The 276,171-nt window shown below is 39.4% G+C and overlaps 5 protein-coding genes across 11 annotated transcripts; 3 read left to right on the top strand and 2 right to left on the bottom strand.

The window, feature by feature from the left end:
• Positions 1-108,440: 108,440 nt before the first annotated feature.
• Positions 108,441-116,701, bottom strand: MRPL15 (mitochondrial ribosomal protein L15). The gene is made up of 5 exons (XM_033064373.2): positions 116,553-116,701; positions 115,516-115,673; positions 112,985-113,150; positions 112,395-112,518; positions 108,441-111,113 (listed from the first exon to the last, which is right to left on the bottom strand). The coding sequence occupies exons 1-5, from the start codon at positions 116,649-116,651 to the stop codon at positions 110,776-110,778; spliced, it is 885 nt and encodes a 294-aa protein (XP_032920264.1). The 5' UTR covers positions 116,652-116,701; the 3' UTR covers positions 108,441-110,775.
• Positions 116,702-119,494: 2,793 nt separating this feature from the next.
• Positions 119,495-133,529, top strand: LYPLA1 (lysophospholipase 1). Of its 3 annotated transcripts, none has more exons than XM_033075440.2 (10): positions 119,495-119,615; positions 120,026-120,057; positions 123,092-123,157; positions 124,672-124,719; positions 125,548-125,618; positions 127,149-127,222; positions 127,937-128,038; positions 128,622-128,798; positions 130,086-130,187; positions 131,294-133,529. In XM_033075440.2, the coding sequence occupies exons 1-9, from the start codon at positions 119,547-119,549 to the stop codon at positions 130,137-130,139; spliced, it is 693 nt and encodes a 230-aa protein (XP_032931331.1). In that variant the 5' UTR covers positions 119,495-119,546; the 3' UTR covers positions 130,140-130,187; positions 131,294-133,529. The 3 variants fall into 3 exon arrangements, with proteins under 3 accessions (XP_032931331.1, XP_032931322.1, XP_032931313.1); XM_033075431.2 differs by having other exon boundaries at positions 131,248-133,529; XM_033075422.1 differs by having other exon boundaries at positions 130,086-133,529.
• Positions 133,530-139,202: 5,673 nt separating this feature from the next.
• TCEA1 (transcription elongation factor A1) lies at positions 139,203-166,551 on the top strand. 2 transcript variants are annotated; one of them, XM_033077986.2, is made up of 10 exons: positions 139,203-139,306; positions 145,238-145,300; positions 149,638-149,743; positions 157,528-157,615; positions 158,642-158,790; positions 160,632-160,688; positions 161,546-161,700; positions 163,064-163,210; positions 164,128-164,199; positions 165,247-166,551. In XM_033077986.2, the coding sequence occupies exons 1-10, from the start codon at positions 139,238-139,240 to the stop codon at positions 165,253-165,255; spliced, it is 915 nt and encodes a 304-aa protein (XP_032933877.1). In that variant the 5' UTR covers positions 139,203-139,237; the 3' UTR covers positions 165,256-166,551. The 2 variants fall into 2 exon arrangements, with proteins under 2 accessions (XP_032933877.1, XP_032933868.1); XM_033077977.1 differs by lacking the exon at positions 165,247-166,551 and having other exon boundaries at positions 164,128-164,301.
• Positions 166,552-170,706: 4,155 nt separating this feature from the next.
• RGS20 (regulator of G protein signaling 20) lies at positions 170,707-205,554 on the bottom strand. 4 transcript variants are annotated; one of them, XM_033078000.1, is made up of 5 exons: positions 205,404-205,554; positions 178,559-178,707; positions 174,462-174,548; positions 173,391-173,625; positions 170,707-172,156 (listed from the first exon to the last, which is right to left on the bottom strand). In XM_033078000.1, exons 1-5 carry the CDS (start codon positions 205,524-205,526, stop codon positions 171,968-171,970), a joined length of 783 nt encoding a protein of 260 aa, XP_032933891.1. In that variant the 5' UTR covers positions 205,527-205,554; the 3' UTR covers positions 170,707-171,967. The 4 variants fall into 4 exon arrangements, with proteins under 4 accessions (XP_032933891.1, XP_032933917.1, XP_032933908.1 ...); XM_033078026.1 differs by lacking the exon at positions 205,404-205,554 and adding an exon at positions 188,455-188,521; XM_033078017.1 differs by lacking the exon at positions 205,404-205,554 and adding an exon at positions 187,982-188,086.
• Positions 205,555-213,055: 7,501 nt separating this feature from the next.
• On the top strand, positions 213,056-263,473 carry ATP6V1H (ATPase H+ transporting V1 subunit H). The gene is made up of 14 exons (XM_033063308.1): positions 213,056-213,193; positions 214,521-214,647; positions 222,726-222,828; positions 224,034-224,123; positions 229,229-229,342; positions 231,969-232,073; positions 233,142-233,195; positions 235,319-235,416; positions 236,857-237,049; positions 240,627-240,805; positions 241,647-241,772; positions 244,916-245,017; positions 249,728-249,841; positions 261,120-263,473. Exons 2-14 carry the CDS (start codon positions 214,544-214,546, stop codon positions 261,178-261,180), a joined length of 1,443 nt encoding a protein of 480 aa, XP_032919199.1. The 5' UTR covers positions 213,056-213,193; positions 214,521-214,543; the 3' UTR covers positions 261,181-263,473.
• The last annotated feature ends 12,698 nt before the right edge of the window (positions 263,474-276,171 follow it).

The raw sequence follows: 276,171 nt of genomic DNA, 5'->3' as shown, positions 1-276,171 counted from the left end.
TGAGGCTGTTAAAATGAGAGATTACTGAATTTTAATCCAGAGAGTTTATGAACAATGTATGCACATTCCTGCTTCAGAAATACCTGGCAACAATGTTGTATGGCAATTCCAACCAGACTATCTGCATAAAAGATAAGCAGATTTAGCCAAACATGCTTTTATCCAGGATTGCAATGCATACACAGAATCCTGAAAAACTTCCAACTTCAGGAATTTGCTGTTTATTTTGGAGCACCTATATCAATAACATCCAAACTTACCACAAAGGTACTAACTGCTCTTCTGCCTGACAAAATTGAAAAGGAATGTTTTGCTTTTAAATCTGAGAAGGAATAAAATAAAAGGAAATGAAAATGAACCATGCACAGGATAAGTTAACAAGAAGAATCTAACAGTTTACTTACAGAACCTTTAATTTTTGCCATGACAACAATTCTAGGATGTTTTCACGTCTGAAAAATTTCACTGTGATTTTTGAAGAGAAAATTCTGTCAATACCCTCTTATCTCAAAATATTAATTTGAGTTCAAGATGCTGTTAACACCTTCAAATAAAACAATGTTGTTTTTAAATGGCATTTTAATGTTTTAAAATGGAGTCACATCTACTAAGCAAGGGAAAAAGAAAAGGGTGCAAAGATGTTCATGTGCTTGGCTGACAATTTTCCGGCTGGGAATGTGCAGATACCCTGCCCCAGCACTGCACCCCAGAGAGCAGTTGCAGGAGGTAAATAGCAAATTGATTTATACAATTATTTACCTTCCAGGTAAGAGACAGTCTTCCACTAAATCTCTCTTTGAGTGTCTGCTCCACTATCTATTAATCACTCTTTGCCTGTTGCTTTTCTATGACATTTTAGCCACATCCATGTGGATTATTTAGCATTTTTCCTCAGTTGTTTCTTCCTTGTGTGTTAGAAATAGTACAATAAATTTCTTACAGTAATTTCACGATTATAAGCCGCACTGAGTATAAGCCGCACTTCAGGGTGCCAGCAACTTTTCATTCTTTGTCCATACATAAGCTGCACCTGATTATAAGCCGCACGTTACAATACAGAGTGTGATAAAAGGTATCTATTCTATCACCATCTGTTGAGGGTGGGGGCAGTGATCCTTATCTCCACGGCAGATATTCTGCTAATGGGCCATCCATTGAAACCAGGCAGGGCATTGTTCTTTATCTTTTCACAACCCATCCTTCCTCCAGCGAGTCATTTTCTGCTAATGGCCCATTGAGTCCCACTGTGTGACTGATAAAATTACTGCATCCCATTGGAAGTTGCTCCAGCCAGGGGGAAGAACCCAACATTTCTTGCCAAGATAAAAACAGAGGTTTTGGGACACTAAGGTAGCCCCTTTCTCCACTGGACTCCAGAGGAAAACTGGATTTCTCCACATCACCACTGGACCTCCGGAGGGAAACTGCACCTTGTACAGGAGCACTGCTTCAACTGAGCCACATCTGTCACTGCAGGAGAACTGCAACCACCATTTAATGGGACTGCTACCAACACCCTGCCTGACGGGGTGTCAGGTTGTACTCTGACTTTGTCAGGGTTTGGAGTTTGTTTCTTTGTAGTACTGTATTTCTATTTTAATTTCCCTAGAAAAGAACTGTTATTCCTAATTCTCATATCTTTGCCTGAAAGCCCCTTGATTTCAAAATTATAATAATTTGGAGGGAGGAGGTTTACATTCTCCATTTCAAAGACAAGTTCCTGCCTTTCTCAGCAGACACCTCCTCCAAACTAAAACAGCAACTTTTCATTCTTTGTCCATATATAAGCCGCACCTGATTATAAGCTGCACTTTGGGTTCGGACCAAAATTTTAGTCAAAATGGTGCAGCTTATAATTGTGAAATTACTGTACTTTGTTTAAATTCATTCCCATTCTGGTCAAAAGGGATATATTTAATCACATGACCATTCTAACCACTAACATCAGTATACTCGTTTTGCTTTTGTTTTATTGATGACCTGAATGAAAGTTTCAAAAGAGAAATCCAAAGATACACAACATTTAGGATTAATGTCCACTTCTGCATCCAATATTCTTTAATAAAACAAGATCCTGAAAGCAGAGCTCTCTAAATGCCACACACAAAAGAGACACCCTCTCCATGAAACTATTATGTGCAATACTGCTTTCTACTAACAGGCAAAAGAAAGCACTATAACCTATAATAATATTAGTTTTGCCTGCTAACAGGCAAAAGAGGATGTAGCTGGGATGCTTAAATGGAAATAGCTTGATTACTATACCTCATATAATAAAAATGGAGTGTTTCAGAAATGCAACCCTAATGAAAAGTTAATAGCTAACAAAGAGTAGGAAACAAAGGATACCTGCCACTGGAACTAAATGCCACCAATACACTAAATAAAACTTGTAAATCTTTTATTGACTAGCAAGCTCAGCATGTTGGAATAATAAGGAAGTTTGGAATTTCCTCTCTCATTTCGAGTGTCTTTGCAGAAATATCAGCTGGTAACTACATCAGACTGTGCTATGTATAGCTTTGTTGATTTACTGAGGTCTTTAGAAAGCACACACCCAATGTTTTTCTTCACATGAATAACTGTTGTAGAAAACTGCCTAACCTACCCAAAGTTTGGAGAATGAGAGAGAAATTTAGTTTTTGAAGTTTAAGTCACAAAAAAGGATAATTGTTTAATTTCAGCACTATGAAATTGAGGTAATCTAACAGAATTAATTTCTAGTTATGCAAGTTTTTCTCCAGACTTCCAAAGTACAGCTTCTTGAAACACAAAAAGCAGTTATGAAGAAAAGTTGGAATACATTACTTCATTCTAATCTCTTCAATTAATGTAATTTATCTGTTTTTATTTTTTCAAAATATATTTTGAGTTTTTTCATAACATTAATTAATTTTTGAACCATTATTTTGATAATGCTAAAAGAAACAAACCAGCACTAAGAAAGCAAATTGAAACAAATAAACAATTGAGTGTTGCTCCTCAAATATTCTAAATTGTTTTAAGGTTTCAATTATTTGCATTACAACAGTATTTTCAGAGGCAGGTGATAATGCCTTTGTTTTCCAAAACACATCCAGCAAAACAAAACAAAACAAAACAAAACAAAGCGATCCACTGAGTGTAATTACTCCTTCTAAAATGATAAAGAGTAGAGTTAGAGATTGTGTGATTCATTTCATGTCATATTGGAAAATCTGTGGCAGAGTTCCAATTAAAACTTGGTCAAGCGAAGGAAGAAAGGCAGAAGCCAAGTGATATTCCCACAAGCAACCTTGTTAACATAGAAGTGTGGTGGTTGCTGTGTATCACAGTAAAACATCTCCCCTTCTCAGCTTGCTTTGGTCCTTCCTTCTTCACATGCACAAATTCTGCCCAGCTGTAAATGGGAGAGGGAGAAAAAAGGAGGAGGAAAAAAAAAAGCCACACTGAGTTCTGAATAAACAGACACAGTTCTGATAAATTAGCGTTTCTAATAGAACAGAATTAATTTAGGAATTCAAATCTACTTTCTTCCAAAAAATTCCAGAAGTGTTGAGTGCAAAACTGCAGTTTGGACTGGATGTGGCACAATGTCTAGCAGCCATGGAGAAACGTTCAGCGTTCCTATTCTTTCTCAACATTTTTGCAAATCTGCTGATTTTTTTTTTTCTGAAGTTACAGCAAGCTTCAAGGAAAGAAATCACAGATCTACAGATAACAGAATGATTTCTAAAGGCCATTAGCATAAGCACTCATCTAGCAAGAAATGCTGTGTGTATGATGAAGGGTTTACTTTCCCAGAAGTGCTTGTGGGACTTAAGATTGCACAAAAGGGCTGTGAAATGTGTTTCCCTCAGTTCTGGCTCTTTGGTTCCTGGAGCCTCAGGTCACATTCAACTCATAGTTCCTATCAAGCTTTTCCCAAAGGACCTTTGGGCTCCTGCAGTAGCCAAACTTCCCTGGAACAGGAAACTCTATTTACACTGATGTCTTAAAGCCTGGTGCTCATCCATAAAAGGGAAAAATAATACTTTTAAGAACAGCATTTTCCTTAACCTTTAACAGACCACGAGTTAGTCTAAAATGCACGTGCTGTAAAAGAGAATTTTTCACACAACCAACCAAAACTATTTCTGAAAAAGTAAAAAACCCTCACACCCCTGAAATGATGGCAACATTCTGACTGTGTGCAGTGTTTTGACTGGCATGTCATAGAGCAAAACTTTCAGTGTCTCATATGAAAGAAAATCTATCTATAAGAATTAAAATAATAAAATGTTAATGTCTTTTATCTGCATAATTTTTGATGCAGGTAATTTTTTGGGGTCATTGTATAGTGAGTGGGAAAAGTTCTGTTCCAACTATCCATTCATAGGGGAAAACCAAAACCTTCCCTGTCAGTGAGCTTTGAAAATTATTAAAAATAACCCTCATGATGTCAATATGACTCATGAGCAGAAAGGTCCTGTAATATCTGCTTCTTAAGGGACAAATTACAGCAGGCTACTGGGAAGGTAAAGTAGAAATATCTCCTTTTCCCTTTTTGTATTACATATTTCTGTTTGTCACTCTCCTTTGCGGTATGTTATTTCACAAAGATTATGGTGATTTCCATCTGTCTAACAGCTCTTCGATTGTTGTTTAACTGCTATTTTTCATACAGGAGAGTAAACAATTAAAAGATTAAGCTGAGGATTTTTATTTAAAAAAACCCTAAAGACACAATGTGACTTCAACTAAAGGTACTTTCTAATTTAAAAATAAATGTATCTTCATGCACATATGAGTTTTGATTTGCAGTTTTGTATTACTTCAGTGCCAAGGTCAAGCGTTCCTACATTACTGCATCTTATAATCACATCCTCTGACTTTGCTTCCCTTTAACATCTTGTGTTTACTGCTTTCTCTTCTGTCACATCTAAAGTGAGTGAGCCTGCCAGCTCTGTAAGTTTCTGCAAAAGGATTAGCACTTTACAAAGCACAGAAACTAAGAGCATCTGTTCTATGCAGGATAGACGTGCTGAAGGCTGCTTTGAGACACTGAGGAAAATCCTTCTGAAAGCAGTCGAGTTGTTTGTATGAATGATATAAAAAATAAGTGGCAGTGCAATGCTGCAGACATCAAAGTCTCCATATAAAAAGCCTAAATTTTGTATTAAGATTGAGATTTTTTCTTTTGAGAATGTGCTGATGTTTTCAGTAAATGTTCCTTAATCAACACTACTCTTCTTCCAAAATCCTTGTTTCAAACTGTATAGCTATTCAATAAAATAAGATGCTTTGCTTTTGGATTCTTACTCATGTTTTTACAGAAATCTACTTTCCAAATAGAGATTTCAACTCCTTTGTCAAATTTACTTCAGAGAAGAAATTGAGGTGCAGATGATGTAATCTGTTTATAAGTGAATTTGCCTTTTTAAATCTATCTGTAAAAATGACATTAAAGATATTGTTACAATAGCATGTTTTTGGTGATGAGATTATTTTACTGAAGGTCAGCTATTATACTTTCTGGTTTAAAGGTGAAAGTTGAAACATGCAATCACCTTGCTTACTAAGAATAGCAAACAGTATCTACATGGCCTTTTCCAAATCATATTTTCATGCAAGGTCTTTAGTACATTTACTGTGACTCTTGGATGGACAAATCTATTTAATTTGACTTCAAATGCTGGACATTTCTTGACCTCAGACTGGAAGTCTGGAGACATGACAATTATTTTCTAGGAGATTAAAGAAAGCAGAAGGACACAGGGGTTTTCCATAACTTTACTTCACTAGTCACAAGGAGTTGACAATGTAACATCTCTAATCTGTCATCTAGGAAATGAGTAAGGTCCTAAAAATAATTGGGAGTATCCCAAGGTGAAAAAGTGTAGATCTATGAAAAAAGTGATATATTATCTCTGTATAATGTTACTGGTTTATCTTGGCATTTGTCCATCTCTGTCTCAATCTTGTGCTGAATTTCCATATCTGTCTCACACTCATCATCACCTCAATTCCACAAGCTCTTCAAAGTAGCTGGTTGAATTTTTCATTACTTCCTATTATTACATTCTCATTTAAAGCTGAAATTTAAGAAGAGAGAAACTTACTATTAATAGCAAAAATTTTATTAAAATACTATTCTCCCTCCAGGTTTTAACTATCCATAACATTATGCATGAAATAAGAGACATTTCCCATTACTATGTAGATATTAGTTTTCCATCTAGATCTTTCAAAAAATATGAATGGGTCCAATTCTACCAGATTTTTCTGGTTTGCACTCATTCTTTTGCATATGTGACTAATTTATTGATTTTTAAAAATAAAGTCTAGGATAACAATTGCATAACAAGTGTTTTCCAAATATAGGTTTTTGGGTTTCAGATAAAACATACCCAATGAACCTGAAAATCTGTCTATGGTATTACTAATCTAAAGTTGCAGTTGACAATGTTTGTAAATATTTGTTGATTTAAAACTCTTAAGGACACTAGCAGACTCAGTTTTAGTGTAAACATCAGTAGTTCTCTTACAGTAGTACTGCAGAAGGTAAGCACTTAATGACGCTGATTAAAAAATGCTACCTTATAAAAAACTCCACTGAAGTTGAACAAGATCTGACACAGTTTACAAAAGTGGAAAGTAGCAATTCTTAAGGAATAAAATGTCCCTCTATAGGATGCATATCCCTCTTTTCAGATACTTTCCCACAGAAATAAAATATTTTAAATGCTCTGTTCCACATGTACAACAGAGGCCTCAAAGCCTCAGCTCTGAACTCCCTTTCCTCATCTGCTCTCCATTTCAGTTTCTGAAAATATCTGGGAGACTGAAGACATAATCACAGAAGGGGTTAATAGTTAACTTAATCATGTTAAGGGGTTTGAAGGGACCTTAAAGATTACCTAGTCCCAGCCCTCATGGGCACAGACACCCCAACAGACCAGGCTGCTCAGGGCTTTATCCAACCTGCCCTTGAAAGTTCCCAGGCATGGGGCACTCACCCCCTTCCTAGGCATCCTGTTCCAGTGTCTCATCACCCCCACAGCAAATATTTCTTCTGTACATCTAACCTAAATGTCCCCTCTTTCAGACTGCACCCCTCACTCCTTGTCCTGTCACTACAGTTCCTGATGAAGAGACCTTCTCTGGCTGCTCTGAGGCTGTCACAGAACCTTCCCTTCTCCAGGGGGAACACCCCCAACTTTGTGTGGTGTGATTGGGTTATCTAGATTTACCTCTGTATTAATTGGGACCAAATCCCTGCCCTCATCCTCCAACTAAAGCACAGATTTACAATGCAAGGTCATGCAATACTTCTCCACATTTGACTGATGTATTAATACTTGTACAGCACGGTCCCAAACACATAATTTTCTATCCAAATATGCAGTTATGGGTTACCTTTTTACTTTCTGCAGTTGCTTGTTACATGCTTTCAGTCACAAGACAAAGAGTATCCGAGACTTTTAAGATGGCATTTGATAAAATATGTTGAAAATTCTATCAGCTGGCAGTCCAAACAGCTAGTAGCTTGGTTTGCAGACCTAGACAGAAAAAGCTTGTTGGCAATTCAAAATCTGTGCTCAACAACTACAATTGGAAGGTCATTTTTTAAATGACAGAATACACTCGGACAAAGCACAAGAGATTAGCTTTCATTTGACACCTGGCGAAATAGCATGTTTGTCATACTTCTATTTCAGCTTGGAGTAATATTTAGGAAATACCAAGAATCAGGGAACCATAGAATGGTTTAGGTTGGAAAAGACCTCAAAGCTCATCTAATTCCCACCTTCATGCCACAGGCAGGGACATCTTTTATTAGGCCAGATTGGTCAAAACTCTGCAACCTATACTGGAACACTCCCAGGAGATATGGCATCCACAACTACTCCCAGGTCTTCAAATATTCTAAATCCTACCACCATAAAATAATTATATAACCTTAGCATAAATAATTCCTAGTGTATTTCAGTGATATAATCATAGGCATAAGCATCATTGCTTTAATGTTATTTGCACAGCATTAGGCAGATAAGTTCTCTGATCCTTCATTAAAGGACCTCAGTTCTGTCCTTTGCATGGCCACAGGTCAGTTGCACCCAAGTGTATTACATTTAACTGAATCTTTCAAGTGCCTCACAATTCAAGACTTCCACCAAAAATCCCAAACCCTTTCAAACCAGACCTTTTTGAAAGTTTTTGTGTACAAAACCATTTTTTTACCATTATTTTGAACAATTTCAGTAAATGATAATTTCAATATAGTGCTTCATAAAGCAATGATTGAAAACAAAACTGCTGTCTCCCAAAACTTATAATCTCAGTATCCATCTAAGGATAATTTTGCAACAAACATTGTATTTACATGTACGGTCCAAGAAGTAAAGCATAAAATAAAATAAAATATGTTTACAGAAAAGTTGATCGGAAATGACTAAGTATTATAGTCAAAGCGCTATGTTGGTTTATTTTTAATCTTACCATGTGCTGTGTTTAGATGATCAGTTACTAAACTGACAAACAAATCTCTTCATGGTAACTGAACATTTTGAGCCTTTTACAAGTGGTGTATTTTAAGGAGGGACATTTAAGAGGAAAGGGTGGAGGTATGAAATGGATTTGTTTAAAGCTAGTGGCCAAATTCACATATAACGGGACACTACCAAGTTCAGATTTTCACTAGAGATAAATCTGGAGTAGGGATTTCAAAGTAGTTTCAAGGATTCCATCCCAATGAGAATTGTTTTATTGGTGCATTTTCAGAAATATGAGTTCAGTCATTTCCTCTTCCCTTTATTCCCTCATTCTTTCTCATCTTAATTTATAGTGATGTGTTTATAATAATAACTTAGTCAGACACTGGTTAAGCACAGGAATTATCTCGAAGTGATTTCAACAGCCACATGAAGACTGCCTTTCACGTTTGTCTTTGACCTGGATATGGAAAGCAGCATGAAAACAGGAGGCTTCACAAACATCAAAATATCCCAAAATTGAAAAAATTGTTTGTAATTGTGGGATCTCACAAGAGCTGCACTTTTTGGGTTTTTTTGTTTTATTATTTTCCTGAAAAAGTTAAATCTAACCCAACCCCCCCAAAATAAAATTCCTGAAATCCTGCAATTTCTCACTAAAATCTTTCAAATGCTGACTGAAAATATCTGATCACTCACTCCCTGACTTGGCTTTAAAAGTTAGTATTTCTCAGGTCTATAAAGGAATTGACTATCACATACATTCAGTAGTTTGAGGGAGAGTCTCCAACTTCAGCAGTGTTGTACAAGCTCTTCCTTTTAAACCAGAAGTTATGATTCCAGTGACCAGTGATTTCAGCACATCTGTGGAAATCTGCAAAAATTTACAGCACAGTGCTGTATGCAGTTGTGCTATGGACAACATACAGGTGGGATATACAAAGTGGACTTTTATAACAGCTGTTGTAGTGAGTGCTATGCAGACATAAGAAATAATTCAAAAATATTATTACCTTTTCTTTTCCTTTTAGGAATCTGTTCTATTACTTCTTCCCAGCAGCCCAGGAAGTCAGGGCCAATAGAAGACTGTAAGGAAAAGTCATGCAGTGGTTAAAAATATAAAGATCCTAAGTGTTTCAGCAGAATGAGACCAGGAGAGAAGTGTATCTGTCTGTATTCTGCCCAAATCTTCAACCCACTTTCTCAGGCACATCTTTATTCTCATTCTCTGAAACATGAGGTGATTCCTTACCCTTCCCATCTGAAATTATGATTTTCCCTGTCCAGAGTTTCAAAGTCCCAATGCCTCCATCTCCTTTTCGCCCCTTTCCTTTTCCAGACATCTATTTATCCAGTACTGCAAAAACTAAGTTTGTATAAACCTCAGATCAGCTCTAGTATATCATATGGACCTGTCAGTTCTAATGGAAGATTTCCCTTTATTCCTAGCTAAACATTTAAACCAAATGTGTTAGAAAATATTGTATGTAAATATTGTACAGGGATAAAGGCATTCACAACATGTATCTGTATGATAATCAAAATGTAACTCTTGCTTGTGATAACAGACAAGAATCAGTTTAAAACAGCATAAGCAAAGTATCAATACAGCTCAATAACATAATTTTCAAAATCAGCTGCTAAGAGTAAGCTTCCAGGTAAGCAGTGACTGAATCCTGTGCTATTAGTTCACAAATTGGCAACATGAAAATAAGCTTTGGTACATTTAAATGAACAAACATGCCATCCTCAGAAAGAACTAAAGGCATATATAGAGAAAACAAGGACATTAAGTCACAAATGCAATTCATAAATTGAACCATTTCTGCTCTGCAGATGGAGCAAAAGAAAACTAGTTGTTCTTAACTAAAAGTCATGTTTCTCTAATTTGATCAGTATATGTTAATTACTCAGAGAAGCACCGCTTCCCCTTTATGTCACACAAGTATTTTTCTATAGATCTGGGTTCGATGTCAGTCATGTATGTATTTATTCTTACAGAATGTCATTCATATGATAAGGCAGTAAGACAAATATCTATGCAACTGCAGTGGGGTTTTTTTGTATAGATAAGGTGGGTACAGTGACAGAAATTCAAGAAGGAAGAATTTCATAGACCAGTGAATAAGTTCTCTTTAAGTCTTCATTTATAAAAGAAGCATTATAAGTCTTCATACTGAAAAAAAACCCCAAAAACCAAAATTATGTCAAACACAAAAAGGGAAAGAATCATACACCTGCTGTGTATTATCCATTGAACAAGAAACAGCCATAGATATGACTTTATAAACAGTTTTCCAGTTGATTTTCAGATTTTATTTTAGACAATTTTCAGAAAACAAATGAAAATACATGGAATTTTGGTATGAGTAAATACTTTACAGAAAATGTTTGCTTATATCCAGTATTCTGGTAGTTATAAACACTTCTAAATTTTGTACTGAAACTTGCAGAAAAATTAATATTCAAATTGGCACTTCAGAATAGGGGACTAGGTATTCTGATGGAGATAGAACAGAAACTTCTACCGGTAACAGTGTGTGAAAGAAGTTCCTGACAAGATTTTTGTGTGAAATTGGTGGGGTTTTTTTCCTTTTATTAGAAAATTTAAGTTAAACCAAGCTGAAGGGACTGGTCTTGGTACGCAGGCATATGATTCTAAAATTAGAGTTGCCTTTGTACAGGTGGGAGGGTTACATGTATAGTTCCAAACACAAGAATGACTTCTCAGTAAACCAGCAACACATGTGAAGACTCCTGATTAATTTAAGGTCTTCATTTCTACATCAAGGCAACTGCATAACTAAAATGCATCCACTGAAGAAACTATTTTTCTATACTTTGTTCATTCTAAGCAATTTAGCCAACAGGACTGTGGAAAATTAAAGCAAAATTATCTTTTTTTAATCTGGTCTAGTAGAAAAATTACAGTAGTTTCACGAATACAAGCCGCACGGATTATAAGCCGCACTTCCGGTGCCTCGACAATGTTGCTGTCTTTGTCAATAGATAAGCCGCACCCCGAATATTAGCCGCACTTTTGTTCGTAGCGAGAATCCGTGCGCAGCTTTCACAAATTGGCCAATTAGTAACAGGATCGCGGCATAGCGGGCTTTACTGGCTCGGGGCGGGGCCAGGACGGCTCGGCCTGCTCATGGTTGCCGACGGGGCCGGGTGGCCCAGCTCAGCGCCACGGCTCGGCGGGGCTGGCCAGGTGGTGCTGCCGCCGCCGCCGGGCTCGCTGGCCCCCCTCTCCCGTCAGCACCGCCCCGCTGCCGCGTTCGCTAGCCCCGCCGGCGGGCTCGCCGGCCGCGCCGCGCCGCGTTTGCTAGCCCCGCCGGTGGGCTCGCCGGCCGCGCCGCGCCGCGTTCACTAGCCCCGCCGCCGGGCTCGCCGGCCGCGCCGCGCCGCGTTTGCTAGCCCTGCCGGCAGGCTGCCGCCGCCGCCGCCGGGCTCGCCGGCCACCCCCTCCCGTCTGCACCGCCGCCGCGTTTCCTCGCCCTGGCCGGCACTGCAGGCCCCTGCACCGCCGGGCTCCCCCACCCTGCTGGCCCCGATTCTGCTGGGCTTCCCCCGCTGCCAGGCAGCCCCACCCACCGGCCTTCCTGCTTCTGCCATGCTCCCCTGCACTGCTAGCCCCAGTTCTCCCGGGTTCCCCCGCCCTGCTGGCCCGGGCTCTGCCGCCCCCCTGCCCCGCCCTGCTGGCTCAGGCTCTGCCGCCCGCCCCCCACACTGCTGGCCCCGCCTCTGCCAGGCTTTCCCACCTCTGCCGGGGCCGGCCGGGCTCCAGCTTGGCTTGGGGCTGCCGCGGGCTCTCACTTCCGTGTTGGCAGCTTTTAGAATTTTGTTAATGTATTAGCCGCCCCGGAATATTGGCCGCACTTCCGGGTTTCCACCAAAATTTTGGTCAAATTGGTGCGGCTTGTATTCGTGAAATTACTGTAGTTAAAAAAACCCCTGTTTGTAAAAGTGATGAGCAAGGTCACATTGACATAACTGATAAAACATCACAGGACCCTCACTCTCAATTTAGAGCAAGCAGTACCTCAATATGTTTTTGGTTTAGCTCTTATGTTCACATCTTATTGGATATTTATTAAGTTGATTTTAATAATCTGAATATTATTTTTTAGCTATGAGAATCTATACAAGGAGGGACTGTCATATTCCCAGACCATAGAAAAAACACTGCATCCTTCTTTTCTGCAAAGAGAGTTAGGGATTTAGCCAGTGATCAAATCATAATTATACGGCAAACACTAAATGTTTTCCTGATAACATATCAGGATACCTTCTGCATTTGAAATTCTCTTAAAAGTTCCCTGAGACAGAAGATTTAAAGATTAAATTCAAAGTACAGATGAATTAAATACAAAATCTAATGGGTGTTGAGTAGTGTATAAACATGGCAAATTTCTGTTTCTTTGGTATGTCAAACTGAGATCCTTGGTGTCGTCTGGTAAGCTTTCCTGTGTTAACACAAAACTGCCCTCCTCCCAATAATGCCATCTGAGTCAAACTGTGTAGACAAAACCATGTCATCTTATGATGAATGCACCACCCTGACTGGTAAGAATGATGAGTATAATGGCCTCTTTTTTGGAGAAAAAAAGGAACATTTTTAAACTTGTGGCTTATATATCTTTATAATCCCACAGTTGCACAACACTAGTGATGGCATTATAGAACTTGCCTAAACTACAACAAAAGTGTTGAACCTCATAAGATATGAATAATCCTCTCTACATAGTCCACTTAACATCATAGTCATTCCCTTGCTTATGTATGGAAATATTTAACACTAAGCACTAGTAAGCATGAAAGATATTTCTGTCTTTCTGCAATGAGATTCAGTTATTGTACAGAAATCACAGTAAGAAGTTAAGCTTTTTGACTACTATTGATTCTGCCTATTGCCTCTTTCCACCAGGAATTCCATCATTCCGCTTTGCCAGACACATATCTAATTTCAATGAAACTGGGTGATTCTGGCCCATCATACCACAGTACAAATGTACACACTCACGTGCACATATACATATATATATATGAAATAAATGATATTTTCTGGAACAACTTTGTTTTTAAAATATATTAATACTAAGTAGATACTAATTTTCTACATTAAAATGAATGGGAATGTTTATGAACTATTCACAACTCAGTTGCTAATATTTCATAGACACCTTATAGAAATTGGGAACACGCTCTTTCTCACCACCAGCAGGCATATAACATCTCAAGAGCATGGGACAAAACCAAATCAGAAACATGCATGAAAGACAATATTGGATTTGTCCTCAAGGGTTTTTTTTTTAAAGATGCTGTGCAGAGTAAGAGTTCTGTTTTAGGAGGTTTTCTGCCTTTCCAACCTGTCAGATGCTTCACTTTAAACGATTCTTACAATTTCTCAAATCCTTACGGTGATAAAAATTAAACCAAACAGGAGAATTTATTTTAAGAATTTAAAATTTTTATTTTATTCTTCTCCCTTTAGACGTAATTAAACCCGACATTTTTTACGAAGAAACGTTAGATTATCAAAGAATTCACATTCTTTTTACTCCTAAGACTGCTGATGCTTCAGAACCTGAAATAGAAGTTTATTCTCTTTCCCTGCGTGACTCATGATCTTGTCGCTCATGACAGAAGGGACTAAAAATACGCCGCATTACTGCCTGCGGGCTCTGTAAATCCCAGGAAAGAGGCGCTCCGAGACGCTCGCTCAGCGAGCCCGGCGGCCGAGCGCTGCCCGGCGTGTCAGCGGCGGCGCGGAGCGGACACTCCGTGCCGGCTCGGAGCACAGGAAGCTCCGAGGCTTTCTGCGGAGCTGCTTGGCCCGAGATAATGCCATTGTATGGGGAGGCTGGGCGGCCTCTCCCAGCGCTGGGAGCCCGGCGCTGGCGTCTGGCTGCCTGGCCCCCGGCCAGCCCGGGGCTGGCGCTGCGGGGAGGGCGGCCGCTCCTCCGGCAGCTCCGCGCACAGCCCGGCCACACCTCGCCTTGCAGAGGAAATCTGGCCAGAGCTCCAGACTTTATGACTTCTTCTTTACGAGTCCCCTCTCCTTTTTTTTTTTTTTTTTTTTTTTTTTTTTTTTTTTTTTTTCACTTTGCTCTGCGCTCTCAGGGAGCTATTTAAAGTCGCAAGCAATAAATGAGCTGCTGACAGTGTTATTAGGACAAGTCATACTTAGATACCCCGAAACGCACATTACATTCCTCTCACTTTTTAAACAGTGGCAAATTGCTGTCACCGCCTGCCATCATAAAGAAAAAAAAGGTTCACCTCAACAGGCAAATTGAACAATCTTCTTAATTTTTATCCCCTTTAATTCTACCAGGTTTATTTAAGATATATGTTCTGTTTAAAACAGACATTGTTCCTAACACACAAAGGAGTTCAAGGATGTGGCATCAGTGTGTTCCCACCCACCATTTGCTCTGATGGTGTTAGATTCTCTGAAAAAAAACCCGTGCAAGTCCCAGAGCAAGTATTGTGTTGTCTGCATTTTTAAAATATGAGTTTCAATAGCGGTGAATCAAAGATATCAAAAGTTTAATAAAATATTCCCCTGTACTAAACTATGTGAAAGAAACCTAACCAATCAGAAGATATAATACAGCACAACCAACATCTGCTACCTTTGCTCCAGAGAGGCCTCATTTTACAGACCAGGCAGCTTCCCAAGGAACACACCTCTTATACCTTCTAAGATGCTTTTAGGCATATACATAAATGCTCTTCATACTGGATTTAAGTATGTCCTTAATGTTCTTTTGAAAGGATAGAAAATGGAACAGTACGTACAGCTAAATAGTAAAAATGCCAATATTTGCATTTTCAAGAATATGAGATATTTATTAAAATCAATGGAAATTAATGTAAGACTAGGAGCAGATTTCTATATCAACATTAAATACATATATTCTTGTTTTTACATTGGCACTAAATTTCTCAAACACTGTGCAATACTTCATAACTTCATTTTATGATAAAGTAGCAAGAATTTCATAGATAAATTACCTTCCTGTATTTATTTTATATAGATATTTTACAAAAGCCTATTATTAAATAATAAGAATTTAATTGGTACAGCAGTAATATTTGATAGAGCAATAACTCTGAATAACAACATAACTTGAGCTTATTTTACTTTTGTAACTTTTTTTTATGCCCTTAGTAAGAAAAATCACTATAGCAGCTTCTAAGCACTAAGACTTTGGCTCCTAAGAGCATATGCAGAGGTAGTTTTATATTAGGCTACACTTAACCTGAGTCCACAGAAAAGCTTTATTGAGTATGACCTTGTCCACAAGAGGTCTATACCATATTATAGGAGTATACTGCTTATACAGTGAAATATCAAAAGCCCCAAAATTCAAACTGTTATGCCTGAGTTTAATGACAATTCGTATTCTGAGACAGATCTCAAAAAACAATGTCACTAACTTTAATGTCTAAAAAATAGGGGGTTTACTTGTCTTTGAGTTTGAACTTCTAGGACTGGTGTTTTCAAGTTTCTCTTTAATCAAGAAGGTATGAAGAATACTTTAGTGTCATATCATATTTTTTAAGTCATGTGGCATTTAGAACAGGAAAACTTCAAAGAAAATCAAAATAGCAACTTATTTAAAGTTTGGTTTGATTAAAATAGTTTAGATATATTGTAAAATAATGTAATATCAATGAAATTATCTCACATTTCTTGGTGAAGCCAATACAGTCATCAAAAAGTGGCCAATTGTAAAAGAGATAAAATCATAAATAAAATATTTTATTGCATGTGTCAGCATATTAAAATACTCAGAGTGATATATCAACATTTTTTTTAAACAGAGTAATTCTGGATGACAACTTCATGATTGTTTAATGTCATATGTTTGGAGCTGATTTCTCAATGAACACAAAAAAGCCATGGCTTATTTTGAACAATTGAGAAACAGAAACTAGCACACAGGTTTCTGTTGATTCCTGTAAAAGTTGCAGTAGAGGTGATATCCCAAAGGGTTAACCTCTGCCTTGTGGCACCTATTGTTTTTTATGCAGTGACAATATATAAAAGCTGGTAGCAGCCTAGACATGACCCCATAGTAACCTGTCTGCAGGCACTTCTCTTGTCTCCTTTGCACTGATCCAGCTGGTTGTCCAAAGATCCAGCAAATATTTGCGAGCCCAGCGTAAGGCAGTGGCACTTTTGGCGCGGAGTTGGTAACAAGAGACAACATCTCAGCTCTGAGTCAACAGCGAAAAGCAAACAGTGGCTGCTAGTGGGGAACATCAACTCTCATGCCACAGCCAGCTCTCAGGTACTCATGACCGTGACCTACACACTTTATCAGGCTTTGATCAGCATTGTGAGAGCAGACACCACAGTGCTGCCTGCCCGTGGTGCAGCCTTGCAGGCTCGCTGGTCCTAAAGGAATCTCCTTTGAGCAGGCAGGATAGAAATGACATGATGGACCATGATATGTCGATGTATATGTACCTACGTAGCTGCTCATCTCAAAACCAGGTGCTAGCTCTAAAATTCAGCCTGCAACACAAGGGAAACCTTGACAGCTGCACACATGCTGCTATTAGAGGTAGGATTCCGAGGAATCTGGCAGCAAGGGGCACTGTAAGATTAGGCACTGAACAGATTAAAATGCGGTCAAATTTAATGAGTCACCTGAATTCAGCATTGCACCACATGAATGTATTTTTCTGCCCAGCAACAGTAGTGGCAGTGCTTTCTCTAACAGCTCAGGCTCCTGCTCTGCCTTACAGCTCTACCATCGATTCTAAACAAATGCAGAATAACTTGTGTTTCAGCAAATTATGTGTGACTCAAATAGCAAGAATTACTTTACCAATGGGAGGTAGCTCTGCACAAGAACTTAAGTAAGATATGGGCTTTGTAGAGTGAAGATACTTTCTAGTTCATCTAAAACCAGGAAGAATTAAAGCCAGGACTTGCAATTATCTTAGTAACAAATGAATGACTCTATTACCCTTGTTAGTTTTCTGCAGCCTTCTGTGGAAAGAATTTTGGGCTCTGGTTTCATATTGATCTATTCTATTTTTCACCAAGCATCCACTTTGTTAAATATCTTTATATCAATATTTTAAAACTGTTAGTCTTTATTTGAAATGAACGTTAAAGGAAAATAAAGAGAGAGAGATAATAAAATATTTCACTTTTCCTTGTCCATTTCATTGATGTGAAATGAAGATTTTAATATTTTGACAGAAATCATAACTTAGACCAGGCTAAATGCAAACACATTCCGGAAATTTTTTCATCTCTTCTGAAGCAACTCCATTTTATTACAATGCATTGTATAGCGCCAATGATGATGCAGACTATATTTATATATAAATTAAAATACAGACAGATTCTGTTATACTGCCTTCTACAGAATTTACTAAGACCATCTTTCCAAACCTTGCAGAAAGAAAATTAAAAATTCTTAGAAAAATTGGTAGTTCTCTGACAGATGAAGGCTAGAATTGTGAAACAAGGAATGTTCTTTAATAAAAAGGAGTCACAGTCAAGTAACAGAAGAGGTGCAAAAAAAAGAAATCTTTGTCATGAGCTCAAGAAGGATTAGAACAGTAAGTTAGCTGGAATTCTTTCATCTCTGCCCTTTCACCCAGAGAAGCCTAAGTTAGAGCATCACAGGGTTCAGGTGTGATAGCTTAAGTGATAATTTTAGACTGAAGTGGCTGGCAAGGAATTTTGTGATCAATGTCTTGCAGTGGTTGGTGGATTAGAGAGTGTCGTGAAGTAATTCCCTACAGAGCAGAAATCAATATTCAGACCTGTGGGTAACAAAGATTACATGGCACTTCACCAGGAACAAAAAGCCCCACAGAACATGTGGCAGAATGGGATCAGAACAAAGCTGGGAGCTGAAGCTTCAATATGTTTTGTGGTTACAAACAAGAGGCAGTCTATCAAATGAATTTTGAAAATATTTCTCAGACTGTTTTTAGCTGGACACCAACAGTCCAATTACATCTTCTTTTGCATCTTCTCAGGGTTTTCATGGGTTTCCTCCTCTTGTCAGTGCTCTTCTGCTCCTCTATCAGCCCAGTCTCTGTGTTGTATTCTCAGCCATCCACACACACCTCAGCAGTGATCTGCGCCACATATTTTCCTTTAGCACCACTGCCTCTTCCACATCTGCCTGGTAGCAGTTACAGCAACACCAGCAGAAAGCCCAAGCTGCTAAGCCCTCTTGTGGACTAATATGATGGGAGCAAGGAGAGCAAGGTAAATGGAAAAATTATTAACTTTCCATATGTGGGTAAAATGAGGAAATTTGACAGCACTGGCTTTATTTCCAGGTTCTGGTAAGCAACTTGTAGACTTTTCACTTACTCAGCATACAATTCCTACCTACTAATTTGCTTTCTAATTCTAAATAATTTATATTCCATTTTTATTCTCTTCCTGTTTTTAAAACTCTCCTTTGTGCCTCCAATAACATTATGATCTCCCTCATCATATGCCATCTCTTTTTTCCCCCCCCAACTCTTTGCATTTTAAGTTGCATTCCTTTCTTTGAGATGTCAGAAAAAAGGAGAAGAAAAACACGAGGTCTGTCTCTGCCCAACTTATGTAGCTCAGGACTAGTGGCAGAAAAGGACTTCTTAACTCTGCTACTGCATTTTGTGGTACACTTGGTAGTGGCAGAGACTCTTGATAACATCATAGTTTAAAATTCTGGTGGAAATTATGTGCATCTGAAATTCCTTATTTTCTACTTATGAAAAGTATAAGGCACACAGAGCCCTGGAACTCTCTGCCTCCTTCCAAACAACTGACATTGCAAGTCCCTCAGCCAAATAATAGAGCTGCTATGTTATCACAGTTTAATATAAGTTAAACACTAAAACTCTACAATATGACTCAGAAGAATGTTGTAGTTGTTGATGAGATTTGGAAAAACCTCAGCTTCAGAAAACACCCACCGTGACCTAGAAAATCAGAGGAAATTTTTTGATCCCCTAAAGTGGGTGGTTTGGGCACCTGGGCTGAGGCCTGAGAAAGTGCAAAGTGTGATCAGTTTTGGTGTGATCACTGTTATGTGATGTAAGAAGGAAATTCCAGCAGAAAAATAAAATTTCAGGTTCTCTACCTTTCTCTGCCCATTCAAAGACATGCTCTGCAGGGCAATTTTTTTCTTTTAAGGCTGCAGTCCACATTGAATATGTGGATATATTTTGAATATTTTGGTTCAAAACTCAGTATTTTATTTGTCATAAATAAGCATGAGGTTATAGCAATCTTAACAGCTGCAGAAGACCTGACTTAAGAAAAGGCTGTCTTAAGGTGATTGAACAGCAGCAAAAGCCATCCTGGAGTCCTGGATCATGACAGTGCCTTTCCTCTGCTTTTCAGCCTCACGTAAGAGAGGACATGAAGGGAAGAACCTGGAAAAATGTTGGTTTGTGGAACAATGGTAGAGGGGAGAAGCAGTTCTGCATTGCACTTGGTCATCTTTGTGTCCCTGTGACAGATACCTGGAAATGAGCAATTCTAGGTACAGGGAACTTTTGAATGCCAGTGCATGAAGTGGAGCTTGTAGATTGACTCTGCTTCCCAGAAAGTCTGTACCTGGAAAAAGGATATGCTAAATATATAGAACAGAAATTATATACAAATATAAACAGAAATTAATCCCTATCATTTTTGGAAAGGATGATATTTTTTAGTGAAAAATTGTTCTATTTGCTAAAAATCAGAACAAAAGCACAAAATCTTAACTAGATAAGTGAAACAAGGGAAATAAATTTCTTTTCAAATGAAGCAGGGTGGCAAGAATGCAAATTTAGGTGATGCAAAAATATTTGATGCCTGAAGGCAAAATGAACCACTTAGAGGGGCCTATTTCCTGCTTCCTATGATTCTGTGGTATGCAGGCTATATCTTTGCTTAATGTAAACTGAAATAAGCAGTATCAAAGTTGTAACAGATGATGATTTCATTCTATGTGCACTCTGTTTCTGGTGTGTGTCTAGCTCTATAGGAGCCCTACCACAGGTACAATCTACTGCATAGCTACCAACTTCCAAATACCACATCTGCACAAAGGAATCAGACAAGGGGGAGGCTGGCTCACATTTTTGCTGATAGACATTTCAGCACTACAATGTAAGGAAATAAAGTAATGTAGGTTTAATTGAAACAGTTTCAGAGGCACTACTCCAAGTTTTCTGTTATTCCAAACAGCATCTATAATATGGCAGTGTCAATTTACTCTTCTTGTACACTAAATGCGCAAGATTCCAAGGGTAACTATTTATTTTTAATATTTTTTTTCACATTCAGAATTATATACATTAATTAACTTGCCATACATAAATTGAATACCATAATTTAAAATTGCTTTCAGTTGCACTAGGGGTGGCTCCTTAGGCAGCAACAAAATAACAGACTGCAGATGCATATTAATTAGCACTCATTTTGCAGTCTATGAACAGGTCACAGCTTAATGCAGTACATGCCTAGAAATGTTATTTTCAGATGAAATTGCCCCATGGAGACCACTCACAGCATATTTAGTGTTTTAGTTATGGATAATGTTTTGTTTGATTTTATGAAACAAGTTACAGCAATCAGTTTTTCATCTTTAGATATTTTTCACTCTTCAGAGGATGGGCTTGTGCAGGATGGGCCATACTGGTGACACAGTCATTTTCTAACTTGTTTGAAGTTCTGTTCATAGTAAGTATTTAAATGGGAGTAACAGCTGCATATTTGAATAAATAGAGCCATCTTAGGACTTTGGAAAGTTTTAAAATGCATCTACAAAGCTAATATTTTATCCTACTTGGATCTTCAAAATGTGCTATATCATAGCATTGAGGTTCCTGATTAAAGACAACCTGTCATGCACTAACACTATTATCAATTTAATTTAAATTCCTTAAAGCACAGAAGCAGTCAAGATAGGACACCAGCAAGAAATCTGCTTTAGGAAAATCTTGCTAAGATTTGATTCCACCAAGCTCAGAAAACAAGAGTTACTAAATCATCACTTGTCTATACTGTTACTCTGTTTCCACCCTCTGTACATTCAAGGCTGACCAATTTTTTTTTTCTGTTCATCAAGTTAAAATACAAATTATAAGACTTCTCAGAAATACCCAAATAAAAACTCCATATTTTCACCTGAGTTCTCCACTAGAGTACTTGTCCTCCAAGCTGGGAGAGTAGGACAGAGGAAAGATAAGATCAGCCAATTAGTCCAATGTAATCAGCAAGAAAGACTTGTTTTGCACTGGAGGTAAACAACAATTTTATAATTTTTAAATTTCACAAAATTTAAAAATTTATGCATACTCTCTTACTATTTTCATGTGTTTTATAACTGAGCATGAGCACAACCAGCTCCCTGACATAGTGGATACTTTCCTTCTATATTTATGACCTGGCATTGTAAATGTTTTATTCTTGACAGTACTTCTCTTCTAGAAATTTTTTTTTTGCAACCTTGTCACCAAAAATATTTTCTTGATTTCACTAACCTCCTGGAATTAATTTTCAACCTTCATATATCTGCCCATATTTTTTTCAGGACATGCTCTGAGATCTGATGAATTTTGGAAGTGTTTTACTACCCAGTGTCATCTCCAGCACAATCTTCTAATAGGACTCCTATTATTATTTTTTTTTTCTGTTTATGTTATCTCCAGTTAATTTCTAGTTAAAAAGCACAAACCTCTAATTTCTTAATTTCAACTACACAATCTTCCCTCACAATTTGTGCTAAATAAGGACATAAATTTATTTAGAAAAGATGACCATTTTTAAGAAATAGACACGTGGTCCTATATTCCCTCACTATTTCCATATTCACTCTTCAGAGGAGGTGCTGCTCTGTCTAGGCAAGGAAATTTATGGTAGCATTACTCCTACTTGTTTGCACAGTCCTCCACCAGTAGCAACCTGTGCTAATTTTTTGCACAGGTATATACAGAAATTTTGGCATGTGTTTAATTTAAGCAGGCCTGGTCTTGCACAGCCCAGGCAAGCCTCCAACAAATCAGTGAACTGGCAATTTGCTCAGCTCAAAAAAATGCACGGTTTCATTACATTCTTGCTTTAACACACACAGAAACAAGAAGAGGAAACCCTCACCTAGAATTTACTTCTTACAATCCAGCTGAATAGACAGCTTGATGTGTCATACAGTTCCATCAGGAACCTTGTCCTGGTTTAAAAAGACACCAACCCCCAACAAACCCTCTGAACAATTTTAAGAAATGCCACCACAGGTCCAAAGTCACAAGGCAGCAAAAGCATATTTTCAATTTTACAAACAGAACTGTACCAGGGACACTGAAAACAACAATTCCTAAACTTCACAAATTTCTATCAAATACAACTGTAGAGTGAAGACAGCAGATCAGTAACCACCACTCCAAAAAAAAGTCTCTTCAGTCTCATACCAAAGTGAGCATGCTGACATTTTCATATGGTTGACTAACTTTTGTTTATGGCCACCATAAATTCAACTTGTTATAATTACTGTCAATAAAATTAATGAAATTACAGGCTGCTCAACAAAAGGAATATCAATCTGTAGCATTTTATTAGGTCAGTAAGACCTTCATTTATCACTGGTACATTTTGTGTAAGGCAGGGATTTGGCTCTTAATTTGTAGATGTTGTAATTTCTTAAAGTCACATTCCAGGATCTTAGAAACATCTCATATATTGATTCTGCTTGCTTGATCAAGAAAGAAGTTTTAAAAATAAACAGAGCTTCTAAAACACTTTCTAAAGACTTAGAATAACTTCAGTCCTGAGCCAAATGCAAAATGTATTGCAGTTTAAAAAACAAAATGCAGCAATTTTTCAGTAGCTGCCAATTTGGGAAAGTATGTTAAATACAACCCTCCCTAAAAGAGTTTGTAAAGTTCTCCACTTTGGAGCAGCAAGCATGAAAAAGTCCATACATCTCCAGTTTCCTGTTTGCTATAAAACAATAAGGAGAAAACCATACTTTTTTTCATTTGTGATATATTTTCTTTTTTGTAATTAAACTGAAGTCACACAGACATTTCCAGTACTAATAAAGAAACAAACAACGATAAATAACACATTCTAAGCACAGGGCAACACAAATATGTTTTATCTTCTTGTGTTACATGAATAAAAATGTTCACAGTGATTTCATGTTCAGCTAATAACTGAATTGCTTTACAGACATTTTGACTGGATGGCACTCTGGTGTCACAGTTTAATTCTTAAGTCCCAGACAAAAAAGACAATAGGAAGCATACTGGAATTTGTCTTTTGTAGTGCTATGTCATCTTACTTTCAAAACTAGCTAAGTTATTTCACAACCTGACTTCTATTTTCAGCCATGTCCTGTGCAGTAAAAAGTTCAAACTTCACTGAAAGTCGTCATGAATCAAAGCTCATGCTGTGTGAAACTACAAGCATTACCCTAAAAAAACAAAACAAAACAGAATAAACCCCGACAAAATGAAGCAAACAAATAGCTAGATAGGCTTTACTTTTCAACAGACTTAACAAAGTCTGTTAAATAACTAGACAGACTTAAAAATTATTCATTTATTTTTCAGAGTCTTCTCACCTTGTTTTAGTAAAAAAGCCAATTTTGGCAGGTTATATCTAATGACCACAAGCTTCTGTCAGCATTCTGGGCTCTCAATGAAACAATCACTTGATCAATGAGACAATCATTGGAACAATAAAAGCGTAATTCTATTTGATTTTTCTTTAAATGCTGCAGCTCCCAGACATCAGAGGAGTCATAGTGTTTAAAAGCATTTTTCATAACACTGTAGTAAGCTGAAGTCTAATATTGTGTACTATCAAAAATCTATGGTAAAATCTAGATACATAAGTCATTTAGGCACTGATAAAAGTGAGACATGAATTCCTCTTTGAATGGGTTTGAAGAGAAGAGCTTGGGTTAGAACTCTGCCATTCATTTGGATGATATCTTCTATGTGCAGATACAAAAAATTTCCCTACATATATTGGTCTCCACAGACTGGCAGTAAAAGTCTATCCTTTATGGCTACAAAACGTGAGCTCTACCATTTACTCATTTTTGTGACATTAACCCACACCAAGAATTTATGTCTACTTTCTGTTGTGCTAAGGATGAGCCTGGTCTTTTCCATGGTTAGAAGACAAATACAGTAATTTCACGAATACAAGCCACACCATTGTGACTAAAATTTTGCTCCCACACCGGAAATGCGGCTAACACTCAGGAGCGGCTAATACGTGAATAATTTTCTGACATTTACAACCCCAGAAGTGGAAACCGGGGTGCCGAGTTGAGCAACCTGCCGGCATTTTGCAATTGTTACAAATTGTTACTCTGTTGCGCCGCAGGTGGAGTTGGCTGCCTGCAGGCAGCACGGGGGGCGGGAAGAGAGGTGGGGGAGCTCTCTCCTTCCCTCCTCTGCCGCAGCCCGGGGGAGAGACGGGGGGGCCCCATGCTGCTATCCCTGTGGCCTGGGGGGAAGGCGGGGGTTCCGTACTGCCATCCCCGCGGCCTGTGGGGTAAGTGGGGGGTTCCTGCCCCCGCCCGCCGAGGCAGGAGCAGGCAAGCTCCGTCCCCACCTGCTGCTGCCACCGCGGGTGCCAGCGGGCTCCATCCCTGCCTGCCACCACGGGGCAGCGCCGGGCTGCGGTGAGCGAGCCCAGTGGCAGTGGCGGCCGGCCCCAAGTGGCCTCGCGGAGCGGCAGCACCGGGCTGGGCTACCTGGCCCCGTCAGCAGCCCCAAGCGGGCCGAGCCTGCACAGCCTTAGCCGAGTCAGTAAACCCCGTCATGCCGCGATTCTGTTACTATTTGGCAACTTTGTTGCACGCGGGTCCTCGCTGCGAACAACAGAGCGGCTTATACTCAGGTGCGGCTTATTTATGGACAAAGAACGAAATATTTGCCAACATCCAGAGATGCGGCTTATACTCAGTGCGGCTTGTATTCGTGAAATTACTGTATCTTTCCTCACTTAGCTACACTGGACACTGTCTTCAAGTACTAATTCAGGTATTAACTGTTCTTTTTCAGACCAGTCACAAACACAATGAATATTAAGAAGGCAAAGTAGATAAGGTAGAGACTTAAACTCACACTGAATTTTGTGGGGTTGACGTTGTGAGCATCTCTTTGAGTAATCAACTGGAATATATGCTTATTCCTATAGAGTTCTCATGTTTCCCAGGTTAACTCACAGAAGTTAGGCAACTGAAAACATTAAAGAATCTCCTAACTCAGCTTGCAATACTTGCAGGTATGCAAAATTACCTGCTTTAGGACAGTTACCCCACCCAGTGCAAATGAGGAAAGTTTACAATACATCAAGGTTCTTTGCGTACCATTAGATCTGTTTCTGTTCAGGACATATTCCCATATTGATCAATTTATTTCTTTTCAGTGGTTTGTATTTTTGGTTTTGGTTTTGGTTTTTTCACTGCTTAGCATACTCAGGTTAAATCTCAATAAAAAGCATCTTGAACAGGTACCACAGGAATTAACTTCAAGAAAAATTATGAGAATAGTACAAGAGAAAGCAAATCTGATTTGCAAAAAAAATCTCTCCAAGCTCTACTGAACTGATTCAAGACCACCAGTGTCCTGCCTAACCACGACAGCAGTCATGACCACACTGTCACAGTAATCAATGTTTTATAAAAGAAGTCTTTCAAAGCTGATTTAGACATACAGGGACAACACCTTTTCAGGTAGTAAGAATAGAAAGATTAATGCATTAGAGTAAAAGATATTATTTTTGTACCTTGAAAAACACTTATCTGAATAAATAATCACAGATGCTCCTCACTCATAAAAAGAAAAGTAACCCATCACTTCTCTTATTTGCCTCTAAAATAGAGCAAGATCTTCCTTCACTTCTGGTTTTGGAATACCCCCAGCAGAGTCTCTCTGAGAAAATATTAGAATTAGTTTTCGGGTTGTTTTTTTTTAAATACTCCTCAATACTTATTCCAGGTGAAACACAACTTAAGGCACTAAAAAAAAAAAACATCTTGGGGGATATTATCAAGCAAGGTCACACTAAAGAGTGCTAGGTTATGTCCTCAAATATTTATTTAATTTAGAACAATAACACTGTGTTTGGAAATTATACTTGTCACTTTAAAATACACCTCCTCCTGATTTAACACTGATTCATGGCACAAGACCCAGTTTCAATGTAATGTCAAAATGAAAACAGGGATTTTTAAATGACAGGTCAACAGAACCTGAGTGATTTTAGTGAAATGTGGCTAACTGTACGTATCATCAAAATTTGTTCGGTATAGATATCTATTGTTAAAGAGAAAACAAAGCTCTTGTAAGGTGTTCTCTTATTCTTTGGTGAAGGAAGAATATTCTATGTGAAAATCACTTAGCAGTACAGTAGAAAAAAAAAATCTGGAAAATAATGAAATCATGTGGGATTTCATTATGTAATTATCTCTAGTCATAAGAAAGCAGCACTTAGTAGACCTGATGAGAGACCAAATGAGAGAACTAACACAGGTACAAACCAAAGAAATTTTATTCCAAAATGTTTATACTCTAGTAAGTCATAATTGCTTTATAGAAAGACAATTTTAATTCATCTTTTGTTTTCACCCAGAGCTTGTGTGAAGCCCATAATGCAGCTGCTTTGGTTATCACTTCTAAAGTTTTGAAGATTCACAAATATTTTGACTTTTACTGCAAAATACAATTTTGCAGTTGTCCTGCAAATAGTATTGAAGAATACTGGGGACAGAATGAGGTGTATCTTGAGCACTGAATCTCTCTCTTTTCACCATTTACAGAAAATGCAGTTTTTACCAAAGTTCAGGCTTTTCTGTGCCACAAAGAACATTTGTTATCTAACACAGATGTGGGTGGTATGCCATTTTCTAAGAACCCTTGTTCTGTAGAATTGTGCTCTGAGTTGCTGAAGTTAGTTGAGTAAAGGATCAGACTGGGGACGGAATGAGGTCTGAGCTGAGAAAAGGAAGATTGCTAACCTTCATTTTTACATTCGTTAGGCTATAAATGTTAGGCCTATAGAAGAGGAAAAATTATTCACAATTTTTACACTTGAAATAGCTATCCCCACTAATTTTGTTACTTTAGCTGTGCCATTTGAGAGGATAGGTCTGTATTACCACAGCACTTTATTAACAGACTCAAAATGTTAAGCAGCCTCAAGGAGGGAAGAGACAAGGATCATATTCCTGCAGGACTAAAATACCACCTTTCTATAAGTCACCTGATAAGCAATGGATGCTCCAACCAAAACAAAATACTTCCGAGCTATTATTAGCTTTTAGTAGCTAGTAAGATGTTGTGCATTTTCAATACTCTATATATTATAGAATTTGGATCAGATGGACTTTATAAACAGAAATTTCAATTGAATAAAAATTTATTCTCTTGGAAGACAATGCCAAATGAGGCAACATCAGTTTTAGGTAGAAAATCCATAACTGAAACCAGGAGGTTTATAGCATTGGATTGGTGTGAAAGCATAAACTCACATTATCTTTTTTTTACTGGCAGAAACCTGCTGTGGGAAAAAATAATATTTCTCAACCCAACTGTTTAAATCAGGGCAAGGGCAGACAAAATAGACTGTGCTAAGATGTCACATCTACTGTACATCCTCTGGCAAGCAGGCCCCAATATTCTAGACAACACATAAACAAGTGTCTTTTCACAGAGGGACAGAATGGCTCCACTCCCAAATCACAGCTTCCAATAACAAAGCAGGGAAGTGAAAACCCCAGTTTATTTACAAAACGTACGTGCCACAAATGACAGAGATAAAAGACTTTCCGAGAAGAAATTCAAGGAACATCTTAACTTGGAGCCTTACAGTGCTGCCTTTGAAATATATTACAAGTGGAGACATAGGTGTGTCACAAACCAGCTGTGAAACTGTGGCACAGAGTAATAAAAAGTAAATGGTATTAAAAGAGAAGTTAAAGACTATATATATCTTGAGAAAGTGAAAGCTGTTACAGAGGCTACAATTTCAACTTCTAAGAGAAAGCAATGCAAAGGGTTTTTTCAGGTCTATAATTTATGGGTCAACTGCAAAGACAACATAGAAGTCCGGAGGAAGAAGTTTGCAACAGAAAGGAAAATGTGACAGAGGAGAGTGAAAGGAAGAAATTAGATGGTTCTGCATATTTTCCATGTTCTAAAAATTTTAGTGCAATTTTTCCATACTGTTAATTCCTTTTCTTGTCTCGCTAGCATATAAATGACACAGATTTAATTTTTAATGGGTATTTTTGTCTAGAAGTACATCATATTTAAATCAGAAAAACATACCATGTGGTTTACAGGTGTTCAAACCTGATTACCCTACTTTCTAGCTATGATCCATAAGAAAAATCAAGCTCAGAAATTTTTGCTGTGAAATCTGTTCTTCAGGTTTTCCTGACAGAAGAAGTAGAACATGCATGAAGTTGCTGAAGGTTCTGGAGTCTTTCAGAGCATTCACCTGCACCATGGGAGAGGGATCTCCTACCATTGAATATCTACGGAGAGCTGGGACTTGAAGGAGCCTCTTAGGGACCCAGCTGCTGGAGGGTGCTGAGGGTGGAAGGAGAGACCAGCCATGCCAGAGAAGTACTGCTGGGCATCAGCAGCAAGTTAGGTACACAGAAATTTGGCCCCCAGTGCCCCTTTTTTGCGTAATAAATATTTAAATGTAGGAAAAAAAAAACCCACCAGCAATAGAAATTCCTGAGATTATTCCTGCAATTAAAAAAAAACCAAAACCATTAAGTTTATTTAATTTTACCCTTGTCTTTCAGTTAACAAAGGCAAAAGTTAGCATAAATCCTTTTGGATATTATGTGCAATGTATTACCTTATTTTTGGACAACTGCACAATGGCTGCAGCTGTTTTATAGGAAACTATGTTTGAAAAAGCTAATTATATTTCAAGTATTCCAAGGGAAGTGGCCAGAAGAGAGGATAAATGACAAGGATATTCATCAGGCACTGGCAGGAGCACAAGCATGTTGTGATTGAGGTTTTAACACGTTTCAGAAGCCTGCTGCCTGAGATAGTTTCGTGATTACGTACTTGCTCATCTATTTCCCTTTGGTGTTTATGTTGGAAAGATGGCACGTTATTTTGAAAGAAATGGAGAAAAAAAAAGCTTGCAGAGGAAACTGTAGCAACTAGTCCTGATATGGAGTAGTTTAACACTGAAACACACATACAAAACACACAAATCAAGTGTTAAAAAAAGAGAATGTATGGTACTAATGGTTTCATGCTTTCAAAGTAGATTGTGTATTATTATTGTCTTGAAGTTAGTGTAAGTCTTCCTCTTGGCTCTAATAGACCCTGAATTAGATCTTCCTGGTTGTTTTGGGAGGATGAAATTTGCTTTGCTTTGTAAGAAGGGCAGATTATTCCTTTCAGACCAGAGACCAGGTCTGCTCACTGCTGTAGACAAAGATGTGGGCATCACCTCTGCTGGCATTTCCTTCCTCTTTCCAGTCGTGTTATGGCTCCCTGCATTTCTTCTGATTTGGACAACTCCTTTGGTAATCGCTTAACTGGAGCAGTAAAAAGAGCATTGGAGGTTTTGTGGCACTGCATGGCTCTCAGGACAAGGCAGGGTCTGTTTCCAAACAGTGAAATACACAACAGTGTATTTTTCTTCAGACAAGAATCTGTTGGCACTTTTTGTCATCCCAACATCTTGAAAGAAGTATGCTTTTAAAAAACCCAGCAAAACAAAAAAAAAGCAAACAAAAACTTGGTGGTTGTGAGTTTTTTAAATAAACAGTATTTTTCTTACTAAAGCCTCTACCCATGTTTCATACATTAAGGAACTGAGAAAACAAATAAAATCATGATTCCTTTTTTCTATAGTCATAGTAAAATTTAACTAAAAGGAAGATGAAGATTTGTATCTGTGGAAACTGCTGTCATTTTAAAAGAAAAGCAAAGAACTCTGTCTTATATCCTCTTTCAGGATCTACTAAATTTCCATAACCTGACAGGATTTCCCCACTGACTATCAAAATTTTTGGCCAACACCTTTTTTCAAACAGTGTATTACTAAAGTTGCTAATAAACAAGTTGACGTCTAATGTACATTATTAGGAAAAAAAAGAACAAAACAAAACAGTGATGTCTCCAATTAATTAAGAATTTATTGGGGTAAATCATTCCAATCCTTGTAGGCTGTGCACAGACACATGGGGTAGATGAAGATATACTAATATAAGGAAGATTTATAGTGAACATAAAGTCTCTGAAAGCATCTGAAATATTGTTTGTGTTGGTGCAGTTCACATTGGATACTAGTCATGATACAACACTATCCACAGCCTGGCCAAAAGCAGGGGTGTAACTCAAATATTACAAGCCTGAGGCACCCACTACTCACTGTTAAGACCACAGCCTTACAGGTAAATCCACTCTTTAGGGAAAAGAACACTTAGGTAAAGTGTGTCTTTATCTTTTGTACTAGCATGTAATACCTTGGAAATATGACAACATATGTCTTTTCGTGTGTAGGTTCAAAATACTTATCACCACTGCATGTAAAGGAGTTCAAAAGAAGGCAGAGGATGAAGGTTATCCAATTCTCATAGGATACAAAAAAACCCACAGGTTCACTTGGATTACAGCTGTAGTGATTTTCTCAGAAAATGCAGTGGTACAGCTGACAGCAAGAAAGGGAAATGACACAGATGCATGAACTCCTGCAGTAAAAGACAGGGAAAAGTGCCTGTACTGGAAGATATTCTGGTATAATAAATAGTTCCTGGAAGAAACCAAGGTCAGCAAGCTAAATGCTTTTCTGCCACTCACAACACTAGTCTATAAATTTAAACTTGAGAGGTCCAAAGGAGATCTCATGGCCATTACTGCTTCTTCACTGACTCAGAGCTAACAGCTTTCTTAAACTGGTACAAGTGAGTCAAAAATCAGATTTGAAAGCAATTGTCCTTGCCCAAAGCTGAAAATAAGTTTGACTGTAAAACAAATGTAATTATGTCTCTGCAGGAAGGAACACATCCAGAACGATCATGAAGTTGGTTGTAATCAATGACCTTTTCCGAAATACCTTGACCTCTTTCTTTTGTTGATGGGACTTTCTAAAAGTATACTGGGAGCCATAGGATTCTGGCTTGCACCCATCTTAAACATTGCTTATCTCACAGTGCTACAATTTGTTATCAGATGACCCTGTGCTCATACACAAACACAACCACTATCAGGCACAGACAGGCTATAATCTGGCAATAACTTTAAAAAACAGAAACAAACACAATGTGTAGGGAATATTAATAAACTCACGGAGTTCTGGCACAGCACTATTAGACTACTACTAAGTATCTGGAGGGAAGTACAGTAAGACATGATAAAAATACACATTAATTTCAGTCCTATTCCCTATGACATAAACTGTCCTAAATAGCTACTGTCACATGAAGTGCTCTCTTTAGAACAGTTAAAAATCCTTCAGCCTTATCTAGCTTTTGCAAATGTGAGGATTACCTTGTTTTATAAGTTTCTATTGCGTCTAATGAGTTAATACACAGACATTTGTACAAAACCAGTCTTTTAAGTAAACCATTATTCTAGTTTTTGGAGAAAGGTCTTACAAGAAAGACTCTTCCTTCAGCAGATACCATACTAGCATATATTACAGAATTAAATGATAGAATTTCAGAATTCTTCAGCACTTGTAAGAGGAGTCAGATTTTTTAAAAGTACTCCCATATGTAAGGTAGTCTAATTTTAGCAACTGCCAGCAACTATCATGGTTCCTAATGTGGTTTAGGTTGACAATCCCTTACAATATTTCCTTCTCAAATATGACACTTCATTATACTAACCTTCAACCAAAAATCAGAAAATCACTGTCTGTTACTCAAAAATGGGAATTATTTCCCTGTGTCATGAGAATTTAATGAAAATAGAATCCAGGAATGACTATGCAGTGATCAGATACTTTAGTGATGATTAGCTGAATAGATAAGAATAGAGAATCTAATTGCATATTTCTTTTTTCAGATAAACATTTTGCAGACTGTGGTGGCTTTCTGTTAATTAAAAAATTTACCTGTATCAAAAAGATACATTTATGTTATTTATTGAAAGCTACACATGACTTTTTGAGGGCCATAACATGTGAAATAAAAGGCAATAAGGTTCAAATTTAAGCTTAGGTATAAATGGGTCTTTGTTTGGTTTTAATTTTATTTTGGTGGAGGCCAACGTATTTGCCCAGATGCAAATTCATCTTCCTTGGCCAGTGCATGTATAGTCTTAAATTCCTCATTTTACATCCCTTTCCATCAATTCATCTGGGACAAACCAGGAGGAAGACCAGCCACAAAGTCTCTCTTCATGTACGGTACCCAGCTGTGGGATCCAGAGGTCCGAATACAACTTCTACCTTAAACTGACAATTCGAATATAGAGCAGGGACAGATGTGCTTAATATCAACCTCCAGTAGATAGTTCAAATATTTTCTCTTTATATTAATCTCTAGATAGTTTAAAAAGATTATTGTGTTTCTTTTTGGATTAAGCCTTGCAACACATCCATGTTATATTACCAAAACCCAAACCCAGAAACTTTGGTCAGCAAGTGTGCATGGCATGAATAGGAATCACTTAGGAATTAAGCTTTCCAAGTGTGGAAATAAAGGGGATTCCATTTAAATGGTGCTTGTTCTGTCTAACCTTATCCCTCGAGCTGATGCAAGAGTTCCTGGAAAACTTCAAGCTTTGACATTTTACAGATAGGCTTATTTAAGAGAGCATGGAAGATTTTAAGCCACTCAATACCATCTTTCTTAGATATGTGAGGCACATTCCTTTAAAAAAGTATTTCAGTAGCTTATTTTCAAAATTAGTTGAAAAGAAACAACACTGTTCAGTCAAAAGTTTAATTTTAGAAAATCCAGTCTCTGGATTGACCATTTTTCTGGGTATTTTAAAGCAGGTACTCTTCTGTCATCATTACCATGATGTCATTAATTACAATATTCCAACTGACTAATCAGGAAGGAGGTTGTGCCTAAACTGGATGAGGTTATGGTTCTAAAGTATTGTTATCTTTTTCTGCTGAGGAAAGATTGGTCAGGGAACTCCCACTCAGGAATCCTTTCCTTTGTGAACTGAAGGGAGGTTGAGGTGCCAGTTCAATTTGCTTAATCACATACATTGGGAGATTGCACTCCAATGCTTAGGCTGTGAAATAAATCCACTCATTGTCACTTATTACCAAAAACTATTTGTATTTCAAAAGCATCCACAAGTCTCATGGCATATTTACAAATGTGGGAAAGTACAGTTTTCACTAAAAATATTTATCTACTAATATTATTAAAATGTGATATGGAAAAAGAAATCTGTAAGGGATATAATAACATTTACATACCTGCATATATATGTGTGTGTGTGTATGTGTGTGTGTGTGTGTGTGTGTGTTACCAAGATCAAAAAATTATGTGATAGCACAATTTCCATGTAGAATAATTTACTGAAATCTCTTAATTAACCCATATTATTCAGCTGAATATGTGTTATAAACAATTATAAACACATAATATAAAAAGGTATTTTTTATCAAGTAAAATTATACTTCAAGGAAAATGTTATCAAATGTCTGATGACTTATTTTTCAAATATTCAAATTATTTAATGAAAAGTTAAAGAATTAGTCTAATTTTAAAAAATTATTTAATCACCCATGCACCTATCCTTTAAGTGTTTTCTAATTCTTTTTCTTATGTGATGTCAAGATCATAAAAAAACCTAAAATTAAATTTTGAATTAAAAATATGTTGATATATTCTAATATGCCCCTAAAATTTAAATAGATCTTAGATAATTTTTTATGGAATTTGATTGAACAAATTTTTATTTCATTTTTGCCTAACATGTTTATAGCCTGCCTCATCTGACTTCAGGGGAGTCAATCCCCTTATTTCCTACTAGCAATAAGCATAAGTACTAGTTCTTTGACATTGAAAATCCTAGATTAAATTAACAAAATAATACTAAAGATGTAAAATGTATTCAATATTAATTCCCCATTTGGGATTTCATAACTGAGCCTACTTTGTTTGAAATATAGGCTTGCAAGACAACATGGAAATCTACATAAAACAGGGAGTATTAAGTAGGAGTTAAGTGGAAATATCACCTCTTGCATATGGTATGAAGGAAATAATTACTCAAATTTTATGTTGCGTTCTGATGTTAACACTTCAGAAAAACACATTAAAAGTTTGGACATTATTTCTGAAAGCAAGGGAATAATTTTAAGTTGGAAAACAGACCTTCAAGAAGGGGGCTAAAACAAGAATCGACTGAACTTTTCAAGTGTGAAGTATTTGGGTTCTAAATATGTATGAAAGGAATACACTTTTGATAGTAAACAGTGCTTTAGTGTACTAGGAAAACCACAAAATGTTGAGATGACTGGAAACTTGTGGAGTTTGACATAACTGGAATGCTTCCCCAATTTACTCATAGGAATATTTGACAATGGTGTTATTTTGAGGTTTTTATGATGGTAATCAAATTGACAATTGATGATGTTTAAGATTTGGGAATGCCAGAGTTTAAATTAGTGATGGTTAATACTCTCCTCTGATCCTAAAATATGGTAATAAAATGGTCTCTATACACATGAGAAGTTCTGTAAAATACTTTTTTGTCCTTAAAAGTACGTGAACCATAGATTATTCCTACGTTTAGATGTTGCTAACTTGTTCCTCACGGCTTTGCAGCTAATTAGCCAAACAGGGACTACACTCTTCTCCTCAGCAAATTCAGTGTTTTAATTTAAAATAATTATTTGAGTCTGCACAGCTGGGTTGAATCAACTAAAGTCAGTAGAATCATTCTTTTGACATCCTGACAGTCCTGTGAGGTATTGCTCATGGTATTGCATTTTTCAGTTGCTATCAGGGTAAAAACAGCATTGTTAGCAGAGGGTTCCATTTTTGCACTGGGAGTACAATTACATTAGTTTTTGATGCACCATCTTAATTTCTTTTACACGGTGAACTTCTGCAATATTCTCCCTTTAAAGTGTTTAGATCCAGGAGATATATTCCTCGACTGATCTAAACTGACACATGGCTGTTAAAGTAATTGCAATGTTGATTTCATCATCCCGAAAGACGGATCCTCAGATTGCAGAAAAGTGAACCTAAAAGCAAGAGGAGAACTTTTCTTTACCCTTTTCCTTTTTATGCTTATTTTTCTCCTTCTTTTCTCTATTTCAATGCATATCTAAAAGAAAAAAAAAAAAGGTATCAGTAGGAAATTACCGAGGGATCTGCAGATGATAGTTGTTAGCAAATGTAAAGGTAAGGGTATTTCCATTTACTGAATTTAAATGCATTCCAAGTGGCACAGCCAGTACAGTGTCAAGTTTTTTGCTGCGATAAGGCTCGAGGCAGGAAGCCATGAGAGGTCAGGAAGGAAGCACTATCAGGCCTGAGAGGGGACTGAACAGCAAAGGGAGCAGCAGAGCCTCTTGTATGTTGGCTGCGTAGCAACTGAGTTCTTTTCCAAAGATGAACCAGTGTAAAATCCCCATCTACTGTCTCTTTAAACTTACTGGGGGGAAAAAAAATCCTTGCTTGCTGTGTTTGTATTTTGCTTCTAGCAGCTTTGTAAAGGGAAAAGGGAAGCAGGGGAAGGCAACAGGGAAAGTACAATTTCACATAAACATTTCTTCTGGGATGCAGACTGGTTTGTTTATAGCAATTTAGTTTGACCCTGGGCACACCAAAGGAAATGGCTTTAATGCTGGTTTTGCTCCACCATACCAGAGCTGGATCCAAGGCATTTAGTCTGCACTGGTAGGTTTCCAAACATCACCAACATCACCTGCTTCCCGATACACTGCCCAATGGGAAATAGGTCAGGGAGCAACTTAAGGAGAAAGGGAAAGCTGTAACAAAATTTGGCTTGTAAAGAGACACCTACACTGGGAAATCCAGAGTTGTTGCTCTGTATTACACCACCAAAGGTTTTCAAAGCAGGTTAGGGAGTCCATCTAAGCTGGGCTGACAAAGTCATTTTGCCATCCCATGAAATGAGGGAATTTATGTTTTCTTCCTGTTCCATGCTGAAGACATTTTACATTTTTCCTTTGAAAACGAGGGCAGCAGGAGAGCCACTTGCCTAATTGAGTGTTCATTAATTTCCTAGATCATCATTTGTTCCTTCATGATGTTGAAGATCTTGCTCTGGAGTTCCCTTATATTGGGAAGGGGAGGGTGTTGGAGGAAACCTAGCAATCTGACTTCTGGTAGTTTAGAGATGCCATCTCTAAAAAAAATCCTAATGCTGAAAGACATGATCTTAGAACAGCTGATATCTGGTAGGACAGCCATGAAGGAGAGGACAGATCTGTTCCAGAGCCAGGAATCATGATGATGAATAAAACTGCTTAATGTTTGTCTTAGATCTCATTTATTCTTCCTATTTTCTGGTTCAGGGAATATCAAGTAGCCTAGAGAGTGTTAGTGTCTTTCTTCGTTCCACTGTGAATTTTATAGGATTTTGCCTGTTCCTCTGACTTTAAAAATCATAATTTTCAAAATATAAAGCAAGCAAACAAAAGAGTATTCTGTCCAAATATTCCTCACTAGCTCTTAAAGTCAGTTAATATAAAAATATATGGCCACATCCCAGAGGTTCTATGACCTTCAGGCGCAGAGGGAATTCAATTTTGTTGCTACTATTTTATGCTTATATAGTTAAATGGAAGCCAAACAATTTGCTATTGTATGAGGCCATCCAAAACATAAAGGGTGCAAGCAAGTGCCCACTGCATTTAATGAAAGTAAGATATCAAAACCAGCACCAGCTCCAAATACCTGTCTAAAATTACAATTACTCACAGTAGTAAACTTGTACACGTGCTTTGGGATCCGTGCCCAACTCTGTGCACAGGAACTCATTCCAAATTAACCAGTGGGATTGTTCAACTCTCTTGAATTATGGAAGAATAACCAAGAATCTTATCCAACCTACAGCAAGAGAGATCAGTTCAACATAAAGAAAAAAAAATCAGTACTCAAGAAAACTGAAAATAGATCTCAAACACTGGAGTATTTTAAACCTTTGAAGAGTCAAAGCTTATTCCTGCTGGAGACAGGTAATAAAAAGTTCACTTTTGTGAAAATATATTACCTACCTGTTCTGCCAAGGTCAGTGAGACCTGTTCTGCTTTGAATAAGTACTGCTGGGGCAGAAAAAGCAGGAGGTAGCTTTAACTTATGAACTACTGTTGAGTTGCTAAACTCCCTACAGAAGTGAAAATATAGAGCTAAATTCCACAAGGTTTATAATCGTGTGATTCCATCACCTTAAACATTTTCGTATGGAAGTAAGGGAGAATTTGGTCCATGGCATGACACTTGTCTAAAAGTAATTATTTCTTGCTGGCATTAACAGCAAACTTGTGCAACATTATTGTGTGGCACTTCCATAATGGGAAAGTTAGTGGAGCCTGACAAAATCTGGCCCAATTTTAGATCAGGTTTTGAGCAAAACTAGGACAGTTTCTGGCATGATCTAGAGATTTTTATTAAATTGGAACAGAGGCAAAATTGGGTTGGTCCACTTAAAGTTCAAAATGAATTTTTACACTTACTTGAACATCAAAGTACAGTTAAAGAGCAAGTCAAAATAAATGAACAGAAAGTATATCCACAAATCCTGCAAGTCAGAACTAACAAGGCCTTTAAAAAGCTTTGCCAGCTATCATTTGCTATGCATACAACTCCCCATGTATGCAGCAGCTATAAAAAGTTAATGCTAATACATCATGAAAAGAACAATATTTTGTTTGCAGTAAGTGGTATGTTCAAAGGCATGATCAAGTTCAGCCTAATTTTTCTTCCCATAAATTAAATCTGACTGCTTTATTTGCCTTCTACAGGTACTTTTTTCAATGTACAGGTAGCAGAGTCTTAAGGAAGAGACAGAGACATATGCTGTCCAAACCCAACATATGTCTAATTTGCCAAGTAGACAGGTCTTCTCAGTATTGTGGCTAACAAACACATTTCCTTTCCAAGTAGACAGCTAAAAGACATTTTTTCATTAGATTATACCCAGTAACACCAACTCTGTACATTGGTTGTAATACCTGATTAAATATGATACAGTGAACAGAAATTCAGATGACCAAATTGAAGGACAAATGATCTGACCTTGCAAAAAAAGTAACAGCCCAATGCAGTTTGGAGGATACTTTATAAATACATTTTTAAAAATATTTATGTAAATTAAAAGAGGCTTCATTCTGTGAATTATTTAGTCCAATAATTAAGTTCTGTGGGCTCTCCCCAATCTTCTTATTCCTGCTTGTTGTCTTCCTAACAGTCAAATAGAAGTTGACTTTCTTGGTTTGAATCATAGCTATTGCATTTCTTCCATTAAAAAATGTTTTCAGAGCAGATACAGCTACTCCCTCTTGTGTGCTGTTATAGACGTGGTTTGAAAAATACGCCTTATTAAATTTATAGAACCAGAAGAAATCTCAACTAAAAATGCCATTTTAAAAATCAGAACAGCTGGGTTAGATGAAACCCCTTTGCCTCCTGCTTGAAGGCTAGAGTAGTGGGCATGTTGTTTGCCATTAGAATTTTGTTTGGAATTCTAAGGAGCTTTCAGGAGATTTACCAGATAATGATCTGAAGCCACAAAGTTCCTCCAGGCATTTCTCCATCCCACTTTGCGTAACACTGTCTTCTGTGGCTGCTGGCTGCTTCTAAGCCAGGGGTCCCTAATCTGCTCTTAAATGCCTTCATCACCAGATTGCTTTGTGTTTTGAAGCAAAGTGAAATCCAGTGCTTGAGAAAAGTGCAAGGATGTTGATATACTGCATACTGACTCTAGCAAAATAAGAAATAGCATTCATAAACTTCCCATGAGGAAGTGAAAATGAAGTTTTTACGTATCATTTCAGTATCAGGCGTTACACACCCTCTCCACTCACTTAATAACCTAAAATCTCAATTTTATCTTCCTAGACATCTGGTGCAGATCACAGATAACCACAAACATTTGGAAAAACAGGTCACAATATTCTGCACGAGATTAATGATCCGAGCAGACTTAATTTCAGGTAAATGTTGAAAACATCCCATACACACACACATACGCACACACACCCACACTCCTGTGTGTGATGGTCTATCAACAGGTATGATGATTCACTGTCCATCACAAACAGGCCACTAGTTGGGCAGGCAGGTAAGAGAAAAAGCTATTATTTTTTTGGTTTTGTTTTTGTGGTTTTTTTGTTGGTTGGTTGGTTTTTTGTTTTGTTTTTGGGTTTTTTGGGGATTTTTTGGGGTTTTTGTTTTTGTTGTTGTTTTTTTACGAAGCCTGAAAAGATCTGAATGATATTGTGATAAGCACTAACAAATGTCAAATAAGCAGAGAACAGTTTAATTTGGAAAATTTCCTCAGTTCCTTTTGGTGAAGTCGCAGATATTTTTTTGTCATTCATACCCTAGTGTCACCCCTACAAAAGTAATCTGCCTTCTTATGCTTTTAAAAGCAAAGATTTGGGTATGACAGGTAGCACTGAGTGTATAGGACTAGTGAACATGGCAGCTGCAATCTCTTGGCAGAAAATCACTGGTCAGCCACACCTTCCTGGGGTATTTGAGCAAGTAGTGAGGTAAGAAAGTAACCCAGACAGGCATGAGAGTGTCATCTCTCATTCCAACAAGCAATACTAGATGTGTGGACTGCAGCTCATGATCCTGAGTGCAGCAGGACTACTAATCTTCCTAATGTATGATCATCTTGAGAGAAATCCTACTCCACAGAAGTCACCTTATTGTTGTTATTTTCTTAGTACATAATTATGAGTGAAGTTTAAATATTCTCCATTCATACTGAGATTTTCACATGGGAACCCAAGATACCATCACTTTTTCTGTTGTTGTTTGGTACTGAGTTATTTGCTGGGTATATTCCTGAGAACTTTAACAGGAAAGAACAGTAGCTGACATCTGGCAGAAATATAGACAGTTATGTAGATTATAAACAGAATGATCTATCACTTTTAGCAAATATATACCAGAACAAAAGACATTAAGTAGAAGCCTAAATGGCAAAACATCGATGGCAGGAAGAGATCAAAGAAATCCTGCTCTTTGCTATATGAATAGAATAGGTGAAATTACTATACAAGGAAGAGTCTTATATAAAATTAGCATTGATATGTTTATCCTTGTTTTGAATACATCTTTGTTTGAACTGAGAAAAAAATCATAAAGCAGCCAACAGCGCTTGAGCATGGGTATCCTTTATTGCTGTATTTTGTTTTCAGGAAAGATTGATTTCCACCCTCTCCTTTTCCTACCCCCTGCCATTAAACATAAAGGTTTACTCCACTAATACCTTTTTATTCATTCGAAGGAATTGAATAGAATCATTATATAAAAGCTTGAGCTAAAATATATGGAGAAAAACATTTCCTTCTTAAGAAGCACATTTAAAAACATATCTTAATAGAGCACTATATGCTCTAGTAAAAAAATAAAATATTACAGGACTGCCCCATTTCTCTCTCTTAACAGTGCTCCCAGGTGGGATTTCTTCACCCACTTTTTTTACTAGGTATTATCAGTGTAAACTCAGTTGTTAAAAAAATAAAAAAGACTCAAACCAGAAGCAGTAATCAAGGTCACCGAATTGTATGATTTTCATTACATTAACTTTGTTGCAGGAGCAGTTGTAATCAAGTGGATGCTATAACTTGATACCTGAAGGCTGCATTTTGAACACCAGCAACCAGTTCTGCTGCTCCTACAATACTAACGCATTGGCACTTAATAAAAGTTGCTGTTGATGCAAGATATTATTGATTTTTGCCTGTGCCTTTGTGCCTGAGTAGTGCATTAAGATCAGGCAAGCAGAATATTTGCGGATGCCTCAGATATTTCAGTGGAGGATCCAGACTAAACTGTTGGCATGTATAGCTTTAAACAAAATGATTTTGTTATGGTGTGTAGTGCACATATCACTTAGCACTGGAGTTGGTAACCTGACACAGAGTGGGCAGTGCAGGACCATGAACTCTGCAGATAATTCACTGCTATGAGTATGGCAATGTCTTAGCTGGACAAGCTTTGTTCTCACTTAGTTTTTTTGCATGAAATAATTTTAACATAAGGGTTGTGAACCCTCAGAATGAAAGCCCAGCCGCACTATTCTCCACCAGGATTTTATTTCTGTACTCTGAAGAATTCTATTTTACAGTTTCTTAAAACTCATATATGTGTGGTTTTGATATGTAAATGAAGCGGCCTCACTAAAAATACAAAAATGTAAGATAGATGATACCATTCCCAAACACTACATGAGCAGCTGCTAAGTTGAGTAGGTTATACTTCAGTGGCTCTGAAGTTTGGTATAAAGAAATTTCATTAATGAAAGTGAAACAATTAACTCCTCCATATCTTCCCAATGTGTAAAGTATAAATAGACCAAGTTGGAAAATGCATCATATAAGCATTTTTAAATTTGCAATAGGGACAAACTGAAGCAAACCAACAGTGTAGCTACACTAGTGTGCAGTACTCATAAAAGGCAGGCGTTATGGTCTGAGTAGAGAGCTTAAGAAACCCTGAAAGATTCATTTGTAGAATAACATGTACAAGTGAAAGCCCCTTCTTAACTACTTTCAGCTTAAAGTTGCCCTCTGTTTGGAGGCAGTAGAGTTCAGAAATCTTTCAAACCCCTGGGATTTGGTGTGTGTTTAATTATCACACTATCTGCTTTATTTAAAATATCTCTAAAGAGGGACTGACACTATTTAAAGAGTTATGTTGCCTTTTGTGGCTCAGTAAAAATGAAATGTGCCACCAACATATGTCAACATCTGTTTAGAAATATTCTGTCACTTCTGATAGAATATGTAGTTTGGTGGATATGAAAGCATTTCACACGAATATCAGTACTGTATTTTTAAAAGTGAAGCATTTTGATCTCATGAGGACTTTTAGGACTTTCTGTTCAAATTCATCAAGTGGTTTTATATTTTATTTTAACAATAATATAAAATACAAATAAAAATAAGGACTTGAGTAACACTTGTTTTGTTTTTCCAAATTAATAAGCAATTTCCAAATTTCCTCTCTTGTACAAAATGAGAATATTTGCTCCAGGTTACATATGTTTTTTTGCTGCTTTATGTTTTATTGCTAGACCTACAGGCCAGCCCAAATTTACATACATGAATGAGTATATATATATATGTAAGCTACTTCATGTTTTTAATTAGGCTTTTGATGGCAGCCTTTCTATCTTCCATATATGATAGATTCCATCTGAGAGTCACTCAGAGCAGGTGTTTGGAAGAAGGCTTTGTTAATATCTCTTAAAGAAACTGGTTCTGGCCTCCTTCCCAAAGAAAGCCCTACAATATAATGAAAGGAAATTCTGGACAGTATATTCTGTAGAAATAGTTAAATCTTAGCATATTATAAGGTCTTTGGAAAGTTTCTTATTCCTTCTCTCTAGCTAAGTAAGTTTGTTAAGATTTTTTTTTTCTGCAGAGGTCTTTTAGTCCTTGGCTGTCAGCCACGGTAAAACAGCTGAACATCTTGATTATCAGCAACTTCAGCTGTATTTCCATCCTAGAAATAATTTCTTTTCCTGACTCAGGTGGTAATTCAGCCACAGAATAACAGGAAAATGAACTTAGGCTTCCAAAATGGGATAGAACTTCTGACAATCACGCTTCAGCAAGAAACCTAACTTGAAGTGTGAAGTTCTGCACTTCAGTTTTAAAACCAAAAAATTCAGAAGGTGCCCATTCAAGTTCACTCTGTATAAAATTATATCTTTAACCTCCTGAGGCTTTCTTTCTGTGTTAACAATTACAGCAGTAGTGGGCAGTGTACAGGTTTCTTTCATTAAAAATGAATGTGATTATTAGAATATATCAGAAACTACTAACGAAATTTTAATCTTTTGAGGAAAAATGTTCCTTTGTCCAATCTGAGAGCAACATATTAGTTTGAGTGCAAGAGTGACTGAAGATTTTGAATTAGATTCACCTGCTGTGAATATCAGGATCACCACCAGCTATTTCTGTCTTTTGAAGTTTGGCATTAATAATACATGTCCCAGATCAGCAGGTTTGTCCTACAAAAGTGTTATCCTTCAGCAGCATCTCTGAACTCAAATCAGTAGTGTATTTAGGGAAAGAGGTGTGAACAATTAAAGAAGAAGTGCCATCAAAAACTCTCTCCCATGAACTGAAAAAGGAATATAGTTTTTAGTACTAGATCTATGAAGTTGGTTGCTTTTTCAAACCCTGGAGTTTGAAATTCTGGTTAAAATACCTATACAGACACTGCTTCTGTTTAAAAAGATGTATAAATATTACCTCTGAAGAGAAGGTGTTAACTTCTAAAAGAAGATCTAATTGCCAAACTTACATGGTTTTAATTTAAATATCATGGCCTTTATAAATTAAGCATAAAGGTTGGGCCCTGCTGTGTAGATGCAGCATTTAATTAGTTACCCAGAGATTAATTAAGAGGAGAATTTAGATAAGAATTAGAAATCACCACTCTTTGAGCAAGATTCATTGTCATCTATTACACCCAGCTGTTTTCTCAAAAAGCATTGCTAGTACATACAGATACTTATTATTCCTGTTAAAGCAGAATGTTGGTATATGACTGCCCCTAAAGGACAACTTTTTAACAGCAATGAGTGAATTTGTCATTTTGCTATGAGCATTGATGATAAAGTTATATTCAAATATGCTCTAAATACTAGACAGATTTGTCAAATAGTCCAATTGCTGTCAAATAAGCAATTTTATCTAAAGAAAAATAATTTGTTTTCTTACTGGAGGAATTTTCAACACTTACCATAAAACTTCAGGCTGGGTTGCCTTGTGCTGCTTGATCTAGCCAGGAATTTAGTTTCACTTAAGTGAAGTGGCCCACGGGAATCTCATGAGCTTTAACAAGACTAAGTGCAAGTTGCTGCACCTGGGTCAGAGCAACATCAGTACCAATCGAGACTGGGGATGAAGAAATGGAGAACAGTCCTGCTGAGAAGGATTTGGTGATGCTGGTGGAGGAGAGACTGGAGGTGACCTAGCAAAGTATGCTTACAGCCAAAAAAACCAGTTGTGTTCTGGGTGGCATCCAAAGCAGTGTGGGCAGCAGGGAAGGGAGGGGGTTCTGCCCCTCTGCCCCACTCTGGTGAGATCCCACCTGCAGTGCTGCATCCAGCTCTGGGGTCTCCAGCACTGGAAGGACATGGACCTGTTGGACCAAGTCCAGAGGAGACGTATCATGTTGATCAGAGGAATGGAGTACCTGTCCTTTGAGGAAAGGTGGGAGAATTGGGATTGCTCAGCTTGAAGAGGGAAAGGCTTCAGGGCGTCATAATTGTGGCCTTTCAGTGTCTGAAGGGATCTTACAGGAAAGATGGAGACTGTTTACAAGAGTATGTAGTGTAGGGACAAGAGGGAATGGCTTCAGACGGAAAGAGTAGGTTTAGATTAGATATTAGTGAGATTTTTTCACTGTGAGACTGGGGAGGTGCAGGAACAGGTTGCACAGAGAGTTGTGGTTGCCCCAACCCTGAAAGTGTTTAAGGCCAGGTAAGATGGAGCTCTGGGAAACTGATGGAGTGAAAGGTGTCCCTGCCCATGGCAGTGAGGCTGGACCCAGATGATCTTTAAAATTCCTTCCAACACAGGCTATTCTATGGCTCTGTGATGTTTTTTCACTAAGATTACTACAGACCCCCAGCATCACTAAGGCTAGGTGCCTGCACGCGAAGGGCAGGAGTCATCTCAACAAAATTCAGTCATCTAAGGGTAATTATCTCCTCCAAAGGTCCTGGATGTAGATGGACATTCCCTGTGTTTAGAGACCTACTTTAGTCTCAACCTGAGATACAAATCTCTGGCTGTAGAAGGACTATCAAGATTCAGAAGTTTCTAAAGAAGTAGATTTTCTTTTTTCCTTGCAGGACATTCTAGGAGGCTTTCTTAGTGTGCTGGGCATTAGGGACATGTTTTAGTTCACTGTACTGGAAAGAATGATCTTAACTAACCAGAGCGTGGTAATTAGAAAACAGAAGGGGAAACAGAAAAGAGCTGGAGAAAGTGAAACAGTATCATACAACTCTGTAGGGAAAAATAGCGTCCTTGTTAAAATTAGGCTAATAAATACATCAGCCAGAAAGCAAAATAGTTACTGGGCTTATATGGGATTTCTCTTGAAAGCTTCGTATGTCTGAAAGACACATGTTTTTTCAACTTTTTTAGTTGTCCTAATATAAAATATTCCCTTTCTAATGGTTTCCTCTGTCATCCTTAATGTGAGAATGTTGTAGAGAAGACACTGAAAATGCATGCTTCTGTAGGGTTTTGAGTTTATTTTTCACTTTTCTTTCTGCTATTTTATGTAATAGCTTTAAATATATCAGCTTCCAAGGAAAGATTTCGATTTCTTGAGGTCTCCAGAAATTTCATTTCATGTTTTAGAAACACAGCAATATTAGTCTTGTTGTACTCTTATTTAGACCCTTTTGGATTTTTCTGCTTATCTAAAATTGCCTCTCCTTTTATGGTTGGAAAATCCATTTTAGTCAAGCCATTGTGTCTTGTTGTCATGTGTGGAAGTGTTCACACCAAGGACATTGAAGTCCTTCTGCTGCTCTCCATAAATTCCCTTTGCAGAAGCAGAGTGGCTGCTCCAAAGGACAATTTAGAGCACAGTATTTAATTTCTAATTTACATAATTCTGTATCAGAACCTCTCTTCCTGAATAAAATGAGAGTCTAAGAAGATTAGGTAGCAAGTAAGAAACCTTAATTGGATACCTAAAACTGGAGAGTGTGACTATTCTTCCTGCTATTAAATAGATAGTACGAACAGCTTTAAATATAATTAGGAAAGACATTTCAGTATGTAGTCTTCTTTGTACTGACATTATGGCAGTAAGGCTATGAGACCGACAACCTTTACACAGGAATTTAATAATTTTATATTATTAAGCTGTAACTAGGGACAAAGCACACTAATTTTTGAGTCAACAAACTCTTTAAATGTGTTAAAACTGAAATGGCATGGAAGCTATTTACATCAGTTCAAGGGGACCCTGAGGAAGGGAAATTCATAAAGGGTTACTACCTACATAGAAACCATATCTAGCTCAGGAAATCCCAGAGCTTCAAATGTTTGAAGGCTGGGAGAGCATTCAGGAAAACAAGATATACGTTTGCCCTGTTCTTATAGTTTCCCTTAGGCATTTGCTTTTGGTCACTGCCAGAAATTGGATACTGTGTTAAGCAGACCTTGGTTTGACCTAGAACAGATGCTGTTATGGACATATTTATGTTTTTTAAGAAATAAGCCATAGACACCACTTACAGTTTCTTTTTTTAAATTTATCATTATTAATTTATTTTTCAGAAAAGGCATACATTTCACAGTTCAAAAACATCTTCCAGGTGACATTTCAGAGAACCTGTTTTTCTTTGCATGCATATAACATCAATAATTCTTCATTCTTTGAAATAAGTTAATTTTTTTTCTCAATAAATATATTTTTAATAAAAAGCAACAGATTTAGAAAGGCATGATATATTTTAGGGAGGCACTGATACATTCTGTTTACTTACAAAGTACTTCAAAGCCTTTAGAATTCATCCTCTCCCTAATTTAGCTTGCTGATTCTCTAAAAAGTGTAGGAGATGAAAGCGGAGCTAATCTGCATCCACTCACCATCCTGGTTATACAGGCAGCACCAATACAATGCCTTCTTGATTAGAAGTGAACCAGGTGCAGAGTGTAAGGAGAAGACATCAGTAGGAAAGATGCAGATTTCTATTGTTTCACTTGGGAATGGACATCCTCTCAAGCCTAATCTATGCAGTGCTATCAGGTGCTAAAATATTCTCTTGGAGGGTACAGCAGCAAACAAACAGGGTCTTCATTGTACTGCTCTGAAGTATCTCCTGCTCACTTGTGATCACATGCTGTTACAAGAGGAACGTGAAACAATAACATGACAGCCCTGGTGAACACATTGACAAGATTTACCTGTCAAGAGGACAGCGGACGTGCTGCACTGAGAGGCAGGGATGATAGCTCATTTCCTTGTTTTGTCTTGTTTGCAGAAAACAGCACCATTTGAGGGGCCTGCAGTTGAAGACAGAGAGAGAGAGAGAGTAGCCTCTGTTTATTAAGTTGTGACTTGATAATGCTAAGAGAATTTTCAAGCATGTTCTGTTTGATCTGCTGCTCAGGCCAGCTGAGAGGATAAGCTGTTTAATGATTGCCTTATAACTCCATACAAGTGCATACATGCTACCTGACAAATACTCTGAAAGCCTTCAATTACTGTAAAATGGGGAAAATAGAACAAAAGCTGTGCTCAATGACATAAACTATGGGCCTGGTATGAAACCTCCTTTTGAACTATCTACCTCCTTAACTGGAACTTCAAGGTGATTCTTTAAAAAAAAAAAGTAAAACCATGCTTAAAGCACAAAAATTCGATGTCTTAGCACTGACTCTGCTCTACCTGCAAAGTCAGTAGAGAACAATGAAAAGAATAATTGCTCTTTAGGAACTGCTAGCTACTGTGAGCAATAACAGAAATCAATTACTCAGACAATCCAGCAACCTCCCAAGAGTAGCTTTGTAAGAAAAGAGACTGAAGGCTTGGGGTGTAGACAGACATCTAAGCAATATTTTCATTGCCAAAATAATTATTAATATCCACTAGCTAAATTCCTATGAAATTCACTTTTATACTAGACCTAACAGATTCTGTTGTAGTGCAAGCTTAGATTAAAAACTTGAATGTCCTACAAGGAGAGATAGAAGAAAAAGATTTCCTCATCAGGCTGGAGAGGAAAAGGCTGAGGGGAATGTGGCCAAAGGTTATCACAAAGACAGTGAATAAGGTGCATATGACAAAGCTGAAATGGTCAACCACCAGTTCTGCAGCAACAGAATGAGAGGAAATTTATTGAAACTACTAGAACTGGGTTTAAAAGAGGTAGAACATTTCTTTGCACAGCAGGCAGTAAACTGAGTTTGGATGAGTTTGCTGCCATATGAGGCAATTGGGGCAGTCAATGGCAGCAGGTTCAAAAGAGGTCAGTCAAATTCATTGGGAGCAGCTCCATAGACAGGCTCTGAAGGGAATAGGCAGAGACATCACCCTGGACATCCTTCATGCATCAGCTGTGGCTGTTGGGAGGTGTAATGGGAAAATACCACAGGATGTGGCTGGGCTTGCAGGCCTTTCCCCAGAGACCATCTCCTCTTGTCTTGTTGGAGTTAGACTGTGGGCACAGGCCATGCTCAGACCCTGCAGGGTGTTTCTCATGTTATGTCATGAGCACTGAATAGGAGCTTCTTCAGTCAGTGAATCTTCCTTCCTCTCAATTCAAAGCACAAGCCTGAGACTTGTAGGAAAAGGTCAATGTCTGTCAGCCAGCTTTCCTTCATATGCTACCCTCACAAGAGAATGCACTTATGCTTAAACACCATAAGGAATCGTGTTGATTTTAGTCTTGAAGTTTAGCACTTGTGTACCTGAAGTATCTGGCATTCAATTCTTCTGTGAAACAAAGAGAATCTAAGAACTCACATCTGAAAGATAACAGATAAAACCACAATGAATGAACAAACTAAAACATCATTAATTGTTTCCTGTTACAAATAGTCCATCACTTTCCCTAATTGAAGTCTCTTTCCCCTTCTTCCATCTTTGACCTTCTCTTACTAGTGAAGTAAAAACTTGACCTGATGTTTCTTCTTTTCTTTCTGACTTTTTATTCATCCTTTCCCTACTCATTCTAGCACAGTTACAAGACTAAGGAATGGGGATCTTAACTAAAATGTAGTGTTTTGGAGAACTCCCATGGGATCTCTGGATCTCCATCAATGAAGAAAGCATGCAGAATTTCTTCTAAAGGTACTCATTGCAGTATTTGCAATGTGTTTTTGAGGAGCTTGCAAGGAAATGCTCTGTGAACTCCACACACTGTTACTACAGTCCAGAATGCACAGAGAATTGCCAAGCTCAGCAGCAGTATGGTGTATATTTGTTTCCACATTGTGCTTGCTCTTCCTGGGTTTTAATGTTATACTGATATTTAATTCAGACTATTGGGGGCTGAGCTGTCTCTCAAACATACCATATAGGTCATGCATCCACACAGAACCCTGCCTCTGAAAGGGAGTGACCACCAAATGCTTTAAATAATAATGAAAGAAGTCGGAGCTGCTCACAGTGCATATACAGGGAACAGTTTCCACCTTGTCCTCTAAATTAGAGGTAGCATATGGCAAGGTTTGCATTCCTTGTAGAAAAATACAATCATATATTTTGAACAAATGTCTGATCCATTTTTTGACATGTAGGAACAAAAAGATGAGAGAAAATAATGATTTCTCACATTGTCTAGCTAAGATCTGCTGACTGATAAGCAGAAAGGTGAAAGGAAAAGACATGCATGCCTGCTGTTAAAGAAAAGCCTATTTGCACATAATGCTCTGGAGAAATTATTGAGCATTTCATCCACACAAAATACAAGCCCTGTCACTCTGCCAGGGTCAGTGAGACCTGGGCCAATCTATTGAGTCAGTTCTAGTTATGCAAGTTAAACGGTTTAGTGGTTGCTTTAATTAGGAACCACTTTTTGTTTACAAACTCACAAAAAATGGTAGCAAAGAATGTTCCATGCCCATGCTCACCAGCCCCAGCACTTGTCCTAAGCCTCATCCCCTAGATGGGGCTTCTTTGCCTTCTTCCACCCAGGCCTGGCAAGGTGCCAGAAACACATTCCTGAGTGTAACAAACATAGGTATCACAGCACAAAAGTGAGGTGTAGCACAAAGCATCTCTTCTGTGAGAATCCCATGCAGGACAAGAAGGAAGGCTAAGACATTACTGGCACTGTAAGGAAAACAACAGGAATTTAAATTAAAGAACAATAAAAAAAATTATTCACATCTTCCTACATCTGTTAACAACATCACTGCAAATGTTTTCATTGTGACATCAATCTTTCCTTCACATAATGCTTTTTTCTCATTCTTATCTCACAAACATATCCGCACCTTCTTCCATGCTGCTCTTTCTTGCAGATAGGAATGACCTTTCATAATCTATTTGTCCAGTTTCACCTTTACCTGACACGCACAAAAGGCACCTTTTTATAAATGTTGCTTCATTAAATTTCCCAAAACTTTAAACTCATCAAACATCTCAAACACTAAGGATTTGAAGAGTTGCAGTGGACCTCAGTGCCCTGCCAAGTTGAGGCACTTAGCATTACTGCAGGTGACATGGTGAAGGGACCAGTTCTGACCAACTAATACCATGGTCAGTCATGTAATTTTGTAGTCTGCAAACACGCCTAATGAATCGGGAGAATACCTCTCCAAGATGTACTGAAATCCAAAGAAAATACAACAAAATTTGGGCTGCAGCAGGACCAGACATCCTGTTCAGAGAAGTTGCTCTTCTGTGCAGCTTCCTTTCCCCACTTCCTCTTGGCTTCTAGTTCTGTCCTCAGGTCATTAGACCACATCACTTCCCTGTTGTTAGCAGGTTATAAATACTGAGCAAGATGCCTACTGACATGATACTGATAGCAGTTTGATAGCAACAGATCTACATTATCAGCTGTAGCACTTGCCTAAAAGCTAACAGATTTTTGAGTTCCCCTTGCTACTAAATACCAGCTGCAAATTTGCAACTCCTTTTCTTTAAGCCTTAAAAGTATTTACCATGTTTATATTCACTCAGCCTTATAATTTTTCCTACATGGCTGAAACAGAGCACATGAAGATCTGTCAACCCATAAAAAGTACTCTTTTTTGAATTACATTTTAAAAATCCAGTGGTTAAAAAACCAAGCAGTGGAGCACGTTTATCACTGGTTAATACAGGATTCTTAAACCAAAGCACTGCTGATCAATAGAAAAGAACCTAACTCTTAGCTTTATTGATTGTGTCTGCATGGGCTTAATTCACAGGTTAACTGTCCTGGCTCCCTAGATCTCTTCTTTGCTGAACTTTGACACAGCTTGCACAGAGTGAAGAGTATCTGCCTATCACATTATTGATCTTTAAGTCAATCAACACATTTTAAATCTGTGTTGGCTAGCTCTAGAAAATTTGATGTTGGTTTAGCCAGAGAGAAAAAGGTTTCTCAGCTTAGCTCAGTTTTCAGCACACACCACAAAGAAACATGCTCTTGTTTCTGTCACGTAAAAGAGGACCAACAAAATCACCTGAATTATTTAGGTTTTTCTCAAAACCAGAAGTGATTATTTTTTAAAATGAAAACAATAACAACATCAATAAAGCTTTCATCAATAAACCACAGATTTCAGGAAAATATCAGTATATGATAAAGAGAAAAATGCCAACACTGTAATAGATTTCAGAGGACACTGAACACAGCCTCTGTATTTACAGGAGTCCAATCAGCAACATGTTACCCAGCTGACTGAAGAAGTGAAGCTGCAATCTGTGCATTCAAATCATGTTCTTGGCAAACTTTTCAAGTTCTTGTCCAAGTACATGCTCTGTATTAGCCAGTAAGGATGTTAGCATTGCTTTCAGGTATGGGAGAAGACCTCTGATGTGCAGAAGTCTGTGGGAGAGAAGGATTTGAGTGAAAAGAAGGAAAAGGGTGGGAATAGCCATTCAGCAGTACCTCAGTGTATCTTTTCACAGCTGTGCCAACCAAGGCAAGGAGGGGAGGATGCACAAAAATTTTTCCCAGGTCTTAACCTGCATTCATGAAGGGCATTTGGGTGAAGCTTCTTCTCTTGATGTACTGTACAGCTTTCTGGAATAGGTTTGCTGGAAAATCATTTGAGAAGGGAAAGAGTAAGAACTTGCAGCCTTACAGACAGCACTCACTACTTAGATGTGCTGACTGCATTGGTTTAGTGCCCTTATCACATTTTAGAGACCATGGGTTTGACATAAGTTTCTACCACATGCAAGTTTATCCCAGAACCTACATTTTCACATTTTGTAAGCAGAATTCTGCGCCATATTGTAACAACTTAAGAACCACAGCAAATACAGCAGTTAACCAACATTACAGCTATAGACACTTGGGTTCTGACTTAACTTTGAATGTGACGGTAAAAAACAAAGATAATTAAAATCTTGAAAATCTCACAATCTGGCTGTGTTAAGGGACATCAGTTACCTGAGGCAATAGCACAAGGTCAGTTTGCAGGCCTGTCCTGTACAGCACAGACTCTGTTTTTACACATCTTTTGATTGCTTTGCAAACCTTGGTGCAGGATTTCTCCAGTGATGTCTGGGAGAGAAGAGTCCTGTCTGGTGACTCTCCACCCATCACATTCTGTCCCCTCATATCTCCCACCTAAGCAATTTTAGGCATTCTTAGTTTCTGTATCCAATATTTTATTTGAGCTTGGCATCTTGAGCTGTTTTATTGAACACAGGTCATGCCTTCCCGGTGATGACCTAAATCGTTTTTAAGACATCAGGTGAATTACAGATGCCATTGCAGAAACTGCCCAAGTTTAAAAATAGATGTTGAAAACCATCTGCAGAGTCATGCGCCTTGTTGTTTCTCTCACAAACTCTACAGATTAAATTACTTATCTATTTCCTGGAGGTGGAGCAAGACATCTATTCCCAAAAGGCATTTCCCTCCCAAGGCTAAGTGATTTCTCTAGATGTTCCATTTAATGGGTGGAAGAAACTGGACAGAAAGCTGCACCCGCCAGGGACTGGCAGTCCTGTGAAGAATGGGGAGAGCTTATTGTGTGAAGTAATAGCTGTGGCTCCCCAAGGAGAGCAAAAGATGGAGGGGAAAAGAAGGGAGGGCAAGTGAAGTCCATGGTAGATTAAGATCTCTTTACCTCTTGCTTCTTGTTGGCTGCAGCTGGGTCTCACCCATTTTCCCTCTTGAAGCTGTCAGCAAGCCAATGCCTGGCACAACGGCCGAGTAATTACTGATGACATGTGAGCAGTATTTTCCAGATTGGCTTTCCTGCCTTTCTGCAAGAAAAATAAACCAAAAGCTGTACCCCAACAAACATGACAGGAAAAATAACAATGCTTGTATGGGACTGATACTGGAAACATGCTGCTCCCCCAGCTGCAGGCTGGAGAGAACTGCTGCCACCTTCACCCTTCAGCATCTCAGCAAGGAAGGGAAAGTTTGAAGGCAGGATGGGAGAAAGGTTCTTTCCAAAGGTCAGTACATCTCTTTTAGTCAAACTCAGTGCCACACAAGAACAGGGAGAAGGCAGCAATATAGAAATCTCTGTGTATGGCAGTAATTGAGACAAACATAGAAATGTTTGTATTTGACTTAGGAAATAAAAAACCAGTATTTTTCACTCCTTTCAATCTGAGTTACATGACTCATTCTGCCATCTTTTAAAGACTAGTAAACTCATGTGTGACCTGTCATGCAAGTGGGTCCTCCCAAATGATGATTTCTACAAAAATCTTTCCCAACAATCAATCTTTCCCATTTTAAGATGGGAAAATCAAATATAAATTTCCCCTCTATACTAACTGGCCTCAATTATTTGCACAGATCTAGCCTGAAAATGTTACCTGCTGACCTATGTAATATGTTGTCTTATTTTATCTCTTAAAATCAGGACCAGTGATACCATTATCTGAAGAGAAATCTATGCAAGCAAACAAGATCTCATTTCTACCCAAAAGAGTGCCTCTTTTATTGATCATTTTTACATGGAACCTTCATTCTATGGTTCTCAGCAGGAGCCACAGAGAATATATTTCTAACCTTCATCTGAAATCTGCAAGATATTTGTAATCTCTCTTTTTGTGGACAACACCAATAGAAGTACACTGGATGGATGGATGGATGGATGGATGGATGGATGGATGGATGGATGGATGGATGGATGGATGGATGGATCTGGTTCATCTGTTTTTATACTTTAAAGACATTTTTTCTTTCCCCCTCATACCTACATATGCTAGATTCAGTAGAGCAGCCCTGAAAAATATTGTTTTGGTTACATAGTTAATTGTCCTGGAAAATATGAAGCCATTAGAATGCCATTTACTAGTCATGATTAGAAGATAGAAAATCCTAAGTCATTGTGTAGGTCAATGAATGAGCAAAGGAATTGGGATATGATTTGCCACAGGAAAATTAGCTAGTTAATGTGAAATATAGAAGAAAAAAATTAAAACTACAAAAACTCAGAATGGGAAAAAATAACGCCACAAATGTCAGCAGTTAGTGATAATTCTGCAAAACTCTATTCAAAATCCCTGGTTTTGTATGCTTCTTACTAGAAAGCATTTTCAGGATAGTTTTGCATTCACTTTCTATTCACAAGTTAATTTCTTCATTGACATTTTTGCTAACTTATTATGCAATCAATTAATTTAGAGTTATGCAAGAATGAAAAATCCAATTCAAAGAAAAAATTCTATCTAGCTGGCCTGTGAGGTTAATTCAAAATTCCCTGCATTTGAAAGCCTCAAATTTGGGGCGTAATCTGCTAAATGAGACCAGCCAGCCAAAGTACCCCTGATAATCAGTGAGATATGTCATGTCAAAAGAAGCCTGGTAAAACTTTATGAAAACCTAGATTTCCTTGGAAAAATGGTGCAAAAGCTGAGCTTGCTCCTACAGAAGCAAGTTACCCAAACAGCATGCTTTAAGATGATTTAAACCAACCCATTGTCCTTAACATCACAATAGAGCACACACAGCTACTGTTCCTCAGCTAAAGGATAATAACTTCCTGCTGAGGAATGGTGGCTCCTCTGGATGTGTTAACTCATTCATTTTCAATCACAAACCCATGTCTGTGAGCAATTCGTCTGAGAAGCAACTGGTATTTACCCAGCTCTGCTCTCCTGAAATCTTACCCCAGCTTTTTCCTGGTTCAAGTCTTTGGCTCCTGCTCCTGGTGGATGAGACTACTCTCCGTCTAATGGGGCAATTGTCTCTGACCAAACTGCTAAGCTCCCTCCAAGGCAGTTTCTGAACCACTACAGTTTGTCCACACTTTTTTTAGTGACAAGATATAAACCGATACTCAGTCTGTGATTTATGACAGACTTAATCTGTACATGGTATCATAGCAGGACAGGGTTAATACAGCTAAAAAGGACAGCTCTGTGAGACAAGAAGTCAAAATGAGAAGATAACCAAGTGCTGTACTCATGAAAATGCTACGCCTTTTTTTTTTTTTTTTTACTTTAAAATGTATTCCACATGTATCTTCCCACAGCATTATGAAAACATGAGCAGAACTCTCACAAAAAATTTGCAGAAGCAAGCCTCTGTGTGTGTGTGCAGCTCATGAGCAAGTTTGAAGCTTCTTCCTCTGGCACTCATTTCTGAGTGCTTTGACACACATAAAGCTGCCTATGCAATAAAGAAATGCTTGTGGTGAAGTTATTAAAAAATGAAATTACTACTGTTCAGAATATTTGGACAGATCCAAAATAGAGAGTGTATTTATAACATACTAACAGTGGAAGAGTCACAATCTACCTCACAGAAAATCCCTGAATTGTACCTGCATACATTATTCCTCTCTTCTGCTCTGTGACTCAGTGTGCAATGCTTCTTGCCAGCTAGTCCAAAATGTCCAGTTCCTTCCACTGAAAAAGAAGCTACTTCTGCGCTTTGCGAAAAAACCAGGTCCTGTATACATGCTGATGTGCACAGTGCCAAGGGCACACACCCTTGTGTATGTCTTCCACCTTCAGGTTATAGAGCTCCTTCTTCAAATACCCAGTGTAATCCCCAGTGTGCCAACCAGGCTAGCAGTAACTACCAGCCCTCTTAAGTACATCTGTTCTGGTAAGTGGATGGTATCTAGACTGTGGAGGTTTCTTTTCAAAATTCTTCCCTAACAATGTCTGGAAACTGTTCCACGGGCCCACATGATACTAAATAGGCAGAGTTCAGTTTTTGGTTCTTTCACTCTTCAAATAGCTGGCTCTTTTCTAAAAGGATGGTTTCTTTTTTTGGTATGCTTCTTATTTCTCATTGCCTTTTCTTTCAAAAAAGAAACTGTGAATAAGGAGATATATAGAGGAATTTGCCCTTAATAAAACAAATCCCAGTCTTCCTGCTACAGCCACAGTGTAGTGCTTTTTACATAGTCCTATTAAGGATAGAGGTACTGGGATGAAGGACCTGTATCTCCAATATAATAGGCAGATGTAGATGATTTCTGTGTGGTAACATGAAAGAATCAAAAGGAAATAAATGAATAAATAAATGAATAAATATACTAAGACGTGTATGGCAGGCTCCATATTCTCAAAGTTATGTTTGTTTCATCATCTTTTTTTTTACTTATGCCTGAAGACTCCCAAAGTTTTACCCTGCAAGCATCACATCCACTTGCGTGAGCCCAATTCACCTGAGCTGCAGCAAACTCCAAGTCATAATATTATATGAAGTCTGGGTTCACACAAGGTGCAGAAACCTCACTTGGAAATTTATTATAGTTAAAAGAGTCAGGTACTGTAGAGGGAGGGTTTCTCTCTCTCTCTCCCCACCCTTCCAGCCCTTATTTTCCCCATTTTATAGCACTCACAAGTTGGATTTCAGGGTGTTAATAGAGTTCTGAGCAAAATTTTGGAAGGTGTCCAGCTCTACACCCCACCCAGATGAATACCTGGAAGCACACTGTTAACATGGCTATCCTGCCAGACCAAAATCAAGTGTGGAACAAATGTTGAAAAGATGCCCTCTGAAACTCTGGAACAGGTAACCACAGGACTGACACAGCAATACTTTGTTTACAGTTTTTTACCTCTCTGGTAAATTATTTCATTTTACTCTACAAATCCTTTTGTGGTAGGAACAGACATGTTGCAAGCAAGTCTTAATGTTGTCTGTTTTTAATGAACTTTATCTTGCTATTTTCTAACCCAATCTGATATTTTGGCAGAACATAGGAATTGATCAAGTTTAGGACATAGGATTTTGCAGGACTATCTAAGTATCAGCTGTGCTGCCCAGGATCTGGCAAAAAAACACAAAGCCTTTTCTTTGTGTGTCAGTGCCATAAGTGGCTGGGGATTTTGTAGAGCATGAAATACTCTGTGTACATTGTAGGTACTACAAAAAACTCTCACTGAGTCCAAGGCAGGTACCCAGTGGAACTCTCCAGCCCCTTCTACACACTAATTTAGAACCAGGGTTGCTAGTGTTCTCTTGGGTCCTTGGCTCTAGCTCTGATATGCTGCAGAAGACTCTCTACTTCTGAGGTCTAAGGTTTGAGTACAGCACCTCCAATAGTACAACTCCTCATTTATGCCAGAGGCACCTCTAAAATCCCTAGTTCCAAAACCACTGTTCAAGGCTTTGTACCTTTGTCCTGTACCATGGAGTGAAGAGGTTGAGATAACAGGTTCCCTATCACAGACTATGGCCTTATGGCTCTGCAGTCAGACCAATAGTTTTTGGGTGCCTCACTGTCCTTAAAGCCACCCTCTGGCCCCAGGATCCCATGTACCCTCAGGAAAGCTGTGTGGTCCAGTGGCAGCAGAGCGGGGACAGGAATTAAGGAGAGTTTTCATGCCAAACTGTCATCCCAGTCAACACATTGTGCTGTGACATCGTTTGAAATGTGATTTGGATGGGAAGCACAGCAAAGAAGACTCATAAACCAGAAGACAAAATCAGCCCAAGGTGTACATGAGTGCTCATTCAACATCTTTCTTTCCAGTGCAGTCTGTCCCTCACCTGTTCCCCTTTGCCCAATGGAGGACCTGCTATAACTTCTGTGCTGGGATACAGCAATGTGAGGGTAATGCTGGGCCTGCTCCCAGAGCTGGGCAAATTTTACCTTCCTCACTCCTCTTCACCCAAGAGAGGCCAGAGGGTGAGAAAAGCCAGCCCTTGCCTCACTGCCTTCCTCTGTTTTCTGAGCCAAAGCACAAAGCCCTTCTCCATCAGGGTAGGGTTGGCTGATTTGTCCTCTGTGACAGATGGGGTTATATCTCTGGAGACAAGGTTCCTCCTGGGTCTTCCTCTGTGACAGCTGGCTCCACAGAGGCCCTGCATCAACCCCCATGTGTCTGGAACTGAGTCTGACTGTATTGATTTAGTAGTCCATTGTCCTGTGGGAAAAGTGCCTAGTGGTAAATACCAGAACATGATCAATAGCACAACATCCAGTGCCTGTGTTAGGGCTTTTATGCCAGGCCTTGGGCTCCAGAAACACCACAGTGAACTGGGCATTGCCTGGTGAATTGAATGGGACAAAGTAAGAAGCATCAGAAATAGGCCAAGGAGACACACTTTGCCTGCTGAAATACCATGAGTCATCTGATTGTAACATATAAAGACTCTTTGAAAATCTGAGAGTTCAAAGGTGAGAATCTGATTTTGTGTTCATGACTTCAGAACTTCTGAGGAGACACTGACTTCAGTTCAATTGATCCTGATTTTTAGAACTGTAAGGTCAGGCTCCAGCCTTTTGATTTTTAAAACGCCAACACTGTGCTGTCACCAGCTCCAAGCCTGGAAACACTGGCAGTTCAGGACAGATGTGTCACATCCTCCTTCCCCTTTATGGACCCCATTCCCTGCTACCCACTAATCCTCCTACTACAGCACAAATCAGTCAGGAGCAGTGTGATATATTCTTGTAAAACAGAATAGATGAGGTTTGAAGAACGTAAACAGCAACTCACTAACCCAGTTCATCGTATGATCCCAGGCTCCAAACAAAAGGGCAAGGGTGGGGCCCTCAGACCAGTCCAAGTGTCGGGTGGGTCCATGTTTTACGAAAGATAAGAACATATTCTATTAAAAAAAGTCTTTTGTACAGTTGCTCTTTGCGACCCTGAAGGGGGAAAAAATTATCTTTGTGCACAGGCTGCAGCGGAGTGAGGCGGTGCACGCACATACACTTGCCCTTGCAGTGGTGTTGCCAGGCACTGGGGATGTGTACAGCATTCACAAGTCAGCATTGCCAAGGGAATGTCAATGGAAACTCCATCACACAGCAGCAGAGTGGCAACAGATTTGCCCTATGGTATATTTTTATCTTGTTGTGGTTTTTTTTAACTTCTGCCTTTGGTTGTTATTGTAAATGGCAGTTCTAGGATGCTTCCTTTCCCAATTACCAGGATTTACAAGGACTGGACATTTATGTGAATGAGGACATCCACCATAATGATTCTACCATCAAGACAATTATGAAAGTTTTCTTGCTTTGGGACACTACTGTTGAAGTGACCTACTCATAGTCCCGATCCAAAGTGAACCTGTTTTATGTGGGCCTTGTGAGGGCCTCAAATGGAGGGTGTCCCACACCACTCCAAGCCACCACCAGTCCCTTGGGGGCAGCAGCATGGCCCACCAACCCCATTGAGCTAGGCTGCAATACATCAACCCCACTGAGCTGGGCTGCCATGCACCAAACCCGCTGAGCTGGGTTGCAATGCTCCCTATTCCCAGTGCCCTAGTGAGATTGTATGGGAAATCGAGCAGGGATGCAATGAGGAACACAGATTAAATGCTGAGGCCAAGCAATCCAAGCAAATCTTGCCCTATAACAAGTATTCCCTGAATTGCCTAGGTCAGAATTTTTATCAGTTTCAGAGGCAGAGAACAGAGAATTGACTGAGCCACAAGTATAAGCACAAGTACCTTGGAAGTGCTATATTTCTTTGCTGTTGTGTTGCACTCACTGCAGCTGAAATGCTTTCAAAGTAAATTGGATTTGGTTTCCGTCCAAAGGAACCAGATTTAAAATACTGATCTTCACCTGGGTTCAGATTCCTGAAATATTTTTGACTGCTCAGATGTAAGAACTTGGGGGTCAGCCCGTCTTAGGAGTCATCACAACAAAAGTAGTATTACTGAACAAAAAGAAAATTAACACACTTCTCTGAAATCAAAATAACAAATAAGTTATATGTTTTCCTTTTTCTCAATCAGAGAGAATGAAAATTTTATGTGGTTGGCTTTCTGTAATCCATATGTAACTCTCAGCAATTTGGCCAAGGATTTTATTCCAACCAGATATTTATTCTTTTCAGGAGGGGTTAATTATGGCTAAACAAAATGTATGTTTCTTAGGAAATAACTTTAAGTGTTTAGGAAGGCAGGTTTGCCTGTTTATGCTGAAGAAAATCAGTCCATCAAATTTAATGACAAGCAATATTGTCCCTAAGAGAAGCTTTATAATTACCCATCTATCCCTTTCTATTCTTTGCAATTATTCACTTGCAATTATCTCCATCCTGCCTGATGTTTTTCTAAATCCTGCACAAATATATAGTAAGGCAACAGTAAAATAAATCACAATAGTTCTTTACATTTCTGCGAGGGTTCCTGCAGTCAGAGAAAGGATGGTGTGGAAGGGGTTACACTTTGTGCTCAAGTTCCTCTTTTTGTCCCAAAGGAGAGGAAAGAGGCAGAATACCTCCAGAGGCTAATGAAACGTGGAAACAATTTGTGTACAAGCAAAAAACCAAGGCTTGTCGTCTCTCACTGCCAATAATAATACTTTATTTCCTATTTGTACTGTATAATGTTCAGGATGAAAAACAAGTGATATTACTTGGTAATTCCCAAAGATGTCATTTTATAGGTAGTGTGCCATCTCTCTTAGCTCACAGTGTGTAGAAATAACTCTGCTTCCACTCAAACAAGAGCTAGGAACTACCTATTTTGTTTTAATTTGAGCACATTGAAATATCCTTGATGCAAACTTCAAGAATTTTGGCTTCTTTGAGGAATAAGACTTAGAAATTAAACTGTTATAAGCCAATTTAGACCTCTTCATCTGCAAAGGAAACCCAATTAAACTTCCTTTACTGTTAGTATTTAAAACCTTATTTTTGTCCAAAACTAGAAAAGGTGGGGCACAGCACAGGGTAGGTAGGTAGTGTGAGGTTGATTACAGATCTGCACTGATTATCACTGATAGTTTCCTCCAGAAAGAATTGGTGTGAAAAACAGCCCAAGCCTAACCAGAATGCAGCCTCAAAGCATCAATGGAAATTTCCCTCTATTTTCACTAGATGTGTCCAGGGAAGCAGCTGAAACTGCCTTCTAGAACAATGCACAAGGATGCTGAATTTAGACCCCCTGCAAATGACCACTGTGATAATTATAGCAGGTGTCAAAATCCCTAAGAATAACTGAGAAACAGGACCTCCCAGCCAGCCCCCGGTGTCAGATCAACAGAGATAAAACAACAAACGAGGTCCCAGTGGGTCTCCCCAGGCACGGCAGGCAGGGAGCTGAGCCTGCCGGCAGGGCTCAGCCTCTCTCTGGGAGTTTGTTTGCTGCTCCCTTTGGAGGAAACCTCCCTGCTGGTGGCATGCATCCCCTCAGCGGGGACAGCAGTTAAGAGCTTGCTCTGCTGTCCAGGAATGCAAGCTAAGGCAAACAGCATTCCCATAATACGTTTCAGAGGTCTGAGCAGCTGATGCTTGCTCCACTGTACTCAGTGACTGCCTGTTCAGTGACTGCCTTGGCCCATCTGCACTTAAAGTTCTCATGAAAACCACAGTGGCCTTGCCTCTGATAAAATAAAATATAAAAAGAGCAGTACCATATATCCCTCCATACAGAGAGGCACTTTCAAGTGTCTACTACTCTGTTATAGCCTGTTTCAAACTTACAGAAAACTGGAAAACTGCTGACAAGATCTCTTGGCTTGAGTGATTGCACTGAGAACAACCTGTACTATGTCCTGGTCTAGTGCAGGGTGGCCCAGCCCATGGCAGGTGGGTTGGAACTTGGAGGTCCCTTCCCCAAACCATTCTTTTATTCTACAGTCCCTGGTGCTGTCTTGCTGTGTGCCTCACCTGCAGCAGGTTAAGTTTTCAGATCACGTACTAGTAGTGCTTGTACTGTTTCAGAGTGGTAATGATGGGGAACCAACTAGTTAATACTAGAAACACTGTCCAGAAGTGCCAGGTTTTATAAAAAATAGCCTCAGCCTCATGCCATGTAATAATTGCAACCAGGCAAAAAAAGGAGGCGCAGCCCCAGCACTGTTGTAGCCTTTTGCATGCAGGTGCCTCACTATCAGACATGCACTGCTGACATGTGACAAGTGAAAATACAGCTATGTTTTAAATAATTTCCTCACCTTCAGGCAGTCCAGGATTTAAATGATGCAAGAGTTACATTTCTTAGCCATGTCTTTGCAAAGTGAAGAAGGAGGAGCTCTGTCTGGACCTCCCTCTCCCAGTCACTATGGCAATACTGCTTTAAACTTTTAATAAACAAAGGCTTTGGAGATGGAGTTTGGGAATCCAACTCAGTAAACAAGGATGCTTCAGACAAGAACTCCCTCCTTGCTGCTAAAACCAGGGGACAAGCGTTAAATAAAATGCCTAGAATATCACATAATACTACTCTGATATTGGAAGTTTCTCCTTGTTATTTGCAGAATCACAGAGAAGTTTGGGTTAGAAGGGCCCTTTGGAGGCCAACTTGTCAAACCCCCTTGCCATGGACACCTTTGACTAGATCAGAACCCAAGTGGCCTTATAATTCAAATTTAACAGCCACCAACAGCAAATACATATTCTAAAGCAAGATCAAGTGCACTCATCACATAAAAGCCCCCTAATATATATGTCTTGCCTTCCTCAAACTCTGGTGCTTTTCTGGTCATGTCCACAAAAGTTTCCTGGGAGGAGAGAAAGCTCCAAGGGCAAACCCAGCCTTTGCAGCCCCAAACAGGACTAGATACTATGGAAATGAATTGCTAACACTGTTGACCAACTCCATTGTTTAAAGCAGTGCCCTCTCAGACTTCAGCAATAATTCAACAGTGAAATAAACAGCTCTGATCAGATAGCCAGGGAAATTAGATAAAGAGCACAATAGCTGTGAAGATAGGAATATTTCATGAAGAGTCATATATCAGTTTATTCCTGATTTAAGTCCCTTTTGATTACTCTTTGTTTATACCTCACATTGGTATGACAAGTCAGAAAGAAAGGCAGAGATCTTTTCCAACAGAATCTGTTTTCCCCCAAGATGACATGTGCATGTTACCTTCATGACTTAGCACTCAGCCATCCCTGTGACTCTTTCATGTTACTTGCTTTGAAATAATGTCTGTGTTTCAGGACACAGCAATTTCCTCAAAGCTTTTTTTTATACTTTAGTGTGCTCCCGGGATACCAAACCATTCAAAAGTGCTCTTTTCCTCTGCGTCTGTTCCCACAGAAGTCCAAGGCAACTCCTTTGAGTCTCAGGACAGTACCTTTGAAATTCCTCCCCCACCATCACTTTGAACATAAGCAGGTTAAACCCAAGCTTAGCACTTATTTCGTACCCTAACATACTCATTTCTTTCAAAATAAGTCATTTAACTACCAACAACCCCTGAGCAATAAAAAATCCAAGATGTCTGAATAGAATGGAATTAATGGGATCACCACACTCTTGTAATAATATACTTCTTAAAAAGGTTGCTGAGGGGGGCCAATGTAGTTGCTGTGCATGAAAGAAGCTACAGGCAGCAGGAGTAAATATTCAGTGCTGGGAAAGAAGAAATCTCTGTCTCCTTGTCAAATGGGGCTACTGTGGAATTCAGGATGCTCCGTACACACAGCTGGCTATAAAACTCTTCAGATCATCCAGCTCTGCTTCTCCCCTAGAGCAAACAATTCTCTTTGCATTTCTTGTTGCTCTTATCAAAGGTAAATAGGCTGGATAGTTTGTAGTATTCTAGGGTTTTCTGAGGATATTCTTAAAACACTTGATCAAGCCAGAGGACCCCATCTAAGGGAGGGGAGGCCATTCTCTTTATAGGTTCGGGGAGCTACTTTTCAAACTAACACACTGTGAAAGATATCTTTTCTCCAGGCAGTTTTCAGAGGTAGGTTGATACCAAGCTAAAACATACCCATCTAGGTTTTATAACCATTGTAAATAATTTGGGTATCTGATTTGTTATCATAAATTCAATATTGAATAATTTCAAATTGCTAAATTTAGCCAAAGAAGCCAAAACTACTGTTTGTCCTTTGCCTTTTTATGGACATGCCACATTGCTGATGGCCAGGCATTCCCACCCAGTGGCCTACTTTCAGTTTGTCGCTCTGTGTCTTAGGAAACTATACTTTAAATAACACAGATAACACCTGTAAATAATAAAGGCCAAACACCTTTAAAGTTTTACTTTAAAAGTAACCACAGGAATCTAAAAATCTTTCAAAGATATCTCCTCCACCCCCACTTGTGAATGAGGATCTTGCATCCTCACATTCAAGAATGTGATATCCTTTTTCAGTTTATCTTACTCAGAGTTCCCTGGATTTGAGGACTTACTACCTTCAGCAATACTGTGTTTTAATCACCATTGGTTATTCTCAACCCAAATTTAACCTTGGAAAAGTATATTAAGGAAATCACCTTAGCTTTTTTCCCAAAACAGTTCTACGGGAAGAACAATTCAGTTGCAATTAGGAGAACTTCAATACGGAAGGAGAAGATTTTTCTGAGGCGATGAGCAAGTCTTACACATTGCATAGAAGTCCCCAAAATTTCTTCATACGTAGTCAGTCTCCTTTCTCTCCAGGTCTCCAAAAGTCCAAAAGTCTAGGTCTCCTCTTCATCCTGCAGTTCTGGGGCTGCAAACTGGAGCAAGTTGCAAATAGTGAGAAACAATGCAGAATATCAAACTTGTGTTAGATTACAGTTTCCAAACATAATGATAAATAAGTTGCTAATAATCTCTCAGATTTTCTCCATTATAATATAGTGTAAATTCACTAACAGTAGTGAAGTTATTTTGGAAATAACTGCAAATGAGGCAAAGTTTTGACTCTATTTCTTTATGACATAACACCAGTAGAGAATGTCTTAGTGTGAGAATCTAAAAATCCCACAGTATTTCTGCTCAGGTTTAATAATTGCAAAGTATTTTTAAAAAGCAGTAAAATAGTTGAGAACTAAGGTGAAAGTCACAGGCTTTACTTCTCATTTAAGTTGGAGTAGCAGAAATCAGAATCTGGCTTGTTGTGCTTATTAGCAAAGGGAGAAGCAGAGGCACTCACTTTAGTAACAACTACAAATACAGCTTCTCTGAATTGCAGGGCCAAGTTCTGCAGATGGAAATAAGATCTGAAGATAATTTTAAATGACAAGTGTGAACTTTCAACAGTGAAAATTATTTTTAATTTTTCACTAATTGTTGTAACTTTACATAAAAAAGTTGTGTATATATTGTGCAAGCACTACATTATGGCCAAATCCTGCAATCTTACTTAGGTAAGGTCTGGGCTATTAGGATTTATTTCACAAATTCATGCATGTAGGATTTGTATCACAAAAGTTTTCCCAATGCTGTTTATTCTTTTAAAAATCCTCAACATATCGACAGGAACACAGAGCATATCTTGGGTTGCATCATTAGCTTCAGTTTCAGGAATTACTAAAATCCCCTAAGCTATAATTTGTCATGATTCTCATTCTTGGGAAATCCTTTAAAGGAACTGCTAAAGTAATTAAGCTAGTGTCCTCGATTTAATCTTTAAGGCTGCTTAGCCAACATTGAGTCACCGAAGTCTTCTAGGTCAGACAGGAAAAGAATTGACGTCATTGCAAAACGCCACTGCGTAAGTGTCTCTGAAAAAAATGGCAGCCAAGTGCACACAGTTGGATAATCAGATGCCATGAATAACAGGCAGCTCAACAGGTGAGCTTTGGGAATTGGGCACTTCAGAGCTGAACCAAGTGTGTCCTTATGCAGATGATAAAATATCTGCAATGCACTTTCTCTGACATAACATATTTAGCAAACTTATCAAGATGTTTCCTCTGTCCAGAAAGTCAACCAGCCTATTAGGAGTGATAATTTGGCACAGAGTATGCTCGAGGGACAAATACGATAAGGGATGTTTCATACAAAGGGGCTTCCACTACTAGCCAGTTATGTCAATCTGCAGCTAAAAACAGAGCAGCATAAAAATAAACTTTAACTCTTCACCCTGAGCAATTAAGCTGTTTTCTAACAAAATAAGCACAGCTTAAACAGGCACCAGGAAAGACAGATACAGCTCTGCTGTAACGCTTACTCTTCTAAAGTTCAAAACCAAGCACTTAAGCAGGGCATTGCATTCTAGATATTTTCCCATTCCATAATTAACATTTCCAAATTTCAGATGAACAGGAGTGGAACCACATAGTTCAAAGACAGACCCCAGTTTCCTCGGAACCTGAAGACCCTTCAAACCTGAACTGTTCCTGCTCAGACTCATTTTTAGAAAAGTCACAAACAGGAAGCGCATGTGCTGTTGTCCACAGGCAAATGAAGGGAGAATAAAGCTGTGTTTAGGCATACACTAACCTTGAACCTTATCCCAGTGACTTATACCTGTCCCAGCACTAATCAGAAGACTTTTCTCATGACTAGCACACATCCTTGTAGTAATTTGAATAATTTCAGAAATACGTCTAGCTTTGGCTGTCCAAAATCCTTTTCCTAATCCCCACCATAGCCTCCTTGCATCACAGAAATCCTTCCCACAGCAGAAATAAAAAGAACACATATTTGTTCTTTACGTATGTTAATAGTTCTTGTCTTCAATTTATCTCTAAGAGCTTTATCTATCTAACTATAAAGCTGCCACTGTTGGAGTCATCCTAAACCTAAGCCAAGACCCAACCCAAAGCCCACATAACTCATGACTGTCACAAAATTCTTCAATTTATTGTACACTCCAATTCTACCTACAAGAACAGTGACACAGCATCCAGTAACAATCTCAATTCTTCAGCCTTTTTTACAGACAATATAAAGTAACCATAATTTAATGATGGCCCGACAGCATCTATCCACAACAAGAAAACTTCCTTTGTCAGTACCTAGAGGAGTTGTGACTCTAAAAACACCTAGCACAAACACACATCTTCCACAATGTGAGAAAGTTTACCAAGCCCTATCTTGAACCCAAGATTTTAAAATTTTATATTTTAATACATGCCTTAAGTTATTCTCACTTGTCAGACTGAAATTTCATCCTAGCACTGCAGGGCTTGTGGCATCCAGCAGTGACTGGTCCTCACCTTTGTGGCACAGGGTTAAGGCATAATCATAGCAGAGTGCCTCTGTGTAGCTTGCAGCATAAACAATGATACAAAATGCATACTTGAAAGCATATAGCTCTGTTAACTCTGCCATCATCCTTATAAACGTAATCAGGGCTACAGCTGCACCTCAAGGTTAGAGTTTGTGCCCAGGACAGGCCTGATTTTATCACTAGACATGCAGAGTTACAGTAGGGTGAAAACTAAGCCAATAAAGGTGAATGAGTGCTGAGTTCTGGCAGAAACAAGTTTGCTGTGCTGTACCTTTCCATACAGTTAGAGTAGGGCACAGCAAGAGATGAAAAGATTGCTTTATCACTGAATTTTACAATACCTGGAGGTCTGTGATGAGGGCAGGCACCCAGAGAGATGCCTGAAATGGATAAGATGCAGACTGGTGTTGAAACAACCAGCACTGACAGGGTTGGGCTTAATGAGTTATAAAAGTGGGGCTAGAATTGGCTGAAGCAGAAGGTGGTGTGCAAAGCCCAGCAAAGGCTGAAAGCAGTAGCAAGAGGCTCAGAATTTCTTAATGTGGGTGGTGTCAATAATTCACAAGCCTAAGTTAATCATAGCATTGAAGAGGGAACTCTAAATGCAGGATAGTAAGAATTAAAAATAAAAAGAGGTTGCAGGATACTACAGAGACAGGCTACGATCACCTTAGATACAAATATAAAACTACCCAGAATATATTTACTTTTAGGATTGAGACAGCAGAATGCCTATTGACCCACATACATTCCACAATTTACTGTCTAAATTTGTGATTAGAAACCGTGCAGCTTTTTATTGGGACCAGCAAAAAAACCCCAAAGTCAGAACCAGAACCAAAACCGAACAATTAGTAAAAGGCTCATTATTGGCCACAGCATCCTGGGCCCTATCCCTCACTCTAATACTTTAGTTTTAATTGTGCCATGGAGATTTCTAGCAGTAACAGAACCAAGTGTGGAGTAATTAATGTTGTTGTCTCTAACTCTTTTTCTAGCTCTGCAAATTTTGCAGGATCCAGCAATAAAGCCAGCTCTTCTTTGCCCCTATTCTGAAGGAAAACTTTCCCCATAGAAAAGGCTGGCCTTGCCTATACAACAGTGACTCACTAACAAAATCCCAGTTGCCTCTGCCTGCTCTGGCCCTTATTCTCATGGTGCCAGTCTTGCTCTTCATTCCCCAATGCAGAAACTGTTCTCAAAATGGGATAGGGTTTTTATGAGGAGGACTGAATAGGACCATGGATTGCAGCAGGGAAATATTGCAATCTTGATTTTGCCTCTCCCCTAATTTCCATTCATAGTTTCCTGTTTCTCTTCCCCTCCTCTCCGGCCCACCAGTGCTCTCCTCTTCTCCAGCTCTGCAGCATTCTCATCACACAGTATTGATGTAGTGTGCATGGTAGAATAGCAGGGTGAGCTAGGCTGCAGAATGCTCCACCACATGGGTTTGGTGCAGCTGATTTGCTCCTCCCTTCACTTTCTTCTTCCCTTTCCTCACTTCTCTTTTCTTTTTCTAAGTGTTGGGAATCACGAAGCAGCAGCTGCCCCAGCCACAATTTGCCCAGGGGATGCTCAGGCTGGTCAGGACAGTCAGAACATCAAAACACACCCTAAGAGTTACATTTCTGTGGGAATTATGACTCCTTGCAATATTTTTGGCACAAGCAAGGCTCAGTGACCAGGGGAGCTTGGAGCCAGCTCTGGCAGCCCTGGTGCTGCAGTGACTGGGTATGCTATGCTAATCTGCCCCCAGGAAAACATAGAAATGGTTATCTATATCTGCATGGCCCCACCAAGCTGTACTGAGGATCTTTGGGAAGAGGGTGCAAAGTTGCTGAAGGCACAAGGATTTTTTGGCAGTGGAAGGCAGTGCTAGGTACAAGAGAGGCTGAAAGTGCAGGAGCAGGATCCACAAGCAGTCACATACAGGTTTGCAGGGATGGCAGCTGGATAAGGTCAAACTGTGTGTCAAACCATAGAACAGAAGTGAGGACTTAGTCTGGAAAGCTTGTACTTCCCTGTTAGGGAAACTTGATTAGAGGGATAATCAAGAACATAAGTGACTGACACTGGGGTTTCTGATCCAGGCCTCTTGAGCAACCATGGACAGGTTTCCCTGTGCCACACAGCAGCAACCTTAAGTGATACAAGGAGAACAACCTTGATTTTCTAATGAGTGGTGGGATAATTAACAGAACACTGTGAGGTACTCAGAATTGCAGGGGATGCTGTAGCCATAAGTCAGCTGGTCCTATTTACCTCAATGTATGAGAATATTATTTAACTGTTCCTAAAAAGTAGTATACACTTGCATCAGAATTTTCAGCCAAAGAATTCCCCAAAGCTTTTGCAGTTTTGGTGAAGAAATGATTCAAAATACTTAAGGTTTTGTTTCAAATATGACAACTGAAAAACAATGAGTCATAAAGCACATGAAATATGTGTCTCTAGTGATATTCCTCAGTACTACCAAGTGATTCTTTTACAATACAGATGTCTGATAAGTTGTTGTTTATGTGGACTTGTGCTCTGATAATCCAAACAGACTTTTTTCCAGTTGCCTTTAATATCCAGTTCAGAGTGAAAGCATTGTACAATCCAGGCACAGTGAGTTCTGGCTCTCTCTTTTCCAGTTTGCACCAGGAAACTGGAAGGCAAAGATGGGTGAAGTGATAAAAAAGGCATCCTTGTGAGTAGGTGCCGCAGAGCTGGTAAAGCCCAGCAGGGAGAGCAGCTGAGATTTATGCTCAAAGCCTCAGTAACTCTCCTCAACCTTTAGAAAACCAGGTCTGAAAACACTGTGTAAACAAAGCAAACAAAAGACAAATTCTAATGAAGCTAACTTAGTCTCTAAAAATAAACAGACACTAGTACTTAGCCTCATCCTTAACTAGATGAAATAATATTCTTCCTACAAATAGGTAAGAATAACATTTACGATGCATGAGTATTTGGCAGAAAAGGTGTTCTAATTTTCTAGAATACTCTCCTAGATTTGGACAAAGAAGTGGCCAGAGTCCAAGGAGAGAGCCCTTTGTAATGAAGCTCATCATAGGTCTGGGGAAAAATGTCCGATGGGGAGTACATGACGGAGCTGGGGTTGTTTAGCCTGGAGAAAAGGAGGCTGGGGGAGTGTTGGAGGGGGAAAACAGACCATGACCTTATTGCTCTCTACAGCTACCTGAAAGGAGGCTGCAGAGAAGAGGATCTAAGTTGTTGTTTTTTTTTTTTCAAGTAGCAAGAGACAGGCCAAGAGGAAATGGCCTCAGGCTGCACCAGGGGAGGTTTAGATGGGGTATTAGGAAACATTTCATCGCAGAAGGGGTTGTCAAACATTGGAACAGGCTGCGCAGGGAAGTGGCTGAGGCACCATCCCTAGACGTGCTTAAGAGATGTGTAAATGTGGCACTTAGGGACACGGTTTAGTGGGGGACTTGCCTGTGAGGTTTACAAGAGGACCTACACGATCCTACAGTTCTATGATTCGTGGATTTTGAGCCTTGCAAGCAGAGCCGCCAAGCCAGGGTGTCTGACGCTGGCTCGCCCTTGTTGGCTGTGCATGTCAATCCACAACGCCACAATTCGTCTGCCACCTCGCCAAGCACCTTATTTACATGCCAGTGATTTTTCACCCTCTTCAATCACAGATAATAAGGCTGCCTGGTGACAGAAAGTGATGGCCATTTAAAAGGACGACCTATATTTTTCACTATCAACACCATAAATATCCAATGGTCATTTTAAAGCACTGCAGAAGGGGAGGGATAAGTGGGAATTATGAAAGGACTAGCAATAGCTGTAAAATTTGAACTAGTTTCTATCACAGCACCTAAATTAGCAGTGAATGTGAGCAATGAGTGGGCTACCAAGTGCCATGAGTAAAATCTCTTCAAATTTTAACCTAAGATTCTCATTTCTGTATGTCTTAATAAATATGCTTCCAGGAGATTCCACAGCTTCTACTTTTAATTTCCATTTATTCTTTTAACTGTTAAACAAGAAACATAGGCAAATGCATTACCTACTTGATCAAAAGCACATTCACCCTGAAGAGGTTTTCAGATCATTCTGATGGTCACTTGGCCAATCCCACCAGCAAATACTTCTGCTCCTAAATTTCCCTCCTTGAAAGGTTAGTTTGGCATTCCTGCTTCAGCTAAGATGCAAACTTTCTTCTTAGGGAAGCAAGAACAGGCTTGTCCAAAGGACAAGAATGACCTTATATGTTTAGCAGTCCTTCTTTTCTTCTCCTCCCATTAACACTGCACTTTACAGAGGCAGACAGAAATCCGAATCGTGAGCTGCTTAGCTCCTGGGAAGAATTGGTATCAGATGAGCTGAGTAGTTTTTGCCTCTAATTAAAACCTTAACTACTACAAGGGACTGTCTAGCCTCACTATGGATTTGCTCTTTGGAACTGCAGCATGCCAGCACTTCCTCCAGAAAGAATTTTTCCACTTGAGAGTCCCCAGAAACTGCCATGAACATCTGTAATTTAAGTACATATTTTATACAAAATATCACCACTATTTTCAAATTTTTCATTAGATCTTGGAAATAGTTAATAACTCTTCCAAAATCAGCTGAACAAATGCACAAATATATTTTTATATGTTTCAAAGACGTGAAATTTCTTTTTTTTTCAGTTTATGAGATTTTAAACGTTTACACCTTTTCAAATGGTCACTTTTGTTCAGGTGTTTGTTAGGAGCCACTTGCAATTTTTGAAAGAGCAGGCAAGCCTATAAAAGCAACTGTTTATAAGTCAGTTCCTGGTTAAGAAATTAAAGCAGAACAGAGTGTTTCTGGAGGAAAACTGCCATTTTTTGGTTCCTGTCATTTACTGCCATGCTAGAAGAATTCTTCTCACTATGGAAAGCCTCTGCTTGTCTGGCAGAGTACATTATGTGCATTCAGGATACTGCATCCTGGATTGTCATACTTTTCCCAGCCCCGCCAGCTTGGCCGCCAGCCTGAGGTAGTAGGAGGTGCTCAACTGATTGCTAACAACAAGCAGTACTTTTGGGTTTTTACTGGCTGGTAGATGAAGTACAGTATGTGCTGGAAATTACATTTCTTATTCTAAAGGAGAAACTGTCCAAGTGGGGAATGTAAGGTAAGCACAGAAGGCAATTAGACAGAATCAGGTTTCACTCACAGACCTCCAGGCTTCTAACTTTTCATCAGTGTCACCTGAAGCATCTGACACTGACTATTTCCAAAGGTACTAATTAGCAATAACATTGAGCCAGGAACCCATAAGAATCTCAGCTTTACAGCAGAGAGTAGGTAAGCTTGTCAAAGATCTAAATAAAGTAGATGAATGAATGCAACCGTCTGTCACATGTGCATTGTGTGTAGCAAAGGTAAATTTAAGTTGAGCTAAGGATGTTTTAAGAGCAAGTGTGCAAAGCTGAGCTTCTGAATAGGTATTATGTCCTATCAAGGACTCATTGTTTAGCAGATCCTATATCTAACAATGCTCATTGTCAAGGCTCCAAAGATCAGTGCATTAAATACCAGTTTTTCAGACCCCTTCACATTTTCAGTGTCTTCCAGTGCTCCAAACACTTGGATATTCCTGCTGCACTCATACCTGTATGTAGTCTGTTGGCTGTCTCTATGCTGTTCCGGGAATGGGAGAAATAGCTCAGACCAATGGAGACAATTCTTCAAGAATTTTATCCTGTTCTTTTTGGAATACTGGAAAGCTACTGCACACATGAAAAACGAAATCTGGATTTCACGAATGGTTCCATCTGGATGGCTATTTCCAACTGAGACCAGGAGTAACAGCACTGTGTAAGGCATGGGTTAGCATGCATTTACAAGTTCTGACTCTACGTGTGCAGCAGGAGGGAGGATATGGCCTTCTCTAGGAGGAGAAATTCCGGTTCATTATGTTGTGTGTAGGAAGTGGCTTTATGCAATGCTGTCACGAGCACAGGGAGACAAGAAATGCTTCCTTACTGACAACAAAATCATGTGAAAATGCTGTGATCTGATTGCCAAAAACGAGTGGAAGGCGGATGGCAGAATCAACCTCAGAGTGGCATCGTGGTGCAGGAGTGTTGGCTGAGATCTGCACACCCCCACTGCAGAGAAGGTGAGACCTAGCTCTGGCTGTGTAAAACCAGTGTCATGGATTGCTGCCAGCATTTAGTTGTCATTAATTTCAAGAGGAGCCGTGTTCATAGGGCAGATCTCTGACACAAGTGGTAAGGGTGAGGTATGGGTAGCTCTCTCAGCCATTAAGGGTGATTAAAATAAGGATCTGCATTTTCTTTCTGGCACAGCCTCCAGCAAGAAACCCTTTGGGGGAAGGCTGGAGGAGGAGGAAGGCAAAGTGAAGGGGGAGTAAAGGGTGTGTGTAAGGGGAGGAGATCTTTGAAACCACTGCTTACACAGGTCAGGGGGATGACTTTGTGGCTCTGGCAGCTCTCTAGACCTCTGCACAGGAACAGGGAGTCTGCTGGGTTTCAAAGATAACCAAAACTACTCCTTCTTTTGCTGGCAAAGGCGAAATAAATGTCCCTCACTCTTGAAAAGTAGTAGTTAATAAATGCCATACAGGAAGATTTCTCTGGACTTGTCTCCCAGTCTAGTTGTTTTCAGGTTTGAATCTCATATTTTGCAAATATGAATCCCTCCTCCATCTTTGTGTCACATCATACTGATGCAGGGCATGCAATTAGCCACCAGCACCTTAGCAAGAGGAAACAATGCAATCCAGTTTGTCACTTGATAGCAAACCAGCTTGCTGGCAGTTTGAGCTTACTCAGCTCAGCTGGGTTTCTGTGCAGTGCATGCTGCATTCAGTATACCTTTCACAATAAATTTCAATCAAAACCTATACATTTTACACACACCTGATGCTCCTCTATAATAGCTGAAAACTGAATTAAATATTGCAAAATCTTGCATGCACTAGACTGGCTGTTTTCAAGCATCTTCAGAGACTAAGGGCAGCCAGGGTCTGGTCTGCACAAGGATAGGATGAAGTTCAAAAGGCACGTCTGTAACGCACTATAAGTCAGTGCAGAATGTGGCCACATAGTTGTGAAAACAGTCATGTGAAAGCACAATTAAGGTTAAGAGTGTTTTCTTCACCTTTGTGTTCTACTGCTCGTCACTGTGTATCGTTAAATAATTTACAAAGCTCCTCCCATTTAGAAAAATTTCCCATTCCAGAAAATTAATGTAGCAGAGTTACTGTCAATTCCTCCTACCCCCACTCCCAGCAGCCTTACATTTATGTGATGAAGGAAAAAAAAGAAAAAAATTCGAACCTGTCTGTGTTCAAACATAGCAATCCCCAGCAATCAAATGTTTCCAACCAAATTTTGCTTCCAGATTACAATTGGTCAGAGATTTGACTCTTATACTGACCCCAGGGTGAAGTAGCATTAAGGCTCAGCACCAGTTTTGAACCGCAATTTAAAATGAAATGGCAGCCCTTCAGAGCTACTCAGCTCTGCAAGTCAGCTGTGGGTTTTCCAGCTTGAGCCAGCTTAGAATGGTTCTGACTGTGATTAAAATTTTTTCAGCACAGAAATGCTATCCACTATGTCTTCCCGTTGCATTCAGTGGCCCTCAATTTCTGGCACTCTCATTCTTTCCCTCAAAATTGTAGAGTTTTTATCTGATTAGCTCTAAGTGGTCTCAGTAACTACTCAGATCTAGTTATTTCTTGAATCCATTTCTTGGAGATCAAACGTTACATCACAAGAACTCTGTCCTGTTTCAAATGAAGCCAAGGACAAAACTTCCATTGCCTTCAGGATAAGGCTATAAATCTTTGAAAACCAAGTGTCCAATTTTCAAATTAAAACATAGTGAGCTTTATAGTCACAGATTTAAAGACTTGCATTTTGCTTCTTTCATGAGATTCTGTAGCTGGGTTACAAATAGTAAAAAAACTTTGATGCTCTGAGGGAGAGTAATTTTCTGGGAGCTCCCATCATTATCTATCAGGCCAGTACACAAAACACACAATGGAAGTGATACTGCCCTGATGGCAAACAATGTCTTTGGAAAGCTTCAAACAATTTCTTTGTAAACAACTGATCAGGGTAATTACATTTTCTAATCTGAAACTGTGCTGTGACATTGTTTCAGGTAACACATGAATCATGCTAAAGGGTTTTCCTCTGCTAGCACTGGCTACCTTATCTAAGCAAGCTCCAGTCTAAGGATGGAGACCTAAGCCTGATGAAGTATTGTACTGGCACTGCAGGTAGTGGCTCCACCACCTGCCCCCAAGACTCCTCCAATCCACTGCTACTGTTGGGCAGACAGCTCGCCAGGTAATTAGAAAACCTGAGGAAACAGCAGAGCTGTGCCTAATGCCTCATGATCCCAACTCATTTTCTTTAAAAGATGAGGTGTTAGATGGGACAACCTTGCTGCATATCTGAATGATGCTGAGTCCAGGTGAGAGAGCTGCAGCTCCACTTAGCAGAAGGCAAACATGGCTTTGATGACTTTGCACTTGCTAATGAACACAAATGACCAAAACCACAATGAGTTCGTCTCCCACAAGCTCTCAGCCAAGCTGCAATGTAATAATGTGGCTGTCAAACCCTCACCACTTCATGGGATTGTGTTAACAAACTAGTCCAAGTATATTACACAAATCACATGTGACCTTGCAGAAGAAGCAGCCCTAGCTCTCTGGCTTGGTTGGTTTTGTTTTCAATAGCAGTTTCAAGAGGAAAACTGCAGTATGGCCTGCCCCTGCAGTATTCTTTTGTTCTTCAGTCTCTTGTCATAGATGTGATCTGCACACTGCTTAATTTTTGTTATCATTTCCTTGGATATCTACCAGCTATGATTGTCATGATTAAATCAGTATTAACTTAATTACAAAGGGCTTTACTCAAGATAAACAGCAAGGAAGTGATCCAGAACAGTGAGAACTGCACTGCTGAGTGAGAGCGTCTGGGAAAAGGTCTTTCAGACACTCCAAGCCATCTTTTTTTCCTCACATAAGTTTTTGGTTTTTTTGTTTTTTAATCCATATGTGTTGTTTTTGTCAAATCACAGAAATTAGATCAGTCTGTCACCTCTGAGTCTGACCCCTGAGCCTTGTCAATGCCTTTGGCCATCTCTGCTGCTGTCAGAAGCCACATTTTCGATTTCACTCCAGAGTCGATGCAGCGGTGGTCTGCCATGAGTCAGGCACTGAGGCTTTCTCGAGTTTCCTTCTCACAGTGCCATGAGCAAAGGACATCTGGATTTCATGCCCTTCTCACATTTATCTCCTGCTCCAAGTATTTCTATTCTCCAGGATGAATACATGGTCATTCAAACAGTTATGATGGAGGGAACTATTATGTCTTTGCTTGCCTCGCTTATTTGACCATGCAAAAATTTAGTTATGATTTAGACAATGAATCTGACCCAGGTGAATACTACAGCAGAGCTCTCACAGATAACAGTATGATTATGAGTCCTTTCCTAATTAGGACAGTGATCATGTATTGCTGATACAAGACATGGCAATTTAGCTTCTTTTTAAGTCTTCCAAAGATCTCAAATATTTCTGGACAATTCTACATAGAAAATATATGTAATCACATGTGAAGAGGCAGTAAGGGACCAGTTTGGGATTTCAAGTGAAAAGCTAAGAGTTTAACACAAGTTATACAAGATTTGCTTAAAAGTTTAGGACCTAAATTAAGTTTTTAAGAGATTGTGAACTGTATACTCAGCTGCTTGACACACAGTTTATGGCTAACTACTATCTATTGGCCAGGGACAAGCCTGGCAGAATTTCCATCAGGTGTGCAAATGTCCTGGTTTTCCTCAAAGTCCTTCCTTCTCAATAGACTCCTTTAGCATTCTCCTGAATATTATCACCAGAATGGGAGGCATGGAATTCAGTATAAAATTCAGTCCTCTGAGGTTCTTTTCCTGCTACCTGTGATAAAAAGAACATACTCCTAGATAATGAATGTTTCTAAATTTCTTATGCACATGTGTTCAGAAATTTCTCTTGCTCTCCAGTAGGAGAAAAAGCTGCTATTACACTCTTTCTCACTTTCAAGAGCAGAAATAGGGTCCTGCTTATGACATGCCATATCATCACAGAATCACAGAATGGTTTGGACTGAGAGACACCTTCAATGTCTCTAGTTCCTGCCAGGACAGGGACACCTTCCACTAGACCAGATTGCTAAAGCCCCATACAACCAGGCCTTGAACAATTCCATGGATGGGGCACTGACATTTCTGTGGAAGAAAGATCAGGGGGAACTAACTGATACCTTCTGGTGGCAATGTCTCAAATCCTAATTCATTGTATGCCAATCCTTTTATGATATTCCTCAGGTTTTGGTTGGGTTTTTCTTTTTCTTTTTGTACTTCTTCTGTAAATTTTCCCTAACTATTGAATACTTTCTCCGGATCCTTGAAAATAGCTTCATTAGGTTTGTGTCCTTTCTGTTCACTGTTTTTTTCTTCATTTTGGCCAGTGATATAATTTCTTGCAATTTTTTGGCTTAACACAGGGTCGTATGCTCATCTGAGTGTTAGACCTACCCTCATCTCTGAAGGACATGATAAATCCTGTCTGAGACAGAATAGGCAGTAAAAAGTGTTATAAAGTACAGAGATTCTGTGGTGCAGAGCAAAATTAGGGGTGCCAGCAAGTTACTTGTCCATGGGCTTCTGACAAAAGTCAGAAAGTTAGAACTCAAAGACAGACAGATAGGAAAGATCTTGTGAAAGAAAGGATGATGATTTGATAATACACACCGTACATCCTTTCTGGCTGACAGAAACTTCATAAAGTTCATCAGAACAGATGCAAGGTCTTTCACATGGAACAGAAGAAGCCCCTGCAGCAAGGCAAACTGGAGATTGCCTGGGAGGGCAGGCAGCTCTGCAGAGCAGGACCCGAGGTGGAGAACTTGCTGAAGATGAGTCAGCAGTGCGCCCTTGAGGCAATGAAAGCTAAAACACGCCAGGCTGCCTCAGTACAGAGCAGCCAACAGCTGCTCCCTTCCAGTGCCCACTCCTGGGCTCCCCAGCCAAAGGCAGCAATGTGTCAGACCAAGTCCAGAGCAGGAGCACCAGGGCTTGGGGCATGATGTGCAAGCAGGGCTGAGGAAACCGAGGTTGCCAGTGTGGAGAAGGAAAAGCTGGGGCTGGAGAGGAATATGGCTCTGATCTTCAGCTACTTAAAGGACAACAGGGAGTCAGACTTGTCTCCGAGATGTGCAGCCAAAGGGCAATAGGCAATGCCTTGCATCCAAGGAAATTTTCAGCATGGATAAGAAGAAGAAAAATTGTGGTAAGAGTGGTTAAACCCAGCTAGAGAGGTGGGGGAATCTCCACCCTCAGATACTTTCAAAACCTGATGAGGCAAAGCCATGAATAACCTCATCTGGCTTTTAAATCAGCCTTGTCAGGAGCAAAGGGTGGGACTGGATGACCTTCAGGGGTCCTTTCCAATCTAAATTATTCTGTGATTCTATAAATAAGGTAGAGGTTGCAAGAAAAAGGAGCTAAATCAGATCGAGGAGGGGCACGAGTCTTTCCTGTGTTGAGAGGAGAGAACAAGCCTGCAGGCTGTCGCTACTGCTGACCTCTTTAAGAGCTGGGTGATTGGAAATCACTCCTGGATGCAGCGGAGCGTGTGTTCCTGGCACAGCTCTTGCATTGAGACATTCCCGAGTTTCTCTAAGCAGTGGCCTTATCTGGGTGGGGTGCTGTCAGTCAGGCATTTTTTCCTTCAATTTTGCCTCACCCCTTGCCATCACAGTGTGTTAAACAGAGACTGTTAAAAGGACTCACCAAACTTCCACACTTCAGGAACAGGAATGTGGTTTTTGCAATAATGTTAATATTGTTTAATATAATTTCTTGGGCAATAATTTCTACCTTTGAGGAAAGAAGTGTTGCTCTGGTAAGATGACCAGTAACACACAAATCCCACTTCTAACCTCAATTAGAACACTGGTCAGCAAGAAGAAACAGATGGACTTGCACTAAAAGTATTTTCCTCTCTCTCTATTAGCTAAAAATTATTTTAATTATTCAGATGACTTCAGAAAGTCAAAGGCTGTAGTTACAGCATTTTATGTGTTGGGTAATTAAACTGGTGGAATGTATGCTCTGATTTCTAATTTTAAAAAATGTTCTCACACATTTTCTTGTTAGAAAAGCTTTATTCCTTCATCACTCTCCCCACACATACAACCCCACAAATGACTATCGACTCAAAAAGTTCTATAGTAATTAAAAAAAAAATTGAGTTTGATTTTCCGACTAGTCAGTTGGAGACAGAAATAATTTTCTTTTGATCATACCCACCCAAGAGACTAATCAAGCTGCCAAAAAAAGTGTTAGAGTTTGGATTTTCTTGCTGAAAGCAAGGATATGTAAACCAATCAGCAGCCTTGCGCATGCAAACAATTCTAACTATGTGATTTCTCTTGTGTTTGAGCTGTTCTTGCTGATGTTTCATAGGTTTAGGACCTATGAGAAGAGTCACAACATATAACAATAATAAAAAAAAGTCATTATGCATAAACTCAACAGACTTTTTAGGATCCTACGTGTTTCAAGACCCCAAACTTTCACGTTTCAAAGAAGCTCCTAATTTTTATCTCTCCATCATTTTGTGTTAGTGTCACATTTCTTTATAATTGGAATTTGACACTGACGTGTCACAGTTATGAATTTTCACTTCTAGGGAAAATGACAAAAGAAATATCTATGCTATAAAGTCATCATCAGGCCTGAGAACAGACTCACAATGAGAAACTCCATTCTCCTGGTTCTCATTCTGAATTCCATACCATTGCCTTTTTGCCAGGTGGAGCTCAAACTCCAAAGCCCCATATTGATGAGCCAGACTCAAGAAATCTCCCAGGGTCTGTAATATCAAACCTGATCTGTCCAGCCTGTGGGAAAGGAAGCTCAGATCACATCACAGTTTAAGTGGGATCCACCTTTCCCTTAGCACACCACACCTGGAGCCAAGCCCAGTGTGACCATGGGTGTGTGCTGCACAGATGACTGACAAGCTCAGTCTCAGTCAGGCTCATGGAAACAGGTTGGCAATGAAAGTAGACTCGAGATCCAAATCTCACACATGATGGTGAAATGTGCCCTCTGTTTAGCAGATGACCATTTTATGACCTTAATTAAAAATCAGTTTTGTTTTCAGCTTGATTTTGGGTCACCTGTCTAACTAGTCCTTAAATATAGTAAAGTACCAGCTCTTTAAAATATATTAAGGTGAGCACTTTCAGATAGAAATTGGTCTTCTTCATTTTCAAGGGGACACAACTTTGGCATTTTTTTAGCCATTAAAGCAGGGATCTCAAAAGGCATGCAAAGGTTACCTGAGACAAGCTGTGGAAAGAAAAGACTGATTGTGGTGGCTCACATATCCCTAGCTCCTGTCCAAGTAGTCCAACAAATCACAAAGATTTTAGTACATGCTGCCACATCCCAGACCTTTTACAATGCATGGCAAAACTCCCAGTGATTTCAATAGGAGCAGGTTTTAACGCAAAGTTGGCAAGCTTGGAAAAAAATAAGGCAAAAGTATTTTTAAATCTTCATGTTAGAACAACAACAAAAAACATCTTAGAGAGTCTATATCAAAAGTGAAAACTGGGGCTGGAACTTAACTCCAGCTTCATGCATACTTCTAACCTTTATGCCAGTATACTGACCAGTTTCTTTAAATACAATAGAAACTCTGTCACTTTGAAGATAAGCCCTCACAGTTAGCTTAAAACAATAATTCTGTACTTTCTTTCCTGTTTCTAGATTTATTTTAAGTATTAGTATAAAATGTCAGAGTCTGATAGCAGCCAGATCAGTTTGTATAAAAAATCGACTGCCTGTTTGTAGTATATTACAGGCTATATTTGACACAGGAAAGCACTTAATCATGAATGCTATCAGCACACCACACCCATCTTTGTAAGTGCCTTATAAGCTAGATTTATCACCGTGAACTCGGACTGGATAGAGACAAGTAATAATGAATAATGCAACCCCCTTCTGCAGAGGTAGGGTTAAAGGTGTATTATCCACAATGTGACCATCAAACTGCAGTTTGGGAGTTGAGCTAGAATCTATAAGTGTCACAGAGGCATCAGAAGAAACTTTGGATTGATGTCCAGAGCATTATTTCCACTGGAGTCATCAGGCTCAGATAAGCAGATAAAAGTGAGACAAATCTGCCTCAAATGCATGATCACACAGATTTTGCCCATTTAGGTATTTTAAATATCTCAGCTCATTGTATTTGTGCAGCAGAACTGACAATCCTTTAAAAATTTGAATTAAAACCAGAAATACTTTTGCCATGCATTAAATTCGATTTTATTTCACTTGCCTAACTTTGTGTCTCTATTGTAGCTTTTAAGCTAAACTATGCCACTTCTTGGATGTGTGGACTTCAGAAACATACTGAAAAATGTACATGTTACGGAGGAGACAGGACCTTTCTTCTTTTCTCTGTTGGCTCATGCAGAGAATACAGCTCCCTTCCAGAGAGGCTGCCCCTGGAGCTGGTCACGCTGGGGTTCTGTGCCTACCACTGTGCAGAACTTTTCCAAACCTCACTATGGAGTCACCAGTGGAGAGGGAGCTGAGCCAGGGAGGCCAAGCCAACCTCAGCCATTCCCCCAGCTCACTTCTGCCCTTCTCGTCGGCACAGCTCCAAAGAGCAGCACTGGAAAGATCTGGGTGGCTGTAGGGACTGCCTCTCCTCTGCACTGCCTGTGACCCTATGCCTACCTTTTCCCTGCAGCCACTGTCCCCCACACCAGCTAGCCCACAGGGCAAGGAAGAAGGAGGAGTGCAGCAGGAGGCCCATGGGGCTGGGGCTAGACCAGAAATGTCCTTCTCTCCTTGACAGAATACATCAAGAAACCAAAATCTTTGCTAGCAAAACAAGCAAAAGGTGCTTCCTAAAAGTCCCAGCATTTGCAAAAGCTAACTGGAGAGTAAGATGTGACAGTCACTGGGGGATATGTTGTGGCCATTCACATTTTTAACACACAGTCACTACTAAATATAGCGAAAAAGATGTCCCTTTACCTGTTAATGCCATCTCTTCACATCATCCCAGTTAGGAATCACATTTTCAAATCTGAGTCCTTGGATATTGTCTTAATTAAATAAGAGGAATTTTGGCTGGGATTTACTAGCATATTAGTTAAACCTAGCTCAATCCCTTTTTGTTATACAGGAAAAGAAAGATTTTTGCCTTCTATATCCTGCCAGTTTGAACAATACTTACTGGAATAGTGCTAAACCCTCAAATACGTTGCATGGGACTGTTACTCATTTATGAATCTCCTGAACACAGAAGGTACTGAAGTTACTGATGTGAATGCTGGTCTATATTTCAGCAGTTCAAGAGAAATATTCATGAAAATATTACTTAAGGAACACAACCTGTTTAACAACCTGGAGAAAACACCCTGCAGTTTCCAAGGGTTGATTTTATACCTTGTCTGACAGATACTACCTCCTTCAACAGATGGTGCCCAGGTGCAGTGGTGAAGGTTTTTTCCATGGAGACTCAGAGGGCAGCATGCCAACTGCTGTGCTGAATCACCAACACTTCCCAAAGCGCCCACGAGATCCCAGGTGGCCCAGCCCTGCCAGCTTGGGATGAGGTAATATGGCTGCAAACTAAATAAGGCAGAAACCACTAAGCTGAATTTAAAGAGATATGGCAGAGTGACCTATTTTGGTTGTCAATAGATAAAGATCATTTTCATTCAGTGACCATGCAGATCAGACACCCATCCATTGAATAACTTCTTTTTGGATGCTGCTAATAAAGATTTTTTTATTAAATTAGTAGTCCCATAAGATTCATGTCCCATGTATTCAATTGCATAATGCTGTACCTGAAAGAAATAATTGGGTACACCTACTGAAAACTTTAAGCCCTGAAAAACAAGATGACACAAGGAAGTGTGTCCTTTACTTCATCACTCTAACCCTAGCTTTTTAGTTGAATATGCCAGCCAGCACTCTGGACTTCCAATTTATTCATTACGTGTAGTCACCCACAGTTACCAGATCTAAGGTCAAAAGAATGTACTAGAAAGAAAAAAACAACTATTAATGAGATACTATTGGTATTCAGAGCCTTAAATTACATGAGGCATTAAATTAGCAAAGTAAAAATCAGGACAAGGAAGATGTATAGAGCAATCAAGATGCCAAATCAACTAATTCCAAACAGACTCAGAAAGAGCTACTGAATTTCTGCTTTCTAAATTCTGAAATGTATAATGGTTAAAATGGAAATAATCTCATGGAAAGCTTAAACAGAGGTTAAATATAAGGATTATGAAATCACAGGATCACAGAATGATTTGGGTTGGAAGGGACCCTGAAGATCACCTATTTCCAGCCTCTCTGCCATGGACAGGGACACCTCCCATTAGACCAGATTGCTCAGGCCTGACCTTGAACACTTCCAGGAACATGGCACTCACAGCTCCTCTGGGCAACCTGTTCCAGTGCCTCACCACACTCACAGTAAAGAATTTCTTTCCAATATAATTTAAACCTACATTCTTCCATTTGAAAACATTGCTTCTTGTCCTGTCACTACCTGCTCTTGTAAAAAGCTTTTCTGCTTTTTTTGTAGGTTTCCTTTAGGTACTGGAAGCTTGCAAGTTGGAGGATTCCATGATAGCCCTCACCTTTCAGTAACCTGTAAGTATCCTCAAAATACTGTTTAAGAAAATAATTCTTAAATTTAATAAATAATAATTAAAAATAATAATTCTTAAATAGAAAATAGGATGCACTAGGCAGAAAAATAACAGAATATAAAGGCAGTACTTGGGCATGGAAAAGCTTAAATTTGCTACTAAACTAATGGCAAATGAATGGATATCAAATTAAATGTAAAGGCCTATATGTTTCATACAGGTAGCATTAGAAAGAAGTATTAATCAATCTTAGCTCATTAAACTGCTGAGTCAGCTTAGCCACTGTTCACCCAGGAATTCCTATGCCTGTGAGCTGCTTTTCAGGATTCCCTGGACAGATTTATCCTTACAGGTCCTGCTGTGACCTATAATCAAAGACACAGGTACAGAAATAGAAAATAAATTATTATGTCTAATAATCACTTCTAAAGCTACATGAATTTATTAACCTTTTTTTTTTTTTTTTACTTGAAATGAGCTTGCATCATCTATTTGTCTATTCTCTTTTGGTGTACAAAGTGGATCAAATGGAAAAAAATGCCTCTTTTTTCGTTATGGCTTCAAAGTTCCCCTGGAGAAACAGACTCCAACTGGAAAGGCGATTTACAACACCAATACCAGGGAAATCAGAGGCCTGAAATGAAGACCTAGGAAGTTCTGAATCTATGTTTACATGTTGCTGCCCTTATCTTCCATGTCCTTGCCAGGCAATATTGTAACAGCCCCTGCCCCAAGCGCTTAGTGTATAATTTGAGGGGTGGAGCAATTGTGAAAGAGAAAAGGAGAAAAACCAGAAAGATGTTAGAGGACATCCCCACGGCACAGGCACTGAGCCTGGCTCCAAAACCCACATATGAGCCAAATCCACGTCCCTACCTCAATGCTGATGCTCTGTTGCCCAGCTCAGTGCTACAGACTCTGGTGCTTACTCCAGTCTGTGATGTACCTGTATTGGCTGCCCCAGGGTCTACTCAAGGAATCTGTTCTTTGTGTGAAGGTGTCCAGAATCCACAACAGGACTCCCTGCTTCTGTTGCTCTGGCACACACACTTTACCCAGCTAATGTTTTAATGCTCTCTCAACAGAAGCAATGCCCTGACCTGCAGGAGAAGCTCATCATCTCTATGATCTCTCATCTGATGGCACTCAGCAGCTCTCGGCTGCGAGAAGGAAAACGCTGTAAGAATTTCCTCTCCAAAGTCACCCATCTAGGCTTTCTTCTCTCTGGAAACCTGGAGGTGGAAACCTGCTCATCAGATCACACATCTTCCACACCTCATCCTCATGGGAGCCTGGGTTCTAGGGAACAGGCATACCCACCAGCATCTCCACAGAGAGCCAGCAAGGAGAGTGTGTGACTGGCAGCACACTGCACTCTGTAGCTGTGACCTGTCTGGGCTGGGTATAACATCTGGCAGATGTTATGGGGTGTGAGTGCACAGCTCCTTTCAGCCTTTCCCCTGTGCTGGACATTCACACAGCCCTGTGCTCAGCACTGCAGGCGTCAGCAGGAGCACTAAGGTGCTGACACTCCCAGCTTCTATTTCTCTAATAAGGACCTGTTCGTTGTGCTTGGGGCCATGTTTTTTCTGGAGCTGGATAAATACAGAGGAAATGGGAGACGGTGTCTAACCCCACAAAGCAGTGATGTGCCTCACAGAAGGTTCAAGCATGGTGGTGGCAGCCTCCATGCAGAAGAAATACTCTGCATATAGTGATCTCTGCGGTGTCCTGAAATGTGATCAGCACTTCTAGTGCAGGGCAAGCAGCAGAGAGGGAAAATTCAAGTACACATAACTATGAGAATTTTATAGGTGGAAGTGGATCCTTTTAGAGCTATACAAAGAGCTCAACTGTCTTGGCCAGCATCAGAATGCTTGAATAAAAAAATGGCTTATGGATCCATCAAGGTACCTAATGCTGTTAGTATTCAGAACTGGACACTCCAGTACCCCACAGGTATATGGCCAAGAAATTTATTATTCCAGTTGTCAGTGCAATGCTACCAAAGGCAGAGGTGGCTCATAATGTGCTGTGCCTTGAGGATTGCTGACACCACCCCAGCTGCAAAAATCATACAATCATTTAGGTTGGAAGGCCCTAAAGATCTTGTGAAACCACCTACCTAACGCTGCCACATCTACCACTACATCCTTTCCATTTGATTTCTCAGCATTCTCTACAGTATTATTATTATTATTAGTTCAGCTTAGTCACAGAGTCTTCCAGGGATAAACAAACCCAAATTCCTGATGTTAAAAAAACAAACAAACTAAAGAAACACAAGCAGAGAGGGGAAAAAAAGTAAGGAGGAAAATGTGTCCTTTGTCATAGTCAAAGCAAAACACACCCATGCTCCCCTCTACTTTGCAGCTCACTTTTAATTTGTGCTGTGTGTGAAAGCTGTCTCACTGCTGGACTGGACACAGGGATGTGTCAGAGATTCCCTCTTGTTCCCATGGGCAGGGATGTGAAGAATTCCTCTCTTCATAGCTGACATTCCTGCTGCACTGAGACAATAACATACAATTCTTGTCCAAACAATCCTAGATAGACACTGTGATTTTTTTCTAATTATATAAATGTGAGAATGTCCATTGGATCTGAAGCTTCCTGGCCAAAACCTGTATTAAAAACAGAATATCCCACACTCACTACCTGCAATTAAATGTCATATTTAGGGTTTTCTTATCCTGCCTTCCCAAGATTAATTATCCAAGACTGGGAATGGGATTCAAATTCACACATAGCTATTGAAATAAATTTTACTCCTGGGAGATACAGGCGTCAGTAATATGGTCAACTGCTCATTTCCCCTAATAGCAACTGGCACAAGCACCAAAGTCTGTGGTGGTGTGTATTGTACCTAAGCATAAGCCAGGTGTTTTATCATAAAGCCATAACACTTTATCAGCAGCTTTAGAATAAAATCTCATTTTGTCTGACATGCTTGTGCTGCAGGGATGGGGTAAAAACAGGAGGGTTTGTGGTTGTTTGGGGGCTTTTTCAAGTTATTAGTTGGAAATACAAGCATGAGTCAAAACTGAATATGGGTTACAAACTGCCAAAGTGCCCTTTCTGGTCTGAAGACATTACTATAGCTAGTTGAAAGCAAATTTCACTGTTATCACTGTCATCACTCTTAGGTGAGGTTCTGGTGGAACCCAGTGCAGACAAGTAGAGGAAGGGGATGACTTTGATCTTCAGTTCAGGTTCTGTGTGTTAACAACCCACAAAAATGGAGATGTTTATGTTTGTGGTTCCAGAGCAAACCAAAATGAAAGAGAAGTCTTAACTGCAAAATTAGGGTTTGGGGGTTGGACAAATTTCCCACTGCCTTGCCAGGCTGAGGTTGTCAATATCAGAGATTAATGTTCATCTGGGTTCTGAGACAGTTTTTAATCAGGGACAGCATCAGACCTCTGCATGCACTGGGTGTCAGACCTGTTTTGTTGTGTGAAGTTGCCACCCCTGATTAGGTTGTGCTTTATTACACTCCAAAGATATCAGAAATATTCTGCTCATACCTTTACTCACATGAAGCTTGGTCCTTTCTGTGCAGATTGCCCCAACATAAAACTCTTTTGTCTCTAAAGATTAATTAAAAGTATCAGCTTTTCATTATGTGAGGTTCATATATTTTATTCAGTTTTTTAAAGCTTTTTGCTTTTTCTTTGCCCTGGAATCTAATGGAGGAAATTTGGAATGGCAGCATAGCAGATCCAACATAGCTTGTACTCTGTACAAAGAAAGCTTATCTTTCCATTCAAAAGTGGACCTATGGAAAACAACAGGATTAATTGCTTAAAAAAAGTAAATTTTTCTCAAAGTAATTTAGTGATACTGTAGCCCATGAGTGAGAGATTCTGACTCCTTTATGGAGCAGACAGAGCTCTGTTGATCATGACACACTCTTGAAATATTCCTTAAATTCATGGACTCATATCTCAGGGTTACTTTGCATTGATTCACTCTTTCTGATTTTGCACACTCAAAATCCAAAAATTCAGCCCCTCTACAAGGTCTTGGTGTCTACAGTGCAAAATAGGAATAATTTGAAACTGCAGAAAAGTATAGCGGTAATCATACCACTAAATTTTTCATTCAGTTTATCCAATTCCCACAGAAGGGACAAGACCCTCCAAAATTGGTTCTGCCTACAACCACTTGTCCACAAAGTAATTTGGATTCTGGATGACTGGAAATACATCAACAGATGTTATACAGAGATAACAGTTCTATCTTCTGCAAGGAACTACAAGCCGAGTATCCATGGGATAAGCCCTGGGAGCTATTTTACTATAAAAATAAAGATTTATAAGTGCACATTTACAGACACTAGAACATATAAAAGGATATTGGTGCATAGTACAAGCTAATTTTTGCAGAGCAGAGATCATTTGTGTTCAGCGTCTTTCTAGGCAAATCACTGGCTTTCAGCCAGCAACTTTTTTCAACACAAGAAAAAATGAAATCACTTACTGGAATGAACCTACTGATTCATTTTTGGTCACTTTCACCACTCAGACCAATGTCCAGGCAACAAATGACTCCTTTTCCTGAGCTGGTCAGGACTGTGAGATGCCAGACAAAGCCAGATTCTGCAGAGCTGTGTGGGAAGGGGAAGTTCAACCTACAATCCATAGGTGAGGAGCTCGCTGGGAAGTGAGGCTGGACCCTGCAAAATGAGAGGTTCTTTATTTATCTAAGCTCTCATCCAAATACAAAATTTTGGATACAATGCACACACACATCAAAGATAAACTGATTTTTTAAGTAACATTTACTTACCCAGTATAAAAAAATTTAAATTGTTCATTTTTTTCACCATTTTTTTCCTTTTTTCCTTTTTTTAAACAAAAACAAAATCAAAGGCTAAAGTGTAATGTAAGGAGTAGTGGTATACAATACTATATGGTAAGCACACATTACAGAAAACTTGGATGTGGCTTTTAAAAGCACAGCAACTACAGCTAGCTTTACACCCCACAGAAGGCACAGTTGCCATACCATGACTGCAGATAGTTTGGGTCATTTGGTTTTTCCAGTCATGATTTCAAGAGTCAATATATAAAATTGTCTCACTCTGTAATGGAAAAAAGACTTCTCTGGTATTTTTGCTGTAAACTTCCTGGTAATGTTACACCAAGTATGGATTTGATGTGGAAACATAACCTCTGTAAAAGAAAACATTTGTATTTCTTATTCTATTTGGATTCAGAATTAGGCAGCTAAGGTGTTGCAAATAATCCTATTTGGCCACTAAAATCACATTATACTGATAGCAACTGCTCATCAACATGTAAATGTAAAAAAAAGTGCAACTCCATTTTTTCTTAAACACAGAAGTAATGCATATTAAGATCCTCTAGTGATCATGTGCAATAGGGAGAAGGGATTCATGGCTACACACCGCTTGCATTTCTTGCAGTTTCTCCTTTATTTTTTGCAGTGTCTGCATGTTCACATTTGATTCTGAGGCCCTACTTAACACTGTTTTAACTGAAAATCATCATGTGTTTTCCATCTAGGTACAAACCCCTTTACATTAAAACATGGTGGCTTTAATAAAGAAGGACTGTAAGATCTTGTCTCTCACTTTTTATTTAAAGTTTTTTGCTTTTATTGCTGTTCAAAACCACACAATACATTCTTGCTGCAAATATCTCAAGACTACATAGGGCGCTTTTTGTAGATTGTAGATTTTTTTTGGTAGATTGTAGGTTTGCAGATTTTGTGAGCTCCTTCATCACTAACTTGTTGATGAGCCTGCAAGCAGGAGCAGGTCAGGCAAGGTTCCAGGTGCTTCATTCACAACACTGTCTTTCTAATGGAAATGTGGAGAAATGCATCAGCAAGAGAGTTGAAGAAAACTTAAATTTCTTTGTTCAGGCTCTGATGCACTCATTTAGTTCTGACAGTAGTTTTAATGCTGGGTGTTTCTCCTAATACCTTTCATCACTTGACCAGAATAGTGCTCCCATGAATGATTTCTCTTAAACAGATGGTGGTGGGTCTGTGGAGCAAGCAGCTCCTACACACATTTTCTCTCCACGGTCAAAAGACCAGGAAACAAGGAACAGCCACAATATGTTTCCAACCACAGCACTTGCTGCTTGCTATCCTTACAACCATTATATGATTCAGTGCTGATTCCAGGTTGCTCTACAGATGGCATCACAGAATGAAGATCTGACCACTACTTTCAGCACGATAGGGAAAAACAGATAAACCCTGTTTTGAAATGGAAATCAAATTCTTGTGATCACCTGAACATTTCTTCAGCATTCACCTTCTACTTTTGCAAGATGATCTTTTTTATATAACCCCTTTGCACAAGCATTTTACAGACAGGTTAACCTGAATTTTGTTTTAAAACCATGTCATGCTTGCTGCTCCCCCTTTTCTGGTGCATGTGTGTGTGCTTTTGTTACTTGTATTGTATAAGGTGCCTTGGGATATTCGCATCCTGTGCATTGTGTGGCATTGTGTTGAATAGGAGGTACAGAAATTAAAAGCAGGTCTCCTCCTACCCACATATGCCTTTTCTTTGCAGGTTTTCCTGGAAGTTTTGTGCGGGGAGGGAAGGGAAGAGGTAAAATATGACTTGGCTGAGACTGCCGGATGCTGAATCAGCTGTGATTGCCTCATGTTTTCCTTTCTTTTAAAATAAGGGGTACAGTTTTTGAAAATGCCCATCTGACTTTTCTCCAGGCCCTATCTAGCCCATCACTTCTCAGTAAGTCAGTTTTTAAAAATGGTGCATGTTCTTCTAAATCACATGGGACTCTGGATAGCATCTTCATAATGCCTTTCTCCTAGGTCTGGAAATATGACACTCTGGGATTGCAAGGATCTGGTGCAGCTGCTGCAGGTTACCACAGTGCTCATTATCAGCCACACAGTTTTCCCCTCCCAGAAGTGCTCTTTGCAAAAGAACAGATGAGGCAATCATACTCATTAACTTAAAAAAATGCACCACCACCTAAACCCCAAACCACACAACATCTTAAAGCATAATTTTGTTCCGCTGCACTGCTCAGGTTAAAGGAGCCAATACCTGAAGTGTTGGCTCCTTGCCGCTTCCACCTGCACACACTGGCACAGATGAGGCTGGTCAGCCATGGTGTGGTGATGCAAAAGTCAGTGAACAGGGAAGAACTTCAGAAGAACCCAACAAGGAGCATGGTATGAAAATCCTAGAAGCTCCAGAGGTGGCCCTTTTCAGAGGATTTACACATCCTGAGGTTACAGACAGATGAAATTAGGCATTGATTAGAGGTTAATAGCAGCTCTCTGAAGGTGTGTCATCCATTTTTAGCAGGGGTCCCTATTTTGCTTTCACACTATCCTTATCTTCATAAAGAAAGGAGGAGTTTGATGCCTTTTAGTTACAGGATGAACAGCCCCACAGCATCCAGCCACATACACGGTGTTCATCTTTTCCAGTGCTGCTTCCCTGCTGTGCGCTATCTCACACAGATAAAAGTTCATCCAGTCTTGCTTGCTACTGTGACTGAATGCTTGAAACCCTGGCAAAAGAGCAGAGGAAAATGGAGTGTTAATGAGGGTTGTGCCTTCTAAGCTGTGCAAGAAAAAGGACTGGCACCTGCCAAGCAATGCCTTTGTATTCAAAGGTGACAAAAGCAATTGCCAATTGCTTTTTTTTCTTTTTTTTGTCCTTTGTAGAAATGTTTATATTTTCACCTGATAGCATTGGAGGTCTTGAGAGCTGGTTTTATATGTTTTCCTAAAGGTTATTAATTCTTCCTACCGTGTTCCCAGTTAGATGGGGTACCTTATAATATAACTTCCTCATTAACATCAAGAGCTGTGATTATACAGTTGTGTTACCAAGGGCTTCAAAGACATGAAGCCTAAATATAATCTTACAGTACCTTGTTACAATACAAAGCACATCCTCTAATACATTTTTTTTGTTTGCATAAAATGCAGCACAATAATGGTTCACTTGACCTTTGCCCCTTTGTATAGTTCATTTTAACATTGTTTGAGGAGCACAGAGTTTGCATTTTGCAGGGCACAGGTGCTCTGCCCCACGCTGGAGGCTGAGGCTCAGCCAGGCAGTGTGGTGCACCACTGCTCCCCGCCAGCAGCTGGACTCAGGGGATTGCTTTTGTGGTCCACCAGGAATTTCCTGTGATAGAATATCAGAAACCTACTGGTGACTAGTAGGAGGTGACTTCACAGGGCAAAAGTTCTCTCCCTACAATAAACATTCTCAGCACCGTGGTGGAGATTTCCTACAGACCTGACAGCCGCCAGCGACTTGTCATCCTGACAGAGAATGGCTCAGGGAAGGGATCCTCGCTGTTTCCAAGCATTTGCCACTGTAAAAGTGAAGCTGGACCCCCACTGCCACTTTATTAATGCCTCCTGAGAAAAGGGAGAAATCAAACTACCCATACTAATTTTAAAAATCCCCCTAATGTTGAATGAAAAGACTTTCACAAATATACAGCTCCACAGTCAAAGACAGAATACACTGGTATCTGTATAAATGTACAGTCCATAAATACCATATATCTTGGTGTCTATAGGTACCATGATACACATACTGTCCATATATACCATATATCCTGGTACCTGTAGGTACCATGACACATGTGTGGTCAGAAAACTGACTCAACAATTAGGAAAACACTGTATTCCCTCCATACAGGGTTGCTGGGGGAAAAAAATCACGGGGATATTCATCCACTAGTTCTCTGGCAGGGCACTGTCATTTGAAGGATCCAAGCAGTAAATCTGAGCCTGACACAATTCCCTTGGCTAGCACTACTAAAAGGACTGTCTGGGGCACTAGATTTGTTTGGCTGGCTGAAATATCGTGCAACTGGGCAGACTGCAGTGAAGTTTAGAGACTGAAATAGCTTTGGGGAAACAATACATTAATTTCCTGTGGAAAATACATCTATTAAAATGGAGACTAGCCTTGGTTGAGTCCAACATGGTAAAAAAGTGTGCTGTAAAGCCTAGAAGAAAATATACCTCTGTGTTGGCATGGAAATGAGAAACTGCTGAAAAGTAATATTATCCTCAGAATCAGGACTGTGAAAGGGTCGACCTTGGTAGGGGAGTGAGATAGAGCAAGGATTTCCAGAAGGTATCTTTAAGCTGTTTCACCAACTTCCCTACCTGCTTGAGCACTTAGGAGCAAAGCCTGTGGTCATGGCCTTCATTATACTCTCAGGCCTCCAGTCCACTGAACAAAATTTGACTCAAAGTAATGCTGGTTTATTTTGCTTCTAAAATCTCATCATCAGCTGGTGGCCATTCTCACAAGTGAGTCTTCATGAGGGCTGGATAGAACTTACCCGTCTCCCATCTCACTTGGCTCTGCAACTTTTGAATCAAGAAGAAGGAAGGAGAAAAAAGCAGTAAGAAATCTGAAGGAATGCTCAGCAACACTGGAGATGTTTGATGCTGCACTTCTTGTGTGCTGTTCCTGAAGTACTTCTATGTTCATTGGCATTTGCACAAAAATCACTGCTCAGCCTGGTCAGAGCAGTCTGTGCCTGTTGGCTTAGGTGTGAGGACTATGGGGTCAGCACTTCAGCTCTTTTAAGCACTGCAGTGGGGAGGGACTAAGACCTAGTTTTAAGAGTTGTTTCTGCTATATGATCAGATAAACTTTTCCTTTTTCCCCAGCCACGTACAAAGTACAAACCAGTATGATTCCCATGAGAGCTGTGACCATTCCCTCTTGGAGGGAATAATTTGAAGAAATAACATCCACCTTATCCCACAGTCTGTCAACAATGTCCTGGGAGGCAAGACCAGTGAACTCACCAAACTTTTAGTGGGAAATAGATGTTTGTACTGAAGGAAGACTAAATCCATCTGTCAGGTGCTTTTTTTTTTTTTTGCGATCAAGGCTGATATTTTTAGTCTCAGTGATTGGATTTCCAGCCAGTCACTGTGTACTCAGGAGGAAGAAACCAGTTTGGTTAGCTTTTTTCTGTTTCTCAGCAAGTAGAACACTGTATTCCATTTCTGTGGACCGTGACATCCCATGGCACATTAAAAGCCTTATTCAAACCACAAGACAGCCATATTTTACACTCAGCAGGAGACTGTAGGAAGAAGTATGAGGCCAGGGTTATTCTGACTCTGGACGGTTTGTCCAACTGGGAATTAGGAAGAAAGTTTAGGACATTCTCTACCAGTTCATGTGATCCTGAAAAAAATAAGTAGAAGATTGCCTCAGTGGGGAATTTCTTTATATTACAAGAGACTCTGCATAGAGGAGGATTTATATTCAGAAGGACCTGAGTCTGCTCTTGTGCTTTTGTTCTAAGTCCCCATTTATTGCAAAAGTGTCACAAAATCTGTGGAAACACCAAGGGCAGTTCTGAAATTACCAGGATTTTATTTTCTGGTCTACACCTGAACAAAGCAATTAACAGTAAGATCTCAGCTTAGTTCATAAACCAGGTTCATGATGTCTGGGAACTCATTTTCTAACCTGGGCCATATTTCATGTGCTCATCCAGAGTTTTACTTCAAAACCATAAGAAATTAATCAGATAGTTGAAGAGCTTGAGAAGTCCTTATTAGCCTGCTCAGCATTTTATTCTGATTGATCTTTTCAAAGAAATGATTATAGGAATTTCAGGAATCACTTCTGCCTTCTGAAACAATAATTTGCATTTACTGAACTCTACAGCAAAACTCTCAGGCATCATTCATCATATATATGCAGAGTAACATCATATTTCCTATGGCTACCCAGTCTATTAGACTGGAGAGGGGACTTATATATCAGACATAGATCATCATCAGAAATATACTGCTCCTAATTTTTGTCATACTCAGATTGGCCATTTTGTGCTTGGATCCACAGAATAGCACATTACCTGATTTTAGGGTGAAAAAGATCATTTTCTCATGGATATTTAGAGTACCATGTTATGAACAGGAACTGCACATCACAAAACAGGTTTTCCACACTTTGGTTATGGAAATGAACATGAAAATGCCGTGCATTTCTTTTGTATCTGATTTTCCAAGGCCACTTGTTTCTATATTTGACTGCTTGGTCCTGTTTTCTCACCCAGAAGATTAAGTCTCAGCATACCTTCAATTCTTTAACTTGCAAGCAAAAGGAATAAATTTACTCCACCAAACAGTAACTTCACAAGCACGGTCAGTGGGGCTGTTTGGAGAGTGATGTAGCTTAATGTAATTCTAAACCTCTTGAAATCTGGTCCAAACACATCATGCTTAATGAATACTTTCCATCACCACTTCAATCTATTAAGATCTCTTTACAAGAGACCTTTACTTTTTTGTATTGTAATACTTCTTTTCCTGGCAATCGTAAAGGGTTCATCATCACTTCATTATTTCAGTGTAACATAGTATTCATCTTACCCTTGCTGACTTACAGATATCCTCAAGGATTGCAGCTTTTAACACCAGGAAATGTAAAGGTAATATAATGGCAGCTTTCCCATTTACTAACCACTATCTTTCAAAGCTCTCCTTTCCTTCCCTCCAAAGCTGTAGCTTCATTAATCTCCACGCGTGACTGAAAGCGTTAAAAGCTTTCACGGGTAATTCGTTACCATAAAAAAAAGACTTCTGGGGGACATTTCCCAGAGTTTGAAAGAGCTCGCTCTGCTGTGGTGCAAAGCACATTTTTTAGGATTCCTGCTCCGCAGCCCCCCGAGACGTGCCCCTCGAAGCAGCAGGTTCCGCTGGCAGCGGCGGAGCCGGAGCGGAGCCCGGAGATCCCGGCGCTCGGAGCCCGGGGTGCTCGGGGGAACATCTCCCCCCAGCGGCCGCGGAGCCGCTCTCCTCCTCCCCAGGGCTTGGATGTTCCTTCTGGGGAAGAGAAAAACCCCAAACGAACGCGCCTCGGCCTTAATGATAATTTCTTGGAAGGCGGCGGAGGTGATGGGTGTATCTCACTGCGCGCATCTCCCTGCCCACAGCCAGCGGTGCTGCCGTGCTCGCAAAGCCCTGCAGATCCCCACCGCGACTGGCAAAGCTCTTCCAAGCGAATTGAACTCTAATTCAGCCCTGTGGATTGAATCTTTTCACGCTACTTTGTACGTGTCTCCATCCCGCACATTTTTTCTCTTGCCATTTCCAAACAAGAGCAACAGGTTTTGTTAACCAGTGTCAGAAGGGAACACGCTTGACCACTTTACCCACCAGTGGCACAAACCCTACACGGAAGAGCAAACAACATATCTGCACGCTGGAGACTGCTGCTGCTGCCTTCGCCACTCCTGGCCCTTGCTGCTCTGGGAGACATCCAGCTCAGCCACAGCCCTGGCAGGGCAGCTGGCTGCTCCACATCATTGCTGCTGGTGTTTTAGCAACAATCATATTTTGGTGGCTAGATCCCCGTGGCAGATGCCAAGAATTACCAGCTGGTCTCTTTCTGGAGCAGTGAAACATGTTGACCCTGCCAGCCCCATGTACAGCTCAGTTAGCTCCCTTCTTGCTTCCCACTGAGTCACCCAGGCAGGTGCTTTCTCCCAGTTCCAGCCAGAGAGGAAAAGAAGCTGGTTCCTCTCATAAAGTAGACTATTAGTATCAAAAGAAAGATATTTTTTAGGCAATTTAAATTGGTCTACATCTGCAACACCAGTTTAAGCAAAATATTATTCTTTATGATTGTCTGAGTGATCAATAAAAGTAACCACTAAGTCTTGCATGGTGTAAGTTAGGAAGAAGGATAAATGCTCGTTTCACAGAAATTTAGGAAATTATCTTGTTAAGGAGAATCTTCTAGGCTGATAGCAGCTACCAATTAGAACTTTTATTCTCTGTATTGATTTGTGCTTTATGTCTGTCTGTTCTGACACTGATCAACCAAATGTCTCCCTTGTTTAGAAGTGGCAAGTGAAAAAAAAACAACAGAGTAGCATGTAACTGGAGGTAAAACTGGAACAAGGTAGCATTGTAAAAATTCAATTTACAGAGCTGAATTTGTGTTAAATACACCATTAAAATTTTCAAAAATTTTAAGACTGTTAATATGAAAGCAGAAGGTTACAGATCTAAATTTTTCGACATCAAAGGGTGTTAAGTTTGTATAAATCACAGCACAGCTGAAAGAGTAGTTCTTACTATTGTGACAAGCAGTATTATGACTGTAAAATATTTGGGGGAACAATGTTTCTATTTACTTTTGATGGGACATTTTGTGGATTTGATTTCATCCCTCCTTTCTCCAGAGAGTACCTTTGTGTATCTTTCCAACAGCACCAAGGGCAGCAGACGAGCCCTCCTCTGTGGCTTAGGAGCAGCACTCCTGCTAAAGCCTGGATTCTCCAGCTGAAGTCCGGGAGCCTGTGTTTGCTGTCTAGTGAAGCGGCGGCTGGTGAGAGGAAAAGAACTCACTTTTAAGCCCTGATCTATGGGGGACATGAGCCTGCACTCCCAGTCTTCAGCTTGTCTTCATGGGGCTTGTAGGACCTTTCCCTCTTTAATGCTTCAACTCCTCCATAGGGCAGAGCTGAAACAGTTCAAAAGGTTTCAAAAGGTCAAGGGAGCCAAATACATGCACAGACAGGCAAGCGTGCGCTGCTGCACAACATTTTACCTTAGGAAATCAGATTAAAACAGGAAAACTTGACTATATCATTCCTGGAACCCAATTAAAGGAATCAGCTTCTGACTGTAAGTGGATATTATAAGAAGCTCTCATATTCTAGGAACGTCAGCTGGCATTATTGTTAACTCCAAAAGCATATTTCCCCTCCTTCCCAGGTGGGCCTGCAGCTGAGAGCTCTGCTATCTAGTGAAGTAGTGGCAGAGCCAACATGGTCAGCTCTTGCTCTGCCTGTGCCTTCCAAACTCTTTGAGTGATGGAATATTAGTTATCAACCTCCCAGAAATTCTATAGGCTGCCAAGCATCCAGGTCAAAGTTTTACTTGAAAACTCTCTAAGATATATAAGGATGAGGTATTTTCAGGCACCAGGCTGCAGTTTGATGAAATCAGTGGTTTATGTATGCTATGATTTCTACCAGAACAAAGTAGTAGCCAGGGAGTAGCTTGCTGATTGGATTTTGATTATCAGTCAAGGGGCAACAAACTACAGTATTTTCATAGTAAATAAGGGACACATTGGTTTTCAGATTGGCCCGGAAAAAAACTCAAATCCATGTACAGTAATTTCACAATTACAAGCCGCACCTGATTATAAACCGCAGGTTACAACACAGAGTGTGATAAAAGGTGTCTATTCTATCACCATCTGTTGAGGGTGGGGGCAGTGATCCTTATCTCAACGGCAGATATTCTGCTAATGGGCCATCCATTGAAACCAGGTGGGGCATTGTTCTTTATCTTTTCACAACCCATCCTTCCTCCAGCGAGTCATTTTCTGCTAATGGCCGATTGAGTCCCACTGTGGGACTGATAAAATTACTGCGTCCCGTTGGAAGTTGCTCCAGCAAAGGGGAAGAGCCCAACATTTCTTACCAAGATAAAAACAGAGGTTTTGGGACACTAAGGGAGCCCCTTTCTCCACTGGACTCCAGAGGAAAACCGGATTTCTCCACATCACCACTGGACCTCTGGAGGGAAACTGCACCTTCTGCAGGAGCACTGCTTCAACTGAACCACATCTGTCACTGCAGGAGGATGCAGCCACCATTTAATGGGACTGCTACCAACACCCTGCCTGACAGGGGGTCAGGTTGTACTCTGACTTTGTCAGGGTTTGGAGTTTGTTCCTTTGTAGTACTGTATTTCTATTTTAATTTCCCTAGAAAAGAAATGTTATTCCTAATTCCCATATTTTTGCCTGAAAGCTCCTTGATTTCAAAATTGTAATAATTTGGAGGGAGGGGATTTACATTCTCCGTTTCAAAGAGAAGCTCCTGCCTTTTTCAGCAGACACCTGTCCTCCGAACTAAAACAGCAACTTTTTGTTCTTTGTCCGTATATAAGCCACACCTGATTATAAGCCGCACTTCAGGTTTGGACCAAAATTTTAGTCAAAATGGTGCGGCTTATAATCGTGAAATTACTGTAATCTAATTGCTCTGAACAAATTAGTACAAATAGGTCAATGAGAATAGAAACGTGCCATGAGTTAGGATGACCTGTGTCCTCTGGGACTCAGTCGTTTCTCTCCACGTCGTAACAACCTTTTCTTTCATAATACACCTGTGAACTATTTTTTTTAGTGAGCATTTTCTGTTAATAATGTTAATAATTTGATTAGGTTGATCAGACATATAAAAAGAAGGTCATTCATTCTCCAATGACTATAAAAGTTCCATCATTATTTAAGTAACACTGTATAATACAGTTTAATGCATGAGTCTGTGCTTCACCATGATGTCTTTATTTGGACTAGTTGATAAGCTTTTACAGAAAAGGAGAAATAGGAGTTTTCAAAAATTCTTGTTTCAAAAAGGAGTCAGTTAACACTCTAGGCAGAATTTGTTATGAACAGTTGACTTCTGATAAGGAGTACTAGTGGACAGAGTCACAAAACAGTTTTTCAGTGTAGACTTATGTATTTCCTGGTGGCTTTAAAAAAAAAACAACAAAAAAACCCAACAAAAACCACCTAAAATCCCAACAATCTCAACACCATAAATTCATCTACCTGAGGGCTCATCAACTGGTATTCTTAGAACACAGGTGTATAAAATACAAGGGAATGTGCAGTTGTGCAGTGGGGACACATCCTGAGTCACAAGAAGAAAAACTACAATCAAATAGGTACATTGAGCTTTTACTTTCATTTAACTCCAACTTTGGCCATGAATGAGATTAGGAAATGCCATTGTACTTCATATTTGCAAGTGTATGATGAATTCAACAGTATTATCAATAAAATACAGGCAAAATCCAAGTGAAGTGGTGGTAAATCTTATTATATAAAAGGAAATACAAGTGGCCTGACTCTTTGGATAGCACTTGGATAGCACTAAAACTCTGGCAATTTTGGGTACAATACAATCAGAAGAGCCACCTGCCTTACTTGTTGGCTCCTGCATCCAGAGCTCTGACAGAGGCACATGAGTCTGAAAGATCATTCTCTGCTTTAGTATGAGGGCAGTTGGTATTACCAGCATGCAGAACTATGTCAGTGACTGTCCTGACTGGGTCTGACACTGCACAAGGAAAGGAAAGTCAATTCTTCCCCCATAGCCATGTGGCAGGTGATAGCAGTGTCTTGCAGGTGAGTTCTGTCAGAGGACTCTTCCAAAACCCTGTGTTAGGCCAGGAGACAGGTCAACCCTTCAGCTCCCAATCCTACAAAGCATTTCAACCCAGAGATCCAGGGCAGGAAGGACACGGGCTATTCCCCATCCAGGTCGCAGCAATGGAGATAATATGGGAGCACCTGCCTGGGTCACCGGGCTCTGTGTGTGCCACCATCTCCAGGTTGGTACAATGCTGGAGAACTAGAGTCACCACAGGAAATAGGTTTCAGGGGCAGTTTTGAGCACAGGGAACTTCTCTGAGTGATTTCACTTGTGTCATGGTTTAACCTCAGCCAGCATCCAAGCCCCATGCAGCCACTCACTCACTCACTCACTCACTCCCCTAACCAGTGGGATTGGGGAAAGGCTTTCAAGAGTGAAAAAAGAACTTGTGAGTTGAGATAAAGGCTTTAATAGGGAAACAAAAAGTCATGCACAGAAGCAAAGCAAAACAAGAAATTGATTCAGTGCTTCCCACGGGCAGACAGATGTTTAGCCATCTCCAGGAGAGCGAGGTCCCATCACATAATGGTGACTTGGGAAGACAAACACCATCACTTCAAATGCCTCCCTGCTTCCTCCTTCTTCCTCCCACTTTATACAATAAAGATGATGCTACATGGTCTGGAGTATCCCTTCGGTCAGTTGGGGTCACCTGTCCTGACTGTGTCGCCTCCCACCCTACCATGCATTCCCAGTCTCCTCACCAGTATGGCAGTACAAAAAGCAGAAAAGGGAGTAACAAAAACATCTCTGTATTATCATCACTGTGTTCAGTGCAAATCCAAAACAGAGCCTCACACCAGCCACTGTGAAGAAAATTAACTCTATCCCAACCAAAATCAGCACACCTTGGCTCTGCCTACACATGCTCCCAATGTCTGCACTGCTGAAGCTCCACACCAGATGTTATTTTGGAGCAGACATATGGACCTGGACCTACCCTTGGGCACCTGCTACTTTGGTTCTACTGCTACCAGTGCAAGAGCACAGGGCTGACAAAGACTGAGTCTCTGAGTAGGTTTTCCAGAGATGATGTCTACCAGTACATGGAGACGGAGCTCTAACAGATACCCTGCTTTTTTTGTGCCTACTTATTGGATACTAAAGAACCTTATTTTTCCGCTTTGCTCTGAACAAAGGCAGGAATCCTGCACTTGGGGTGTGAAATAATGAAAACAATTGGCTTAGTCCAACCAATTAACAAAATCTCCATTACCTAACAAAAAAAAGGGAGGGTAATTACTATATAAAGAACTCCTTATAAACTCAAGGATCACATTTAAGGTCTTCAGGTCTTCAGAGTCCCCAGTATTTCTCTTTCAACATGAATAATTTGAAGTCTATTACTTACCCTTGGTCATAGCCATGTTTACCTGTTCTGTGGTTCTTGTTAAGATTAATTAGTTAATTAAAATTAAGTTTAGAAGTTAGGTTTTGTGAATTTTAAAAATAATTATTCAAAGTGACTATGTAAATGAACAGGTCTATAATCTTGTTTGTGAGAGACACCAAAGATGGCTGTGAGCACAAGTGAGAAAACAAAACTTTGGTCTCAGGGAAACAGTACTGGATGATGATTTTGAGACATGGAATTGGACCATCAGTTTTCAGAGGGGAAAAAATCTTCAGTGCATGTATGTGTTCTAGCAGTTCCGCTATTCTCATTCCTAGTGTCATAGCACCGTGAAGGGGAATTTGCCTTGGGCAATATGCTAGCCTTCTCTCCAGAGGCTCGTCCTATCAACAATAGTTAGCAGAGGAAAAATCAGTAGATTTTAAAATACAGAACCTTTATTTTTTATGCGCTAATTAGAAACATGCCACAGATACAGAATCAGACCAGAGCCATATGTAAAGTTCTAAGTGAGATATAAAAGATTATCTGAAGGAAAAAAAGCTTGCCTTTTCCGTTCAACAACACAGGGCTTGTGCAAGTTCCTAGTTATTTCACTCAGGAAGAATCAAAGTTTCCTTTCAGGCACAGAAAAACATTGAGCTCTGACTCTTGTGTAGTCAAACACAGTGTTAGTAGCAAACAGTCATGTTGTATCAACCTTATTTCCAGTACTTCATTTAAATGACAAGAGACATTTAAAAGACAAAATATTCTTCCAGTACCGAGGACTCCTCCAAGAAGGCTCTTTTAGGACTTCAGTATAGGGATTTGTGTGAAATCCATTAGTATAGGCAACCACTAAGATCCTCAGCAGCCTACTTTTGGAGTCAACATGGAAGGTAACTCCATTGGTTCAGGTTGGGGGGGCTGTTTTCCTAAAGTGATATGTCTACTCCTTTTGGTAAAGATTAAAAGCAATTCTCATCAATATGTTATACTCTTGAAATGCTAGTCTACATAACCAAAGAAAGCATTCTGAAAGAGTCTTTTAGCTAGATTTTACTCTTCCTCATTAATATGCAATTTGCTGAGGCCCAGAACTCAGAGCAGTTCCAGCAGGATCTGCAACGATGATGGAGCACACAGTGCTTTCCAGGTGGCAGCCTAATTGTAAGATGCTACCTCTGGTCAGCAGACATCTGCAGGAAGAAAATTTTGCAACTCAGAGAATATCCCACTACATTAGATTTTGGATTCTTTAACACAGGATGAGCAAAAATAATGCAAATACTGCCAGTCAGGCATTATTTTATTAAGTCAAAAAGCATGATGTTCTGATCTTGATTGCAATCAGCCACCTCAGATTGCTCAGCACAGCTGGCATGAACAGCTCCCAGGAGACTACACACAAAATCCCCTACATCAGGTGTGAACAAGCCTGCAAGCTAGCTGAACTCCATCTTCAGAAGAGCAGAAACAATGAAAACAAAGGCCAAAAAATACGATGAAATAAACTAACTATTCACTTTGAATTTAAACCCTCCAGACCTAGAAAAGAGTGAATAGAGACTGAACCAGTGAATTCCCATAGGAATAAATACGTCTGGTCACTAGGTGTCAGCCTTGCCTCTACGAGGAGGACACCGGACCTTCTCCCTGTCCCCACCAAGCAGATGCAACTCTCAGCACTACAAATTACCGTAGCAGTCTCGTAATGAGGGGAGAGGAGCAGATGGAGAAGGATATTTGTGCGGGGTGCTTGTGTACCTGGTAGTATCATATCTGTTACCCTCACGTCTGGATGCTGGAAACAAAGATTTCATGCTGAGGAGATGTGATTGGATATCACCTGCAGAGAAATTATGCTCTCTAACAATGAAAATATCAGCAGGGTATTAGCAATGAATGAGTAAGTGTTTTGCAAGCCTCACAGTATTTACTGTTTATCCTAGAGCACCAGTTTCTGGAATACTGCCATCACATGAAAATGCTGGCTCCCACTTCTTAATTTGCTTCTAGTGTTGCTGGATACAGGAACAATGCTTGGAAACAAGATTCCTGCAGAGCTGAAAACTCTAAGGACAAAAAAGAAAACCTAAAACGTATATATTCTTTAAATAATTTCTTGCCTACTTATGGTTCATAACATTATAGTTACAAAAAAAAAAAAAATTAAACAAGGAGCAGAATTTCAGCGGCGTTGAAGAATACTCCTATGTTTCTGACTTTGGAAACTCTTCAGGCAGATTTTCATACCTTGATTCTCATGTTAACAGGTCTCCAAAATTATTTTTATTTTGGTCCTGGCCTCCTATAGTAGTACAAGTGTGTGTCACTGCCCATGGTGGGCTGCTGCCATTGCAGTTTCCCTGTATGCCACAAGCAAAGGCATCCAGCTCAGTCAAGAACAACAACTGGAATTGGAACAGCATGCAGTTTTCACAAGATGCAGCAAAAATGACTTGACAGGTTTTTACCTCCCATTTTCTTCTTAGGTTCTCTTAATGGACAAACTTTCCCACAAACACAAAATCAGAGCACCAGTGCTTCAGTCTCCTCAGAGACATACAAATGGATGCAGAAAAACTGACCCAGGCAGAATCTTACTACATAATCACATCCTCACTACGGTAATTCATTTCATGATTGTCCCACAGCAAACACCTGTCTTTAATGATGAACTTAGAAGGGCTGGAGCCTTCCAAAAACAACAATAACAACAAAGCCCAACAACAAAATCACAATTAGCTTAGACATTTTACCCTGAAGTCAGGGCAGCAACATCACATCACCCCAGTCCAACATAAATCCAGTAGAATAATATTTTGTCTGGAACAGTTTCAAGCCTAGTACATGGCCCATACTCAGACTGCCTGCTGCAATAAGTGCAATGGCCTTGCCAAGTAAAAAAGAAAGGAAAAACAAAAAAATAAAAAGAGGGGATAAACGATTGCCTGTGCACAAAAACCAAGCACATGAGCACCAAGTCTGTGTTTTATATGAACATCACAAGCTGTCACAGTAGCTGTAGAGGGTACCCTATGACACATACTGGATGCATCTTCTCAGATAGCAGTGAGACAACATCTGTGTTTAAACATTTCAGTCACCTTCTTGAGCCATTACAAGCAGCACTTGTGAAGCAGACACCTCAAAAGAGGCATCATCCTGCTCTGTCACTTTTTTTTTTTGCAAATGGAAATGAGTCTAATTCCTATACTTTGCTTATAGAGTGAATATATACATTAGAACTAGCACAAACATCAGCCTGTATTGCGCAAGGGTCAAAGAAAGCAGGCAAATTTTGAGTGGAAATATGAGTGCAGGGCTGGGAACTGGGAATCATCCACCTTGAAAGTCAGAGGCTGTCAGGTGGGGATGTTACCCATTTCTGTATCCTGGAGAAGCTGCTGTCTCCAATAGTTTTAAAATAACACTGACTTTGCCAGCATCTCATCTCTTATGGCATCAATATATCCTCTAGGTTGCTTTTTTCACTAAGCAATCTTAAAAGCATAATTATTTTCAAAGACAAATATGACCACATCAGGTTCCCTAAGTTCCCAATGGCAAGCTAAGCAACACACACTGGCAATATGTTGATCCTGTGGAGAAATTCTGACCATTAACTTCAAACATCTTGGGTCACTGAAAACAAAGAGGGGAATTCAGCTCCAGACACTGAAATTTAGGGTGCATGCAAGAGTGCTATGTTATAACTCCTGTCACAGTCAGTGGAGTCTAGAGTGCTACCGAATTGCTTGGATGTCTGCTCCAAGCTGAACATGGTTTTTCTCTAGGCCCTAGATACTGACAGAACCAACTGCATTTCTACAAAAGCAGCGAGACTCCTATGAGAGGAGCTTGAAGTGCATTTTACATGTAAGCAATGTAAATTTAGACCTGCATTGATTTTGAAATCGACACAATACCTCACTATAACTTTATAAGGAACTTGGATTCCAAGTTTTGAAACACTGAACCATATTAGCTACATTCAACTAAAAATACATCTCCATTGTCAGATATCAAGTGAATTATTCTTAATTTAAGGTACTCCGCACAGGGGGCAAACCACACCAGCATCACAAAACCCCCTAGAGAACTAGTTTACTATAAATTTATACATCACCTTACTTTTTATAGGCCACTCTATGTCCACAAACTTCTAGCTATTATTACCTGCCCAAGGAATAAAAAATGTCAGATTTTTAGGCTAAATATGGACTAATCTGCTCATACTTACAGACTAAAGCCCAGACAGGACGATGCTACCATGAGACAGATTGAATCGAACAGAGGCTGAATAAAAGTGCAAGGAGAGATTTGGCATTGGTCCACTTAATGGAAAATGGCCTATCTTTTCATACTGGTATCTAGTGTGTGCAATTCTGATTTAAGTGCACAGGCACTCTTCTAGGAGTGTTCATTGACTAATAAACACCAAATCCATTGCACAAAGAGCCCTCCAAGTTGCTTGGCACGTGGCTTGGAATCTACAAGGTTAACAAGTAAACAACATTGCTGTTGACATTTTTAACAACAAAAGCAACACCAGTCCAGGAAACTCTAACCAACCTCCCCAACCCCCCCCCATATAAACAGATGCAGGAATGATCAACACTTTTCCTGCTCCAGAGGCACATAAAACAACCAGATTTTCAAACCCAGAGTAGGCCAGACAGGATGACACTGTGAGAATGATTGAGCCCTGTAGTTCCCACCACTGTGATGGGAAAGGTGAGAAGAGACCTTGGGAAGATGCAGATGCTTCAGAGGGAATATAAAGCACAGGAGACAGAATACATCTGAGGATAGCTCGCTTCCACTGAGAAACCATACTTCCTTAGACAATGCTTCTGCTTATTTCTGCTACAAAAGACCAAGATGAGCCACCTGGGTGGGAGATAAAGGAGTTTTAAAAGTTCATGGTTTTCCTCTAATGGACAACAACCCTGACACACTTGAACCTCTTTTCATAGACTAAACCATAACCTTAAACTGAAGCACAGACTGTGAGTTATGTAAAATTATTTCTTCCTGATCACATTTTAAGAAAACTTTAAAACATAACTGTGCATATAGAATATTAAACTGGACATTTTGGATATACAGAGAATGTTTCTTATTTTAGATATACATATACATAACAGTTAAATATTCAAAATATAGGACTTGTGCAACAATTTAAAATTGCTTGCAGAATTTGTGTTAAAACAGTGCAAAATTAGTTTTGCATTAGCATTTAAGGTTTTAATATAATAAATAATAGAAAATATAAATAATAGTAGAAAATAATAAAATAGCAATGAGAAGCTATCTTTGCAATTGATCACCTTTATATGACTTCCTGGAGGACTAACATCAATTATGCTTCTGTGTCAAAACAATGCTGGCACACTGCCAGTGAAGATTCAGATTAGGGCCACTAATTTATTCCTTTTTGAAATTGGTGGATTGTACAATCAACTTTTGACTGTTAAACACAAATTCTATAAGAAGTATAATGAAGCCATGTCATCACTGTTGTACATATGAGAGAAGGGAAAACATTTTAATCTACTTCATTTTGAGTCTGCAGTCAGCCACCTGTAAGTACAGCATTGACTGGCTGCAGTCAGTAGAAACAGGTGATTTCTAATTACCCCAGTATGAAACGAGGTATTTTGTTTACAGACCGTTACTTAGATTGCAGTCTCAGATCTGTAATCAGTTTTATCAAGTAAGCATTCAGAAGTATGATATTGCTGATAAAAATTTACTTGGCTTCAGCATTTTGTGACACAAACAAAAGCTCCTTTTCTTCAGCTACCCTATAATACTTTTCCACCTACAGCAGATTGGGTACTTCTTGCTGTGTCACACGTTGTTGGACATGAAAAACCCCTGTCAAAACAGGATATCCAACACAATCCTTTATGTTATAACATAAAAACATGGTCCATGTACCTAAGTAATGAGAATGGCTTTAGAGGCCAGCATTGGCTTAGTCTTGCACCAGTAAACCTGACACACAAACAACAGTCCTTTGGGACATTGTTTATTATGGATTTATTAGAAACCTTGTCAATAACTTACTTGTACTTTTGATAATTCTGTATTTGGTTGCTAGGAGACTTGTGTTCCTGATGAGATAAAATGAACAGGAAATCCTCTACAGCCTTGTGACTTTTTGCACTAGTAAATAAAAATTCAAACAACTGATAAAAAATACTGGCTACTGTTAACAGAAGTGAGAAAAACGACAAGCATTGCATATTTTAAATAAAGAAACATATAGCCCTTTTTTGCCCTCTCCAATTATAAGATGATAAAAGATCACCTATATAAAATAGAATGACCGGATTTTGTGGAACGTGGCTGTTTTGGCTCCAAGGTATTTGTAGTGTTGTAGTATCAGAGCCAGGATACAGCTGCCTTGTGACTAAGACATCGTTCACTGAATAAGTGCTATCCAATCCCTCAACGTCACCAGACATCTGTTTCCTGTTTTCATTCTTTCTTTCACTGTTATCATTTCATCCAAGTTACCCTTTCACCTGAAAACCATTTAGAAACCTACAGAAATCAGTGTGTGCACGCATGTGTGTATCAAAGAAGTTGATTCAGAAAAAAAGTTGCTGAGAGCAATTTGTTCATTTTAATACAAAGAACAGAAATGGAAACAAACTTGCCTTCCCCCGTCTTCTCCTCCCCAAAATACACAATGATACATAAACACTTTTGTCTTCTGGTCTTCACTAATATGACTAACTTCCTTCTTTACTTCCAGTTAAGTAGCTTTCCTGTTGAGTACCACCACCTCCACAAAATACAATTGTGAATTGATTCATAAAAACAGAAACATTATGGCACAAATAAGGGAAGGCAATAAATACTCTTCCCCCTCTCCAACTCCTTCCCAAATGGAGGCAGTAGTAATATTGTTATTGTAAAGTTATTGTAATAACAAAAACTTGAAAAAAAAAAGAAAAATAAAAAAGTATTGCTTGTCATTTAAGGTTTCAAACCAACAATCATCAGGATGCAGAACAGGATACATCTAAAGTGAGAAAGTTATTTACTTCACATTCAAGTTAACACCAACTGTACTTTTTTTGGCACACAGTATTACTCTTAATGTGCCAAGAGAGTGTTGGGCACCTTTCAAAATATGAATGTTAATGCCACTAAAACAAAATTCCTGCTATTCATAGTCCAATTTTATATTGCTGTTGTTTTGCTATGTTTCACCTATACTTAAACCCCATACCGACAGCATTTAACACACATTAACAAGGAACAATGGAAGTTGAAGAGTAACTTGTCAAAATGTACTGACTTTCTATTCTTAATCTCTTTATTTCAGATTATTTTATCAGAATGAGAAGACTTGTTTTGTGATTACATACGGTCATATTAACTGATAAGGCAGGTTGTTGAGTGAAGGAAAAATCTGGGCTGGTTGACAAACACCAACAAAAATTCATCCGTTTCATTTTATTGTCTGAAAGAAAAAGAAGATTCTTCCTAAATCCTCCCCTATTGAGGTTTACCAGCAAAATACAGATGTCATATAGGAGAAAGAGGAGATTCTAGCACACAGAGGACTTTCCCTATGAGATGGGATGGTTTGGCAGCTGCAGGAAACTCTAAGTAGCATTTCCAAAGGCACATGAAAATTGGAAAGCAAGATGACTTCTCATGTTCTGGTCTCCTGGACTGTTTCCTGCATTCTTATACTCAAATCATGACTATTTTAAAGCCAAATTCAGCTCCCACTAAACCACATAATTATGAAGCAGCTCATTAACTTCCAAGCAGTCAGAGCACATTCTGATACACTACCTTGGTCTCCCCTCTCATCCTTCTTTACTGTCTGGATCACTGTCTCAAATGCCCAATCATAAGCTTCCACACAAAACCTACAATACTCTTGCATAGTAATAATGCAGTATTCTGGAGAGACTGATAAAACAAACCTTTGTTGAATAGCATTTTTCAAGACTTAAGCTCGATTAAAAAGCAATTAAAATACTGTTTCCCATAAACACGATTTGTTCATAACTTTTCACAACATTTAAATTCATTTGTCCAGTCACATATCTGTGATCAAGCTGAAAGCTGAATTCTAACTGTGTACATTGTTCATCACATCCCCATCCTTCATAACCACATCCCCATCCTTGACTCCAGATTCTCCTATGCATTTTTATTAATAAGATTACATTTGTGTCAGGACAAGTTTCAAATTCAGTTTGAATAGTAAAAGCCACTGAACCAAGACAGTTACCTTCCCCCCCAGTCCCAAATTTAGACAGAAAGTTATTTTCTGTCTTCTTCAATTACATAAGAAGAAATAAAAGAAAAATCAAGATTTCTCAAGCTTCAGTGCTACCGATGGTAATGCAAAATCCGAAACATAGATATGGAACTGAAGAGGTTAATGCAATCTTTAGTACATTTTTATTTCTTTTATTTTCTCGTTCTTTTTATTTTTCCCATATCAAAAATATCTCTTAGAGCTATTCAAGACGTTTTCTAGAACTTATAATTTTATGCAATACGACTGTAAAACTAATTTTAGTTTTGTACAGTCATGTTTCCGATTTTAAACTGGGGCGGGAAATCTAAACTAATTATTAGGTCAAATGACTCTTTGGAATTATCCTCTGAAACAAATGCAACACCAAAACCTTTTGTCTGAAAAAATAACTGGCAACCATTGGAAGAGAAAGTGCTCAGACCCACATTTTATGTCAGACTCCACATTGTTTTCAAATGTTAAGACTTCTGATACACTCTATTATGCCAATAAAAAAGTTGAGAGCTACACCAGAAGACTGCATGAAGAAAAGATGTTTTTTCCTAGTATAATAGGAGTCTTAAAAACAAACAAACACACACTACTTCTATCCATTATTTCATACCCAGATGTTTCCTGTACACCTGCAATTGTGTCCAATCCTGAATTCATGAGCTGTAGTATTTCAACAGACTCTCATCAGTTGGTTTTAGAATTTTCTTGTCTGCCAGGTTTACAATCCATCCTGGAGCAAGACCAAAAAATATCTGTCTAGGATCCTTGCGTGCACTTAACATCTTAAAGAGTTCGTCCTTGGTTATGTCTGGTAAGACATAGCCATATTTCTTGGCAAGTTCCAGCCTGGCTTCTGCAACCTTAGATGGATCTGCCAGGTAGCCCCGATTCCTGGGATCTGTGTAGTAACGGACGAGGTCTTCAGGTGGGAGCATTCGCTTTGGGATAGGTTTGCCACGCAGGAAAAATACCACTGGCTTGCATAAAATTTCTGTAGGCAAACATGAGAGAAGATTAGTGACTACAACTCATAACAGATTTAAAGACATTAAAAGACATTGTCTCATTTTGTACTAAACTAAATACTACATTGACATAAAAAATACCAAGCAAAAAATCTAATCTCAAGAATATTCTTGTTCAGAATGAAATAGTGGTTTGCACGTTTCACTTAACCACACAAACAACTCTATTTTAAGTGATATTTATAGTGTCAATCTGGAGGAGTTGCTACTTCTAATACATTTAGAATCCCTACTTGGGAAAGACAACCATAATTAAGATTATTTAAATCACTATTTCCAGGTTTGAAACAATGCATTTGAATCACTACTTACACAGTCACTAACTAATGTCAAATTTGGTGTTTTTATAAGCATTTTTAAAAAAGTATCAATGGCACATGCCTCTATTTAGTCCTTTGTAGGAATATCCTCTCTTCCTCAAATTTGACTGATTTTGGCAAATTATATTCCAGAACCTTCAAACCTTACTATTTTTATTATTTTGTGAAATGGAAAACAAAAAAAAAATCCCCAAACTTGTATCACACCAGGGTAACATATTTTGCACACAAAAAATGTCTATTCCTCTTCTTCTCAGCCTCATTTACACATGAAAGCCGCATTATTGTCAATAAAAACTGCATGAATGAATGTTAGGCAGGATGCAGCCTCAAGCAAAGCAAAGCCTCATTCTTCAGTGAAAGTGTTCTGAAAACAATAGCCATTTTAACAGGAATGATTCTGAGCTTCTGTAACTTACTTCCTCACTTTAAGTGGAAAAGCATTTTAAATTAAAAATATAAACGTCTACAGTGTTTTCTAAATCTATTTTTTCCTGAGTTTTCTTAGTGCTATTAAACATGGGAAACAGAAGACAAAAATTCAGCGAAACAATATTTTTAGTTCCTCTATTTACAATGCTCTTCAGATTTCCTTAACTGGTAGATTGGTACATGACTACTAACACTGGAAGGACTAAACAGGTGAATACTTAAAATAGGCAAACTTGAGGATGCATTATCATTCATCATTGAGAGCTGGAACTAGATGACCTTTAAGGTCCCTCCCAACCCAAAGTATTCTATAATTCTATAAATTATAAAACTATAAATTATTAAATTATAAATTATACATGTAACTGTTTTTGAAGCTCTTAGAAGCTGATGACTTACTACTAAGAACTGTGTTTGGAAATTTGATTTGGATCATTTACTCCTTGCATGATCAAAAAATTTAAAAAAGGGGCAGAAATTATAAGAAGTTCTTACCCAAACTCCTTGGGTCATAGAACGATGTTGTTACTACGCCTCCATTTTTTTCTATGGCTGCAATTGCTAATTCAGATGCTCTCTGCACTTCAATATTTACTTTTGCTGCAAAAATATCAGCACCCTGTAAATTTCAACACATATTACAGTAACATTAAAATGAGTATTTTAAGACATATATTTATTCTTCTCTGAAAACTTGTAAGGAACATTAAATCCCACAAAACGTTTTGAATTATCTGTTCCCTGCACCAAGACAGATAACCAAATTGCTCTCAGTCACTTGGGTTGAATTAAAAAAACCAAACCCTTCAATTTCCAATATATTCATACTTTCTTCAGTACATTTTAGTTTTCTGTTGTAAAATACTTCTTCGGCCTTTTGTTAACTCTCCTTAACTCTCATTTCTGCAGTCCCTTGGGTATGAAGCCATCCTCCCAAGTTCTATTTTGCTGACACACAGTGCCCTCTAGTGGATTTATGATCCCGAAAAATCCCACGACAAACTAATCCGGAGAATCCAAGACGCTTCCAAAACATGGGAATGACAAACTGAAAGCCTGAAGTACCAAGTGTGCTGTCTGCATACCTCCTCCACCAGCTGGACACCGTAATCCCTCTTGAGAGGCTGCACTGTCACACCTCTGGCATTAGTGAGCTGGGTTAAGTCAATCGGCTGCGAGGGGTCGACTCTGCCCAAATCAATCAGGTACTGCAGCCTCTGAAGACTCAGAGGTTGGTACTGACGTCTGAGGCTGGGGAAAGAAAAAACCAGAAACAAACAACTCAAACAAAACAATGAGAAATTTACAAAACTGAAGTTTTGATAGCAATTGGTCAACTGAGATATTCTGTTTTTCATCTGTTCCTAAACAAAAAAAAAAAAATACTAAGACATTACAGTGTCAACATTTCTTGGCAAACCAACAAGGTTGTAAATAACTACCACACTCCAACTGAGTCCACCTTGGGTTGACAGACAGTAAAAAACCAAACACCTCCTCCCGTACAAACTTAGTCAAAGACTATCAGCAAAATTCTGTATATGCATAGCTTACATAAAACAAGATTTTCTGATCCATTACCACTGTACTCAACATCTCAAAGTTTTGAAAGGAATCTCCCTCAGAACACCATCAAGGAAGAGAAATATTGAGGAAAATATGTATTAACCCACATTCCCCAAAGGGAGCTGGAATCTCTTGTCAACAGCCATTGGCTTCAGCAGAACCTGCTCCTGTTTTTTCTCAATTTCTTACTTTATTGTACAAACCAATCCCTAGCACAGTTTTCCAACGCCAGAGTCTATTCTTGTCTATGCTGATACCCAAAATTTTCTCCTACAATCCGTTTGATGGCTTCCATCAGAAGTCTCTGAATGGCAGCTCAAAAATTGGGAAGCAGCTGATCTCTGTTACTGGCAAGCCACATAAGACAAGTAACATGAATTTGTGGTGTCAGACAGCCCTTTACAGAGAAAAAGTTCAAGAAGTGGAAGCAGAAGGAGCAGTGAGGTGAAGATAAACAGGCAGAGACATTGTCCAGCTTGCTAGCCCCTGCCCCAACAGCATCACTGGAGTGCACTTACAGCGCTCACCACAGGAACAATTACAGCAGCCTGACATTGAAACTTGGTAGATTATATCGAAAATACAGAGAAGGTTTTTTTCTTTTCTTGCTGTCAGATGTTGTTAAAAACAGTAAGATCCCAATAATCTGTTGTTGCAGCAAGAGGCAGGATTTTTGCTGTTGGTTATTGATGAACTTGCGACCACTATTAACATAAGAAGCTGAGTGTCCGTATTCTGCAGCATTTCCTTTGCAGGATTTTGGATTTACACTCTGCCTTCAGCTATTGAAAGTGCTTCTTGTTTACTTTTATAACAATTTAGTAAACAGGAGGAAACAACAGTACCTGGAAATAGAATTTGAATCACATTTCAAAACTTAAGACTCAGAGGAAACACTTTAACAACTGGGACAAGTCTCTAAGTTTTACTGTATGCATTATGAATGGAAATATAAAAACGCTCAGCTATTTAATGAAGTGGTATCAGGAAATGGAACATGAAATCAAGTCTAACAATTCACAAATATGCATTAATCTTTTCATCCTTGAACTGTCTGCTTGGTGTAGCAGGCTTTTGTTACTACTGCCTGTAACAGCCTTGTATGGACACAGGAGTTTGCAAGACCAGACCAAAAAGCAACAAAATGGTTGCTGACCCAGGTAACACAAATGTTATCTGATGAAAAAAAAAAAATCCAGCCTTTAAAAAAACCTCAAATAAATATAAAAAATTAAACAAAATTTTTCAATTAGCAATATAAGTGAAGGAAATTTGGAAAATGTTGACATACATCTCTCCAAGTAAGAACAGTGACTGGAGAAAAGACATGTTAGAAGAATAACCTTAAACATTAAAAAGGTGGAAAGAGGACACGATACAAACAAGTACAATATGAAAAAAGGACAGAAGTATTAAACAAGGCAAAATGCCCAAGGAGAACAAGGGTGAAAGGTGATTTAATGCCTCATCCAGTAGATCTGGTATTAAAGAGCTTGTTAGGATCCTAGAAGGAACAGGCGGGGCAGACAGACAAACATCACAATGTCAGAGGGCTGACATGGTAGACCCATGAAGAAAAGCAGAATTGTTTGGCTGGCAGCAGATCAGAGCTTCTGGTGAATAAAGTGAGGACAAACAACAAAGCAAGGCTTTGAATTACACTTCCATGCCCAACGTCCTCACTCCAGTCACTGGGACTGTTCCCAGTCAGTTACTGGGTTATGAGGCAAAAAGAAAAACAAGCGGGAAAGAAGGAATAGTTTCAGAGGACAAACTCACTCAGCTGGAAGAGGAGTAACCTGCTACACATGAAGGATTATGAAGGTGAAGAGCGTAAATATGCAGATGTGTAACACAGGAAATAATTAATTAAAATAATCATACAAGAAATGGGAGATTCTTCTGGTAAAGCAGCTAAAAACCTGAGAGGAATTTGAGAAACCAAAATTTTTCAGTCCGGCCTGTTTCAGCATGTTAGATTCTTGCTTCAGGAGAAAAATCAAGAAAAGCAGACAATGATTAATTTCCAAGTAAACATTTAGAAACTTACCTATGTCCCTCATTAAATCCGTATTTTGGTATGGCCAAGTAAAATGGAGTTTGACCACCCTCAAAGCCTAATCTGGGGCGATTCCCTCTTTGTCTTTCTCCCTTGTGACCTCGGCCACACTTCCTACCTCCGTATCTTCCACGGCCACGTCTTCTTTCCTTCAAAACAATCAGTGAAACATTTAGACAACTATTCCAGAGACCAGTACCGAGAAAACATTTGATTTCAGAGATATAAACAACTGAGCAAAATGCTGATTCTTGAGGAAAAACTGATAGATTTTTTCTAAGTGAAAAAATAGAAAAGCAGTCAACGTGATTTTTGCAGAGCACAGTTTCAGGCTAGTACCACAAATAGCGTGTGGACAAGTCAGCTTCCTTTGGTGGCAGAGATGGCCGAGTCTAGCACAAAACTGCACTTGAATTCTGTACTATTTAGTAGCTTTAGGGAGTCTTCCGCATTTTTAGGACAGCGCTGCTTGCTATTCCCTTCTCTGTTCCTACGGTTTCAGCCTTTGAACCTCATCTCCCTGTTCACTAATATCCCCCCCAAACCACAAGGGTTTCTTCCTGTTTTCTTTTCGTAATTTCTCTACCACTCTATATGGAGACAAATCATAGGTTTGTTTTTGAGAAATAGTAGCAAGAATGTTAGTTGGCATCACATTATTTTTCTTTGTAAACCTTCTAACCTTCCATTTCCAAACATATTATTCCATCTCATAAACATCTTTTAGGATTCCCCTCCAGCCCCAGCAAAGGCCCCGAGGTTCAGCAAGCAGCACTCATCGGCCAGCTCTCTGTGGCGATGGCCACACACACGGGCCACAAGGCAAGCAAGGGGCAAGCGGCGGGCCAACACACACATACAGCAGGGCCATCCAGTCCTCTGCCTTTCCACGCCTATTCTGGCCAGGCCGCTCTCCAGGTCGTGCCAGGATGATGTCCTTCTGACAACCCTGGGGGCAAACCACGCCGGGACGCTGCCGCGGCACAGTCCTACCGCCAGGGCCCACCCGGCAAGCTGCAGGCACTCACCCGCTTTTTGGAGCCGGGGTTGGGCCTTAAGTTGGCCAGGCTGACCCTGGGCAGCGAGCGCAGCAGCTCCAGGGCCCGGTTCGCGCCGTTCCCGCTCATGGCCGCTCCCTGCCAAGGGCGCCCGCGGGGTTCACGCCCGGCCGCGCCGCTTTACGGCAGCGCCGCAAACCGCGCCGGCCGCGCCTGCCCGGCGGTGTCGCGCAGCCGGCGGGGCGGGCCCGGTGCTTTAGCGGGGCCGGAGCGCTGAGCTCCAATGGTTGGGCAAAGGGTCCTCGTTGCGTTTCGTTTTCCAGCACTTGCTGTTTTATTACTGAGACCTCAGCCAAGTGGTTCCAAGGCGCGTCTTTAAAACCATCAGGCTGCGTCTAAAGCCGAGTGGCCGGTGGTGCACGGACCTTGCTCAGCTGCACCCCGTGCAGGTACTGGAAACATCCAGTGCGGTTGGAGGCTCTGGTGGTTTAACCCCAGACATCAACCAAGCCTCACACAGGCTCGCACCCCCCGCCAGTGGCATCCGGGAGAGAACTGGAACGATAAAAGGTAGAAAACTCGTGGGTTGAGATAAAGACATCACTAGGGAAAGCAAAAGCTGTGCATCAAAGCAAAACAAGAAATTAATTCACTTTTTGCTATGTGTAGGCAGATGTTCAGCCATCTCCAGTAAAGCAGGGCATCATGATGTGTAATGGTTATTTGGCATGACAAACACCATCACCCAAAATATCCCTCCTCTTTCCCCCAGTTTATCTACTGAGCATGATGTCAGATAGTCAGGAATGTCCCTTTGGTCAGCTGGGGTCACCTGTCCTGGCTGTGTCTCCTTCCATGCACCCAGTCTTCTGATGAGCATGGCAACCTGAAAAGCAGAGAGGGCCTTGGCTCTGTGCAAGCCCTGCTGAGCAATAGCAAAAACCTCTATATTACCATTCCTGTGTTCAGCACAAACCCAAAACAGAGCCCCCCACCAGCCATTGGGAAGAAAATTACCACAGTCAAGGCCAAGACAGGGATGTTCCTAGTGCTGCTGCAGTACTTGATCACATGCATTATTTCAGTTTTTAAAATTTAAATGTGTACCTACTGAAAAACCATGCAGCAGCTTCCATCGGTATATTGGTCAGCTGAGAAAGGTGTGCAGGGTGCACGCTCAGTGAAGAACTGAATTGTAGAAGTTGCCATTGTGGAGTTACAGAGCAGAAAGGACAGTTCCCATTGTGAAAGCTGATACGCCTCAGTGTCATATCTTGCTTTCCACCCTGAATCTTCTGTTGACAGTACCTTTTTCCATGTTGAATGTCTGCTTCAGATTGGAAGGGGGATCAGGCAGCAGCTCTGCCAGTCCTGAGAATAAATGGAGGTAAAATGGAAATAATGCTGCAAAAATCTTTGAGTTTCAGTACAAAATCTGTGTAGCTTCTTACCCCCTTCAAAAAAATTAAGAAAAATTACATTGCAACAATATACAAGATGCTGGCATGGACAACCATCTTATCTAAGCCCATTTTAGCCTCTAGGGCAGGGAAAACTACATCATTTAGAGCATACTTTGCCTTGTAAAACTCTCACTGCTTTAAACAGAAATTTCAAATCAGGTAGAAAAGTATCATACCTAAGATAGATATCTGACTCTGAAGGGACAGTTAATGTGCCAGTTTTTGAAAGGTTCACAGCTCTGATGTTTTCAGCAATTCCTTTGGGATTCCTGAAGATTAGTTTCTTGAGCACTTGTCTGTAACCAGCAGACTCCTCCATGCCCAATCCATGCAGAGCTCACGTTTCCCCAGTACCCCCAGGGCCATGCTGGCAGCAACTGGGAATTCAAGTAAGATCATTCCAGCTCTACTGACAAGAACATTAAAATCTTGTTCTGTTTCTTAGCAGACTTACTTCTTAGGCTGGAGCTTCAACAGCAGCTCACCTTAAGGAAGTGACATTTGCATAGTAAATAGCAGAGTAGAGAGGGAAAGCAAAATTTTGTTCATGTCCCAAAAAGATTATCTAGAGCAAGAGTCAGGTTTGGCATACTTAATAAACACCTGACACCATGTGAAGCTCCTAATATTTGAAGAATTTTTAATGCATAAACAGTATTTTCTTAACAGACTTGAATTGGGTACAGTACATGAGGCAGGAGCACATGCTAAGAGACTAGTCAAACCACAAAAGGTTACCAGTGGAAATAATAAAATTTTAGAAATAGCAGGGATGCCCCGGCATCAAAACTATGTATCAAAGCAGCCTAACAATCATAGCAAAAGGGGAAGCATATTCAGTGTTCCACAGCTGGCATAAAGGTTCCTCCAATAAATTTTATGCAGCCAATGCTGTTGATGTTGATGAGCAAAAGCTTTGTGAAAAATTGTCCCTCTTTGGTATGGAACACAGCAGTGGGAAGGATGTGAAAGAAGTACAGTGTGAGTTCAGCTGCTGTTGGAGCTGCCAAACAAGCACCCATGCCAGCCGCTTACCACCTGGCAAATACAATGAGCATATTGATTTTCTGGGAGTAAATCTCTGACAAAGATGTATGGAATGGAAGACAAAGAACAAAGTATTCCGTTTTCATAGAAATGTGTTTGCCATACATATTCAGAGTTGGTCTAAGTATTCGGAATGGACTGGAATGATCCAGTAACTTCAACCAGAGTGCCTGAATAGCTTAACACATTTCAAGATGAGTAAGAATTAGTGACTAGTGAGCTGTAAGCCAAGAGATTTAATTCGGTCGTGAAGGCATCTGACCCGATGAAGGCAGATGAGCCCCGTCTAGCCGTGCTGTTTGCTGTATTTGTGCTGGTTCTCCTGCCTTCCCGTGACTTAGCCTTTTCTACTTTACCTATTTAAGAACACCGTAATTTCCTTTTTCCCCCCGGGCCTTACACCACAGCACCAGGCGCCCGCCCGCCCGCGCCCCTCCCACCCGGCTCCCGCCGCCTCCCGCGCCGCCTCCCCGCCGCTGGCCCGTGTCCCGCCGGCCGCCCCGCAGCCCGGTGCATGTGCGGCAACAACATGTCGGCTCCTCTGCCTGCCATCGTCCCGGCCGCCAGGAAGGCGACGGCCGCCGTGAGTGCGGGCGGGGGCGCGGGCAGGGAGCGCCGCCGCCCCGCTTTGTTGGCGCGGCGGGCGCGGGCGGGGGGCGAGGCGCGGCGGCTGAGGGGGATGGCGGGCGGCCCGGCCCGGGCGGGTCTCTCCCGCTCCTTCCCTGCCGGAGGCGGGCCGGGCCCGGCACCTGGAAGGTCAGCGGTGCCCGCGGGGAGCGGCCGCTGATGGCGGCGGGGCCGGGGAGGGGAAGTGAGCGAAGCGGAGTTTTCTTGGGAGAAAGTGGTGCCGTGCTCCGAACTGTGCCTGACCTTGGGTGGGCGCCTGGGGCTCGTGGGCGAGGTGCGTTTGGTTGTTCAGCGATCCTAAACCTCTACCTTTGTTGTCTTTTTTTTTTTTTTTTTTTTTTTTTTTTCCTGTTTTATTTCCCTCAGGTCATTTTTCTTCACGGATTAGGAGATACCGGGTTTGTATTCTGATCTATTGCATACTTAGTAGCTATTATACTTTCAAATATAAGCTGCGTATTTTAAACACGTGAGCTGTTAAAATTTACTTAAGCTTCTTATTTTGCCCTTTACCGAATGCAGCTGCCAACAACAGATAAAACTTCATGTGTCCTGCAATGATGGTGACAACTATTTAATTAAAATGTTCCACCAAGTCCTCTAAAACTTTACTCGCTTGCCTAATTTGGTCTGAATGTGATCGCTCTTTTGTTCCCGAGACAAACTTTGTAGAAAAAGAAGCCTATGATTTTCTGATAATTTGCTTTCCTGAGAGTGGGTTTCTGGTTATTCCTGTGTTTGTCTAAATTTAGAGTTCTTTTTTATTCCAGACTTGTGGATTGTTGGTTTGCCAATAGCTGCAGTTAGTCCATGGTTTCTTCATCAATGTCATACTTACACTAAAATCCAGAGCTCTTTGATCTGTATAAGCAAACTCCAGAGTAGTCCCCTAATGTCTACAGATTTCTGTCTCTGAAATACAATCTTCAGACTCCAAAAAAAACCACCCAAATAAAATGTGTAAAGCCCCGTTGCCTTGTTCCTGTTTTTTTCCATGTTTGAGTAGAAATAGAAAGAGTAGAGAATTTCTGGGAGGCATTCTAGCTCTGGTGTAATGTTTCTGTTTGAAGCTTGTGTGTGCCCAGAAATAAGCATGCATTCATTACAGCCATTGAATTAACAAGTTAAGAGAGTGTTGAAGCCTTTTTAGTAGAAGACTTTAGAGGAATTGGCACTTAGATACTGAAAATAAGTAGCACAAGTGCTTCATCTGTTGTGCTCCCTTGTGGCCAAAATTGCATAATTTAAAGTTTTATTTTGTTTTTTTTTGTTACCTGGAACTTGACTGTTGTCTCTAGGTTGCCTCTATGTTATTTTTTCCAAAGAACTAATGACAGTTAGTTGTCAGAATTAAAACTTGCATTACCTGGGCATTTAGTGAGTTAGAAAAGAGTCAAGTCTATGCACTTGGCAGTTTTCTACAAGTGGAAGTTTTTGCTCTGATTTGTTGTGCTGACACAACACCTTGTTTGTATTACCCCTCTTCCTTTCTGCTGGTAGGACGCAGCTGAAGCAGCAGTACTGCCTGCATCTTGGCACCAAATGTTGAGCAAGTGATTGCAGGATCTTCTGAGCTTTTGGAATTTGAGTCCATGCAGATTGGCTTGATGTTGGTTTTGGCAAGGGGTGAAAAATAGGGACGTTCTCTTTAGCCTAAGTTGTATTCCCTAAATAAGGAGGCATTTCCATTTCAGTATCAGAGCTAATGCACTGCCTCAATCTTGCAAATGCATTGAGCACACTGGAATGTCTGCATTTGACAAGACATGACATATCTGTGGAGAGACCATGATTTAGGAGTATTTCTTGTTTTAGTCTGCTGCAGAGTAGATTAGATAGACTGCCTCTGACATACTGCTGTTTGTGGTTTTTTTCAAGTAAAAAATGTAGTAGTAACCCAAAAAATTGTCTGAAGCAAACCTATTAACAGTTTTATAACTTCCCCTAGTTTAAACTGACCTGTTTTGCTTCACATGAATTTCTGAATTGATCACTTCTGTTTACCAGCTGTATTTTTCTTACTCTGGAAAGTGTCTAAGAGAGGTTACATGCTTTTTCTGTCTTATCTCCTTTATAAATGGCACTTGAAGATTGGTACATTCTTGTCAAAATCAGAACAAAAGGTGCAACATAGAGAATTGTTCTAAGGAGTCTGCTTTAATATGTATACAATGTTGCTTTCTAAATTTGTCAAATTAGTCTTTTGTAATTGGCTAAAAAAATGTCCCTAAATTCTTATGTAACTGTTTTTTCTCAGTCATATTTCTCCTTTAGAGTCTTACTCAACCTTCTGTGATACTGCAAATACCGTGCAAGTCATGTTTCCTGCACTTTGTTAATAATATATTTAAAAGTACTGATAAGAAGTAGGCTGAGATACAGTCAGTGCTTCGAATGTCTGTGATGTCAGTGTGTTGCTTCAACTTCAGGTAGCATACATTCATTAACTTTTCAGGATGATATTAAAACTAAACCAAACATGCTTTTATGACTGGTCTGCTGTTGGTTTGATTAGCTCAACTGTATCACTGATGAATTTGTTCAAGGTGTTTCCTGCTTAGAACCAAATTTCCAATATCTAATTTAGCAGGTGAGTTAGGAATACTAAATGCTGAGAAAAATCAGGAAATACAGGTGCTGTTGAGTGTTCTGGAAAGCCAGGTGCAGGCACATGCAGTGGTTGTGCATGGGTTAAGATTTGGGTCAAGGTCAGTTCCTCTCTAGATGAGGCCTGGAAGGAGTCTTGACCTTACTCTCTCCAGTGTTCAGGTTTGGAGGAAGCTCATTAATTCACCTGCTGTGCAGATCTTGTTTTGTTATGGATGTTCATATACAGTATCTGCTTGAGATTAAAAAGCTGCTGCATTCTGTTGTTCAGAACTGCCTGAATCCAAGAGCATGGAAGCTGAAGTTAATAGGGCTGATTGATTGGGTTGGCTCCATGTGGAGTTAGCTTAGGTGTCAGTTTGCTACTGTCCCACATCAAGAAATGTGGGTAACAGAATGCCAAGTTTCTCTGTCAGAGAAGCTGTCTTAACTCTGCAGGAGCAGCAAAGCAGCCTCTGAGCTGCCTGGAAGCACGATACCTGTGTACATCTGTTGTGGTACACAAATTAATAAAGCCAGACAGATACAGAGTGGGCTTTGCCTGGAGCCAGAATGATATTTCTGTAGCTGTGCCACAACTATGGCAGCCAAATTAGATCATGTCTTCCTGACTGTGTATATGCCAGAAACATTCAAGGGCTGAATAAACCTTCTAGGTTTAGTATTACATTCATAGTATACTGTGGTTGATGTAAACATTTTCTAGAAGTGTGTTTATATTGATCTAATTCAGCATGTTTCTTACTTGGTCTGTGCTGATGCACCAACTCAGAAATAAGAGCTAAGCCAAAGCATACATGCAATTGAATATGTTTTTGTTAACAGGCATGGATGGTCAGAAGCGCTTGCTGGTATCAAAAGCCCCCACGTGAAATACATTTGCCCACATGCGTAAGTTTGTAACTTTCTTCTTTTACCTTTTTCTGTAGAGACATCATCTGTTAAGACACTTGCACAGATGTCAGAGATACATCTCAGAAGTGAGATGCTATCTGGTTATCTCTGTTTCATTTTTTTATGTAAAAACCCATTCTAAATTAGTGTTGATAGTAGTAAGTGTTTTTTGTTTTCACGAAGTTCTATGTGATCTACTTTGGGCCAAAACTGCATTTTTAGTTGTACTTCAATTCTGGTACTTATTTAGACTTAAAACATATTTGGAAAGCTTTAGGTACAAAGTTATATTATTTTGACATTTTTTTCCAGTAGTTTGAGTTATTTGTTGGTTTCTTTGATTCCCTCCAACAGTTTTTTGTCAAAACAGTTTTAACAAGGATAATTTTTTTTTTGTATTTTACTTACCATTACACATAATTTGCATATTTGCATTAGCTACATGTACTTACACTTGGGTGTGTGTATAGTAGCCTGAAACTTACTATAGATTACAAAGAAATTTAAAAATTGGCAGGATATTGATGTTTTCAGCAAATACTGCAATTTGAGCTGTCTTTGTATGCAACTTGAGAAGTGAAATACCTCTAAGCATGGTCAGGCATCAGTAAATAAGGCAGTAAGATCTATCTACTATTGACTTGATGGTAGAAAAACTAATAAAATAATCTTAATGTATTTTAACACAAAATTCAGACTGTCTCTTGCTCCAGGGCTCTTGGCAGATGTGGAGCAGAGATGATAGGGAGAGAAGGAAGCAATGTTTTGGTGTATTGCTGAGCAGTGGTTTATTCATTTGTCTTACCAGGTGGCCAAGCTCTGCCAAACCATACCAAAGGAGCTTAGCGATATTTGCTGTTTTCTTTGCTTGCCCTTTGTCTTCTTTCAGTCCTTCCCCACAGAACTTATGCTGCTCAGTTGCTATAGATTAAAACTAGAGCCAGATTTGATCCATGGCATGATCCACTGAAGCTGTCTTGCTGTGGCTGAAAAGATGGCACACAGCAGCACAGGGGTGGGAAGGAGTCCAGCAGTGAAAGCAGGCACTGCCTAAGCAGACTCAGCTGTTGACAGAAGCATGTGTGGCCAGGCTCCACCATGTGCTGGTTTTGGCTGCTTCCTGGTGATGCTGCTGTATAAGGTGCCTTAATCCAGTCAACATGTGAATGGGACTGTGATAAATAACTCCTAATTACAAACAAGTAAATAATATATGTATGTTAAAAAGTGCATATGTGAGATACATGCACTTGCACACACACATTTAAATATCCCATTAATGTTTTGCTTGCTCTCCATAGAATGTGGTAATTCAACCCTGAATATTAAATGTATTTGGGCTGGCAGGTTTCGAGAGAGTTTCTTCAGCAGATGTTGCAAAGCAGGTAAAGTTAATTACTGCTTAAAAGTAAGACAGAGTTAGAGGATATGTGATTTCATGATGTTACTGCATCTGCATTATTGAATTTCAGTATATATCCTATGTCAGAAGTGTTCATTCTCATTTCTAGGCCAGTTATGCCTGTTTCTTTGAACATGAACATGTCTATGCCATCATGGTAAGTATTTGTTCAAATGCAGATGGTTCTAATCTAATTATATCTGGGGCTATGAATTCATTGTTCTTAATTTAAAATCATGAACAACATATGTATCTGGTTTTAATCACTTGCAAGTGTAAAACCCTTTTTGCTTTAGTTCTGTTTTTATAAAAGGGCACAAGTACACTCTAATAATCCTTTTATATCTGTGGTAGTGATTATTCCTCAGGACTAATCTGTATATCTTAGATCAAAACCCAATTTGCAGGTATGGTCTGTAGTATGCATTGTGTCTGAATTCATAGTCAGTAGAACTAAAGACTTGGAGTGGAAATATTATTGCTACTAGTGAGTAATATTTGGTGGGTCAGTAGGATATGTAGAAACTGTTCTTTAAAACATCCATTCTGAATAGAGAACAAGAAGAATATGGTAGATTTCAATGATCTTAAACCAGTCTTCAGTTTTATTGGATTTTGGACTTCCCCCTCCCCTTCCCTAAAGTAACTTGTGTTTGTTTTTCTTGTATTTCTTCAAACCATATTTTAATTTGTACATGCAGCAAAGTTCCTGCTAATATTTTTTGAGCAAATATCAAAACTGTTGCTTAATCTGCAGTAAATTACAGAAGATGTCAAAACTCAGAAAAGCATTGTTGACTAGATCTAGTCTTTTAAGCCACAGTGACAGATTGTGCACTGTTTCTTGTGAGGTATGGGTAGTTGGTACTAAACAATGTGACAGCTAACATTTTTGTCTGGAAAACATCCAAGTTTCATTATTTGTGTATTAAGGAAGTGGAATGGATGCTCTAATGAGTAATGCTCTTGTTGATGTTTTTGTAAGGTTTGATATCATTGGACTTTCTCCAGATTCGCAGGAAGATGAAGCTGGGATCAAGCAGGCGGCAGAGAATGGTATACTTACTTAGTATACTTATAAGTACTTAGAAGGTTTTTTTTATGTCTTCAAAGTTCTTCCAGGTATTTTTGAAAATGAACTGTCAAGCTGAATCGGGTTTTCCAAAGACAGTACAGTAATTTCACAATTATAAGTCGCACCATTTTGACTAAAATTTTGGTCCGAACCCAAAGTGCGGCTTATAATCAGGTGCGGCTTATATATGGACAAAGAATGAAAAGTTACTGTTTTAGTTTGGAGGACAGGTGTCTGCTGAGAAAGGCAGGAGCTTCTCTTTGAAATGGAGAATGTAAACCCCCTCCCTCCAAATTATTATAATTTTGAAATCAAGGGGCTCTCAGGCAAAGATATGGGAATTAGCAATAACAGTTCTTTTCTAGGGAAATTAAAATAGAAATACAGTACTACAAAGGAACAAACTCCAAACCCTGACAAAGTCAGAGTACAACCTGACACCCTGTCAGGCAGGGTGTTGGTAGCAGTCCCATTAAATGATGGCTGCATCCTCCTGCAGTGACAGATGTGATTCAGTTGGAGCAGTGCTCCTGCAGAAGGTGCAGTTTCCCTCTGGAGGTCCAGTGATGATGTGGAGAAATCCGGTTTTCCTCTGGAGTCCAGTGGAGAAAGGGGCTCCCTTAGTGTCCCAAAACCTCTGTTTTTATCTTGGCAAGAAGTGTTGGGCTCTTCCCCCTGGCTGGAGCAACTTCCAATGGGATGCAGTAATTTTTTCAGTCCCACAGTGGGACTCAATGGGCCATTAGCAGAAAATGACTCCCTGGAGGAAGGATGGGGTGTGAAAAGATAAAGAACAATGCCCTGCCTGGTTTCAATGGATGACCCATTAGCAGAATATCTGCAGTTGAGATAAGGATCACTGCCCCCACCCTCAACAGATGGTAATAGAATAGATACCTTTTATCACAGTCTGTGTTGTAATGTGCAGCTTATAATCAGGTGCAGCTTATATATGGACAAAGAATGAAAAGTTGCTGGCACCCGGAAGTGCGGCTTATACTCAGTGCGGCTTATAATCGTGAAATTACTGGTATTCCTTTGGGGAAAAGAATGTGTATATGGTATTATCACTGACCAAAGTTTAGCTAGATTAATTGTTTATTGTTACTTTTTAAATTTTTATTAGTAAGTAGAGTAATTCACCAATATAAACACTTCATACTCTGAAATACGGGAACAAGTATAGGGTTTTTTTTAAGAGGTTTTGGGTAGTGCAGCAGGTCAGAGCAGTATTAGCATCCAGTTGTGTTGCTTTTACTTGGAAGAGGATACCATCTTCCCAGCACCGGTGCTTTTGCAAGACCTATTTGCACATTTTTCTCTTTGGAAATGATACAGTGGCATGGAAATTTCTGACTGTGCTCTAGATCTTTTGGTACTTTTAATGTACAGCAGCCTAGATTTTCCTTTCACTACCTTTCTCTTGATGCCAGGAAGAAGGCATCTTTCCTCTTCTGGACTTTCTAGAGAATGGAGTGGATTTTAATGACCGGCCTTTATTTATGTTGCAGTTAAAGCACTGATAGATCAAGAAGTAAAAAACGGAATTCCTTCTAATAGAATTATTCTGGGAGGCTTTTCTCAGGTAAAGTATGGTTGGAAAGAACCATTGTCTTTTTTCTAGGGAAGTAACCTAGCTTTATTAACTTGGGAAACCCAGACAATTAAATTGAATTAGCTGATGTTAGATGCCTCTAAAATTTTAAGGTGTCAATTTTTCTTTGCTTCAACAAATGAAGTTTTTTTGGTTTTATGCAAATAATTGCTGTTCACTGGAAAATGAACGTGCATATGTAAAAAAGGTACTAAAATAAATGGTCTGTTTAAGATCTTTGTGCACATAACCTACGTAGTTTTGCTTGAAAATTTTGCTAGTATTTTTAATTGAATTTAGTGGTCAGGATTTATTTGGGAAATCTTTTCCTTCACACTTGTAAGGCATCTGTGATAGGTAGGTTAGTAGATTAATCGGTCCGTACATCAACTCCCCCAGTCTGCATGCAAATAAATTAAATATTAAAGTAGTGATAATACTGTTGTGAGTACTAGTCTTTGTTTTTGTTGGTTTTTTTGACAACTGTTAGAGTAAATTTGCTGGCTTACTTCTGAATTGACCACATGGACTTGGAGGGGAAAAAGCTTAACAAATGTTGTACATAAATACTGGTTTTAGTTGTTGGCTCTATAAAAGAATAGATTGCAATAAGAAAAGATTTAAAGGAGAAATCAGAGATTTTGAAGCAAACATTAAAAAGAATTTTACTGTCATTATTCTGATAATTATATCTCTTTATTTTAGGGAGGTGCTTTATCATTGTATACAGCTCTTACAACACATCAAAAATTAGCAGGTGTCGTAGCCCTCAGCTGTTGGCTTCCTCTACGGGCCTCTTTTCCTCAGGTATTTGTTTCCTTCCTAAGATGATTTGCACTTGGGGAAGGAGTATATCTCAAGATTGAGTTGTGTGCAAGAATTAGTGGTCATCGTTATTACCAGATCACAACTGTCGTTTGATCATTTGGAAGTTTTAAAAATCTAAAATTTTAGATTTTGTTAAGAAAGGAAAATGAAGAAACACTCGGTAGCTATTTTTGCTTAAAATGACACTACTAGAAAATTTAAAGGATATAACAAATTTTCCTTGAAGGTGGATTTTCTGTTTGCCATTTGTTCCATCTGCAAGGTACTGTCTTGTTAGAGACTGGGTGTTTCAGGTTTTTTACTTGGCCAGAAATTATGACTTTCTGTTACAAAACTTCTTGCCAAAATTTTATTTGCAGGTCTTTGAGCTTAATGTGTTGTCAGGTACAGAGGTTACTTCATAAGGGGCTACTTGCAGACTGTACATTGTACTATTTCCCCTCAGAATTCAATTTGCTTGTCATGCCACAGGGTGTAGTGCCATGGGGTTATTTTATTTCAAAGGTGTTAGCCTGATCTCCACTTAATGCCTATTTCTTCTGTCTAATTCCACCCCTCCCAGGGTCCCATCAGTGGTGCCAACAAGGATATTGCTGTTCTTCAGTGCCATGGGGACTGTGACCCCCTGGTTCCTGTAATGTTTGGTTCCCTCACTGTTGAGAAGCTGAAGACTATGATAAATCCAGCCAATGTAACCTTCAAGACTTACTCTGGCATGATGCATAGTTCATCTCTTGAGGTAGGTTTCTTAATACACCCTGTTTTAGCTGGGTATAGTTAATTCTTTTCCCTCAAAACTAATATTTATAGCCTTTTTTTGGAGGGGGGGGTTAGTTTTTGTTTGTTCAGTTAGTTTTGGTTTTGTTTCTTTTTTTAAATCTTTTTTTTTAATTAATAAGTACTTCGTGCTATACTATAAAGTGCACTTTTCCCCCAATTTTTATTATTTGCTTAGTTAAAAAAACTAATTATAGACTAACTCTCATAGCATAAATCCAAGATGGTATTTTGGAAAGAAGAATCCTGGTAGTTCTGTGGAGGGAGACACTGAAGGAATAGGGAGGGAGGGCTGACAGTCTGGAAGAGGCAGCCTCAGAATCTGTATTTGTGGCTCTGGCTCAGCAGACAGCTGAGCTGATGTAATAACTTCCTGCTGCCAGGAAGGGGTGGACTCCCTCTGCTCCTGACCCTGTGGCCCTCACTTCCTCCTTGTACCGGCTCTGGGGCAGATCAGAAACTTTCTTGAATCATTTGAATTTGCTAAAATTGCAAAAAAACTGCAGCCTTTAGTGTTTGCAGCTGTAGGGAACTGGAGCATCAGAACTCACACAAAGTGAGTGATAGGAGCAAGAAATCAAAGAGGAGGCAAAGAACAGACTTGCCATTTGTCAGCAGCAGTAACATTGTTAATTTAGATTGTTGCATCTTGTGGGTATTGTACCTTTGAACAACCTCTTTGTAACATTTACAGAGTAATATTGCATTTAGACTGTAATATTGCTGAGCTGTTACACATATATTATTAATGTATTCTTTCTTACAACAGTGAATTAATTAAAAAAAGATTACCATGGATTAGTTTCTCAGTCTAGTTTGCTGTATTGCTTTTCCTTGGGGAAGGAAGCATTTAAATGAAACTGAATGGCTAGGAGGAGAAGTTGCTGGCTTTTCATGCTGCTGCTAAAAGTTTAGGGTATACAGGAAGCTATGGCTTTAGCTACATAGAAACCCTATACATAATCAGCCTGGTGCTATCAAGATCACTTGATTAATATGTTGCTTGCCTGTTCAACTTCAGAGGGAGAGAAAAAGTAGTCCTTGCTTTTTTTTCTTGTATTTTAACCTCTTCTGAGTGCATAGTGCCATGAAGTTATCAGCCTTGACTTGTGTGCAGAGTGGTAATCAAGTAACAAATTAATCAATATTTGTAGCCCAGCTGCTCATTATAACTTGAATGTTAAAGCATGATTTACTGTAGCTGTAGTAGTAGAGGACTTCAACTAATGCACACTTTATCTTTAAACAGGAAATGATGGATGTAAAACAGTTCATAGACAGCCATCTACCTCCCATAGACTGAACTGATCTGTGAGAAGCCTTCTATATAAATACACCAGCATCAACTGTGGTAGAGTGTTAAATTTTTTCATATGCCTGATAGGAAACATTATTTCTATACCTGCAGTGTTACTACTGTGTTGCAAATTTGTACTTACAATGAAGGTTAAATAATACACATGTACAAGAAATTATAATCTTTTTAGTATTTATCACCCAGTGGTGGGAAGGATGTGAATGAGGGAACTAGGTAACAATGACAGAATGTAACTATTTTAAGATGTCTGATTTTTTTTTTTTCTTGATTGCAGAATTTCAAACTATTTGTACAAGTAATAAAAAACTAAATTTAAGTGAACAACATAGATGTGACCAGTTCAGTTTTACTGGAGACATGATTGGTTCTTAATACTCATTGAAAACATATGACATTTCTTTTTTGTAATGGATGCATAAAGAACACAATATAAAACATAGTGGGCATAAAGTACAGAAAATGTAATGTAGTGGGCATATGATGGTAGAATAAATGCTACCAAGGATAAAGCTTTAAGGATTACATGTTAATTGTTTAACAGATAAGGAGGGTTGTTCTGTAATGGCTAGAAGTCAGCAAAGGTATTTCTTATATTTAAACCAGCTCCATTTAAAAAGGCTGATATAGATGTGGAAATTCTAAAGGGACTCATTCCTTACTAGACTGTTGTTTGTTGCTTCATGTCTTTTTTCTTTTAAACTCATTGCAAATGTTGACTTGGAACAGAATTCTGAAGAAATGCATAGGATTAATTTGAGTTTCATGTAGAAACTTCTTGTTTTCATACTGAATATTCACCTGATGCTTTAGTTGTTGTAGTTTTCATTTGTTTATGTATTTTACAGGAGCAGAATATTATTTTGGTTTTTTTCTCTGTGCTTTGGAGTAAATAACTGAAAATAATGCAGCTACATAGTTCTGTGTATTGTTGAACTGTCATGTGTAACACACACTTATTTGAATTATTTTTTACTAGAAATGTAAGTGCAATTGGGATATAACTTACCTAAACTTTAAAGTGATACTTTTAGATGATACCATATAATACTTTCTCTTATTACATGTTGAGACTTGATTTTTTTTTCCTGAATAGGAACAAAGCATTTGATTTTCAAATCTATCCTTCTACATTTCCCCAGATCAGTATAGCCTAGGAATCTGAAGACCTATCCTGGAAAAAATGAGTACATCTACAAGACACAGAATGTTTCTTCTTTCAGAACTTTAAAATTGTAGAATGCACTGGTTTGCAGGAGTTGATGCACACTCAATAGCTTTTTTCAGTTGAGAGCCATAATTTACTGCTGGAAACAGCTGTTCTAGAGCGTTCAGAGGCTGTCACCACACTAAGAATGTTTAAAACAATGCACTACACTTTTTACTGCATAATTTGCTGCATAATAATGTTCTGTGCTGTAATATGCTTTGAGTCAAAGAATATTTCTATTTTGGATGTATTTGTCATGTCAGTACTGTGCTTCACACCTGCATTTAAGGTACTTTTCCTCTCCCAGGGGTCCTCTTATAGTGTATGTGGATTTACATCAGGTATCTGCCAGTACAAATACATATGTGAGGAATTGCACCTTTATATCTCTCCTTTAACATTGCTGCTGCCAGAGATCTGACCTATTTACCTAGTCTGAGTTACCAGTTTCAGTGCTTTTTTTTGAATGTTGCACTTCATTTTTAGGCAGCTGCTTCTTTTCTAATTCAGTTTCTCTGGATGATTATACACTCGTAATATGTAAAATTGAAAAGGATTTTTTTTTCCTAAATGGTAATGAAACAGTTTTAGATATTCCATCTGTGTACTTAAGAAGGCATTTTTATTAACTTTGAAGTTTAATTAGTAATTTCTCTCAGTCATTCTCTTCTATAGATCTGCCAATTTGTTCTTTCAGTTAATTTAGTTCACAGAATAAGCCATAATATTCTTACTGTAGTTGTGCCAAAGTTCTCTTGAGAAAACATTATGTCCTAGCTTGGAGTCATTCCCAAATTGCATTAGCTGATTTTGCAATTCTACTGAATTGCAGTCTTGGTAAGCAAACTATATGTTATTTTTCATGTAGTTTTTAGATTTATTTTCATTCCCCTGTGGTCTAAATAATTCCCTGAGTATTGGTGTGTTTCCAAAATTCTTGCACAAGCTTCTAATTTTTCTTTCATTATTTTTATGTTCTGTTTGTAGATTTGTTGATAACTCTTAACTTCTAATTGACTGTGGGCTCAATTCACGTATTTTTCCTTCTGCAATAATTAGTTTTTAAACAGTATTTCTAAGATGTTAAAATGAGATTTGCCCTAGCTTCCTTCTGTGTTAGCTTCATAACACTTTTTTCAACTTGGTGAACTGTGTTTACAGTTTGTGGTCACATTCTAATACTTAGACACTCTAATCCAAGTCAACTGTCACTGTCACAATGCTTTCAGATGTTTTTCTGGAAATGCTTTTTATGTGTTAACTTTGTTCAGACATTCAGCTATCATAACAAGATTCTTTTATATATTGTTGTTTTGCTTTACCTACAAAGAGCTTTGTTACCAAAGTCAATGTAAGTAAATGTTTTGACTTACTTTGAATTTCTGTATCCTAGGAAGAATTCTCCTGATTCTTTTTTTTTCAGGAGTGTATGTTTATATTGTAGTTGGCAGCTTCAAGTCTGTGTGTGTGTCCACCCATATTACACTGTTATGTTGAGCTCCTGTCTTTTGTAACTTCCCAGCTGGTTTGAAAGCTTTGTGTATAATCTTGTAGCTGAACTTCACTACCTGAAGTAATTTGATGCTGGGATTGTTGTTATAATGCATATATTTGAGGCTGAATAATTGCTCAGTCTGATGGGGGAGTTTTCATATTTCATTCTATTAAAATGGAGAAGTTGGACTGACAGTGTTCTAAATATGAATGTCCTATCCTCATAAACTACAATTTGAAACTGTCCAATAATGTTTATTTTTTGTAATGTTAGACTTTCCACCAACAGAGATGATGTCTATCAAACCTGTGAAAGCATTGATAAGAAAATACCTTGCTTGCAGATCAGTTTGTTTCAATGGGTATCAAACTCCTTAATGTGTTCTTAATTTCAAAATGGTACTTAAATTTGACTGCAATTTTGTGCTGTCAGAAGTCTGACTTCTTGTTGGAATATGCTGCCCACTTTTGAATAAACATGTTGAATTGCATACTTTAAGCCAAATCTTCCAGCTATTTTTGAGGTAGAATTTTAATGAGATCTTTACTGTGGTGAGGGCTGTATGATTTGGTCTCTTTGTCCTATCTTGTATAATTACAACACAGCAGATTGATAAAAGTACTGTACACTGTAACTGGTATTAGAACTATTAATTAAAATATGTTCTCTCTAATGGAGTATACTGCACTTCATTGAAATAATTTGGATGCATCTTTTATGTGTGTAGAGGTGCTGTTGGGGTTGATGGATATGACTGAGGACAAACTGTAAGATGTCAACAAAACCATATGTACAAGGCATGTGTTTCTTAAATTTTATAAACAAATACTGAGCACTTACTCCTTGTATTAAGAAATATAAGCCATTTATATTTATTATAAACATCTAAAATGTAATTTATTTTACTAATTTTATTTACTATAAGAAATTTTAACTTTGGAAATTATTTCTGTAGTAAGGAAAATATAAAAGTTTCGCATTTTAATCATTGTGAAATAATTTTCCATTGGTATTTGGGCAACTACTAAAGATTTTTTTCCATACTTACCTGAAGGAAGGTAAGTATAAGCTTTTATGCGCTGTGAAACATGGCACTCTGGAGGCTCCCTGAAAATGTATTGCATGGTAATGTATGCATACTGTAATATAGAAGAACAATGATTTGTAGTTACTTATGAGAGAAGAAAATCACTTACCAAGTTAGGTTTGGCTGCTTTGTTGAGAGAATCCTAAGTATGATTGGAGGGCGATTCTCATATTCTGGGTTAATTTTATTTCAACTTGTTTTCCTGGAATTTGCAATGATTTTGAAAGATAAAAGAAATTAAGGTATTTTCTAGTAGAGTTATTCCAGGACACTGAAGAGACAAAGTCTTCTCACTCTGTATTGCTGCACTTTTCTCCAGGTGTTTTGTGTTGTTGGAAAGGCTTTGAAGTTGATTGAGGTTTGGCATACATACCACTTAACAGATTTCTTAAAGAAACACTTTTCAGGTCAGGGTTTACATGTGCTATTTAGCTTAATATTTGAGGGTGATCAGTGCTATACATGGTGCAGGGCACTCTAGAGAAAATGTGGGATTATCTGGGAAGAGAGGGAATGGGGTGTACATGTGGTAAAGGCAGACTTTCCCCTTCAAGCAGCTTAAAGCAACTAAAAGGCTGCTTGTCTCCACAGACTGCAATATCCAAAAGTCAGTGTGGTGTACAGTGAGGAATTTTATGAATGTATGGGAATGCATGGTAGATGCAGTGTTCTATGTGTATATGTTGTGGCAAGAATAGCAAGTAACAATAAAGATGCAATATTACACGGAGTAATCTGCCAGTTTATATTTTTGAAAAAAAATTTGAGCATGTAATGTTCGCTTTCTATTTACTATCAGCCCTGGCATCCCTGATATGGTAATTGTGAGGAGAAAAATTTACTAAAACTAGCATAGTAAAAACTCCCAAAACAAGACAATGTAGTGTATTAAACGTTATCAAATACAGTAATTTCACTACTATAAGGCGCACCGGACTATAAGGCGCACTTTTTTTTTTTGCAGCGAGGACCCACCCCCAGCTCCCTCCACGCGGTTGCTGGCCGAGGCCCCGCCTCAACCCAGCAGCCATTGGCCCCCAGGCCCGCCTGTACCCGGCAGGAGGGATGCTGCAGGACCTCTGTCCGGCAGCCCCGGCCCCGCCTCCACCTGGCAGCTGCGGCCCTGCCGGCTCCCCCTGTGGCTCGCGGCTCACACTTCCGCGTTGGCAAATTTCCAAATTTTTGCCCATATATAAGGCACACCAGACTATAAGGCGCACTTCTGGGTTTGGGCCAAAATTTTAGTCAAAAGGGTGCGCCTTATAGTCGTGAAATAGTATGAGAGCAGTGGTGTAAGTGAAGAACGTGACTCAAGAAGTTTTCAGAATGTCTGTTGGTTAAATTGAAAATTTGACTCTTTGAAGATTAATAGCTGTAGAACAGATTCCCCCTTCTCTCCCCACCTTTTTTTTTTTCCTTTTCATTGCTTGCCACTCTCATCTTACCACATTTGCCTTTGGGATAACAGATTTCATTAATTATCTTTGAGTAGAACAGGTACCTTTGATGTAGCTGATTAAAGTTGATTTAAACAAAGTATTTGTGTAATTTAATGGACATCCACAAAGTGAACCAGTAGATAATGTTTTTCTTTTGGGACCAATTACTACAAAAGAGGAACCCATTGCCTCCTTTTTTATCTGCAAAACTAGTAAAACTTACAATTTCCAGTCAGTTTGCTGAAGTGTAGTGAACTTGCTTCAGGCATCTAAGTGGGAGGTTTAGCTTTTAAGGAGAAGACAGACTTCCCTCATCTAAAATTTGTTTTAAAGAGCTACTTCTCTGTATTAACAGATGGAGCAGATGGAATTTGAATGTTCCTCAGTTGTGAATACAAGCAAACTCTTAAAGTAGCTTGAAATTTGCTGGCTGTGTTGTAGTATTTTAAATTATCAGAGGAGATCTTTAAAAGGCTTAAATATTTTAAGTCTATATTGAAAAAATAGATAAAGTTGCCACAGAATGGTCTAACAAATATAAAAACTCTAGAAACTAAAAGAGATGTAAAAAACCCCAAAACATTAGCTTAATTTTTTTTATATTTAAATGCCTGTAGTTACTGCTTCTAAGTTGAAAAGAGTGAAGATGTAAATAACATTTTGAAAAAATAAACTTGAAAAACCCAACCCATCTGTTGTATAGCTATAGAACAACTAATCAAGATGTTTATTGCTATTTCAAAACTTTTTTAAGAAAATCTTGTTATGAGAAATTGGAACTTCAGTTTGCTGAAGCTCCCCTTACGTGTCTGTGATTGGACTCATCTCCTCTTCTTCTGCAGAGGTTAGAGACCACTTGGCTGATTCAGACCACCTGAGATTCTGTTTTGGAAGACTTAAGACATGCAGTCAGGGCTGAAATAAAGATGAGAGGGTTAATATAGCCAGAACGTGGTTACTTAAAACCTTTTGCAATGCTATGAATGTTATGTTTTGCACAGTTGTGTTACTACCTTATTAGAGGAGATTTTTCCATACAGAATATCAATCCTGAAAATGTAGGATTTTAAGTGCCTTGACAGCAGTTCAGAGATTCTTTACTTCAAATTCTGTAGTAGTGAATGTGCTACTGTGTTGCCCCTCCTGCCCCAAATTTCTGAAGATGCTGTCTCATATCAAATGAGACTAGTCAGTAGAAATCTACATTATTTCATAAGTGCACTATTTCAGGAAGAGTAATCTCTGCCCGCTAAATTTTAGTATTGTAGAAGGCCTCACGGTCCAGCCCATGAGAGTTGGACACAGGCTTTCTGCATGAGCAGGCGTGCAATACCCTTTAGAAAATGTTGCAAAAGAATGATGAGGGTGTACCATAACAGGTTAAGTGTAGTGCAATGAACAGTGTTATTCTTTCTAATGTGCCAATTTAGGAGAAAGACACTAAACAGAAAGGACAAGGTCAGTTAGTGCTTTTCCCTCTCCAGCTCTTCTTTGGATTGGAGTGGCATGTTATAGCAGAGATTGGTGCTGTACAAAGCTGCTTGGTTTAGGGCCAGCTAAAAGAGAACAAGCATGTGGAGTGCTCTGTGTACCTTTTTGATAAAGACTTGCTGTCCCAAGGCTGGTGGAGTAGCTCATAGAAAGAATTTGGTTAGTACTGGTTCAATTAATTGATACTGTTCTGGTATTGTAGCACACAATATAAATAATGTGAGCTGTATTATGTTTTCTTTTAATGCAGCTACTTGCAAAAAATAAAAAGGATATGCATTGCCATCTGATTATTCTTTGATTTCCCTACTGAAATATTTCTCTGATGTTACTTTTTTAAGATTAGATGTTAAATAAGTGTGATGTGCTTTGCCTTTTATAAGTGCTCTCATGGGATTTAATTTGTAATTGTCAATTTCTCACCTGATACATTTTGGCTATTAATAGATTTCATCTGCATTTTGAATTCTCCTTGCATTTCTAGTGAAGTAGGTGTTGAATTGCATTTTTAAAAAAAATTTAGAAAAGTGTGGATGGCTTTATTCCAGAGTTTAAATACATTTAAACTAACCATTTAAACTTAACTGACAGATTTGAGATTTCTAGTGTTGTGACTGTGTTGTCCCTGACCTAGCTTGAACCTACTGTAGAACAGGTACAAGGTTGTTGATCCTGTAGTGTAGCAATAGCTCTGAGCTGCCAACACCCTGTGTGTTGTTTTTATAATTGATTTGATGTGGGGAGCAATTATGCCAAACTTCATTTGAGGTTAAATCAATGTTTAAAGCAGGTTAAATACCAGTGTTTGATTATTACAGGTACTAGGTAACTAAATCTAGACAAAATGGAATTAAACCTGAACTGCCACGATCAATTAAATGTTGTGAGAAGCAGCATTATTTTATTTTTGTCTCCCTAAAATCTGCTCCTGAATGAAAAGGTATTATTTTCCTTAAAAAATATTTTCTTTGTTCTTGTGGGGTGTTTTTACCCCCTGTTGGGCAGAATAACCAAAAGAAGCAGCAAAGTTTCTATGTGCTTGTCCAGTTGTGGCCCAGATCTAACCTGGGGGAAGATCCTGATTCCAAGTAATTTTAATTGCTTCTAATATGTGCAGGCCTTAGAGGTCACCATTGTAGAAGTGATGTAGAAGTGCCCAAAATCCAACTGTCTCCATTTGGCATCAAAACACAGGACAGGCTTGTTGCCCAGTGCATGACAGACAAGTGTGTTGATGGTTCTTGCTACAATGGCTTCCTTGAGTGTTGCTGGAGGAAAAGGTCTGCCTTGCCTGTTCTCCAAAATGTCCATATTTTACAGTCTTAGGTTCACAACTGGGGCATCCACAGCGTTCAACTGCTTACTTATAATGGATTTGAGTGGCTGTATAAGCACCTTCATGGATCTTAGGAAGGGATAATCTTCCTGTAACCTTCCAATGTGCCTACTGGTTTTGTGAAGTAAACACTCCTGGTTTACAGCAAAAATGGTTTCATGATGCTCTTCTCAATCGAAAATCACACTAACAAGGCTCAGCTGATGAACAGAATTCCATTAGTAATGGTGTGTAATATTTATATGTCAAACTTTATACGTGTGATATGTCTCACTGGACCACACACACGATTTAAACTGGATCTAAGACTTAGGAGCACGGTAGCACCTCACAGTGTGATGCTCGGCCAATGCCAAAGTTTATCTCCAACTCCGTTGTACTGCCTAGGAACTTGCACCTTCCGAACTTCACTCTGAAGCTGCAGTTAGAAACCCTCACTCCATTTTATATAAAAGTAACTCTTAACCCTCTTAAAAAGATATATATATATAAACCTTTTCTGTTAGAGGATAAGGGCTTTCCCCCATTCCTTTGACGCTAATAAAAATCAAGTGTCTGCTGTAATTCTGAGCCCCCTGCCAGCCGAAGAAAAGCTGTGTCGTAGGAAGGGGATTCCGGGCGGCGTGGTTCGTACTGCGTTAGCATGTACGAACACGGACAGCGTTAGCAGCATTGCGGGGAGATGGAGAGGGTAAGAGCGTGACAGACTCACAGACTACCCTGATTTGGAAAGGATCCGCTAGGATCACGCAGTCCCGCTCCCGGCCCCGCACAGGACACCCCAAGAATGACACCATGAGCCTGAAGAGCGTTGTCCAAACGCTTCTTGGGCTCGGTCAGACTGGGTGCGGTGCCCAAGGAAGGCTGTCGGAGGTCAGGTACTGCTGCCGCGTTCGGGGCGTTCTCGGGGGAGCGCGGCGCGCCACGGCCGCAGCCCCGCCCCTGCTCTCGGCGAGCGGCAGCGCTGCCTGGCTCCCGCGGCCGGCGCTCGACGCGCGCTGCCTGGCGCCGCCCGGGCCGCCGCCGCCATGGCCACGGAGGACGAGATCATCCGCATCGCCAAGAAGATGGACAAGATGGTGCAGAAGAAGAACGCGGTGAGCGCCGGGACGGGCCGGGGCGGGAGGCGGACCGGCGGCGGTGCCGCGGGCCCCGGCGCGGCTCCGGCCGGCCCCGCGCTCCCTCCTTCCCGCGGGCGCGGGGCCTGTCCCTTCCCGCCGCCGCGGTTCCCCGCGCTGCCCGGCGGCCTCGCCGCTCCCCCCGCGGGGCTGTGGCGCCTGCTCCCGGCCCCGCCAAAGGACAGGGCCTGGCAGCCGGTTCTGCTCCCGGCGGGGCGGCCCCGCTGCCCTCGCTCCAGCGCCTTCGGCCGAGAGGAGATTCCCGCCCGGGCGCCGGCCCTGACTGGGAGCGGCTGCGCCCTCCGCTTCCTGCCCGCTGAAACCGCGGTGGTGGCCTTGGCGGGGCACACCTGTCACCCCGGGGAGATGGCCCCTGTACGGGGGGGTGTCGCTGTTAGGTGTAATTAGGTGGCATTTGAAAACTAAGACATGAATGAAGGGCCCAAACCCAACTGCGGCAGGGCCAGAGTTGAGTGGGCAAACTTCACAAACGGGTGGGGAATGTGAGTTTCTTTCTTTCTTTCTTTCTTTCTTTCTTTCTTTCTTTCTTTCTTTCTTTCTTTCTTTCTTTCTTTCTTTCTTTCTTTCTTTCTTTCTTTCTTTCTTTCTTTCTTTCTTTCTTTCTTTCTTTCTTTCTTTCTTTCTTTCTTTCTTTCTTTCTTTCTTTCTTCCTTTCTTTCTTCCTTTCTTTCTTCCTTTCTTCCTTTCTTCCTTCCTTTCTTCCTTCCTTTCTTCCTTTCTTTCTTCCTTTCTTTCTTCCTTTCTTTCTTCCTTTCTTTCTTCCTTTCTTTCTTCCTTTCTTCCTTTCTTCTTCTTTCCTTATTTTCTTTCTTTCACAACATTTCTCATTGTGTTTATTAATCTGGAGAATAACTTGTGCCTCAGAATGGAGGAAGAATATTATTAGGTAGGATTCAACTGGCTTAACTCGGGTGTTATTGTCTGTACGCCCTTCATACAGAACTCAGATAACATGTGGTGTTTATACAGCGCCTACGAATACATCAAAGTAAAATCAGAGTATAGAGCAACAGCCAGATAACTGATCATGGTTATACCTAAAACAGCATATAAGTAAGTTGTAAATTCTGTTTACTGTTTCTTTATCAGGGCACATTGTTATTCTCTGGAAGTTTGTACTTGTGTATGTGATTGTTGTTCTTCCTGCAAGGTACGATTACATACATAAAGTTAAGGGGTTTTTTCTATATGTTATGATAATGCATTAAAAGCTTAGCAGTAATAGTTCAGAACTCAACACTGTGGAATTCCACTTTATAGAAGTAGTTTTGCTATTACTTGATACTGAACAGCATAAAGAGCATTATTAATAATATTTGCATAGTTATAGAAATACTGATTGTATTAAACCAATGAGATTTGTTTAGTTCAGAATACAAATTTATTGTAAGTACAAGCCATACTTAAATCCCTGATGTTCTGTAATATAACATGGTATATCTGACATATTTGAACTCTCAAATGATACATTGTGGCAGCAAGACCCTTGTCTAGAGAAAAGAATATTTTATGACTGGCATTTATGAATTCCATTATTTTTTGCCACTTTGTTTTTATTTCTATTCTCTATGTATTTATGCACAAAAGCATTTGCTGTCTCACTTTCTCTAAAACTGAAGTAGTGGCTCTTTCCTACAAGGTGTTGAAAGGGTGAAAACTTACTGACTGAAATGTTTAGATATCATGGTCATGAGAATGATAAAGTGCAGCCAGCTCAATTTTATTTTTAAAACGTCTGATAACAGAAAGAAAATTACAGCTGTCAGGTAGTATGAGAAGGACTGTTGATCCTGGAGAGTAGACTTACCAGAGGTGCTGCAGGTGACCACAGGGTATTTCTCTGAGACACTTAGGAGTATGGATGAAACTCCTAACAGTAGCTGGGAATATGTATTCACACTCAAGACCTGTGTACACTCACGCATATGTAACATAATCAACTTCCAGAGCTCTGGGGAGCGGTGCAGTGGCTTCCTTGGGGTCAGCACAGGTCTGATGTGGCTCAACTCAGCAGGCAGAGCTGAGCCAGGCTGTGCCTGGCTGGAGCCAGAGCTGGACCTTCTTTTTCACCTCTATCTGAGGAGTGTGAAAGCACCAGAGGCATTGGGCTTTTGTACTGTGTTGAAACAAAGCTCCTCCACTCCAGCTCCTTACTACACACAGGTGGCTCCATCGTTTGGTTGATGTTTTCTCAATGTGCTGCCACTGTGGCCAAGAGTGGGATCTGACAGTTTGTCCAAAGCAGATGTGTGTAGCATGATAAAAACCCTTAGCTGTATTGAAGGAGAGATGTCTCTGTGTTTTTCTTACTAGTCTTTGTCATTTACAAGGTATTTCTTTAGTTACACAAAGTGATTTTTTACCTAATTCTGCCCTGCAGTTAAAATGCTAACTTTAGTAAAATTATTAAGGTAGTCCCTATGGAGAAGTACTTTACTGGCTCAAAAAGATGAAGAAGAATTGAGACATGTGTTCTTGCAGAGGTACCCACTGAATAATGATACTTTTGACAACCTCTTGTGTTCCCTTCTCCATTTTTACTCATGGAGAACAGGTATTTGTTCTGTTTCTTTGAATGAGAATGATTTGATGAGATGCATTAATAATAAAAGAAAGAGAGAAAAGCTTTGATACTTGCTCACTCTGAAGTTGTCAAGCGTCAGATGACAAGAAATGTTTCATCTCTCATACGAAAGGTGACTCTGGCTTGTGGCAAAGCACTCTGTAGCATTTCTTTTGATAACTTAAAAGGGTAGGTCATGCAGACACTCTTTCTGAGTCAGACTCTTGGTGATTTGCCTTGACTAAGGATTTAATTGTAGCTGTGCAGATTTCATAACTATTTTAGTGAAATGATACATGCAGTTCTTTTATTTTGAAGGAGAAAATAATATTATTTAGTATTTAATGCACTGTGCGATATGATTTCTGCTGTTGCTTCAAATTGAAATAGACACTACTCCTCCTTCAGAACTGTGATTGGATTAAAACCTGTAGTGCCTTCTTTTGAGCTTCTGTTGTATGTAAGTACACCTTTCTCTCATTAAGCTGCTGTAATGAATAGGTATGAAAACTAAGGCTGCACCCATGAATTAAAAAAAATCAAGAATGCTTGAGTAAGTGCAGAGAAGACAACAAAATTGTGTGTGTTATTAAATGTATACTCCTTTAAGTAGAACAGAATTATAACTGGGTAGCTCTGCTGTCTTCAAAAATGTGCTCCATTTTCTATTGCCTGAAGCTCAGCTTTAAAATATGACTATAGAGTGCCATTCTGTGCTGTTGTGATCTGACCAACTGAATGAAGCTGAGAGGAGTAATCTACTGGATCTGTATGAAGCTGACTTCTGTTAATTTAAGTGACAAGGTAAATTGAAAGCCAGCCAGCCTAGGAGAATGGGGCATTGCCTTTCATTTTCTGTAAAATTTAAGAAATACCTTTAAAAGAGGGTTTATAACAATTGTCTTAGTGATTGGGGGTGTTTTTTTAGAAGTCTTACATTAGGAGAAAAGTAATTGCAAGTTACACTGTGCAAGTTCCACACTAGTTTAGAGATACAGAGAGCATTTGACTTTATGCTGAGAAAAGTGATTATGAAAAAATGTTTAGTTGACATGAGTTTAAAACCAATTTAAATATAATTTTAAAACATCTAATTCTTGGTGCACGGTATAATTGATTAGAAAAGTGAAGGCTTAGAAAGGATTAGTGCATTATCAATTTTGGTAATTTGGTACCAACATAAAATGTAGATGACATCTGTTAACCTGTTGGTTTTTGGTTGGGTTTGGATTTTTGTTTTTGATATTTTTGTTTGTGGCACTTTTGGTAAGTTTTTTTTGTTTGTTTGTTCTTGTTTGTAGGATTTTTTTGTGGGTTTGTGAGGGTTTTGTTTGTTGTTTTTCTTTCGTTTGTTTGTTTGTTTTCTGGGCTTTTTTTAATAGTTGCATGGTTTGTTAACCTGCTATGTATCAAGTTGCTAGTATTGGAAAGCATCTACTCTGGGAATAATAAATTTATTTTCACATGTGCAGTTGGGAAGGGATATAACAGGCAAAGGAATTTTGACTAGACTGTGTCTAAGATGAGATGAAAAGAGTGCTACTTTGCATTACAGTATCACTTTCATATTTAATTTGCAGACTACAATAAGATGTGTTTCTTTTGAAATTACATGCTGTGTACAGTGTGCTAATAACTTAATTGGTTTGCAGGTAAGTATTATCGGATTATTTTCAAAATGGCACATTGACTTCTGTCATTAATTTTGTTTTGGCTAAGAAAATTTTCTTGAATTTGATTTTGTTTTGTAGCAGTGAAGATAATTAACTTGCTTTATTTGGATCTGTGTTTGCACAGAAGAAACCACACTTATGGCTGTTGAGAGAAGGATATGGTTTAGTATGCCAACTCAATTTAGCACCTGAAAACATTGTGACATTTCTCAGTCTTGCATCATTGCTGCTAAAATTCTGTGGTTAAGACTGGAGAAGTTTTGTATATCATGAGTAAAAGTTAAATGAGGATTTTGCTATCATGGCTTTTTATGTTAATTGAATTTGTGTAAAGTGGAGTTTGGTGAAATGTTTGGGGTCTTCTTTGGGTCAGAAATGTTTGAAAAACAAAGGTTGTAGCAGACATTTGAAGGTGAGGATTTTTGGATATGACACCAAAGTTCCACTTCCATTTTTCTCAACCTCCTGGTGGTTATTTTATCTTTAGTGGTTAAAGTGTAAGACTGCAGATGTAGCAGAATATTTAAAAGTTTCCTTGCAACACGTGTTGTATTAGAAGTTGATTAGGGAGAATTTGAACAGCAAGCAAAATGCAAAATAAAATAGGATGAGTTGAGAGGTAAGGAAAGAAAAGTGAATCAAATTCCACTGATTTGCAAATGGAAATCATGTGGGATTTATTTCCAAACTTCATTAATTAAAAAAAAAAAGGAAGGTAATGAACTGAACCTGAGTGAACTGAATGGCCTTTTGGATTCACAGGCAATTGTTGCCTCCCTCTGTTCATAGCTTCCAGGTTTAGCACCACATACACTTGAATAACAGCCAAATCAACTCAGCCTTTGGGAGGTTTGTGTAGGCTGACAGCCCACGTGCACAGTCAGAAGTGGATGGTGCAGAGCTTTGCTGAAGTAGAGTTGGTAAATCACCAAGGTTGGAGAGGTTAAAGAGAACTACAGAGCTCACATTTATGCAAACTTTTTAAAACAAAGGCCTGCATTGCTTAGGAGTAAATTGTTAGAGTAGCTGGGTGTAGACTTTGTTAACATCTAACAGTACAATCTCTGAAATTGAATCGTCTATCTAGGAAGCTGCTTACACAGAATTAGTTAGTACCTTTCCTAACAGTCTTTGCAGGGGAAAAAGAAAAACCCACGACATGTGGCTTTACCACATCACCACAAATACGGTTAGGAATGATGTCTGTGTAGGTTTCATATATATATGTGCATTATGGATGGACTGTGCAGAGCTTCTCAACTCCAAGTTCTTGTTCTAAAACTGATGTGGTTGTTCTGAACTGAAAATTGCTGCTGTTGTCTGGATTGTTTCTGATGCTATTAAGCAAAGCACCCTTGAAGATTTATGTTGGTTAAGCAGTAATTGACAGAATGCTTTGACTGTCATTTGAGTTACATGGGGTAAAACTACCCTAGTCTTTGAGTGAATACTTTGATTTCCAAGTTAAGGCCTGTTACTGCTGAGTTTGTGAAATGGAACATTCCTTGTTGTACTTCTGTGGATAAATTAAGAGCTGGTGGTTTGAACCCACTGTGTGACCTTGAAGGCAGATAAGATTATATTGTTGACATTATATTTGAAGTTCCCAATTGCTACTAAGTTGACTTTTTTATTGTCTTTCCTTTTTTTTAGGCTGGAGCTCTTGATTTGTTGAAGGAGCTTAAGAATATTCCCATGACCCTTGAGTTATTACAGGTATGATTTTCTTATTGTTGTTATGTTGCAAATGTTAACTCCCTAACGAAGAAGGTGGAGCCAGCAGATTTGAAGGTTACACTATTAGATTCCTAGGTCCAAAGTCCTTGAAAGCATTGGTTTCCTTACATGGTAATCTAGTTTCACTTTACCTGTTTTAGCACACTTGCCTTAAGTATTTTCTTCCAGTAGCAAACTCTTAAAGCTCTTAAATAGTGAATTTTGTGATGGACAAAGGAGAAGAGCTGCTTACAAATTTGCTGGACATAGAATCTTACCTTTTTACTGTAGCACAAATGTGGTGTTTCCTTCCTCCTGAAGGAGAATGCACCTGGTTACAGCTGATACCATCTTATGTAGTTAGTTCTGGTTTTGCCTTGTAAGTGAGGAGAAACATAGCTGATACCTTTTAGGCAAGTTGTATTTGATATACACTCCACATCTTTACTCCCTCACTCTGAGTAATGTATTTCTTAGGTTAATCATACTCCTCTTTTACTTTCCTGGGCTGGAGTGGTGGGGGTTACAATGTGTCCCAGTTGCATGGATACTCTCACTAATGTTGCTTAGATTTACATCTTTAACAATATTTCATATATTATTTGTAAATTCTTTCAAAAACTAAGCTTGGTCAACTTTGCTTACATGTCAAGTTTCAGAGCTTGTAATGTAATTTGTCATTGAGCAACTTTGCTTCCAAACTAGCCAGATATTTCCTATCTGTGAAAATTTTTGAATGTCAGAGTTAAATCTGAGATCTGATTTGCTGTAGTAGCTGCTTAAATCGAAGGAGACTGAAAAGTAACTTTTTCTAAGGGACAGTTATTGGTCACAGATAAAGAATTAGCTATGAAGTTCAAATTTTCAAGATCCCAGAAGCAATTACCTTTTTGATTCATGCATCCTATATACTTGCAGAATGTACTTAGTAAGTTATTACTAACACAATTTCTGACAGAAAATGGGAATTTTAAGGTTTCATTTTTATGCGTGAATACTGGTACAACTCTGATACTTTGTCCCCTGTGCTCAACCTTCTTTAAAAAGAAAACAAAACTCCAGAAAAAATACCCCACACAAAGCAAGAACAAAATCCAGATAACTCCTGTGGTTAACCTGATTCTTTGGAGTTTCTTTGTGCAGGTCTTATTGCAAATTATATTTTGCATTAAGTATCATATTGTTCTTTTGCCTTTGGAATTAAAAATCTCTGCAAATGCTCTGGAAATGCAAGTACTTTGGGATACTCTTGCACAGTGCATTCCTTAGTTAGGAAGCTTTTCATAAATATCCATTTCTGTATTCAAAACAGTTCCACTGCATAAGATTGCATTTAGCAACATATTGGAACTCAAATTTATGTTGTTTTTTTTTTCTTTTCCTAAAGAGTTTGATAAATACATAAAGTCTGACATAAATTTTCTTGTTGGCCTCCCAAATTTACTTAAGCAATTGTGGATTCAGAGCGAGAGTTGAAACACAAAGTAATTGTACTCATTGCTCTGGTGGTGGATCATTAGCGTACCAATGTCAAGAAGAGTGGTGATTTTGAGATAATGGAGGCACTATTTTCCTCTGTGTAGATCAAAATTTCTCACAAATGTGTTTGAATTGATGAAATGCAGAACATAAATGAAAAGCATACTTCCATACCCATTTTTAAGAAGTTTTGAAAGCTAGCTCTGCTAGCTCTGTTATTACACAGGTGTAATAAGAGAAGTGATGATTTTTTGTGTAATGACATTGGTACTTCAGCCTGAAATTATGGAGTCCTCTGACTAGTTTTACAGGTATGTGCAAAAGGAAGGTGCATATTAGTAGTCTGGACTTTGTGCTGATGTCCTGTGTTTTTCATGCCACATTTATTTTCACAGAAAGCTGGAGTGATTACTAAATAATACCACTGTGCTACATCTGATGAGTTTTATGTAAGCAAGCTGATCCTTGCTCAGCTAGGCAGGGAGCCAGTAGGCTTCCTCACATGATTTATCCGGTGGTCTGACTTGCAAATCTGTTTAGCAGCTTCACAGCATTAAAGGCAGCGTGTCCCCTGTGCTAATTGTGATTAGTGCACAGCTAAACACTGAGTGAGACAGTCAGGCTTTATTCTAACAAACAGGTTTTACAGGAAATTACACATGTGTAGAACTAGGATGTGGTGTGCAGCCCTTGTTAATGGCTTCAGGCCAGTTCCCTGGTGAGTGAGCTGTGAGACCTGGGAACCCAGAGGTGGTTGTTCTTCAGTGATTGGCTGTGCTTTGGTCCGAGTGCTCACCAATTCTCTATCCTCAGACACTTACAATTTAAAGTTGGTGGCACCTCTGCTTGCTTTGGTGGTTGCTCTTCCTCCCCAGCTGCGTTCCTTACAGTTTTGCATTTGTTCTGGTTTAGAGAATACCTGCTGCCACCACTACTTTGTGTTCAGTCATAGGTTACTCATGCTCATTGCTGCTCACACCTGCTGAGGACTGCTGGCCAAAGCTTCAATGATTCAGGGTGGAAACGGCTGTCTTGGGCTGTCTTTGACTGTCTTTACTCTGAAAGCAGATGAAAAGTGCTCTAGAATTTAACGTGGGGAAGGATGAAAATACTGGGATTTTTCCCTTAAAAATGGCAATCACAAGAACAGCTCTACAGACAGGAAGACTAAGGAAATTTCAAATACTGGTTTGTCACTAAAACATAGTCATTTAGAGAATACAACACCGGTCTTTTGTGGCTATCTGTGCCAGTTAGCAGGCAGATTAATAGATCATGACTTCTCTTCAAATATATCTGATCCAGTGCTCTATAAAAGCAAACAAATGAGTTGTTTTATGTACTGCTTTAAGACCTGGCAGTTCAGACAGTTTCTAAACTGTCTCTCTTGTGTGATCAAAAGAAGAAATTTTTCTAGTTAGAGTTTTACTTGAGTATTTGGATTTTACTTACTTAAGTAAGTCTGTAAGTTTGTGTGTTTTCCCTTTGCTGATGAGCATAGGCTGTCAGTGTACCCAGGTATTTATAGAGGGTTGGGTTTTTTGGTAGATACATTTTTCTCATCCAGATGTGGTATTTGATGGATTTTCAAGGACATGTTATTCTTTATTGTCTGAATATAATGTTGAGATTTAAGTGTTTAAAATATCAAGAGAAATGGCCAGTACCATTAATGTGGGTGAACAGAGTCCATCTTGGAACACTTTAGTTACAGGTGAGTAACCATTTGTTTTCTTTTATCCAAAATATGTGTTTAGAGCTGATGCTCAGGCCTGAGGTTATTTGATGTGTTTCCTTGGCTGAAATAGCTATGGATTATTTCAGTCATTTAGCACTTCCATGGTGTCTCAGAAAGTGTTGTTTGGGTTGTAAGAAGTAATTTACAGGAACAAATAATTTCAATTTTTAGCAGGCCACAAAGATTTCAATTTTTCTTTTAAGAAGAAGGAAATTGATGATGATCTATTGCAAAAGTAGAGTAATTTGTATTTAGTGAGTCCTGTAAATGGTAATGCAACAAAACAGAGCATCTTAACAACAAATAAAAAAAAATTAGTCGTCAGTCAAAATAGAAAAAGGTAATAAAATCCTTGTTTGTACTGTTAAATGCTTTTCTCCTCTTCTGAAGCTAAAAGGGTGGAAATTTTCTCCTTGTTACGTCAACACGTTAACCATAAATCTACTAAAATGTTACTGCTGAGCTAAATTTATGTCCTTATCTGAGTCTTGAAAGGTGTGAATTGTAATTTACTCTCATATTCACTCTGTAGGTGGCAGTAGTGCCAAAGGCTTAAAGCTTGTCACAGTCCCGGCCTTTTCAGAAAGATAGGATAGCTCATTCTTTAAAATCTTAAACACAGAGAGTTCTGCTTCTGTCTAGAGTCAGAACTCTCTCTGCTAATGATACTGAAGAATCTCAGTATCACCAACATTTTTAGGTACCTAAAACATGCTTGTTCCTGGCTGGTGTTACAGCTTTTTCCACTACCACTAAATGGGAATCCTAAGAGTATAATGTCAGTGAAGAAGTTAGCAAGCTTCTTACTGTGCTAAAATACTAATACAATCCTTAACCCTTGTGTCCACCATCACTGCCCACCCTTCCCCAAACTTTTGTGATGAAGACAGATGATAATACTGTTGTATTTCTTTTTAAAATGTCCATGTTGTTAAAATCATTTTTATAAAGGCTTGTAGTATTTTGTCCTGATAATCACAAGAAAAAAGGAAACAAACCCACCACAAAAGAAAAAGAAATAACATACTGTAAAAATTAATGTCAAAGTACAATTTATCTTTTTTTTGTTAAATTGTCTTCATGTCACTTGTGATAATGTATATTTCTATTTCTTTTGCAGTCTACCAGAATTGGAATGTCAGTGAATGCAATACGCAAGCAAAGCACAGATGAAGAGGTTACATCTTTAGCAAAATCTCTTATCAAGTCTTGGAAGAAGCTGTTAGGTATGGCAACAGAAACATCCCCGCTCTTGCATGTTTTAACTCTGTGTAACCTTGGTGCTCATCATCGACACTGCCTTGCTTTAGACATATTTGGGCTTTGGTATGAATATTGAAACTTCCTGCCCTGGTGTAATTGGTTTTTTACTCTTTGACTGTCACCAGGCCATTACTGTGAGAGTGTATGCAGAGAAACAGTTAATATATTTTATTGGGGCTGGCAGGCAGTAGGAAATCAGCTTCTCTAATGTGATTCTTTTCTGAAGTCTCATTGCCTGCAGTTGAGCTGGAGTGACTGTACTGCAGCACTAAGCACTAACAAACCTCATTTTGACTATTCTGTTTGTCAAATATAACAAGTACTCAGAAGAACTGTTGCAAAATCTCTTATGAGAGTGTGGAGGCTTTGAAGTTTGGTTATGAAGTGATTTCTGAAGAGAAGAAAACAGTAAAAATCATGTTAAAATCTATTAGAAGCTATAGGTAGTAAGAAACAGCTGCACTTTCTAAAACCTTCATAATTTTAAACAGCTCTCCAATTAGTGACTCAGTAGTTTTTGTTTAATTTTCCTTAAAGCAATTAATACCCTTAAAACCTCTCTGTTAGAGTTTTATTCAAGGGTATTTGGTAATACTTAATATATCTGAAAACAAATCTCAAAATGTGTCCAGATATTTTTGTTCATGCACTGTGGTGCACTCTGTTTTGTTTCTTTGTATGTAAGTTTAGATAAATTAAGACTTTTGAAGCTCAAAATTTTAAAATAGAAAACATTAAACAGTTTTCATTATTTCATTTTTAAAATAGAAAACATAAACCAGTTTACGTTATGATTTAAATATTTACCATTCTGTCTGGAAAAATATGCCAAATAGCAGGAGAGTGTGAGTGAACTCAGGCTCATTTTTATCAATTGTGAAGTGTTTTATCAGATACTTTATTACTGTCTTGTAAATAGTATAGAAAATACTCTGACTGTCTGTAGAAATGGACAATTTGTCAGAACCTTAAACTTTGATGCTCTAGAAACAGCAGCCTCTACAACAAACTTTTTAAAGCTACATTAAAAACTTTTAACCTAGCTACTAATAATGTTAGTTTTAGTAGTTAAAATTAGATAATACTAGACATGCTGATAAAATACCTTTAAATTCATAATGACCTTTATAATGAAAGTAAATGCATATACAGGATCTTAGTGTAGGATCTGATCAGAGTTAACTTGCAAATAGTGAAAACGTAGAAGTCCAACTTTATTATATCAGTATATAAAAGTGGTAAGGTATATAAGTGGAGAAATTGACTTGCATATTAGCCTTGGTTACTCTAAAGACTTCTAAAAGTAGCTGCTGGATTGAGTGATTTAGCTCTCAAGTTATTAAAAGTTATTAGTCTAAGTTTTAAAAACAAAACCCTGTCAATATTTGGTGAGAGTTAATTTTTTTTTCTTGGAAGTTCAAATTTTTAATACTGCAGCTTAGCTTAGACAACAGAGTAGAGGAGATAACTCTCATTTCCAACAGAATTCTCACTGGGAGTATGCTCAGATGCTGCTCTCTTTGAGGGAGTGGGAGATCTGCCTAGTTATTTCTGTGACTAAAGGATTTGCCATTTGTTTGTTAAGACACTAAAAATAATCGTCTTAATTTTTTAACACTTGAGTACCTTAAGTCAGCCAAAATTATCTTTATATGCTGTTACTTAAAGTTTACTGGTGTTTAAGTGTTAAAACATTGTGAAACATGGGGAGTGTCACTCCTTCCTGGAGAGTTTCTGTGCTGTCAAAGTCTGGGTAAGAATGTGGTGCCTGAAGGTCACGGCAGGTCAATCTGGGTGTAGGCTGCTGTGCAAAGGAGCAGTCCTGACTTCCCTTCTGCACAGGTGCCTCTTTGCTCCCTCCTGTGTTACAACTAGTGCTGGAGTGGCTGTCCAGAAGACCAGAGCTGGGAACTGGCCAGTTGGAAACTAATTGTTTTGTTCATTTCCTCTGGCTTCAGTTTCAACTGTCACTTTTTGGTCCAGCCTGTTTGCAGTTACTGTTCCCTGCCCAGGGATTGTAGCAGTAAGAGACAGCTGGGGCAAGGTGGACCTTCCCCTTTCATAGTTTGCTAGATTCAGATTGTTTTAACACAGTTGGGAGACTCTACCTAAGGCTTTTTGCATGAGATGAAGTCAAACATGTAAGGAGCTGGAAAGCAAATAAGAAATACTGGGCATTTATCAGAACTGAATACTTCTTGAGACAAGTGGGTATGTGACCTGTGTTCATGTGCTAATTTTTGTTACAGAATAGATATTATTATGTGTACATTATTGTGCCAGCTCTAGCATAGTTGTGGTAATGCACTTACTACATAAAATCTAATTAATCCTGAAAATACAGCACTGCTTACATTCAAAACTTAGGTAGTTAAATTTTTCTTGGTTGTAATGTAGATCTGATCATAAAGCATAGTAAGGCAAATATTTTGCCTGTTTTATCACTGCTCAGTAACTCATTAGAATGTAAAGTTTCATAACTGTGAAAGATAGGGTATAAGTATGGGTGGGAATCTTACAAAGTACTCTTATTCTGTTTTGTCATTAGTTTTGACTTTCTTGGAAGAATACGAAATACCCTATGTTGAGCTGCTTGAGAAATCAGTTTCGATTATGCTGTTTATAGTGCATGTAAAATGGTATGGAGCAAAGATGGCAGCAGAAGCGGACAGCTGTTAATCGTACCAAGCATTGTACTCAGAGCTCTGAAGTCTTTGTGAGTTATTTTTATAAATGACATTTTGAATTTAGGCAAGAATTGTTGACTGTTCAGGCTGCATGTAATGTTTCAGTTCAATGCTATCAGAATTTAGTTTTTAGGAATGCATGGGAAACATGAGAACAAATCAAAGTGAGTTGTGAATCGCCAGATCTTTGTGGCTTGACTCGAGCCTTCCCAGGTTACCAATGGTTTTGTGGAGGGGTCAGAAACTGTGCAGAAGAGGACTTGTGACCATCGTCTGAAGTGACTCACTGGGTGAGCCACAGTGCAAGGTCCCTTTCAGATACTTTCTGAAAGTTAAACTACGCAGCAGAGGTGGTCAAAATTTGCATAAGGAGCTAAATTCAGCTCTCAAAATAAAATGCTGCTCAGTTATAACATGGGATTTACAAATAATGACTGTTTTACCAAGTAGAAGAGCCTACAGAATATGCTGTGCAGATAATGAATCTATGCACACTTGTTTAGGTTGTCAGGAGTGTTTCTTATGTTAGAAAAGCAAAAAAAATTCCTTAAGGAATATAACCCTCATAATAAATAATTACTTGCTGAACTGAAGAGTATACAGTGAAAAAGAATATCCAGACCTCTAAGTAAACTTTCCTTCAGTAACTTTATATAGTGAACTAAAAATGCAGAATCATGGCATAATATTCTTAGCATTAAGTGATCATCTGTTGCCAGTATTGAAAACTAAAAGTGAGGCCACAGACATTTTGAAATGCCTATTTCAAAGAAGGGCATACCTGAGTAATTTTATTTTAAAAGAGTGTTGAAGTGTTAATAACACCAGTCAGGCATCACAGAAATATTTTACAAAGATTACTTTGCTCACAAAATCCTTTATTATTTCAAACTTGGATTTGATTCTTCTGGAGCGAGCAGGTACCGTCTAGGACTATCTTACAGGTTTGTTAATGCTGTCATAAGTGAAGTTGTTCAAGGGCATCTCAAAACCTACTGTCTTTGCTCAAAAATAACAAAGTGTTCCTGGTAAGACAAGTTCTTTAATTTAAGCATTTACGAGTATTATTTCCTGTTGATAAGAAGAGTACACGGCTTTGTAAGACATCAAGCAGAATCAAGGGCAAAAACAATTTCAGCAGTTTCATTTTCATATCGAGTATGAGCTGTAGAAATCACCTACTGTCAAATGTATATTTGGAACTGTTCATGTACTATTAGTAGGTCTGTAATTTGTTAAGCTGATCAGTGGAGAGATAACAAGACACAATGCATTATGCTATATAAGAGAAAAACACATAGAGAAAAGACCATGTATCATGGTCTTTTGTCACTGATGATAAAAAAATCTTTAAAAATAGCAAACAGTTCATAATTTTGTTGTTTATTTATGGATTTTTAGATATTCCTCCTCCCAGTGCTACTACTGAAAAAAAACTTTACTGATCTTACTTTCATGCCTCACTACATTTTGTAGAGGAATTGCTGACAAATGTAGCTGCTTGTACATCTCAAGATTATTTCGTCAGAGTCTGGAAAATGGGCTTAAACAATTATTGAATATGAAGGTCATTGTTAAAATAATTACTATGTAATTTGATACCTGTTCTCATATCTCTTTCCTTTAACTTACTTAAACTGAATACTCAGAAAACTTTACAAGTTCTGGTGGTGATTCCTGAGTAGGCAACACATGATATCCCACTAAATTAAATTTTCTTGTGCATCCAGGTAATAACTAGCCATCTTTCATTAATGTTTCTGTAAATTTTTTTTACTTTAATATTTTTATTAATTTTAAGTTAGATTTATAAATTAATAATATTACATCTTTATATTTTCTATTTTTTTCTTGTAACTAGCAGATGTCTAGCGTTGGCTTGTAATATAGTTAGAAAAATCTAAGAGAAAGCTATTAATAGCTTCTAACATTCAGATTAATTATGTTATCTGGCTGTATCTACATTAAAATTTGTGGTTTGATAACACGAACTACTGTTATGTCTTATTTGACCTTGGAGAGATTTTTCACTGGAGAAGCTTCAAGTATCTTTCAAATTAATTTCCAGTTCCAGGTAGAAACTGCAATGTGGTTCTTAAACTTTGAATGTCTTATTCCAATGGCTAATAGTCTGTTCTTGTTACTACCATATTCTTTGTATCTTAAAGAAGTATTGATATAAATTAATATAAATTAACTTCTCTTATAAAAAACCCCAAAGCATTGAGATTTTTTTTATGGCTACCTGAAGATGAAGTAGCTAAAACTGCGAAGTTACAGTTTTCAGTCCTAAAATTGGTGACAGTTTCCATTTGTTTCTGAAGAAAAAAATGGTAAGTTTGAATAACTGTATGAAGTTGCAAAAAGGAACTGCACAACTTGTAGTTTGTATTGTATAAATATTTATAATGGTCTGTAGACTTCCTGAGGTGAATCACAGTGGAATTTTTAAAGACATTTCACAGAAGGGCCATTTTTTTCCACCTTACTTTGTTAGAATTTCTGTGATTGTTCATAGTTCCCATTAGATGTCATTCGTCCTTTCTATTAGAGTCTGGTCATTGATTGAAAAATTAGCTAATTAGTAGGGACTTTTAATTTGTCAAGGATAATATTTCTTTTCCCAGTGGATAGATGAAATGCTGCCTAGCAGGCTGTTAATTGCACTCTCCTCTTTTGTCAATACAGTATTTCAATAAAACAAGATATCCTTATTACTGTGTGAGTTTAAAGACGGAAAGCATCTCTGCTGATGCTTTCCAATTTACGATCCATAAGAGTGACTTAAACACTTAGGATAATATTAACTTTATTTTCAGCTTTCTGAAACTAGATTAAGCAAAAATATCTATAAACTCTTAAGTGATTAGAGAAATTGTAGTTTTGAATACATACTTGCTGAAGATGTCCAGTCTCAGCTGCTCAAGTCTTACCTTGGTCTGAGACATCCTTGCTCAGCTATAGGAGGAGCTGGGCTTTTTATCTGTGTGCCTTGTGTGTACCCTGCCCTCCATAGGGGATCGAAGCAATTGGGCTATTGGCAGGTGTTGGCAGGGGCCTGCCCTTGGTAAAATGGTGCTGGGCTAAATGGAAGTGTTTGATGAAAGAGATTTGGGTGCCAGCTATGCCACTGTGGTGTGTATGGCGCATAAAAAGCAGAGGATACACAGATCAGACCTGAATTTGACAACTTGTGTGCCAGAAAAAAATGTGTAGGTAAATGGACTGGAGCAGAGCTCCTGCTTTGCAGGATCTGAGCTGTACCCCAAGATACCTGTTTAATCTACTGGTTTGTCTTAAAACCTCTGACAAAAATGAGCATGTACTTAAAACATTATGAAGTTAAATGAGATTGCATGCATATTTGGAACATCTTTAAAGATTATATCATGTAATCAGTTGTTGCCATAGAGAGAGTGAGTATTCATGTTAAAAATGGGAGTTGTTTTCTTTCTCTTCAGTTGTCATAGAAGAGAACTCGTGATCCATTCAGTTTATAGTCTTGTTTGCTTTCTTTGTAAAATTATTTTTATAAATAAAAGGTGTTAAATTGGTATCTTTATTAGGAATTTTTTAATAACATCTACAGCTTATTAAAGACAATGAGCCTGAGTGCATCATCTGTGTTTAATTATCTTTTTTTTTTTTTAATTAAATTTTTCAAGGATTGAATACAACATTGCAAACAATGGGTGAGCTCTTGAAGGCTGGGAGAATAGTCTGGAGAAGTATCTTCTTATACTTTTCTGGTTCCTGCACTATTTTGTGTGCATCTCTTTATAGGTGCAGTTGGAGACAGGATAGTAGGTTGGTCTGATCCAGTATTGCTGTCTCTGCTCTCCTGTTACAATGTCTTTTTAATAAAGTGGTATTTGATTGGATAAATTCATTAACTCACAGGTTAAGGAAAGAATCAAAGTCATGTTCCATTTATTGTTCATATAACAAGAAAGCCAGTACAGTTATTTTCTACTCTATGAAAATAAAATTTAAAAACTTGATGTTTGAAGAGGCCCAAGTTTGTGTGTTGCACACAACCAAGTTCCTCTGAGAAGCACAGGGATGGGATTCCTCTGGAAATAAGGATACTTTTAGATGCTTACGTGCTTAGTTCAGGACATCTTTGTTGGCAAGACTGAGCCTTAGCAGATTTCCCTCCTTTTCTTGTTCTGTTTTTATTTAATTTTAAATTTTGTAATATATACTTATTCCAGTAATACAGTCTATGAATTTAGAAGTGTAATAGCAGCTTTATAAGGACTTGGAAAGAGGAATTCACGAAATCTGTCAATCAGTGATTCCAATCTCACTAGGCTTTCTCTGTAGGCAGTAGAGAGCCAGCCTTTCTAGAGAACAAATCAAAGCAGGTGCTCAATTTAGCCGCTCTGAAATCCTCTTTACAATAGAAGGGTGTATGCATTCTTGCTGTGCTAGAGTTAAATGTTGTGATTGCTCTTTTCCATATAGACTTTTGTCTTTATTCTTTATAAAATCATAGTGAAACATAACCTGTATGGGAATGGCAGATTCAAATATATTTAAATACTGAGGGAAATAATTTAAGAGCTATCAGAGCAAATACTGTGTGTCTGGAAAACTCCTTCAGAAATACGAAAATGACTTTATATTTTGCCAACCATGGTGTCTTCCACAATATAATTAAAAAGAATGGCATGTATATAGTAGGAACTTAAGTATATAAAGCATGGAAGACAAATTCCAGAGATTTGATGCAATACCTAGAAAGTTACTGTCTACCTAATGCAGGAGTGTTGGAAAGAATAAATCATAAAAGTCTATTTTTCTATCATGTCTTCACTGCCAGTTTAAGCAGATGCTGAACTTGACTGGAAGGATCTGAAGTGTTGTCTTGTTTTCCATTTCCTGCATTGGGAGGGAGTTGGGAAGTAGAAGGCTGTACTGCAAGAGAAGGTCAAAGCAGAGAGTGGGAGCTGATAGCATTTCCAACTGGTTCAGAAGAAATCATGATATTTTACCACTGCTTTAAATCAGTTACTATTTCTGGGTAGAAGAGAGTTTCTCATGTTTTGTATTTCCAGATGGACCTTCAACTGATAAAGATTCTGAAGAAAAGAAAAAGGAACCTGCATCTTCCTCACAAAACAGCCCTGAAGCCCGAGAAGAAAGGTTAATGGCTATGCAAATAATCTCAGTATAAATTAACATTAAATTATTTGGTCCGAATTTGTCATATTAGAGACAGTTGCCACGTTCTTTTCTGAAAGACAGAGTTGTACAAGAAACAGTGTGTTATTGGGGAAGTAAACTGTGCTAGTGTTGACATGAAAAAGAAAAGAAAGACATAGGTCAAGATATGGCCAGACAAATTTATTGCTTATTCCATCTCTTGGGTGTGTTAAAGACTCTGTCCTCTCTCAGTACTAGCACCCAGCTTTGAGAACTGTAAAAACTTTCAGTCTCTGCTTTCTGGTAATTGCATATGCTTCTTTTGCATGTTAGCTTTTATGTTTAATAAACATTCTGCACTTCTTTTGGTAAACACAAAATATGTTACCAGAAAAAGGAGCCTACATTAATGTCACTGCAGAAGCTGAAGAACATTTATAAAAGAGTATTTGCAAGCCTATTTCTTCTATACATTTCTGAGTTTAGTGATCTCTTTTTAGCAGCTGTTTTAAAATTGAAGTTTAACCTCTAACTATATGTCCAGATGGAAGCTGAAAACTTGGTTTACAGTTTGTAAAACTACATAAATTGGGGGGATGGGGGGTGGGGTTTGTGGCCATGGCACCCCTTCAGTACAGTAAGCAGATTGAATGCAAAACATTTGCTGCAGAGCGAATGTTGGTGTGATGTATTGTCACTGTTTTTTAAAGTAAAGTTCCGTGGGAGGAAAAAAAAAGATTTCTTGTTAACGTAAAGAACTGAGAATTAAAGCTTATGTGCCACATAATGGAATGAAATACCTGCTGTGTCTCTATTGTGTGGAATACCCTAGTGAATAGTATAAAGACACTTTCAAGATTGTATTGACTCTAGAGCTATAAATAACTTTTAAAAGGTGGCCTGTGTTCTTATTTTGGAATACCATCAAATGGATGTAGCAAAAGACCCGTATTTTGCCCAGAAACGAAGTTATTTGAAGAAGGGGGAAGAAGCATTAATATTGGTTTTCATTTTGCCTTTTTTTAGCAGTTCAAGTAGCAATTCCAGCAGCAGGAAGGAGGAGGGTAGTGCTCCCTCAAATTCTTTCATCCCATCTTTTCCCCGGGCTCCAAGCACTTCAGACTCTGTACGAGTAAAATGTAGAGAAATGCTCTCTGCAGCTCTCAGAACAGGAGGTGAGCTTTATGGAACTGTATTTTCAAGTTTAACTATTTCCTTCTTCTCTATTTCTGTCTTTCCCACTGTACTTTATCTTCTGCCCTATAGGGTAGAATAAGCCCTGTTTGTGTCCATTTGTGTGTGTAGACCCATAAACCAGTTCACCCAAGGTGCAAGTAGTGAGTAACCTTGACGGCATGGGAATGTTTCAAAATGCATTTTTGTTGCTGCTAATTCAGGACATTTTGTGCCTCAGTTCATCTGATACCTTGCCAACAAGGGATCTTCTTTTCAGGAATGTTACTGTCTCCTTAATGCTTCATTTAAATCTTTTTGTGGAGGCTGCTATTTTTTTTGTCTCGGGCTTTTTGACTGAGAGAGTGTGATTATATACAGGGCTGCCTTTCTTACACCAGAGGTCCTGGGAACCTTCAGATTTTAGTTCTTGAAGGTTGCCTTTCTGTTTTGATTTATTCTTGACATTTCATCAAGATAACCTGCAATAAGAGAGTCTTGCATTACTCTTAACCTCATGCCTTTTGGGTATCTGTAAATTCTTTGACTGTTCTGGGCTTTTTTCTTTTTATCTCTCATGTACACTTGGGTGTCTTTAAACTGACAAATTTGCTAGAAAAGGAGCAAACTGAACTCTGGACTTTTCAGAATTACCTGATTTTTTTTTCTGATGCATCCTTCTATTTATTGAAATTATGACCCAGCTCCTGTTTCTCTGCTCTTAGCTTAGTGTAACTTGACCCAGAGTAAGTAGACTTCTGAATCATCTGTGTTTACTCTCTTCACTCTTTTATTCTTTCTTTTAATTCATATAAATTCAAGTATAGACAATAAGTAAGCTGACTAAAGACCATGAATTTGTGGTCATCTGGATACATAGTTCATAGACTTCTTTTGAGACCAGTCAGTCACAAACAGAGTCTTAGTATTCATAATTCTATGTAGTCTTCATATTAGATAGTTTTCCAAAAACCGTTTTTTTTGTGTTGTTTTCTACAGCACATGTAAACTGATGGTCCATGAGTTAAAAAATAAATAAGGTTATTTTCTTGTTTCATGGCCTTTGGTATGAGATCAAAGTTGATGTTTGGATTACTCACTGAAGTACACCCACGTGAGGGGTGAGGAGGCAGATGTATGTAATTTGTTCTTAAGCTGCCTTGGAAAGGTAAATGTCTTTGTGAGGAAGCATTTTGGTCAGAAACAGTTAACAGTTATCTTGAGACATTTTAGTTCAAGTGTTATATTGCCTTCAGGACTGCTGTGGTCTATTTCTTCTAATTTACATGTTTCATGACACATCTCTGCTTTGCATTTTAAAAAATCTAATAAGATTGTTTGTTATTTAATTACAATGTTTCTAATGAAATCTTTCTCTTCCATGCATGCAAAACATTTATTTGCTTATTCTTGTATTGTGTGGACTAAAACAATTGATTAAACACAACATAAAATGTTTCCCTTTTGTAATAATCTGTTCTGTGCACAGGCTGTGGAGATGGGAGAGATGCCAAGCCTATTGGAATATTTTAGATTTTTCTGTACAGCAATGTTTTTTGTGTCTGTTTGTGTTTACAACTAGGTGTCAGAAATTGTTTTTGTTTTTAAATGTTTTTAACTCTTTTAAACTTCTGTTCTGCTTCTTTCACTTATTTGTGTTCTTCCAAGTGATAAATTTTGAAAGGTTAAGTACACAGTAAATTAAAATTACATATACAAAAAGAAGATTCACTGCAGGTGTTATATAATTTGCTGAGTTTCAGAGTTCTGGAACTATAGGGACCTCAGAGATATAGAACACAGAGTGTCAGGTTGCTAATATTTCATAATTTGTTTTCCTCAGATGATTACATTGCTATTGGTGCCGATGAAGAGGAACTGGGTTCTCAGATTGAAGAAGATATCCTTTGTTGTATAGCTGTGTGCTCTGGAGTGGGAGTATTTTTAAAAATGCAGTAATTTTCAAATTATTTAATTTGATCTATATATTGAGTGGTTTTTATTTCATAAAACAAAAGTGGCAACTGTGTTTAACACATCAGTACATAAATTTAGTGTTCAAAAAACCAGCCCAACCTAAATGATTTGCCTTAAAATATGTAGGAATGCATGTAGGTGAGTGTGTGTGGGTTCTTTTCGGCTCGATATGTTTTCCTTGTAGCAGCAATATTATATCTTACTGGAACATTCTTACATAAAATGCTGGACTTTTCTATGCTATTTAAAAATCTTTTCTTGGTAACAGTCTTAATAATTTTCACTGTCTTTATTTAATTTTCTACAAGTTTATTTCTAAATGAATTCACAGTTTTAAAAAAGGTGATTCTGGTAGCAGTGTTTCAATAGTTCCAGAACAGAGGTCTGGGCTTCTTTTTTTAATTTAAAAAAGAAGTGTTAGTGAACTGTCATTGTTTGAATATTTGGTTCAAAAATTAATTAGTTCTCATGATGAGGTCAAGAAACCGGACATAATCTTATGGAGGACTTTTCACATTTACAGTTGAGGTCCTTGTACCCAAAAATTCATATTCACTGACCCTAACTAAAATTATTATAGGCAAACTATGTTTAGGCTTCAGAACGTTGTGAATTCTGCTGTGTTGAACAGAAAGTAGCTGTTGGTTGAGATGGCCAGTGGAGAAGTACATTGGTTTAGAACTTGCCCCCCAGAATGCAACTTTTCTAATGCTCTGTTTTACTTGTTAATGTTTTACTCTATTTTACTTACCTGTGTTTTGTTCCTTAAATCCAAAGCACCTATTTTTCAAGAATTAAAAAACACTGATATGAAATACAAAAATAGGGTACGAAGTAGGATAGCGAATCTCAAGGATGCAAAGAACCCTAACCTAAGGAAAAATGTATTATGTGGAAACATTCCTCCTGACAAGTTTGCCAAAATGACAGCAGAGGTAAGTAAAGCAGAGGTCTTGAACTATTTCCCTCTTGGGTTTACGTCCTGGCCTGTATTTATTAGCCATAAAAATAATTTATGTAAGCTGCCCGTACTTCTGAAAGACTGGCTTTTTTGTGGATTGCAGAATCTGAATTACAGGGCTGTGTTGGGGTAGAGGGCATGAAAGTGACTTTACAAGTCAAAATAGATCTAGAAAGTAAAATGAAAAATTAGGTTTTATGGGAGAAAAATCTGAAAGCTCATTTTGTTTGAGTTCTGTAGTTCTGCTTCTATGTATTAGATTCTGCCCCCTCAAATGAGGTATAAAGAGGTGTCTTGGAGACTGAGAAAAATAAGTTATGGTCAACTAGTGAAAATCATGTTCAAAAGCAAGTTGTGGGGTTTTTTTGTTGGTTGGTTTTTTTTTTGTTTGTTTATTTTTACTATAGCTTTACATAAAGGTTAGGGCAAACAGGGGCCAATGAAAGAATATGTAAAAAAAGCAGATTGTAGCTTCAGTATATATTTTGATTTTCTTTGTTCTACTTATTTATGTACATATGCACAAACATGTATTTTGTCCTGTCCAGTGCACATTCTTTGATTAATGTTTTGGATTAGAATATCAATGGCTAAAACCCCTTTAAGTGTTAAGATTACTTCTGAAATGAAACTGTATCAATACAGGATTTTCATTCCACAGCTACATGGGATGGTGAATAAAATTGTATTGAAGAAAAGTATAACAAGTTGGTTTTGCTATGCACACTTGATTACTAGACCTTGTGGAAATCTTGTGCCCTAAAACTATTTTAAAGGAAAGAGAAAATGGGTGATTTTTGAACTCTTTGATTAGTGTTTAGAAACTAAGCTTATATGATTTCTGGTGACATGGTAAATTATGTCTGTACTGTGTTTGTCAGAACAAATATGCAAGTAGTCAAAATAATGTAAATTTTTTCCTATAACAAATGTTATGTAGGTCAATGAGATAATTATCCAAGTATTTAACCTAGGGAGAGCATCTTTTTTGCCTCTTCAGAGGACTTTTGAGTCCTCTACCTTGCCTTGCTTACTCTTCTGAACTTCAAAAGTCTGTTTGCATAGAAATGTTTCTAGATGTTTGATGTTGTAACTTGTACCTTTTTTATCCCTATCTGTGTTAAAAAAGAGAACATTTTTAACTTCATGTAGCTTCTGTGCTGTGAAATAGCCCAGCTTAAGTCTTGTAAAATTAAAAATGTGTAGAATTACATTACCCTTCAACAGAGTTGTTGTTCATGGATTCTAAATAAAAAACTGTATTGGCTGACACAGTGGTAACTTGTTTTAAAGCTAAAACTCTGTGGTAAACTCTGTCTGCTCTTTGTCCTTTATAGGAAATGGCAAGTGATGAACTGAAAGAAATGCGCAAAAATCTGACCAAAGAAGCTATCAGAGAGCACCAGATGGCTAAAACAGGAGGTACCCAAACTGATCTGTTTACATGTGGCAAGTGCAAAAAGAAGAACTGTACATACACCCAGGTGCGTGGTTATTCAGACTCTTCATTTTCCTTTTTCAAACCTTCTGTCCTATGTAAGGATTGTCAGAGAAAAAAAAATAGAATTATAAAATGAACTTTTGACAAAATGCTGACAAATTACAAAACATGAAGATAGCTGGATCTACTTAATTGTGCTTATATAAAACAAGATTGTTGTATTTATTTGCCAAAAATTTTGTGTAGATCCAGGCTGAGTATCTGTATAGACTGAAACTTCAGTTTCTTTGCAATGCTGCATTTTTACTAGTTCTTAATACATCATATTTGTTCATAAGGGTTTTATGTGGAGGAGAGATACTGTTTTTAATGTGTAAGCTTTTACAGACGGACTGAATAGCAGAAAATGATACATGTGTATATACACATGTATTTTTTTAATATATGTAATGTACCATTTGACTAACACTAGACCCTGATTTACAGTCATTCCTACAACTGCAGAAAGGATGCTTTAATTTGCTTAACAGTGATTCAGGGAACGTCATTTTCATCATAGGCTCAGCTGCATTTTTATTTTATATTGTTTATCAGGTGCTTTAAATAGCAAGCTGTTTTTCAGTCATGAGACTTTGAAGCCTTTGCATTGGTAAATGTATGTGAAGCTGTACTGGACATTGTACTTTTAGTGCAGAATCTGCTCATAGAAATATGTGCACAGTTTCAATGCAGAAATTGGTATTTTAGTGCTACTAAATCTCTCAAAATCCAAGTTTATAATGGCTTTATAGGGAGGCAAAACGCCCTGTTTCAGTCGATACATAAAGTTAACTTGTATTTTTATGCAAATTTGTTTCCTTAATCTTAAACTTTGATTTAAACAGTTACATTGAACGCACAGTAACAGAAATTGAAGATACTAATTTTCCTTTTCTGCTCTGGCTCTTGCCTTTGCCAAAGGTTCAAACCCGGAGTGCTGATGAACCCATGACAACGTTTGTTGTCTGTAATGAATGTGGAAACAGATGGAAGGTAAGACTGTTAGACTGCTCTGCATATTTGATAGCAGGCAGCCAGCCTCTGTGCTTGATTTGGGTTTGCAGTAAATGTGACAAATGATGACTTTTATTACTTCTTAACCCATTAATGATATTACATGTTGAGATTGCAGAATAGCTGTAAATTAGAAATGTATTTTTGACTGAAGATGTCTCTTGTAGGTTGGTGGCAAAGGGGGAGAGAAGTCAGGTCTTAGTCCTTGTGACATTCAATTGCAATACTGCTTTGCCATATGAAGTGGTGACAAGCTAGTCAGTGTGTTTTCTCTTTCTTCACCCAGAGTTTTATAACTGGTTTTAATCTCTGCTTTGTTGAGTGTAACAGACCTTTTTTAGACCTTTTGTTATTATTGTTTTTTCTGGGTTTTTGCTATTCTGAAAAGAAGAAGCAATAAAAAAGAGAGATGACTGCTGTTGTATTCCTGTGCTGGGATAAGTGTAGGGCAGTGATAACTTGATTGAATCTTTTGTTTTTATGTTCAGGAAACAGGAATTTATAAAGCTTCTGCGAAACACTGGTAGCTCAATAAAATAGAGAAACATTGAAAGGAGGGCTTGTAAAATTTACAGTTCAAGGTCTGATCGCATGTTATAGGAAGCATGATAACCTCATTCTGTTATTTTTCTATGTTAAGAACACTGCAGCTCTGCAGGGCCATGCCACAGTATACATTAAGACAGCTACATAAAATAATATTTTGTACATCTTGGTTTACATAATTTATAGGTGCATATTGTTCAAATATGTGCTTGGAGATACCTAAATAATATATAAAGCTTGGAAATTGATGGAATTGTTTGCAGTAGCTGAAAAAGTGCATTTGTCCTTAAAACCTTTTGTAAGGTGGCAGTTACAGAATGTCTGTATAGAGATGCCTGAAGGAATGGTTAAAATATAAGAAAATGCTTTAATTAGTAATTTCCATATCCTATGTATGGTGTTGTATTTCTGTTTCTTCTTGCAGAGATTTAGAACTAAGCTGTATGAAGATCTCATAAAAAAATTCTTTTCTTTTGACAGTTCTGTTAGAAGAAGAAATTGTCAAGACATCTGGACCAGTATGAACGAGGATTTTGTAATTAGCTTTAAAAACTAGGCTAAGCATCTAGCTTTCTGCAAATGAGAGGGTTTTTTGGTTTTTCTTTTCTTTTTATTTCAAAGCAGCATACATGCCTCAAGTTAGCCTTTGTTTTGACACAACCATCATTTCCTTAAATGCCTTCCTATAGCTGGTAGTCAGTAGGGCCAGGCTGCTCAATTGTATGGTGAATTTTAAAATATTTTTTCATTTTTATAAGTAAGTTGACATTAAACTTTTACCAGTTAAACATTTTGGTAATTGTCTTGGTTTTTTCTAACTATGTGAATAATGTACTGTATTTTTTTGTGGTCTGAAATATACACACTCCTTCTGTGTGCATTTTGCCTCTCCACATTTCCTCAGTTGTAAGAATGAAATTTGTTTCTCTCTGCTCTGTTCACTTTGCTTTGCAAGCAGAAAAGGTATGCAAGTTCCTCATAACATTAAACTCAGTTGTTAACTAAAACACAATTTAATTAATTCTCTAGTTTGTATGTGGTCTTTCTGGACTAGGACTAAATTTACAGTCATGGGGTTTGAATATTTATTAGTGGATATGATGACCTCTTTTGCGATGGTTGGTTAAGCTTGTTTATGTAACCAGCTTTGATCAATGCAATATATTTTATTGCCCAAAGCATGTATTTTATGTTCTATCAGTAGGCATTATTTCTAAGAATGTCTTAAAATAGTGGTTAAATCTGATTTGAGTGTTCAGTCTTGCTTAATGTGCTTGACAACCAGCTTGGGTTTAGACTTTGTAAATAAGCAAAGGCATTGTGTTGTAGGCTATCCTAATAACACCAGCTAACCAATTCATTGCATTAAACTGGCTGGGGAGGTAATACTATACTCCCTTCATTCAAATGTCATTGATTTTGTTCATGAAATGATTTTTAAGATGTAGGGTATCCGGTGTCAATCATAGACCTGCAAGTGGGAATAAATTATTAAAGTTACAATTTTTTCCATATGAAAAATTATATAAATGCTGCTTTTTTTAGAGTTTGCTTTTTAACAGTGCATGTTTAGAAATATTTGCAAATGTGTTTTCAAGGAAAAAGATGTCAACATCTTTGGAAGAAATTAAATTCTTTCATTATATCTAATTTTATATTACTTAATTTGTTGGAGTTTGGGGCTGAGGAGGTCTATTTTGGCACTGTATAAATTATTCATGAAGGGATGGGAAGAGTATGCACAGCTCTTGGAGAATAAATTCCTTGAATGTAAAGGAAAAACAAGTTTTTCTATGTTGAATGTTTTTTGTGTGATGATGGCAACCATAACAAATGAGTTGGAAATAGTATGATGACACTTGAACTTTGAGAGACAAGAAGTGTTTGGTCAATACTTTATACAGCAGGCTTTTCCAGTCAGCTTATGCAAGGAAGCGTTGCTTTACTGCTGAAGAGAAAAAACATTAAAATAGAAGTATTGTTACAGATTATTTTTTTAGGCAGAAAATTGACTGGCATTTAAACTTTCTTGCATAGCTTTTTATATATAAACATTTTAACTCAACTTATAATAATGCCCTTTAGAAAATATTTTTTTCTACTAGCAGCGTGGGTGAATTTTTAGCCTGTGTGTAGGTCCATTGGCAGGATTGTGTCCTAAGAGTTACTAAAAGATGTAAAGTTGATTTTTTGAAAGTTGTTGAGGACAACAAACCAATTACATATGTTTACTATGAATTAGTGTGTTTTGTTTGGAAACCTTTCTAAAAGAACAAGTCCAAAAAAAAGTGTTAAAAATGACAGCAAATTGGATGCCAAGTAGACCTAAATTTCCACAGCTATTCACAGCATATATATACAGGGCAGACACTGGTTGGTCCTCACACTGTGTGTCCTTTAATCTTTGTGCCTGATTGTGACACTTAGAAGAAATATCTTTTGAGAATATGTAGTAATTGTCTTTCTGTAGTTACCAGATTATATCTGGACTTTATTAAAAGAACCAGAGCTGTGGTAGCACTTTTTGTGATGCAGGTGTATCCAAGTAGAAGTTCAAATAAAATGTGATTTCACCTGTTGATACCTGACGGCTGAGTAGCAGCCTTCATCCTTCTCTCTTCTGTCCCCATGGTAAAAAGAACTGTTTCTTTTGCCCAGTGAAAGATGGAGTGCAACAACTAGATCCAAAAATGCTTCTGTTCTATTCATGCTTTATTTTGGTTACCCAAATCCAAAAATAAAACTTTCCAGTACTGATCTTTGGATGGAACTCTGTTTAACAGTTGCTGCAGTTTTCACAGCTGTCTGAAATTGCCCTCCTGTATCAGAGAGGATGCAAAGGTGGGGCTGGGACTGTCTCATTTCTCCAGCTGGCTGGCTTGTATACTGGGCTGCAGCTGTGCAATGACTGACCCAGTACACTGGAATATTTCATGCACTGAAACATGCCAGCAGAATGGGTGATGAATTTCTCCCATCTAAGAATAGCAGGTTTGGGTATTACCTTTATGGACACTTGAATTCTCTCAGATGGAACGGAGCTGTCCTACAATTTAAGGTAGTTTGTACTCAATCCTCATAGGGAGAGAGAGCAGGCCTTATTCCGTCTGAAGTGTGTGGGGGGTGTGTGCGTGTGTGTCTATGTGTAGTTTTTTAAGGCTAGAGGGTCCTGCTGCTCAGAAAACACAACTTTTGGATCCTTCTTTAGATGACATTTTCTCATATATAATGCATTTGCTCATATATTCTTTTATGTAGTTTAGGAGAAAGTATGAGTTTTAAACTATCGTGTACTGAATAGTTCTTATTGACTGTCACTAAGCAGAAGGGAATATCTGCCTAGTGATCTTGGCTTTTGTGAATCCAAGGAGGGGCCTATTTTTTACCCAGAGTTCAGGATTCCACTTGTGATCACATACGATAATTTTAAATTGAAACTCACAATGCTTACCAGCCTAGACAGGACTTAATTCATCAACATGAAGTCTTCATTCTGTAAAATGTGGTTGTATTACCTTTGAAACACATGCCTCTGGAAATGGATCTTGAAATAATATTCATATCAACGAGCCTGAGGAGTTTCACTTCTTTTAGGCACAATTTTATACAACTATATATTAGTTTCTGTTTCACTAGATCATCACTACTCTTGAATTCTTTTACCATTTCAAGGAGTTTGGGATTAATTTAGTTACAACGTTAGTATAAAAACCTTTCATAATGTTATTGAAATGATACTCATACCTTTTATGGCAGAAGACACATGTTCTTAAGAGCTGCTTACAGCAATATTGTTTAAAAACTACTTAATGTTGTGATACGATAGATCTTCTCATCACTTTATCTTTTTTCTGATATCCTTTGTAATCAGAAACTGCATAAGTACATGGTGCTTGTGTGATGAATTTTAATCTAACTTTATATGGTACAGCTCTTCAGAATGTATGTATATATATATATATATAATTTTTTTTTTCTCCATTTGTACTGTGCTAATGACTTTGGAATTTAAAGGTCACTGTAAAGCACAATGTGTTGGCTGAAGGAGCCCATGCAATTTTAATAGTGCTTAACAGGCTGGTGAAAAGAGCAGTCTTTAACAGTATGCATGGTCTGTGGGAGTTACTGCTTTATGATGTGCAGACATTGAAGGAAGAATGCCAGTGGACTGGAAAGTTGTTACAGCTTAATGATATCCTGCAGTTCGATAAATGCCAAGACAAACCAACCGTGCTCATTTTCAACCTAGGATAAATTGATTTTGTGATAATTTCTTACATGATTAAATAATGTCTTATGTCAATATGATTATTTTCTCCTGCTAGTCATGTAACAGCTTGTCTGTGGAAACTTTTCCTTTTCAGTGCACTTTGCTTTTGCCCTGAGAGGTTTATGCACCATGAGCAGGTATATAGCAATGAAATGTAATTAAAAATTTGTTGTCTGTGTGGGTGGGTTTTTGTTTTCATCTTCCCCCTCCCCACTCCTTGCCTCCATGCCGTCAATTAAATCCAGCATTAACCAGCCTCAAAATAACAAGATATTTAGGGGAGTGGGTTGTTTGGGTTTTTAGGAGATATTCTCAGGATATCTAGGGATCAGCATTCTGCCACTATTGGTGGGTATAAACTTAAGCCCAAAGCACAGTGTTAAGATACTTTAGGAAAGAATGCACATTGCAAATGTCAGCATATTGTAATGCAGAAGTAAAATGAAAATTGCCTAGAGAATTTAAAGTGCTTAGAAGTTGTGGCACATGGAAAATAAGCTTAGAAATTATTACTTTCTTCTTTTAATAATTTAATGTTAACCATAAAACTGTCCAAACCAATATAGTTTTCTCTCCCCTCTAACTTCATGCATTTTTCCCCTTTTTCTTTCAGAATAATAGAATATATTGTTTGATATGGACTATGAGAATTCAGTCTGTCTTCCAGGTTTTAATGAAGTATCTTTATGGGAAGAGAGATAACTTAAAAGAAATTAAATCCTCCATTTTTGAGGTGACATGCTTTGAGGTTTTTTTGATGTGTGCATACGATCTTTCCAACAAGCTAAACTTGACCTAGTTAAATTTAATTTGTCGACTTAGAGGTTTAGAGCACTCCTACCCACCCTGATTAAAACAAATACAGAATTGTCTTGGACTGCAAGCTCCCCATGAGTGCTGCCTTTTGAAGGTACCTAGTTTGTTTTGTTGAAGTTACTGCTTACACTGTAATATTTCACATAAACTGAAATAGTATTGTTAGTGCTTTGGGTGTGTTAAATAGAAACTCAGTTGAGGTAACCAGCCTTGATGGGTTAAGCAGTGGCAAGCACTGACTGAACTGTGTCTTTAGTGGTGTATGGAAGGGTTTCCTCTTAACTTAGTCATCCAGCACTGTGCTACAGCAGGCAAAAGCACTTTGCTTTGCTCTCTCTAGTTTTTTTGGTTTACTTTTTTGTGCTGACATGCTGAACAGTGTTTTGTTGTTGGAAGGAGATAATGAAAACTGGTCATAGAATGATAAATGATTTGGGTTTGGAAGGTGCCTTAATCTAGTACCAACCCCACTAGCAGGAACACTTTCCACTAGACCAGGTTGCTCAGTGCCCCCTCCAACCTGGCTTGATCCAGCCCATAGCACTGATAAGTGACCATGTACCAGCTCTTCTCCTGTGGTGCTATGTACTGAAAAATTCAAATCATTGTGCTCTTCAAGGTGCAACTGCAGTAAGGGCACAATGTGTCTCCTGCCAAGTGCATTGAAGGGACAATTAAATTGATCTCTTAAATTCAGTTACGTTCTTCCCATTTCTTTTTTTTAGGGAAAGCTCCCATTTTGTATTTTCTGTAATGCTGGAATAAAGCAAAGATTAGGTTGTGGGAACACTACAGTACACATCACTGAAACTGCCTGTCTGGTTCTCCCTTCTAGGGTTGTTATTTTTTTTTTGTCTTTCTGTTTCCCATATATATTTTTCCAACCTGTATGTGTCATTTGGCTCATTTAAATAAATACACAGGAAAAAAAACCAATTCAGTGGAAATCCACTATAAACTCCAGAGTTTAATACAGTGGAATTGTAGTGAATCTTGTCGTTTAAAAGAAAGAATACAGAGTAACAGATCTACGGATAGTTTATGTGGATTCAACTTACTTTCTTCCTAGTATTTCCTGTGATTACTGATTTTGAGATATGACCAGAAATTAACTGTAATGCTTTGGGTATACTGTAAAATGAACATGGTTTATAACTGGAGAGAGCTGGTGCTGTTGGACAGTCTGAAATAGTGCTGTATCAAAACACAAGTTCCATCTTCCTGCTTTTATTAAGTAAATCGTGTGTATATCTGTAATGGAAACTTTACAAGATCTGTCAGGGAATGGGAGGATTTTGTATTTACAAACCCAAGCTGGTTTGAAACTGCTGTCCTCTTGGGAGCCAATAGTGAAAAGTTTTACAAACACCTACTGAGGGAAGAGAAAGAGATGTGAGAATTCTTGTGCTTTATTTTGGAATTTGAATGCCCAGACTTGTCTTCCTCTGAAAGAAATAATTTGACTTTATGAACATCAACAAAGGGAACTTAATGCTTTCAGTAGATTCTAGTACTAAAATAACAATTCTTCAACAAAAGATTTTTTTTATAAGCAGCATTATTTCAACGACTAACTTTCATAAACTTGAGATTGCCATTCCAATTCTATTCGTTCACCATGTATGCATTAAATATACCAAAACAAGTGAAGTGTACCTATGCCAGGTGTGATGGCACTGCCTAGAGTAACACAGTATTGATAGTAATATTTTTACTTTGGTCACAGTGTGGATGGGGAAACTGGTTTGGTTTTCAAGAAAATTCTAACACTCCACTTAAAAATCAGTTTTAGTTTCATGCTCAGTTGGTATTTGCACCTCAGACATAAGTTGTAATAGCTTTGTGTCCGAATTGTCTACTGTGTTTGAAAAAATACTGCATTTTTTGAACAACGTCTTCATTCTCTTCATTTCCTTTTCCAAAGTAATACTGAATTTACAGAAACTGTACTTAGCTGATTGTGTCAGAGCTTTGTGCGGATTTAATTTATTCAGTCTGTAGTAAAACTTGCCTGAGTTATTTTCAGGTAAATATCTGATTAATTCTAAATTCCCTGTGGATTTCTGTAGCCCAGAGTCCCGTCTGTTTTAAAATAAATGCATTTAAGAAAAGATTCTATGCTTCAATGGATTTTTCAGACAAGGACTGAAGCAAGTCCTTATAAATGGCAGAGTTCATAAACCGTGGGTAAGAGTCTCTGTGCATTAAGGTATAAATTTGAAGCTGTGCATCATCAAAGGTGTGCTGTGAGGGTTCCAGCATATTTCGGTTAATAACTTCTCTTACTCTGGAGTCCAGACTGACCTGCGTATTAAAATAGAAAGTCATGTAAATAATAGTGGTGAATAGGACAGGTGGGGTCTTAGTTTTGTTTTATTGGTTGAAAAAGCTATTTTTTAAAAGCATTTCAGCTGGTGTCCTCCAAGACTGAAAAAACTGCTAAATATACTTATGCAAAAAATGATTCTGTTAAAATTCGAATGGAATAATATCTTGAGTATGGATAGAGAAATGTCCTCATTGAGGTACCTTATTTGAGCAAGGCTGTCTGCAATCCCATTATTACTAAGACCAATGGGTTATTTCCAGACCAACTTCCTGCTCTGTAGTAGAGAGCATTTATAATTTTTTGTGACAGTTCATTTCCTGGAGAGTTAGTGCTGTTGTAAAGAGACTGAATTTGGAGTAAGAGTATGACGCAGGTGGACAATGTAACCTGGGAAGCTGTTGCTTAATCAAATTGCTGTTAAAAAGCAGAGTGAATTGATGTGAACCACAGGTTGGGCTATATAATGATTCCATACAACATACAATAATGTTTGGTTTGAGTTTTTTTGCAAGTCTCTAGTGTCTGTAGAGAGATATTAATATTGCAGGAACAGACTGGATAGATTTAAACAGCATTTTTATAAGTACGTAAGTATAGCTGGCACCAAAATAAATTAAATTGCAATTTTGCAAGGATGTTGGAAGATTTAAAATTCCAGCCTGCTTGGCAGGGTTATATTCAAACTGTATTGAGGTGTCTTTGAAACTTGACATATTTGCTAACAGCAATGTGAAAGCGTAGTTTTGAAAAATTTGGGGAAGTCATTGTGTTTGTTCTATGCCATATTTTGTCAGCTGCTCTTTGAGAAATTTGTGCTTTGAAAATAACACTTTATTTGTGGTTACTGTGCTTTTGGAGAGACACATACACCCCCTTCCGAGTGTAACGATAAAAGGAACTGATTTGTCCAACAAATATGTTTCGAGTTGAGCAAGGATAATGTGATCAGCCTTATGTTTGTGCCTCAAACTAAAAATTCAACATCAGCATTCCAGGGTAACATAGGAAGAGCTTCCTTACAACCAGTGAAAGTAGTTTTGACCATCTCACCTTAACACTGGGTGCCTTCTTCACCTAAGTATCTACTTGATGGCAGTGGAATGAGAGGGGAGGGGAAAGTTCTCCCTGAGTATTGCTGTAGCTTTAAACACATGTTAGAACTAACTGTGCAAAGAAACATCAAAGAATATATTAGGGAAAGCAGTATACCTCTTTTGGAGAAAGGATAGAAATATAATCTTCATAAATTAGTCTTGCTTTTTCTTCAATGACACTTTTGTTGGATTCTTGTTTTAGTTCCTCACAGGCCATCCAGAAAAGCATGTTTTCCTCGCTGAATTCTGTTCGTAGAAATTCACGAAAAGCATTTCTGCCAGCTGGAGTAAGCATCAACTTGTCAAATGATTGAGCCCAGGCATTTACTTCTTCGAGAGTAGGAGCAGGGCTTAAGGAGGAAGAAGAGCAAAAGAAGAGAGAAATGAATGATTGTTACTCAAGCTGTTTGCAGCTGGCAGGAGGCATCAGCCATCACAATGGAACAAAATTGTAAGGTTCATGGGGCCCTGATTCCTCACTGGATCTACCCAAGTGCAAACCCTTGTAAACACATTTATAAGATGCTTTTTGAAAGTGTGCTTATCAAAATCTCTGATGCAGGTGATTGCCTCTGCTGTGATGCAGAAATTGCAGTTTACTGCTCAGAATAATTGCAGCGAAGAAGTACCTGTGCAACAGCTAGACATATTTTCTATCCCTAATATTCCTTGTTAAATAACGGTTAAAAACTGAATGAAAATACATATAAAGAAGCAATGAACACTCTGAAAGGTACCTACCTGTATGTTATCATTTTGCAGGTGCTATTACCTATTTAAGCATTTCTGAAGAAACTGTTGCCTGACATTTGGGAAGTTCAGAGCTCCACTTTATTATTTTTGTAAGGCTGAGCACTGCTGGTTAAGCTCATTGCATACTTGCTGGGTGGGAACAGGATGTATTTTTAAATTATTTCAGGAGAAAGGGAGACAGTTTACAATACTGGTTTTAATTTGTCATGAGAGTGGAGATGTGCTTACATGCTGCATATAAATAAAGTAAAAAATTGTAGATCACACCTTTGGTTCATTAGAAGGTAAAAAAACAGGCAACTTGCAAATTGAGTGTAAATTAAAAGTAGATAATAGTTATTTTCATATTTCAGGTAAATCATTGCAATTACTTAGTATGGTTTGTTGGGTTTGTTTTACTTTAGCTTGACAGAACACTTAATAAATACCATACCTTTCTTCACAGTTTGGAATACCCTCTACTTGGAGTTCATGAGATGTTCTCCTTGCTCTCTCTTCTTCTTGATTTCTAACAGTAAGACTGCAAAGTAGCAAACAAAGTTTTAGTCAGCTTTATAGAGAAAACAGCTGAACATACACCAGATAGTTTTCATTCTATACTAAAAACAAAACAGAACAAATCTCTAAAAGGACAAAATGATGTGCCTAATGATAGGTACATTACCCATAGTTACATTCTGACCTTAATTATAAAAGTGTATAAACCTTGAATGTAGCTTGAAAGCTGTTTAATATTCTATAATAAAAATTTTCTACAGAAGGAGCATAGTTCCACAAAATATCTCAATTTGAAGGGAGCCATAAGGATTATTAGGTCCAGTTATATATATATATACATATATGTACATACAAATGTGTATATCTGTATATATATATGTATACATGCATACCCTTTGTCACATACCAAATCTATTCTCCATTGTACTGTGCTCAGTGCAGTGCTTTTACTTAAGCTGGACCTGATGCACTGGTTTTATGTGAGTTAGATTTCAAGGTAGGTGGGTTTGGATTTGTTTGCATTTTTTTTTCCTCAGCTGCAATGAGGGCCGAGACTGTGGTTTGGAATGGTGATACCATGTTACAGGTAAGCCAGAGTTCAGAACTAGGACACAAGATTTAAGTGAGCTAATGACTTCTGTATGTGATGTTGGAAGGGTAAGCATCTTCCAGAGTTGAGATATAGATACAGCCAGATTGTGTGGTGATTGATTGCATCTTAGAAAATTGCAAATACATGCGTCAAAATGTGAGGTTTGGAGCACAAAGAGCAGATCTATCGCTGCTGAATATCATTTTGACTATGTCTGAATGGAAACACTTGTTTGTAGCATAACAAAACCAAAGTTTGCTGCAATCACTAATGATCACTGACAGTTTTTGATGTCCTGTGGAAGAGTAGCTGTCAACTCCTGCTTCTTTAATCAAATGTTAGTTAAGATAGCTCTAGTTTTAAGAAAATTCTTTTGCAGCTCTAGATGATTCATTTTCATTTGAAACTGGATTTGAAAATATAAATATTTTTTTAGGCAGTGGGGACTACATTCCAGTTCATCCAGGCTATGGTAGCTTAGTGAGAAATGCATGTGCATATAGGCATGCAGTCATATAATCTGTAAAGCTGCTTAAAATATGTCAAGAAGAAAAGGTCCCAGTGAATAACCTGTTTTTAATATGAAACAGGCCCTCCAGCTGAAACAAGGCAACACAGTTGCTATGACTTCTTGGGAAATATCAATTTCTTTGTTTGTATCTTACCTTTCTTTCATGCTAATGTTCTGAGTTTTGCTGCCTTAATCCCTAAGAATCTCATTTATCTCTAAAAGGTTTTTTGTTGAACCAGTAGATTTTTCTGTCTGTTTTGCATTCTAAACTCTTGGCCAAATCTTATTTGCACCCTTATTATTTGCTGGGCATCTCCTTCTCTGTCTTTGTCTACTGTTAGTCCATAGTCTGCAGAGACCTGCTTTTCTCTTTACCATGACAGTCTGTGTGTTGAAGACACATGAAAGCTTTTGTATTGCTAAAATGGAGATGCAAACACTTTTTTTCAGCAGCCTCTGAACCATATGCTCAAGCCAATGAACTATGTCAACTTACCTTTTCAGAAAAAAAAGAGAAAAAAAAAAAAAGTAGTAATGCTAGTTCTTTATTCTGTTAGGTTATACGAGTCTCAAGCCTTTATTACCCTTTTTACCAGTGTTTCTGGCCTTTTTGAATATGTAAAGTGATATGTACTCCTCACACACAGACAGGAAGTGATACTCTTGTCAGAACTATTTTTGAATTGAGGGGAACCAGCAGATCCAATAGAAAAGTCTTCATAGGATAATGCACAGAAAAGGAAAAAGACCAAAGAAATAACAAAAGCTTCCCTAAAAGATCATGCCATGCTTCAGAATATTACTTACAGGCAGGCTCTAGAAATGTACAAGTAGACAATAAAGAGACTAGTGCAATATGGTACCCTCTTGGGATCTGTAAGAGTAACAGGCTGGAGGCTTGGGTTTGACTGTAGGAATGAACACAAGCTCTGAGCATCCAGCTGAGAGACTCATTTCAGTTCATTTTAAATCTACTATTAAGAATATGCTGAATATTGGATGTTCAGCAGCTCAGCTGTATGACTCATGGAGACTGTTATTTTTATTCCTATTCATAATTTTTCTGTTCCAAGAGCTTAGGCTATTTTGAGGAAATGGTCTATGAATGGGGAATATAAATAGCTTAATTACGATTTGTTTTGCATTTCTTGCTACTAGAAAACAATTGTTTTAAAAAAATCAGAGATTATTTTAAAGCTGAAACAAGCTGCTCTGGTTTTGAGCCTGTATTGGTTTCCCAGATGATTCTGAAATGCGAATAGGAATTTTAAGCATCATGAAATTTGAGTACTTTCATAAACCCTATTGAGTAAATTGCTTTCTTTGAGTTGTTTGAATAGTGAGATGGACAGAAAATGAGTACCCTGGAAAATATCAGATTTAAAGAAAAAAAAAAAGTACTTTATCAACAATTAAAAGGTAAAATGCAAATTTTACATACCATGATTTAGTAGATAAATGTGTCCTACTTTTTTTCCTTTAATAGAAAAAAAAAATATATAATGCAGCTCTGGACTGAGCCACTTGCAATTGCACTGGGCAGCTGTTGAAGTGGCATTGGAATTTCTCTGGGATGTTTTAACATAGTTGCAATAGGTAGCAAACCGATCCTGTACAGGCGGAGTGTTAATGTCTCTCTAAATTCTACCTTGGTTTACCTCTAAGCACCTGCTGAAAAGCTTGGTAGGATCAGAGCCAGAGTTCTTGGCATCTCGCAAAAAACCCCCAAACCTCCAAACAGCATTTTGTTCTTGCAAAATATTCACTACTTGCGTTAGGGAGGGCAGAATTTGTGTGTCTTGGCTTCTTAGGTGAGCTGAGTACCAATAGCAAGGAGATGATCAGTCTGTGGTTCCCTTGCCTTCTTATGGTGATCTCCAGAGCATTTGCCACAGGGCGCTATTGGAAAACAATATTAGTGGAATAGATCCCTAGCCCAGGCTGAAAGGTTATTTATCACCACTTCCCATCACCTCAGTGCCAGGTTTGCTTGCTCTGACGTGTTTATGTGGTGGATAGTGGCTTTCTAAGCATTTCACTTGCTGTCAGTGTTTTGGCTGAGCTCTATGGCTGTTTAAGACTTTGTTTATTTGAATGCAAGTTCTACTCTCATCCATTAAGTAACATTTTGCCCTAAACAGATACAGGGCTTTTGAGTATGGCAAGATTCACTTCAGTTTAGAATGAAATCACTTGGATCTAGACGAGCTGGGAAGAAAGTGAACACATTGTTTATTTAAAGAATCAAGCAATTCCTTCTTTTTTGCTTTGATTGACAAATTTTCTTCCTTAACAGGAATGGGACTTTTGTAATGGGAGTTTTTTCTGAATTTTTTATGCTTAGCTCTTAACCTTCAGCAAATACACACGATGTTTAAAGTTTCTGGTCCCAGTGATTATCTTCATACAATTTGCAGGTGCCATGAGTTGGCAGTACTAATTAATGACAACAGATCCAGTTGCCTTCAGGGGAAGAGTGCTGAGCACCTGGTTATTCATTTTCTGACCTACAAATATTTCCACCTTCTCTAATTCCATTTAACACCTTCAGTACTGCTTGTCAACACCTAAATCTAAAGCTGTGATATATGCTGGTGTTGCTTTTAGTTTTTAGGGGGAGCCTTGATGAAGCTCAGTGCTGAGGAGACCCTGTCCAGCACAAAACAGACACTGCACAGTATTGACAAAAAAAGAACAATAGAGATCCTATACAGATAGTTCTTTTAGAATCTGTTATTTCAGTGGCAGGGGAAAGAAGGAGTACACTGGAGTAGAGAGTTGTGTCTAGTAGTAGAGCACAGCCATCTCTTTGTGTCCCAGACCTGCAGAATTACACAAGTGCTTTCTTTGGCTTATGTTGTCCTATGCAGGAGCTATGTGTTCCTTCCCTGCTATTCTGTTCCCTAGAGGCTTGAATGAGAGGGGTTACCATGAGCAGCTGCAGCAACAGCACCAACAAAAGCAGCAGGCATTGGACCCTCGATTTCCTGTGCTGAGCTGAGCCTGTGCAGCACCTGGGGTCTCCGGGGTCGTAGCCATCTGCCGTTTGCGTATCTCCGTCCTCTCTGATCCCATGGGCTGCAAGCAACAAAGGAAGGGAAAAGTAAGAAACATCTCTCTCTTTATTTCCTTTTTTTGTTTGCTTTAAAACTCTTACCCAGAAGTGCTGAAGGCCACAGCCTCAAAGGAACTGAAAAGCTAAATCACTGATTTTCCCCCCATGGAAGTTGTTAGGTGTTGAATCCTTTAGAAGATTCACTCATTTAAGTGCTGTGATGGAAGGCAAAGGACTAATGAATTCTTCACGGGCCTGGGAATACAATGAGAAGGGAGTGGTGATGCAGAGAACAAAAGACACAAGTGAGGGGTCTTGGAGAGCTAGGGCTCTTGGCACAGAGGTATATAAGGGTAGGAGTTGAAAAGGGTTTCCTGAGGTTTTGACTTCAAGGCCATCCTAAAGAGATTGGTACAGAACAGTAGTTAGGGCTTCTTTTTTTTCTCTTTTTCCACCCCCCCCTCTTTCACCTGATTAGCCAATGCACAGGCTTCATGAATGCTTGAGTGAGACACCTGAGCTCTCCTGAAAATCTGGCCTTTGGTGAGCATTGAGGATATTTCAAACCTGCTAGCTCCCTTTGTAGCAAAAGGGGAAGGGCCAGTGCTCATTTCTCCATTAAAGGTCTGCCACAGTTTTTAAAAATGTTTTTCTCTCTGCTTCTGTGAAGATGAGGAGGAAACACAAAACTAGATAATAACATAATAATTACATGGTTTTCACCGAGGCCCCCAACTGAAGACAGCATGAAATAATTTTTGGTAGATGCACTGGTTGGTTTTTTTGCACAGTTGTAGGAAGCCTTTTTTGGAGACTGCATTTTGCAGATTGTGCAGATAAGTGGCGTTGATGAAATGACAAGTCCCCTTGAAGTCCCTGTTTGTTCCTGACCTATTGCCGAGCTTCACATTTGCTCTACAGCACTTAATAGTGCTTTTCCTGTTATGCTGAAAGTTGTGCCATATGTAAGTGACAGATGCCTTTGAGAGATGAAATGCTAGCTTGTACAAAGATGAGTATGGCTTTCTTCATTTTATATGTATTTGATTTTTTGGATACATAGCTAGTCATCCTCTGTCACGAGATCCCTTTGTGTGTAGGTTTGTTTCAGATTGCTAAACCTTCTTTTGAGGCCATGACAATTGTAGGGGAATTAAAATTAGCTGCTATCAATTTTGAGTTCTTTTTTAAAATCTGTAATATCAGACTTGAATCTAATGAGATAAATACTTGGGGGTTAAAAGTTGTTTTCCTTTCTAAAATGTTCATCCAGGTTTAGGAAATGCTGTTGTTTTAACTTGAGGGGGAATGTACAGGTGGCATCATGGACTTGACAGAACTGTCAGGAGAAGAAAGAATGTTATTTTAGCAGAGTGCAGCATTACATTTTGCTGCACTTTGGCTACTGTGTTTTTTTTAATGTTGAATTTATTTCTGTCTTGTAGAGCTTAATAGTTTTTGTATTTGTGAGAACCACCCACTCTCCCAAGAGACAGATGCATGACATGGTAGCAGAAGATGCACCTGTGTAGCAGGAGGAATAAAATACAAGAACAACAATATAGATAGAAACTGTAACCCATTTTGAAATGCCAAAGGCCCAATCTGACAAGCAGTGCCTAAATGACCAGAAACAGAAAATTAGGAAAAGAACATGACTTCCAACTGTCCCTTCCCAACCTTTCTTGTTTCAAAATGTGCAAGGATAACTAAAATGTAGAATGCATTTCAGATTTCTTTCTATCAGCTTCAGAGTCACATGATGGAATGAATAAGTATTCATTTCCTTCCAGATACCTATACTTTTTTTACATGGAGCATTTTCACCTTCCAATTAGAGAGTGATAGCTCTCCATTTTTGAAAGGATCATATATCTAACAATATTTCAGGCTGCTTTGGACAGTAAACAATTATTATTGATTAGAAAAATGTAACTTGGATTAGGACATATGCTGTTTATATAGCCTGATACATCCACTCTTCTGAGATATTTTATGTTCACACATTCATATCTCTAATTCACATTAATAATGAGTTAGCCTGGGCTAAACATGATCCAGGGTCAATGTTATAGGATGGCAAGGTAGATAGCTGAGCAGTGATGCAACCAACTCCTTTGGTTCACATAGTATTAAGTCCCATAGGAGAAAACTGTGTCAGGCTGGCCAGGTTCACAGAACTAAGTGATCTATCTCAGCACTGTTTACCTAACTTTAGAAGAGCCTTATTTTATGTATGCATGTATCTTTCTGCTGCTTCTAATATATCCAGAATTTCACTGTAGGACATGGGAGTGTTCCATCACACTTCACTGCTTCTTGCTGCAACCACCAGAGCTGTGTAATGAGCCTTGCCAGGCTCGTTTCAGTTGTGCTGTGTGCAGGAATGGGTAGGAGATTTATCAATTACTCCAGTGGATATTATTTGTAGAAATTAAAAAAAATTCCTTGCTCCTTTATAGTACAGCCCACATTAGCAACAATTTAAACAATTGTTTGATTGATTTGTGGATCTGTGGGAATTGAGGTGGTTATTATTTTGCCTTCAGTAGATTACTTCAGGCTTCCTTCTGGGCAAAAAGGAGAGGGTGTTTTTAGACCTAGTAGTGAAAAGGTTTTCTATTCATGTAATTTTACAGTTGTTAATTGTTGGGACATTGGATTTTCAGAGCTCTCTGAAGGTGCTATGGGAATGAAAAAATTGTATAAGAACTCTCTGTACTGGATGTTCTCTGCACTTTGAGAACTGGAGTCTGCCTTCTCTGTCCCCACCATGTGGAGCAGGAATGTACCTTGTATGAAAATGGGTTAGAGAAGAAAACACAGAAGATTAGAAAACTGGAGATGGACTGCTTTCCTGTACATGTTTTCTGAGGAATCCAAAAATACTTTTAGGCTACTGATGGAATTACGTAAGATACCTCTAACCAAAGGACTTCAACCCCTACCATCTCATGCTGTTTATACTCAGGCTGGGTATGGTTTTAGCCAATTGCTGTGTCTGACATGAATAGACAGTAGGGTCTAATTTTGCTAATACTGTGTCACTGTGAGGAATTAAATCCTTGAACGGGACAGTCAGTGTCCACATGGTAAGAGGGGGTTCTGTCGCACAGGTCCTCGTAGTGGTGGTGTTGGCTGGAGCACATGAGGCTCTGGGATTACCTGCATTACTGCTCAGATCCTACATGTAGCTGTCTCATTGGCCTTGGGACTGCTCCAGTGCACACATGGTGATTGTCTGGAGCTACGAAGCATCTTCTACCTCCCTAAATTGTGTACATGAGTCTGTCCTGCATGATCATTTGTGCATCTTCGGGAAGTTTCTTCCGACTACGGACAAGTGTCTGGCCACTGGTCTCCTCTGGCTACCTGCAGTCTGTGCAGAATTGGGTTTATTTTGTACCTTTGGAGTTTCTGGATATCCTCCACCCTGGATATAAATCAGCACACTGGAACATAATTGTCTAGGCACAGTGGGTCCTACATGGAGGAATCTACAGAACCATCCAAATTCCACATGGAGAGTGCCAATTAGTCAAATACTTAAATGAGAACAGGGAGTAGGAGTTGAGGTGATCTGCTTGTCTCTGGTTGGTTCAATGTTTCAAGTCAATCTAATGTAGCAACTTTGCAGATGCCTAGGTGCAGAGTTTCTGGATCTCCCAAGGAAAGAGATGTCCTTCTCTATGTAATGGTAACACCAAATTTAGTCCATTACAAAATTGTCCCTAAAGACCAATGAAACAAAATTAGAGGAAAATTAATGGCACATGCTCTTGCTTCTAGATGCTAGATAGCATCTATGAATCATATAAAAAAGTATGTGCTCGTATTATTGAATGCTAATAAGTAATTTTAAAAAAAGTCCAAAGATTTAAGCAAGCATCTGAGATGCTACTTTTGACAATAGTGGCAAAACCATTGTATGCCTTAAGAATAATGTTGAGGTGGTGAAATAAGAACGTCTGTCATACCTTTTCTACTCCAAAGCATACCTATCTGACATTCAGATTATGAAGCATTTCTCCATGTAATCTTAAAAACACAAAGGAGTGTAAAGGTCAGGAGTGAAAATTATTTCCCTGGTTAAAAACACCTCAAGTGATATTTGGCTTAGTTGTAACATTTATAGTATTTGCTAATTTCTCAGCAGAAAGGTGGGCTACCAAGAAAATAGGATTCCCAAAGGAGAAATATTTAAAATCTAAGCCACAAATGTCAATTTAAAAAACAAAACAAAGCCTCAACCAAATTTAAAAAAGCCCCAAACCCAGGAATACACAGAATATTGTAGACAAAACTTTATACTTTTATCCCCACTTTATGCTAAAACACAGTGACATTTTTTCAGCTCAAAGTGCAAAGATTCTACTACTTAAACCTAATTAATGAGATGTAATGTTTCCTTCTTGTTCACAGGTGTGCAAGCCCTTTAGCTTGTCCTCGGGGCTGATTTGCATGGCCACAGCATGAAGCTTCCCCAGATGTGGATCATATAGTCCAGTTATTTTTCAGTAAATACTTCAGGCCTGATCCAAACTCCACTAAAGCAATGGACACCTCTTGGTGTCAGCACAAGCTTTAGGTGAGGTTATGTAACTCTCACAGTTGCTGCTTTGACTTTGGATCCTCCCAGTAATGATAACTAGTGAGTTAGAAGAGATTCTGTTCTTATCTACTAATGTCATAAGAGGCTTGCAACTGGGGTCAAGTTCCAAATAAATCTCTAAATCTATTTTTTAACAATTCAGATATATTTGGGGCTGCAACAGACTCCCACTGAAGCCTGTGGCAGTTCACTGTCAACTGAAATATGAACAGGAAGCTTGATGCTCGTGCTTCTTCCTTTTCATTGACAAATGTGACAAGCAGGCTTTCTGCATCAAGCAGTGTGCTATTTTAGACAGAGAAGAATTCTAATATATGTTAATGAACTCGCCCACACATATGCACATGCTTTAGGCATAGTTGTCAGATTGCCCACTTAGTAGGTTAAGAGCAAGAGCTCCTCGAAAGTTATCTTGTATTACTGGAGATTTAGCATATTGTAGTGGGGTGGCTGAAATGGTTGAGAGTTTGTGGCTGCGAGACAGAGGTTAGCAGAAAGGAGACTGGCAGCACATGGAATAGACTAGCATTTTATGTCACTGCTGTGCCCAAGTCTGTTAAAGGCTTCAGTGGATGAAGTTGCAAGTGAAAGTGTTATCCTGTAACAAACAGCTCTGGGACACTTTAGTGTCAAATATTCAGAAACTGAGTACCTTTCCTTGTTTTGCTTAATTTATTTTTTCCAGAGGACCAGCAGCTCAGAGGAGCTAAATTCATCTATCCAGCTGATAGCATTGCTTTACATTTCAAAAGGAATGGCTGAAAGGGTATCACACCCAGCAAGGCAATGGTGCCTTGATCATGTCACCTTTAACAGGTATTTTTCTACTAATGCCTTAGATGTCTTCTGCTGATTTTTCTTTAGTATTCAGTTCTGCCCAGTTGGCCACCACATGAGGCCACTCTCTGCAAAAACTTCCTGCACTAAAGTCTTTCTCTGAGTAAAATCTGACTTTCCTGTTAGAAACCTAGTTACTTGGGGCTTCAATGGGATTTTTGTGGGGTTTTGTTTGGTTTTGTTTGTTTGTTTTAGAGAGATGCACTATATCTCCTTGGGATAAAGAATTTCTTTAGTTTTGAATTTATTACAAGAGACTTCATTGAAAATATTACTCTAACATATAATTAACAGGGTCACAGTCATTATTTCTCCTGTAATAAGGGAAAGACATGAAAAAATTCTTAACCAGTTGCATAGAAAGAGCAACAAAAGCAACCTGTTGTTTCTGTCCAGCTGATTATATGGATGCTATGACAGTGGAGCAGTATGAATGTAAATATGGCTATAACTTCATCCCATGCTGAGTCCTTCACAAACTAGGTCACTGCAAACTGCAATTAAGTTAAATCAGTATCAGGATCTTCTCCTCTGTACAGCACAAGCTGTCAGAATCCCTTGCCTTGTCTTCTGTGGCAGCTGGGGTCGGCCTCAGTGGCTGTATGTCAGTCACACTGACTGATCAGCTCTCTTGGAAGAAAAACCAACATAAAACCCCACAGACTTCTCCAGTGCTAAGATTTTTACCACTGCTTCAACCCTGCTTTTGCTGGCTCTGATGTCAGAGAAACTACCTGCTTCTAGTTATTTTTATGCAGCTCATTTTAAGAAACAATAACATTTAAAAAATCATTCATCCTAATATTTTACAAACCTCTCTACTATGCAGTGAAACTGGTGCCTGTAGCAGTTTACTCTGCTCACTCCCATTATCTCCTCCCGAGTGCTTGGTTGCAATGTGCTTAATTATGAATGGCCTCCAAAAAGCCCGTTTTACTGTACTATGAAGTGACTCATATCACACAGAAGCTCTGACAACTCGCACCGGGTACTGCAGGCACATGGCGCTGTATTAGTCAGTGACTCATTTCACATTGTACTCGGCGCTGAGATCTGACTCACATTGAACTGTGTGAGAAGCTGACTGACATTGTACTGGTCTGAAAGCTGGTTTGAATCGGGATGACTCATCCTGGAGTGCATTAAGCGGTGATTCACACACTGTTTCCTATTGATTCCGATTGTCGCGATTCACTTCGGATTGTACTACGGTGGCATCTGGCTGCTCTGCAGGGCAGGGCACTGTGATAGCAACCCTCTGCCTGGTGAGCTCGGCTGTAGTGCCAGCCGGCAGTGTCAGCCAGGAGGAGTACCAAAGCCAATTTAATACTGAAGAAAGGTCAGAATTTGGCTTAGCACGCATTCACTTTGGCCATGACACTTTCTGAGCTTCTTTGCTTCAGCTGGCTTTGGCAAGTTTTGAGAACAGCAAGCGAGGAGTAATGGACCTCTAGCTAAGAATGCTCTTACTTCTGAATGCCAGGAGATCTCCCGAGTATTTCCAAGACTTGCTATCTCCTTTGTCACTTTTCTTAGTGACAAAAAATGGGGTGAATTTCTGTTGCTTATATGGTTCAAGTTCATCAACATTTGACCTGAGCTCCAAGAGACACAGGCACCCTACAGCCTGAAAATTCCTTCCTCTACTTTAAGCTCTGTCCTCAGACATCACTACTCACTGAAATATGGTCACTGTTCTAAGCGAGGGGTGGAGAGGTGTATAACAGCTTAGGTGATGCTTCCATCAGCAAGTATTTGGGACCCAGAGTAAAGATATCAAAGTAAGTATTGATGTGAGGAGCAGATAAAACATTAAAGAGGAAGTAAAGTAACTGTTCTCTCACTTTCGAACATTTTATAAAACATAGTGCTAGTGTTACATTCAGTTGGCTCTGAGTTTAAAGAGACACTTCTAATTTTAATGTGACATTCCTAATTTTAGGAACCACAACTAGGAATCTCCTAATGGATAATGATTCCGGTGTTCCATTTAGTCGGGCTGGTGTTTACTGCTTCTGGTCCTGTAATACAGCAGTGGTGTAGCTACCTCCACAGCTATAGCTCTGCAGAGCGCTGGATTTGATGCTGATATTCTGTTTGTGCAACAGAGGTACAAGGAGACTCCTTGTCATTACGTCATAGCGACAAGTGCCATATGAAAAGTTTTCATTTTACATTTTCCAACGGCAAAAAATGAAATAATGGAACAGTTACATCAAGTAAATTACACTGCTATTAAATTACTGCAGGTTCTTACTGGAGTGTACAAGGATAATCTTATTTCACTTTCTGTATTTGTGTCCAATTTTCGTTACATGCTTTTTCTTACCCACTGACATTACCTAATGACAGAGCCCAGGAAGAGCTTTCTCTCCTCTAAGGATGCTTGATGAAGCAGGCTGGTACTGGAAGACTCTCTACGGAAGCACTCGCCTGTTGCTTCTCATCTCTCTAACTTGCAGGAGAGCCCCGGGCTCCTAGGACAGCCGCCCCGCGGGACCCTATCAGGGTGGGGCGGGGGCACGGATGCTGCCTCATCTTGGGCCGCACTCGTGAGACGAGGCAGAAGGGCCCCTGAGCGCATGGTGGTGTTCCCTGCGCTGGGGCCAGGGAGGTGGCGCGGCCCGGGGTGCGATCCCGTCCCAGGGAGGGAGCCTGACCCCGCTCCCGGAGCCGAGGTCAGCCAGGTGCTACCGGGCTCTGCGCTGGGAGCCTCTGGCGAGCGACGTGGCGGTGAGAGCGCGAGCGCCGGGCGCTCCCGGCTTGCCGCTCCCGACCCTCCGGGAGACCGGGGGAAACGCCTTTGGCGCCGAGTCCCTGCCGCTCCTCCCGGGGAGGGCGGCCACAGCCGCTGTCCCGCCCCGGTCGCGGGGGCCACCGCCGGCAGCGCCGCCCGTCCCGTCCCGTCCCGTCTCGTCCCGTCCCGTCCCGCTGCACCCGGGGCGGCTCCCGCTGCGGCACGGGGGTCGCGGCTGCCCGGAGCGCGGGATGCGGTGCCCGGCTGCTGCCGAGCGGGACCCAGCGCTACTTACGGTGTCGGCGGCGGGGCCCGGCCGGGCGTCCTCGCACGCTTCCCCTCCAGTGCCGGCGGGCTGGGCGACCGGGAACGGCGGCTCGCCAGCCCCACGCATGCGCCCGGCCCCCGCGGGCTCGGCTCACGGTGCGGCCGCGGGTGGGTTCGCTCGCCGCTGCCGGAGCCGGAGGCAGCGAGGCCGGCAGCCCGAGCTCCCCGCCCCGGCACGGCCCGACGGGGTGGGCTGGCGCCGGCTCGCCCCTGGCGAGGCTCAGGGCCGATTTGCAACGGGATTAAACGCAGCAGTGCCCGCACCGCGGCGGCGGACAGGGGAGGGCGCGGGGGGAGCCATGGGACAGGCGCCGCAGGGAGAAATGCCGGAGAGACCGGCGTGAGAGCGTGTGAGTGGGGAGTATGTGTGCGTGTGTGATAGTGTGTGAGTGTGTGTGTGTGTGTGTGTGTGTGTGCGCGCTGATGGGAGGGAGTGGGAAGGGCTTGGAGAGGCGGCGGTGCCGCCGTGGGGCTCGGTGCTGGTGCTTCAGTGTGCACAGATGCCTTAGAGGAGAGCCGGGCTTGCCAGCCCGGCGCTGGAACATGCTCGCATGTTAAGTAACTGCGTGTTAAGATACACGTCTTCCCTCCCCTAGCCGCCTGCTGTCTTCCAGCGGCTCTCCCGGGCTCGCTCTCCCGCTCAGCGGGGCAGGTGTGACACGGCTGCGGCAGCCGCGCAGCGCGGTTCTGTGCAAGGCGTATGCCGGGGCCGCCGCGCTGGGCGCTCACCCTGCTCCTCAGAGCCGCCCTTAGGAACATCGCCGCGTTTAGGGGATTCTCTCACCGATAAGGATCCACCGCCTCCACCCCCCGGGCAGCCGTCTGCCGGGACAAGGGTTAACGGGACGACTGCGGCTTGCTAGTACCTCCGCCGCTCCCGGGCAAACCGACACTGTCTTCCCGTGAAACCAAGACTGATCCGGTGCGTGAACGCTCTGCGCGTTCCCGGTTCCCGGAGCTGGGCACTCGGTTGCCGTCGGGGCTGTTCCCTTCCCGCCCGCGCTGCTCCCGGGTGCGGAGCAGCGCGGCCGCAGGAGCCGCCTTGCTGGAGCCAGCGGACCCGGGGGCGCTGGGGACGGCGAATGGAACCAGCGGGCTTCGCTGCGGCGCCCGGGGGCTTTGCCGCGGAGCTCGCCCTGCGCTCCGAGACTCCCACGCCGGTGCCGGCTGAGGGCACGTGGGCGGACAGCGGCTTCCCTGGTGCGGGAAGTAGGAGGAGAAGGAAGGGGTGGACGCGGCCCCGGGAGCGGTACTCACGGCGCCGGCAGGCTCTGGGGCAGCGCGGGGCTGCGGCGGCGCGGCTCCGTGGCACGCCGGGCATCTCCGGCGCTCCGGGGGGAGGCGGCTGGGCGGCGGCGGGGCCGGGGCGGGGGCCGGCCGAGGCTCAGCCCAGCGGCCCCGCAGCAGGGCGGCGAGCGGGCAGCGGGCGGGCGCCCCGCTCCCGGCCAGCAGCGCCGCCAAGCCCGCGGGACAGAAGCGGGGCTCCGGGGCGTCTCGACGGGGCGCCGAGACGAAGCGCGGGCAAGGCCGGCGGGCAGGGAGCTGCGGCCGCAGGAAGGGGCTGTAGAGCAGAGCTGACAGCGAGGCGAGGGGCCTGGCAGGCCTCGGAGTCTGCGGCGAGCGGGGGCAGTGTGGGAGCGGAGGGACGGGGCGGGAAGAGAAAGAGAAGAAAGAGAGAGAAACACAAAGTGAGCATCACCGAGGGGGCAGGCGGGGGCCCAGCACACCCCACAGTGCTAAGATGAGGGTTGGAGTAGTGGCAGTCGTGAACCCGCACCTTGCTGTCCTCGCATCTCACTTTGCCCCCCCGTACATTCCTCTTAACTTTTCTAAGGCGGTTCTTCAGGTGAGGGCTCGAGGACAGCTCTTGTACCCAGCCAGTGCCCATTGGGGTTCGGGGCTGGCCATAGTGCCAGAGGAGCACGAGTACGAATTTGGCCACTTACAACCTACACCCAAAGAGCGGCCCCCAAAAGATCCCCGCCCGAAAAGCCGCAGATGTCGGACGGAGCTACGGGGCCGGAATAGAGCCATTGCCGCCCGGACCTGTCCAGGGTCCTGATCCTGCCCCGCCGCCTCCCGCCGCGGCCGGGTAGTTCGGCGAGCCCGCCCTGATCTGTGGGCATCAGGGTAGCGGGACCTTGCCCTTCCTTGCAGAGTGCCATTGTCCTGCAGAGAAGGAGCCACCTTGATGGAGCATGGGCCCTGAGCAGGAGCAGACAAAAATCACCACTCTGCTTCCCTTTCATCTAGCAATGATTTCTACCTGTTTTTGTTTGGGACTTCATTATCCCATCAAGGTTTAGCCCATCTCAAAATATTGTCCTTATTTCTGGCCTACGACCAGACATCAAAGAGACAGAGAGGAACTGAAGTCTACGCAGTGTGAAGAAAGCCCTTCCCTCAGTGATGGTGCTGCCCAAGAAGGCCAAAGGCATTGCTGCAGCAGTGGGAGAACATGGCTGTGGTGCCATTGATACCAGGGAAGGTGTTTGTTAGAGCTGAAACCAGCGGGGAAAGCTGCCATTCCTACACAGAAGGAGAGCTTGTGGTTGCTTAGCAGCAGAGAGTTCCCCTAGGTCTGTTTGGAGAGGTGAACTACAGCAGAAACTGGACAATGTTCCCAGGAGAGCAGAAAAATTAGAAAGGTTGATTCCCACCCACAACCCCACTCAGTATTCCTCCTGCCTGGTGGCAAGCAGCCCTTCTGCAAACCTCTGCCCTTTTGGTTATAGCAGAAAACATAGAACAGACGTTGAACAGATTTCTGTGCCAAACTACAATTCCCAAGGTCCAGACAGGACCTGGAGATATTATGGGGTTGACAAGTAGGATTAAATGACACTGCTTCACTCCTTGGCAGAGAAAAGGAAACAAAATCTCTATAAGTGTACAGAGGTGGTTTTTTATGTGGCTTAAGACCAAGCTCAAAACACTTGGTAACACCACTGGCCTTTGAATTCAGCTAGTAAATGTGACTCCCCTAAGACCTCTCTAAGCTACGGTCCCAGGTGGCATCCTAAATCTTAGCTTGATCAAGTTCAGGTTTAAAATGCTGGCAGAGCATTTAACCCCCTTAGAAGGTAGGTTCTTGCTCCATCATCCTTTCCATTTGTCTCAGAAAAGCCATGATCTATTCTTGCCTATGGCAGGGGGTTTGGAATGAGATAGTCTTTAAGGTACCTTCCAACCCAAACCATTCTATGGTTCTAGCTAACATCTTATTAATAAAGAAGGTTATATATTTTTTTTCAAAATTCATGACGCGTGGTGATGGTGGGCAGTATTGTATAAAAATATGGTATTTATGCTTCCTAACATAAATGGTGTTAGATAAACAAAGCCACCTAAGCTATCCTCCAGTGATTGAGGTTTGTAGACAACTCTGTCTCGCTCTGTAGACAGGTACCACTGCATCACTGCATGTGTACACAACCACATCCTGAAACAGCTGAATGGTGTGGAGGCATGAAGTCCTCACAAAATTGTTAACGTAGTCATCTTCTCATCCTTTCTCCCTGAATGACGGATACAGGCTGATGTCCAGATGCATGAGACAGAACTGCATAAACAAGGGCTTGGACTTTGATGAAATGGAGCTTAGAGTTGAGAGAGCTGAGAGACACAGACTGGAACCCTTTCTCTCTCGAAAGCGATGTGAGTGCACATTTCTCATGGATGAAAGAAAATTCCCTCCGTCATCAGAGTAGCTTGCTCTGCATGTGTCTCTGTGACCTTACTCTTGGTCCCCTCTACTGCTCTACTTTGTTCAGGTTAATGCAACTTCACTGGGACAGAGAGAAAGTAAAATGTCAATCTAGCAATGCATGGGAGTATATTTGACCTTGCACATATTTCTGTTTCAAAAAAAACAAGTTATGGAAAATTGAGAGCTTATGTGTGAGTTGTGTATTTAATATAATTATCCTACATAGTAGCACATTTTTTCTGTAACATACAAGGTAAAAAATAAATCAGGAGATCTGGTTTCAGTATTGATATTATTTACCAGTATATCAGGCATTGGAAAACCCATCTTCACCCTTTACTTGACTTTCCTGAATATTTCACATTAGACTCATAAGCTCTTGATAAAACTTTTAGGAAGAAATTCTATCCAGCATAGAGTAGTTTTCTTTTATTTTAAATCAGTAATGGCTTTATAGGAGGGTACCTTTGCTATTTAATATTGTCCCTTTGGATGTTTCATAGACTCCACCCTCCTTCCTTCTGCAAACTTGTCCAGTTAACACTTTTTTCTAACACTTTTTGCCTTTGTGGAAATGGAGAAATCTTTTATTATTTTTATTTATTTTATTTTATTTTATTTTTTAGTGAAAACTTGTATGGCAACTTTTTATTTTTTCTTTTTAATTTGTTCTCACTGTTCAGAACAGGTGAGAAGAAAGATAATACAGAACATATATCTGTATTTTAGTAACATTGCATTCAGCATTCTTGCAATCACACATCAATGGGTGACATAATGCATATAGCAGTTCTTTTGGGGCCTGTTTGTCTTTAAGATGTGAGGGCTGATTGCTGGTGTCATACCTGAACTTCTGCTCCCTGCCCAAGGAGATGTCATACACATTTGTATGGCAGATTTTGTGTTCTAGTCTATTTCAGTGTTTTTTTCTCCCTTAAATTGTTAAAAAGAGAATTTCTAGACCATTGAATGGAGCTGATTCATAGTGAATTAGGGAGCAATTCAAACAGAGATTAAGAAGCCATTTTTAAACGTTTTTCATTGACATTAGGGTGCACTTGTTACAAGTAATTTTGAAGACTGATAGGCTTTTCTGGGAAAGGCGATATTTTCAGGAGAATGAGTTTCCAGGAACTTCAGCTGAACTTCAATTTTCTTTGTGTATCAAAGCAGTATTGTAGTATTTGCTTTCTCTTACCCCTTAATAAAAACTGAAAATGTAAAAAGAAAAAAACAACAAAAGATGCATTTAAATAACCCTCTTTTGAATGAACATAATACCAGTGATATTATGGGAAGCAGCTTTGCAGAACTTTTAAATACTTGTATTATTTCAACATCAGTTTCTTATAGGCATAAGCCACTTTTCTTCATGGATCTATCAGCAGTTGCTTTCAAGTAGGAAATATAGGTTCAGTGTTGATGGGAGGAAGAATAAACTGGTGTCTCCAAACGTGTAAGACCAAGCATAGAGTAGCATGGTCCCACAGAGCACTAAGTTTTCTTACATGCAGGGATGCCTATTAGTATTTAATTTTTCATCAACATTGATAGCGGTGTATTAATTAATCAGTAGAATTTATATTGTGTAAGCTAAAGTGTGGAAGTCCCACTGACATGTCATTCATGCAGTCACAGGGTGCCTCTTAGCCTTTTGCTGGAGCATTAGGTTTCCTCAAGATCTGATGCTAAAACCTGTGATTGCATTACATTAAGGCTTGAAATGTTATCAGAATGGTTAGACTTGATTTAGATCTCAGTGCAGGCAGAATTTTTTTGCAGGTGGTGGCTCTGCTTAGTGCTTTGATAATTATTTCATCACTGTAAGGTCATTTTCTAGGGTGATGTGTTTTCTCAGGGTTGTCCAGTCCCATATGTATGTTCTGACAAAACCTTCACTTCAGTATTTATATCAGTCAGTGTCTGCTCCAAAGCTGCAGGAAGCCTCCGCTGTCTCCACTCACAACTCTGTTTCTTTTCCACTCCTACATATTACATCTTTATTACTTCTAAGGCAGAGGAAACTTAAAGAGAAATAACATTTGAGATGGAATTCAATATTTGAGATATGTTCTCCAGCAGTAGCACTGAACGCTGGGTTTCAGAATGTCAGTCAGCTCAGTGATGGTTCTACTCCCCATTCTGGCCCAGTCCAGCTGATGGGTGCAGGCTCTGTGGGGTTTGTGAGCCCTAGGACTGTGCTCTGTGGCCCAACTCATGTGCTTAAAATCCTTGATGATGCAGAGTTTATGGTAGATTTACAGACTACACAGGAAAGTGGTGGCTTGGGCAGAGAAGGTCTAATTAGAAACTGCAGCGTGACACACACAAAAATGAAATCTTTGCTGAAGTGCAAATCCTCTAAGAAACTCATTCATTTAATTTGTCATGTTTGGCAAATGGAATCTTCACTATATTCTCTGATCCTCCCACTTGATGTATGAAATTAAGTAATTAAAAATATAATGCCAACTACATTTTGTTTTAAACCATGAGGTTAGCATACATCTCTAATTCTGTCTACTTTTTTCCCCCATAAACCTTTGAATTATTTGGAATCACTGAAAATCCTTACAGGTCAGGTTCGATTTAAAAAGCAAAATCTCTTCCATCACGACCATGTTCTGTTAATGTATGTGCCAGCGACATGATAGACCCTGTAGTAAATCCCTGGTAAAAATGTTGATCAGAAAAAAAATCGCTTCTACATACAAAAATGGGGAGTTTCCAGACGATGGAGGAAGTGACTTAGGGACGCTCATTACAAGCTTCCAGAAGGTGTCACTGTGCACCTACTATTTGAATGGGGAACCACAGCATTCAAGGATTCATGCCAAAGCACTATTCCTCCTTGAACTAATAGGGCTCCTCTTCTCTGCTCATATGGAAATTAAATGATCGATTGGAGAACAATCTCTGTCTTGTTTTTCATGATAGGAAAAGTTAAAATATCTTCACAGTATCACTGTCACTCAAGAGGTATCTATCCAACCATGACCTACAGAAGTATCTCTGATATTCTGGGTCACATATAACCTAATTCTTACACAGGATCCTTACCACACATGCTTGCAAAGTAATAAATACAGTTAAATTAAAGAAGAAATCAAAACTTCCATGAATGCAATTTTTAGGTCTTATAGAGCAGTTTGTAGTTATGTTCCAGAGCTGATTCAGACAAGAAGATTAACGGGGCAATTTGCAACCAGTGTTCCTGAACAGATCGAGGTTTCAGAACCTTTGAGTAGTTCAAAGTGAGTCTGAAAGCCTAGATGCACAATGTGGCTGCACAGTAACATTCCAGCTTGACAAGATTTCTGAGGAAGACACCGTGATTCTGCCATTAATTTTCATCAGGTTTTGGACCTTATAAAATATGGATCAATCGGAAAATTATGCAACCACGTTAAAAGCCTGATGGGAGAAAATATAATTCACTTGAAGGACTGGTAATGGAGAACATGAAAGGAGAAATACACTATAATTCCTTTGAAAGAGAAGAACAAAAGAATAAAGAGCAGGCAATGAGAGACTGCTGAAGAGTATGAGGTTAAAGGACAGTATCAATGAGAATGTTGCAGGTTGGTGCCACATGAAGAGAAAACTCTGTATTTGTCACATTGAAAACTAGATTGAGCTGGTTACCAGGAGTATTTATCCAACATCTTAAAAAGACATATGAATGATGATGAGAGGAAAAGGAGCTGATTTGATAAGAATGATAGTGAGGAGAAGGTGTGAGCATATTTTGAAAAGGAAAACTTCAGGTGTTATCTATCCCGGTGTACTGATTTATAAGTGGTACCAAACAAATACTCTTTAAAAAAGAGGTCAGATTATCTGTGTTATGTAAAAGGGAGTATCCCTGTGGAAATGAGTAGAAAGGCCTGGAGTTTCCTTGAACAAACTCTTACTAACATTTATTTCAGAGATGCCTTCTGTGATTTTGCCCCTAGAGGAGTATCTGCCTAGATTAGAGAGACGCTGAATGTAATGCTTGCTTTAGGCTTGAAGCAGCATAACAAATGGTACCAGCTCCCAGGTCTCCCTTGATGCCACAGATATCAAGTCACAGGTTAAAGACAGAGGATCTCAAGTAGACAAAGAAATAAAGAAGCAAACAAAAAACTCCAAATAAACAAAAACCCAACAAACAAGCTGATAAAAACAACAACAAAAAACCCCAACAAAGATCCATCTCAGAGTTACCGAGCTTTTCGGGGAGGCACTTCATGTATTCCTGTGAAACCAAACATTTCTCCTGTTTCATGTACACAGAGACTGACTCTGCATTCCGCAGGCTGGGCTTTTCCTCTGGGCACTCCAGGGCTGTCTATCATATTTCCCTGCACTGCATTTTGCTTTGGATTCAAGACTTGTCCTGAGAGAGGGAGAACAGCACTCCAGATGGACAGAATTTTGGACATTTCTCATTTTGTTTCCCATCTTTGTGCATCACTGTTTGAATCAACTCACTAACAAGGCCACACTTGAGGCTTGTTTCCCTCTCTTACACTACTGCTTTGAAAGACCATGTTCTCCTCCTGGGCAGACAAAACACCTTGCCCAACCTTCTTCCTGCAGTTCGTTTCAAACTTACCTCCTGACCAAACACAGAAAAGACAAAGTGGGACTGAAATTGTCATGTCTGCAATAGCCTAAACTCTTCCTCTGTTCCGCAACACTTTTAACTTATTTTTCCTGATGATTTGGAGAGGTTGGTAAGAACCTGTTTAAAGTGTGCCTGTTTAGAACCCAGAGGGATAAATGAGAGAGCATAGTTCTTTTATGAGTCTGAAACAATTTTATAACCAGAGCATACCACTATTTTCCAGGTAAATTATTCAATAAGACAGTATTCTTGTACTGAAATGAAGCACATGCACTTATCTGCACAGTCTGTATGAACAGAATAAATGCAGTGCAGCGAGAACGACTTGTCTGTCATCAAAATAGCAACCATCTTCAGAATCAAACATTTCAGTGAACATTAGGTTATGCTAGTTGGAAGAAATGTCCTTGGCTTTTAAGGGCTGTGACTCACTTTGTCAGTCTTATGACTGGAAAACTATTCCATGTCAAACCATTCAGAAGATCTGGATGTAAACTGAGAAATACTGTTTATCCCTCTTACTTAGAGCTCATATTTTAATATAAATGTTATAGATGCCCTATGCATTACCATGCAGAATTCTGGGTAATGTAAATCAGTAAACGAAGCAAGAATTTGCAAATGAAAAAATGGGACAGGGGGTCAGAGAGGAGCAACTCAGCAGCCTCTCCAGTACAGTCTAAGCACTTCTGCGAATCTGAGCATGAGTTCCAAGTACCAAAAGGCACACAGTGTTGGTGTCAAAGCTCATCTGGGATACTAAACTACAGCACTAGCAAGGACAGCTGTCTCAGAAGTATCTGTGTTTGAACAAACTGGTTTGGTAATAAAAAGAAAACAGCATGGATTTGACAAAACAAAGCACTGCAATGCATGAAGATTAATACTTTAAAATATTATAATCTTATAATCTTATAGTCTATCTCTCATAATAAATTGTTATACAGATCAAGAACAAAGAATTTATTCTGTTTGGGTCTAAGCCTGACCCACTGTTTTTGCTCTTAACTTGATTATTCTCAAATGAAACAGTGAAGTGAACAGAACAGTGAGAACTGTTTTTTTCTTTATTTAGTCCTAAAGTAAATCCCACAAAATGTCACAGGAAAAATCACAGCTACTTCCTGAAATTAAGCCGTGTTCACAACTGGAAGAGAATAAATAACAAAACAAATTTGAGCCGAAATCTTTTTCTGTGTGAGTTCTTCAGCATAGACCTGACATCTCTAGGCTCCTGAGGCTCCTGTAAATAATTTCATCCTTCTTGTGAGAGTAATTAAGTGCTTTCTACAGTGATCCAGAAAAAATGATGTGACATTTTGTGAGACAATCAGCTGCTGCTTGGCAGGCATCACTGGGCAGCTCCTGACAGCTCCTGATTTATTTTAGCCTGTTCTTACCTTTAACAGTTGATATGGTATTTTAGATTAGATTTATTTTGAGAATAACACTAAAAGTATAATACTGAAGGCAATAGGCCTCCTGAGCCATTTCCAACCACATAAGGTGCTAGAATAAATATCTGTTAAGTTAAAGATCTCAACATCTAATTTCCTAAAAGTTTTGGAATCAGCATTAGGACAGGGCCAAGCCAGCTGAGACATCCAGAGCTGTCAGTAAGCAGGCACACACTGCTGTAAGCCAGGCTTAACCAGTCCACCTGCTCACAGAGCCTTGCCATTTCCCAAGTGTTACCCCTTAGCCCATATTTTGGATGAGTCTGATGGAAAAATTATGTTCTGCTTGTCTCACTTTTAAATTTTAATGTTTGTGAAGAAATATACAGTTACTTGCATTGTACATAAAAAACGTGTTTTCAACCCCCATGTGGTTTCTGGGAGAAGAGTTATGGTCTCTTCTTTGCATTTCCTGGCTTGGCATGGCTTTGGCTTTGACCTTCTAAGAAGGATGCACCTAGCTGTCAGCTAGCAACATGGAGCTGGGCTTTGAATGTGAGATATTTGTGATAGGATTCTGATCTCTTTTTGCATCTCTTTTTTGACTGGTTGAAGCTGCTTTATGTAAAGATGCAAATAAATGGGAGTAAAAACCTGTCCTGTTATTGCACAGAAGGGGCCAGCAAATGTAGGACTGAGTAAGTATTACAAGGCTTGAAATAAACATTATTTTTTGCAGAGTCTTTGAAAATTTTGTGAAAAGAAATTACCGTGTAAATGCATGTGTGGAAATCATGATTTTTGTGTCTTTGCACCAGTCTTGGGAAATGCATCTCGGGTAGCATGCATTGTATACAAACAGGCAAGGACAAGGAGTAAATTACTCTTCATGCTCACAGTATATATAGCAAAGAGTAATGAATTTAAACAGCAGGCAAGGATATTTAGGCTGATCCTAGCAGCAAATTTCAGATGACACTTTCCAACTCCCACCCTGAACTGCCTTTGACAATCTTAGATCACAGAATGAATTGGAAGAGACCTTAAAAATCATCTATTTCCAACCTCCCACACTCTATGAACAGGGACACCTCCATCCAGCCTGACCTTGAACACCTCCAGAGATGGGGCACCCACACCTCTCTAGGCAACCTGTTCCAAAGCCTCACTACTCTCACAGTCAAGAATTTCTTCTTCATATCTAATCTAAACCTACTCTCTTTCAGTTTCAGGCCATTTTCCCTCATCCTGTCAGTCCATGCCCTTGTAAAAGGTCCCTCTCCACCTTTCCTGTGTGCCCCTTTTAGGTACTGGAAGTCAGCACTAAGATGTCCCTGGAACGCTTTTTTCTCCAGGAAGGACAACCTCAACTCTCTTAGCTTGTCTTTGTAGGAGAACTGTTCCAGCCCCCTGATTACCATGATACTGCACCCCACACCATTCTCCTGGTGTCTTGCAGTGGAAGGATTTGCAAATCTGGTACTTCAGGACTCCTCTGGCACTCAGAACTCCCTGAGAAATATGAGCTGAAAAAAGCCCATACACCAATTAATCTTTCAATTAGAAATAAGGTGTATTGGAAATAAGTCAGAGTACAATGGGAATGCTATACTCAGGTGATCTCTAACACATCATGGCACTGAGGCTGAACTGCAAGTCAGAGCAACACCAATCGCATTATGGTAGGCTTCTGATGCACAAAGGTACATAATTTTAATTTTAATAATTTTTATATTTTACTGAAAGTCATTTACTTTCATCAAGCTTGATTATGAGAGGTATATCATAGAGTAAATTCCTTCTGACTCCAAGGCACCCAAATTAGACGCCTTTTTAAGAAGGTTTCTGTGGTCTTCAAGAGAAATGCTGCTTTTCCCAGTGTCCTTTTTCTAAATTGTTAATTCTTGCTGGTGAAAGGATATAGTAAACTAATGTATTTGTAAATCTGAAGTTACCCATAATTCAAATGTGTTCATTTAGATTTAGGCTGAGTCGGTTATTTATTAATCAGCATGACATTTTGTTCCATTTAAAGAAGGTCATTGTAAATTAATAAAAACAATCTGTAATTCAGGTCAGTCTAGAATTGTTTTGCTGAAAAACTTCCAGAACTAGTGTAAAAGCAGTTTGCCTTTTTATTTTCATATTAATGAAATTCTTTCTGACAGTAACATCTTAATCAGCCCAAGAATCTGCATTTTGCCCATTTCAAAGGTGCATATGTGAAAATGAAGCTTTAGGACTATTTCAATAGTAAAATATGTAAATCACTAAATCAGAAAAACACATTTTTGCAAATTAGTACAAATTATCTAAGAGGACTAGAAAATTTGCACACCATTAATATGCATGTAATCCACCCATTAATGTGTAGTACATTATTATTTTGACAACTTTTACAGAAGAATGCCCTCTGATTGCTGTCTATGCAGCTATTATTGGCTCATAGACAATGCTGAGCATTACAGCCAGCTATTCTCTGAAAAGTGTTTCTGGATGCAAAAAGAATTTATGAATTAAAAATATTATTATGCCATGTAATTACAGAACATCTTAAAAAGAAAGACTCTATGAAGAGCTCTTTGTTTCACAGAATAGTTGAGATTAGAAGGGGGCCTCTGCATATTGTCTCATTCTGATTCCTGCTCCTCAGGCTTCCTAGATCTGTGCTGAGTAGGGTTTGGATTCCTCTGAGGATGGAGACTTCAAAACCTCTCTAGGCAATCTGTCCTACCACTGCCACAATAAAAGACCACATAGTTTTATGTCTGATAGAACAGACAGAAAGCCACATTCATATTTTCTTACTTTCATGCATAATGCTAAAGATTAAAAGATAATGTTTTAAAAAGAGCTATATTTAATGGTTTGAGCTGCCTGGAGCAGACCAGTATACTACAGACACCTGGAGGAATTGTGGGAAGAAAACGCCAAACCCAACATGAAAGATCTCTGCAAGACTGTGCTGGGGTAGCCAGTAAGTGGTGAAAATGAGTCCCATCCACTGACAAAAGCCAAGCCAGGCTCACTGCATGTCTTTCAAGGTTAGGTCTGCTAAAGGGTGCCCCATTCACAGCACACAGTGCTCCTCCACTGCTCCCAGCAGTACCCACAGAGCTGAACCGGCCTCTTCTGGCCAACTGTTCCCAGTTTATATACTGGGCATGATACCCTATGGTATGGAATGGCCCTTTGGCCACTTCGGGTCAGTTCTCCTGGCCCTGCTCCCTCCCAGTTTTTGCGCACTCACTCACCAACAGAACATGGCAAACAGAAAAGTCCTAGACCTAAGGTAAAGAGAGCTTAGCAACATCTAAAACTTCACTTTGTTAGAAATGCTAACACTAATATTGTCACTCTGAATCCAAGACACAGCTCTGTTCCAGCTACTTGGAAGAAAATTAAATTCATCCCAGCTGAAACCAAGACAACACTGCAGGTCTCATAAGGGTTGATAGAGTCTGTAAAAATGTGCAGGAGTAGCCCTTTCTTAACTAGTGAAAGCACTTCAGGGAAAGGATATATTATTGTTACAAAGGATACATGTCCAGAAAACAAAATTAACCACCAGAGAACATCACAGAGAGATAATGCTCTCCAGTTTGTCCTAGAAATAACTTTGCCTACCTTGAAAAGTGGATATGATTTTACTTTATTATCTTAATCTATAACTATTTGGCAAAATACCCACTCTTTTCCTATCAAACAGTATACTCTATCATCAAAGAAGTAGTCAGTATGACTAGTTGCTCATAACTTGGTGGTCCAAAATGCCACATAATACTCCTATATCTCTCCCAGAATTCCGTCTGCCTTTGAAATCTTGCTCCTGAATAAAAAGGAGCATCAAACGTGTCAAAATTTACATCTGCCATGTAAGAACAACTATTTTGGCATAGACAAAGAATGCTGGCTGCATTTGAAAGTGGTTCAATCCCTAGACATACAGTTTGCATCCCCTGCCCATCTCAAACATAAGAGATAATATGTGACTGTGAAATTATGTTTCAGCCTGTTTAACTATGTACAAGCCCTGTTCAAAAGAACAGAAGTGTGTTCTTGGTATAAGCTACTGCTTGGTTTATTCTCAACACCCTCTGACAATCACAAGCTTTCAGACACACAAATGCTACCATGAGTAAGTATGAAAAATATGCTGCACCAAATAAACACTCCTGATACTTGGTGGGAATTATATTGACTGAAAATGGTGAGTATATTTACTAATACCAGGACTTTTCCTACTCTTATAAAAGATAAAGACAACATCTGACTTCAGAGGCACTGTTAAGAGTAAAAGCATTTAATGACTGACAGCACTCATCAGCTGAAGACACTGGAGTGTAAAAGCAATGCAATTATTCAACTGGCATGCCTTCCCTTGCAAACAACAACTTTTATCATTTTTGACCTTTCTGGAATTGTTTGTGAATGGATTACTATTTTATCAAAAAAATTATGATTCACAGCAGTTGCCAAATAATTTAGGCGAGCTTTGCACGGTCATGAGTGATCTTCATGTTACAAGCAGTTCATAGAATAATGTTGGACATCTCTAGGCCCAAAGGATTCCTGCAGAGCTGTGATCAGCTAGACAAAGGATAAAGGATGCCATACTTCCCTGGGGCTGCTCCTTCCCACAGCATGCTCGAGGCCATTTCCATTTCTGTCTGGTCCCCCCACAGAATTTAAATTAATAGGACTTGGCAAGCAGAAAAGCCACGCTGGTATAAGCAGGTATCACGGTGCCTCAGCCTCCAGGTTATTGTTGAAGAAGGATTAATACTTGCTCTCTGCATCTCCCTGGCACATATCTTTTCACTAAACATTATGCTTTTCCCCACCTCTCTGCTCCAAGCCCTGTGGAGGAAAGAAAGTGCTTACAGGTGAGGCAAATGTCAGCAGAAGCTGGAAAGTATTCTGCTTCAATTCCTAGCAAGAACAGGGCTGCTCTCTCAGAGAAGGTGAGCTGGAAGCAAATGGATCCCACATCCCACTCCCACCACTTGAGCAAGGCAAACTGAACATAGAGACAAATTCAAGAAAGATCCAGATCATAACAGCAAGGTGGAAGTCAACTCCTCAGCTCAGATTTACGATCAGATCCCACAGCCACCAGGCAAGCCCACACTGACAGGTGACAGCCAAGGTCAAGCCAGGAAGTCAGCCCAGGGTGGGATGCTCCATACATGGCTGTCACTTAACTGGAGACCATCACTCCTTCAGGCTCAGCTCAAGGGAACAAAACCTGTGGGCTAAACTTAAACAGAGCTGCTGGGTCCATGAGGGAAGGTGGAGGCTCCAGCGGAGGCTGGTCAGGGTCATGAATTTATGCCCTCATTAATGCTCTCAGAGCCCTGACACTGCTTTCCTATGTGCACTTGCCCTGTCATTTGCTGTTTGTAGGTGTATTATTCATATAAACCCAACCAAATCTGGAGAATGTATGCTTAGAAATCACAATTATGGTATAGAAGTGAAACAGGTTCTATCCAGGTGTAATCTTGACATGAAAAAATGTGGCAGCTCTCTGGGGAACATTCTCACTCTCTTCTGAACAAAAGATAACAATGAGCTCTGTGGAACAGGACTTTGGCTAAATTTTGACCATAGAGGAAAAAACTGTGATATATTTAAAACTTGCACTATCTCCCTAATGTTTTAATGGGGTGTTTTATTGTGTTTACTTGCAAAAAGCTCCTTGGGAGCACACATGAATGTGTTAGCTCTGGGTTAAGAAAATCTTTGTATCTTTGTGTTGACAGTGGTAAAAAGCAGTTTATTCACTTCTGCTCTTTAACACTTCTATAAATCAAGACACAAACATGCCAGAGAGAAAGGCTTTTTAAGCAATGCAAATGGAGATAGAAACAAACAACTCATTGAGTTAATTTAAATGTCATGGAGAGAATTTAAAAGGCCTTTAAGCTCTGCCTACCACTTTCCAAAAGCATTTCTCTTGTAATTCAGTTTCTCTTTGAAAGCATATTCAAGAATAAATAAACCTTATTCGTGTTCTGTTAAAATATTTAGGGTTTTTTTCCTGGTTTGTTGAGTTTCTTTAATTGAAAAATTTATTTGATATTTTGGATTTTTTACTCTTTGGCATGTTGAATTAGATGCCAACTTGCTCTCAGAAGCAGCCACTGGTCACACTGAGAAGCATCAAATCCAAAATCTCATCTAAAGTGGAAGGGAATATGGGAATTAATGAGGACTGGAATCAGACTGATCAAGGACCCTGTCAGTCACACAAATTACAGGTCTAAGAACATAATCTCTCTATAGCAATCGGTGGCACATATAGAAATGTTTCACCAAAAATCTGAACTTTCTGTACACTTAAATGCCACTAGGAATTATTAAAAAAAACAATCCACAAAAGTTTTAACATGATCTGCTCTATTCTGGAAGTGTATGTGACAAACTGGTTTTGAACCTTAAAAACTTCAAGTGATTTTCCTAAATACTACTAGGAAATAATGTAAACCCTTTGTGCCATGGTTCCCTATCTGTAAAAGAGAAAGGCATTTCCTTCCCATGTAAAGTAAAGCCTGCAGTTTTAGTTCCCCAGTCTTAGGGCTGTACACACTTCTAGATGGGTGAGTCTAACTTCCTATCACTAACACAATCCTTGTAAACTCATTAGCTACCAGCAACATTGCTTACATTACATATGTGAAAGGATCATTTGCTGATACAGTTTATGAAGTTTTGAAGACATGCTCCCCCAGAGAATGTAGCCTCATACCCGAGCTACCACATCACAGCGATTTCAACTCAGCTGAGCTCAGGAAGTGGTTACAGAGCATCTCCTGAGCAGTCCCTGCAGGCTGTCTCTGCTACCAGGGATGAGAGCCACACCAGTAGAGCTGCAGCATTTAGAAACAAAAGCACTAAACAAAGTAAATGGGACAGATAGCAAGCAGGAGAAGAGAAGTTGCCAGCAGTGCTGTTAAAGGAACTGTGGACAGCAGCTGGCTCTGAGCCTTCCAGTGGCATTTATGTCCTTCTACAGCTAAATTCTTTGCAGAATAGAGAAATAAGTTATCCTCTGTGAGGTCGCTGACTCTGTCCTGTGCACCATGTTCTCAGAGACTCAGCAAGAAACTAGAAATTCAGGCAATATCCCCAAAAGCAATCAGCCAGCTGAAGGGAACAATTCAACTGGAGTGAATTAAAGGATGGCTAAATGAGAAAGGACTGGGGATATGAGATATGAAGAACTCAGTATCTGTGTTTCAGAAACTAGGACTGTCAATGGTTAACTTCAGGAGCCATTGGGCCTATGACAAAACCCCTTTTGCCTTCAGAGGGTCAAGAAGTCCCCAGGCTCATGTGCCAAATGGACAGAAAAAAGGACAGAATGACATGAAACTCTGAACAGAGTGTACTTTGTTCATTATCAGAAACAGTTTTCAGACAGCAGCAAACCAGGCTGAGATTTTCCTCTCAGCAAAAGTAATGAAAGTAATTTAGAATTTCTGATGAGTGCATTCCTATAATTCAAATGAAATGGTCTCTTAGAAATGGATATAATTTGGCTAAGAAAATGGGATGGAGAGATCAATTACAGCTTTAACTTGGATCTTTGTAAGGCAGATGTGGAATTGGGAATGGCATCTTCTCCTGTCTTAGCTTTCACCGACCCTGCCAAGAAACTCAACTGGACACCTTAGTCCCTCTCTGTGCTGGCTTTAAGCGTGAAAAAAGACAACCTTTGTGGTTCCAGGAGTGCAGGACTTTGCCATCACATTATTTTCCCTATCTTGCACAATGGTGCACCACATTTGTCCCAAAGCTTTAATAAGATACAATTTCTTGCACTTGTCTCTCTTGCTGTGCTGCACAGGAGTATGCATAAATAAATAAATAATATTAGTTCACCCCTCAGGCAGCTTTCAGGTTTTTGACAAAATCTAGAAGATACATGACTGTAGTTTTTAATTAAGGAATACTCTACAGGTTCACTAAAGGGGATTTACTGTAACTCCCTAGTAGACTTCAGTATTATACAGTTTGATTTCTTTGCAGTATTATGCATTTTGATTTCTTTGGCATATCATCTTTAGTCCATTATCAATAAAACAATCTGACATAGTATCAGTAAAAACTGCACAACTCTTCAGGGTCTAAACACTATGAAGCAACATATTTTCCCTCACCCTTTCAGCAACAGATTAGCTTCAGAAAACACGAGTAATTTTTGTTAAAAGGATGTGTTTATTACATTCTCTGACAGCAGACACTTAGTGGGAAGGCAGATCACCACCTCCTCTGTCACCGTGGTTGCAACATGCTGAGGAACAGAGGGCAGAGGATGAGGCTCAGGAAAAAGGAAAACTACATGAATAGTGATGTCTTGGTGATAAACAACCTATGGCTGTTATTCATGACATTAATATTTTCTTTATCCTCTTTTCCGAATACACCATTTAACCCCCTCCTACAGGACTTTTGGATAACTAATCTTGCATTTTTTTCTTACCTTGAAAATCCATTGTGCAGCTTTAATATCTGCTTCATCTTCATTTTGGAGGTTCTCCTTTGCCTGACAGTTGTCTGCATGGTAGCTGTGAGTCCTGAAGTAGAGCACAACTTGCCTCCACATCGAGAAATAAAAAGGCTGTTCCTGAATCAAATTTTACAATGACCTTTCTTGGAAAAGCACCACTTATATTTAATGATGAAACTAAACCAAATCCCAGACATCGGGCTGAATGACAACAACATAAAGAGTGCTTGTCCTTACACTGATGGACAAATATCCAGGCCTCTTGCAGCTTGCCAGTTCTTCCTGCAGTCTCCACTGATCTGGAGACAAACAGGATTATCTGCCCTCAGATATCTGCAGTGTCTCATCCCTTCAGCATGTGCCAGCTTAGAGATTAGACTTACAACTTTGTAGGTTTTAGTAAATTGCAAAGGAGAAAGACAGGCACAGAGAGGTTGAACACGCCAGAAAAAACAAGTGTAACAGCCATGAGACACTTTTTATCACCTCAGAGTGAATGTATTCCAGTTACAACTTGAAAGAAGAAGGAACTCGCACACAGTTATACTCTGCAGGCAGCACCAAATAGAGATGTCTGTCTCAGGTCAGTGGTACCTGCCAATCACATGTTTTTGCTCACTGGTTGAACAGATGGCCTGCTGATAATCCTTGCAGTGCCGGTGAAAACAGCACATGAGCTGCAGCCCTGTCTCAGGATAGAGACACACTAAATATAAGGACTAAGGCTCCAGGTGGATTATTAATAGATTTTTTTGTCCCAGCTGTATAGAGGGCTGCCAGGTCTTTGCCAACATTCACTTGCTATTGTTTGCATCTTTTCTACAAGCTGAAAAGTATGTCTAACCCAACAATTTTCTACCAAGAGTCCAAAGTTTTGACAATTCAGCATTGTGGATACAAGGTGGATATAACACATCTGCTCACACAGCATCTCTTGTGAGAAGATCTGCCTTGGTCACATTTCTGTCCTCTTTTCAGAGAAATCCAGTAAATGCTGAGGAGAAAAACTGGGAACAATGAGGTTTGACAAGGTAAATTGTACTAGAAGTCATCATACAGAAAACTCTGTTACAGAAAGCTGTAGCATAGCTCCAGTAATAAGTTGACTTTGTCAGAATACTGCTGAGGCTTAGAAAAACAACTTTTTTTTTTTTTTTTTTTTTTTTTTTTCTGTCCTCTAGCCAGGCTTACCGTCACCAGCACTGGGCAGCTCAGCATTTCATTTTTTTTCTCAAAAAAGCTAGTGTTCTGACTTCATCTTTTTCTGAGAGGATGAAGTTAGAGGATCTATCGCTTTTTCTTTTTTCTTTTTCTTTTTTTTTTTTTTTTTCTAATTTAACCCTGAGGTGAGCTTTATTTCATCTGGTACTGCAGCAATTTCTGAGAGAAGAGCACTCCTTCTATATTTCCAGGTGTGGACCCCCTCGTACAGACAAAAGATCTAGGTACAAAGCAACATAGACTGATAGTGAAAGGAGGAGATGCTGTAGGACCAAAGAGTTGCTGGTGACTCTTCAGCTTGCAATAGAGAAGGGAATGCACATGAGACAGAGACACCTGTGCCTACTCCCTAAAGAACTACACTCTACTGTTTTAACCCCAGATACATTATTTCTCAAGGCTACAAACAGTAGTGCTCTGGCCTTTCCGTGCCTGTTTTTGCATAGCACTTCACTTCCAATTTTCTGGCATTACAGCATTGCTCCATTATACTAGGGGAAAAAATAGATGATGCATTTATTACAGTAACATGTTAGTTTATATTTATTTCAAAAAGACCACTCCTATTGCAGATAAGTTATGTGTGGTTCCCTCACATTTCAGCTCCTTCCTGAGCTCGTAAAACCTTATTTGAAAGAGGTAGTGGAGCAATCAGAAGATTGCCTGTTTTAATATATGCACAGCTGTGGCATATTATTAGCTTTGATAGATTCTTGGGGCCAGAGATCTGATTAATTTAAAAGAAAAATAATCCAAATGATCTATGGTCTATCAAATGATCCGTATCCTGGAAGTCAGCTAAGTCTTTATTGGCTGTAGGAAGCAGGTGTTACTTGTAGAAAAGAATACTCACAAAATAATGTTTTTCCACCATGACACACAAAATAAAATGAAGATAAAATAAGAGGAGAAAACAAAGACAGATGAAGCAGTAAAAATCCAGTTCACAATGGGCCAATCTTGCTATAATTCCTCAGGACAAACATCTAATGAAGTACTCCACATCTTCTCACGTTGAAAAATCACTTCTGTTTCCATGCAAGGAGCCTTCTTCAATGAGGCCCCTTCAACCCTCCCCAATTAGAAAGGAGAGAAAAAACCCCCAAAAACCTACTTTAACATTTTGTGAATTAGAGAAGTGTGTTCACTTTTCTAACCTTCTAAGTATGTTTTGCTTTTCAAAACATTTTTTCTATATATGTTAAATACTTGTGCTGACATACAGGAGCCAGGTGATGTGCAGAATGCTGAAAGGTTAAATGGCAGGTGTGCAAAACACTTCTGTAATTTGGAGAATATGTGATAGACAATGATACATTGTTCTTATTACAAGAAAGAAAAGAGAACAGAAAAACACTCTCACGACCCAGCTGTCTGTAGTTTCAGTGTGAGGATGACTCATCTGCATTAGTTTTCTAGTATTAAACTACTGAGCATTCTTATTCTTTGTGATCCAGTAAATTGATGACCTTTATTCCTCCATGCTGACGTGCTTTTCACTTTTCACTCTATTTCACACATCAATAAAGTCATCTAAACATAGCAACTTCAAGTGAAGCTGCATAGCCAGAAGTTAATGGACAGGTACTGATGTGACCAAAAATAGCTAAATGAGAATTGTTTTGCACACCTGACTCCTAAAGGAGAGATGCTTGCCAAAAAATAGGTGCACAGCGCTTCTGCAGTCATTACCTTTAGCAAGATCCAGAGAATCAACTAGCACAAATAAGGCACCAGGGAATGCTCCAAGCTGATGACACAGGATGGGTTTGTGCTGGCTGCTAAGAATTGCCTTTTGCTGTCACAGTGGTGACAGGCACACAAGAGAGGCTCCTGTAATAACTGTATATAATCTTTCCTTTCTCAAAGCTTTCCCTTGCAACACAATGAAGTTCCTTCACACAGAGTGTCTCGTGGGACTCACACTGGTAAAATTTTTCAGATGTGCCCAAGTGTTTGAGGATGGGGGATAAGAGCACATTTGAATCTGACAAGGTGGTTCAAAATTCCACTGTGCACTTGTCAAAGGACTAACACTGTCACCAGCGAAGTGTACACTACACCTTTACCTCCTTTCTCAAACATTTCTGAGTGTGCTGAACAGAACAGACTTCAAACAGGTGCTTTTTGCACTCTGCTGAAGACCCTTCTGTACTATGAAAGCTGCTAACTTCTTCCTACCCTCTGCTGTATGTATCTCATTCTAGACTTATGAATCAATGCCCAGACTTTCCCTCTTAACCCAGGAGAGTTGCTGGATGAAGTACCACACCTTACACACCTTGTCTATACAAATGAAGAACCCTGCAGAGGTGTGAGACATGACTGTCCCTTACAGACCTATAGTAACCTTGTGTTAATGTTTTGACTTTATTCCATTGCATGGTATAGGAGAATATGCAAATTAAATATATCTGTATACAGGTATATTCAGGAACAATATATTGTTTGCAACCTTTAACATGGCACACTGTGTTCACTACTTTGATTCCTCTCCTAGAGATTCTATTTGTGCCTTGCCTGGCACAGATGTCATGCTCTCTCTCATAGTTCCTTAAATACCCTTGGAATTTGTGTTAGAAAAAAAAAGTAATTATTATTACAATTATTTCTCCCATCTTTGCAGTTCTGCTAATTCAGTAGATGCATACTTTCAACCATTATGTCTCACTCCAAGGTTACAGAAAAGTTACAGGGAAATATTTTCTACTGTAGCCTCTCAAGAGCCTAGGAAATGAATAGTAAAGCCAGAGTCTGAAATTTATGATAAAGTCAGCATGCCACATCACACCTTTTGAAACTTCTTTTCTACAGACAAATGACTATGTTTCTGTACTATAAAAATTTTGACTGCAAATAGCAATCCATCTTCTTTTAGCCCGATTCCAGGCTGAATGGATGCTGATACACTCTTGCAGGTGGTAGAATTAGGCAAAAACAGTCTGCTATAACAAAAAGGCCACTGATGACCTCATGCATATTCTGAACAAGAAATCACATTGGATACCAAACTACAACCATGAATTTATTATTTTCTGCTTACAGTAAGGTACTGAAACAATATTGGAAGCAGGAACTAGACAGTACCACGATCCCATGCATACCTGTACTCAGATTCAGACAGAGTACTGTGGTACTCATGGGTTAAGCCAATAGTGTGACAAAGGGCTGGGAAAAAATATGCTGAGCAAAGAAGGCTACAGCTTTTTGGATTATTTCCTTGAAATGGGTAATCCCTGGCAGAAGAAATGTCTTTGCATGTCTAAACAAGAATTCAGGACATTACCCTGCTAGACATAAGGCAACATGGTGAGGAGCAACTCTATCTGTGTCTTAAAACTGGCAGCTGGAAGTGCACACTAAGAGGTGCTGATCCAGTTTCCTAGGGTTTAACTTGGAAACTTTTACTTAAACTGTTGGACCGAGCTTGGAAGGGTGAAGGTGGAAGAGTATCACCTAGGTATTCTTACCTGGCCTAGGTAAGAAAATGTACAAAGTCATCAGTGTTTTCAGTGCTGGCAGAGTTTGGGGTTTGGGCAGAAGTATCATTGTGGATAACTGAGGCAGTTTCATGGAAGCTAAACCTGATGTGCTGAATGGCAGCTTGTAGGATCACAGTACAGGCCTTTGAAGCCTTGTGGTGGTACAACCCCAGCTGGCAACTAAGCACCATGCTGCTGCTTGCTCACTTTCCCCCACGGAATGGAGAGAAATGGAAGAGTAAAAGTGAGAAAACTCATGGTTTTAGTTAAAGACAGTTTAACAGGGAAAGCAAAAGCTTCTCATGTAAGCAATGTAAAAAAGGCGTTAATTCACCATTTCCCTTTGGCATGCAGTTGCTTAGCCACCCCCAGGAAAGTCGGGATCCATCATGCATAACAGGCACTTGAGAAAACAAACACCATCACTCTGAATATCTCCCCTTATTTCATCTTCTTCCCCAGCTCCATATGCTGAGTATGATGCCATATGGTGTGGGATATCCCCTTGGTCAGCGTGGGTCGCCTGTCCTGGCTGTGTCTCATCCAAACTCCTTGTGCATCCCCAGCCTTCTCACAGGAGGAGCAGAAGAAGCCTTGATGCTGTGCAAGCCCTGCTCAGCAGCATTGAAATCATCCCTGTCTTCAGCACAAATCAAAACATAGCCTCACGCTAGTCATTGTAAATAAAACAAATTCAATCCCAGCCAAAACCAGCACGTGGTCTCATTATGTAAATTGCATTTAAAAAGCTTCAAGCTTTGTTCTGTTTATCTTGCAAGACCTTTGGCTCTGGTTTCTTTATAAAATAGGTAGAGCCATACATATCATCATCGGTAATGTGATTTGAAACGACTGTGGAAAAGGTGAATATGTTTATTCCAGAGGCCTGGTACTGGACACAAAAGGAGTGGCAAGTGAGACATGCCATAAACAGGCAGAGCAGAAGCAGGAAATACTGAATGCCACAGGAGAGAAGTTACAAATACTCTTTTAAAAGAGGAACTGGTTAAAATAAGGCAAAATTCTTAAGTTCATAATTCTTAATTCTCAGTTAAGAAGCAAAAATCAGATTCAAATCAACTTTCAAAGTAACAGATTTTTCAAAATTGTGTGGAGATTTATATGCTAGAGATCAGGAGCTGTGCCAGCATTTCTTATCACTGTAAGTAATGTGTAAGAACACAAATTTTTAGATTAAACCTCCAAGTCCCACATGTTTGGTAATCCATGGAATCACATTAATGGATGTATTTATTACAGACTAGATGACACAGAGCGTGCACAGGGCTTAGGGAGCTTTCTTCTGATGAAGCATTAAGAAAGGCAAATACTGTTACTTGGACTGTACCTGGGATTTACACTTGTGTTATCAAGAAACCAACAGGCTTTTTTTGTGGTATGAAGGAAGACCCATTTTAAAAGGAAAATTCTATGGACAAAGTATAAATCAGTGGCACAGTGACAACAACTCTCCTGGAATTAAAGAAAACCCCACCTATTGAGATACCTGCCATAATTTAAAAAACAGTATGTCCTCTAAATGGATAATACAGAGACCCTAGAAAAATTAAGTTAGCAGCAGACCAGCTCTAAGCCAGGTCTACATTGGCTGTCTTGATCTGCTCACACACAAACTCCTGATAATTTTTGTTTTCTCCTTATGCGCTAGCAGAATTATTTTTTGGGATCATTTCTGACTAGGAGTGTCTATACACTTCAGCACGGTATGACTGGAAAACCTCATTCAGCAACTGAATGCACTGAGATTTTTTTTCTTGGAAACATAGAAGTTTAAGCCCATAGCTTCTGAAAAACTTGGGCCTTTAGTCTCAAATTTCCTTCCCAGCCAGACTCATGCTGTCTCTGTGGAAAAGCTGAGCCATTTCTGCAAATAGCACAGGTGGGCACCTGTGGGTACATGCTTTATCTTGTTGTGCTAATTGATAAAAGATTTGTGCTGTACATAAAAGTATTGGTGTTTATATAAACCAAAATACAAAGGTCGGAAGTGAAGCATAGACACTTGATGGAGGGAAAATGTGATTAAATCATTCTGTTTTAAATCCCCCTGTTATGAATAATGTTTTCTAAATAATTTGTATCTACTACCAGTATGTAAAATCAGACTTTCCAACAGTCTGATAGATTTTGCAAAATCAGACTTCCTGCCATTGTTTTATCAATGACTGCCTATCTACAAACACCAGAAATTCCTGATTTCTGCCAGTTTTATCTATCATGATCAGAGGCTTATCTATGGGACTGACTCCCAGAGAGTTCACACGGATGTTTATTTTGGCCAACACTGCTCGCCTGGCAAAATTATGACAGCAAAAAACCAAAAATTATTGATTATAGTGAGGGACCATGCTATAAGAAGTTGCAAACCAAGGTTCGACAGAGCGTGGAGTGGGCGGTGACCCCTCACGTTTCCCCAGCGTTGCGTTGCTCTGGCTATATAAAAGAAAGCAATCTAAATTTTGCTGAATATCGAGACTTTATGTTTCTCATTTATAACACTGTCTTCCCCTTACGGGATTAGAAAATCATGCACAGGTCTTGCAGGTGGGTCGGGGCAATCCCCGACACAAATACAGTGGGCAGAGAATGGATTGAGGGCAGCTCTGAAGGACTTGGGGGTGTTGGTTGACAAGATGCTCAACGCGCCCTCACAGAATGACAACCTGTCCTGGGCTGCATCCGTGGCAGGGGGGAGTGGAATCAGATGGCCTTGAAGGTCATTATAATCCAAACCATCCTATAGACTTCTGACACATGTGGGTATGCACAAATGTGTATATTTACGCGCCCTGAACAGCCGCCCCAGCACAGGCGCGCAGGCGCGGGCGGGCCGGGCCGTCCCCCGGGCTGTCCCTCGCCGGCCGCCGTCGCGCTCACGTGAGCGGCGTCACATGACGGCGGCAGCGCCGGGGCCGGCGGGTGCGCGGTGCTGCCCGGGCTGCCCAGGGCCGCCCGCGGCCTCCTCTCGCTCTTCTCCCTTCCCTCCCTCCTTCCTCCCCTCCATCCCTGCACGGTCTCCGCCGCCAGCACGCCCCTGCGGTGAGTTGGGAGCTGCCCCGGGCCCTGGCACGGTGGGGGTCGGGGTCGAGGCGCGCCGCCGCACGGCCTCTCGGGGGGCTGTGGCGGGCCCTGGGGGGTGCGAGGGCTCCGCTGCTTCCGCGAGGGTCCGGGCTCTGCCGGGCCCCTCGGGAGGCGGCCGTGCCGGTGAGCCCATGCAGGGACCGGCAGGACCGTGCCTGGTCTCTCCCTCTCTGCTTCTTCGCTTAAGTGCAGCTCCTGGAACCGCTGTTACCAACTCTGCCCTCGGGCAGTGTTGAAATGGCTCTGCGTGGGTCAGTAAGAGCTCTGAAACATTCAGTGGTCATTGAAGGACATAGTGGTGCCGTCTGTATGCGTGTCTGCTCACAGAAGTGGTTTCAAAGGGAGGGCATTTGTCCTCCTCTGTTTGCCCGGGATAGTTCCTCATTTTTTTCCCTTTCTTTTGTTCGAACAGTGTTTCCTTCAATCATGAAAGCGAGGTATGCTTGCTAGGGATAGGCCTGAATGTACCAGTTTGCTCTTGCTTTGGTCTGTAAGGGAGGCCAGAACAGTCCAGAAATAGGCTGCATGGAGAGGCTGGGAACAGTTTAAGTTGTAAGGAATTCCAGCTCTAGCTGGATCTGAAGTCTCTGCCAACACACTTCTTGTTTTGGCATCAAAGTTAGCTGGAGATTTAAACCGTAAGGGAAGGGGAAAGAAGTGGTGAAGGTCACTATCTGTGGTAATGTGGTATATCCTGATAAAGAGCTTCTGTTAATTTTTATTTTTCAGTGTGCTTTCTGTACACTAAAGAACTTACTTTTCTTGTTAAGTCTGTGTAGCATGGTTCTAATTAATATACTTACCTTTTTTTTTTTCCTCTGAAGTTATAGTTTGCATGTTTCTAATGTCTAAATACTCTTCGACAAATACCTGAAGTAAATCAGTCCTAATGTGTGGGGTTGGGGAAGATATGCACTGAATTTTAACCCTGGAAAGAAGATAGGTTCTCTTATCTGTAGTGCTACTTGGATGATGCAGAGGAGTCATTTAATTTCATTGTTGAAGGATTCATTAGACTGGGATTTATTTAATAATGGTCTGTGTCTTTTATTTTAGTAAACTTATGATTTGCTTATGGTTGAGTATGTAGGTATGGCTTATTTTGTTTGTTTCCAAAAAGCCAAGTTTTAAATACTTTATAAAACTTGGATTTTTTTCAGAAACTAGCTAGTACAGTATTATGGAATGGGATACCTGGAAACAGATTTTTCTTTTTATTTCTTTCAAATATTGGACAAATAGTCTTCTGTTTAATAAGAGGTCTCAAATCTGATTTCATTTCTAGGTGCATTTTAATTATCAGTCAAGATGGATATCCGGGGTGCTGTAGATGCTGCTGTCCCAACAAACATTATTGCTGCCAAAGCTGCTGAAGTTCGGGCAAACAAAGTAAACTGGCAATCATATCTCCAGTAAGTAACACTTTTCCACATTTTCCCCCTTTTATGTGTTAGACTTTTTGAGATTTTAGACTACAGTGGAACATTATGCTGCAGTGAAGAATGTTCTGTCTACATGGAAGTAGTTGGAAAAAGTCTGCATTAAGTGGAAGTGGCTGTGGAAAATTTTCATATGACTTATTACCAGAAGGGGAACTCTACTTTTGTCAACTGAATGCTGTAATAGCAAATCTTACAGATTTGCATAAATGTGTGGTAAAACCTTTTTTTTCCCCTGATGATCCAAATACTATTCTCAATTTCAGCCTTATTGGGTGACTGCTGAATTAAGAAGAGTTTACAGCTATAATTGTCTTAACTGTGGCTATGGTATGCCTATTGCTGCAGTGCTTTTTGTGGGAATACAAACTGTACTAGCAAAACTGGGGTGGTAGTCCAGGAAAAGAATCCTTACCTTAAGTAAAGGAACATTAATACTAGAGGACAGCTTAAGCAAGTAAATCAGGGAGTAGGCTGAAACAAATACTTCAGTCTGGGGAGAGCTGTGCTGCTGTTCCAGGCAAGTTCAGAGTTTCCTTTGGTGCGGATATGATGACACTAGGAGAAGCAAGAGAAATACTGTCCTGGGAGGACCTAGAGACAAGCTGAGGAGAAGTTTTATGGATGAAGTAGGAAATGGGGAGAAGAAACAAACTTTCACTACTCTGAAGTGAAATGCAACATTCTTGCAGCCTGTTCGTTGTGACAGATAGATATGAGAAATATTGACAAAGTGTAAATTACTGTTTATAATAGCAAATTACTTTATAGTTAATTGCTTTATAGCTGAAGTGGCAGAAGTCTTCTTGACTGTAGAGGTACAAACCATACTGATGATGCTTTGTGATTATCAACATTATACCACTTTAAAAAATAGGAGTTTTCTCAGATTCCTGTGATACATATAAATATGTCACATATTAAACTCTTGGAAAACTGTACAATGAAAGCTGAGAAATGCTAACCCAGTGGAAGCTTATTAATGACTACTTGCTTTGCCCTGTCCTGTGTATTTCAGACTTGCTTATTCCTTTCATTGAATTGTATTATTCTTTTCTATGTGATTGTATAGCTGCAGGATAAGTCTGCATAAAGGAACTGATCTTCTGAGAAAACTTTTTTTTTTTGACTAGGCTATTTTTAAGATGGATGAATGTGGTACCCAGTGGCTTTGCAGGCAAAAGAGAAAGGTTGGGGTGGTAACCTGACACTGGCAGCTCCCAGACACTTTTCAAACATGCCAAATGACTTTTGCTGTTACTGTGTGCCTGCTTATCTGTCTGATAGGAAGTGTGTCCCAAGCTGTTCCCACAGTGAACAGCTGTTCCTCTGCTGTCCTAGTGGCAGTGAATGGCTAATTTGCAGTTACTCAGGATGAAAGTGGGAGTACAGTTGTTCACTGTTCATTGGAGTAAATATGATTTTCTTTCACTGCTTCTCTGGTGTTTGTATAGGGCTGGTGAGAAGAATCTGTTACCTTAGTTGGTATAGGGGATGATTTGACATTTGTATGTCATTTGATGGTTTGTATTTATGTGCTATTATTTGTTTGACTATGTGGTCTGCTGTTAATAATTTTCATTCATGGGATTCTCTTTGTCTGGTGCAGTAGATATGTCGAGTTTTGTTTGTAAAACTGACAGCAAATTTTTATATAACTTCTTTTGACCAGAGAGCAGGGTTCCTTTGGTTTTGTTCTGGAATCTATGAAAGAAGAATAAACTAGTTGTTTCCTCTCTGTAAATTAGCCAGGTTTTAGAGGCTATTGGAGCACATCTGGCTATTGTTTGTGATCCTATGAGAGGATGAATGAGACTTTTTGATCTTTGGTGTCCTTTGTGTGTCAATAACACGGTGTCCTCTTTTTTATTGTTCTGAAATAAATGTAATTTTTGTGTGTCATATTTACTGATAACAGCCTGGCTGTCTGGGTGAGTTGGCTTCAAGGATTGACTTAAATGGTGCCAGAGGGATTGTGGAGCATCTTGAAGATAACTACTTCTTTGGCTGAGGAGTTTCCTCATAATGAATTATTGAAAAACATCAGCAGAACTTTTGGTGCTTCCAAAGGGAATAAACTCATACCTTGATTTGGACATGTCCTTTTTTTCAATGGACAAGTTTGGGTGTAATGGTGTCTTTTGAGGCTGAGCTTTAAGGGATTTCTTGGAAAGTCAGTCAGTGCAGTTACATTGTATTGATTAATTTCTGGAATTTAGCACCTTATTAAATGAATGGAAAGCACTTTCTTTGATGCACCTGTTAGAGGCAGGTCAGAGTGGTTTGGTTTGGTCTGGAGAGCAGAAGGAAAATGGGCTACTTGAAAGACCAGTTTTTTCTTTTGAGTTCCTTGTTCCGTCTGGACACTATGATAAACTTGCACATAAATATATGAAGGTATTACTTCAAGTCATCAGATGTTTTTAAATTAGAGGAAATATTTTTGTTGTCGCTAAGTTAACACATCAACTCATGTGTAACATTATTTATGCTTCTTTAACATGATTTATGCTTCTTTAACTAGAGACAATACTTATGTAGTTGAAGTGAAAGAATTTCACAAGAAATTCTGATAAAATGTTTTTTCTCCTCTGGCTGTGGCAGTTGTATGTGTATAAAGTCGCTTTGAAGATTGCATCACTTGCAACAGCATTTGACTCGGGGTCACACAGAAGGGCATTCTGAAGTTCTTTTCTGCTCTCTGTTCTTCAGTGCAAAAGAAAAATGGCTTACTTGTAGCTGGTCAGACTTCAGTAACCTGACTTCTTGTACAGTCAGTTCAAGCTAAAGATTAACTGACATAGTGTTTATTCCATCTCTGAAGGTTGTAACTGTAAACTAAATATCAAATTATATGAACACACAACTGCTGACTTTTAATGTTTTTTCTGTATACTGTTAGATATGACAATTGTCTGTATTACCAGCTTGCTAGTGTGTTTATTGCTCTTTACAAAATTAGACTGTGGAAGAAAATAATTTGATTTCTTATGCTAAAATTTATCCATTCTTTATGTTGGATTCCAGCTGAGGTCTGTGTCTGAGGGAGAAGAAAGTAACAAAGCTTGTAACAGTGGAAGATGATGTGTAGGTCTACCTGTGGAGGCCATTAGTCCTGTAAGGACTTTGCTGCCTTTGGATCTTGGGACTTGTGGCAGTTTAGAGGTGTGGGTGCCCTCAGTGAGCTGAAAAGACAGTGGCTGTTTTGTGCTGTTTGGTTGCTTTCAGCATTTGCCTCGGTGTGTCCAAATGCCAGGGGAGGGTGTGTTGACTTGCTTGAAGCAGGTTTTATTTTGCTTAGGGTAGTAAATGAGTTCTGTGGAAAATTGAACTTGTTTCAGAGTTTAACTTGCACCTTACTGTGCTGTAGGTTTTCTAGATGAGACAACACTTTATATTTAATCAGATGAGATACTTGATGGCTAAATTTAACATAGTTTCCTGTGTGTTTTCAAATACTTAACATGTGTGTTTGTGAATTCTGATGCTAAATTATCTGTTCTGTTTTCCTGGTGGAAGAACCTTCTAAAGCAGGTTAAATATCTCAGACTTTAAAAGTCTGTCTTAGAGAAAATATAGAAGTTTCCTAATTTGTGGGGGGGGGGGGGGGGTGTTTCTATTTTTTTTTCTTCTTTTTTTTTCTTTTTCTTAAATTTGGTTGAGTTTTGTGTAGTACATTCAGTCTATTTTACTGTTTTAATTTTGTAACGCTAAAACTGTTGAGCAATTGGATAAATTTTGTATCTCTATGTACATGCTAGTACTGTAGATACCTGGATGAAAGAAATTATGCCTTGATATGATGGCTTCATATGAGCTTCATATTTGCTGCTTATACAGTCATTTCTCTAAAGATTAAAAAGCAAACAAAAATACCCTAACCTCCAGAGTGTCTTTTGTTAAATCATTCAAACAAAAAAAACAAAAACAAAAAAACCCCAAAAAACAAAAAAAAGGAACAAGAGTTGCTGGAGGAAATGCATAATTAAAAGAAGGAATCACCAGCTTCTGAATCATATTGAGTGATAGGTGGATTAAAAAATGGGAGTCTTGCAATTCATGCGTTCTAAATCCTAGAGTTTCAGTTTTGTCTTCTCTAGCAAGTGCTCTCAAAGTCAGCTCCTGGTGTCCCAGGCCCAGAGCTTTGCAAGGTACTTACAGGGCTCCTAGCCTAAGTCTGATATGCTCAGACAGGGGCGGGGGGAAAGGGAGAATTCACATGTTAAGATAAAGAGTCTTTAATAGGACAGAAATGGAAGAGGAAAAAAATAATTAAAAAACAACAAAAAAAATGGGATTTGTATTAGATGTGAAACACAGAACTGTGCCAACTACTGGGAAGAATATTAACTATCCCCGCTGGAACCAAGACACAGCTGAAGCTCAAACTTCTATCTTGGCAAAAGACTGTAGACACATCCTGGAAAATAACAAATGTCTGCTAGGAAGAGAGATAGAGGGAAGCTTTGGTTGTTTGTTTGCTAAAAGGTGCTGGGTAATTTCTGCTGCTTGAAGAGGGGATGAGGAAAATGTGTAATAGCACCATGGGACTCAGTATCAGCTGTCTGAGGCTGTTCTGTGCTTTCTCATGATTTTTGGTTGTTTTTTTCTTCTCCCCCTCCCCCTCAATGGGGAAGGTTTACTGTATAATCAGTTATTTTCATTTTAAAATGAGATGAATGGAAATAGATGCATTTGAAATTACTAAAACTATTAATCAGATGTTTGAGTTCCTTGATAAAATATTAACAACTTGTTTAAGAAGCTGTCAGATCCCTTGTAATGTTTTGTATGGCTTGCAAGATGTATTTTTGAGTGGTGCTAATAAAGCAATAAAGAATAAACTTTAATGACTTTTTTCTTCACACCACTATCAATCCCCGCATGTATGTTTCTCCTGTGGCCTAATGGAGCATAAAAGCAAAAGCTTGAAAGCTTTTCCTGTGCAGTTGGCTGACCTCTTCTAATAGCTTGACTGGAAAGAAGTATCTCTCTTGGAGGCTTTCTCCAACATTAAAGCTGAAAATTAAGGGTTCCTCTTTTGTCGTCTTTGAAGTGTTTTGTAAATGGCAATATTCTTATAAACAAGCAGCTAATCTGGTTACTTTTGTATCAGTATGATCCATGAGTCCCTGGCTTGGTCTGCATTATTTGAAACAAAAGAGACTTCTAGTTAAGAGTCTTTCAATTCAGTATTTGTGGCAGATGAATTGTCCACCTCTTTCCATAACTATTCAAATCCGTTCTTAATAGGCAAGAAGGAACGTAGGTCAGTCTAAAAGGCATGGTAGGAGCATGGTCATCGTTGGCTAATCACATATGATTAATCTATAATTAAGTTTTTGTACAAGTTGGGCAAGGACTACCCTACCACTGGCATTAGGAATCTTCCATCTAGTACGTGTTGATTGCCTTTCCTCAGTGCATATGAGGATATCAATAACAAAGCAGCTGGAATACAGGAATAGCACACATAGCACTGGACTACTTATGTTCTTTTCTTGAATAGTAAATAGATAAAAGATGGCTCTGTGATGAGACCATACTCAAGACATAATCATTTAAGTAAGAGGAAAGTAAAAGAAAACATTGTAGATCTTATTTCTCTATTTCAAGAATCCAGGTGAGCCAGAAAAGAAAAAGTGTACATTGCCTGTAAAGTTTACAAGATTTTGATGTAATCTCTAGTCATGGAATATCTAAAAACTGATCTTGAATATGGAAAAGATGGGTCAAGAGTCCATGCTACATAGCTACATAGCTTTGGAAGAGATTTTTCATTCAGTGGAAATGCTAAGAGGAAATGAGTCTTGGAAATAACTGAAGCAGGAGTGTCTAATGCTTTCATCCCGTGTGACTGCATGAATTTCTTCTTTCCTGAAGCCCTCCTGGTATTACCTAGTAAAGCTACTCACCTATTAAAATCTTGGATATTTTTAGGACTACTTGATTTAAAATTACTTTTCTTACCTGAAGAGTACCTGACTACTGTTTTGACAAATTTTTTTATTTCTTGAGTTTCTTAAGTTTTGTATTATAAAAAAACCCAGTGGTGTTCTGTGAGTCTAACTCTTCAGCTGAGTCAACAACTTTCTGAAATAGCACTGATGATGGCAGTAACCACTTGAATATCAAGTTGAAGAGAAGATTAAGTAGACATCTCTTATCTTAGAGGTGTCCACAGTAGCTCACTATATCAAGCCCCTTTGCTATGTGTTTGGATGAACTTGCATGCATATCAGTTTTTAAACTCAAAATGTAATTAGTGAAAGCTAAAAATAAATTAGGAACCATGATCTCTGTTCTCCTTACAGTTTTCTTCAGTGCTCATGGCAAAATAACAATTTTGTTTTTCAGCACTTGTTTCTTGGTTTGATTAGACTGTTATTCGTGTTATGTATTATCATTTTGGCATAACATGTTAGCTGTGTGTATTTCAGTTCTTACCACTGACATTGCATTCAACCCCTGGAAGTTTAAAAATTATTTAGAGAATGCTGTTAAGAGGTGACACATAGAGAAAGCTTTTGAGAGCTTATTCTACCGTGAGTTTTAAATTTTTTTACATGAGACCCTTTGCAGGAAAGAGCCCGTTACATTTTCTGTGGGATGCAGCATTGGTAAAGTGATATGGTTGATACTTGTATTCCTTCTATTCTGCCCTTGAAAGACCCTGTCTGAAGTGCTGCATCCAGCTCAGCACAACAAAGACACGGACCTGTTGGAGCAGGTCCAGAGCAGGGTCACCAAGATAGTGACAGAACTAAGGGCAGTGGTTTTAAACTGAGATTAGATGTTAAGAAGAAACTCTTAACTGTAAGGTTGATGAGGCAGTGGAACAAGTTGCCCAGAGAGTTGTGGCTGCTTTATCCTTGGAAGTGTTCAAGGCCAGGTTGGATTGGGCCCTGAGCAATCTGATCTTATAAGTGACATCCCTGCCCATGGCAGAGGGGTTGGAGCCAAATGATCTTCAAGGTCACTTCCAAACTAAACCATTTTATAATCCTATGATAGCTCAAGATAAAGAAAACAATGCTTGTATGGTGGATTAACGATTAACATTGACTGGTACCCATCAGGACAGGACACTCTTGCTCCATCAAAAGGACAGAGGAAAAAAACTGACAAAATGCTCTGGGATTGAGGTGTAAGGACAGAGAGACCACTGACTGCTTACCATCACAGGCAAAACAGGCTCTACTTGGTGGCAATTAATTTATTGCTGATTGAATGGAGTAGGTCAATCAAAAATAGGAAAAAATCGAAAAACCACCTCCTACCTTGTCCCTTCTTTTCAGACTCAACTTCGCTTCAATTTCTCTGCCTCCCTGCTTTGAATGGTGTAGAGGAATGGGGTATGGAGGCTGTGGTCAGTTCAAAACAATCTCAGCTGCTCCTTCCTTCTCACACTCTTCCCCTGCTCCATCCTGAGGTGTCCTACTCATGGGTTATGGTCATTCACAAACTTGTCCTGTATGGATCCTTTCTGCAGATTCCAGTCTTCCAGGGATGGGCTACTCCAGCATACATCGCCCTTGAGGTCACAGGTCCTACAAGAAAACCTGCATGGACTGCAGTCCTGTAAGGCACATCTTCCTGGTTTGGCAGGGGTGTCCTCCATGAACTGCAAGTGGATCTCTGCTCCACCTAGGTCCTCAATGGGCTGCAGGGGGACAGCTGCCTCACCATGGTCTTTGCCACAGGCTGCAGGGAAATCCACGCTCTGGCACGTGGATCACCTCCTCTCCCTCCTTGTGCACTGATTTGGCAGTCTCTTCCACATATTCTCAGCCTGTCTCATGGCTGCTGTTGCACTGACTCCTTGAATATATCATCACAGAGGTGCTGCTGTCATTCCTGAGTGGCTCAGATTTGGCCAGTGGTGGGTCTGTCCTGAAGCTGGCTGGAATTGGCTCTGACTTTGGAAACCATTTCTGGTGTCTTCTCCACCCAAACAGTCCCCTACTAACAAAAACTTGCCATGTGAACCCAGTACAGTTATTTCCAACTTACTGTTCATGTCACTTACAGTTTACTATTTTGTTTTTCAGAGGTCAGATGATTTCAGGTGAAGACTGTGAATTTATTCAAAGATTTGAACAGAAAAGAAATCCAGAAGAGAAACAGGAGTTGTTGCAAACAGAAGGCAATCAAGTAACTTTCTTTTAATGAAGTCTCTATTTGGGTGGAAGGAAATTTTCATATAAACTTTTATTATACTGTTGTATACAGTTAAGATGTTATGGAATAATTTTTTCTTTATGGTTTATTGATGACAGCTGCTTCCAGTAAGATTGCTGTTTAGTTAGCTAAGCTATTATAATTTAGTTACAGCATGGAGTCCGTTGACTGCTGAGGTGGATTCGGTTAATCTCGTGTCGTTTTAGGCATGGTAAGATATGAGACTTTTGCATTGGACAGAGTTGATTCAGGATTGAATCAGCCCTTTGCCCTTATGGAGTCCATGCAGGATGCTCAAGGACACTTCAGTAGTATTTGAATCAGTAAAATCTCAGCTTGAGGTTTTAGTACAGAATATCAGACATCAAGAGGAGTGGGAGAGGCAGGAAAGAAAGTGTAGATGCTTTCAACACACAAACATTTCTAGCCATTTTTTCTAGTTTAATTTTAGGCTGGTTTTTTTGGTTTTGTATTTCTTTTCTCTCCAAATTGTACTGTGTTACTGTTGCCTAACGGATCATAGTTTGCATAGTAACAAAAACGTATGTGGTATACCTTGTACATCACTATATAATTACGATGTAGCAGTTCAGAATTCGATTTTCTTTCTGTTTTGCTTTAATATGGTGAAGGGGAAGGAGGAAATATAAAAAGGAATGTGAAGTACAAAAAGGAATGTTGTAACTGTTTCAGCTTGTTGCTGAAATTGTAACATTCTTCAAAGATGAACAAAGATTTTTCTACAAAGTATATAGTAATCGAATAGAGGAGTTACAGGTCTTCCTCCCTCTATTAAAATTGCTGAAAGTTTTTTTGTACTCTTAGTTGCTGTTTTGTCAGTTTACTTGATCTTCTTACTACCGTAAAAAAAATGGTGCTGAGGGAGGCTTTTCTAGTCTGTCTTTCAACCAAGCATGTTTATTACTTTCACTAGCAAGTACTTATTTAATTTGAAAGCCATGAAACAATTTGTAAAGGGTAGCAACCAATGCGACAGAAAATGTTCTTTGTGAGATAATGTCAAATGTATTAATCTCTTACTGCAATTGAATAAGATCTTGGAATGCTCAATGCTTATGTAAGACTTACCTATGAATTAATAAGGTCCTGTTTTATATTATCAAAAGGAACAAAGACAATTGCTAATATTAATTTTAATGTCTCTTTTATTTTTCTAGTGTGCTAAAACATTTATAAACTTGATGACTCATATCTCCAAGGAACAGACTGTTCAGTACATTCTGACTATGGTTGATGATATGCTGCAAGTAGGTTAATAATCTGTATTATTTTTAAGTCTTTAAATGCATGCTTGAATGTTTCCTTAGTGTAATTAATGTATTTTCAGGTGTTTGTCATACTGTGTTAAAAATACTGTTAAATTTTCAGATTCTGTCTTCAGAGATTAAATGTTAGACCTAAAATTGTGAGGTAACTTAACTTGTAATATGTTCAAATTCTGGAAATAAAACAAACTTTTATGCTTGTCTGTTGGTTCTACACTATATTTAATTCAAAACTTGGTTGTTAAGGTTAGTGTTGCATAGTGGTTTCATTTCATGTGATCTTAATTTGCAGAATTTTTTTCTAAACTCTTTTTACATTTGATATGTTGGCTTATGTTGTGATAGACTTGTCAGTGTTAGATTAATGCTTGGATTTGGTGATCTTAAAGGTCTTTCCCAACCTAAATGATTCTAAGATTCTGTGACTTGCGACCTCAGCCCTCTCCTGTGGTATAGGGAGGCTATGACTTCTCACTTGAAGCTGTTGAAGCTTTTCCTATGAAGGTGTCAGTTTGGGTACCCTCAGCAAGAAGGTGTAGTTTCTGTAGCTTCAGGTTTCCAACTTGAATTAGGTTGTTTGGGACAGCACGTTTTGAAATTTTGCATGGTTTAATTATAAACCAGGAGCTTCTAATTCAATGTAACATACAGCTCTTTGTAGCTGTGGACAACAGTGGCTTATAAGAGTAGGCTATTAAACTTGGTCTCAGGACTGCTGAGCTGATTGGGATAGCTCAAGAAGAGGCTTTACTCAATCAGACAATCCTGCTTTTATGTTTCCTTGCTCTGAAGGTAGCTAAGAGACAGCATTTGAAGTGATGTAACAAGATGGCTTGAGTTGTGTGAGGTCTTTTTCTAGTACTCACATGAGCTATCTGTGTTAGATAGTTTCTCTGCTCATGTTTTGTGATATATTTGATCCAAAGTTATAGTGAAATGTGTTTAGTGCTATTGATTTAGGATATTCCCCTAGGAGGTGAACCATGTGTGTTCTAATTCCAGTTCTGAGTATTCAGTATTTCAACAGGCAAGCTGAAAAGCTTGAACCTCTCTACAGTTTGTATAACATGGGAACCATGGTGTTCTTTTATGTGCCTGTCTGCACAATAGAGCCCTAAGTGAGCACCCTGAGATCTAGGCTAATAGGGCAATAGCTAGTGGTGGTGGCAGCAGTTTATTCATCTGTACCTTGCTTGCTTTTTCTCATTTAGTTTTACTTTTTTTCAAGTGTAATATAAGCATTGAGAAGCAGAGAAGACAGAAATGATCCTTGGAGTTATTCTTTGATTAGGACACTGAGTTGGAAATACCTTGTTTTGGTTTACACATTGAATGACAAACTTTGGCTCAATGTGTGAGAACTCTGTTTATTGTGGCTACTTTTGTGAGGAATGGGTCTTGCTTTCTGTGCATCAGTGGCCAGAGAAGTCATCATTTCCCTTGCCCTTTTTCAGAATTTGTGAATGTTTGTAGGTCTTGTTTTGCAAATGTGCTTTGGCATTAGCACATAGCCTGCAGCTACAGTATATGATAGCTGATGTTATCTCCTGTGCTGTGGAATTAATACCCCACAGGTAATGCTTTCACTGGCCCACTTTTGAACATGTGGAATAGTTCTAGGTAGTCACAGAAAGTAGTTTTGAATAATCTCTCTTTTGCTCTGTTGTTTTTCTGTCATAAGTGGTTAGATGTATGTGTTTTCTTGACTTCATGACATTGGCTGTGTTTTGGGCCTTACCCTGCCCCAGAAGTGGCATGTGTGGAATTCTTAATGCTAAATATAATGGCTTTAAATTATTCAGGCTTTACAGTGATACAGCAGAATAGAGATATTGGTACACACTACATATTTGCTTTTGTTTGAAATTGAGTACCTTTTTCACTTTAGAAATTCTGCTTCAGTATCCAAAAGGCTGCACTTGGCTTTTGCAATGCTGTTTGTGATTGCATTATTCAGGGATTCAGGGATGCTGGCATAGAAGATTTGTGTGCAAACATCCACATGGCGTTATCTCATAGTTTCCTAACCTGTACCACCTCCACTCAGCAAGGCTGAAACAGGGCTTCTGTTTTGTTTTGGTCATGTTCAGAGGTTGGAACATACAGCCAGTGGTACCTTAGGAATCCCTGGTTGCATGTTTTCAAGGCATAGGATTCTTGTCAGAAAGAAGCATGTTGGCCAATAATGGTGGGACTGTGAGTTTAGGGCAGGGTTTCTGCAGACTGCCCAGGTACAAGACCCACAGTATCATAAAATCATAGAATGGTTTGGATTAAAAGGGTGCCTTGAAGATATCTGGTTCCAGCCCCCTTGCTGTGGGCAGGGACACCTTCAGCTAGACCAGGTTGCTCAAAGCCCCATTCAGTCTGTTCTTGAAGACCTCCAGGGATGGGGCATCCCCAGCTTCTCTGTGCAATCTGTTCCAGTGCTTCACAATATTTCCCTAATACCTAGACCTATTCCCAGTTTGAAGCCATTCCCCCTTGTCCTGTCCTCATGTAAACAAATAGTCTTGCCCCATTTTTCTTGTGGTGGATGTGAAGTCTCCAGTCTTTGCCTGACTCATCTTAATTCAGTACATTCAAAGATTTTAAGCAAGAAATTGTTCAAGGACATGGCCTGTCAGGGTGCCATTGGCTGAGTAAAATTTACCTTGAGAAAGTAAGTTTTCTGCAGTTTCATGAGACAAATAATATTTGAAGCTGCTTTTCATAGCTGGAACTTCTAGAAACTATTGCAGGTAGCAGTATCCAGCATTTGTCTGATAATGTCTGACTGTAGTTCTTCTATTACCTTTCTATGCTTTGCTTGTGGCGTGGCAAAAATTATGTCAACTGTTTTGAGCTCAGCAAACGCTTACTTGGGTGTCTAGAATGGTTCCAACTGATTTGAAGACCTTTCTAAGAAAGATTTCTTTTGAACACTGGCAAATTTGAAATTATAAAATGATCACTATTCTGCTTACTTCTGAAGGTGGAGAGTGTTAGCATACTGCCATCCTTGAGAAAACATTTTTTACTCTCTTCATCTGATAAATTCTTGGAACAATTTCTTTGGATTAGTGACCTCGTCACATTGCACAGTCTGTTACTTACGAAATCTTTAAGAACCTACACTCTACTTGGTGCAGGTAGCAGTACCAGCTGAACTTCATTATGCTTCTTCAGAAATGACAGCTGCTAAATTATTCAACTGTTGCTGTGAGAGCTTCAGAATTTTCTTTTTATCAGTGTAGTCAGTAGCTTCCTAGGAAGGTGCAGCACTACATATTTCAGGGCTGTGGGGAGTTTTCCACTCCTTCCCTTCTGTCTTGATCCTGCACCTTAACAGCCAACCAGGCTAGTCTTCTGACTGACAGCATGTTGAAATTATTTCAGCATTTCTACTTCCAGACTGTCTGTCTCTTCCTTAGTTATGTTGTAAACTGAACTCATTGATCTGGTAAGTTTTGATCTTTCTTAGCTAGACTGTTTAGCACATTCAGATGCTAACAGTGATTTATTTGATCGAACTGCCATTTCTCATCAAACAAGCCCTCACAAAGTAAAAGCTGTCTACCAAAGGCTCTGTATTCCTGAGATCTCACTCTTTTATTTATTTCATAGTTTGAACAACAAATTTTGAGAACATTTCTGGGTGCTTTTTTACACATGCCACGTAGAGAATGGATCACTGTAAAGGTTATAACTTATGACATCTGAGCTTCCCCAGTCAGTGATCCGGGCAGCAATTTGCAGCCTGAAGATGTGGTACAATACTGTTGTGGTTTAACCCCAGCTGGCAGCTAAGCACCACACAGCCACTCACTCACTCCTCCAGCAGGGGGATGGGGAAGAGATTCAGAAGAGTAAAAGTGAGAGAACTTGTGTTTTGAGGTAAGGACTGTTTCTTTCAAGGAAGAGTTGGTTGAAACTCTGAGGCTTAGTAAGATGCTACTGTTTGAATCATGGATACATTCAGGTCTCCTTGTGCTTAATGAATCATATTCCAACATGGAAGCTTGCCTACGTGGTTCTTCATGCCTATAATTAATAACAAGTGCAGAGTTGATGGAGAAAAGCCTTTCTAGTGAGAGGAGTTTGAAAATTAAAATGTCTGTATAGTGGAGACTGTCCCTTTGTGAGTCTCATTGCCTTCCTTGACAGGAGTTGTGTACTTGGTGATAGTAGTTTGACTTCTATAGGGAGACATCTCTTCAGAAGGAAAGCTTCCAATCCACCAGGCTGGAAAGTATATGGAAATGCTTAAGGAAAAGCAAGAACTCAAATGTGAGATTTTTTGGGACTGTCTGTCTATATTCTAGGCTATTAGGAAACAGCAGAGCTTTTCTTTCTCTCTGATGATTGTATGGCCTCTTCTCTGGCCTGCTGTAAGGAGAGCTGCAATAGCTGTTTTGCATAGTGATTATTAGGGGAAATACTTAAAGAGGCTGTCCCCAGTGCCGAGGCTCAGGTAGTTGTGGTCTCTGGTGGATCAGGGTAGGAACCCTGGAGAACAGACTTCTGGTGGCAGTGTCCTCTTATAGATATGCAGGTCGCCTGAGATAATTGCTGAATCAGTTGCAGCCTGATCTGGGAGAGAAGAGCTCATTTCCCATTGAGAGAGATGGAAAGGCTCATTTACACCCACACAGTTTCATTTATAGAAGAAGTTAAACATCAGTCTCTTGTGTGGAAGTAGCAGTACATTGAAAACTTTGTATGGACTTTAATCAAGTATAGTTGGTTAGATGAAGAGTAGTGTTATTCTTAAAAAATGACAATATTTAGCTTGTTTCTCATTTACCTTACTCCACTTGCATGTTCAAAAGAATATAGGTGTTTTTGCTCAAGCAGGCGTTGCAGTACTGGGATACAACTAGGGCTTCAAGGTTTGTTTCCTCCACCCCAAATCTCCAAGCTTAATGTTGGAGTGCTGCAATGGGCTATATCCACAAGTAATTTTTCAGTCTAACTGAAAAATTTCTGTGGGCTCTTACAAGCCAGGATACACTCTGATAATCTATGCCAACATACCAAGGAACAAATAACTGCTTTATGTCCAATGCTTTTACAAGTCTGTCATCTTTTCCTCTCAATTTTTACAGGAAAATCATCAGCGTGTTTGCATCTTCTTTGATTATGCAAAACGTGGTAAAAACACTGCATGGTCCTATTTTCTGCCGATGTTGAATCGACAAGATCTCTTCACTGTGCATATGGTAAGTTTTAAATGAACCTGTCTCTGAAGATGGTAGAGAAAAATGCTAGTTCTGGTTTTCTTCAGGAGATTTTGAAATCTGAAACTTGACTTCTGCCTGGACTGGAAAGTTTTCCTCTTGCAGTCTAGACGAGTCATTCTTAATACAAGCTTCATGTAACCACATTTTACAAAGCAAAGTTACACTGTTAGCTGGCGTTAGTTTATTTGTGAGAGATTAGGGCAGATTTTAAAAATTCAGAAAAGCAGGGATTTTAAAGCAATGACTACAGTAAAACATACTTGAAAATCTATTATTGCAACTACCAGTCGATGCTGTACAGATATTAGAATTTAAGTTCTCATCTTGTGCAAAGGAAATATCTTTACCCCAATGAACCTTATTTTCAGATATGCTGAGTTTATCAGCTGACTCACTGGAAGTGTAGTGAGTGGAGTGAGAAAGAGAGAAGTGCTTGATGTTGTTCAAGTGCTGCTCAACAGCAGCTAAAACATTGATACATAACCAGCACTGTTTTTGACACCAGTCTAAACCACAGCATCATATGGAGTGCTATGAAGAAAATGAAATCCATCCCAGCCAAACCCAGTACAGCCATGTGCAGTGTATGGTTTTTGCTATGCTTTGACTACTGTTTGCTGTTCCTATATATGGAGTAGCTTTTCTGGAATCTTAGTATTATTCTGTTGTCAGTGGTGAGAAGAAGCCATTTCATCTCAGCATGTTTTTTTTCTTGTGGGGCAAAAATATGTTTGTATTACTGTGAATTCCTAGATGAGACAACAGTTTCCAACAGTGGAACTTATATAATGTCTTGAGGAAGAGAAAACTGCACAACTATGAATTGTTCTATGCTGCATATGTTTGTGCTGGGATGATATGGTAAAGTCAAATCAGACACTCAAACTAGAAACCCACTACCCGGCCTGCTTGAGGCTGTTGGGGCAGAACTGGTGCAAGGATTCCAGGACACCGAGCAAGCTGTGCTGTTTGCTTTGGGGTGTGGCCGGTGCAATTGTGTTTGGGGCTGTACTGTGACTTGGACAGTGAGCTGGCATGCTCTCAAGAAAAATGTCAGGCTTGATTTATTTATCTGTTTATTTAATCTAATTGATTGATTGCATGGATGTAAATCAGTTTTCTTGGTGTAGGTGAGGGAGGAGGTGACTGGGGTTTCTTTTGACCAATGCAGTTTGTTTTGTGGTTTTCTTGGTGGTAGTGCTACTGAAGACCCATCCTGCAAAACTGCAATTTGAGCAGTCAGACAATGCTGACTACCCAAATATGCTGGTAAAACAATTTTTAGACCCTTGCAGTGAAAACTATTTAGTCTCCCTGGAATATGGTATAGAAATTGTGATGGTCAGCATTTCTCTACTCAGGTTTGTATTATTCAGATACTGGTTTTTATGCAAGTAATTTAACAAGACACAGAGAATCTTATGTAAAGTTGAATCCACTTAAAGTGGATCTGTTTGGTTTACTGCCTTATTATACCTTTTATTACAGTGCATGTTCTCTTAAAGTACATGAATGTTTTCAAAAGCAAGTTTTAGGATTGTGTTATTTTTGTTGTGTTTATTTTATTTTTGTTCTTACTATACATACTGGAAGATTTTTGATGCCACATCATTCCATCTGCTGAAGCAGATAAAAAAGAACTCAGCCTCTGTGTAGGCTCAAATTCTGCTAAGCATAAATGGTCTCTCATTCAGGGGCCAGGTAGCAGGTTTAACTCAGAAGAATGGTTGACTAGAGAGCTAATATTGTGTATTTTAAACCTGGAGGGATTTTATAGGGTGACTTACTTGCATTCAGAAGGGGATTTGACACATTTTAGTGTAGCGATTGTTGTTCCAGCCTCGCACTCATAATCCCTCTATAAATCACTGGTGGTGGTGCTGCACATGTGAGTGCAGTAAGGTAAAATGTGGTTGGAATAGTGCCCTCACTGCATTATGGAACTGTGTGCATGCAAATGAACCTCTGCTTCAATAATTTCTTGGTTACACTGCCTCTTTATATGTAAGGTGGCTCAAATGCTTTTGCAGATTAACTGCAAGCTGCGATGTAGGTTTACTTCAAATATAATTTGGAAAGGCTGATGTAGAAATATATTCTTGTTTAAGTAGTCTTAAATCCATTGGCATCATGGAAATTCTTAACCTGACCATATTTTTACTCCCCAACTTATTCTTAAATTGTACTTTACATTTTACTTTTCTGCTCTTGTTTTTCTGGGCTTGAAACTTCTCCCTTCTTGAAGATTGCTTCCTTCCTTTAAGTACAAGAACCCTTCAATACTTTGTTACCATTTGTATTAGCATATGCCATAGTTGCTTAAATCAAGTGTCTTGCTTTTGATTGATTTCTGACTGTTGTGGTGTCCTACAGCAGTAGCCCATCAACAGCTTCCCTCCATCTCCTTTTGAGTTCTTTATTGGTGCTTTGTGACTTTCAACAGCTATAGGCAACTGATAATAGGCACAAAGAGTTTTCTGCATAGAAAAGGTCGATTTCTGTAAGGGATCTTTTATCTAAAATTGATTTTCAAAATTTACAGAACTTCTCACTGAATTCTGAAATTGCTGTGTTTGAAAAATCGTTTTTTTGCATTCTTTTTCAGGCAGCAAGAATTATTGCCAAACTGGCTGCTTGGGGGAGGGAGCTCATGGAAGGCAGTGACTTGAACTACTATTTCAACTGGATTAAAACTCAGCTTAGTTCACAGGTAAAAAGTTGTTTTTGTTGCAACTTTGCAGTAACTTTGGAAACTTTTTTCAAGAATACGAATGTATAAATGGGCAAACAAGAGGTATGTTTTTGTTTTTTAAAATGAAATTTTACTTTGTAATTTTTATAGCTAAGTGTTCTTCATTCAAGCACCTAGTTTTTAACTTAGTATTTTAAATTATTTACTCCAGTCCTTGAAATGTAAATTAATGATAAAGCTTTTTGGCTCTTCTGTTGGTTAACACTGTTCTTTTCTTTTTGACACTGAGAACATATGAAATGAGGATGTTTTTGTCTTGCCTTTACTATTTTGGTTATCAGAGCTTTTTGCTGGGAAGAAAAGTCACATGGCAGCAGAAACTGAATATCAAAACCTTTTTCCAGTTTATTGTAGTACAAAGCCTTTACTTTTATTCCTGTGTCTTGAAACTGAATAAATTATTTGGACAGTGTTTTTATGGTATTAGCTCAATCTGAACTACTAAATTCTAGCTTGTCCTTCAAAGATGAATCATTCTCCCTTGTATTCATTTCTGGACATTTTTCTTTCAAAACACAATAATTTGTCTCTCATTCTTTTCATGTTGTAGTACAGTTGTAGTTTCTGAAATGTTGTAGATTCTGAAGACTTGAGAAACATTCAATAGATTTACTAATGATATTTTTCCTGGTTTTCTAAACTGGGCTTATTAAAAAGGAGTTTTAATTTTTTCCTCTGGAAGGAGAATCTTAAATCTTGGAATCTCAGAATTTGCTTCAGAAAGATGCAAGGGTACAGTTTGTGAATTCTAAGATAAATAAATGTCTTGAATAAATCCATACCTAAATAATTTAAAATGTTGATGTACCAGATGAGTTTCAAGCACGTTCTTCTAGGCGTGAAGTGTGTGTTGGAAATAAATACAATATATTATGATAATATATTAAGCAGGAAAAAAATCTAATGGATTCTAATTTTTTTTTTTATGACTAGAAATGTTAGAGAACTGAAAGAAACTTGGTAACAACTGTTCCTTAAGGGTGAATAACAACTCTGATTTTAAACTTTTTTTTTTTCTTTACCTAGAAACTACGCGGTACAGGTGGTTCTGTGGATACAGGAGCAGTCTCCACAAGTGATGTGAGTATGTCTTTGAGATCTGTCATTCTACTGTTCTGACCAGGTGATGTTCACTCCTTGGATTAAGGTGCAGATCTCTTCTGGTGACAGTGATAAGAAGTACTTGGAATCAGAACTGTACAACACAGTGCCAGGTGATGGCGCCAAGAAACAAAAGTATTTTTAAACACTGATTTCACATAGAATATTGGCAGTGGAATTGTATATTTTACAAGTTAATTTGTCTTGTTAAAGCTGCAGATGTATCTAAGATTCTCTTTGTTAAAACTTGAAAAAAAAATTAATTTAATATTCAAATGATTTTAAGTCCCTGACTTGGTGATCTTAGAGGTCTTTTCCAGCTCAAATGATTCTGTGATTCAGTACTACCTGATAACCACTGAGGTGTTGGACGTGTAGAAGAAACCTGAAACCGAGAAGCTTTTGTCTGTTGTGCTGTGCAGAACTTAGAAAAGGGCACATCAGATATTAAAGCTGATATTGCCCCTAAACCACTGTAGCATGAAATTGCAAGTGTGCTTTCAAAGCTGTAAGTTTTTAATATTTGAATAGCTTGAATTCAGAGGAAAATAGGTTGTCCTTTTTTACATCAATTTTTTTAAAATACTGAATTTCGTGTAACTATAACAGCTGCTGAGTTTGGAGATGAACTGTGGCAGTATAAAAAATGCAAATGATCATCCTAACTGGATTTTCTGTGGTGGTGTGGCATGATGAGGCAGTTTATTATAGTTTTTGAATGTGGAGTAGAATTCAGTTTGGTCTTTTTGTTCCTTTTGCAGTCTGAAAGTGGTCACATTTTCTCAGAAGACTTAACTTGGGATTTGTTATTCTTTGCAGTGTAGTCATGGCTTTAAAGCGTTGGCTTCCTGTAACGGAGAAACCTCTTAAATTACCCCCTGTCTAGGGTTTAAAGTAGAAAAGATGCAAGACTGTTATGCCAGACTATGGGTAGGGCATAAAACAATGGCCTGAGCATATAAGTTAAGTATTTCAGTATTTCATGTGCAGATCTGTGTTCCATAGTGTTAGGTTTTGTTAGACTGACAGCACTCTGTCATACAGCCATAGAAGAGTGACTAGTTCTACAGCACACACCACCACTTTGGAGCCATGAACTCCTCTCACTCCTCAGAAATCAGTATTCACTGCACTGTGGCACTGCATGGATATACTGTGCCATGGCAGGGTGCCAGAGCAGCAGAGTGCAAATATGTTTTAGCATAATTAAAGTGGGTAAGTATTGTCTTAACTTTGTTAGTGTTTGGATTTCAGATCTAGCTATTGCAGGATTTTCAAGCAGGTCCTGTCTTATTTCAGAATAAATTAGAGATGCAGTTGTAGCATTTTATACAGGAAATGAGAGCTGGAATCTATTACGAAATTTAAATTATAATGGTGTTGGAAGACAATATTTTTATGACAGAATCTTTAAAAAGAAAACTGCAAGTTCAATGGGTTGGTGATGCAGATAAATTAATGCATTATTTGGAGTGGGAGAGCTGTCTGTGTGTTTATAGCTGTTTTATTTCCATGGGATGTGAAAATGGATACTTTCACTGGGAGACTGATGTTCTAGATGATTTGAGCCCAGATGCACAGACTTAGTTTTTACATAAAGGACTTAAATCTCTCATGAGAGACACAGAATGAGTTACTCTTTATTTTCAATTCTGTTTATTGCCTCCTTTCTTTTCATATGGGATTGCCTTACTTCTTTACTTCATTAAATGTTTGAAAGGTTTGGTCTTGTATTATGTGGGTGAGCTGCCATGAGACTTTCAAGGAAAAGGCTTATAGGGAGGGGAAAAAAAGCAAACACCATTTTATCAGCAGCATATCTGATTAATGTATGATTAGTATTAATGAAGGTAATGCTGAAAATTGAGTAAGAAGAGAGAAAAACATGCTCTAGCAAATTTATTCAAACAGAAGACAGCTTTCATTCATAGATACTGAAGGAAGGTGTGTTCAAATGTTCTGATAATGTAAAGTGGTATCTCTTGCATAACACTTATTTAATATTCAGAACGCTCTCCTTTTATGCCAGTAAAGCTTAATTAGGGAAACTGTACTTACTACCTGACTCCTCTGGTAAGAAGTGATGTGTTCTTTTCACCCAGAGTTCCCAGTATGTACAATGTGTTGCTGGATGTCTGCAGCTGATGCTCAGGGTCAATGAATACCGCTTTGCATGGGTAGAAGCAGATGGAGTAAATTGGTGAGCACCTATTTCAATTCATATGAATATACATGCACTTACAAGTAGTGTATTCCCCAGTGACTTTTTTTGGAATAGAACTCTCTTGTAATAGACAGCTGCTCTGTTTGCGCACAAGAGAGATTTGTTTTCAAACATTAACAGAGTCAAATAGACAAATGAAACTTACACTGTTGAGGCTTTAATGCAACTTTGCTGTTCAAGAAGAGCTGCTTAAGTATGTATCTGAACAGGAATATAACCATTTGTCTTCAGCTGAAGATGTTCAGTTTCTTTTTTTAATAGAACCAGGACTAATGAAATGAGTTTCTGCTAATCATCCTAGTCTTTGAGTTTGGAATTCTTCTGTCTGAAAATATTAGGGAAAGAAGAAACATTTTCTAGAACTAGGACCAATTTCTTTCCACATATGGCTTCAAGTACATCATTCTTTTATTCAATTCTCCTAATAAATGACTTTGCATTAGACTAGGATTTCAGCACTAATCTTATTTTAAAAATGCTTGCCTATAAAGAATTTTTCTGCCATCTATGCCTCTACTGGGGATGATTGGTACATAATTTGCACTTTAATGAAAAATACTACTTAACACAGAAATGGAGAAAAATCAAAATTCCTAGTGAAGTGTTCTTCAAGTGATGTTCCTATGTATCAAGTTGACACTGCTGAAACCAAGGAAGCTTTTAAATCAAGTATTAAAGTATTACCATAAGCCTATGTTTCACCATGTTTGAATTTGCCTTAAATTTGATAGGAATGATTTTGAATATAGATTCTTTTTCAAATTTTAAATTGAGTTAGATATTTCAAAATGGATCTGTAAATTGCTTATTAAATTTTCAAAACTTCAGCTGAGCAAACCTTCTGCATGAGGTCTTCTTGAAGATCTTGTGATACTATTCATTTCCTAGCAGTACTTTGTATATATTTATATCTATGAGCCATTTTCTGAGAACTTGCTATTAAATAATGAATACTTCAGCTCATTTCAGACTCTCCCATGGACAAGTACAATTAAAGAACAAAGTTCAATTTGTGTAGATTTTGTTTTGTTTATTTCTTCTTAAGTCAGAAGGAGTAGCTGAGATTTCTCTGTTTCTTCCAGAATGACAAATAATGCTTTAAACATACCAGTAGAAAAACTGTGTTGATGACCCAGAAGATGGATACACTACCACATCAGTTCAAATGGGAAAAGCTGCTTTATAGCTCTAAGGCTGAGAAAATAACCATCTTTTAAAAAGATGGCTTTCTGAACAAGCTGCTTATACAGTGATAAAGAGTGATGCTGGTTACTGTGAAGTGTGTGTTGTATGCTCGTCCTCAGTAGCTCTTTCCAATAAGTTTTTGTTACCATTTCTTTTAATGTTTCAGAGTGGAACAATGCAACCTATGTAATCATTATTTAAAATTAAGTATGTACTATGTCAATTTTTTAGCATCATGGGTGTCTTGAGCAACAAATGCGGTTTTCAGCTCCAGTATCAGATGATTTTCTGTGTGTGGCTGCTGGCGTTTAGCCCTCAAATGTGTGAATATCTTCGTCGGTACAATATTGTCCCAGTGCTGTCAGATATTCTTCAGGAATCTGTCAAAGAGAAAGTAACCAGAATCATCCTTGCAGCATTTCGGGTAAGTATCTGTTGACTGCAGGCCTGCTGTGCTTCTCTCACAAGTTCCTAGGTCTCAAATGTTGCTGATGCACAGCTATTTCTGCTGGACCATATCAATAAGCTGATTGAAAGATTAATTCTTTGGTGGGTTTTTTGTTGTTGTTGTTTAGTATTTTTTTGTGAACATGAGTTTTTGCTACAGGTAATATACAGGCTATTACTAGTAATAGATATCTGCTATTCAATGCCTTCTTAAAATAAGATTGACTATAAAACCCAATGTTAACACAGACACTAGTAATTTTAACACAGGCGCTAGTAATTTCTCTTTTTTAATTCAAGATTCTTTTTCCTACTGTTACTACTGTAAAACCCTGGAGTTACTAATAGCTGATAAATTTTACCTTGTGAAGCTTTAATTAACTAAATATTATTTTGAATACATATGTTTGTCCAACTGAGAAATTATTTTTATTTATTAGTCCAAAAATCTTTTCTTGATGCCTCTGTAAAGGCAGATGAGAATACCCATGTAAGAGGGATTAGTTGAATGACTGTGTCTGCATTACCTGAAAATTCCTGGTCCTGTTTAAGATAATTAGGAAGAACTGAGTACAAAGGCTTAATGTTTTCATTGTGAGAGTACCATTTCATGTTCATGGCTGCTACTAGTTTTATGTGCATGCTTGCCAAGTGTCTTGTGATTAATACAGGAAAACTGTAACAACTTGTAGTGCTGTTTTCAAGCAGCACTTGGTATCCTGAATGGGTCTTGGAAGCTGTTTAGTTTTCCTGGATGTGGATTGTGTTCCAATACTAAGTGTTCCAAGCACAATAGAATGGGGAGAGGGACATTGTTGGTTACTAGACTTGCTGATTAGCAATGCTAAGCTGTGTGAAGGTGCTCTTTACTTGAAAACATCAGCCACTGAAAGATTTGTGGATAAGGCAGATCATAAAAATCTGTTTGTCTTGTTGAAGGAGTACAGTGGTATGAGGTGTTCAGCAGGACCTGTTCTTACTGTTCTTGCCCTGTAGATGTTGTGTTCTTAAAGATCTTAATGTTAGGATTAAGCAGGAACATATAACAAGACAGATTGGAAAAAAAATTTAAAAGAGAAAAACTGAGAAGCTCAGCAGTTTATATCCAGTTTCTTCCTATTCTGAGGTCATAAAAAGTAGGAGAAATAATTGCTAGTTCTTAGATTTACTGTGTTTTGCAAGAGGAGACAAAAATGAAGCTAAGTTTTTTTAAATAAAGGCTAAGAAAGAATAAGTTGTTTCTGTTACAGGCCTGGAGGAGTGAAACTTAGCTGTTTCCTTTCTCCAACATTAAGGACTTGTGTTGGCGTGAAGATGAGTTGTTAACTGGCAGCCAGGAACATAATAGATTAGAAATTAAGACATCAGAGCTGTGAGTTCTGAAGCAAAATTAATATAGGTGGCAGAGGCAAAGTAGTCCTTTTCATGTATGAAGTGCCACAGTATCAGTTTGTGGGGGGAAGGGAGTTGAATAAAAGACTAGGCTTGATGATTCCCCAAATCTGTCTGTGGATTACTGAAGATGCTTCATGAGTCTTGGCAACTTAGATGTCCTCTCTTCTGCTTGATTTCTCCTAATTTGACATATTTCACTTTTTTGTCAAGTTAATTGCCTGAAGTATATAACTGCAAATGTAATAATTTTTCTATAAACCAACAAGTATTGGGCACTCCTCTCTTTTTGAATCTATTTTCTCTACCTATTATTTTATCCTCTCATTTTTCACACTGTTATTCTCTTCTATATCTGTTTCCAGCCTTGAACTAATCTTATACCTTAAGATTTTGTTTTTAATTACTGAGTACAGTAATTTCACAACTATAAGGCACACCCTTTTGACTAAAATTTTCCCTCGAACCCGGAAGTGTGCCTTATAGTCCGGTGTGCCTTATCTGATGTACAAAGTTGCGAAATTTGCCAAACTGGAGGTATGAGCCGTGAGCCGTGGGGGAAGCCGGCAGTGCCACGGCAGCCAGCTGGAGGTGAGCCCAGGGGCCCGCGGCACTGCCCCTGCTGGGTGAAGGCGGGCCAGGGGGCCTGCAGCACTGCTCCTCTCGGGTCCAGGTGGACCTGGGGGCCCATGGCTGCCGGGTGAAGGCGGGCCCAGTGGCTCACGGCACCGCCCCTGCCGGGTGAAGGCAGACCCGGGGGCCAATAGCTGCTGGGTTGAGGCGGGGCCTCGTCCAGCAACCGTGTGGGGGGAACTGGGGGCGGAGCCTCGCTGCAAAAAAAAAGTGCGCCTTATAGTCCGGTGCGCCTTATCTGATCTACAAAGTTGCGAATTTTGCCAGCTCCCGGGGGGTGCGCCTTATGGTCTGGTGCGCCTTATGGTCGTGAAATTACTGTAGTTTACTGACCCATTCTGTATAGTCATATGTTTGTGTTTTTACTTTGTTAATATATCCTTTCAAATTCACTATGAAGACCTTGAGTATCTCACTATGCTATGAGATAGGCAATAATATTTGGAATAGCTTCCACATCCACTTGCAATTATCTTAACTAGGAGTTCTTTGGAACCTTTATCCACCTGCTCCTTGAACTAGTTGAATTGTCTTATTTAAGATGCATTAATTTTTTCCTTTGCTCTCATTAGCAGTTTTAACTCCAAGTAAATCAGCATGCTTTCTGTGAATTACCTTTTAGTTCTCATGCTGAAGTAGAAGCTGGGGTGGCTTTTTTTTTGCACGTTAAAGCTAACTGTATATGACCATTAAAAGCAGTAATATGACATATTTAATTTGCAAGTTTTAAAATTGATTTGCAGTGTTTTGGCTCATTAACTAATAGGATGTCTGATATCAAAGAAACCTCAAGTGTAATAGTTCTATGACAAGAGCAATGCAGTCAAATTCCTTCTATATAGTTTCACTGCTTATTTCTGACAGATGTTTAGTCTTCTTTATATGAACACATGTTCTTTTTATTAAGGACTTTGTCTTTTATATGAAATTCATGTTTTCAAAAAATGCAGGTGGCCAAAAAGTGCAGGTGGCCAACTCTGATTGAAAAATATAATTGAAAGCTGATTAAATTGAGTAGAAATGCAATGAATTAATGATATTGGAACTTGACTACTGCATTATGTGCTCATCATTCCAATCTTACCTACAAGCTTCTGTTTAAATAAAAATGTCTAGTTGAAATATTTCTGCACTTGAAAAGAGCTAATCTAATCCAGATAGTAATTTTGAATTGGAAGTAAGACTTCAGGTTATTTTTTTAAAGGTTCTCTGCTTTATGCTATTTCTGCACAGAAAGCTAAAATGATAATCCAAGATAAAAGTGGTTGCTTATGGTGGAGGTTCTGATATTTGGGATATAAGTCTGTACTTTTTCTTTGAAGTCTTTGCAGTCACCTCAGTTTCACATGGAAAATATTCATAACAGGTGAATTAGTACTGTCTATTATTGGAGACAGAGATAATTTCAGGAAATGGTCAGTTTTGTCACATATTGATTTAAAAAGTTCCAGTGAGAATTTCTTTAAAATAGTGCTTCCTTTCAAAGTAGTCTGTTCTTAAACAAGATAAATGCATTTTTACTTCCCTAGAATTTGTTAGAGAAATCTACTGAGAGAGAAACTCGCCAAGAATATGCTCTTGCCATGATTCAGTGTAAGGTTTTAAAGCAGCTAGAGAATTTGGATCAGCAGAAATATGATGATGAAGACATCAGTGAAGATATCAAATTTCTACTGGACAAGCTTGGGGAGAGCGTGCAGGACCTTAGGTATGCTTTACAGTGTGCACTTTAAAAAATGCAGTTATGTGAATGTTAATAGAACCCTTTCCTTTTGTAAGGCTAAAATATCTACAGAATTAGGATATGTAGATTCTATTTAGTAAAACAGAGCAAACAGAGATGTGCTGGTTGTTGGTTTCCTATTGTATGTCAATATTTAGAGGCTGAATAGAAGATAAATATTCACTTATATATGAGATCTTTGTAACTGAGAAGTTGTTAAAGGACTCAAAAGTGTTCTTAAAGGATTTCCAGTTAAAACTGAAGTCTACCTGATTAGAATAAGTTCTACTGTCCAGTTTAACTCAAGTTTTTGCTAGTGCTTACCTAGTCTTTGGTCTTGTGCCTAAATTGAAGAGCATATTGTAGGTAGTGTCAAAGGTTTAATTGGATGGAAGGAAAACACTGAAATTCTTGACTGGGGAACTTAAAACATTAAAACATTTAAAACCCAGCAAAACAGAGAATTAAGTTCCAAAATGTTGCATTTGTGCAGCTTGGTTTATTTTGGGGTTTTTTGTTTGTTTTGGGGTTTTGTTTGGTTTTTTTTTGGTTTTTTTTTTGGTTTTGTTTTAAATTTATTTCCTGGGAACTGTATTTTGGGGCAGATACAGGGTTGTGTTTGAAAGCAGTTTTTCTTCTTGTCTCTCATGCGTTTTCTTACTTACAAAATGGTGAGACAGGGAGCAATTCTCATGTCTGCAGAGCACTGACTTCTAAATGTGTCATAGCAATTTGAGCTCCAGCTTTGTTATGGACAGGCTTGGGGGTGTGGTTCAAAGTGTTTGTAGAAGCTTGACCAATATCTCATTTGGGTCTTGTCTTGCAGCTCCTTTGATGAATACAGCTCTGAGCTCAAGTCAGGAAGACTGGAGTGGAGTCCTGTGCACAAATCTGAGAAGTTTTGGCGGGAGAATGCTGTAAGACTAAATGAGAAGAATTATGAGCTACTCAAGTAAGTTTTCAAGTCTTGAATCATGTGATCCTTTAATATTTTCTGTGTATAAATGAACCTGAATTTACATTTTAACACAAAGTAGTGTCAAGAATGAAAGCAACCTTCTTATTTTAGAATGTATAGTTTGTTCTGTTCAAAACCAGAATTTTTTATATGCTTTTACTGATCAACATGTATTTATGATAGAGGGAATATCCGTTGCTTAACTTGCAAGCAGGTTTTATTTGATTAAAAACGTTTTTACGGTATCTTAATCTTAGTTTTGTACTGTGTAGTGATGTTGATCTGAGTAATGAATTCCTATCTTGGATATTTGGGAGTTGAAAGTTGTAATACTGTTCCATGACAAATTTGACTCAATGCATTATGTTGCAATATGTCTATTTTGTGTTGGGACTCTGAAGTACCTAGATTGTCAGATGAGGTGAACCTGAACTCGTGTTTATTTGCAATCAAGGACTGGCTGTCTGGCCTGTGAAACTGTGTCCTGAAATGATGCTTGGCTCTCAGTTATTCCATATTCATTGTCATTAACTGATAACACATGGTGTTCTTTCAGTTCAGGGCTTACTAATAAGGGCCGTATCTAACAGAATTCAGGAAGTCAAATGCAGCATGTGAGATGCTAGAAGACATGGCAAGAGCAAGGTGATCCTGAGCTTTATGTGCATTTCAACTGGCCTGACACCTCACCAAAACTGTCTGATAAATTCTTCTCTGAGTTCAACATATTGCTGAATATAAGGATTATAGACTTAAAAATTTTAGATGTTGACAACTGTGGTATGAGGTTTTAGTATTTCCTGTAGTGATTACAACGTTTTGCTGTATTTATTTTTCCTGGTTCTGGGATTTAATTTCTTGTACTAGTGCTGCTACAAAGACAGTGATCTTCAGTAGTTCTTTTAACACATCCCCAACTCTCAAAAAAACACCCCTAAAAACTCAGGACCACAACACCAAACTGAACCAACCAATCCACAAAAAACCCACCCATCCTCCACCACAATATAATGGGGAGATTCTTGTACCTCAGAACTTCATTTTTTGCCTGGTAAAGCATTTGACAGACAGTCCTTATTTGCTTTGAGCCATATAATTTTATTTTTCCTTATCTACGTGCTTATTAGTTTTCTAAATCTAATATACTACTGTTAAATATAATTGCTTTCATACCTTCTGCCATTACTACCTCCTTTGATGTTGGACTTGTATTTTGTTCAACATCATTATATGGACGTTTGGTGTCTTCTGCTCAGTGTTACTATTCAAGTTTCTGCTTCCTCCTCTTGTCAAAAGTAGGAGTTCTTTTCATTTGAGAAGTGCTTTCTCTGTCACTTTCTGGCCTCTAGGGGAGGCAGTGGCTGTGGTAATTTAATTTTACCAGAATGTTACTTTTTAAAATTCCAGTTGAATTTTTAACCTACCTATTTCAGCTTGTTTCTAATTTTCTCTGACTGGAATACATTTGTCATCTCACTAAGCATAGAATACTCTAATTTTGCAGTGATCTGTATGTTTAACCTTTTCAACTATGCCTAACCTTCATAATCTGTGTCATTTTCCTCCCTTCTCATTATTGGGTAGAGAACAGTGTTACTTGTAGCTGTTTTCCACTAAAGATGGTTCAACTACTTACAGTAGTTTCACGAATACAAGCCGCACGGAGTATAAGCCGCACTTCCAGTGCCTCGACAATGTTGCTGTCTTTGTCAATAGATAAGCCGCACCCCGAATATTAGCCGCACTTTCGTTCGTAGCGAGAATCTGTGCGCAGCTTTCACAAATTGGCCAATTAGTAACAGGATCGCGGCATAGCGGGCTTTACTGGCTCGGGGCGGGGCCAGGAAGGCTCGGCCCGCTCATGGTTGCCGACGGGGCCGGCCGGGTGGTGCTGCAGCCGCCGCTGGGCTCACTGGCCCCCCTCTCCCGTCAGCACCGCCCCGCTGCCGCGTTTGCTCGTCCTGCCAGCGGGCCAGCCGCCGCCGCCGCTGCGAGGCACGCCGGCCGCCCTGCCGCTGAGTTTACTCGCCCTGCCGGCGGGCCAGCCTCTGCCGCCGCTGCCAGGCACGCCGGCCGCCCCGCGCCATGTTTGCTCGCCCGGCCAGCAGGGCTGCCGCTGCTGCCAGGCTCTGCCGGTGGGGTGGCCGCCGCCAGGCTCGCCGGCCGCCCCCTCCCGTCTGCACCGCCGCCGCGTTTGCTCGCCCTGGCCGGCACTGTAGGCCCCCGCACCGCCGGGCTCCCCCACGCTGCTGGCCCCGATTATGCTGGGCTTCCCCCGCTGCCAGGCAGCCCCACCCGCCAGCCTTCCTGCTTCTGCCATGCTCCCCTGCACTGTTAGCCCCAGTTCTCCCGGGCTCCCCCGCCATGCTGGCCCGGGCTCTGCCGCCCCCCCTGCCCCGCCCTGCTGGCTCAGGCTCAGCCGCCCGCCCCCCACACTGCAGGCCCCGCCTCTGCCAGGCTTTCCCACCTCAGCCGGGGCCGGCCGGGCTTCAGCTTGGTTTGGGGCTGCCGCGGGCTCTCACTTCCGTGTTGGCAGCTTTTAGAATATTGTTAATGTATTAGCCGCCCTCGAATATTAGCCGCACTTCCGGGTTTCCACCAAACTTTTGGTCAAATTGGTGCGGCTTGTATTTCTGAAATTACTGTAATTAAAATTGCAGACAGTATTTCTATGCATGTGTTTCTATGCATGCTAAGAGAATAACGTGGTACTGAAATAATTTACAAGGCAGTATAGCTTTCATCTCAGTCTTTGAGTTAGGACAGAACTGCTTTTTAATGAAGCTTATCTAGAACTCAAAACTGTTGGTCTTGAAGCCAAAGTATAAAAAAAAGAGAGATTTTGTAATCCTTGGTTTATAGATATTTGTGTATGTAGCTCGTTAAACTGACTCTAGTGAATACTTAAATAATTCTGTTAATTAGGGCAGGTTCTCAGTTTCATTAAGTACAGCTACTTGTTTGGAAAAAGTTCTAGCTTTACTATTTGGGTGACTTGTAAAACATTTTTATGTTTATGGGCTTTGTTATTTTAAGTTATCACTGATTAAAAAGCCCTCAGCAAATAAGAAAACCAAAACATAAGAATAAAAACCAACTCAAAACCTGGGACTTCATTGTTTCAAATTCTTTCCTAGAATCCTGACAAAACTTCTGGAGGTTTCTGATGATCCGCAGGTGCTGGCTGTAGCTGCTCACGATGTGGGAGAATATGTACGACACTATCCCCGTGGGAAACGGTAGGAAAATGCCAGTATGTTGTTATCCTAGGGAGTAGCTGGAGTATATTCTCTGCCTGTGACATTTTCTGCTTATTTATATTAAAATATTCTATAAAGGAGTTGCAGATTATGCTTGAGTTTTATTCATTGGGACAAACTAGATCAGATGAGAAACTGCAAACTGGATCTTTGAGTTAATGTATTTCAATGTCTGTTAACTGTGAAGGGAGCCAATGTTTAAAGAAAGTATTGAATGCAATGTTTAGATTAAAGCAGAAACCAGAAGATATTGGAAGAACTACCAAGAGTTTAATCAACATATAATTTTTCCTCTCTGTTATGATTAATTGGACTATAATTATTGGACTTAGGGTAGCCATGGACTATTTCAACAATGATAAAGACTGTTCTGTGTCTTAAGACTACAGAGAAGTTTTTTTCCACAAACAATTGGTGTTGTAATTTCAGTGATACACAGATTCAGTTGTCACTCTCCCATTTAAGCATGTTTTAGCTACACAAATACACATTTTGGTGAAAGCTTTCATGTTAATTATAAACCCAAATTCCTGTTGAACTACACACAGACATTGCAATATTTTCCTGGTTTAAAGGCTTGTGAGCAAGTATGTTTACTGAGTAATTGCACTCTAAGGTAGAGACCAATGAAGCAGAAAGAAGCCTTTCGTTTTTCCAGGAATCTGGCTCATCATTCACACAGAGGGACATGTGACTTAATTTTTGTAGCAAAGAAGCAATCTGTTTCTGGTTTCTGCACAGAGTGTCATAGTTTAATCCCAGCTGGCAGCTCAGGGTCCGTACAGCCACTTGCTGTTTCCCCACAGCAGGACAGAGGAGAGAAACAAAAGTAAAATTGAGAAAATTTGTGGGTTGAGATAAAGACAATCTAATAACAAAACAGAGAATTAATTCACTGCTTCCCACAAGCAGGCAGGTGTTAAGCCATCCCAGGGAAAGCAGGTCATCATGCATAATGGATACTTGGGAAGACAAACACCATCACTTGGAATGGCCCCCCCCTTCCTCCTCCTTCTCCCAGTTTTATGTGCTGAGCATGTTGGCATATGGTATAGAATATCCCTTTGGTTAGTTGAGATCAGCTGCCATGGCTGTGTCCTGTCCCAAGTCCTTGTGCAGTGCCAGCCCCCTTGCTGGTGGCATGAGGAGCAGAGAAGGCCTTGATGCAATGCAAATGCTGCTCAGCAATAAGGAAATCAACACTGGTTTTAGTATAAAGACGAAAATTAACTATCTCAGTTAGAATCAACTTAGAATCAGATAACAATGGCCATCTAGCCTTGTTGGGAATTTCATGAACTCCTTTGTCCAGACCGCTGTCTTGGACAACATGGACAACAGAGTGAAACTTCAGGCCACATGTATGCTATCATGATGTGTTGACTCTAGAAATACTCACAGCCCTCATAGTTTTGTGAGCACTGGAATGGCATTTGGAGGAGAGGCAAGATTATCCTTCAGTAAGATGGAAACTAATAGTGCTACCTGCAAGTGGGAAAGCTGGAGGACTGGCTAATATTGGTTGTTCTTGCTTTGTGCAGCTCTTTATATAAAATCATTTTATTACATGTTTGCCATAATCTTTAAACAGCTTGCATGCATTTACCTGAATGTCTGGGCTAGTATGGCCAGGCAGTTGCTGGACCAAAGCTATGAAATCAGAAGAGTAGATAAAGAGGACCTGTATCCTTCTGTCTGTAGCTGGGAAAATGTATAACTCTGCAACTCCACTCAGCTCCCAGGCTATTAAGCCTATTCAGCAATGTGCCAACCCTCAAAAGCAGTGGTCATCAGCAAATAAAAAGTGTCCTAGATACTATTCTAACCCACATTCTTATCTCAAATTCTAATTCTTTAGCTGCTTTCTGTTTACAGACTTGGCTTATGTATCCATTCCAGCATAGTAGTCCATTTCTTATGTTTTTTTGATATATAGACATGTACTGCTCCCACGTGTGATTGGTATTTCACTCTCATTGCATGACTCACTTTAAGAATGGATACAGTTCCTTGGTTTAGAAGAGTAGAAGAATTCAGGTGTCTTAAATACTTTTATTTCTGTAAAGTGTTTATTGTCAACTCTTAGCTGGATAATCCTTTGAAGGTTGCAGAGATGAATTGGATACTGAAAGTACTTGACTTCACCTGCTGCACGCACTGGAAACCTAGTGCTTCAGTTCTGACCAACTTTTCACTTTGTCTGAAAAATAAATGTTTTTTAATGAAATACTTTGTTTTTGCATGGCTGTTCCCCAGTGCTTAAATAATTTAAAGTTGCTTTTGAAATTACACACTGTAGACCAAATTGTTGAGACAGTAGCACTGTGGGTTTCTCATGAGGCTCACCAAGATGCATTTTCTGAAAGTGTAACAACAGAAATAAAGTATAGCACTGGTGCTTCCTGTCACTAAAAATAAATACAGGTCTCCAGCACAGCTTCCACGTGACCCAAGGGTTACTGTTATGTACAATCAACACTTAGAATTTAGTGAATGTTATGAACGTGGGCTTTGTGTTTGCATGTATAAGAGATGAACACATAGAGCCATTCTCTTTCTTAGGTTAGATTCAGAAAAAAAACTTGCATTCCCTTTTTCACCCTGGCTTTTGGATAAATAGTGTGGATTTTATATTTGTTTCCTGCTGTAACAGTCTAAATTGTATTAATTTGTCTTCTGTGTCTTCTTTCTCCCTCTAACTGGGTCATGTTAAAACTTGAATCTTCAACATCCAGAAGCTTTTTTGAAATGCCACTGTTTTGGTTTAGTGCAGTGATGTTACAGGGAGTGGGCACTGCAGAAGATACGCACATATAACTGTTCTACTGGGCTCTGTTACTTCTGTAAAGCAAGCAGCAGTTGAGGAGAGGGGAAACTAAATGAAGTGTTTTGGACACATTTGGAAATTAAAGGAACATGATTCACTGTCAATCTTCTTTACTGTTTAGACCTTTGGGTTAAAAACCCATGGCTGGGAAGTGACTTGTACCTGTAGGCAGCATTATGCAAGAATGATAATGCTGTTCTACTCTTCATGTTCTCAGCAATAATTTCACTGATGTATTGTCATCTGAAAGAACCTATTACCATTTGTGATTATAGGCTTTTAATCTTTCATTTTGGTTCTTGCATTCTTCTAGCGTAAGGAAGCTTCTGAGTTTAATGCCTTTTTCAGATCCTTTCCATTCCTGAAAATCCAGTGGTTTAAGTCAGTCTTTTTATTAAAAAAAAAAAAAAAAAAAGTGTTTCATATTCTTGCCTTTGTGTGCAGTGGTTTTATATTTAACTCATTAAAAAGGTGAGGCAGCATAAGGCAGGCATAAAGGTTTTTTTGGATCTGTTACATTACTAATAACTTCTTGAATTCTTGGCAAGGATTTTCCAGCTTGAAACACTTGCACTTTTCTGAGTCCATTCCTGCATTATGAAACAAATGTTTTAATATTATTGGGAAATAATAAGAATTATTGGGAAATAAGACCCTGTGGTCTTAAGGATGGTTTTGACTGAGTTATAAATGAAATGGAAAATTCTCTTTCTCATCTCTGTGCTGTGTCTTCATACCTGTTATGTAGTTTGCAAAAATATGTTTGGAGTGCAACACTACATTAATCTGGCATGAAAAGAGCAGTACTACATGCAGATAACTAATGCAAGCTTAGAATGGCAGTGCAACATCAGGTTAAACCTAAAACAAATGATAGTGCCTTCACAGGACGGCATGTTTAACTAAGTGGCCTGTGAGAGAACTGATGTAAATAAACATATAAAAGTCGGGGAGTAAATCAGTTTATATATTTCTTACAAATTCTCTCCAAACTTATTATTATGACAGACTGAAATGCTGCATGTGAAATCATCTGGATGGTGATACTTTTTCAGGCTTTAAGTGTATTGTCTTCCACTGTTTTTTATTAAGTAATATTATATTAATGACATGTGATACAAGGTTTCATCAGTATTTCATAGGGGATTTGTTATAGCTGTTAAAAAGCTATGGCTGACTATGGTGGTGAAGTTTGTAGTGAAAGATGCAGCTGAAGCAAATCCTTTTTCTTGGAATGGTACCTTAACAGCCAGTTCTGCATCTTGAGCAGGAGTAGCTGTGGCTCTAGTACAGTTTGAATGTCAAAAAGCACTATATGTATGAGGTGATAGTAATTATATGTATGGTGATTTAATAGGTGTCGGTGTGATTAGAAGCATTTTTCTGTATTAGACAGTGCCAGAAGAGATTGAGGTTTTTTTCTTGCAAAAAATGGAGTGACCTGGTTGTTATCCATTTATGGGGTGGAGGGCACTACCTCTCTTATCTAATAATTGATAATGCTGTACCCTGTGAACCATTTTAGAGACCGGTGTAAAGTAAATAACCCTTTCTGAAAAGGGCTGTTTTCTTGATTATTTATTTCAAAGTAGCCAACAGGAGTCCAGTATAAATACTTTCTGATGTTGTGAATTCTTAAAAAATATTTTTTTTCAAAAAATCAGTAGTTATTACAAGAGATAATCAGTATTTGTAACACTTCAGATGAGATGTGTACCTTGGCAAATAAATAATTTTAATTAAATAAATATTATATAATTTAAACTTAACCTCTTAATGCCTTGAATGTGAAGTGGTTGGATAGGATAGCTATGCAGAATTGAAAGTAATGTGAAAAAACTTACCCCTCCCCTGTTTTGCAGAGTGATTGAACAGCTTGGTGGTAAGCAGCTGGTCATGAACCACATGCATCACGAAGACCAGCAAGTTCGTTATAATGCACTACTGGCTGTGCAGAAGCTGATGGTTCACAATTGGTATGTGAAGATTATTTAACATGCTACTAACCATGAGAAATATTTGTTGTGGAGAGAGGATTCAAGATAGTAGATTTCTTTTAGGGAATAAATAACATTTTTATGTGTTAAGGCAGCAGTTTTTAAACAGATTAATATGATGCTTATGGTAAGAGCTTGTTTTTTCTGTGTATTTTGGAGCAGTTGAATTGAGTAGCTTCTTTACATGGTTGAATGTCACACAAGTAATTCACTTGAACATTATATTTTACCTTAGTATTAAAAATTATTAGTAAAAATGTATTTTTATTAGGAAAAGGTTCTTCACCCAAAGGATAGTTGGGCACTGGAACAGGCTCCCAAGGGAACTGTTCACAGAACTAGCCTGACAGAGTTCAAAGAGTGTTTGGACAATGCTCTCAGTTACATGGTGTGACTCTTGGGCTGGCCCTGTGCAAGGCCAGGAGCTGGACTCAATGGTTCTTGTGATTCCTTTCTAACTCAGGATATTTTGTTTTATGAATTTATTTGAACTGCTTGTGGAATAGCAGAAGTTTGTGGGCTGATTGAGTAGTTCTCTAATAACCCTGAAGCCTTGGCAAGTTCTGGCACAGAACTTGCTGGTGGGTGATGCTGTCTTTCCAACAGAGCACAGGACCTTTATAGGGAATCATTGAAGGGCTGAAGCTCTGAAAAACTTCAGCGTTCATTGAGCAACTTTGTATAAATTCCAAACTAATTAGGTATGCTAAGCATAAAGCATGGAGAGCTAAAAATACTAATTAGGAGTTTTTAATCTGGCTATTAATTATGAGTGCACCAGAGCTCATATTTTCAGTCTAGCAATGCCTTAAAGGAAGATAAAATACAACAATACATCAGAGTATATTGGAACATGAGTGTTGGGATACAAAAAACTAATTTAATTTTGAATTTAAACAGCCTTTTATTTCTGGAAAGCTTAGTGCTTGGACATATCTATAACTTTTGTCAATTTTCTCACCTATTTCAGAATGTAAATTTTTTGAAAGATTGGGTAGGGATGACGCTAGCAATGTGAAAGTGGTAGGGGAACAATGGTCTACCAAGTACCTTCTGACAGGTTAAGTCACCTCCTTGCTGTGACAGGTTGGCTAAGTTGACAAAAAGTTCCCCACTGTCTTCATAGGTAAAACAAAGCTAATTTTCTCCCTTCCCTTCTGAGGAATATGGGTTAAGGTTTTAATAATCATGCATATTATGTTCATTTTAGCCTACTCCCTCCCTCACATACTGTGGGCACCTTCTATAAAAGAGGAACATGTGTTTAAATACCCTACTACAAAAATTCCAGCTAATACTCTCCAGCTGTGAGGAGTACTTTGATAATGAGTGTGTAGAGATGGAGTTTAAACACACGACCATGTTCAATCCAATTTTTGTCATTGTTGCTCCACTCTGCTTCTCAGTTTAATAGGTTTCTTTTCTCACTATGCTATTCTGATACATTTGAAACATTCTGACTATTACAAACCAGCTACAACTGAATGGAGATTATAGCATGGAAAGTTTAGTTAATGATACTGCCTTCTGCAGTAGGGACAGGTTTTATTTCATGTGTGTTCTGATGTCTTGAAAATCTGGTAGGAAGACCTTTGGTCTTTCTCCAGTACAAACCTCTCTGGTAGTAAAAGTTTTCCTAAATGCCAAGCCTGGCTTTTTCTCACTTTCAGTGAGAGAGTACTACTTGTAAAAGCGTCACATCTGGTCTTCTAGATTTGTTTTGATTATTTTAATGGTAAGGAACATTTCTGTGCCTGCTTTTCACAGTTTGTGAACCTTTAGACTTGAGACTGAGGGGGAGATGGCAAAAGTGCCTAGTTTCAGATCTTCAGACATGTCAGTGAAAAGAATCTATGTACATTAGTGCCACTTTTACATTCATATTTGTCATCTCTGTAGGGAGTGTTTTTTTGTCTAATTCATAGCGGAACAAGCCTCTGGGACACATTGTCCTTGGCTCTTATTTGCCAAAGTAGTGTTCCCCCTGGCATGGATTTATAGCTTAAGTGAAGGAAGTGACACGCTCTTTGTATGTTGGAAGCTAGGTCTGGCTTTTGATGAGTGTTGGGAGCTCTTCTGTTTCACTACTGTTTCTTCTCACCGCACAAACCGAGTCCTCTGACTGCCACAGACTTTGGTTTAAGTGCCTACTTACTAAGCTTTGCATTGTCATAAGATATGTTATTCAGCAACTTCAAGGTTTTGCTTCCCTTTCTCTTTCAAGCTGGGGAAACAATAAACATTCTTCCTCTTGCTTCCACTTATTCTGGAATTACAGTTATTTCACTCAAAGCAATTGTGTTTTTTTCCTTGAGTTTAACTGGCACAGAACAATTCAGCATTACTGTCTCTGACGTGTGAAAGAGGTAGTCAGGCTTTTCCTGAAGGCTAACTGAGAGAAAGATTAGAAAATAAAGCTTTGCTCTGCCCCAATGGGGCTTGGTGCAAGTGCTGTGCCTGGAACCAGCAGAATAAGGAAAACTTGTGGTACTTGAATTGAGGGAGTGCCATGGGGCAGCTGAAGTAGCATTGTGCCTTAACACAGCTGTATCATCCAACTGTTAGCTCAACTTCGAGACAATTAACTCCTGAGTAATTTGAATAGTTCATTAGAGGCTGCTCAGCTGGCTTTCCCTTAGGGGTTTTAAAGTCAGGGATTAATGGGGGAAAATCAGACTGTCAGGCATGCTCTAAATGGTGAAGCTGTGTTGGCAAAGGAAGTAACTGCCATCAGCTTTTCAGATGAGATAAGTTCAAGTGAAATATTCCAGCCACATTTGCATGTTAAATGATCATGCACTTGATGAAGCGAGGAGTAGAATTATCTTTTTAGCATCACTTACTGCCTGTACATGGGAATTAATCCTGAGTTTCAATCTAACTTGAATTGTGTTAGTCATGGCACCCCATGCTGATAGTAAGAACCTATGTAGTGGGTTGACCCTGGTTGCATGCATCCGCCAAAGCTACTGTATCAGTCCCCTCCACATCTGGACAGGGGAGAGAAAATACAGCAAAGGATTCCTGAGTTAAGGACAGGTAGATATCACTCACCAAATACTGCCGCAGGCAAAACAGGCTCAAATTAGAGATTATTACTAACAAAACCGGAGCAGGATAGTGAGAAGCAAATAAGACCTTTAAAACACCTTCTCTTCACCCCTCCTTCCTTACCAGCTCTACCTCCTACCCTAGGGCTGCAGGGAGATGGAATAGGAGCAATGGCCTGTTTGTCACACATTGTTTTCTCCCACTGTTAGGGAGAGGAGTACTTCCACTGCTCCATAATGGGGTCCCTGCCATGGGAGGTAGTTCTCCATGAACTTCTCCAGCATGAGTCCATCCCATGGACAACAGCCCCCTCAAACTACTGCAGTGTGAGTCACTCTATTGTGGGGTGCAGTCCTTCAAGGACAGGCTCCTCCAGCGTGTGTCCCTCCACAGGGTCAGAAGTCCTACCAGGAAACCTGCTCTGATGTGGGCTTCTATCTCCATGGATCTGCAGATCCTTGTCAGGACCCTGTTCCACTACAGGCTCCTCTCAGACATTCACCTGCTTGGGCATGGGGTTCCTGAAGTCCTCCTTGATGCCAACATGAGGAGTGTGAGTGTGTTGGCAGGTGCTAAACAGTGGGAGTTAGGATGTATCACTTAAACATGATCAAGTATGGTATGGAAATGGAATTCATAAAGGCCATACTGAATGAGGCAACAAATTGGACAAACTTTGAATATGCAAGAGCTTCATACGTGATTTTCTAAATGCACAACCCAGACAAAATCACTTGCTCTCCATCTTTTAAAATGAGGAATTCTGCACGGAGACAGTTAAAAATCTGAAACTGCTAGAATTTGCAATATGCTATATTTAGAAACCATTACTCTACAGAGATCTTCTGTACAATGCCTGCATTTGGGAGCAAGAAATGCAGGGTGTAGTGGTAGTTAACTGTCAGCCACAAAGTTTGCACCCAACCTCACCCATTATTTTTTACCCCATCCCAACTTAATAGACTTAGAGTAGTAGGCTTAAATCTAGGAAACAATGGCTGCAGGATAATGATTTCCACTGTATTTATGGTTCTTAGCCTTTGTTATCGCTACAATTCCCTTTCAGCAGCTAACAGAAGTTGACTAAATGAAATTTGACAAGATAGTGTCTCTGATAAAAATTATTTTTTTTAAGATTAATTAAGAGAGCAGTTCCTAGCTAGAATTAGACAAATTAGGCAAAAATCCAATTAATTACAGACACACTTGATATCTAATGGAATGTTCCATCTTTTTATTTGCACATAAATGTATATTCTTGTAAGACTTCATTCCATGTAGGTGTAGAGGCTGTGTTTTTTATTTGGCATATGCTCTCTGGGATTCACACTGTGCTCGTGTTTTCTGTCATGAGATCTGTAGTCTTTGCTGAAACAGTTTAATATTTCTAGAGCTCATGTTAGCGTGGAAAATATCAGACATTCTGCTCAGTTTGCATCTTCTTTTTTCAAAGAAATTGCTCGCTTTCATGACTGGTGCTGAAAAACATGTCACCAAAGAAGTAACTTTTTGATAATTTACTTCTGATTAATGTCCTTTAAAAATTTGATTTCCTGATAGGAAACAATTAAACACTATGGATGTTTGTCATTCTTACAAAAAATGCTCTTAAGTGTTGTAAGCAAAAAAAAAATCTTTGTCTTAACAAAATCTTCTGATTAAATATAAAACTGTTTTCAAACCACATTTGCAAGGTTTAGTGAAGTGAGTTTTTAAAATTGCCACAGGATGACTCTGTGTGTCAGCTCATAGTGCATCTTAAAAGTTAAAAGTGGCTCATGCTTTGTCTCCCTAATAGAAAGGCACATATTGAATTGGATTTCAGAGTTTATTTTCTTTTAAAATCAAATGCTTAGGTAATAGCTTTGTTATAAAAACTCATTGACCTGCTGTTTCTTCATAGCTTGTGTGTGAAGTTGTGAACTGGAAGTCTAGAAAACTCTTTCAAAGATTGGACAAAACCAGGGAAACTGCTGAGAGAAAAGGAGGTTCTTGTAGTGTCTCAGTTGGAAGACTCACGTTAATGCATTTCATCTTGTAAGGAGGGCTTTAAACCCTTATTATTAATGTTTTCAGTAATTACAAGATGATCTGTAGATTGTCTGTTAATAATACTGCATTCAGCTGAAGATACGGCTCCATTTGGAAACACAAAGCACCTCTCATGTAATGTTCATAATCCTTCTGTACAACCATTCAGAATATTTAGTTTTTATGTGCACATCAGAATGTTTAACATCTTTTTACTGTGAATAATTAAACGGAAACAATGTCCTATATTTTGTTTATCTTAACAGTTGACTTTTGTTCTGTTTGTATGAAGTGGAATCTGTTAAACTAAGTATCGAGAATTGCAGAGATGTTCGCAGTATCTTTTCTCTCTTGAGATGCACAGCCACATTTATAGATCAAGGAGATACATGGTGAAAATCACCATGGTTCCACTGAAAAAGATCATTTATAGAAATATTCAGTTTGATGTGTCGGAGGCCAAAACTATTTGGTCAAAGTGGCTTTGATTCTGCTGTGTGCATTTGTTTCTTGTTTTTATTATTGGTTTGTGATGACTTACCTTCAAAACTACTCATGGTAGGCATTGGTATAATAGACACATTTTATATTCTTCAATACCATTTTAAAATTGGAATATTTCATATTGCATAAATCCACTGAATTAAATAAGAAAATTGTGTTCAGTAAACAAATGACAAAAGAGAACAGCAGTTTTGCAGTGGTTGCACTCCAGCTTTGGCAGTCTTCCCAGACCAGCTCTCTAGGAAGATGTGTCTTTGTTTTTCACTTCACTGTTTTCATAACTGTTCTCTTCCTGTTTACTTCTGTGAAGAACATGGTAATGAGAAGCACATAATGTATATATATATTTTTCTGTGTTATATATATAGAAAAAAATATAAAATGTGCAGCGTTATAACTTTGGATCCAGCAGTAAGACATGTTAATATTACATTTCAGGAACCAAATATTAACATCACTCCAGGTTTGATTTGAGCCTGGCTTCTTTATTTTCTTTCCTGGCTTTCCTGGCTGTGGATCTGTGGAGAGGCAAATGCAGCTGTGGTGGCCCCCGTGGAGCTCCACTTGCCTTTCTCCCAGCCACCACCAGTGTTAATGTGACACTGCAAGTAACCACGTTCAAGGGAGCTTAGTTATAGAAAGTAGTTCACTGCAATTCAGTTGAGAGTTAAGTGAACAAAAAGAACTATCTCACCAAAATACCCTGAGTGCCTTGTGAGAAAGACAGGCCTACACAGCTGGAGTGGGTTAAAGGATGGGTGTTCCAGCTTTGTCTCACACTGGGTTAAATAGAGACTAGACAGGTGGTTGCAACCTTGTCATGGTGTTGCCACTTCATGTGTACTGCTCAGAGCTCCAGGGATGGTTAATCCATCGAGTGTTAACACTTACAAGATGATGTTTTCAACGGTTTAGTTTAGCCTGCTTAGAATTGGGAATACATCAGTTGTGTAATTCAAATACCTACTTGTAAAGCCACCATAAATTAGTAAAACTGGTCCATCACTTTCTAGTCTAATAACTTCTCTCCAGGTTACTAGACTTCTAGCAGAGATGCAACATAAGGCTGGCAAAACTGATCAATTTGTTTAAACTATTCTATCTGCTGCCTGTCTTGTGAACTTGTTTAACTATTTGTCATATCTTTATGATTTGTCTGTAGACTGTGTATGTTGGCAATGTCTTTTGAGTGTGTTGAGTCAAGTGGCAGGCTTTTTGAAGGATTTCTTTAGAAACTTTTCCATTTCATTTTCAAAAGTATGGGACCCTAGGCTTATGTTTTGGTAGAGAAAAATAAAATAAATATTTTCATTTTGGTTTTTGTCAAAGAAAGGCATTCTGTCTCTTGGGAACCTCAGTCTGCTAAACCAAGCTAGAGATTGCAGATATTCAAGACTGTCAAATACTTTTTGATAACTTATTTCTTTAATAACTAGGAGATAAATGTTAGAAAAGAGAAAATATGAAATTTTCACCTTTCCTTTATTCTGTGCTTCATATACTTCCTCTGCTTATTAATTTTCAATGTCCTTTGAAGGACAGGTAATCTGACTGCACTGGATTTTGGAGTGTAACACTGAAAGTAGTACTTCAAGGCTTGTTTCTTTTAACACATGGCCTCTAGGGAATCTGTTGTACATGTCTTAGAACTTTCCCTTCTATCATAGATGGTTTGTTGTTGACAATGATCTTTTAGTATATGGTATATGTTAGTATAAAATTTGTAGGTACTATCTTGTGCGAGCTTTCAATTATCTCCTTATTCCGTATTCACTGAGTTTAGGGACTTACATGTTGGATCATTTCTGTGTGCCTTTTTCTAAATAAACTTTTGTCTTGGAGTGACAAAAGCATTTGTTTCAATTATGGCCTTTAAGTATATCTCTGCTTCAAGGTGTCAGTGTCTCATGAGAAACAGAAACTGATTGAATTAAACAAAATGAAGAAACAAATTAGAATAAGAATTTGAGATAAAATGAATACATGTATTCACCTCTAAGCCTCCTTTTCTTCTTGGAAAAAGCACTTTGGAAACATCAGAAAATGTATGTTTAAAAAGAGGCCTGAAAAAGAGGGCATTTCTAGTGTGAAAGGAATATCACTTGTTATTCTAGTAAGAATGAAAAGATTAATTTGCAAATGGAAATTTCTTATGCTTCACCCATCAGACCTTTGGGTGACAATGGGAGTGAAAATGTGGGGTGTTTCAAATCTTGTTGATCTGAACTTTAATTGAGAAATGGATGATTTTATAGTTAATCTCAAAAGTGATGTGCTGCAGTTGCATGTTTGAACCTTTTCTGCAGTGCAGAAGTAATATTTTTTTGTTCTTATAAATTTATACTGAACTAGTTGTTTCACGTTTGAGTGCTGTTATCTGTAAATGCAAACTTCTTTGCACTAACTTCATCTGTTTTTAATAAGGATGGTTTTATGGTGAAGGAAGTGAGAAGATGGCTAAACTTGACCTTTTTATACAGTTACAGTGTGAGGAAAATGGTTTAAAATATCTTGTACAGGTCCAATTCATGGGCATATAGCTTGCAGTTAAGAAAAAAGTAAGTCTAATACCCACCTCATTACTTTCCATTGCAGTGTGCATCACAAATCTCAGATGCTATTTTGAATATTTAAACTGATTTGTTATTTTATGACAAGATCTGTCTTTTCATTGTACATGCTCTTACAGTGCAATGGGTTGAATGCTTGCATTCTTACAGATGACTTTAATTTTGTGAGGTAAATAGTAATTTTAAAATCTCATTTTTTCTCTTAAGATTTAACTAAGTATCAGTGCAGGATAAAGTCTTAGACCCTTAATTTGTAATAGCATGGGTATGGACACTTAAGTCAAACTTTTGAGTGAAGTTTAGAGCTTACAGTGCTTAACTTCCTAATGTGATGAAATACCAGTATTTATAAAATATATTTGAATCTTCTTATTCTTTTAATATGTCTTTTAGCAGAGGTAGAACAGGATCTTACTTAACATTTTGGAGCAGGTCCAGAGGAGAGCTATGAAGATGATTTAGAGACATGGAACACCAGTCCTGTGAGGAAAAGCTGTCAGTTGGGTTTGTTAAGCCTGGACAAGAGAAGGCTCTGGGGAGATGTTAGAGCACCTATACAGTGTCACCTATACAGTACCTAAAGGAGACCTACAGGAAGGCTGGAGAGGGCCTTCTCACAAGACCAAGGATGGTGACTGTAAAACAAAACAGGGCTTATTTAGATTGGTTATTGGAAAGAAATTATATCCTGGAAGCGGTTTCTCAGAGAATCTGTGGATGCCCATCCTGTGGAGTGTTCAAGGCCAGGTTGGAGGGGGCTCTCAGCAACCTGTCTAGTGGAAGGTGTCCCTGCCCATGGAAGAGGGTTTGGAAACAGATGGTTTTTGACATCACTTCCAACACAAACCATTCTATGATTCCATGTTCACTGTGCAATAGCTTGTCCTGGGTTAACCAGTGACCCTCAAATGGAAGTAATAACCAAACAGAAAATTAAGTGATGCTTCTAATGACTTGTAATGCAAGATTTTTGCATTTTAATGGCCCTTGGTGGTGGCTAAAGAGTTGATGGGGTAGGAACACTGTGATATTTTCACTTGGGTTTGCAGCATGACAGGTATTCATTTTGTATGGGGAAATGGGATGAGAACTTTTCCTTGTCCCTGGACTTAAACCTCACACCTTCAGAAGGTTTTGTAGGAAAGATACTGTTCTACCTACTACCTAGAAGTTGAATATGTCTGTGAAGGCACTAAGTACCTGCAAAATGTGCTACTGCTCTGCTGCCTTGGAGATTTTTGCTGACTGCACTGCACTCTGGTGGGGTTTTAGAAAGCCTTGGTCATGCATCTGAAACAGTGTAAGCTTTGCAATAGTTGCAGTATTATGGATTATTAACTTGATTGATTTTTCTACTTTGACATAATAGTGTGGGAATTTCACATTCAGTATGGTTCACCTGTGCTTTAAGTATAAATAATGTTACCAGCTTGTAATATGCTGAGCAGAGCCATGTATGCAGCGTCAGTTGCTTTCAAGGCTGGATGTTAGAGAAGAAATGCTAGAGTCAGTGCATGCATATGGGCATGAAACAAATGGAAAAAAAAAATAAAGACAACTGAAAATATAGAGGGAGCAGAAAGAGGTTTGGTTTGGTGAGTGTGGAAGCTCTTCTGTAGTTGCTGGCTGTGTTTTTGGATGACTGTCACATTTTGTTTTAGTGGTATATTTTGAGTCCTGCAAAACAAGAGAGCAGCTCATTTCCTTCTTTGCCAGCAGGAGCATCTACTTTGAGGGTGATAACCTATCTGTTATGAGCAGGAGTTGTATCTATTAAGTGGAGCCCAGGCATTATAATACTGTGATCTTACGCAGCACCTGATGAAGCTGTTAATGAAGGTGCTAAATCATAACATATGGTGCTAGTGGTGTCTGAAGTTAACATTTTATAGAAACTTTTGCTTTTCTGGATGCTTAATGTTGAAACTGAGAGAAGTGGTGTTGGGTGGTGCAGTTGAGGTGCTAGAATTCACTGTGCAGTACAAATTGCAATGCATAAGCAATAACTGTTCAACAGGACACTAAGCTGAAAACTACTTTTGAAATGTGCAAAAAACCTGATCTTTAAAATTTATTTTTCTTATAAAGCAAAAGCACATACTGTTGAGTTAGGTGGGGATTTTTTGAGACTTCTTTCTGAATATCATCTCTCTGAGATGCTTCTGGTGCTTAACCTGTGTAGGTTGAAATATCTGTGTAGCGAGAAAGCACAGTACTAAGTGTATGATCAGCAGTAGAAAAAGAACGCCTACATTTCACAAGTCCTGAAATCTCTCTTTCACTTGATACAGTGGTACAATTATTGTATTTTCTGTGACAAGCAGCAACCCAGGTACTATTACTAAAGACGGCTTTCAGCTTTTCTGTGGTTCTTTTTTGTGAAGTGTTGATCTGCTTTCACAAGAGAGAGTGAAGGATTGTACTGTTCAGAAGAACTGTGTAGTATTTTTCCATGGAATTTAGACACTGTTGCTCAGGGCAAGTGCCAATGTTCTGGGAGATGTTCCAGAGGTGAGAGGAGAGATAGAAAATAAGTGCCTTAGTGCACTTCGAAGTGGAGGTGAGGAAGACACTTTAAAGAAAGTATTGGTATACAGCCTGGATTGATTATCTTTTCTTTTTCTCAACTTCAATATGTAGTTATTGAGTCAGCGTCTGTTTTGCTTGTCTATGGGTTGTATTGTCAGTGTGTCCATTGTGTTACTTGTGCTCCTACAGCTGGGTTGTGGAAAGAGATACTTGTTAATAAATATTTTTTGCCACAGCTTCTAAAATATGTGTTCAACAAGCAAAATTTATCTGCTTCCTGGGTGTTTTGCGTCAGTTGTCCAGGCTTCTAAATGTTCCCATGGGGCTCTCTCCTTATCTAGACAGCTTTGTCGATGTTTGATTTGTACTTTATTTTCATAGGACAGATGATGGATATCTAAAGCTTGAGTGCTCTCATTGTTGCTGTAGTTGACTACTGATAGTAGACATTATTTGAAGGATTAATTCTGAACTTAAAGCTTTTTCTTCTTGATCAACTTTATAGTTGCCACCAGTATTGCACTACCCACTCTCCAGAACATTTCTCAATCTAATTTTTTGTTGTATTTCAGGGAATACCTTGGGAAGCAGTTGCAGTCAGAACAACCTCAAACAGCCACCGCACGGAGCTAAACACTCCTGTCAGATCATGCAGGTCGTGCTTACAACTACAGTGTGTTTGTCTTAAAATGAATATAAAGGAAATACTGAAATCACATGCTCTTTGTCTGCTATGGATGCATAAACATTCCAACTTTCCTCTAGTGTTGTTGGCTTACTAAAAATTTGTTTGTTCAACTAGTTCTGCTGATTATGCCTATTAGCTTCTTGTTCTATTCTGAATGTATATGAAGAAATGTGGCTAATATATTGCATTTGTTTTATGTATTTATTCTTATAATAAAGACTATTATTAAAGGATATCCATTCCATAATGGATATTATAACTAGCTCAGAAAAATTATTCTCTTCTTTTAGTGAGCTATCAGTGTTGTCACTTTCCAAGAAAAGCAAGTTGTCCCCTTGTGTCTCAGACAAATTAATAAAACTTTGACTTAGTGTTTCATAGAAAGTTCCATAGCCTAAGAAATATTGCTTATCAGTACTAAAATACATACCAAGTCTCAAAATAGTGTTAAAATTGTATATAAAAGCAAATGTATAGGTAGGGGTTTTTTGGGGTGTGGAGTAATTCTCTGGTTAAAACTACATTAAAAAATCTGGAAATGAGAAAAGAAAATGAGCACTCCTCCATCCATGAAAACATACCCTCAGGTTATTAGTCCAGCTGTATAATACCAGTGGTTAAGGCTGTAGATCAGAGACCAAGTCAAGGGTGTTTTTTTGTTTTGTTTTTTTTTTAAAATGTGCTCTGACTGCTGAATTTGTAATTTCATGGAGTTTTTGGTTTTATTGAAAATACTTGTAAATGTTAAGGTTCTGATTTCATTCTAAAATCTATTGAATATTAAGCCATATAATTTGGCTATCAATATTTTCTGTGTTTTGTAGCTTCTGACAGTGTAAAATGTGTAATCAATAAATTTAAGATGATCTTGGCTTGGCATATGAAAACAGTTTTGTTGCATAGATGGAAGCCTGGCTCCAGGCACTTGCAACAGCAAACAGTTAATGTTCTTGTGATTTATTATTAGAATTTAAAAAAAAAAGTGAACATAACTCAATCCTTAATCTTGTCAGTAGTCATTTGAGGTGCAAGTCTCTGAGGAAGCTTAGAGTACTTTGTCATCAAGTGAAAAGACTAATTGGGAAAACTTTCCTTATCCAGCCTGGATTTTCATCATATCTAATTAAAATTTGACCACTGTTGCAATAGAGAGAGAAGAGAGTTAGAGGACTACAGGTTGATGATTTCTTGGTCTGCTTAATTAAAATTGGACTGTGTAGCTTAATGACTATTGCTTACTTTTGCATGTAGAAGGCGAAGGCTTTGATATTGCTATCACAAGGATAGATGCTGAAGCCTGAAAAAAATTAACCCTCACTCCAACTAAAGTCAGTTTATCTGAGTGACTCAGCACTGCATATTCCCATAGTGGTGGGGGATACTGGTGGTGTGGGAAGCAGTTGGGAGAACGAGGGTGCACTTACACTGCCATTCTTATCTTGGATCAGTTGAATGCTCTTCATATGAATCTCTGAGCCCTCCCTGCATTTCACACTTCAATTTACATTGCATGGTGGTATCAGCCTATAAATGGGGTTCTTCTCCAATAAAGCTGAAGCCCAGGATGTGATCCTGCATGATGTACATCACGCTATACATCCTGTGTGTCTTGGCTACGTGGCAAGTATTCAGTCTACTGGACCACTTAAGATTTTGTTTGAAGTATGGCTTTTAGAAATGCATGTAAATTAGCACCAAGTTTCTTGCTCTACAAATCAGCTTTTCATGTCACACTTGTCAGTGTAAGCAGGGCCTAAGGCTGCTATAAAAGATTGGTCTTATGGTTACAGCTGTAATGTTGGGTCCAAGAAGTGTGATGTGGCTTTAATGGGAATGGAATATGTCCCCACCTTCAAAACCAAGGGTGTTGTTTCCTTTTCCGAAGGCAACACTTAAGCACTGCTGGGTAAGGAGATGTGGGGTTGAATTGCAGGAGTAAACATGATGAATACTACCACTGGAAACCTCTTCAATTTCTGGAGGAGTAGAAATAACCAAGTTACTCACAATGTGAAACAAAATTGCTTACAGGGGTTGACCTAAAACATCTGAGTATTTTTTTCATGTATTGTACAAATAAATTCTCCTCTCCTGCTTTGCTGGTATTATCCTGTGCATAATTTAATTCTTCATCATGTGGTGTGCTTCTAAGCTGTGTGATACCTGGCATTCTCTGACATTTAGTTAACACCTTGTGTCCAGCAGCTTTCTAATTAAAGAAATGGTTCTGAAGTTTCACTTATATCTCTGTATGTTATTTATGCCGTGGTGCCTGTGAAACCTGAAAGCCTGCAAGCTCAGAGATTTCCAGCTGCCAGTGGTAACATTCAGGTGACTCAGAGATTGGATCTGAGGGAGTTCCTGCCAACAATTGTACCTTAAAAGCCTGGAAACCTGCAGGGGAGGGTATTATGAAGGACTTTGCTTTGCAGCCAATGATTTGGACTGAAGTTGCCAGAGCTGAGATTTCTGCAGGAGGCAGACTGCTCTTGGTGTCCTACACGTCCTGGTGAATCTTGGCATAGCAGGGAGCTCCAGAGCAGCTTCTAGATGGAAGTTCTTCATCTCCCATCCCATGGCTGGCCTGTACTTTTTGGCAGTGAAGAGCCTTCATCTGTGATCCCAAGAGAGAAAAAAGGACAGAGCTGTTGAAGTTTTAACCTTTGGAATCAGAAACTGAATCAGCCAAAAGGTTTGTTGAATTTTAATTAATTAATGAAGCTTTCTACTCAATCGTTTTTTTTGTCCCACAAGCTTAGTGCTCGCTTTTGCTATCGAGCATTGCTTTTACTATTCACCTGTTTGTATTATTCACTTTACTTGCTCAACCTCTTTCTCCCAAAATCTGGCATGGTGCAGGCAGGCAGACGCCATGGTGGCAGATTGGGTGCTTCAAGGCTGTGTGATGACAGTGTGGGTAGAGCTCAGTGTCAGGAAGAGAAGTGTGTGCCAGCAGCTTCCTTTGTTTTCTCTGGTGACATGAAGATTAAGAGATGGCTGGAGATTAGCTGCCATGGACCAAACTATTAACTTGCTTCTAAAGCAAGGGAATACAGTCACCATCCTCCAAATTAGGGTAATCAATCTTCTCTGGGTGAAATTCACCACTTTCCTAACTTTGATTTCACTCTATGTTTCATCCAACAATAAATGGAGTTTAATTTTCCTTTAATTTTCCTGGAGTGTACAGTAATTTCAGGACCATAAGGCGCACCTCAGGGAGCCAGCAAATTTCGCAACTTTATACGTTATATAAGGCGCACCGGACTATAAGGTGCACTTTTTTTTTGCAGTGAAGATTCGTGCTGTGCGCAACAAAGTAACGAATTAGTAACGGAATCCTGCGATCGTGGAGTTTTCTGTCAGGTGCTCAATTTGGAAACATTTTTCACAGATTGGAGTAGCCTTTAAACGCAGCCCCAAGCGTCCTCCCCGTGCGTGGGGCCCGGCACTCCCGCCTGCCCCTGGCTGGCGAGGCGGGGCTCGTAACTGTCGCGGTTCGGGGTGGCTCGGGGCTGCTGCGGTTTGGGGCGGCCATGGCTCACACCTCGGGGTTGCTGCGGTTCAGGGTGGCTCGGGGCGGTGGCGGCTCGCAGCGGTTCGGGGCTGCCGCAGCTTGTGGCTTCTGCGGCAGCCCACTCCCTCCCTCCCTGCTCCTCCCTGGCACTCTGGGAGCCCCGCGCTGCCCCGGTGCTCCCGGTGCCCTGTGGCGCGCCGGGAGCTCCGCGCCCCCCCAAGCTTTTCCCCTGCGCTGCCGCTGCCCCGATACCAGCGGGCTCACCTCGTGCCGCTGCTGCCCCGATGCCAGCGGCTTTCCCCCCCATGCCTGGGCTGCTCCACCACCGCCAGCTTTCCCCCTGCGCCGGCACTGCCCCAATACCGCCGCCAGGTGGGCTCTGCTCCCACCCCCTGCCTCCCTGCCAGCACTGCTCCTGCTTGCCTGCCAGCACTGCTCCCACCCCCTGCCTCCCTGCCTATGCTGCTCCCGCCCCCTGCCTCCCTGCCTGTGCTTCTCCCAACACCTGGGGCCGCCCGTGGCCGCCCCCCCATCGCTACTTGGCGCTCCCGCGGTGCCGCCCCCCCCATCATGGCTCTCACTTCTGGGTTGGCAAATTCCGCAACTTTTTCTATTATATAAGGCGCACCGGGCTATAAGGCGCACTTCCGGCTTTGGGCCAAAATTTTAGTCAAAAGGGTGCACCTTATAGTCATGAAATTACTGTAATTAAAGTAACAGACCCTTTGAAATCTTTATATAAACTGACTCTTAATTTTTTGCATTTGAGATTTCTTTTACTTTTCTGGTTAAATTATTTTCTTTGAACCTTGGTTTGTTTTGAAATCTGAAGGGGAAATAAATTTGAGTAAGTTTTCAAGACACAGCAACTGTGAAAAAAATTTAAACCTGTAACAATTCTATGTAGGATGGATACATGATGAAGTACTGGCACTAAGGCAGGAAAATGCCTTTAATCATGCGCTTACTGAACGTTTATTATTCCCACAAGCTGATTAAGATCTTAAGGCCTCCAGTCAGGTGGAGAGGAGGCCAGATTTTGTTCTTGGCCAGTGTGAGATACTCTGCTGGAAACAAACTGGGGCTGAGCAGAGAATAGATTGCCCAGGCCCAGGCTGTACCATGCTACCTCACACCTCTTTTCAGGATCTCACCTGAGCTTCAGAAATACCTTTGTGCACCTGCATGAGCAGATGAAGATTGTCACTAACTTCTAATACTCGGAGCTGCTCGGTCTGTACTTTTTCAGGAGTATGACACGCTGTACAGTAGTGCAGTAAGTGACAAGGACTCAGAGGGAAATGGGTTGACTCATCTCTATACAAAAGCTTTTGCTTTTCCCTTTGGCAGCTTCTGCAGAATAGTTGGGAGTGGCTTCTTAGAACCACATGTTGTCAGAGCTGAGAGAGCTCATGCTCTCATCGTGACCAGGTATGTTATTAATTGTGTTTACTTCGTCATAGACTCCAAAATGATTATTAAAAAAATCTTGACTGCTGTTGCGATTTTCAAGTGGCCAAGGGGATCCCCATTCGAATACCACAGAAAGCAGTAACCTGTCTTGCAAATGTTAGGTGCTGCATTTAGGGAGTTACCTCGGAACTTTTTTTACCTTGGAGTGTGCATATTTCATTGGCACAGCTGGTTCTGAGATGCACAAGACATTACTGAACACAAGTTGTGCTAGAAACTGCCAGTATCGTTGGTTTAAAAATATTTTTCATGGCCTACCCCTTGGACTTACTGCTGCTTTTAACCTAAATTACTGTATAGTAAGGAGTCTAAACAATAAAAAAAAAAAGGAGTAATGACTGATTGTTTTGCAGTGTTTTCTTTTTGTTTCTTGGTTATGTCCAAGATAATTTCTGTACTATGGGAAAATAAATTTAATTTGAGGCAAAACTAGAAAAAGGAAAAAATCCCTCTTCATATAAAAGTGGACAGAAAGGATAAATATATATCTATATATATATATGTATATGCTATATATATACACATATATATTTTACATATATATATATAAAATTGATAATCTTGCAGATTTTCCCAGAGGTGTACAATTTTTCCTTCTGTGTGAAAACTACATCTGCAAAAGGGAAAAATTAAGATTTCAAAGAGCCATTGGTGCCCTTCTGAGTGTATTATAATCTTTCCAAGGCTCTTCAGTTTGCCATGTCTGGATTCTGTGCAGAGACAAACTGTCCAGGTGAAAATAACTTTTTCAGTATCATTCATTAATTATTTTTAAAAGGCTGAATGTATCTGTCTCTGCCAAGAATGGGCAAAGAAACTGGACAGCTGATTGCAGCAATGATTGTTAAAACCTATTGATTTGGAAATCACAGAACTGCTACAATATCAGACTATTTTATAGCAAGAAAACATGATAAATTGTGGACTTAAAGGTCATAATTTTCTGGGCAATTTTCATGTGGTAAGGAAGGGTGCAAAACAAGCCTGTTCTGTCAGCTGTAGGTGGCTAAAATACAGTTTAGGATTATGAGCCTGTCAGTGTGGGGATCATGGCAACAGGTGTTTTTTTCTGCTAGAGGATCACAGGCTATCTCAGTTTTTGAGATTTGCAAAGATTACAATGCATTTACAAAGAATCTCTTTATCTGGCTTCCCCAGCTGATGCAGCTCTTGAAAGGAGCTGGTCTTTTCTAAGTGTCTGGGCAGGAGACCACTGGTGAAATACTAAAATCCATCTGGGATGTCTTTGGTGAAGTCCTTTTACAGGAAGTGCATAAATTGTACCTTCTGTTGTGTGTCTGAATGTCACACTTCAAAATTTCAGTTCTTCGGTGGCATCTAGTTCTTTCTATATTATATCCTAATTTCTCTTAGAATTGGTAGAATTTCACAATTTAAATATATTTTGTTGCTATGTCGAGCAGATGATGGATGAGACCTAGAATAAGGGAAATGCTTTAGAAAAAATAGTTACTTTCCTCTGGTAAGAAAAGACTATGCCTCTTCTATCTTCTTGTATTTTACCTGTTTTTCTTATATATTCTACTTCAAATCCTATCAAATACTATTTCTAAAGAAATAGTCAAGATTTTTATAATGTTGCTCTTGATTTGGCAAGCCTGTTTTCTCTTTCTTTATTTTTTTCCCACTTAGAGGCACTGAATGTCCTTAATTTTACCACCTCTGACTTCATATGCACTGTGCTGATATTTTTTCTTCTAAGAAATCTGGAATGGGATGAAATCTTTCCTTAGAGAGAATACATTAGGCTTCTTAGCTTTTGTGTCTATGGAAGTTCCAACTTTCTTATCTGAATAGCCTTTAATCTGGGCCAAATTTCATGACTTTGACTGCCCTGCAGGTACTAGGCACTCTAACTTCTTTGTATTAGTCTGTTTACCCTGTCATGACTCTGCCCTTTCTGGAGATGAAAGGAATTCTGTTGATTTCTAGAATCTTCTTCTTTTTATGCTCTTTGTCTCCTAATCCACTGTAGCAATTGATAACTTCCATGAACTCTTGTGATGTGTTAAGTCAGCATGGAGGACCAGTGGTGGATCATTCCATCACACCACTGACGTACTTTTTCACCTTCTGTTCTCCATCCTGTGTCCCTGCTCTCAATGCACAATCTGAATTTCCTGTTAGCTGATTCACTGCGTGCAAAACAACTGCACACAAGTGAGGACTTTCATCTCTTGTACTGGGATGACCTCTGGTCTACTCTGGCCTTCCTTTCTGCTACATAATCTCTGGCATGTTTTATGAAAATTTTGGATTCTAAGTTTGTATTTTGAGGAGACGGATTTTTTTTTCCTGGAACAATGGGTATGCAAACACATATCTCTTGCTGGCTGGGAGACTGCAGCTTAAACTTCTGTTGTAAGCAGATATGGCAAATCACAGTTTTTTTAAAAGTTTTAGAAGCCAGTCCAGAAAGACCATTTTCATGCAGTGCTTGTAATAGATGTATTTTGCTTTCACTCTGGTCATACCTCACAAAATCCAGGCTGCAGCATGATACTTGAAATTTAATTTGTGTGCCCTGAACTCAATAGCCTGACAGAATTAGGCAACCTACTGCCAATATAAAATAAAATTCTGAAATAAATAAATAGTAACAACAATAATAATAATAAGGTAACATTTTTCTAATTAGATTCCTAATTACCATATATTATTAGCAGGGAAGCGTAAGCCACATTTTGAGAAACACTGAAAGGAATTCCATTGCAGCTCGTGTAGATTATGCTAATGACTTACACAAAAGGAATTTAAATCTTGGTCTTTTTCAAGGTAGACTGCTCTGTGCCATCTAACTCTTCCACTGGTAAGTGTCTCAAGCCATATTTAATTTGAAATACCTGTGATGCAACATCTCTAGCTGTTTGCTTTTCCCTTATCCCCAACTGAGGATGTTTGTCAGGTAAGGGGATGTCAAAAGGGCTCGGCAAGTGGAGGATCTCAAGCTGCCCTTCAGCTGTCAAAAGCTGGTATGGCCTTGCAAGAGGTGTACAACAATTGGTGCTGTTGACTTTTCCCCCCTCTCTCTGCGGATAGCTAGCCACCACCTGGCTTGCCTTGGGAAAACAATCCAACAAACCCAAAGAGGACAATGTGCTGAGGCATCAGTGCAGTGCACACGTGGCTGTTTCAGATCCCTGAACGTGGCTGGGTTAACTGGCTGGTTCAGTGCTGTGTCTGGATACAAGTGCTGATTCCAAGGGCAGGGAGGAACTGCTCTGCATTCCCACTTAACCTTCTGGCTCCCTGGGAGCCTAGCAAAGCAACAGAAAGAGTCTCATGGCTTGTGCTGGATGTATTTCATTGCTGCCGATCTATTCCCTTCTCTCAGCATGCCTGCAGCTTCATTTTTCTCTCCTCCACCATGTCTGCAGGAAAACCTGGCCCCCCGAGGCACAAACCCCAAACAAGCCAGGAGAGGTGGTATTTTCTCCTGGTGCAATTGTGGCTAAAAACCTCCATGCAGCTTTTCCAGGGGTGAGAATTGTTAATACTTCCTTTAAAGCTACTATTTTTCAGTCTTGATTATATTCTTTTTCTATTATGTTAGAAATTGCAGCTAAAACTTGTCATTTTGTGAAGTGGTAGGTAAGTATTACCTACTGAAGTGCCTGTGAAGCGAGGGGAAATAGAGTCAGACCTGATCAAATGATGCTTCTGAGACTCAAAGGGCCAATAATAAATAGTCTCGTGGCTTTCTACCTTTAGGCTGACGTGTGTGCCATGCCCGAAAGGTCATCACTCACCAAACAGGGGCAGGAGCAGGGTGAGTTGTGCAGCTAAAAATACTTGGCAGTAAAGAGCCTGTGCAGCTAAAGAAAGGATTCTGCTGTGTCCCTGTAGCCTGGCTGGGGAGTTGTGGCAGGGAGACAGCCTGGAGAATCCTTGGTAATAATCCAGATGCAGGTGATGGGGAGGTCTGGGCTCTGTGAGGGGGTACTGGGGAGAAATGGTAGCTTCTTCTAGCTTCTACCTGGATCCTTGTTTTGGTAAATTCACCTTTCCCAAGTCCCAATATCCTGGTTTTGTTCCTAGTACTGGTCTTGAACAAATTAAAGTAATGCCTTATATACCTGAAGTATGTAGTCATTTCTGTTTTGCTTTCAGAAAGCCTCCTCACTAATGAGCAAAGGCTAAAACCCTTAATGGTTTTGTTGACTTTTCTGAGCTTTAAGAACCTCTGCTGCCAGATCAGGTAGTAATTCATCTGTTTCTTTAAAGTACCTTTTGTACTAGGCTATTGTCTTTTGAGTACAATAACTGCCATGAAAGGCCTTTACAATGGGGTCTGCCTAAAGCCTCTCTAAATGTTTGGGAATTTGCTTCTAATTGACATTACTTTAGCTGAAATGCACACCCTTTTCCTAGCATTTTTGAAAATGAGTATCTGGTGAGTACTAAGTGGTGACCAAGGCAGAGGAAAATGCTTTTCCTCAGCACAACTTTACAGTAAAAGGAATTAAAGCTAAAGGTTGCAACATTATCAGGAGCTCCTGTGTAGCACAAATAACTTAGTGATGCATCTTAATTAATTCAGAGATATGTAGTAAGGCAAAGAGGTTAAACCAAAGCAATCTGCGTTCTGATGCAATTTGTTATGAGAACAGCTGGGTTTACACCAGGGAAAGTGAGCAGGCTCCACAGTTAATTTGCTGCATAGCCTTCCTCCTGAGGCATGACATCAGGAGGCCACTGGTTTGTACTAAATGAGAAGGTTTTCAGGAGAAGAGCCCAACTCTTTTAGCAGACCCCATCAGCAGTTCCCTGTTCTCCCCAGATCGCTGTAGCAGCTTGAGCAGGGCACCAGTGAGGAATCTGGAGGTTTGCACTGGAAGATGGGAGGGCTCTGAACCAAAGTTACTCCTCTGCTTCTCCATTAATATTTCCTAGGGTTCAACCACTATCCTTGAAGGTCTGTGAATCCTGGAATTTGTGGAAGCAGAGCATTGTCTTGTGATTCTAAGAGAGGCTCACGAAAGACCAGCACAGGTCTGGCTTGTTGGTTCTGAGTCCCCATTCTCAGAGAATGCACTATCAACTGCCTTTGTTTTAAGTGTTGATCCTTTATCCTATTCTTCCTGTTGGGAGATTGGACCAGAAACCCATTCCTCTGGTGGCTTTAAACCTTCCTGCTTGCAGATCTACTGAAGCTGTGGTAAAGAGCACAGAATCACAGAATGGCAGGGGTTGGAAGGGACCTCTGAAGTCCAAGTCCCCTGCTAAAGCAGATTAATCTCTAGCAGGTTACACACAAACACATCCAAGTGAGTTTTGAATACCACCACAGCAGTCTCCACAACCTCTCTGTGCAGCTTGTTCCTGTGCTGTCCTACTCCAAATAAGGAAGCTTTTCCTTGTATTCAAATGAAACTTCCTGTATTTCAGTTTGTGCCCCCATCCCTGGGTATTATAACTCATTCTTGTGGTGGTATTTTCCTACAGCTGCTGAAACTTTGGTGACAGCATCTCTCCCCCAGGCACCTCCTCTACTAAATTAGAGACAAATCACTTAGAAACAGTTACTTCTGTTTCTAATGGATGCTGATAATATTGCAAACCCTGATTTCCTCCTCAAGCCAGAATGCAAAAATTAAGAGCACCACTGCCTTGATGTGTTAGAGGTGTCAGAAAATCCTGACACGAACCTCACATCCATGTTAGAAAGAACTGGCTTATGAGACATGACTCTATGTCTTTTATCTGTAATGGAGCTGATGCCTCCTCCCAAAAAGAATCTTAAGCATTAAGCACAGGTAGAACTCATAAGATGGTGTCTAACTGGAGCCTCAATTACCACATGGGTATGCTGTGTTCTTATTGTCTCTGCCAGGTCAGACTCATGGCTGTCTGGGGAAGGTTGCAGTATTAGATCTACATTTTAAAATGCCTTAATGAAGTTGTTGATCCACACAACTCTTTTTTGTTTGCTTCTGTAGGAGAGCAAAGTAGCTTTCGTTAATGTGGTACTTCATCATTATCCTGTGACTGAGTCTGCTGGCTTGTCTTCACACAATAAGAACCACCCTGTGATATGAAAATAAACTTGAGTACCACTACCTGAATTTGGTTTTTTTCCTCTTTCATCTGAGGAACTCAGTGGTCAAATATGTCAATCTTCACTTCTCTCTTAACCATCCTGAATCATTTGGGTACTATATACTATTGCTATAGTCCATTCCCATGGCAATGTTCTTTTGAAGATAACAGGGAAGTCACTTCTGTTGTCTCAAAATCCATTCCCCCAAAACTGTTTTCCCTCTTTGAGTAGTTTCTTTTTGATTGAAGTGCAAGGATGTTCTGTTCGCATCACACAGGAATTCTTGTTTCATCAGTGCCATCACAGAGATCTCGTAATTTATTTCATGAAGTGCAAGAGGGGAAGATATGTAGCATTAAGTAGGTGTTCAATCAGAGTTAACTCTGTGCTACCTTGTTAATCTGATGATCCTTGAGGAGTTACAGCCTTTCAAGTGTTGACCCATTTCACATCAGTATTTGGAGTCTACCTGTCCTCCCCCATTTGTGTCATTCATTCTCTTTATCCTTCACTGGCTACTAACCCAAAATATCACCAACCTAACCTAAAAGTTGGCTGCTATGAGTGAGCCCATCTGCACTCCTGAGGAATATAACTGGTATGATTCCATAAAAACTTTTAAAGCTTTGGAAAATCTTTGTATGTAAGGGTAATTTTTATATACATATATATATGTGTGTGTGTGTATGTGTGTGTATGTGTGTTTGCCTGATTTTGTCAGCAGAGAGGATGAAGCTTTCCTGCTTTCTCTAGTTCGGAAGTTAAGGAAAAGTTAACTCCTGGTTTTACTTGCAAAACTTAGAATTCTGACATGTTTTCCCAAAACTCAGGATGGCTTTTGCATGCATGTAGCTATATAACGAACTCTAATTAAGAGGATTTGTAGACTTCTTCCTGGGTGGATTTGCTTTGAGGTGTTTCCAAAGTTTAATAGTGTGATTGTTAATGCAGAAGGATATTTTCTTATTTTTGTAGTCTTAACAATTTTGTTTAGGTCATGAATTGTTAGTGATTTGTTCACCTTAAATAAATCATTTAATAATGGTATTGGTAATTACTCTGACCCTGCTGCCACCTATCCCGCACATTTACCTTAAAAAGATATAATTATTAGCTGTTGAATTAATGATGCAAGCATAAGAAAATGAACTGGGGCTGGAGGGTCTCCAGTTTGAATTCAGTATCTTTGGATGGTTGTAGTTTGTATCCAGCTCCAAATAGGTGGCAGAGCGGCTGCAAACAGATTGTCTCTTGATGCATGACACTGTCTCACATTGGAAATTAAGTACAGTAATTTCACGACTATAAGGCGCACCCTTTTGACTAAAACTTTGGTCCAAACCCGGAAGTGCGCCTTATAGTCCGGTGCACCTTATATAATGTACAAAGTTGTGAAATTTGCAAACCCAGAAGTGCGAGCTGTGAGCCGAGTCGGGAACCGCGGGAGCCGCGGCCGCCGGGCGGGGGGATGCGGCACGGCCACCAGCCAGGGAGAAGGGGGGGGGAAACTGTGCAGCTGCCGGCCGCGGGGAAGCGGCGACAAGCAGTGGAGCCACCGACAGCAGGAAAGCAGCGAGAAGCGCCGCTGCTGCCGGCCAGGGGGAAGCCGGGATGCAGCGCGGCCGCGCAGTGGGAGCCAGAAGACGTGAGCCGTGCCAGCCAGCGCTGGGGGCGGGTAGGAATGCTGGGGCCTGCTGCATGGGGAGGGTGCCTGGGGCTGCGTTTAAAGGCTACACTGATCTTTGAAAAATGTTTGCAAATTGAGCACCTGCCAGTAATTCGTTACTTTGTTGCGCGCCGCGCGGCTCCTCGCTGCAAAAAAATAGTGCACCTTATAGTCCAGTGCATCTTATGGTCATGAAATTACTGTACTGGGGCAGAGAATGGGACAAAATAGTCTGAGCGCTTTCTATAGACACAGAAAACAGGTAAAATCTGAGTCAGTGAATCAGGCACACAGAATGCATCTGCTCCAGCAAAGCAAATGAAGACACTTCCCAAAGAACTCCATGCTGGTGGTCACAGCACTCAGCTGGAGAGAGCTACCTGGTTTAAAACTGCTAGTTCGAATTAGGCAGATGAGGTATTTGAGTGTGGTTATTTGCAGCGTGAATGAGAAGTCAAACCACTATTTTGAAGCTTGGAGTATTTTTCATTTAGACTTAAGTTCTAAATAGCTTAAATTCTTTTCTGACTTAATGGGGAATCTCCCTAAACAGAACGGAAATTAAACCCAGCCAGGTAAACTTGATTTCTTCTTATATGGCAATATAAATTAATCTACTTAACACCTGGATTGGAAATGGCTTTCATTTCCACAGAGGAGCTGATATAATATCATCTTGATTTTTAATATAGAAGTTTATTGTTTCTCTCTAAAATTCAATGTAAAGTATCATCCACTTGGATAAAAGCAGTATTGAGTGGATAACTACAGAATTTATTGGATTTATTTAGATTAAGTTTTCTCATAAAATGCGTTATGAGCAGGTTGTGATTCCATCAGGGTGATTTGTTCTTTAATTTATTTGACTTAATTTTGTGTTTAGAACTGGATTTTGTTATTGTTGCCAGCAGTTATGTGATTAACTGATGCAATCAGTTTGATCTAAATGAGCTGTTGTAATTACATAAGTCAAAATCTATCATGTTATATATCTTGACTGGAGGAAAACAGCTTTGTTATTAAGAGAAAAAGTGGAGACCATGGGATAAGAAGGATTTGATGCTTGGGAAGCAACAGTAAATGAACAGGATGAGGAAACTTTTCTTGACTTAAGTGGTATCTAAAATGCCAATCCCGGACACTGCTTAAATCTGTTGTGAGTTCAGGTGTGAAATGAAATCTTCTTTTGCAAATTACTGCTATGGCAGCAGTTTCTCCCTGCCCTGATGGAGCTGTTGCCCTTTTTGCTTGGCCTTGAGCACACTGAGAGCATCTCCTGTGTTTGCCTGGAACAGGGCCCCTCATCCCTCATGTGCTGTATTAGCTACAGAGCCTGGGTGTTTAGAAGTTGGCCACTATTTTTTATAATTAGAACTTGAGCATGTGCAGCGGGCTGTTTAGCCATAAAAAAATGTGATCATATTCAAGACAGTGGTTTACTCCTCGTTCTTTAGAAGTGTAGAATAGAGCACAAGATGAATTACCAGCAGTCATGGACAGTGACAAATGCTAATTTGTCGAATTAGTTTGGTGAGGGACAGATATGTCTTAGGAGGGAAAAAGACCCATTCAGACAACTTTTGGTTACTGCACACTTTTCCCACTTTGTGGAAAATGCATCAGCTCTGCATCTGTGGCCACGAGGTTACAGTAATCCATAAGCAGAAATCCCAACTGCGCTCTCTTGCAAATTTGCAAGGTGTTTGACCTTTTAGACTGCAAAGCAGCAGTTTCTCCTTTATTTTGTGGCACTTCACTATGATTTGAGTCCTGACAGATGGACTTGGATGCTCAGCTACAGAGTTTTATTGTGGGTCTTAGTGAACTGAACAAAGCCAACAGAGTGAATCACAGAATGATTTGGGTTGGAAGGGACCTCTGAAGATCATCTGGTTCAAGCCCTCTACCATGGGTGTCAGGGACACATTCCATTAAAGGTTACTTTAGGTTTTGAGGTTACTCAAAACTCTGTGAAAACTTCTAGATATGGAGCATCCACAACTCCTTTGGAAAACATCCTACTCAGGTGTCCCACTAGCCAATACATCCTCATTAACCACCTCCACCCCTTCCCATCCTTGCTATAGAACACAGAAAAACCATTTCAAATACCTGTAAAATGTCCACAAATATTTACAAAATGCCAGTAAATTCTCCCTGGAGACATTGGCACTTTTGATTACAGAATGTCTGTGTTATTTAGTGACCTGAATTGTACA

The sequence above is a fragment of the Catharus ustulatus genome, chromosome 1 (assembly GCF_009819885.2).
Source record: "Catharus ustulatus isolate bCatUst1 chromosome 1, bCatUst1.pri.v2, whole genome shotgun sequence".
NCBI lineage: Eukaryota > Metazoa > Chordata > Aves > Passeriformes > Turdidae > Catharus > Catharus ustulatus.
This window is presented reverse-complemented; position numbering and strand designations above follow the sequence as displayed.

Bases quoted from the DNA above. Each gene is read 5' to 3' on its own strand.
- MRPL15 (XM_033064373.2), bottom strand. From the start codon at position 116,651: ATGAGCGGGAACGGCGCGAACCGGGCCCTGGAGCTGCTGCGCTCGCTG. The intron at 115,674-116,552 runs GTGAGTGCCTGC...ATTGTTTTGAAG, and splicing joins ACCCCGGCTCCAAAAAGCGG to GAAAGAAGACGTGGCCGTGG. The intron at 113,151-115,515 runs GTAAGTTTCTAA...TTCTTTCCCCAG, and splicing joins GGATTTAATGAGGGACATAG to CCTCAGACGTCAGTACCAAC.
- LYPLA1 (XM_033075440.2), top strand. From the start codon at position 119,547: ATGTGCGGCAACAACATGTCGGCTCCTCTGCCTGCCATCGTCCCGGCC. The intron at 119,616-120,025 runs GTGAGTGCGGGC...TATTTCCCTCAG, and splicing joins CCAGGAAGGCGACGGCCGCC to GTCATTTTTCTTCACGGATT. The intron at 120,058-123,091 runs GTTTGTATTCTG...TTTTGTTAACAG, and splicing joins CACGGATTAGGAGATACCGG to GCATGGATGGTCAGAAGCGC.
- TCEA1 (XM_033077977.1), top strand. From the start codon at position 139,238: ATGGCCACGGAGGACGAGATCATCCGCATCGCCAAGAAGATGGACAAG. The intron at 160,689-161,545 runs ATATCCTTTGTT...AATCCAAAGCAC, and splicing joins GGGTTCTCAGATTGAAGAAG to CTATTTTTCAAGAATTAAAA. The intron at 163,211-164,127 runs GTGCGTGGTTAT...CCTTTGCCAAAG, and splicing joins AGAACTGTACATACACCCAG to GTTCAAACCCGGAGTGCTGA.
- RGS20 (XM_033078000.1), bottom strand. From the start codon at position 205,526: ATGTGGAGGCAAGTTGTGCTCTACTTCAGGACTCACAGCTACCATGCA. The intron at 178,708-205,403 runs GTAAGAAAAAAA...TGTTGCTTGCAG, and splicing joins CTGCACAATGGATTTTCAAG to CCCATGGGATCAGAGAGGAC. The intron at 173,626-174,461 runs GTATGGTATTTA...TTCCTCCTTAAG, and splicing joins ATTCCAAACTGTGAAGAAAG to CCCTGCTCCTACTCTCGAAG.
- ATP6V1H (XM_033063308.1), top strand. From the start codon at position 214,544: ATGGATATCCGGGGTGCTGTAGATGCTGCTGTCCCAACAAACATTATT. The intron at 224,124-229,228 runs GTAGGTTAATAA...CAATTTTTACAG, and splicing joins TGGTTGATGATATGCTGCAA to GAAAATCATCAGCGTGTTTG. The intron at 235,417-236,856 runs GTGAGCACCTAT...TCAATTTTTTAG, and splicing joins GAAGCAGATGGAGTAAATTG to CATCATGGGTGTCTTGAGCA.